We start from the raw sequence: 239,097 nt of genomic DNA, 5'->3' as shown, positions 1-239,097 counted from the left end.
CCACATCCCGTCCGTCTGTTCTCCTGTGATATCTCTTTAAAGTGTTCCCTTTTTGCTGTCATCACCGCCACCGCCCTACTTCAGGCCACCTTCCTCTCCTCCTTGGTCCAGGGTCCTCCTGTTTCCAGGCCCTCTCTGCCCACGCCCCCTTCCCACAGCTGTCAGGCTAGTTCTCACAGCCCACCGACAGGATCACATCCTTCCACAGATTAACCCTGGAATCAGCTCCCCGGTCCTGCCTGCCCTGGTCCCTGATGAGTTTCCGGCCTCCCCCGCTCCGAAGCCTCTCACGAATGCTCCCCAGCATGCCTAGCTGTTCCCTGCCTCCCTGCGCCTACCTGCACTGTCCTCTCCTCTGGAGCACCCGTCCCCTCCTTCCCGTGGCCCCAGCTAGCCTCTGCTGCCCCGTGCAGCCCCTGTCAGAGCCTTCTGGCCTCGAACCATCTTATTGGTTTCTGTACCCATGTCCCTTCAGGGCAGAGTCTTGGCGTTCCTGTGCCAGACACGTCATTGCAGTTTGTTTAAGGACTGTCTGAATGAATGAACGAATGAATGAACGAATGAATGAATGAGATAGCATCCTCCCAGCTGTGGAAGGGCATGGAGGGTCTACAACCACGGGGAAGATGATGGAGCTGGAGGATGTGCCTGGTTCGCACATTCAGAGGTGGACCCTGCGAGGTCTGGCTGGAGAAAGCATCCCTCCACTGCGGCCCAGCAGCCTGTGGGACACCTTGCCCGGCTTTGGGTGACGTGCTCTGCTCAAACTCCCTTTGGCAAGCAGGCAGCCCTTTCTCCCGCGAGAGGACATGCTTCTTCTGTGCTGAAAGCTTTCCATGGCTCCCTAGCGCTTTGGGGACAGGTCAGGCTTCTGCACCAGCCTACAGGCCCTTGGTGATGGAGCCTGTCTGTTTCCTACCCACGCCTCCCCCACCCTGCCCTTCCCCTGCGGCACACAGACCTGCCTGCTGTTCTGCAGACCTGACACTCTCTCTCCCATACAAGCGGTGCCCTCTCTCTGGAACTCTCTCCTCTTCTCTCCACTGTCACCCTCAGAGGCCTTGTTCATTCAGCCTCACCTCCTCCAGGAAGCCTGCCCTGCCCCACCACAAAGCCGTGTCTATGTGGATCCCCCCTCTCCAGGGGAAATGACCTCACTTTCTGCAGGCTGCCATCTAGGACCTGAGTCATCCTCACTGTGTGGCCATGGCCAGCCCCTGGTCCTTCTCAGTCTTCGTTTCTCTTTCTGTTCATTTCCCACGTTTCATGGGTTATTAAGAGAATGAAATATGTTGAATGGGGGGGGGCTGGGTTAAGAATAAGTGACAGGACAGGGCTGGGTTCAAATCCCGATTCCCTTGTTAACCAGGCACTTCCTCTCCCCCGGCTGAGAGTTCCCACATAGGAGCTGGAAATTGTAACAGCACCCGGGTTGGCAGAATTCATGGGGCTGTGGCATGTGAAGGGCTTAGCACAGCGCCTGGCACCGAGAAAGGTCTCGGTAGATGTTGACCGTGATGGTTAAACCAGGAGGGGAAAGGATATGTAGAGCCTAAAGTGGGTGCACAGGTCCCAGGTAGGAGAGAGGGAGGATGTTCAATCCCGCTCACCACCAGCAGGGGCTGGCCAACTCAGAGCCCCTCCTGTCTGGTGGGTACCTAGTTAATCACCCATCCCAGGCCCTGCGTACAGTGGTTGGGATTCTGCGGGTCTCAGCGGGGCCCCAGAGTCTGCTTCGTGCTCCAGGCGCGTCTGGAGCGGATGGAGCGCCTTCCCACTGGAGCTGTGTCGTGGTGTTGCTGGCTGTCGCCTGTGCAGCGAGGCTTGGCACCTGAGTGCTGCGCCAGGGCCCTGGAGCCTGGAGCAGCTGCTCTAATTCATGCAAAGGAAGGCGCCCAGGTTTGCCCTTCTATTTATAGCTTATTTATGAAGAAGGAAAAACAAGGGCCCGGTTGCCTTAGCAACCAGGAGCATCATGGGCTGCTTCTCCTGCAATGGGAAGATGGCCAAGTCTTCTTGGTGGTGGTCGGGGGGGGGGCACCTCAGATGTGTGTGTGCCCTGACAGAGGGTGGATGAGCCTTGCAGGGCCTACCCCACACTGGGCTCCTAGCAGCTGCAGGTTGGGGGAAGGTGCTTGCCAGGCCCTTGGCAAGGGCAGGCTGATGCCCCCTCTGGTCTCCTGGTCTCAGTGCTAACTCCTGTCTTCTAGGTGCCCACCCTGCTGCCTCAGGCCTACTCGGGAGTCCTTCCTTGGCTGTGCTCTGGTGCATGTCCCTGAGGACACTCAGAAGAGTGGGCTGGAGGTACAGTTCCCAGATCAATAATGCCCATCCAGGGTGTGATCTGGCAGAGTTGGCATAGAGCCCAGCGCCACGGAGGGGCTTAATAAATATTGGGTGATGGGCCGGATGGACGAATGAATGGCTTTGCCATTTGCAATGGCATGCTCTCACCTGGTGCCCATGAGCTAAGGGCACCGGCAATGTTCTGTCATTTTACAGATGAGAACATTGAGGTGAAGACAGATGGAGAGGCGGGCCTCTGAGGGCACCGCTGGGAACCAGCCCAGCTGGGATGAGAATCCTGGAGAAGGAAACCTTGTTTTTGCTCTGCCAAAGCCCCAGGGAACATGGGAACTTGTGTCCCAGCTGGGCCGGAATTATCAGGGGGACGGGGAAGTGGTGCTGGGGGGTGGGGAGGGCACAGATGGGCGTGGTTTGAATCTTGACTCTGCCACTTACCTGCTCTGGAACCTTGAGCCAAGGACTTTGCCTATCGGGGCCTCAGTTTCCTTATCTGTAAGCTGGTGTAAAGATGCATGGTCCTGAGGGACTGTGTCCGACTCTTGATCACCCATTTCCCTCATGTCTGGAACATTCTAGGTGCCTAGGGTACTCACGAGATCCTGTATATTGTTAAGTGGTTAGAGCAGAGCTCAGGACACTGGGTGCTCTCAGGCAATGTTGGCTGTTTCTATGTTATTAGGAACTGAGGCACAGAGACCCCGATGGCTCCCCTGAGGTCACACAGCCAGATCCAGAGCAGAAGTGGTGGCATTAGTGGTCAGTTAGGTTTGGTGGTGCTGCCAGGGATTAATGGCACTGTGTCCAGGCCCTGAGGAGGAGTTCTGGCTGGACTGCATCTGAAGGGGAAGCAGTTCTGCTGGACAGGGCGGCTGAAGCCGGGGTCTCTGAGCACTGGGTACCTAGAGGCGCCCTCCACATGCTGCAGGTACGCAGGTACAGAGACCCTGCGCCAGGCCAGATTGGGGTTTGCTTGGCTTTGGGCTCCACCTCTCAAGGTCCAGGCCCTGGTTGCCTGGAGGCTCTCTGTCGCCCTCTGCTGGGCTCTGGAAGCCTCTGCCGGGCCACCTCCAGAGGCCATAGACAGGCAATGCCACCTCCTCTGCTCACTCCGGGTGTGAAACAGTACCACAGAGACCCAGTTAAGAAGAGAAGTGCCCTGGGGACAAACTGAGGTCACAAGTCACTTCCACATGCTTCCCTGGCTCCTCCAGCTCTGTGGCTGGACACATGGCCGACCCTCTCCCCACCTCCCCGCCCCTGGGGGCTGCAGACTGCTCTGCTTCCCTTCCCTGCAGCTGCATCAAACTCATCACCCACCGGTTCCTGAAAACAATGCACGCTCAGGGTTTTTGTTTGTTTTGTCTGGTTTTGCTTGTTCCACACCCCAAGCCGTTGCTGTGTCTGTCCCTCCTGCCTTCTCACCCCATCAGCTCACACTCTACCCTTCCGAGCCTCCAGGCTTCTGCAGCGCCCCACCTCAACGCCTGCCCCCTCCGTCAGCCCGCGGCACACCGCGACTGTGAACTTGTGAGGCACAGCAGTCTGCTGTAAGGAGAAAAACGAAGTACCACAAACTGGGTGGCTTAATGAACAGAAATGTACTGTTCTGCCATTCCGGGGGCTAGAAGTCGGCAATCAGGGTGTTGGCAGGCTTGGCTCCTGCTGGGGGCTGTTCCAGGACCCTGTGCCGGCTTCCGGTGGTTTGCTGGCAATCTCTGGTGTTCCTTGGCTTGAGAGTATCCCCCCCATCTCTGCCTTCCTGTTCACAGGTCTATCTCCAAATGTGCTATCTCCAAAGTTCCCCTTTTTCTAGGAACATCAGTCATATGGGATTAGGATCCACCCTAATTACCTCATTTTAACTTGAGTACCTCTGTGAAGATCCTGTCTCCAAACAAGTTCACACTAAGCTACTGGGGGTTAGGACTTGAACACAGGAATCTTGAACTGACACAATTCAACCCATACCAGGAGGAGAGGAACTACATCGGATTCATCTTCTGTCTGTTCCCTCAGGTCTGAGCCCAGAGCAGGAGCGAGAGACTCTGATGAATGTTGCGAAGGTGTCTTTCATTCTGTAATTTCTTACTGGCTCCAGGAGCCCAAGGTATGTTGAATGACAACCTGGCCTGCCTAGGCCTTCTCCAGGGCCAAGTCCAGGCCTTTCCCCTTTTTACATTCACCGAAGTAGAGAGTTGGTGACACAGCAAATACTCAAGTTTTTTCATCAGTAGATTCCTGGGGGGGGGGGGGGTGGCAGGTGAGTGAGGTTTTATTTTCTGATTTCACACAAAAGGCCCAGAGAAGTAATGACAGGGAATTTCACCTTTGACGAGTATTTGTTGAACACAGAATTGTGACAGACACTGGTTCTAGGTGACTGAGATGCCATTCATTCATTCCCAGAAACATGCCTGACATACAGTAGGTGCCGATAAATATCTGCTGAGCGAGTAAATTCATTCATCCCACATTTACTGAGGCCATCAGTTACTGGCTATGCAAATTTGAGCAAGTTACTTCACTTTGATGAACCTTAATTTCCATCAATAGAATGAGTTGAATTACGTAGCTACCTCTTAGGGTTGTTGGCAGGAGGAAATGAATGTATTCACAATAATATCTATTTCTTTAGAAGCTGCTACGTGCCACAATAGATGCTTCCCATGCATGATTTTTGAGTTTCGCGTCAGCCTTGAAAAAATCTAAATAAAATGAACATAACCAAATATCCTGTTTAAAAATGTGCAGTTGAGTGGTTTTTAGTATGTTCACTGGGCTGGGTAGTTACTACCTCTATATAATTCAAGAACATTTTCATCATCTCCAAAAGAGATTTAGTATCCGTTAAACGTTCACTCTTTACTTTCTTCCCCACCTCCTTAGATTCTGGATTCGTCTAGTGAGGACATTTCATAGGAAGGGAACCACGCTGTACATGGCTTTGCGTGCCTGACATCTTTCACTGAACATAATGTTTTCAAGGTTTATTCCTGTGGTGTAGTGTGCATCCATGCTTCACTTTCTATGGTGGAATAACATTCTGCACTACAGATGTGTACTGCATTTTGTGTATCCATTCATCCACTGATGAGCATTTGGGTTGTCTCTATTATTTGGGTATTGTGGATAATGTTGTTGTGAATATTCGTGTACAAGTTTTTGTGAACATGTTCTTAATTCTCTTGGGGAGTTGCATAAAAGAGGAATCCTGGGTGTAGGTTTAACTGGTTGAGAAGCTGCTAAATTGTTTTCTGGAGCCGTTGCACCGTTTTACGTTCCCAGCAGCCATGCATGAGGGATCTAATGTCTCCATGTCCTTGCCAACACTTGTTATTATCTCTTTTTGATTATCACATTCTAGTGGGTGTGCAGTGGTATTGAATTATGGTTTTGATTTGCATTTCCTAATGACTAGTGATGGCAAACATCTTTTCTTGTGCTGCTTCTTGTTCAATGCACAGCAGCCTTTTGAGGTAGCTGTTGTCTCCATGTGACAGTGGAGGAAGCAGATTCAGAGTAGAGAGGACTTGCTCAGTGCATGGAGACCGTGGGCCTGCGTCTGGAACCTGGGTGTGTGTCTGTCTCCAAAGCCCCACGGAGCCGAATTAACAGTAGCAACAGTTCTGGTCTCTGGCTGGCAGCGGGCCTGGCCTCCGGAGCTTGGGACACGTCTTTTCCCCATCTGGGCGCCAGTTTCTCCTCCACGCCACTTGGGGTGATAGAGTCCAAACACCCCCGGGGTCTTCTAGGAGCCCGCAACTCTAGGATCAATCGCCCCAGCGCAGAGTTTGCCCCGCCCCTTTAGCTCCAGTAGCCGACGGCGCCGGAAGTGCTTATTTCTTTTTCTTTGCTCCCGCCCCCGACCCGGAAGTACTTTCTTGGGAAGATGGCGGCTGTGTCAGTGTGTAAGCCACCGGTTGGAGGTTTCTCGTTTGATAACTGCCGCAGGTGCGACCTTTCTCGGGGCCGGCATCAGGGCGGGTTCGGGAGTGCGGTGCCGGGGTTGAGGCTGGGCCGCGGCCTGATCTCGGAAGTCCAAAGGAAGGGTGCGCAGCGAGGCCTGCGCCCGTGGCCCTTGTGACTCAGGGGAATCAGGGCCTGAGCGTGGGTTTCTCCTGAGGCCGGGACTGCTCTCCCACTTTCCCCCCGCACGTGGACTCCCTCCACCTCCATCTCCTTAGGCCCTGTGCCGCCCCTCTGTGAGGCTTTCTTTGCCGAGAAATGAGACAGTAGTCCTGATACTGGCAAGGGGGAGCGAGTGAACAGATGGGCGTGAAAGGGAAGAGTAGGTTCTTTTTTCTTGAGTTCCCTATTAGGCACTGTTTCAGCCAGTGCGGCGCGATGTGGTCCTGTCCGTCAACGCTTTATTCTCTCGTTTGCTCTTAGAAATGCCCTCCTGGAAGCCGATTTTGCGAAGAAAGGGTACAAACTTCCTACAGCCCGGAAAACAGGCACGACCATCGCGGGGGTGGTGTATAAGGTAAGCCGGGACAGGCCGAGAGCAGCAGTTTATGCATGAACTAGGCCTCCTTTATTTCTCTGGGCTCAGCGGGGAAGGGCACGTGTTACAGAGCGCATCAGGAAAAGGACTTCGAGGAGAGACGGCGTTTGTTAGGTTTCGTATGCTTATCAAAAGGTTACACTCTTTTCTCGCTCGGCAGAGTTTTTCACAGGAGGCCAGTTTACTTTTCTGTCTTAGGTCACTGCTTTGGAAGGCGGGCTGATGGGGGAGAGCGCAAGGCTGGGGGGCATACAGGTCTGTCTGACCGTTGAACCCTGCTGCTCCGCTTTCCTTCTCAGAGCCACACTTTCCTCACCAGCCAAGGGGACGTAACTCCAGCCTTAAATTATGCTCAGGGTCAAAAGAGATAATGGTTATTGTTGTTCAGGGTAAAGAGTGAGATCTTGTAAAAGCAAATGGAGAGGTGGCTACTTTAATGGAAGGACTTCTTTCTGCCTTTTAATCCAGACTTTTCCCATATTAGGTTTGGTCTGTGAGGAATTCATTGAGTCGCTGAGCCTCATTTGAAAACAGGAATGATAATTCCTGCCACCTATTCATGATTCAAGCAGTAACATCTGTTGATAAACCTTTTCTTGAATTCTGAAGTATAGCAGAATATTTTGGGCAGGAGGTGTTTTTTTGGGGGAGCAGGGGATGACCAGCATTGTTTCCCCTCAACTGGAGAGCTGTGGTTTACATACGTAAGATTGCGGGTATATATGTATATATCTATATCCATATCTACACCCATGTCTATGTGTACATCTCTTTATATATATTTTTAAATAGGATGGCATAGTACTTGGAGCAGATACAAGGGCAACTGAAGGGATGGTTGTTGCTGACAAGAACTGTTCAAAGATACACTTCATATCTCCTAACATTTAGTAAGTATTGATTGGTTTGAATGGCTTTTGTGTTTTTAAACATTCCAGGGCTAAAAGTGAATTTACTATTTCTCCCTGAAACCTGTTGTTCAGTCTGTATTTTCTTTCTGTGTCCCTTAAATGGCAGTTTTATCCACCTGTCCCCTAAGCATGTCATCCTTAGGTCCCCTCTTTGCTTTCGTCTGCAGTTCATTTGGCACTTGGTCTGCCTTCTCTGTGCCCCTTAAATCCGTTCCTTCCCGTGCTTCCCTCTGCTGAGGCCTTAGTTCAGATTTTTCCCCCTCCTCAGCCAGACCGTTCGAGTTGCCATTTAAATGGCTTCTCTGCCTCTGGTTTCTTCTCTGTGTTGTTCATTTCTCTGTCATTGGATTTTGTAAAACACAAATCTAATTATGTTCCTTTCCTTTTTAAAAACTTTTTTCAAGAGACTTTTTACATGTTTACACTGCTTTCAGGATAAAATCAGACCTGTTGAAGGCCTTGCACAGTCTCACAAAAAGTTCATTTTTTCGGCCTGTTCAGCCGCTATCGCCTGCCGCTCTAGTTACACCTGGGGAGGCCCTGTTTCCCTCATCTCCAGGCCGTCGCGCCTTCGCTATGCCAGCCCCTCTGCTTAGGATGCCCGTTCCTCTTCTCTGCCTGTGTAGTGTTTTTATTTTATTCTCCCAAATTCAGCTGCTATGAAACCTCTGCTCACAAAGATGAGAAGTAATTGCTCTTTTCTTCAGTTTCCTTTAGCGTTCTGTACCTGTGCTGCTGTATTGTATGTATTACAGAAGGTGCAGTTTCTGTTTGCCTGTGTCATCTCCACTCGGCTTTGAAGTCAAGTGCTAGGACTTGGACACTTAGTGCGGTGTCTGGTACCTGGGAGTAAATACTTGGTAAAGGTTAAAGTGCAAGACTTAACATGCCTTGCTCTTTTGTATAACTTGGATGTATTTGTAGGATTAGTAAAATATACATTCTTTTAGGAGCGCAGACACTAATGACTGCAAATGTTCCATTGTGCCATAGAAAATACATTTGCATATAATTAGATGCGTATTGTCAATTTTATGTTTGTTTAAGTTTGGTTAAACAGAGCAGTTACACTCAGAAACACCTCTCTGTACCCGAACTTTGTAGTTCAGGTACAAAGAGGTTACCTAAGAAACTCCGCTGCTTTTTTTTTTTTTTTTTTTTTTAGATTTTATGTATTTATTTTTAGAGAGGGAAGGGAGGGAGAAAGAGAAGAGAGAAACATCAATGTACGGTTGCTGGGGGTTATGGCCTGCAACCCAGGCATGTGCCCTGACTGGGAATCGAACCTGCGACACTTTGGTTTGCAGCCCGCGCTCAATCCACTGAGCTATGCCAGCCAGGGCTAGAAACTCGGCTTCTAATGGAGACGTCTGGTAATTGAATTTCAGCTGAGCTTCTAATCATGCGTTTCAGTTGTTGTGGTGCCGGGACAGCTGCGGACACAGAGATGACGACCCAGCTCATTTCTTCTAACCTGGAGCTCCATTCCCTCTCCACCGGCCGCCTTCCCAGAGTTGTGACGGCCAATCGGATGCTGAAGCAAATGCTTTTCAGGTGAGGTTCCAGGGTGAGGATTTCCACAGCATCTTTTTTTCATGTCTTACAGATCACTAGCTAGTGGCAGCCTGGAAGCGAGAGAAAAAGCATTCTCAGAAATACGCATTTTATTTTAGAAATCAGTTGTTATTAAGGAGCCATTTTAATTTCATAAGGCTTTTGATAATACATTTGAACTTATGGGGTCTGTCTGTTTTTCTTTTCCCATGCATAAATCGTATGTGACCAGTCGAGCCACTTCCTTAGGCAGAGACATGTTACTGGATGGAAAAACTTCTCTGTTTATAGGAAGAAACTTAGAGCTGCTAGGAGTCCTTGAGAAGTTCCTCTCGTGAACTCACTCAAACACAAATGACTGGGTTATTTTTCTTTCAAGGGGAAAAAAGCAATGAAATGAACAATGGTAACATTAATATTAACCAATATTTATCTCTTTGTACCAATCCTGTGCTAAGTGCCTTCTGTGTGGTCTCATTTTATCCCTTGAACCCTGAGGTCCAGGCTGCTCCAGGTTCCATGGGAACAAGTGGAGGCTTAAAGAGGTGCAGTCACTTGCCTGACTTGGCCTTCCCTCCCTGTTGACTCCCACAGACAGTTCCTGTTAGTAGTTTTGTTTTTCTTTCTTAATAATCACATCATCACTTTATGTGAGTATGGGCCTTGACTGTTTTAAACTTCTAAGTCCGTTTTCTCATTTGCTTCTTATGGAGAGAGGCAGTTACTGTACTGGAAGTAGCCTGGGTATTTAGTCTTGGGTTGGAATACTGGCTTCTCCTCTTGGCACCTGCCTTACTTGTAGCAGATTCTCTCCTCTTTCCTTTGTAGAGTGTGTGCATTGTAATACCTTTTGATTTTCGAGTTGACCAGAGACCTTTATTCTAACGCAGAACATTCCCTGAGCCTCTGCCCCATGCAGTGGAAGCCGTACCCGGGCCTGTAACAGGGAAGGGGGAGCCGGAATGGAGAGCGGAATCATGAACAGGCAGCTCAGGGGTTCTGTTCAGCTTGTAGAGGAATTTTATGTGGACCACAGAGCGTTTTTTTTTTTTTTAAATAGCGTCCAGTAATTACAAATGGGAGATTAGAATGAAAATATGTGGATTTCTGGTGTCTGTTTGAAAAAATTCCTAAAGTTTGGGGTAACGCATGGCACTAATCTTCGGCACCTGAGTGGCACATGTTGCCTTTAGAAGCGGGAGCCCGTATCTGGCCTGTCAGTCCCTGCCTCGTTCACTTCCCCCGTTTCCCACCTTGCCCTTGCCTTCCCGGGCACGTTCAGGCCTTCATCGGTGAGTCGGTAAGGGGGTGTGAGGTTCAGCGTGGCCCTGCAGCAGCAGCAGTGTGGTTCCCATGTTACTGGTGAGGCGACCGGGCTTACGCGTCACATGGGCAAGAAGCCGAGTCACGTCCACTCAGCTCCTTCTCTGGCTGTGCACGCCCTCACGCCAGTGGTTTCCATTTATCTATGTACTTAGTCATCATCGTAACCCTGCAGAATTATCGCCTGTCAAATAAATCCTCCCAGTACAGTGTGAGAACTTGTTAAAGCACATCTGTGGTCAAGATTTCCAAAGACATTTGTGATTTTGATTTTAAATACAAAGCTCCCTCTGGTGGTTTGTGTGGCGCATTACATTTAAAACAATTTTTATACTTGTAAAATTGTCCTAAACGGAATATTTCAAAATAATTGGCAGTGTCATTTAAAGCATTTAGCTAAATCCAGCAGATGTTCCCAGAATAATTATGGCCCTTTATGTCTTCTGAAATTTTTGTTAAGACACGTAAAATGAGCCGGTTGTAGAAGGAAAAAAGGTGTAGGATTTGACTTCAGAAGCAAGACTGTTGACAGCGCCGGGCACAGGGCCTGGTGCGTGGTTAGATCCCCGTGAGCTCCGAGGCCGACAAGAGTGCAGGGCGAGTTCTTCTTGCCCTCAGCGTCTTGAGCGTCCCGTCCCGTCAGTGGGAGAGCACGGCGACCAGAGCGTTGGCCTTGAACCCACAGAGGGGTTCTGGAGACCTGTCGCCCTCCCGGAATAGTAAAAACCTTAGTCTGTACACTTGGTACGAGGTAGGGTTCCACAATTCCAGTAAGCTTTCCAGAGGGGCCTGTGACCCATAAAAACTTAGGATGTTGATGAATATCTTTTTTGGTGGTGTCACAGAATTTCATTCTAGTGACCAGTTTTTGAGTATTAATGATGTTGCCTGTTTTAAGTTATTTAAGGTATTTAAGTTATCATATTCTGTGACCCTTTGGGACATAGACACTTTAGGTACTTGTGATTAATTCTTTAGACTATATTTTAGAACAAATTCTAGAAATGGAATTGCTGGGTCAAAGATATGCATAGTGAACATTTTGATACATACTGCAGAAACTGTCTCTGAGAAAGATCGTACTAAGTTGCACTACCACCAGGAGTGGGTGAGGAAATGTAGCGGCCTTGGCTGGTGTGGCTCAGTGAACTGAACTCCCGCCTGTGGACCAAAGGGTTGCTGGTTCAATTCCCTGTCAGGGCACGTGCCTGGATTGCAGGCTGGGTCCCTGGCTGGGGGCTTGTGAGAGGCAGCCGGTGGATGTATCCCTCACATCGATGTTTCTGTCCCTCCTTTGCTCCCTCCCCCCTTCTAAAAATGAATAAATGAATATTTCGAAAGAAAAAGTGTAGCATGGCTTTTTAATGATCGTGCAGTTTTCTGTTGTATAGCTGTATCAGTTCGGCCAGTGCTCCCTCTGCTTCCACTGTTGCAGTGTCTCAGACGTGCTGCTGCAGTAAACATTCCTGTGCATCTGCTTCTGCGGGTTTGTTCTGTTATATCCTTAGATTCCTGGAAGTAGAATTTCTGGATCAGTTTTTAAGGATTTCAGTAACTTCAATATCTTAGACTCTTTTAAATGCACCAAACAGACACTGCTTCAGCTTGGAAGGGAACTAGCTGATTATTGCTGACTTTGAACACCCTGCGTGGCGGGCAGGTGGACCTGCCGTGCACTGGACTGCAGTGCGAGTGGTGGGTCTGGTGACTCTGGCTCCCCATCCCACGGCCCTGTAGCCTCGGCCTTGTAGCCAGCTCGTAGGCCTTGGGATCACCTCTTCCCCTGCTGGGCCCTTCCTTCTTGAGGCTGCTTCTGACATCCTCTCCTGCTCTGCAATTACTTCACTTATAAGTAGAAGATTCTTTCTGAAATAGCAGTTCGGTGATCAAGGGAGACGTCGGACTTGACTACTCTGTGTGTCTCGCGCACGTCCCGATGGGGAGCTCTGTCTCAGACAGCCTAAAGCGATGCCTTCACTTGGCTCGTGTGTTAATTCATGTATTTCACTTTGAATGACGATGATCATTAGGCAAATTCAGCATGTATTGGTTTCATTTTTCTTCTTGAAGAGCCAGAGGCTCACAGTGGAGAACTTTAAATTCAGCATGTTAATCGAGCATAGCAGTTCCAATGGTAAACAATTGGACCGAACACGGGGAAAGCAGTCTGTAGAAGTGGGAAAACTGCCAGGTGAAGCATTCCAGGGGACAAGTACGTGCACAGTGACATGGCGGTGGGGTGGGTGGAAACGTATTCCTGCCCACGCTCCTGAAAGGCACACCTCTGTCTTGTGGGTGGTAGAGGGTTTATAGGCCGTCATGGAATTATGTCATCATTCGCTTCCCTGGACGATGAAATACTTTCCTCTTTTACTCAATGCAAGCTCGTATCTGTGATCATACTTTTATGGGCTTATTCAAGGGGAAGGTGTTTTGACATTAGCCATTTTCCTGTTAGGCTGTGGGGAGGTTGATAATTTGAACAACCTGAGTTTAGCAACACTTCATTGCTCACTTGGAAGGCAGCTTATCTGCCGATCACAGAAAGGCATGATGGGAAGGGGCGCATAATCTTTGGGGTGAGCCAAGCTTGGCTTTGAGACGTCGGATGAGTAATTCGTGTCTTTGGGTTGTTTCCTGTTCTCTGAAGGGAGAAGTATAGAGCCCTCTTCTGAAGGTGGTTGTGAGGCTGAGATGAAATAAAGTGTGGATTATCTCACACAATACGGAAGTTCATCTCACACAAAACAAAAATTTACAGTTTTTATTGGCTGATAGTAGACGTTCAACTCAAGTTCATTTCATTTCCTATTTCCCATCAAAGCAGTAACCACTTAATGAAACAGTGGCAGTATAAGAAAAGCTTTTTGTTTTCTGACTTCTCATACAGCTTTTGGTTAAGTTACAGTGATGCAATACAGACTCATTTTTTTTTTCTTATACACACTCTGATCACCAGGTATCAAGGTTACATTGGTGCAGCCCTAGTTTTGGGGGGCATAGATGTTACTGGACCTCACCTCTACAGCATCTATCCTCATGGATCAACTGATAAGTTGCCTTATGTCACCATGGGTGAGTGTGATGTTTCCCTCCTGTTTTAGAATCCTCTTATTTACCATGATGGTCTTTTATCTTCTTAAAAGATTTTATTTTATTTTCAGAGAGAGGGGAAGGGAGGGAGAAAGGGAGAGAAACTTCAGTCATTTGCCTCTCACACACCCCCAACTGGGAACCTGGCCTGCAACCCAGCCATGTGCCCTGACTGGGAATTGAACCGGTGACCCTTTGGTTTGCAGGCCAGTGCTCAATCCACTGAGCCACCCCAGCCAGGGCCCAAGATGGTCTTTAAAGAGCTGGTCTAATTTCCTGTTAGAGGAGGCAGTGCAATAAAGTGCTTTGATTCATTCTGCAAACGTTTATTGAGTTCTTCCTACAGGTTGATCCCTGTTCTGTGTGCCTGGGGTATAACTGAACAAAATTTTAATAAAGATTTTTTTTAGTCCTCACTCGACGACATTTTTCCATTGCCTTTAGAGAGAGTGGAAGGGAGAGAGAAACATTGGTGCAGGAGAGAGAAACTTGGATGCGAGAGAGAAGCATTGACTAGTTGCCTCTTGCACATGCCCGGACCAGGGATGGTGCCTGCCCAGACCAGCAGTTGAACCCGCAACCCAGGCATGTGCCATGACCGAGTATCAAACCTGCAACCTTTTGGCTATGGGATGATGCTACAGCCAACTGAGGCACACTGGCCAGGGCGTGCTAAAGATTCTTGCCTGCAAGGAGTTTATATTTTAGTAGGGGTAGATAGACAGCAAGAGTAGCTGCTGTATCACTTTCTAGTGATAAACGCTAGGAGGAAAAAAGTAACGTAGATGATATTGTGCTACAGTTATGAAAGATACTGCATTTGGGGGAGACTGGGTCAAGGGTATGTGACAGCTGAGTGTACTACCTCTTACATCTGCATGTAAATTTATAATTACCTCAAAACAAAAAGTTAAAAATTAATGCAGGGCGAGGGGACTCGGGAGTGCTGGGAGGTCAGACAGGGCCCAGGAGAAGGGGGGTTTGAGCGGGAGGGCCCTCTGGGCGGAAGGAGAGCTCCCTCAATGGGGCGCGTGCCTGGTGCGTGCGGGCCTCTTCCTTTCTGGAGTGACTGCAGTCCCTTTTTACCACTTAGTCTCGGGGTGCTTCTCCTGCTGTTTTTACCTATCACGTTTTTGGCCTTGGGACCTTGGCTCTGCAGAGCCGGGAGCACTGCTGCCCTGAAGAGGCTGGGCGTGGCCGGTTCGAGACCCCGCTGCTCTGCGCCGTGCTGCCTGGCCTCTTAGGGGGTTTGGATGCAGCGGTGGTTCCCTGTTGGAGGGGTTTGTTGGGAGAGTGGTTTACCCCCAGATATCGTGTGGACGAATCTTCGTAATTATTTTAAAGTGAAGATACAGTAATTTTAGAATGGTTTTGAATTGCTTTATTCAAATGTATTATCTCCATCAAAGTACTATTTTTCCCCATTTGATGCTTTTAAATGTAAGGTGGAATAGCCTTTTCTACTAAGTACTTTAATTTCTTCTTTTTTAATTTATTTATTTTTAAAGATTTTATTTATTTATTTTTAGAGAGGGAAGGGAGGGAGAAAGAGAGAGAGAGAGAAACATCAATGTGCGGTTGCTGGGGGCCGTGGCCTGCAACCCAGGCATGTGCCCTGACTGGGAATCGAACCTGCGATGCTTTGGTTCGCAGCCCGCACTCCACTGAGCTACGCCAGCCAGGGCATTTCTTCTTTATTTTTACTTAAAAAAACTTCACACTTGCAGAAAAGAACAAGAACAGTTCTGTATGCCCTTTACTGAAATTTGTCACAAGCTAACGTTTTACCACAGTTGTTTCTTGTTCGTCTTGTTGATTTGTGTGTGTGTGTGTGTGTGTGTGTGTGTGTAGGTGTAGCAATTTGAGAGTGAACCGCAGGTGACATAATCCTCCACCTTTAAATCCTTGAGCATATTTTCTTATATACCCTTGATAAAATCGTCAGTTTCTGGAAATGTAGAGTTGATATGAAGCAGTTTCATTTCTAGGATGGAAAAATGGAATTGGTTTCCTTTGCTTTTGAACAGTAGCACTCGGTCTGTGAGCATAATCCTGAATTTAGGAAAAGCTGCTGAAAGGGAGCAAGTAGTCAAGTAGACTTGTGCCTGCTCCTCTCCCTCCTGCAGCGCCACGTTGCGCTCCATGCTGGCCGGCAGTGACCCCGTGTCTCTCCAGGTCTAGTGAGACCCCAGGGCTCGGGTCCTCCAGCTTCGGGTTCGCAGCGGCGCCCTTCTGTGTGGAAGGCGTCACTCCGCACAGGCGGGCTCTGCTGGCCTGGGAGACCAGATTAAGGAGAACGAGAGCGTCAGCAGCATCTGATGTTAATGCGCGCGCACATTATTGCAGTGCAGTTTAGTTTGTTCATCTGTTCGTTATCAGCTATTTCTTGAGGGCCTTCCAGGTACAGGTGCCGGAGCGGGTGCCCCCGGGAGAGGCTAGTGCAGGACCCTTGCTCTTGGCGCACACACAGGGTGGTGGGGGGCAAGAGGGTAGCTGACCAGGGCAGTGAGTACAAAGGCCAGTGGAAGCCAAAGGGAGAAAGGGTCACATCTAAACTGGAGGGTTTCAGGAAAAGCATTGCTTCATTTGAGCTGAATTCTAAAGGAAGGATGAGTTACTTTCATTCATTTACCAGATAATTTATTGAGTGTTTATTTTCTGCTAGGCTCCGTGCAGGGTGCCGGTCATATAGTGGTCAGCACAGCACTTGCCCTCAGTGCCTACAGCTTCCTGTGGGAGGCAGGAGTTAACCAGGGACTCGTCCGTTAATCTAGCAGAGTGTCCTGGAGGCAGCACCCAGGAATACGAGAGAATAATGGGGTGTGTGTGGGTGTCGGGGGTGTCGGGGGTGCATGTGGATGACAGGCATTTGGGAAGTCCTCACTGGGCAAGTGACATCGAAACATTTTCTTTTTTTTTTTTTTTAAAGATTTTATTTATTTATTTTTAGAGAGGGAAGGGAGAGAGAAGGAGAAAGAAAGAGAAACATCAATGTGCGGTTGCTTGGGGCCGTGGCCTGCAACCCAGGCATGTGCCCTGGCTGGGAATCGAACCTGCGACACTTTGGTTCGCAGCCCGAGCTCAATCCACTGAGCTACGCCAGCCAGGGCCTGAAACATTTTCTGATTAAAGTAATTCACAAACATGACAAACATTCAAGTGGGAGAAATATTACGCAAAAAATAAGCCTCATTTCATATCCCTCCTCCAGAGTAGTGACTGTTAAGAGTTTCTTGTGTTTTCTCCCCCAGAAAACGTTTTATGATACACTTTTATATATCTCGCCTGTCTCTCTGTCCCTGTGAAAAATACACTAGTGAGTCCGTGCCATACATGCCGCCCCCGGCTGTGGAGTTGCCGGAGGAGGTGTCACATCAGGCCGTGCAGTTCTGCGTCGCGGCTGTGGTGACAGCTGCACAGAGCTGCGCTGTGTGTGACGGTACCGTGGTTTACTGACTCGTTCTCTCGTGGGTGGATATTTTCGTTTTCAGGTTTTGCAACGAATGTGACTTGGTGTACGTGTGTAAATGCATATTTCAGATACATTCCTAGTAGTGGTCTTCCTGGATTGCAAGCAGTGAGATCACTGGGTGATTTAAGGAAGATAAGAATGGTTTCTTTTTAAAGGACAGTAGGTGTACTTCCTAGGAAGGAAGGACAGCTTCTGGACAGCCCAGAAAAGTGACGGGTGGCCATGTAGTATGTTTTACCTGTTGAGAGCTGTTGCCAAATTGCCCTCCAAAAAGATCGCAGGAGTGTTCTACTCCTACTAAGAGGATGTGAGTGTGCCTTTCTCTGATGACCTCACCGATACTGGGTACACTCACCAGTCTGTTCGGTGAAAGACGGGAAGAAGTAACGCAAGCCGAGACCTGGATGCTAAGTGGGAATTAGCCAGGAATTTGCTTCTCTGCTCCCTGTCCTCAAGGGGAGGACTTCGCAGGCCCTGTGCTGCACAGGGCTGGTGTGGCCGAGAAACTGGAAGGCCAGAGTTTGCTGGGTGGGTGAGGCAGTGCAGAGGGTGGGAGGAGCATTCCGTGCAGGGGGCGCAGGGGGCCCAGGGGGTACAGCAGAAGCAGCAGAAGCAAAGACAGGGATGTTCAGGAGGAGGGAGCAGAGGCAGGGCCGGAAAGCTAGGCTGGACAGGGTCCCAGTAGTACTGTCTGAGTTGTCTTGATTGTCCTGGAGGTTTCTGTCTGACGCTTTTGAACCTGGAATGGCGGGGTGAGATTTGCCTGTGAGAGGGAGCAGTCTGAGGGCTGTGGGGAGGAGGGTTGGCATGGGGGGGGGGGGGGAGGCAGGGGCGGAGCTTGAGTCGGGCTGGAAATGTCCAGGGTGTGGAAGGGCCGGGCGGCAGTAGGGATGGCCACTAACGCTGCAGAGGTCACTCAGAAACCAGCCAGCCCTCAGGCTTGATTCCGAGTCTCTGTCACCTGTCTTCTCCTGTGTTCCTTAGTGGCAGTCCCTTCCTGGCGCTTGACCAGTGTTGGGGCAGCTCCTTCACCCGGGGCCACCTCCCTTCCAGTTGGGCTCTGAATCCTTCCTGTCACCCCTCCTCCCCCTTTACTTGTGTAACAATTCTCCCGTGGGACTGCCTCGGGCTGAGGTCGTAGGTTCCTCTCAGGGCATTTGGTGTGGAACAGGACTCCAGGATTCCAGCCATGGCCATGCTCCGTTTCCCCCAGCCCTTGTCCCTCCTGCCCATGAGGATTTGAGGTCTCAGAGAGTAGAATTCCTGTCTTACTCCCAGAGTCTCGCAGAGTCCTGTGTGACTCGAGTATTTGATGGTAAGTTAATTTTTTGATCCTCTGACTCACTTCTGCCAGAGAGTATCTGAAGTGACCGTTAGAGGCTTCAGCGGCTGTTCATTGGCTGTGAACTGGCAGCCGACGGGGCCCTGGAATGGAGTTGGTGTTGGTGGTGTCCATTTGTGTGGCCCCAAGTCAGCACGACATGTTGCGTGTGTGATAGGTTCTCGGTTTTTTTGTTTGTTTGTTTGTTTTTGTCTTTGAAGCTTAGCATTAGTTTAAAGCACATGATGGCAGGTCTCTGTGCCAGAGGATTCTGGTGCTGTCTCATTATTTTCAGTTAAAATTCTGTGGAAGGGATGCTGTCATTGCCACTTTATTGATGAGAAACCTAAAACTTAAAGGAGAGCTTTTTGTAACTTGCCTCTTACTGCTCTGCCCGTCAGTGGCAAAGCTGGGATTTGAACCCTTGTTTCTAGTTCAGGGGAGCCCCAGTGCAGCACAGCTGCTTGGGTTTCAGCGTCCTGCAGATGTCGCTTCATTAAGATACTAATAAGCCTTGCTTCTAAATACTGAAAATATTTATACAAATTCCGGAAGGGCATTTATTTGTTTTCCATGTATTCAGCTGCTGTGTGTGCAGATTTTCCATCCTGCACATGCAAAACAGTATTTACTGAAATAGCTTTTTATAGCATCAAAGGAAAATTTTAAGTTATTCACAAGCCTACCACCGAAGACACCGTGACTTACTGTTAGTTAGTCCACGTCCATTGGGAGAGGAGCCCCTTACCAGAGGATGTGTAAGGAGGGACGGTTCTTGAGCTGCCTTGGCTTTGGCTTTGTTGTTCTTGTAGTTTCTTGTGGCCGTTGTTCCTTTGGAGCCGAGTGGGTGCACGGCTCTGCCTGCGGTGGCAGCTCTGCCGGGCTGCCTGTCTCCCCAGCGGAGGCGTTCCTCGGTTACTGTTCTCTTTTGTTCTTTTTTTTTCTTCTCTCTCTTTTTTCCCCCAAGAGGCTGGGGAGCTGAATTTTGAGAGAGACCCACAGAATTGCCAAAATTTGGTGGACTTTGTTTTAATTCATAATGCACGTTGCTGAGTTTGGGTGAGCTGCAAACCAGACTTCTGGGTAAAATAGAGGGCGCTCCTGGACGAACATCCCCGTGGAACAGCGACCTTCACTGCAGAACGAGTCTTTTCACAAATGTCGTTCCAGGGAGAAAATGAGTATTTCGTGTAAATTGTCAAGCTTCGGTTAAATTATGTGTTTTTTATTATAAGAAATATAAACAAAACTTTGTAATGAATCTTTTTTTATTGGAGTGATTTGACAGGAGGAGCTGGAAGCTGCATACTGCCGGTGAGACAAGGGTGTCCAGACTCTGCCTGCCCGTGGGCCTGTACTGGCGGCTAGCCAAGCGCCTGAAGGCTGCTCTTAATTTGCGCGGACCGGGAAGCACGTGTCTCGGGTCTGCACGTGCACACGCGCCTTGGACCTGCTGGCGCAGCTCTTGGAGGGCAGGGTCCAGGTGCCTCCTCTCTGAGGACTCGCCTTTCCCAGGCTTCACTGGGGAGCGGAGTGGATCAGACGCCTGATGGCGCGGCCCTTGGGCCGCTTCTGTCCTAAACCCTTTTTGTGGACGTGATGCCACCCGTCAGAGCGGCGTGCACCAGCGAGTGTTGTGAGATGCTTTGCTGATACAATTTTTGCAAGACGGTGGGGTGGTTGCTAGGACATTGAGGCTCAGGAAGGTATGCCGAGGCCGGCCGGCCAGGAGGTGCCTGATCTGGGGTGGGACCCCAGGCTCTGTTCCCCACTGGCTGTGTGACTGCCGTGAGTGCTGTGGGGCATGGGGTCCAGACCAAATGTGGTTTGGTTTATTCTAAAAAAATAGGGGGCCCCTTAGGTTTTATTTCTCTCTTAAGAGAATAATTTGTAAAGGACTGCAGGCGATCGAGTAGTGTGATTATTGAAAGCTAGGCAAGCTCCTTTGAGTTTTCTTTCCGATAAAGGGAAAAGATTATGGTTTTATTTTTTATAGACAAAATGTGGGTTCTTTTAATTCTCAGATTAATTAGCTTATTCTTTTAACTCGCCAGCTTTCCTTTATTAGGCGAACTGAAGTAGTGTCAGAAGAAGCTTGGGGACCATCTTTTGCTGTTAGTTTGGCAGTGTTCCTTGTAGCAGCATTGGCAGAGTGTGTAACATGTTTGTTTTGCTCACTTATTCACATGGAGAATTAATATGAATAACATTTCAAGCACGACATTCCTGGAAATGAGGCCCTTGGACAATTTAGGAGTTCTAACTTAAGGAAAAAACATTGGTATGCACCATTAGGGACGACTCGAGGTCACTGTCAGCCCTATTCAGGTAAAATTCGATCTCCAGATAATTAATGGGCGTACCTCTTAAGTCTCAATTTACAGAACCCCCCCTAGCGATTGAAAAGCTTGGGACAGAGTGCTCACCTTGTGGGCAAAAAATAGTCTTAGAACTGAGCTGGTAGATAAGGCCATCGGCAGGGAAATCAGGCCTTCCATTTTCTCTATATTTTTACACTGAGTGCAACCTTTGTGCAGGTGTTTTGATAATCTCCACGTGACTTGATTTTGAAAATTTTCCTGCATTGGAAAAAATTAGTGCGCTGCAAGATGGCAAATATTTTTTCCACATTCATTTTCAGCACTCGGATCAGGTTTGAGCCCTGCAGCACTGTACATAGTTCATAGGCCCCCATCAGTGCCTTCTTGGAGGGCATGGGCCCTCGTGGCTCCAGCGTGTGTCAAGCGCTGTGTGGTCTTCTGTGAATTGGTGGTTGGGGGAACTGTCCCCTGGAAATGGGCAAGGGTTGGGGGGATGCCGTGTGTCAGAATCTTTGTATGCAGCACAGAGTAGAGTGGGGGGCATGGTGTTTTGATAATTTTAGTGCTGACACATTCTGTGTGTGACGTTCAGTATACTAAGATTTCTCGGGCAGTTTTTCCTGCTTTGATTAGTTTAAGTAAGATGCATTTCAGAAGATCTAAAATGTGCAATGCATGGACATTTATATTTTAGAACTTACGCTGCTTTGGAATGCCAGGAATTAAACAACGGGGAACCAAAAGCCCATGAAAGTTGACTTACGCATCTTGATTCCTGGTTGCTGCAAAGGTGGTACTAAGCCAACAGATGGTGCCGTTTTGTTAGGAAATGAGAAGGTGTTTACTTCTAAAATTCCTCATGTTGCAGACAGGGAATGTGATATGGCCAGCCCTTGCATTTCTTAATCTGTTCTCATTAGAGTGGACTTGGTTCTTGATTCTGCATAAAACGTGTTGAATATCTATTGTAGGTAAAATGGAGAGGTGTCGAATTAATGTGGAGGGTGCTGCTCTTCCTGCTTTTTCTGCTCTGACATTTTGCCATGAGATCTTTTCTGACTTGAATTCAGTCCTTAGTCTACAACCAAGTAAAAGCCCTTGCCAGTATGTTTCAGAACAGGTAAATGCAGTGCTGATAATTTTAAGTCCTCTGTTTTTATGCCCCACTTTAGAGAGGGGAAGGTAACTAATTCATCTTAATGAATTGGCCTTGGTACAGAGAAGTGCCTTTATACTCTCATAACCTAAGGCTTGATGGCCTTTTACTTTCTTGTTGGACAGACAAGTGGACAGTCATTTCATGCATCAGAAGACTTTTCATTGCACAGTTCTTAGACCTAGGGATTTAGGGACTTAGACAGGGCCATCAGCCCTGTCTGCCTTTCCGACATGTGTGACTTTGTGTAGGTTCCTTCACCTCTCTGAACTTCATTTTCCCCCATCTATAAAATGGAGGTAATATCATCTAGTCCACAGACTAATTAAGTGAGAAAATACATGTGACAGGACTTCACACAGTTTTTTCAGTTGGTAGGATTTCTTATTGTTTGGACACAGGCTCTATGGATAAAATAAACCTTTATGCATGATTAAGACTAGGTGTGTTTTATAAATTATTATCCATGGCCCTTTGCCCTTGAGTGTTCTGAGAGACATGAAAACTTGGAAAAAGACCTGCAGAGTGGAATAAGCGTGCAATTTGGGAAGTTATTTTGGAATGTGGACCAGAGTAAAGGACATCTTTGCAAGATCCGTCGGCTCAGACCACTGTGAGCTCCTGCAGCGGGAGGGGGACGGGGAGGATTCGCCCAGCACCCAGCAGAGCGCCTGCCGAGTGAGGGCCGCCCGTTCCTGGCAGGGCCTGTGAGCTGGGAGAGGCGTACTTTAAGGTAATTTTCATCCTCCATCTTGGCCCCTAAACGTTGGGTTAGGTGACTCCTCTGTTTAAAGGAGAACAGTTTTCTGTCCCCATACCTTGTGATTTCATTCATTACATTAATAAAGTTAAGCCTTTCACATTTTAGGCCCGGGTGCCCCAATCATTAGCCTTTTTCTTAAGAAAAAGTGTTTACACCCTGTCAGGCCAGGGACACGTTGCACTTGCAGTGATAAGGGAAATCCCTGTTCCCGTCAAGTGGTGTTTTCAGCTATTCACTCGGAGTAAAATTTAACTCCTTTTTGACTACATTGGGTTTTGAAAAGGAGCTGCCTTTTTTGAAAAATTAATTTTTGAGTGTGAATGTTGGGTGCTTTAAAAATCTATTTCTGAGTATATTAAATGGACTTTTTTTAATTTGTTGGGAACAAACAATAGACTCTGACACCGAGGTGTGTGTGCTGATGAAAAGGAAGCATTCTTCCCCCTCACGAGGGTTTCAATGTAATACGCGGTGCTTACTCAGGAGTGAAAACATCAAATTAAACTGTTTATGCTGACAAAGGACAAATCTGGATTTCAGCAACCCATGCAAGATTGTCTGATTGCCAGGCCTGCCTCGCCTGGAAGCTTTTGGCCACGACTTGTAATGAAACGCATGCATACAATTAAGCCACTCGGAGTGGGTGTCTGAGCCTTCCCCAGCCGTGAGAGGTTCTCCACTGCTCTCTAGTGGCCGAACGTGGTCCCCTGGCACCGACATTGTTTTATGTTCACAAATCAGCTCTTCACACATTGGTAGTGCTGGCCTCCAGAGTGAGCGCTGACACCGGGAGACCGAGCCCTGGTGTCGGAGACAGGATCGGAGTGAAAAATGATCCCAACCGAAGAGGCTGTAGAAAGCACCAGATTTTACCGAGGACGAGTGGCCAGTGGACTGACAATGAGCAAGTGTGAGTAAGCACTCTGTCAGGGAGAGCTGACACTGATGGATTAGGAAGTTCTGCGTGTCTCTTTTTATCTCTGCATACATCTTACACCTTGGCAGGCCACAGGGCCAAGCAGGTCCTTGGGTGCTTACAGCGGACCTCCTGCTTAGTAGGAGGAGCAGCTTTTGTCCTGAAAATATCTGGTTGAATTGATTTGGGGAAAAGCAGTAGAAACCCCTTTCCTGCTGGTTCTCAGAACTTCATGACGTTGAGAGAAGAGATTTTGAAGACCTCTGTTTCTTTAAAAAAATATTTATTTTTAGACAGAGGGGAAGTGAGGGAGAAAAAAAGGGAGAGAAACATTAGTATGTGGTTGCCTCTCACACACCCCACATGAGGGAACCTGGTCTGCAACCCAGGCATGCACCCCGACTGGGAATTGAACCGGTGACCCTTTGGTTCACAGGCCAGCACTCAATCCACTGAGCCACACCAGCTGGGGCGAAGACCTCCATTTTCATTAAAGCTGCCAGTCCTGGGACTTGTTGAGAACGACTGTATAAGGTAGCTCTTGGAGGACGGGGACCTTCGAGTAATTACAGCAGCTGGCTTTTATTGAGCTTTTACTATGTGCCAGGTATTCTGCTCTACACACGTCGTCTCATTCAAGTCTCTCCAGCCAACCTGTGAGGAAGAGGCATTCTGTCTTCATCCCTTTTGTGCAGGGGAGGGAGCTAGGTGGGCGGTAGGGCTGCTGCGCGCATGGTTCCAGGCCAGCATTCACATTGTGCTCGATGTGACGGCGCTTCTGGAGCAGCTTGTCGGCCTCGCAGGGCTGGGGCCTCAGTGGCGTGCTGGGGGAGCCGTGAGGAGGTGGGGGAGCTGCGCCGCTGCCCGTGCATCTCTGTGGTCCCAGAGCCCGCTGCCCAGCGGGCACCCGGTGTGCTCTGTTTGAAGGGAGGAGTCCGGAGTTGCCCTTCTGAAAGGTGCACGAGCTTACGAGACACAAGACGTAGGTTTGACTCTCTTGACTCCCCTTCTTATTGACTGTATTGCCTTTAAACTAGCAGAGCCTCAGTTTCCTTGTCCGTGCAATGGGGAAGTGCCTACATCAGGGTCTGGGACCTAAAATGCCCTCAATAAACCTTCCCGTGCTCTGTCTGGGAGGTTGTGAGATTTCCACATGCCGGCTTTCGGGCCCTTCCTGGAGTCTGACTTAGAGCAGCGGGTTTTGGAGCATCATTTCCGTCTTCGTTGTGTCTTCAGCGTGTCTAATAACAGAGTTTCTGGGATTGCTGTTTGGTTTAGTACTTTAATGAATTCCATAAAAATAACATTTCACGTTTTAAAACTACTGTCTGTCCTCAAGCCACATTAATGTAGGTGTTTGTAACTATATAGAGCAAGTAAAAGCAACATTTTGGATAGTAAAGACTAATTTAAAATCCCTGAGTAGGGCTATCTTATTTTTTTATTAAATAAAAATTTTATTGTATTTTTTTCATTAGCATTTGTCCCCCTTATACCCTCACCCCCCTGAAAGGAGGTAATTTAAAAAAAGACTCAGAGCAGACAGACTCTTGAGTGGTATCGCTGAACAGTTGAGTGACATCTGTTTAATCATTCAAAACATTTAACTAAGATCCCAGTCTTGTTTGAATTTCCAAGCAAAAATACACAAATTAACTATATCCAGATTTGTGGCAGTTGTTCTGCTGAAATTTGAAGAAAAGCAAGTTAGATAGCATGCTTTTTTGGGGCAGGGAGCTAAGAAAATATAGGTGCTTTTATGCTTACTTGCAAATCTTGATTTTTAAACTTCTGACTTTGCTATTTAAGAGGCAACAGGGTGGAGTGGAAAGAATGTCGGACACTTTAAATGCAGATGACCTCGGTGCTGATTCCCAGCTCTGCCAACCACCGGCTGTGTGGTCTGGGCAGCTTCCTTGCCTCCGAGCCGAGGGTTCGTCCCCGCCTTGTGTGCAACAGGACTGCTGCTACCTGCCGTGTTTGAAGAGCAGGCAGAACTGATAAGACTGCTTTGAAATTTCTCCCCCGCCACGTGTGGTATGTTTGTGTGGTCCTCTTAGCAGTTTGTTGGCCACCGAGTGGACTTGTAGGTAGGTGGGATTTGGCACGGCACTGACGTGCTCAGAGGACTTCATTATTAGGGTGATTTTTTCCTCTAAGACCATCCTACGGAAGGACGCTGGTAGAAAGACATGGCATATTTATTTGTTTGTGATGATTGATGACTGTCGTTACTTGGGACTATTGACTCCTGCGTGGATTGACCTTCAGGCCCCTGTACACAGATTTCAGGAGTGAGCTGCACGCCGCTGCTGGTCCGCAGCAAGACTGTGACAGCTGGTAAGGGCTCGGTCTTTGTGCTTCTCTGGCTCCCCATGCCTCCACAATGTTGAATTCTTATTTTCTCCAAGCTTATAGCCACAAAAAGTTGTAACTAATGTGTAGTTTTTGAAGAAAAATAAGAAAGTAATTTTTAAAAAGTAAGCAAAAAGAAAATAGCACCACCCAGAAATAAGCATAATATTTTGATTTATGTTCTTCCAGATTTGTATAATATGTATTATATATGCATATCTGTTAATATTCTTTGGAACATGTTTTTTTCCTCACTAAGTATTAGATCATGGACACCCTTCCATTGCCAAGAAATATTCTCATGTTTAATGAATACATACAGAGAATTTTATTGTTGATGCCTAATTTGGGTGCCTATCCATTAATTTCTTCAGACTAACTCTCAGCAATAGAATTGCTGTTGGGCAGTGTGTATAACTTTGTGCTTCCTGATTTCTGCTTCTGAGTTGCCCGTTAGAAAAGATCTATTCATTTGCTTCCACTTCACTACACCTTTGTCAGCAGTGGGTATTATTCTTTTTCATCTTTGCTAACCTAAAAGGCAGAAAAAGGTTAATTTCAAATTGTATTTCCTTGATTGCTAGTGAAGGTGAACAGTGCTTCTAAATGTGTACAGGCTTCCCCTCCCCTCCCTCCCTCCCCTCCCCCTCCCTCCCCTCCCCTCCCCCCTCCCTCCCCTCCCCTCCCCTCCCCTTCCCCTCCCCTCCCCTCCCCTTCTTTGCTGGGGTGCTGGTGTTCTTTTTTGTGAGCTCTTTTCATTTCTGTTAATGTCTTGTGTGCTGCTCATTTTTCTGAGTTTCAGGGCTTATATTTTAGATTGTTTATACAAGTTACTCTCTCTTTTTAAGTCAGTGTCCTGTTATCAATAGGAACAGATATTTCATTTTAAAAAGATTGGCTGGAGATCTGACCCCTTGTGCCATTTGTGCCTGGGACCCCCTCCTCCTGGAGGTCAGCGGTGTGGGTGACCCGCAGTGTCATCTTGAAGACCTGTGGGGGAGGCAGTCCCTGGTAGTCAGAGGTGGGGAGCAGACTGCGCTTTCCGGCCCCCACAGAGGCACCTGTTAAAGGAGGGGTTCCGTAGTGAGCACCCAGCAGGGCAGCCAGGGCAGGGCGGTGCCCTCCTGGGTGACCGCATTGGAGTGTGGGCAGAGCAGTTCCTGGCCGGCGGATGAGAGAGGGCTGCGCTGAGTGTCCTCCCCCCATCGCTGTCTCTTCACACACGGCCTGGCTGCTGGGAGGCTTGGCGCTGGGTGGCTTGGGAGCTGGGGAGTGGCTGAGCCCAGTGGGTGGGTGTGGGTCTCGTGGGTGAGCTTGGGGGAGGACAGTGGATGCAGGGGGTAAGTCAGTGGATAACTAGGTAGTCGTAAACAGTGTCTTGCACAATCATCTCTGAATTCTGGTCACTGAATTGCACCTTGTTTTTCTGCTTTAAAGAGCTTTGTTCTGGAAGCCACACTGGCCACTCAGTAACTGTGGGTGGGCTGAAAAAGGCAGCCTTGGTGGAGGTTGCTAAGGAGCAGCTACATGGAAACTACTGATGAGACAGAGAGCTTTGGTAATAAAATGCAGAAATCCAAGGAGAGCATTTCACTCCTATGATATCATGGAGATTTGGACCAGACTAGGATATATAATAGGACATGGCTGTGTGGGTTTAAAGCCTTTCTTTTTTGAAAATTGAATTTGCTTTACATTTGAGTTTGTCTTACATTCATCCCAGTGTGGTAAATTAGGCAATAAGTGTTCTCTGAGACTTTATCAGCGCATTTACTGCCGTCATCTGCTCCTGGGGGCCAGCGCGGAGTTTCCCCGGCTCCTCCATTTGGACGTTGCGCTCAGACGAGCCCAGCTTAATCCCACACATCCGGTTGAGTGCTCGCTGTGTGCCAGACACGGCGTGGCGTGGGGCGCAGATGTGACAGGATGGGCACGTGCCAGAGAGGAAGGGGCTGAGCCCTCGTGTGCATGTGGTGGTCAAGGGCGGCTTCTGGGAGGAGGCAGTCTCTCCACTGAGGTTTGAAGGCTAAGTAGGAGTTCCGTGGACCGTCAAGGGGCAAAGGGACTACCACCTGCCAGGGTGGGGTCGACTTGAAATGGTATGAGCATTTAAGAAATTACTGTCAGTTGCGTGCTGGTGGGGTGTCAAGTGTGTGTGTATTGGGTGGAAGGGGGGCCCAGGGAGACAGAGACCTGGTTGTGGAAGGTCCTGCGTGTCTGCTCTGAACTATTGTGGCGTGTAGAGCTTTCTGTATGAGAGAGTGATGTAGGGTCACACCTGAGACAGAATCCTGCCCTGTGCTTATTAGCTAGCTCTGTCATCTGAAACAAGAAGCTTTGTCACTTCACTAGGTTGCTGTGAGGGTGACTGAATGACATGTGATGCGCAGCACGTGTGACGTAGGTGCTCAACAAGATGCTTCTTCTTTTCCCTTGGCCGCCTTCTCCTCCTGGAAGTTCTTTGTGGGCAGGCTCCGCACCCCCGCCCTTGGAGCTCATCTTACATTGGCCAGAAGCATAGCCCTTTGATACGAGATTTTTTCACCTGACACGCCTCTTGTGTGAAGCAGGGGTCCCTGTGCTGTGTATGCTGCCCCCTGGCTTTTTTGTTCATTTATAATGGGAAACCAAATAGTCGTGACTAATTGATTTTGGAATAGAAAATAAGGGTAAATGTTCCTTCAAAGGATTTTTGCCTTAGTGTTTGGTATAAAAGTGCCAGGTTAGGTAGGTTGGTGCTGAGATAATGGGATGTCTTAGAGCATTGTTATGGTTTATGGGGAAAATGGGATGTAAGTATTTAAACATTTGGTCGTTCACATGGCTGCTGTGCTGGTATGGCATCTGTCTGATGCTTTATTGTACACATGTGGTTTTAAGAGGTGTTGAAACAAAATCTAGGAAACCTGAATGAAATTATTAAAGAAGACTGGTCTCATTGATTTTACCCCGCCCCCAATTTTATTTCTTTATTTTTAGAGAGAGGAAGAAGGGAGGGACGAAAAGAAGGAGGCAAACATCGATCCGTTGCCTCTCGCACACCCAGGCATGTGCCTTAAATGGGAATCAAACCTGGGGCCTTTCGGTTCGGTTCCCAGGCTGGCGCTCGGTCCACTGAGCCACACCAGCCGGGGTGCCATCGTTTTTTCTCAACGGCCAACTCCTTGCTCTTCTCCCAGGTTGCATTGCCTTGACATGATGTGGAAATTTGCATCTTTTTCTCTTAGCACTTGGGGCAGTTGCAGTCCTATTTGAAATGCTGACTTCAGTTTTCCAAATAGCAGGCGCACATTCAGAGTTTCCTAGAAGCCCGTTGACAGAAAGTCAGTTGTCCTCGCACTTCTGTGTGTTTCTGAAAAGGGGGCGCCAAAGTCCTCTTTTACTAAAAAGCTGGGAGCAGAAGCTCATTTGCAAGTGATTTAGAAATTGTTTTTTATGTTGATTTTCTCTTTATTTTCGAGTTTATTTGGAGCGCCCTCATCCTTGATCTCAGGGAGAAGCAGAGTCAGGCAGTTTAGCAAGCTCCTGCTTCCCCCAAAACTGTGTGTGTGTGTGTGTGTGTGTGTGTGTGTGTGTGTGTGGCGCACACTATAAAGGGGGAAGCAACAATACAGTGTGATAAGGACCTGCGTCTGTTCTGTTTACCTCTTCTGTACCCCACAGCTCTTAAAGATCACTCTCTGACCGTGTGAACAGCATCCTCACACTGGATAGACACTTTTTGTTCTGAGAGTGTGTGTGTGTGTATGTGTGTGTGTGTGTGTGTGTGTGTTTATTTGTTTTAAAAGTTTAGAGTAAATATGTAATTTCCACTTATAGAAATGTTGTCTGTGGCGTTGTTTCTAAGTGGGAAAAATGTTTTTGATAAAGAAGAGTTAGTCCATTGGGTGGGAAGTATTGTTCATTTCTTGAAATGGTGGCTGGAGCTAAGCAGAAGGAAGTAGATGTGCCCAGGAAGAGTCAGAGTAAGACTCATTTATTTACTGTGAAACTGCCAAAGAAAGGATGGCAAAGGAGAAGGAATAGGGTTAGCAAATTTTAAGGAAGAGTGCCTTTAAGGTGAGCTTGGTTTTACCTCTTACCCTTTTACAATAATTGATTCCAGTTTTCCACAAAGCTGTTATGTTAGCTCTTAGGTAGCTACCCGCCTTCCCTAACCCTTTCTCGTGTTTATTTCGGGCCTCTGGTGCAGTTACCCTCTTCCTTCCCAGAGACATTCTTGGCCCACGTTGGAAGAGGCAAGCCTGCTGTTGTGTGCTCTGTAGGAGCATTTGTATCTAGGAGTATTTTTTTCTCAGATTCCGTATTTGCAATTTCCTTGTTTCTTCATGACAGCTGTCCTTTGTCTTCCGTATAAAACCAGCTTTTTTTTACTACCAAGTCTGAGAAGGGTTCTCACCTGTGCCTTAAAGCAGACACTTAGATTACTTTTCCCCCTTAATCCCTGAATCTCAGATAAACATGTCCGTCGCAAAATAATAACAGACGTTACTCTATTTCCAGATTTTCAAGGACACGTTTGCTATGAAATGAAGAGGTTTGGTTTTGGTGAATTTCCTGTTGCGCATCAGCTGGTTTTATTTGTGTGTACCAGCTTAATATCTCTTTAATTTCTGTCCTTTCCAGGCAGATTTTAATATTCCTTTAGATACCCCCCTTTTTTTTAAGGAGAAAAAATCCTGAGAGGGGAAGTGGGGTTGCCTTTTGCTCCCAAAGCCTAAATGAATAGTCATTGCCTGTAATGCCGGCCCGCACGGACGCTTCCCACTGCTTTAGATGTGGTGCGCCCGGCGCTGTGAAGGTAATGATCCTCAGCCGCAGCAATATTCCGTAACAGGGGTATCTGTCATATTCATTGGGATTACCATGTTCATTGATTTGTGTCTGTAAATCTGCTGTTTCTACCCTTTAAATTTGATCTATAATTGGACCTCCTTAAATGGTTCAGATAAGGCAGTCTGTATTTTCTCAATGCAGCGTTGCTGTCAGCTTCTCCTTTTTCATTATACATTCAGCAGACTTGATAAAATCAGCAGGACACCTCATTTGAAACTGTTTAATCGCTGCCTTTTTCCTTTGCTAAACCATTGAGGTGGTCAAGCGATGTACACAAATCATTTTAAATAGAAAATATGGTTTTCTCTGTGACCCAGCTAAATAGATAGTGTTATGCAAAACAAGTTAAAAAGTAATAAATGCCAAAAAAATCTTCTAATTGGAGTAAAAAATTGTGGGCAACTTCATCTTCTCTCCAAAAGTAGAGTGTCCTGAAATATTGCCAGGGCTGTAAAGACAAGATGATGGTTTTCTAAAGATTCTCTGGTTTGCAAACAAAGCAAGTTTAATTTAAAATTTCAAATAGCGCTGTGCTGCCTGTATATCTGTTAGAAGGGGGCCTGTACACATTTGTAGTGCCTTTGCACCCCACTTTTGTAGGGAGAAATTTGCTATTTGTTAATGTCTATACCGTATAACCTTTCAGCCATTTGCTATTGTGATAATAAATTTTTGTTTCTTTGTCTGTCATTTTGTCTACTCAGCTGTTAGTCTTCAAAGTACAAACTAAAAATAATAGCTCCAAATAAATGCCACATAATAAAGTGTTTTACAGTTGTAGCTGGAATCACCTGGTGGCTGCAGTGCGTAGTCCTATTACCATTGCTGGTGCGGGAGTTTCCTCCCTGCGTGTCAAGGTGACTCTGCCAGGGCCAGCTCATTAAAACAATCTATTCTTTCTGACTGGCTTGGTACTCAGCGCTCTGCCCAGCAGCCTGCCCAGGCACAGTTGTGGATGGAGCACGAGCCTCACAGCACAGGATGTGTGAAATTATGTGGCATTCACTTTTTTGGAAAAAAAAAATACAAATTCTCTATAAACTCATTTTCCTGCTTCAGCATTTCATTGTAAATAATTCACCGTTACTCCCGTCAGTGGTAGAAGCAGGGCCAGGCGCAGGTTTCCCCGAGATGGTGGTAAGCGGGACTGCGGGCTTTTGAAGAGCAGTGTTTACCTGGTTTATGTGGCCCTATAGGATTAATATTTACACTGTACTTGAATGTGACATTGGGCATGTTTTGCCATTGTTGCTGCCCTGAGGTAAACTTGAGAAGCTGGGAGTTGGTAAACACACTAAAAATGCATGTTTTTCTTACAGGTTCTGGCTCCTTGGCAGCAATGGCTGTGTTTGAAGATAAGTTTAGGCCAGATATGGAGGTATGTGAGTCTCTGCAGCTTTCTCCCTTCACGTATTTTTCCAGTTGTATGTCGGACACTTGCAAATTGCCGATTTCGCCAAAGCTTGTGCGGCGCTGTCGTTAGTTGGAATGCTATTTGGCACAGACACGGTGTCTGCCGAGAAGACCGGTGCTCCGGGAGGGCCTCACTTTGGAGCGGCCTGCCGTGCCCTCTCTCGGGCTTGAGGGGCAGCCCTTTCTGGCTCTTTGCTCTGGCCATTGGGCTACTTAGGAGTTTTCTTGGCCGTAAATGCTGCTGCAATGCCAAACGTTTTCTTGTGCACTGAGCTTTGTGTCACGATATCTTGGAATGACAGGTTTTTTCCTGCCTCACTAGGAATGTAGTGTATGTACGTAGTGAGTGTATGTCTTTGTGTGTCACACAGACCCGGCCTGAAAATGGGGGGCTGTGAAAGTCCCTGCACACTGTTCTGTATCGGCGTCCGGCGGGCGGCAGGAGGCGGGAGCGAGGCCGCGTGTGCAGCGGACTGTTGTCGGAGGGTGACGGTCTAGTGTCTCAGGCACGTGTATAAACACAGACTTCTGTCCTGCTTGCTTTGGTGCTGAGGGAGGGTGGTGTCTTCTGAATGACATTCCACCCAAGTCTGCTTTAATGATAGAGGTTCCCCCGTTAAGCAGCTCCCTACCCCCAAATCTCCAAGGACAAGCCCACAAGCCTTCCACTGTCATTGTCTTAGGAGTGTGCAGCGTGCATGGCACTTCACGGAGCCACACTGTCCCTCCAGGCCGCCGTCCCAGCGTGTGGGCACAGGGTCCCGAAGCCAGCCCTCATCACCTGCTCTTGGTTTTTTGATAGATGTTAATTTTTGATGAGGAGTAGCCACTCGTTTTCAACAATTAGTAGGCTGTTTATGAGTGGTTTACCCTGTTTTTTAATATGTAGGTTTGTGTCTTCGTAGTGTTGTCTTGTTTAGATACCGAAGGATGTCTCTGTGAATTAGTTTCTGACAGCATCCTTGGAGAGGGTTGCATATTTAGAAATGTCTGTTCACCGTCATTGGGGCACCAAGTGTCATTGGAGCCTAACGCTCCTCTGCCCTTTAGGTTTGGGCCGAGTGCTGTGAGAGCCAGAGAATGTAGGGTTATGGGTGCTGCTCAGCCAGCACAGGGGTCTCCTGCTAGGAGCCACATCGCCCTTGGTACGTGGGGGTAGCACACATAAGGAACTTGGTTGCAGATGGCTGGATTTCTTCCGTCCTAGACATCTGTGGGAATACAAACACCTGACTGACGACAGGGCTCAGCTAGGTGTTCTGTGCCACAAACAGTAGTGCTTTGCTCCAGTTAAGAGTAGTAAACGGGTCCAGGCATCAACTGTAAATGAGATTAGGATTGTGTTCTCATTTCTCAGTGTGAAAATTTGTTCCCATATCAGCATTGTTTTTTGTTTGGGGTTTTTAAATACAGAGAAAAAAGAAGATGTACTAGGTCACATAAAAAGAAAAAGGAAAAAAAAAGGTCTCCCAGTCTGTAACCAAAGGAGAGGAGTTCCCGAGGCTCCACAACCCAGAGGAATAATGAAGGCGGGGAACTGCTTCAGTGATGGCAGGCCCTCCTCCAAGCCACATTAATCTTTTCACATTTTCTTGAAAGCTTTGTCTATTTCCAATTGATTGGGACCTCCATATGTTAAAGAAGAATGGGAATCGCAGAAAACGTTGAAGCTATGGGGTGTATTAAAAGTGACTTAACACTCTGCTGAAGTAATTTTACATTGTTTGTTTAGAGTTTGGATCTGAAATTATTCAAAGGCCATGAATTTAATATTGATTTGATTTGGGGAAGTGAAGGGAATGTGACCATCCCTTCAGTAACTCTTCTGATATTACCAGTCTGAAGCCTGTGTTCCCTATCAGTTTTTATTTGTAACTCAGAGTACTTAATATTCTGAATTAGCTGTGAGACTTTAGAACAGGTTGACCAAATTCCCAATTCAGGTGATTACTCAAATTGATACTTTCAGGTAACTTTATTCTCTGAGGTGATTGAAATTTGAAGCAGATAGACAATCAACAAAATCACTTCTATTAAGGCAGGGGTAGCCCCTCCTTCTGCAGCGGAGTGAGTTTAAAAGTAAGTAGCAGGCAAGTAATAGCATATAACAACTGTCAGTAGACAGTACTTTGGAAGACACGTTGGTAGGTGCTAAAAAGGTTTATTGTGGCGACCAGACAGCCCACTGCTGGCCGCCCTGCTTTCTCCTGGGAAGAGGAAATGACTCAGTCTCCGTGGAAGGCCGGGACTGTCTGGCAAAGTTGTGAGGACACTGTCCTAGTGACTTGCTTGCTGTGAAAGAGGATCTGGCCAAGGTGTCTTTTGGGGTTCTGCATTTGCACGGAAATCGGGGAGACATTTTTGATTTTAAATTTCTGAACTTTTTATCTTCTGTCTTTCCAGAAGGCTGTTTTTCTGTGGCAAGAAACCCTCCCTAACTAGGAAAGTCTATTTTGAGACTGCAGGGTTGGGTGACTACATCTGCTCATGCCCTCTCCGCAGGGGGAAGGATTCTGGACATGCCTCAGACAGGAATCCGGGAGAGCGGCGCTGCCTCCCCCGTCCCGCAGGAGAGCAGGGCAGTGACGTCTGCACACTGCGGAGAGCTGTGTTGGGGGGCACTTCTAGCCTGTCGTAATCATGAACGACAGGCCAGACACTTTCAGGCCATGCTCCTGAAGCAAACTCCTGGCCGTGTGTGTTGTTAGAGCAGATGAGTTAGAGGAAGACTGTAGTTGTGTGTGTGTGTGTGTGTTTTGGTTTCCTTTTTTTTTTTTTTGAACTATTACAAATCCGTGCCTGGGACGGTGCTGGGCCTAGATTATAGCACTGATGGAGTGAGAGTCCCTCCCTCCTGAAAAACCTTGAACACTTGCTCATGGTGTTCAGCTGCGCTGTCTGGCACGGGAGCCACCGGCCTCGTGTGGCTGCTCAGCACTTGAGCGTGGCCAGTCAGAATCCAGAGGGGCTGTAAACAGAAGCCACCGGATTTCAGAGACTTAGTACAAAAACATTTTTTTCCATCTCAAGAATATTTATATTTACTGCATGTTAAATACAATACCATTTTATATTGGGTTATATAGAAATACTAAAATGTCACCCAATTTTACTTTTTAACGTAGCTAGGAGAATGTATTTCTGTGGGCGGGGCTAGTCCAGCTGCCTTTCTTGAGCGTGTTGTTTGCACACCACACTTAAGGTTTCTGCCATACCTAGAGCACCTGCACTTTTTTTGGAAAAAAAAATTAAATTAATTCACTATTATAAATTGAGACATCATTTACATATAATAAAATGCAGTTGGATAGGTTTGGGATTTGTTGCTGAGTAACCTGGGCGCAAACAAAGCTGCAGGCGTGTCCCTCGGCGCAGGCTGCCCGCCCCTGTGCAGCCGCCCCCCTGCACCCCTTCCCCACAGCCGCTTCAGTTCGTCCTTTTAGTTTACATTTGTGTTTAAGAATACATTTATGTGTATGAAATCCTGGTGCTCTGGCTATATTTTTTTCCAAGGCCTGTGGAACAAATCCATACTATCGATACAAGTGACAGCGTGCTCACGTGGCACCATCACGGGCAGCTCGGGCGTGTGAGTGGATGTCACACCCCGCTTCAGCCCCCCTCGCCTCCCCTGCTCCTTGGGCGTACCGTGTTCTTGCTGATGAGTCCTCGCTGCTGGCGTCTGCCTGCAGTGCCCTCTGTTGCTTCCTCGTTTCCTTGCGTCCCATGGTTTTATGGCTGTTTTCAGAGACACCCCCCGTTCCCCACTAGCCTTTGAGAGAGGGAGATCTTTGAGGGCAGGGGCCTTGGAGTCCCCTCTGGTTTTCAGCCCCTGGTGTTGAGGAGGTGTTGGCTGAGTTGAGACAGGGTGACCCTGAGCTAAAGTAAAATCTGAGTCATCAGAAACCACCTGGGAAATGGAGGGACTTTCTTCCCGTCTGGAAAGTGTTAATATTTTTTTTTTTTGAGATAACAGAGGAAGATAACTAGTACTCTTTTCAAATAATACACAGGATTGAGGTAGAGTCCACAGGCAAACATCCCATTAAGTACACAGGCAGAGAGAAGATGGGGCAAAAGGCAAATGCTCACTGGGAAATATGGGCCACAAAGCAGAACAGTTGAGCCCAGCAGGGATTCAGAAATGCGCAAGACTGGCCTCTGCTGTTTGCAGTCGTCTGAGCCAGGTCCTCCTCCAGGTAAAAGCCCTCCCTGGTGTGTGGTTTCAGAGAAACTGCCAGCCAATCATGTGAGTTTAAGACATTAAAAATCTTTAAAAATCCTCACCCAGTTATGGCCCTGATACTGCCTTTAGTGGTCTTGTAATTTTCATGTTCTTGTTTTTCTCTTTGCTGTTAGCCTGCAAGTCCTCCTAGCATAGTAACTGGTACATAGTAGGTATTCAGCCTACTATGTGGTTGAATGAGTGGATAAGAAGGTATCAAAAGCAACTGTACTTAGTATGATAGATAGTTCCCAATTTGATAACTTCACCTTTAGTGTTCATAGTACTTAGCAGTGATACAAATGAAGCCATAAAGTATGTATTACTTATTGGTGATAAATCTCACGCTTTATTTTTATCTGCAAAGGTGCTTATTCAGTCATTGCACCTATGTATCAGCAGAATAGTGCATTTTGAAATGTGAAAATTGACCTAATGACAGCTGGTCAGTTAGAGGCGTTTTGTTTTGTTTTGGTGGTGGTGCGTTACACGGAGCCGTTGCCCAGGTCTCTCTCTCTGTTGTTCAGGCTGGTGCAGCAGCTGAGCCCCGGGTTCTGGGTATGACCCACAGGCTAGCTGGACAGAAAGCTAGTGCAGTGGGAGGCCCACCCTGTGGCCTTTGAGTCCACTTTCCAGTTAAGTATAAGAAATTTGACCATTGCACTTGGAATATAGTGTTAGCTCCATAGGAGTATGTATCTTGAAAATTGCTAAAAGTGCTGAAATTAAAACAGATTATATTCTAGGGTGGGGAGGGAATTAAGAAAATGAATCCGATAACAGGTTTTCCATCCACCTTGGGGTTTCCCTTCCATCCCGTTTCTTTGTAAGAAGGAATGTTTTCATTTGGCCCAGTGAGAAATTTAAACTCTTAAAGGTTATAATTCATTAAAATGGGTAGAAGATTAATATTTAGTCTGTCAAGATCAATACCGTTCCCGCTTTGCGCTAATTGCCAGACTCGCGCGCGGGGGCCGCTGAAGGGCAGTGGTGTGCGGCAGGACCCTCACGTCGCAGGGAGACGGTTCAAAGGCAGGCTGTCCTGCACCCTCTGGTATCGACTTGCAAATTAGCATCTGGAATCTAATTAAACAAGCTTAATGAAAGTAGCAGCTGAATGCTGCTGGAAAAGACAATCAGCTGCCCCCTCCTTCTCTGATACATATTCTGTACTATTGAAGTTGGTCACCAAACACATCATGTGAGCGCAGTTAAAAAAAAATTAGCATTTATTTGAAGAGTAGAAACTGTTTTCGTTCCGTTATGCGTTCGGCGCGCTCTGGCGTCCCACGAGAGCCATGCCACAGCAGACAGTGCACGGTATTTAAAAATCCATGACAGGCAATAACAGCAACTTGGAAAATTCTCTTGCTAGAATCTCAAGTTGAGAGCTGCCAAAAGCTGAGAGGATCAGATCTGCAGTGGCAGCTGCTGTGCCCTACAGTTAGAATTCTAGACTTTGAAGATGCTCAACTTAAAGAAACGAAGACTGCAGGCTTAGCCAATTTTTGCAGGTTTCTAGAGCTCTGGCTCTCTGCCTTTTGAAGATGAGTTGCTGAATCTTCTACCACTGCCTGAGGCGTGCTAACACCAGCAGGGTCTTTTTTCTCCCAGTCCTAGTGTGTCTTCAGTTTAAAGTAGCACATGCTTGGTGCCAACTGTTGTGGTCCTCTCCCTGGTCGCAGTACCGAGGGATGAGCTCTTACCCTGTACCCTTCAGAGAGAAGCTGTGAAGATAGGCGGTGACGTAGGCAAGTGCCACTCCAGCTGTCTGATTTATGGAGTCATACTTCACCGCTCAGCAAGTGCTGGCCTCTGGAGAAGCCCGTATGGATTGCTGAAGACGCGAGCAGCTCTCTCCCTAAAGGCTCGCGGTTACCTCACAGACGTGAAGCCAAACACCTAGCTACGGAGGAAACAGAGTTAATCTGTCATTGCAGGCAGCTATAGATCCACTTTAAATAATGAAAGAGTTGATGCCAATATGGTATCCTGACAGCAAATCTTAGAAGCAACTCTGGGATGTTGGGTTTTTGTTAAGTCCTGTAATAGAAAGACACTGAAGTCACCCATGTCTTTGTGCTCTGCAGAGGGACAATAGTATAAGAGCTTGGCATTATTTTGATTAAAAAAAAAAAAGACTCTGTTCAGTTTGGCAAATATGCTGCTCCCGCAGGAAAGCACGGAGCACAGGCTCAGTGTGGTCCGACGGAAGGGGGCACGGGAGCCTGGGAGCCCGCAAGCCCTCTGAGCATCGGGCCTGTGCCTGCTTCCCCGAGCTCTCAGCGGGGCTCTGGCCAAGCCGCGGCCCGGACTGTCTGTCTGGAAGATGGCAATCCAGAGGCCTTCCTGCAGGCTGCTGTCGGGGTTGGACCTGGTCTGTAAACCACTTTACGGGGTGGTGGTCACACAAAATTGTCTCTGAAATATGGCGGCTGCTTCTGTTTTTATTCAGTAGTAGGATACAACTGCCACATAGCAACATCTAGCATGATTATATGTAGTTGCATCTGGCTTGGTGATTTATAGCATAATATAGAGAGATGTGATTCTTCTTTTCCATCTGAACACTTAAAATTGGAGACAGCCCTAGACAGAGGAAGAAGCCTGTTTAGCACACACGACAGGCTGTGGAAGGTTTGCCCTTTTGCTGTGGGGGAAGGTATTGTAATCGTAATAGCTGGTGCTCGTTGAGTGCTTCAGCTGTGTCAGGCTCTGTTCCAGCTGCCTTTACTGTGTTATCTCACATTTCAGCAATCGTGTGAGGTCTGTACTTAGTTATACCCATTTTGTAGAGAAAAAAGTTAGGATGCAGCGAGGTCAAATATCTTGCCTGAGGTCACACAGCTACTCAGTGGTGGACTCGTGGCTTGAGCCTCGGTCATTCTGACTTCAGAGGGCTCTGACGTCGTGGATCACGGCGCTGCTCTGCTTCCCGGCTAGGCCTGCGGATCCGTGACAGCAGAGTGGGGAAGACGTCTTATTCCAGGTGAGCAGAGCTGCGGGCTGCTTGGTCTGTTCCTTGTCTCCAATGAGGTCTGGTGAAGACGGCAAGGAGCTAAACAAGCGCTGGAAGGAACCCAGGAATGGAAGGGTGCAAGGCAGTTGGAAATGCAGAGACTCTGGGAAATAGGAACAAGTCATTTAGCTGTGGAAGATACTGTTTTCCTCTTTGAATTCTAGATTTGTTTTCATCTTCTGTTTTGTACCCCAAATATCCTGTGATTGATTTTTCTCCCCTAAGTTTTCAGTTGTCCACTATAAGAGAGCTCTTTTTCTCTAGATGGCTGGTGTTCAGACGGCGTGGCCCTCTTCAGATTTAGTGACGAGACCGGGGAGCTTTCAGTGTTAGTGAATGGCATTTGTCCGTTTGAGGCAAATCATGAATAACTTGAACGAAAATAAAAAAATAAGCAAGACCATCATATTTGAATAATGAGGTGCTCTTTTTTTCCCCAACTGCCAAAACTTTTTAATCTTTGTCAACAATTGTTCTGTCCTCCGTCCTATTTAGGTTGCATCTGTGCGACTCCGAGCTCAGGAGCCCTGACAAGCGGCATATGAATGCTGTATTCATTAGTGATCTTGATCCAAATGCCTCTGTCCCTGCCACGGGGGCTCAGGTGTGGAAGCTGCTGGCTAATCCCACCAGCTGACATTCAGAGGCTTAATGACTCCATAGGAAGGTGACCACTTGCTGGGAGGTTTGCTGACGGGACCCACGCAGCAGACAATGGAGATCAAGGAAGACGATCAGTGTTTAGCCGAAGCACCTTCCTGTGCAACTTGAACCCTGTTGGCATCAAACAGAGTTTTAAGTAAATGAAAAATTAAAAAAAAAAATCTGACCTTCAATAGCTATCATAACAATGATATTTCTGTCTGTATTGATATTGATGGTGTTTGAGACTGTTTTTCTTGTAGCACTTACTTTAATAGGTGTCAGTTTAATGAGCTGAACTTGACTCACTTGTGCAGGTTTTTAGATTTTAAGGTTATGTTGGTCTGGTCGCTACATCTGTTTAGGTGTCTTGCGTGTCTGGGAAAAAATACATAGTTAGAGCCAAAATTCATTCTTACTAAATGTTTCGAGGGCTTCATGCTGACATTTTTGTTTGTTGTGATCTCTGGCGTTTAGAAAGTGACTGTTAGAATGCGAGTTCTTGGGCTGGCTTGTGAGATGTCGCTAGATGTTCTGATGTTGTTTAGTCTAAAAATGTTGGATGTCTTACTGTTGAAACAATAGCTTTATTGAGATACAGTTTACTCTGATAGAAGTTACCTACTTTAAGTGTATGATTCTGTGTTTTTTGTAAATTTGGAGTTGCACAGCTGTCACTACAGTCAGTTTAGAATATTCTCGTCACCCGCAAAAGACACCCCGTACCCATCGGCAGTCACTCCCCGCACCCCTGACATTCCCACCCCTAGGCGACAACTACCCTGCTTCCTGTCTCGGGGGACTTGCCTGTTCTGGAGGTTTCCTGTGGCAGGAATCATACAGTCTGTGGTCTTTGTGACGGGCTCTTTAACGTACAGTGTTTTCATAATATTTCACTCCATGTTGTCGCATGTAGCGGAGTTTTATTTCTTTTCTTACGGTTGAATAGTATTCCGATGTGTGGATGTACCACATTTTATTTAGTTGGCGGACATTTGAGTTCTTTTCACATTTTGGCTCTTAGGAGTGATACTGCTATGAACATTTGTGTAAAGGATTTTGTGTGGGCATATATTGTTATTTCTCTTGGTGTAGACCTAGGAGTGGGATTGCCGGGTCACACGTTTAACCTCTGAAGGAACCACCAGACTGGGTTCCAAAGTGGCTGGGTCGCTGGCAGTGTATAAAAGTTCTAATTTCCAACCCTCAGCAGTACTTATTTGTCTTTCCGATTGTAGCCATCCTGGTGGGTGTGAGTTGGTATCTCATTGTGGTTTTGCTGGATTTCTTACTGCTTAAGAACTGATGCAGCCGTGGAGCTGTTTGGATGGAACTGTTGAAACACTCTGCACACTTCTTTATGTACCGGATTTGGGCAGCGATTGGATTGGTTGTGCATCAGTGTGCCTCATTGGTTGTTTAAATATTGAAAGGTCCCTTTTAGAGGCTGTCCCTGAGGCTGTTTCTGTCCGTTTGCTTTTGGTCCTAATTCCTGCTTATTAGCTCTCCTTTAGACCTGAAGCATTCTACATAGTAAATTGTGTCTTTATTTTTGGGTCAAAAATGTATTAATTTTCCCCAATAATTTTTACTCTAGTTGTATTTAATGTAAAGCATTATTTTTTAGAGATGTCAGAACCCAATGATTTAATTTCTGGGACCCTGATTAGAATTATTTTTAGTAGCCACATCCAATGGAATGAAACAGTTAATTTTTAAAATGAACCGATATTCAATGGGTGATTTGGAGAATTACCGTTAGACCTTTAGAATAGGTGGTAATGAGAAGACCCTGTTGGTGGCTAAAGCTTCTCACTAGCATCAGATATGCTGAGTTGTCTTTCTTTTAAAAAGTGAGTTTTTTCTCCTAAGTTTGAATCCACTGGTAAGCCAACCTTGGAGAGGCAGAAAGGGACTTCTTCAATTAAGGTTACTCCCTTGGATCTTGTTCACATTTTGTTTTCTTTCTAAAGATTTTAATTGATTTACTTTTAGAGAGAGGGAAAAGGAGGGAGGAAGAGAGGGAGAGAGAAACATCAACGTGTGAGAGATAATTGATCGGTTGCTGCTCACATGCACCCCCTACTGGGGACCTGGCCGCAACCCAGGCATGTGCCCTGACTGGGAATTGAACCTGTGACCTTTTGGTTTGCAGGCCAGTGCTCAGTCTACCAACCAGGGCTTCTTGCCTACATTTTCATTTTGTGGTGTTTTATAGGGCAGATGGAAATTTTCTTTGTTTTTTCACCTGATGGGTTCAGGAGCAAGACTTTGCTATCTACCATTGCCAGAGTTTGGCATTTCGTTTTTCTCCCTTTGGTCTCCTAGGGTTCTTTAGCCGCCCTTGACCTAGAAATGGCCACTTACACGTCCATTCTTCTGGCCCCATCTGTGTCTTCCTCGTCTCTATCTCTGGAGCCCCGTTTCATGCTGGTGGCTGGTAATCATTTCCACCCTTGCCATTGTACTCTGCCTTTGATAAAGTTGAAGTTCAAAGTGGGATTTTGGGGGAAGGGAGTGAAGGAAATTTTAGAAACTTTGTTTTACTCTTCCTGTTTAGTCTCAGGAAGTAAAAGAGTGTTACAAGGGAGAAGGCCAAGAAGGAAAGGTATAGTTTACCAGAGTTTCCAGTGAGCTGGGAATGGATTCCTCTTGGGGCCTGGCCTCTGTAATTCAAGAATCAACAAATCTTAGGAAGGTGACCTTGCATAAAATTTGAAGTCCTCTGTTTCCAGTTTTTTGAGGAATAATGAAAATACTACAAACAATATAACTGCCATAGCTAATGACTTTGAGAATTCTTTGTTGATTTTTCTGCCAAAAATATTTCTGTGCAGTCCCCCTGCACCATCTTCTACCCTGCTGTGTAAATACTGAATTTGTTTTCTTACATAATCAGTATGGAATCAGTCAGCAGTTACTTCCTGGGGACCAACTGAATGCAGGGCGTTGCACTGGGTGCCGTGACCCAGAGGTGGTGCTAGAGAGGCCGGTCTGTGTGACGGTGGGAAGTCCTTATGCAGCCGCATGCAAAGGAGATGGAAAAGAAGGGACGGTTCGACTTTGGAGCAGACAGGTCATTGTTTGTGACGCATTTCTTTGGAGCAGGTGTTCCATTTGAAATGTTTTCACTTTACACGTTTCCTACAACCGGAATGTGGGGGGAAATATACCATATAGGAGAAACATTTCACAAAGTATATTGTGTGCTGCACCTGTGGCAGAGATCCGGCAGGCAGAACATGTGGCTTCTTTGTGACCAGAGACGTTTTCATCAGAGAGGCGAGAGCTAGATTCAGGGATGACGTTGAATAGAAATAAATGTTCAGCGACTTTCAACAGTACAGGTGGAATTAGAAGGGAAGTATTACAGCTAATAGAATATTCTGCATCATGATGCCAAAGAGAAAATGGACTTCTTTTTCTGCCTCTTACCAAATGGAAGTGCCTGTGGTCACTTGGGTCTCGGGGACATGATTTAAGGCACCAAAAGTGGCCTTTATCTCAGTTGTCTTTTTCTTTTTGAAGAGTTTATTATTTTTAGAGAGAGGGGAAGGAAGGAGAAAGGGAGAAAAATATCAGTGTATGGTTATCTCTCACTCGACCCCTACCGAGGACCTGGCCCACAACCCAGGCATGTGCCCTGACTGGGAATCGAACTGGCGAGCCTTTGGTCCGCAGCCCACGCTCAATCCACTGAGCCACACCAGCCAGGGCTCAGTGGTCTTTTTCTTTTACTCAGGCAAAGTCATAGCTTCTTGGGAAAAGAAAGAAAAGATGTTCTTTTATACACTGATTTCATTCTATTTTAGAAATCTCATTTTGTAAAAGCTTTGAATCATAACCACTTACAGAACGGTGGTTTTCAGGGGGCGAGGAGAAACCCCCCTGAATTTCATGTCAGAAGCGAGGCAGCATTGCACACCCCAGAGGTCATCTGTGGTCAGAGGCTTGCACGCTCCTGAACGCTGGCTTCCCACTTCTTGTGTGCAGGTTAGAGAGACGCAAGAAATGAAATACAGGACTGAGCGTAACGGATGGTAGCTCAGACTCTTATAAGTTTTGCCTTGGCAGATAATTTGGCATAAATTGTTAATGTAAATCTGGGTTAGTGGTGAAGACGTTATTTTAGTAAAAAAGATAAACTGCTGATTAATTCAGCATAGAACTCAATTACAAATTGAAAGTGTCTCTGCGGGACTCCCGGACCCTAAAGACAGCAGATGTTGAATTGATACTCCAGCATATTTCACAGTGGTATGAAATATTAACATGGTTTATTATACTTGTGTGGTGTGCAGGATCGGGGCGGGGGGCTGGGTCTGTGGGTGTGCGGAGCAGCCAGACATCACATGTTTGCTAATATACACTGACGTGTGATTAAGAATTTTAGGAAAGTTTCTTCTTCTTTTTTTTTTTTAAATAAAATAGCTCTGTGGAAATAATTAAGTTTAAAATAACATTTGGGCTAAATATTTAAAGATGGTACCTATGTACATTTACATCGTACATGTAAATTAACATAAAAATGGTAAACTTACTAACACAGACTTTTTATTTTTATTTTTTAAAAATATTTTATTTATTTATTTTTTAGGGAGGGAAGGGGGGGAGAGAGAGAGATCAATGTGCGGTTGCTGGGGGTTATGGCCTGCAACCCAGGAATGTACCCTGGCTGGGAATCGAACCTGGGACACTTTGGTTCCCAGCCCGCACTCAATCCACTGAGCTACGCCAGCCAGGGCTTAACACAGACTTTTTAAATGGTAAGTGGGGCCACTACCTATAAGAGTAGGGAAACTTGAGGGTTTGGACTGTATTTTAATGAGTTAATTGTCAGCTTTCCTGGGCTGGAAAGTTTTCATGGGCTGCTGTGCTGTTTTTACCTTCTGATCTAAAACATATGGTAATTTCAAAATGCCCCTATAATTTGCACCCACAGAGAAGTTTCATTTCTAGCCAAAGAAAAAAACACACACGCACCAAAAAAAACCCTTCACAGTTTTCATATATCTGTATCAACTCAAGGGGGGAGGGAGTCAGCAAATTTTATGTATTAGAAGATCTGAATAAATGGAACTGCCAATATCTGAAGGGCTTGGCAATTCTTAAGAGGCATGAGAATAAAGTTGGCTTAGATGAGATATTTCAAAGCCATTACTACTATTATGACAGTTTTTTTTTTTTTAACTTCACAGCCTATATCAAGTCTAGGTTTTGCTAGACAAAGTAAAAACAGTTCCAAAAATAGCCAAATGATTACGGTAAGAATGAATACACCCTGGATACATTTTACTGTTATGAAGGTATTTTTAAAATTTTAAAAAGATTTTATTTATTTATTTATATATTTTTAGAGAGTGGGGAGGGAGGGAGAAGGGGAGGGAGAGAAACATCAAAGTGTGGCTGCTTCTCGTGCGCCCCCTACTGGGGACCTGGCCCGCAACCCAGGCATGTGTCCTGACTGGGAATTGAACCTTTAGGTTCGCAGGCTGGCACTCAATCCACTGAGCCACACCAGCCAGGGCAATGAAGGTTTTTTTAAAAGGTGCTTTCTCAAAAACTTATGAGACACACAAAATTTGGCAAAGGAAGAAGGACAGTGAACAAAGAAACCAGAAGTTTCTTGGTACCTGCATCACAAGAGAACATTTTATATCCCTCTTGGAGTGGCTGTTCAGGCTTTTGTGATTGTTGAGAGGTGGTGGTCCTTCTGAGATGCGAAGGGCGCCCTTGCGTGCCGTTCCCCGAGTGTTGGTGATCTCCGGCCAGGGGCAGGCCCTGTGCTGGTTATGAGACGTGGCCCCTTTCCTGGAGACCGTTACAGCCTGCGGGGTGGCCAGGCCCCCAGGCAGCTGCGGGGGTCACGGTGTGACAACTGCGGGTGGACAGTGGAGGTCAGCGCAGAGGACGACTGGTGGGCGCTGGGGGCGTAAGATGGCCTCAGAGCAGGTGACGCCTCACCTGAAGTGTTTTTGTCTTGGGTTTGAGGAAGGAGTGGGGCAAAGAGGCTGAAGAGAAGGACAGGAGACCGTTCCAGAGGAGGGGTATCACGTCCAAGGGCGTGGGGCCTCCTCTTGCTCTGACTTCTCTGTTTGAGCCCGGAAGCTCGGACAGCGGGACATCTTTGGAAGTGGGGGGCCAAAACTCCAGGCGGTGTCTAAAGTTCTGGGTGGTCATTTCCCGAGCCAGTGTGGCCTTTTCATTAGCACCCGCCCTTCAGTGTGGGATAAGGCCGCGCCTAGCATCCCTGTCCCTGCATGTGAATATTTAGTTGAGAAAGCTGCCACGTTCCATTAGTGATGGTTGTGTTCCGGCAGTGGGTGCAGGAGCTGTGTAGACTTTTCAGATGTCCTTTGAGACTTCCGTTGCAGTGTAATTGGGAGGTGCCGGTACTTAGTGTGTTGTGCATGCCGGAATGCGAGATTGCCTGCTGTAATGAGAGCCCAGCAGCGCACCGAAGGGAGGTGCGGTTTTAACCTTAACAGACAACGTTACTTGTGGGTTTCTGGGAGGTAATTTATACCACTCCCGCCTAACCCTGACATGGTGCAGAAACAAAAAATGTTTAAAAATGGTATGAAGTTGTGCTAAATAGATATTTTAAAATTCCACCTACTGGTACAGGTTTTTGAAAATATTGGCCATGAACGTTGTGTCTGTAGGATGCGATCACACTAGTAGTTGTCACCCTGCCGTGGTGTTGGAATGCAGTTTTTCTGAAATTGGCACTTTGGGTGATGTCAGAATATTAAAAAGATTTGAGGACTCATTAGGTTATATTCAACTACACTGGTTTCTTCTGATCAAATCAGTGGAATTGGGTGGTCGGGGAGTAAAAAAAGGGCGTGATGGAAAGTACGTGCGTGGGCTTTGAAGAGGTCTGGGTTTGAAGGTCGATTTTTGCCTCCAGTGCAACTCCTGTAGCCCTAGCTTTCAAAATACAAAACTCGTCGGTGAAATGGGCTTGTGTCATTACTTGAAGGGCAGGGATTGGCGGGAGGACTGTGCCTGTACATTGCAGTCTGGCTTACCAGAAGTTTGCTCTTACCCTTGGGCAGCTGCTTGCTGTAAAAGGTTAAAGGAAAACTAAAGTGCACTTGGCTTTTCTCGGTCAGTTTTAGTTAAGATTTACAAAATCAGCAAATAGCCTGATGGGAAAACTACGTTAAGTGGTATCTCTTTTATTGACATGCAGGATGGTTAAAAAACAGTTTGGCTCATTCCGTTTGCTGAGAGGTTTGATACGTGTATTTTACGGAGATGGCACCATTTGGACATGGGGCTGATGCGGTGAGTTTGATAGGTGTGGGTTTGCTTCAGGACTTGACGAGTGTGCTTTCTGTGTTGGAGACACTCATCAGGATGGTCTTAATTTGGCCCAAGGGAACAGGCCAGATGAATAATGTAACCATAGAGTGGCATTATTTAAGCAATATACTTGCAACTTTGAAAGAATTTTGGAGGTAAACTACTTTATAAATATAAACCCACGCTTACCTGGCCAGCTACATCTCGGGGTAGACAAGCACCATCCCTCTTTGGAGATGAACTGCCGGGCGGTCCTGTTGTCGGGAGTGACTGGAACGTGGGCTCTGGGGCCAGACAGAACTCTGTTGGGTCTCAGACCTTCCACTTGTTGGCCGTGTGCCTTCACGTGGGTCATTCTCCTCGAGGGGCCTCGGGTCCCTGGGCGTGTAAAATGGGCAGGCGGGTAGTGCACGCCTTGCAGGGTGGTTTGGAAGCGCGAGTGGGAGAGAGTACTTGGCACAGACCTGCTCACAGTGGATACAGGCTCCTTCCTGCCTTCCTCTGGGGCAGTGTTTCCGGTGAAAGACAGTGGGTGGGAACGCGCCACTCGGTACCGTCCCACTGATGGAGCAGTCCGCTCTGTGTGGGAGACGTGCTCGTGAGCGCAGCCTTCTGCGGCATCACTTTGAATTTCATTCTCACCACAATGGCTGCTTTCATAATTGATTTGCTTTGAATTGGGGTCTGAAGGAATGAAATACTGAATTATTCTGAGCTGCCCCTTGCGCTGGCCGTTCTGAAAGAGTGAGGATTTTGAAAACTGTGTGTGAGTCGGATCGGGTCAGGTCGGCGTCCACTACGTGTTCGCGGCGTCCCAGGCGCTGCTGGCTGTGTCTCCGATGCAGAGAGCCCTTGGGTCAGCCCTCACGACCGTCCGGTGCTAGGTGGTGTTCGGTGCCTCTTGCAGAGGAGGCGATGGGGACTTAAAATGTCGAATGGCTTCACTACCACAGTCAAATAGCTCATAGGTCACAGGATTCGACTCATACCCAGATCTCTTGGACACTCATGCTTTTGAACCCTTTGCCTGTGCCTCTTACTCCCCCGGCCCCTGCCTCCACCTCCGTGATCAGTGTAACAAATGTGTCTGTCGGCCCCAGAAGTTAGCGTGTGCCCCTTCGGAAGCCCCCCCCCCCACCCAAGAACTTGAAGGAACAGAGTGTGTCTGAAGGCCCGTGTGCCTGGGGCCCCAGGAGTGGGTGATCACGCAGGGGCCTCGTGGCCGAGAACCCGAGTGCGGAGCCCCCCAGGATCTGAGAGGGGCTACGTGTTACCGGGCCCGTCCTCCTCTGCGCATGGCTTTGCCTCGCACGTGGCAGACCCTCCGCTTGAGCTTCTCTTTGCATTCTTTTGGGTCTTGCCTTCACAGTCAACCAGCTCCTTACACTTTTTCTCCCGCATGCCCGAGGCCAGGCAGGCATGTTCTGAGAGCTCCTGCCGCCACTGAAATGGCACTTAGATGTGGGTTCTCGCCTAAGGCTGGTTGGCTGGTTGGTTTTTCAGAAAAACCTCCATGTGCTCAAACTGGCTCTACGTTCATCCTGTCCCTCAGTGGTGATGCCCGTGAGAGTGCCTACCACGGAGGCTTACCAGTGTCTAGAGTGTATGACTAAGTTCATCCTTGTCTCCCATCAGCCCACTGGAAAAATCGCTGCCAAGAAGTTACACAGGCCTTTCTGTGAAGGCCAGGTTTGTCTAGTTCAGTCAGGGACGCCTGAAGTCCAGGCGACACCCCGTGCCTTCCCTCTGCTGGACTCCACCTGCCCGTGCTGGGTGTTGTGATCACCTGCTCTCCTGGCCCTGCCGCTGGCTGCTTCTCCCCTGCTGCTCCCAGGCTGCAGTTTCAAACGGCGCAGATCTAACCTCGTCATCCGCCAGCTGAAGATGTTCGCGTCTTCCCACTGTCCGGCGTGAAGGGCCAGCTCTCCGTGGCCCGTGAGATTCTGTGGTCGTCAGCCACCCTGAACTTCCTGCCTGACCACACCTTTCTCCTTCCTGTTTTCATGGCTGTACGCCTGCCCTCACTTCTGCCCCGTGGCTTGGCTGCCGTTTACTCCTGTGTCGGAGGCCGCCCAGTCTTCAGCGCCTGCCCCCATGGCACCTCTGTACCCCCGCGGCTCCATCGTCAGGCCTGCCTCCGAGGAACTCTCGCCCTGTTGTGAGCTCACCTGCGCGTCCTCTCTGGACTCGGCACTCCCCGTGGGCAGGGTCTGCGTCTGCTCGGACCTCACCCCCGGCGTCTGGCCCGGTATCTGTGCGAGTGTTGGTGTCAGGTCCTCGGTAAGGCTCGCTGAGCCAAGCTGCCTTGTGCGCTTCTTTCCGGGGGTTTGCGTCCCTCGAAACTGGCTTTGCTTGTGGCCATCCTGGCACTTCCTAGAACAAGGGTGCCCTGTGCTTCCTTGGTATCCGTCCAGTCCTTCCTGACCTTACGAGGCCACGGAAGCAGGACGGCACAGTGTGGTCCCGGCGTAGCCTTCCCACACGCGCCCTGACTCGCGGGGCTCTCCCTCCCCAGCCGTCGGAGGGGGATGCGCTCAGTGGGAATGTGCTCTTCGTTTTACCTCTGCTTTATATCCCGGGGAGCAAATCCACTTCGTTTCCCCCCGCCTGGTTCCAGGTGATGGCCTTTTGAGCATCTCTAGGAATATACTGGCAGAGTTACCCCACTGACTGCATTGTTTTATGGAGAGGGAGAGGGAGAGAGAGAGAAATATTGTTAAGATCTTATTACTACCTGGGGCAGCTTGGTCTTCATTTGGAGGGTTGTTGAACATATTTCTCACTTTCTTTAAACCCAGTCTTGTTTTTTTTCTCTGATTATATTTGATTCAGTGCAGCCTCGCAAATATATATTTGTACACACATATGCTGTGAACGCTGATTTCTCCTCCTCGTGGAAAGCAATATGTTCCCGTCTCTCTTGGTCCTTTTCCCTCTGGAAGCGTAGGTGTTTTTCCTTCTACTCGCTGTCTCAGCATCCAGCGAAACCTCTGGCCCACCGCTGATTTTCCTGTGGTGGGGTAGGCGGACAAGGCTCTGGCGATGCCAGGCACTAAGTCGGCTCAGACCCCTGGCTCCGACGTACACACAGCCACGTGCCTTTGGGCGCGTGGGCAGCGTCAGCTTCCTCTGCTGTGGGGCAGTGATTCTGAGGAGAAAGGAAGTAGCGTGAGGGTTTGGCTCGGACCCAGGGACATGGTGGGTTAGTTCTCTCACATCCTCGCCTCTTTCCTTCTGCCCTAGAACTTGCTAACAGTTCTGTTTGTGAAATCTCTGTGTCAGGGACATTCTTGTCCCTTTGTTCTTCCCAACAGCCCTTGGGCAGAGGCACTACGCCCATTCTTCTGATGGGCAGCCTGTGGCTCAGCGAGAGTTAAGTGCTGTGTTCCTTGGTGACCCAGCGCCCTGGGCTTCTCTCACCTGCGCTGGGCTGGGAGAGCCTGGCGTGGCCCACCGTGGTCGTGCAGCCTCGGTCATCTGCTCTTCCAGCCCCGAGCCCCGTCAGTCGGACCTCGCTTCCTTCTGCGATCTGGGACAGGCTCGGTTGGCGGTTCCTTGCACATCCCGCTGAAACCCTTCCCATCCCTGCTGAAAACGCCGTAAGTCGCCCCTGCACTCACAGCAGATTTGCCTGCATTATTTGCATCGCCCAGATCGTGGGTGCTGTCGAAAGCTAACGAGGAAAGGCAGGACGGCACCAGCCAGGCCTCAGAGCCAGTCGCTGGTTCACTCCCGTCCCCGGGCACACCCAGCAGCAGCTGCAGCTCGATCACACCCGACGTGCCCGGTGCTCGCGAGGGTGGACTGTGTTTACCTGGACAGCTCGAGTCAGAAACGGAACTCAGACCCCTTCGCTCTTGCTGCAGAGCCCTAACAAATTAAATTAACCTTTTCCACTGTGAAATGTGTGGCTGCATGTGGGACCCATCAGGTCTGTTGAACGGTGCAGGAGGCATACTGCTTCGGCGGGGCTGTTTTAAACACTTTTTGAGCTCTTTAAATTTTACTCAACCACCAGCGACGAATGACTCCTTCAGGCCGCGTCAGTGGCACAGTCGGGACCTCACGTGTCGTCAGGCCGCTGCAGGTCGCCGTGGTCAAGCCTCTCCTGCGGCGCCTCACCGTCCTGGAGCGCTCTGGTTCCCTGGGCCCCCGGTTGGGACCGGTGCAGCTTTGGAATCCCCCCATTTTTGGTATTCTGTGTCATAATTAGTTTTGTCTTTTAGTTTGGCAAAGCCATGAATACGTTTGAAGTTGATGTTTCTTTTTTTTCCCCCCATATGTTGGCATCCACACCAACCAGCGTGCTGGCTGCCCCGGGCGGCGTGGTTTCAGTGCCCGCCTCCGAGACCCAGCCCCCGCCGCACCCAGGCCCCGCCTGCTCCGCTGCGGGCTGCGAGCGGTGGCCGCGTGTGCTGCTTCCGACCGGAGTGGCAGGGGAGAATGCGGGTGTTCCGAGATGAACGCGGACCACTTCGATGCTTCCTGAGTAAAATCCTTAGTTTTTAGTAAAGGAGCAAACTGTTACGAAATAAATGCCCTTATAGATGTGGTAGCAAGTAGGAAAATGGGTGGAGGTTGTGTGAGAGGTCAGCGCGGAGGCCACCTGCATCCTCAGTCCCTTCAAGCAGGGGTGGGAGAGCCACTGTCCCCAGCCACTGTCCCCAGCCCAGGCGTGGCGGAGGGCCGGAGGGCCGGAGGGCCGAGGGGCCCCCGCCGCCGCGCCCTGGAGACCAGGAGAGCCCGCAGAGCTCTGTTCCTCACGAAAAAGGCTGAGTGAGTTTCTTCTGTTCTCAACCCCCTTAACGTCAGCACCTCAGCTACGTAAATGAAATGTATTTTCTGGTATATAACCGCTTTTATTTTTTAAAGAATGAAAAGTATTTTAGTTATAAATTGGTTGTTTCAAATGACTTCCCATATACGTATATTTTCACATGCCAAGACTGTATCGAAATAATGGTAGGGGCGTAGTCGGATGCATGAGTCGTATGTTGCCTGTCCCCAGTGTGAGTAAGGCACTGTTCAGAATGCGCCACTGAACAGCTGGGTGTAGGAGGCCTATTTAAAGGGTATTAATTTGATTTTGAGCTGTCCAAGGTGCCCATTGGCTGGGCACCTGCATTGTGTCTAGTGATATCCCCAATCTAAAAATCACTTAAGCAGGAAGAGAAATTTGATTATAGCTGCAGGCGCGAGAGTGATGTGGAAAAGTTTCCTTGCAGTACTGTTTGGGCCTGCACTGCGTGGATGCCGAGGTAATCTATCAGTTTGTGAGTGTCTACAAAATGCAACTCTCTAGATAACAGGTTTAAAGTAAAGATTTAATACAGTCTCCATCTCCTATGATGTTGCAGTGACAGTTTAAAACTCATTCTCTAAATCTCAGCAGACTTTATAGCCAGCAGTGGGCCAATATAAAGTTTAATAGCATTACAACACATAAATCATCTTTTAAAGATGCTACTAGTAGCTCCAATATTAAATGCAGACAATCGCCTGTGTTATAAATAATTTATCAAACACCATTTCAGATTAGCCTTCCATGCTGAGTTATTTATTTTAGCCTTTTCTGTATGATTCCTAAGGCACTTTTTGAAAGATCCATTACTGGTCAGTTTAATGAACTTGGGGGTCTGTTTTGTCCCCTCAAGCACTCGGGTACAGCTGTGGTGACCATTACGTGGCCGGCGTGGACCTCTTTGTGCCTTTTACAAGTGCTGCCCATTTGTCATGTGGCGGTAAATGGAGCTGCACATTGGAGCCCAGGGACGCATTGTGCGATGCAGTGATGGAGACAAACAGATAGCTCTATAAAGTGCTGCTTGTCACAGCCGACGCGCCGCGCAGTACATCACTCTCCGCGTAATCTCATTTAAGAAGCAGGGGCGGCCCGGGGGACTGCTATTCCCGGTTAGTTTGGTCTTTGCAGCCATAAAGCAGGAAGTGCTCCTTTTATATTCTCTGAACTTTTAGGGAGTGTGCTTTTTGCTTGGATTAATTATTATAGGGACTTCTCCATGGCACTGGGTGAAGATTTGTCAGCGGGTGGGTTTGGGCCTCCTCCTCCTGGCCTGGGCTTCTGTCCAGGCCGGCTCTGCCTGGAGACGGACTGTGTCTCTGGGAGCCCTCAGGCTCGTTGGTTAAGCAACAGCTATGCGCCAGACACTAGAGTAGGTGCTTTTCGTACTTTAATTCTTGTAGCAGTTTGTGATGAATCCTAATTTATCATCGCTGGATTATAGGGGAGGAGAGTGAACTCAGAGAGGTGCAGTGACTTGCACAAGGTTGCACAGCAGTAAGTAGGAAACTGGGAATTCACACCCACTCTGTGCCCTCGTGTGCCAGATTACCTTGACCCTAGGGCCCCACTAATTTTCAGCCACCAGGGTCATGGTCATCTTTTGGTTGAGCATCTCGAAGCGAGAAGCTGCCGCCACTGGCCCGGAGGGACGTTTTTCTGGTAGCCAGGATGAGCCCTCCTGGTCCATCTACACCCGAACCCGTGTTCCCCTGCGATTAACAACGTGGGTCTGTGAGCAGCTGGCCTGGGCGGACGCCGACCTGGCAGCGGGGGAGTGTCGCACCTGGGCCTGGCCAGCTGAGGTCATGGGCTCGGCAGGGACCTTGTCAGAACCCTCTGTAGCAGCTGTCCCCAGGCAGATGATGCTCGGATCCCGGTCACTTTGCATCTTCCCAGAAAGGGAGGAGCAGTTTCCCTATGAAGAAGGAGACCCAAAGGAGGAAACGATGCTTCCCGCTTTTCCTGTGGGCCAGAGACAGACAAAAATGTGGTGTTTTCCCTACCTCTTGCTTTTCGTTTGTGGTTTTCCTTGATAGTTTTCCTAAATATTTGGTGGCACGTGTTAAAGACAAGAGTTGTTTAATTGTGAAATTCTGCTATAAAAGAAAACACAGGATGAATATGCCCAGTAGCATATTTGCATATGTGCTGGAGTTCTGGGGACGGAGATGCTGCGGTAGAAGACGGTGTTCGACGACGTGCGAAGCAGCCCCTGGACACGTGAGCAGCCGTAATGTGTGAGGAAGACACTGTGCAAGTGGGGGTGGGCAGTAGCAGAGTAATTTGTGGGGGTGGGGACTGTGTGAAAGAAGACTTTGCGTCTCAGTATTGATCTTTGTCTTACTACACTGTAGAAATGTTTATCTAGGCGGCAGTCCGTGGGCAGTCTGGGGAACGCAGTGTTCCCCACGCCCGTGGAAATGGCAATCAGAGGAGCTGGCCCACAGAGAATCTGGCAACCACCGCCCTCCTTTTAAACCTGCCTGAGCTCTGGAGATCCTTGGTTGGTGTGTGGGGCGGGGGAGTGACATACTCTGAATAAGGGAGCTGCTGTCCGTGGCCTCTGACTTGGCAGTGAGCCTGCACACGCCCCCCCTCCCCCGCCCTCACCACAGAGACGTGACCTGGGAGCTGGCGAGGTGCTGTGGCTGGCCCTGGACTCTTTGCCAGCAGCGCGACCTTGGGCGAGGCACTGACTCTTCCCCAGTTTCTGACAGCGCCGACCTTGGAAGGGGGCAGGGGCAGGGACGAGGGCGCCTACCGTCGGAGCGCTGACTCAGCACGTTGCAGTGGGCCCTCAGGGAGACCCAGGGTCCATGCACCCGAGTCCTGCGTCTGCGAGGAGGGTGGGGCTGGGGGAAGTAAGGGACTTGGGAGAGTTTTTTCCCTTAAGGAATTTTCTTCCCTAGAACCGCTGAGGAGGAAAAGAATTTAAAAGGTATAGTCCCAGTTTTTAAAAGCCTTTATTTTACACTTAAATAACACCACACGTGTTAATTTTATGAATAAAGTTACATATATTTCAGAAGTGTACGTTTTTAAGCTTTATGAGTTTATCTACTGACAGGATGTGTGTGAACTAGAGGAAGGCTCACCTCTGATCCCAGTACTGCCGGCCTCCTGGTAGCTGAGTGCCCAGTCTCCTTGAGTGACACTAGATACGCGTGTCTGGGATCATGTGTCTATTTCAGTGTCCCCCATGTCTCCCCCATCCCTGTCCCCGCCCCCTTCCCCACCCCCACCCCCAGACAGGAAGTGATGTGGGACAGTTAAACTGCAGCCGGCAGGACTGTGACGTCCACTGGGTACTGTTGGCTGGCCCCAGGCACCAGCAGCAGCGATGGCAAAGCAAAGGAAATAGTGGAACAGCAGGGCAGAGAAGGGGAGAAGAGACGGGAGGTCAGGGGCAGGGGGATCGGGGTGCCGCCTGCACGGCACGCGTGCCGGTCCGGGGTGGTTGATGGGAGAAACAGGGTGGGAGTCGGAACGCACTCGCGCTGGCTGCGTCTGTTAAGTCCGTCGTCGGCTTTTGCTGTCGGTCTGGTGGCTGCAGCAGCAGCAGCCGCAGCAGCAGCCGCCCTCTCCTCCTCTGAGACACTCCCTTTGCCCCCACCTGGGCTGGTTTCTGGTAAGGCTGTGGCCTCCCAGACTGTCGGGAGTCTTGGGAGAGAATTCCTGTTGAGAGGATCCTGTTTGAGTAGATTCTTACGGGGCTGCACATGTGCAAGCGAGGAGCCGCATGGGTGCCCATCAGAAAGTGAACAGACCCGGTGGAGTGGAGACCAGAATAACCCCCAGACCTTGCTGCCGCAGTGCTGAGGATCCCACTTCCGTCAGAGCCTTCTCTGTCCTCCTCTGAGTCTGCAGAGGGCGCTCATGTCACTGGAATGCCACCTCCTGGCTTAGGGCAGGCAGATCTCGCAACAGGAAGTCAGAGAACTTGCCCATTGATGACCTCAGGCTGGAATTTGGGGTGGGGAATCTTCCTGCTCACAGGATGCTCCTTGGTGAGCTCTTGAGTTTAGTTTGCGCGTTTATGGGCCTGACTGTCCTGGTGGGGTAGGCCGGGGCTGCAGCCCAGGTTGGAGCCCCTCCTTTGAGAGATCGGCTCATTTTTGTCTTTGCTGCATGCAGCGCTTGAGCTCGGTGTTCCCCGGGTCCTTCCCTGCCTCCTCCGCTGCCCGCCTTCTGTTTCACTGCCTTGTTTTTTGACTGCCTGGCGTGTGACCTGCCTCCAGTCCTCTCTGCAGCTCCGCTGACCCAGCCACTGTGCCCACTGCTCCTTCTCGGGTGTCCGCTGGCCCTCACCACGCTGCACTGTGGCTCCTTGGGTCCGAGCCCCCGCTGGACTTCAGGCCCCTGCAGAGCAGGGGCTCTGGGCCATCCCCCATCCCTGCGGTCCTGGCTCCCAGCACAGCACCGGGCATGTGGTAGGCCTCCTTGGAAAAGAAATTAGTTGGTCCACTTTTTACCAGTAACTGTCGGGGACTTGGATTTGCTGCTTAAAGGAGAAGGGAAAAGAGTGGTTCCAAGAATGAATTACTTCAGTGAGCTCGTAGGCTCGTTAGTGGGGGAGGCGATAGGTTCTCTTGGGCAAGAGGTCCCACCCCTGACTCTGCCACCATTTTTCCAGAACTGTTGTTGTGTTTTGGTGTTAGTTATTTTTCCCTGTGATGTTGACTTTCTCCATTGTGGCACCAGGAAGCAGGTTCCAACCACTGTTGGATATTTTCAACCAGGGGTTAGCAAACTACCACCCATGGGCTGAATCCAGCCCACCACCTGTTTTTGTTAATAAAGTTTTATTGGCACATAGCTGCACACAATTGTTTACATATTGTCTGTGGTTGTTTTGTGCCATAATGACTGGGTTGAGTAGTTATAACAGAGGCTATATATTCACAAAGCCTAGAAATACTACCTGGCCCCTTTTACAGGAAGAGCTGGCTGACCCCTGGATAGCTGCTCTCCGTCAGCCCGTCGTCCTCAGCCACGTGGTGACGGCCTCACTGGAAGCAGGTGTTGAAGAGGGGCACGTGCACGAGGGGGTTAAGAGGCCTGGGTCCCGCGCTGGCCGGGCGAGGAGCCTTCGGCAAATCATCGTGGTGCTTTGATCTATAGAGTGGGCACTGGAAGCAGTGCCCCCCTCACAGATGAGTGCACGCTGCCGGGCATCATGGTTGCTGTTCTCTTTCTCAGGAGGAGGAAGCCAAGAACCTGGTGAGCGAGGCCATTGCAGCTGGCATCTTCAATGACTTGGGCTCTGGAAGTAACATTGACCTCTGTGTCATCAGCAAGAGCAAGCTGGATTTTCTCCGCCCGTACTCAGTGCCCAACAAGAAGGGGACCAGGTGAGTGGAGGGGTACAGTTCTTCTTGTGTCACCCAGCTTCCGGGGCCACCCTGGACCTGCCTGTGGCATCCAGACAGTGTGTTCTCGATTCTGACTCGTGTTGAGGGAATCCAGCGTCCCCAAACCATCCCGCACAGCAGACCTTCGAGTCAGGGTTTGCTTTATGATTCTGGGCCGCTCTCAGGTGTGGGAAGGTGATACAGTTTGTAAAATGTGGACGGGAGAGATGGTATGAGGCCCAGGAAGGAGCCCTAGGTGGGGCGTCTCAGGGAGAGCTTTGAATTACCCGCTGAACTTTCTCCAGATGCATTTTTCAGGGCAGCCTGCCCATAACTTTTCCTCAGAGTGGTGCAAGAGTCCTCAGTGGTTAGAAACCCCCGGCTGGGAGTCTGAAAGTTAGCTGTGGGAGCTAACTGGTCCTTCCTCCTCTCGAGGGGACCGTGCCATTTGGCCCTGGCGCATGCTGAGCTGGCCCGCCTCCTGGTGGTGCAGCCCGGGCTCGGAGTAGGGCACAGGTCGGTCTGCAGCATGGAGCTGGCAGGTCTCCAGCCCTGATGGCTGGTGTGTGTGCAGATGAGCTGCTCGTTTGCAGTCCCGCATGGTTGTCCAGCTGTTGTCCACCCTGTGGCTCCTGACCTCCTGGAACCTGAGCAGCTCAAGATGTGTGTGGCTGCCTGAGCTCAGCTTCCAGCCACATTCATCCGAGGACAGCCATCACGGGAGCTTCCGGGGTGCTTGCTCTAACTGCCACAGCAGACGCTGTAAACCCCAACCAGCAGTCACTCGCAAGGACAGACTGGAGCACGGAGCCCCGGCAGGCACTCAGGGCAGTGTGCACTCCGCATTGTGGACACCCCGTGTGTTCTGGCCGGGTGGCGCAGCCGGTGGCAGAAAGCTCTGACTCAGTGGTTGGGGAAACGCCACCATCCGGCCTGGTGACTTTGGGCAGGCCCGTCTGCCTGTCTTTGAGATGATGGAGCTAGACTAGGTGCTCTCTAAGGACCCCATGGAGTTCCTGGGATCTTCAGCAGGGGCGAAGCGACCTTTCAGGCCTGGGGCCGTGTGGGGGGAAGCGGACTTTGCCGAGCTTTCTGAAGTGGGAGCAAGTACGGCTGCTGGTTACACTCCATCTGGGCTGAGCATTGTGTGGGGTGAGGTTCTGGAAGCCACGCCCGAGCCATTGCAAAGGAGTCCTTGTCAGAGGGAAGTGCGGCCGGGGCGCGTCTCCCTCCCCCGGGGCGTCGGTCACACGTGTGTAAAGGAGGCTGTAAACGCACAAGTGCGGAAACAGAACGGCCCCTCAGGCCAGCGAGCGGTGAGGGTGCTGTGCGTGGTGCGAAAGGTGCTGGGCGCGGTGTGGCAGGTGGCAGGAACCTGCCGTCGGGGCAGAGCTGCCCCCCTCCATGGTGCCCTTTACCGTTGTCTCTTCTGCCAGTTGCTGGCTGTTGGAGGCCCTGCCTGGGTTAGGGGCACCTCTCCCAGAGGGGCCAGTCAGGGTGGGGCAGAGCCTGAGGCCCGAGCAGGCGTCCTGTGCCCAGTCCCAGAGTGGGCCTGGCCCTGCACATGCCCATTGGCCCCTCTGCTCTCAGCCCTCTGCGGCCCTGTTTCTCAGCCTGCCGTTGTTTAAGGTGGAGGCCCTCCTGTGTGCTGCTGAAACCAGGTGCCACCACCCGGGGCGGTGCGGAGGCTCTCGTGTGTCCAAGGCGCCCCCAGATGCTGTGGTTCAGATGAGTTGGGCACATGGGAGCCACGGGAGACTCTGGCTCCAAGATGACAAGCTGCCAAGGGTCCAGTCTGGGGGAAGGAGCCACACCTTCACACTAGCGCGGGGAGGGGTGGGCGCACCATCAAAAGGTGCAGCTGCGGGGGGGGGGGGGGGGGTGTGGAGGGGCAGGGAGGTGTGGCAGGACCACGTGAGGGCCTGCTGCTCTCCGGTGCGAACTCCTGAACTCACGCAGAGCTGGGTAACGGCGTCCTCGCGTTTCTGCTTCCTGCTCTCTGAGCAGAGAGTCCCTTTCGGAGGATGGGTTTTCCAGGACCATGTGGCCATGGCGCAGCCAGGGGTGTTCTGTTCGTTCCTGGCAGGTTGACCGAAGTAGTGTCCCGCCTGGGGACTGACCAGAGGAGCAGGTGGCCCCCGCACTAGAACTAGCAGTTCGGCTGTGTGTCTTGGATACTGCCTTGTGCTCGGAGTCCTGTCGAGTTCACGCCAAGAAAGACGGGGTTGGGTGTGTCCTAATGGTGACCCACCGTGTCCCTGCAAGGGACAGGTAACTGTTCTTCCCTGAGTCTTGAGAGCGGTCTAAGGTATCAAGCCAAGTCTGGCTCAGGGTCATTTTTATACTGTTTATGCTGCAGATATCTTTCCCGTGTTCAAGGAGACAGGTCTGCCTTGTTGCCACAGAAGAGAGAGGTGGTGGCAGCTTAGTGAAAGGGCCTGCCTCCTGCTGGTTACTGAGGGGCGTCCAGGGGGTGGAGCTTGAAGGCAAATGCCCACACGCTTTCCGGCATCCCCTGGGGCTGGTGAGGTGGGCAAGGGCATGTGAGTGCCCACAGGGCGCCCGGGGATCTATCTCACCTTTCCATGCGGTCTACCAGGTGTCCCTGTTCCGTAGCCCTTGAGAGCTGAGGACAGTGAGCCTTGGGGCGGGTGGACACCCCTGGGGTCACAGGGCTGGGGATCAGGAGAGCCCGAGTTCCAGGCCAGGCCTTGAGGCCTTGCCTGAATGAATGCTCCTCCCTCCGTCGGGCCCCTTGAGGGGGCCTTAACTCGTGGATGTGTTTCCTCACCAGGTTTGGCCAGTACAGGTGTGAGAAAGGGACCACTGCAGTCCTCACTGAAAAAGTCACTACCTTGGAAATCGAGGTGCTGGAGGAAACAGTCCAGACGATGGACACTTCCTGAACGGAGCTGGGGGACGGCCGGGCACGGCTCTGGAAGATGGGGGGCTGTGGGGGGTCCCTCTGTGAGACACTCATTTGGCTCACGTTTGCTGGATGAAACCCAATAAAAACCGAAAACCAAACTGAGTGGCTGAGGTCTGGGGGCTGTGTGGGGTGTTTTTGTTTTTCGCTGTTACGGCCCATCACGCTGGCCTCCCCTCTGGTTGCCGTTCCCTCCCGAGGGCCAGTCGCTGTTCCAGCGGGTGGATGTACGAGCCACGCAGCCCTGAACGCAGACAGGCGGGGCTCCCGTCGCAGGGGGTCAGCTCAGGTCACCCTGGCCCTTCAGGTGAGCGTGTACACCCGCCCCTCGCATTAACGTCCTTGTCTCTGTTTAGGGTGGTCCCAGGGTTTTCTCTCTTTAATTTTCCATTTCCCCCGTAGGATGAGTGCAGCGTAGCCTGTCCCCCGGCAGCCCCGTGGGGAAGAGCGAGCCAGACACGGTCGGTTCTGAGGACCAGTGGGAAGCAGGTGGGCGGATGGGCCGCTTCACCCCAGCCGCAGAGAACGGGTCAAGCTCCTCTTTAAGGCAAGTTTCACAGAGGCCAGAGGAATGCTGGGGGGTTACTGTTTGTCATTATTAGGGCACACTCATTTCACAAACACTTAGGCCTGGAGAATGGGAGACATTGTACACCTCCAGAGGGTCCTAGTAGGGGGAGTTTTTCTTGTGACGCGGGGAAAGCGAGTTCATCTGTATCTCATGCTGATCCTGCCAAGGGAGGCACAGGAGGGCCTCAGAACTTCAAGCAGAACCTTTGCAGAAATCTGCCTGGAACCCGAAAAACTTTCGGTCGGAGGTACTCGGTAGGAGACCGGGCCCCGACTCTCCCCCAGGGGAGCACTGGCTCTTGGGCCAGCCTCCCTGGTTAAAACTGCCAGGAGTGGGGCAGGGAGAACAGGGGAATTATTTAGGGCAGCAACTTGACTGATGATTGTCAGAATTATCTGGGAGCTTAAAAAAATTCCAGGATTACCCAGAATGTCCGGGCCCTGAGAGAATCATGTTTTTAAAGTGGCCCCAAGGAACTGTGCTGCGGCGAGACGCTGTTTCACAGTGGCCCATGGACCAGACGCATTCACACGGGTACCCCCGCCCTCTTTATTCCAAACACGGAGAACGTGCACAAAGCGAAGGCTGCGCCGGAAGAAATCTCTCAAACTCGACAGTGTTGACCACAGAACAGGTGGAAGAAATCTCTCAAACTCGACAGTGTTGACCACAGAACAGGTTTCACACGTGGGCAGAGCAGTGGCCCGGCCCAAACCCTTTGCCCTGGGGAGGCCTGGCCGGGCCAGGACGCCCACGGAGGACGGGCCATGCTCACTCTGGGGGGCCGAACTGTCGCCAGCTCAGAGGATGACAGCGTAGACCATTTGAGGATTAAACTTGGGTATAAAGACAAAATTCAAACTATATTTCCTCCAGAGCTTGAGTTTTCCTTAAGTTCACATTTATAAATTAGTCTTCACAGTTATTCCTATTTGAGAACCAGAAATAAAGGGGCACATTCTGGTTCCCGACACATCATACATTAATTCTTGACTTCCCATGGTCCATGGACTTGAGTTTTGTGAAGGGGTGAGTGGCTTACCGTGTCTGGACTCTCTGCAGTGTGCTAGACAACGTGCGTGTTTCGTATCAAATCCCGCACCCTGAAGGTAGGGATGACCAGCCCACTTCACAGGCGGGAAAACTAAGGCTCAGAGAGGGCAAGAAGCTGCTGCAGAAGGAGAACGGGTACAGAGAGCAGCCTGAAGGCACGGTGTGCATGGATGTTTGTGGACCCCGTGCTTGCCCTCCACGGAGGAAGGCGCTAACACCGACCCTGGAGGCACCGCCCGCGTTGGGCCAGGCGGGGACGGGGCGCCTGGGAGAGCCGGGCGCCTGCCTTCCCAACAGCGTTGGTCTCCAAGGCGCTGTGCCAGGTGCTGGGTCCTCTGTCCTCCTTCATCGACTTACAAACGCAGATAAAAATATTAGGAAAATCTCCACTCTACTTTAGAAAATCATGCCCGCTTTATCCCTTTACTACAGAGTAAATGAAGCACACAGCTTGATTGAGAAGATTCTAAGAGCTACACCGAACGTGTCCCCAGCCACTTCCAGAGGCTCACTGCAGCTCACTGCAGCTCACAGGCCCCTGCAGTTGTCGGCCTCAGCCTCGTCCAGTCACTGCAGGAGCTGCCCAAAAGGTTCACATTGCAGGCCAGTTCGAGGGCGGTGTCGCTGGCCCACCGAGCCACACGCCCCGGGTGAGCTCGGCCGAGACCGTCCGAGACAGTTTAAAGAAAGGACTTGGGTTTGATCACCAGTAACAAGGCCAGGGCCCCTCCCCGCAGCTGCTCTGCGTCTAGCGGCGGCTGTGAGGCCCGGCCCCCTGGGGGAACCAGCCCGCCGAAGCCTCGCGGTTGGACTGGGCTACCAGGCGGCCACTCTGGAGAGGAGGCTCGAGGAAGGCGGAGAGGTGCTGGCGCTGATGAGGACGCCGTGCCCGCGCTCAGGTGCTCGAGGTCCACACGTGCATCTGCTTGGCAACCTGGTGCACGTATCCGATGTCGGGCCTCTGGTTGGGGTCAGGGTAGATGCACGCACTGACCAGCTCGCGTAGCTGCAGAGGAGAGGACGGCTCGTTAGTCTCGAGGAAGCAGCCTTGCCGAGGCCCCGGCAGCACTCGGTCTGCGTAACTCCCTGGTTGACTCGTGCAGCCCTCCAGGCAACGAGGAGGTGAAAACAGACGCGAGAGGATGGGGGGGGCGGGGGCGTGGTCACAGACACGGGGCGGAGCCAGCACCCATCTGAGGCCTGTCTGTGCTCGGAGACGGGTAGTGGTTACTTACCTGCAGATGACTCTGAGCTTTCCGACGCTCGCACTATTAGGCAAATCCGTGTGTGTGTGTGTGTGTGTCTGCTGTCAGTCACAGAGACGCCCAAACCGGAGGCCAGAACTCCAGGCAAGGGCTTATTGATCATAATAAACGCATTAACATGCAGCAGGGCTGCAGGCGCCCACCCCCTGGCCTCTTTATTGTGCTCGTGAAAGACGGAGCTTTTAATTACACAGACACCGAAGGCTGCGCCCGCCACGGGGGTGGGGAGGGGCGCCTCAAGCCTGGATCCCCTCCCCTCCGATAGCCAGAGTGCCAATTATTTTAATGGTAATTAAAATAATGACCTTAGAAAGCCAAGCCTACATCTTAACTTGCATCACTGGGCTCACCGCAATTTTTTCATGGAAAGAGCTGCTGCTGGAGGGGCTGGCCAGCCGGCCCCATGGGTCAGGGGCAGCGGTGGGAGAGGGCTGGCTCCGAACAAGGGGCTTGTGTGGGCCCCGGGCCGTGCTCAGGGGGTCTGGGACGGGCCGAAGGGTCGTGCGGGCGTCCTGGGGCCACTGTGCGTGATGCACGTGCCATGCCTGAGGTTTCGGTGCTGCGGGGTCAGGCACCCTGAGCACCCTCTGACCGCATCGCCTATCTGGGTTCCACTGCTGCGCACACGCCGGGCGCCTGGCGTGGACGCCCCCAGAGACCCCCCGTTGGCCAAGAGGAGACGGTCCTTTTACACACTGTTCCTCACGTGTTCAGGGGACGACAGCTGTGCTTGGTTCTGACAGGTGATGTACCCGCAGAGACTGGAGGAAGGCGAAGTTTATGTGCCCCCCACTGTCGCTCTGAGTAGACCATGCAGTGGGCAGGAAGTGCATGTCTGAGAATTTCACAGTTCAAGAGAAGCAAAATGTGTCTATTTCCATTCCTAAGAGGTGAGTGAGGGAACTTCAAAAGCGAGGTGCACGAGGGGGCCTCCAGGGCCGCGGGGTCCCTCTCGCTCCCAGACGCGTGGCCTGGGAAGGGGCGCCTCCCTGGGAAGGCCGGGGCTCTGGGGAGCCGGAGCTCACACCGGTGGGGCGACTGGAGAAGGGGCGGAGGGCCTCACCTCTGCCAGGCAGACTGTGGCTCCCGGTTATAGGTGGGAAACTGAGGCACAGAGAAGTTAGGATTTGCGCCTACCAGGCTTCTTGCTTCCACATAGTACAGAATTCAAAACTTAAAAGGTGAGAAGAAAAACCAAGTGCAACCATTAACTAGGTCAAGAACTTGAACTAGGGTGGTGGTGGTGGTGGTGTTGGTTTTTTTTTTTGTTTTTGGAAACTTCCACTGCAGAGCGTAAGTCCTCCTTCCAAGGGCACTGGAGGGGTGTGGGGAGCCGCCGATGCAAAGCCACGAGCGAGGGTACTGGACACCTCTGAGAGCCCGCAGCCCGTGAGCAAGGCTGGGCTCACAACACCCCGCCTCCACCACTTACAAGGGATGTGACCTTGGGCAAGTGGCCTAACCCGCCTGTGCCTCGGTTTCCTCACTGTAAAATGGGACGGGGGAGGGTCCAGCGGAGTAGGTCATAAACGTGAGATGCCGTTATCAGGAGGCAGCGCAGGGCCTGTGGCCTTGCCTGGGGAGGTCTCGGACTCCACCCCCCGCTAGTGTTGACCTTGGAGAGAAATCACAATCATGGGTCTACTAGCATTAACCTTGAACAGAAAGAAGGAAATAGTTGATGCTTCCTGAGCATTTCCTCTGAGCCAAGCCCTGTGCTATATCCAGAGGCTACTCTGGACAGCGACGGGGTCAATGTCAGCCCAGTGCTGGACTGAGCACATCATACGCATTCCCTTGGTCCTTACACGGACCCTGTGAGGCAGAGTCTAGGGTTAGCCCCACTTTACAGGTGAGGAAACTGAGGCTCGGAAGAGTTCAGCGTCTCGCCCAAGAACAGTGGGGGGAGCGTGCAAACCTGCACCTCCTTCTACACGCTCAGCCACGCTGTGCTGAAAACCTGCCGTTTCATCCCCGCGTTTTATTCATGAAGGCAAACGCTGCCCCTATTTTCAAGGTCACGGAACTGAGGAAGACGAAGCTCACACGTGGTGCCTGACACAGCCCGATGCCAGACCTGTCAGAGCCCGTGAGTCCGCGGCCAGAGCCCCTGCGCCTGGTGTGAAATGTCAAAAACAAAAACCCCAAGGTGCGACTTAGGTCTGTGACAGCGAACAGACCAGCCTGTTCGCCCCGGTTTCCTGTCACAGGAGCGGGGCGGCGGCCAGCGGTGGCGTGGGGCCAGCCAGGGCCACCTCTGGCCTCTGTGTCCGGTTCCCGCTGCCCGGCACCCGCGGAGCCCGGGGAGGGGCCGAGCAGACCTGGTGTCCGAGAGCCCTTCAGAAGCGATTGTCTCCTTTTCCCTCCGAGCCACTTTCCCAGAAGTCCCCCTTCATCTACCCTGGCGTGAACTTGAGCTCAGCCCCCTCCCCAGGAGGCCCTCTGGGGCTGGCCCGGTCCGGCCGGGGGCAGCCACTCACCTTCTCGGAGTAATGTTCTCCAGGGAGAGGTGGGTAGTCACACTGCTCGATCTTCTGGCAGAGGGAGAAGAGGTTCATTTTGTCTCCATAGAAGGGGCTCTGGAGAGCTGCCATCTGCGGGGGAGGGGGTGGGGGGAGAGGGGTTTTCAGCCTGGAAGTCCAGGTTGGGGTGCGGCCCATCTCCGGGCCCCACAACCTCCCCTGTCCCACAGGACTTCCCCCAAGCCCTGAGGACGCTGGAATTCAACAGGAGGGGCTTTTGCACACGCTTCTTGCTGTGTGAGCAGATCAGACGGGACCAGGGTTTCAGTGACAAAACCTGAAAGGCAGTCCCCCAAATCCCGAGGGCTGGCCACGCGCTGGCCCGCACCCGCCTCACGCCGCGGCTCTCGGGGGCCGGCTGGGCCATGGGGGGGGCACACGGTGGGGCAGGGGCTCTGCGCCGTAGGGTGGGTGCCTGGGCCCCTGCAGGTCCTCTCGGGGCGGCGTCCTACATTTCTGAGAAGCAAATCCCAAACACACCCGTGGGAGGGTGTCTATTTAGGTAATCCATGCAGGGAGTCACCTAAGGACAAACATGGGGGTGGGGGGCATCTCACTGGTTGCCAGCCCACCACTGCAGGGCTGCTGACCGAAGGCCCGGCTGCTGCTGTTGTGGAAGCTGGACACCCAGGTCCTCAGGGGGTGGGGTGGGGGGCGGGCGGCAGGAGGAGGAAGCCGGGCCACCGGCCACCCTGGATGCAGGGGCCTGGGGCCCTCTGTCGCAGAAAGTCTGGGTGTTTGCTGTGTGTCTGGCCTTGGGTCTCTGTCCCTAATGTAGGAAGGGGCTCCACCTGCGCCCTGAGGGCGGGCGGCTCCTGGGGCGCTGGCTATCAGGACTGCGGGGGCCCCAGTCGGTTCCCACCCAGTCGGTTCCCACCCAGTCAGACAGTGGCCAGGCCTCCCCCTCCTGGAGGGCAGCGGACACCCCAGCCACTGCTCAGGGCACTGTTGGAGGTGTCTTCCAAGGGGGCACAGGGAGCCAGGGGCAGCTCCGGGAGGCACCCCAGCACAGCGCTGGCAGCCCCATCTGCTGATTAGTCCGTGATGGGATTCAAGTGCTCCCTGCCACTCCCACTCGCTGCGGCCTGCTGCCACAAGGCCGCCCAGCGCCTCCTGCTAACGAACCGACCAGGTGTTTGGTCCTGTCTGTCCGTTTGCCCTCGTCCCCTTGGAGGAGCCAGGCGGCCAAGGCCACTCTGCGTGGGCCCCGGGCGAGGAGGGCTCCTGGTCGCTGGCTGAGGTGGGGCCCTGGGGTTCTGGGGGAAGCCTCCCTGTCCTTGGCCTGGAGGGTGGCCCAGCGAGCCCTGCCTATCTCGGGGCCGGGGGGGCAGGGGGGTGGCCAAGGCAGCCGGGCCTGTGAGTGTCTGTTGGCTTCAGTTCCCCTGTCTGCCCATCCTCTGTTCCCCTCTGAACCCCGGGGGCTTCAGGGCCCAGGCAGCGCCCTTGGGTTTCACAAGTGGCCACTGGGGACGCAGCCGTGGCTGCATGTGGGGGCTTCCTCTGACCCGGGCCCAGGAGTGTGTCTGGGCGGCACCTGTGGGCCCAGGCGCCTGGGCCGGGCCAACTGCGTCCACGTGGGTGTTCGGGGCCAACCTCACCTCTCTCTGCTCCCGTGACCGGGGCTCCGGGCCCCTCTGAGAGGGCGGGGAATGCGTCTGAACCGAGAACAGGCCACGCAGAGAGCGTGGCCCCAGCACCGGGCAGGGAAGGCGTGTGTGGAGGTCTTGCCCCCTGGGGCTCCGCCAGCCTGGCCTCGAGCTGCCTTTGCCCCCGCGTGCGCAAAATGGCATCGCTTGGGTGACCCATTTCCCATGATGAAAACGAGACCCTCGGTGCAAAGGGTCAAGTGGGCATTTTCGAAAGGACCTCTGCTGCCACAGCGGAGAGCAGCTGAGGCTCCGGGGTCCCTCAGGGTGACCTGGGTGCCCTCCCAGCTGGGGCAGGGGATTAGGATGGGTTTTCTTGTAACGGGTTTCTGTTCGGAGTGGAAAGGACGTCTGAACGTCGGCCCACGGACACAGGCTCTGGTTTTCCACGTGCCCGGCCTGGGAGAGGGACTCGGCGATGCTCTCAACAAGCTAGTCTGGTGCTCGCACAAACCTCGCCGTCTGCGGTTCCGGGAGAGGCCCCAGAAGCTGGCGAGGCAAGTCTGATACCCGCCATCCCCTCCTGGATGGTCTCTCCCTCCTTCCTGCACCTTCCCCATGCTGTTTGGGAAAAGCGTCTCAATCAGGGTTTGAGGTGGGCTATGCCAGGGAAGGCAAGAGGGCTTCCCGAGCAAACAAGAGCCCATACACGCCGACTCCAGAGGAAGCAGCCACCCCCTCCAGTGTCGGCCTCGGGCCGCCCACCCGCAGCAGGGCATCGGGCTGGGTGGGCGGCTCTGCGGCTGCTCCGGACACTGGAGCAGGCTGACCCCACGGGACGGCCCGGTCTCCCTGTACCGGTCACCGCCCTCCTTGCACCGGGCAGAGGGAGGAGGATTTGCTTCCTGCAGCAGACCCCGGCTGCCCCGTGAGAACCGCCAAAGCCGTGGCTCTGAGCACCGCTCCTCAGGCGTGGAACGTTTTCTGCCTGGCGTCACTGGGCGGACGCACAGCCCAGGAAACGGGAGAGCGTGGGCACAGGCCCCCGCTGGGATGGCTCGGAGGAGCTGTCGGAGGGCGCAGGGGGACCCCGCCGCAGGGAGGGCAGTGGTCGCCTGGGCCTCCCGCCCTGCCAGGGGCTCGGATCCCCTCTCATCACCCCGCATCTCCCCAGGAGGTCCCGGAGTCTGGGCCCAGAGCCCCGTCGCCCAGCAGCCTGCTACCCGACAAGGCAAGGGCATCCAGACCCTTTTCCGGCTCGGGCCAGAATCCCAGAGCAGGATCCCAGCGAGGCGTGGCCGGTCCTCGCTCTCGTCCCCAGCCTGCTCTCTTGCCTGCACTCGGTCCCACGCGGGCCCCTGGAGGCAGCTGTGAGCATCCCCCACCCCCTACCGGCCCCCCGCTGTGGACCCTGGGGCTGGCACCGAATGAGCCGATTCCTTCAGCTCCCTTGTAGATAAATAAATTCCGCAGAGCCGGGCAGCCCGCTGGGCGCCTCCGCGGGGCGTGCTGGGTAATGAAAACAAAGCACAGGGCCTTCCTTCCAACGTGGCTGAACTCTGGCATCTCTGCTGGAGCTCCCAGGGCAGGGGAGGGGCCGCCGAAGCTCCTCACAGCCTGGCTTTCCCCTCACGGGGGCTCTGGGCAGAGACCTGGTGTCTGTCCGCCGAGGCCATGCCTGCCCTGCTGGTTGGGGAGGCGGCAGAGGCCCGGGCTCCAGTCCACGGGGGGGCTGCGTGACACCTGGAGGTCTCGCCAACTCTCTGGGCCTCAGTTTCCTCCCTTAGAACGAGGCTGGGACAGAGCTGGTGCTGTTCTGTGATTCCACGTCCAGGGCCGTGGCCCCTCCTGTGCTGCCCACTTCAAGACAGAGCCCTCGGGTACCCACCCCCCACCCCCCGGGGGCGCGGGCCAGGTGTAGTGCTCTGGGGGCTCCTCTCTAGCCCCGGTTGACACCAGCACCCTGGGTGACCTGAGGGGGTCCCTGGCGGACATGTGGTGCCGAACATCGGCCCCTAACGACGTCCTCGTTCCAGTCCTTGGGGCCTGTGGATGTGTCACCCCGTGTGGTTAAACTGAGACTCCCCAGCTGGAATACCACCCCAGGTGGCCCAGGCGGGCCCTCAACACAACCACGGGCGCCCTTCGAAGGGGGAGGCGGAGGGGGATGTGGCTGCGGAAGAGCAGGATGTGTGTCGAGGGGGCGACGGGGCAGGAGCCAGCCCTGAGGGCACCCTGCCCTCGGTCCCCTGACAGTGACTCTGGATTTCTGGCCCCCAGAACAGAGAGGGAGTGATTTTATGTCACACGAAACCACCGTCTCCGCGGTGACGGGCCCCGGCAGCCGCAGGAGACCTGGAAGGGGCTTTGATTCTTCCCGTCCTCGCTGGGGCCCCAGGAAGGGCAGGCCCGGCCCCGGCAGGCGCAGGCTTCCCCTGGCTCAGGGCCCAGGGTGCTCCACGGGGCCACGCCAGATCCTCAGGCACGCGGCCTGGGGCTGGCGGGGAGCCCCTGTCGCAGCTCTTCAGGCTGGCGCCCCGGATCACACCGCGGGCTGTGGGGCGGGAGCTCCAGCCGTGCCTGCGGGATGCTTCCTTCCAATTACCGGGCCCTGGGCTCAGATGCTCTCCCTCCCTGTCTGCTGGGAAAACATACACTCTGCTCCCCGCTCCCCCGGGGGCTGCGGAAGTGGGGAGAGGGGCGGCGGCAGCTCAGGGCGGAGCCCCTGCCGACGGTCACCCCCAGAGGGGCTGGCCACGACCGGCCACACCTGCCACGGAGGTCCACGTCTGTGGGAGGCCCAGGGCCACTAGGTTGAGATCAGCCCCTGCGGTCCCCGAGGACATCGATGCCCACGGGATGTGACTGATGGATGTCATCCATTTCACACGGCTGACATGTCCCTCACCGGCTGCAAGCCGCGTGGCCCCAGACGCCGCCAACAAATAAATCAACCTGGCGACCCAGCGCCTCCGTGCCAGGGAGCTGCTAACGTAGACGCTGTGTCATTAGACCTGCGTTTAGGCGCCCGAGACGAGGACTCGGAGGGCCGCCTGGCCGGGGATCCGAGAGGCAAGCCCTGCGGACGCGCTTGGGCTGCGTCTGCCTCTGGGGGCTGAGACAAGGGTTCGGGCAGAGAGCAGGGCGGCTTGAGCGTGGATGGCGAGGTGCGGAGGGCAGCTGCCGTCCTTCCCACATGCCCCTGTCCCACCCTGGTCTGCGTCTCTGGGGGTCTGTTTGGAGACCCTCGAGGTTCACAGAGGCAGGCTGCGGCTTATAGAAACCCCAGGTTCACAATGGAAAGCTAAGGACCCAACCATCTGGACCAGGGGCAATATCCACGAGGGCAGGAGGGCAAAGCTGCGCCCTCCGCGGGGCAGGGCGGGGGCTGGGCTGCGCTCAGGCCTCCCGCGGGCCCAGACAGAAGGGAGACGTGGTCGGCCGTGGAGCCCGGCGGCCAGAGGCAGGCAGCCAGCACCAGCTGCTGGGCCCGCAGTGGGTTAGGGGCTGGCGGACAGCGAGGAGGAGCAAGGCCATTCACACCCCACAAGGAGGCAAGGCGCGGCCCCATTTTGCACCGGGCTGACTGGGGGTGTAGAGCCGCCCTGGGGTCATCAGGCACTGAGGGGGAGTGAGCTTCGAACTCGGGTCCTTCTGACCAAAGTCTGGGCTCCCACCAGGACCCTGCTTCTCTCTTACCCACATTTCCTCAGTTATGTGAGCTGCGTGTGCATGCGCACACACACACACACACACACACGCTAATTCAGAATGGCCCCCTCTGGCCACCTGCTGGGTCCTGGGAGACACAGAGCAGCAACCCCCCCCCCCCCGCCGCCCCCCAGGACAGACATCCGGGTGGACGATGGCTTCTTAGGGGTAGGCTGGAATCCCCTGCTCAGACCCAGGCTGGGTGGGACTTGGGGGGACAGGGCTGTTGATGCTGGAGCACTGAGCCCAGGGACAGGCAGGGTCGCATGTGGCCTGGGCTTGGCTTTGTCACTGGCCTCAGCTGCCCCTGTGGCCACAGTCTTTACCCGAAGAAGCAACTGGACTTGGAGGGGTAGCTGGAGGGAATTCCAGCACCGGCTCGTCTGGGGCCGGGGTAGCGGGAGGGTGTGGCCCCCAGCCTGGAGCTACTAGAGGAGGCCTCCCGCCGTCCTGCCCCGGCAGCTTCACGGCTGAAAGCGAGCGGCCTGTGCTCCCCAGACCCCCAGGCGTCTGGGGCCCCAGGGGTGGGGGCATCATTTGTTCACATGTTGTGCTGTGTCTGAGCTTACCGAGGCCCAGACACGCGCCTGTCCCTCCACTCCGGATGGCCACCAGATCTGGGAACAGACCCAGATGCACAGGCAGACATCGCCCACCCCTGGGCTCCCACCCTGGGCTGGCGGAGTGCACCCCGCCCTGCAGGGGGTCCGCCGCGGGCGCCGCTGGGCTCACCTCATACAGCAAACACCCCAGAGACCAGATGTCGGACTTGAAGTTGTAGCCGTTCTCGTGGATCCTCTCCGGTGACATGTAGTAGGGGGTCCCCACTGAAACACAGCAAGGGGGCGGGGTGGGTGCTTACTCTCTGTGCAGGGGCGGGGCACGAGGGCTTGGGGGAGGCCCGGGCTCAGTCTCACAGGGACCCGGGCAGCCTGTTCCCTCTCCTCCCATCCCCTTCTCTTCTACAGGAGAGGGCCAGGCTGGGTTGGAGGCGCCCATGCTGGCAGGGCACAAGAAGCCCCCAGGCACAGGGACCCACCCAGGCCTGAGAATCGGTCTCGGGGCTGGGCATCTGGGATGTGGGTTTCCGTCAACACCCAGGGAATGGGACACGGCAGCCGAGCTCCGGGAAGCAACTGACCAGCCGCCACTGTCCACGGGGACGGAGCATGTCACACGTGTTAGCTCATTTGTGTCCCTAACAGCCCCATGAGCAGGCGTCCCACTTTACAGATGGGGAAACTGAGACTCAGAAAAGCAGCCAGACTGGGTTCAAACTCAGATCTTCAGGCTCCAGAAACGGAGCCTTCAGCCGCCACCCTCGGCTGGCACGGACTGGCACATCCAGATTGGGGATTGGCCGAGACTTCTTACACCAGGCAGAAAAGACACTCACCCTCAAAGAAAAGATTGGTAAACTGGACTCCATCAAAACTAGGAACCTCAGTTCACCAAAAAGCCACTCACACAGTTCAAAGGCGCAGCCAGGGAGGAAAGTCTCCACACACAGACCAACAGGGGCCTCGTATGCAGAAGACATTTGAACATTCCTATAAATCAGTAAGGAGCAGACAGGCAACCCCCGACCTCAAATTAACAACCCGAAGAGGCACTTCACGAAGGGAACATCCAATGGACAGGAAGCACAGGGAACGAGGCTGTTTTTCTCATTCCTCATCGAAAGCACCCTGAAGTACGGCCACCCGCTACCTGGGTGTGCCTGGGAGGTGGGGGCCGCCCCCGGCACGGGACAGCCACGCGGGGCCGACCGGGCACACACTGAGATGGCAGGGGCAGGGGGTCGGAGGTCCTGTCCTCCGTGCGGGACGGCAGTGTCCGCCGTCCGGCTGCACTGCACCCTGGGACCCGTGGCCAAGCCCCTTCCTGGCCGCACGTGTGGGCCAGCCCTGACACCCCTTGCCACCCCGCAGTCTCGTCCTCTGCTCATCTGAGATCTGCCTGGGCGTCTGGGGGGGACTCTGGGAAAGAGGGCCTGCGCGGTGGCCGGGTCCTGAAAGCGAAGGCTCTGAGTGCCGGCCCCTGTTCGAGTCCCCTGCACCGGCCCTCCCCCCAGCCCCACCCCCAGTCTGCTGCACCTCCACGCCTTTGCACATGCAGCGCCCTGTGCCTCCCTGAGAGCTCCTCTACGGTCCAGCCACACCGCCCCTCCCCCCGGCCAGGGAGCGCTGGCCACTCAGGGAGGACGTCTGGTCTGCCCCTCTGTTCTGTCACCCCTCTCTCCCCCTGCCGGGGCTCTGGTCCCTGCCTCAGCACTCCTCGTGGCGAGCGCCGTGGGCCCATGGGACAGAAAGGTTGGGGAGCGCACCAACCCTCCCCCCCGAATCTCCACCCTACCTGCCCCTTCGCTGCTCTTTCTGCTCTTGCCCCACGCCCCACTGGTGTGGCAGGCAAAAGGCAAACGCCCAAATGTCGTCTGGACCTCCTTCTGGATGCCAGTGCTGCAGGTGCCAGACACCCATCAGTCTGTCCATCCGTCATCCACCCGCCCGCCATCTGTTCGTCTGTCCATCCGTTCAACAGTCCGTCTGTCCGTGCCCCCACCCGTGACTGTCCACCCATCGTCGCTCATCTACCCAACCGGCGGCCCGCTGACCCGTCCGTGCCCGATGGTAACTGAGCTCAGACATGGTGGTGGGCTTTCCCAGGAGCGAGCCCCTCGACAGGTAGTGAGCTGCCCGCCCCAGGAACTGTCCAGAAGGAGCCAGTGGACCGAGGAAAGGCTGGGTTGATCAGCGGCTGCAGCTGAACCCCCTGAAGGAGCTCATTGAAACTCTGGCTCCCCGCCGCACCCCAGACCCGTGGGATCGGAATCACCAGGGCCGGCCCAGAACACCTGCATCTCTCAGGCTCCAGGGAGGTCTGGTGCTCGCCACAGTCCGAGTGGGGCTGTGCAGAGCCCCGCCACCCCTTCAGATGCTTGGAAACGTCTGTGGAACAAACGGACTTACGACGTGTTAGCTGAGGGCAGTTTGGTCTGGCCCTGGGGGGCACCGGGGCAGATCCTGCAGGCCCCCGGCCCAGGGGAGGGCCTGCTCCGCCGCCTTGGTCTGTGAGCCTTAAAGCTGCAGGCGGTGAACACAGCACCGCCTCCTGTTTTGCCAGCGTCCCCTGGGATGAAGTCTGTAAACCTGACTTTTATACTGACAAGTCCTCAAACATTCTGACGCATAATGCACAACTCACGTGAGCTTTCAGAGTAAGACAAGAGACTTCAAAGAGGTTCCAAGCTTGGAGTGGACCCTGGAGGACGCGATTCTGGGAAAGAATGGGAGACGCTGGCCAGGGGCGGTACCCCGAAGGCCTCGTCCGGGCCCCAGGGGGTCTTCGGTGGGCACTCGGGCCGGTCTCAAATCCCCTCCCCTCGGACCAGCCAGCTCGGGGCCGCCACCCTCCCTCCTCACAGCGGGGGCCGAGCTCTGCATACGAGAGAGGGGCCTAAGGCACCCCACTGCCCTGCGTCTTCACCTGGAACGCCCAGATTTCAGACCCCTCCTTGGATATCGGAGGAGAACCTCGGGCCTCAAAGCGGAGGCTGATTCAAGAAGGACCCCACGTCCCCGAGATGCGCCATTCCCGTCCAAACACACCTGGTGTCTGAAACGTGTTCATCAGCTATGAAGAGGGCAGAGACTTCCCGTGAAGGAGAGGCCGGCGCCTGCGGCCTGCACTCCTTCCCCGCATGGCGGTGGAGAAAACAAACGGCCGGAGAGACGCGGTGTCGCCAGCACCCACCGGCCAGGGGGGACTGGACAGCGTAGACGGGGCTGAGGGCGGCCTGGGAGCCGCGCCCAGTGGGCCTGGCCTGCGTCGGCCCCTCACCAGGAGGGACTGAACGCCCCCTTGGCCTTGGTTCCCCCATCGGTGAAATAGGGACAGAACCGCCTTCTGCAGGCTGAAAGGCTCCGGGAAGGCCTGGCGGCCCACAGACCCCGGGGCGGGCCAGGATGGTGGAGGGCGGGGCAAGAGCCAGGGAGGCTCTGGAGCCCCGACAGCAGCTTCCTCGGTGTTGGGCAGTGTGAGCTGGGCTGTGGTCGCTCTGTGCCCCACCCCCAACACCCAACCAGGCCCCGCACCCTGAGGCGTCCCCTCTCCTCGGTCCCGCTGCCTGCTGCCCTCATTCGCCTGGACAACTGATTGCCTTGGCCTCCCCTGTCCCTCCATTCCCGCCCATCCTACCTGCCAAAGCAGGGACCGTGCCCCCACGCCTGGCTGGCTCCACACTGCCCGGAGGAGGAAGGCCAGGTCCTCAGCCTGGCGTCTGCGGCCGCCCAGACTGTCCCTGCTCCCGGCAACGCTGGACCCTTGGTTAGCAACGTGTGCGCGCACACCCCCCGCCAGGCTCGCCGGTGTAGCCACTTACTATCAAGTCCTTAAGTTAATCACCAGCCGACCCCACCCATGCCGACCCACACACAGCCCTCGGGAGAAGCGGCGACCTTGGAAAAACATCGTACTTTTATCGGCACTGACTCCACTGTACAAACACCTGCCTCCTTCTCGTCCCCACACGGGGTTCCCGAACAGACGCGAAGCTCGGGGGCTCGCGTCTCCGACCCCACACAGCCCTCCGTGTTCCCGGTCTCCGGGGCTCACGCAGGGCCCCTCGGACGCAGAGCTGAGGCGCGGCCCTGCCTCGCCCGCACCTCGTCCCCCGCACCTGCATCGCACAGGTGCTCACCTCACCGTGCCCGGGCTTCCTCACCTGCTCCCCGGCGGGGGTGGCGACCTGCAGCCCGGGGGCCCGGAGTGCTCCTCGAGGCAACACCCGGGGTGTAACTGTTGGAACAGTGCTCGGCTCTGGGGCAGACTCTAACGAATCCCCACCCCCAGGCTGCAGGCCCCAGAGGACGGGGCCTCGGTCGGGACCTGGCACCAATCCTCCCTGAGCGAATGAATGAGCAAACAGACGAGCTGCAGTTTGCGTCCTAGGCCCGGCCGATTCTTCACCTGCTGTCCCCTTGAGACCCTCCCCTTCCCTCTCTGGAATCTGCCGGTCTCGTTCTACCAATTTGTCCCCAAAAATGCCACAGATGAGGCAGAAGAGGCAGGCACCCCTGGCTGGATAGGGGTGACCACCCTGACCTCCTACCCAGGTGTCAGCACTCAGAACCCGGGATCCACTCGCTGAAACCAGTTTCCCAGACCAATTGTGCCCAGGTGTCCTGGGTTGCTGGGGTGGGTGGGAGGAAGCCCTGGTGGATGCCTGGCTGTGGGGACCATGAGCCCACTGGGCAAATGTTCCACGGAGTCCCCCCCAATGGCAGGCAGGGGTGCTGGCACTCACAAGGACAGGAGGCCCCGCCCTACTGCCCCAGCTCAGGACAAGCCCAGTGTCCCACACAGCCCACAGCTGTGAGGTTGGATGGGCTTCCCGCCAGTGGCCGGGCCCTAGGTTCCCCAGGCGTTCCTGCACCCAGAGAGCTCACCGGGACACGAGTGCACGTCCCAGCACGCAGGCCTGTGTCTGGGGAGGAGCCAGCACGCCCCAAGGGCCGCAGTGCCCACTCCCTTCTCAGCCTCGGTTTCCTCATCTGTCCAGTGGAGACAATAAGCCTGGGTGGGATGATTTCTCAAAAGCAAAATGCTTTTCAGCTTTGCTTTCAGCTTTGCCTTCTTTGTTAATCCACCTCTTCGGTGAGGTCAGGGGCTGCAGAAGCTGAAGCACAGCGCAGCTCTGGGAGGGGCTGGGGCAGCCCCACGGCCCCGGTTCTTCCTCCGAGGAGCTCAGCGCTGCGCCTGCACACAGTGGGCCCTCAGGAGGCAGCTCCACTGTCTCCATACGGTGCCGCCCTGGGACTGGCTGTCTGTCCCCCACCAGTGTGGGGGGGCCCTCCTGAAAGTGGGGAAAGCTGCCTAATCTCACGTCCTCTGCACCCAGGCCAGGGGAGAGAGAAGGAAGGAACAGATGCCCTGTGGCCAGGCCGGGGCCCAGGAAAGCCAGCGCACCCCAACCCCTCTCCCTGAGGGAGGGACAGAGAGGCTAACGAGTGTGAGATGGCCTCCCTCCCGCCCCGCCCTGCCCCCACCGGAGGCTGCCCCGCCTGCCACGGCTGCAGAGACGCAGAGATGCGGGGCCCACTCTCCCAGCCCCACAATTTGTCTTGCAGCGGCTGCCGCTGCTTGGAGCGAGACGTGCGCTTGTAGCTCGTGCGCTGTGTATAGGCAAATCTTTCATTTTTCTTTCATTACGCCGGCGTGTACTGTCACTTAATTTTTATGTATGCCATCCTCCCTGACAAATATGATCTGCTGCCTGGTAATCCGTCTGACGCTCATCCCGCTCCTCTCGCTCTAATTACGGCTCCTGCGCCTGACACCAAGGCAGCCGCTCTGCCACCGCTGGGTACCGCACCTGTCAGCCCGGCCGTGGCATGACTAATGCCCTTTCATGCCAGCCCTGTGTTAGCAAACACAGAGGCATGGAGAGGCCGGGGGGGGCAGCAGGGGGAGAGGGGGTCTGCGTGGCACTGCCAGCGGGGCAGCGGCCCTGGAGAGGAGGCGGTTGCCGGGGCAACGTGGCTGCCACCACAGCGGCCCCACATAGTAGGTGTGCACAGATGTGTAATCCACACCCACGCACGGGTGAGGTGAGGAGGAGCCCTGCGCCCCTGGCATTCTTCCGGTCACGACCAACGGCAGTAACTGCAGTCCCTCCCCAGCTGCGTGTGCAAGGCTCCGTCAGCTGCTTGCAGAATCGCGCTGTGGAAAGGGGGTCTTCCTCCTGTGCCCTGGAGACTTCGGGTCCTGCACTTTGGCTCTGTGCTGTCACCCTCTCTTCTGGGACCGAGACCCCAGGAGGGCTCTGCCCACCCACCACGCCCCGCCAGCCGCTCCCTCTCCCTTGGAGGCCTCAGGAAGAGCCCGGTGCACAGACGCGGCACGTCCCCACGTTCCAGTCCCCCCTCATTAGCACGATAAGTGCAGCAGTCACGTCACAGACACGCGCTGTGGGCGGAGCCCGTATCCTCCCGTTCCTAACGAAGTGATCCTAACCGGCCCTGATGAGCGCCGCAGTCCCCCCGCCCCACACCCACACCCACCCCAGTGGGACGGAGGCGGGCTGGGACCTGGCTGACGGGGGACAGGGGGCGGTGGCTTGAACTCTTCCCTTGGACGGCTTGCCTCGAGTTTCTGGCCTTTCTGAAGCTCTTCAACCAGAGAGGTGAACGGTCCCGCACTGACAGACACCCTGATCCGCAGGGAGAGAAGGGTCTGAGGGGACCGGGAGAGACAAGGGGTCCCCCAGGAGCGAGTCGGTGGCCGAGCTCAGGCGGGAAACCCAGCAGCACCTCCCAAGGCTCCGGAGCCCAGTGCAGCAAGCTGGGGCCTGCACTGGAGGCTGGTCTCTGCCGCTGGGGACTCGGAGGAGCTGCTGGAGCTCCCCGGAGCTCAGGCTCCTCGCGGGCTCCTGGAGGCGAGAACCCAGGGGCGCGACCCCGTGGGATGGCGGCGCTCTCCTCTCGAGACAACGGAAGACCAGCAACGTGCCGGGTGTCCTCCAGCGTCAGATGCAACGGAGAGTTTCACAACCCATCCCCCACACTCACGTGTGCGTGCGCTCACACATACACTCACAGGCACTCACGAGCACATGTGTGCACACACTCATGCTCACGCGCTTACACTCGTTACAAACAGCTCGGAGCTGTCGGTCCCGAGGGCCACCACGGTGTGCGGTGCCCTGAGCGCCTCTCAGCCAGCAGGGCCTGGGTGCACAGCGACAGTTTCCACTGGGAAGGAGTGTCTTCCAGCAAGCACCCACCCCCTCCCCCCCCAGCCGGCACCAGAGGCCGTGTGTACGTGCGGCACGCTGCAGGCACCCGGGGTCAGAGGACGGGAGTCACTGGCTGGGGCCATGGAGTGGGGCGGAGGACACAGTGGTGTTCGACGGAGGTGTTCGCGGGCGCACAGGGAGGGGGGCCTGCGAGCACCTTCCCCTGCCCCACAAAAAAATAGCTGGGACAGCTTCGGGAACGGGGGACGCCCTGCTCGCCTTTGAAATGTCCCACGTGCCCTGGTGAACCGCGGGTTCTCTTGCTGCAACGCACAGGGAGTCCCATGTCTGTGTCCCCCTGGGCGGCTTTGCTGGCTACTCTGTTCTGGTCAGACGCAAAAGTCTCCAGTGCCCACCGTTCCCAGTCTCCCATCAGCCGTGCAGTCGGCACGCGGGTTCTGAAGCTCGACACGGCTTCACGTGACCCGAAACACACCCCCAACGCGGTCTCTGCCCCACAAGCCCTCGGCGCTCCCGCACTCCTGGGATGATGCCTGCCCCCCGAGCTCGGCATTCAAGGCCCCGCGGCCCTCCTTGCCCCCCCGAGGTCCTGGGGACCGGGCTCTCCAGCTCGCCCGGTTCCCCCGCTTGCCGCCCCACCCGCTCCTAGTCACTCCTCACAGTCCAGCCACACTGCCGCCTCCTCCGGGGAGCACTCAGCCCCCACAGCGTCAGAACGGCCCGTTTAAAAGACAGAAACTGGACATGGCTCAAACGTTCCCCAGCAGGAGGAGCGGCCTGAGTGCGGCGCAGCCACGGTGGAGCACCGCGCAGCAGCCGCGAGAGAGACGGAGCGACCGCCTCGTGCCGGGACAGGGCCACATCGCCCCGCTCCACACACGGGAGGGGCCAGCGGGCTGGAGGACACAGGGAAGACCCGAGCAGGGCCCCTCGAGGCTCGGTTTACTCCCTCCGAGCCACCGTTCTGAAGAGGCGAGCCGAGTTTCGGTTCTAAAGGCATTTCCTCTGCTCACTAACCAAAGGCTAGTGGGGAGACTGTTCATGTCTCCCCCGTGGGCCGCCCCACCCCCGGACCGGGGCTGTTGGGGCGCAGACAGGCCCCCTTACCCAGGGAGTGGGCCGCGGTGGTCTCGGAGCTGAAGAAGCGGCCCAGGCCGAGGTCCCCGAGCTTCACGATGCCCGTGGCCGTGATGAACACGTTGGCAGGCTTGATGTCTGCAGGGAAGGAGGAGGGGGTTGGTGGGGCATCGGAGGGGCGGAGGGAGGCAGAGTCCCTCGGGGGACGGGGGGCCCAGCCTCCAGTCCTGCGTCGCCCCCCCGTCCAGCCCTTTCCCCACCCACAGATGGGTCTCACTCCCCCTGCCTCTCAGGGCTGCCGCGGGGCCCGGCAGGGCAGGGGGCTTTGTGCTGTTGCTCCTCTTTAACAGCCGCGTCCCCGTACCCACGGCAGTGTCTGGCACAGGGCAGGCCGCCTGAGGATGTACTGACAAGTGGCTCGGGCCGTGGCTTGCACGCAGCAGGCGGGAGGACGCGGCTGGAACCACCGAGTGGAGGAATCGGTGAAGTGGCCCGTGTAAAGCACCCAGCACCCTTCCTGGCACCCAGAAGGCGTCTTCCTCACAACTCGGGATGATGTCAACTTCTGGAAACATTCCTCTGTCAGCATCTCATTTCCTTCGCCCCTGGCCAGCCGGCCCCTCCACCCCTCCTTGCTGCGACCCGCTCCATCGCTCCGTGCTGGCCCCTGGCTGGTCCTGGGGGCTGGCGACGGTGCACTGAGCGTGGCCCCTGTTCCCTGGGGCCCACGTGACTATCTGGCTTTTGGGACAACCCTCCGGGGGGAGGCCCAGGACACAGGGCAGGAGGTGTGTGGACGCAGTGTTGCCCAGGGCTATGCCCACTGCTGACCCTGCTGAGGGCAGACCAGACCACGACACCCGCTTGCCTGGGCGACACGAAGGGGTCAAACTTCCCCGGGGACGCCCTGAGGGGCCAGGAGGGCGGCGCGCACGCACCTCGGTGCATCACCCGGCGGGAGTGCATGTGCTCCACGGCGCTGCACAGCTGCACGAAGTACTTCCACACCGTCCTCTCGGGGATCAGCCGCTGCTGCTTCTTGAAGTACTGCCGTGGGGAGACAGACAGATGGACAGGCTTGGGTGAGGGGCTGAGAGGCGGGGCCGGTGGCGCCTGGCCCGGGGGACACGGTGGCTGTGTTTGCATCTCTACTGCAGCCCCGATCGCCCTCCGAGGTCCTCTGTCCCCTCTGTCTAGGGTGAGCTCCCTGAGGGCAGGACAGTCCTGGCCCAGAAGGCATGCGCCCATGGCTTTTCTGAATGGAGGCCTGGACCGCAGCTTGAGGTCTGCTCTCAATCATACTCTTTCTGGAACCTCCTGCACACTCATCTGTCTCCTCCCACTGGCCCACAGGGGTGGACTGGCCTGGCCTCTCTCTGCCCCACGGCACGGCCTGGCCCAGCATGGGGACACCTGAGACTCGCTTGGTGGTTAAATCACAGCTGCCCCCCACAGAGCTGCAAATCCCAGCCCATGTGCTTGGTCACAGAGACAGCAAGAACTTCAAGGAAAGAGGCCTGACATTCTCAGATGGACCCCTGGTTTCAACAGGAATTCACCTACTTCACCGCCTGAAAAAATACATGTAGTGCTCCAGAAAATAAAAAAACAAAAAACAAACAAAAACGAAACCCACCCAGGGTGCACAGAGTGGGCTGTAAGGAACCAGACGGTCCTGGAAGGAGCAAACAAGGAGCGTGTCCTGTCCCCAGTTCAGATCCACAGCCCCTTCCCACCCCATTGCACCCCGCTCCACCTGGGGGGTGTCCTGTCTCCCGTGAGCCAGGCTGGAATGGGGATGGGGTGGCAGCAATGGTGCACACACCAATAACCGCAGTCCCAGGTTTTTGTTCAGGGGCTTTTTGCTCGAGAGCACCCATCTTTTCCCAAAGCAGCCAGAGGCAACGCCCCGGGCTCCTCCCTCAGGGCAGCCACAAAGGCGCAGAGAAGGTGGGGACTGACTCTGGTCGTGCTCAGGCCTGGGAAAGGGGACGTGGGGTGGAGGACAGGACCCGATGAGCCGGCTCTCACCAAGCACCTGCCGTGAGCAGCCTCTGTGCGGGCGCGAGGCGGGGATGGCCGCGCCCATCTCGCCGACCAGCCAACATTGTAACTGGAACGTGGTGGAGTCACAGCGCAAGCCCGGGCCTTCTGCCCAGGACGGCCCGGCTCTTAACCCACTTCTGATGACGTCGCCCGATGAGGGGCTGCACTGAGAGATGTTCAGAACCTGCCCGATCGCCCAGCAGAGCTGGGGCAGTCACAGCCGGGGGGTCCCCCGGCCTGGCCCTAAAGCCCAGTGAGGCTCCCCTGAGGCTCCTGTCTCAGGGTGGGGCCCTCATGGGGGAGCTGCCCCCGGCTCCCAGCACAGGACCCCCCCCCCCACTCCCGCTGGGGCCACCCCAGGCTCGCGAGTTGGGCTGGGCCGGAGTGTTATGTACATGCCAATGTTAGTGAATCCTCATTACAGCATTTACGTGGGACACACAAGCCTGCGAGTGGTGATTTTCTAAATGTCACATCCTAGGAGCGCCGTGTGACATTTAGCGGGAAGCCACCGCGTCTCCGGTGGGTTTCGGGGTGGCGGCTGTTCCCGGCTGCAGCATCCGCTGCAAATCCTGCCCACACTGCGGCCGTGGCCGTGCTGCTTGGCCCCCGACTTTGGGGGCCTGGAGATGCAGTGTGGGTCCGCAGCCTCTGGCTCCCGCAGTGCCCCCCCACCCCCACCCCTCGGGACAGGGGTGGAAACTGAGGTTCGGGGAACACAGAGATCTGCTTTGCCCATCACCCCTGCCCCCGACTGTCGGGCTGCAGCCCCACTGCAGGGACTGAGGGGTCCCCAGGGGCCTGGGGTCTCCTGGGGCTGGCGGTACGTACGGTGCACAGTCCAGGGCGTCTTCTCTGTCACCTCCGCCCCCAGTCCTGCCCCCCACCCAGTCTTTCTTCTAGGGCACGAAGCTGACCACGTTTACTGCCACCAGGAGTCTCAGGGAGCTTCTCAGTGACCTCGGGGTGGGGTCCCAAATCCTGAGCCTGGACCACGAGGCCCTGAGTGGGCCAGTGCCTCTCCCTTGCCTCCCCCCATCACACACGGTTCCCCTGGGCCAAAGGGCCCCTCAGTGTTTCATCCCTCCAGGCTCTGGCACTGGACTTCGGGCCTCCCTTCAGGTGGGCTCAGGTGTCGCCTCCTCCAGGAAGCCTTACCTGGTTCACAAGCCCTGCACTTGGCTTGTTCTCACTGGCTCGTGACTGACTGTGCACAGCTCTGAACTGCCCCCCGACCCCACAGTTAGAAGACGAGCTCCCTGAGGGCAGCACCGAGGCTGGCAGCACCCCTCGGTCTCAGGATGGCCCGGCACACAGTGCGTGCCGGGTGCCTGCGTGTTCAAGGAGAAACAAAGTGTGTGTGTGGGGGGGGGCGGGGAGAAGGAAGAACTAAGACGTGATATAGCACATCTGTTCCCACCAGGGACCTGTGCGGAGATTAACATCCCTGCAACACACATTAATATGTCAACGGGAATATAAAAGCAGGTGATAACAGCTCAAGTAACGCCGCTTCGCAGCGACGCCCGTATTCCTAGGAGCCGAATTTCAGAAGAGCAAGCGCCGAGGAATTGCTCGATCCCCCGTGCCCGGTGGGAAAGACGGGGGACCCATGTCTGGCTCCGTGCCCGGTGCGGCCGGGAGCTGGGCGGGGGTGCGGGCTGGCCCGGCCCCGGTCAGGGGCAGTCAGACTGGGCCTGGGGGAGGGCGGCGATGGAGACCCACAGCGACAGCCTGCAGACCCCTGCTGGTCAAGCCAGTAGGACAGCACAGGCCCTGAGGGAGAAGCAGGGAGCAGGCCGGAGGGTCCCTCTGAGAGGCTGTGCTGCCTCAGGCAGGTGGCTAAGCCTCTCTGAACTTTGCTGTCTGAGGATAGTGTGGATCACTCAGTGAGTGATGCTGGTGGTCAGCACGGTTGCGGCCCACAGCAGGTGCTCCAGCAGTGGGGCTGCAATGGTCCCCAACTCCAGACTCATGGTGGGCCTGGTCCTGGTCCTGGACCCCAGAAGGCGGGGGTGAGGGGGCGGGGGCAGGGCGGGGCGGGGGGGCTGCTGTGGAATGCAGACTAAGAGCCAGGCCCGGCACCAAGCCTGCTCGTGAGAACTTGGCAAGTCGGTCAACCGCTCAGACACTCCGGGCCTTGGACGCTACGTGGGAATGACCATGGCCCTCAGGGGCTGGAGGGGCCTCAGGGAAACCAACTTGCGGACCATGTCCACTGGAGGGCCCCGGGTCTCGAAACAGAGACCTGGGCCACAGCCCGGGCTCTGTCCCCACGTTGCTGGGTATCCTCCAGAAAGTCTCCCAACCCCTCTGGGCTCAGTTTTTCTTCTGTAAAATGAAGCCACTGGACCCACACGACAGTTTCCCAGATCCCGAGAGTTGGTGGGCCTGACCTAACTCGGGGTTCTATGCTGCGCCTTCTGTGAGGCAGGGGAAGTGGCCGTGAGCCCCTGGCAGGCGGGGACAGCGGGGCGGCCTGGACGGACCCTCTCTGTCTACGGCTGGTCCTCTCACAGCAGATGGGGTCGGGGCCTCACAGGGCACTCTCAGGGCCGCGGCTGAGGCCTGTGCGTGTCAGCGGGGGGCCTGAGAGTCCCAGATATCGGAAGAAGGGCCGCCTGACCCTGGGCCGCTCCCAGACCCTGCCTGCCCCCCAGGCGCCCCCACCTTGATCATCTGTGAGAGGTCGCCCGCGTCAGCCAGCTCCAGCACGATGTTCAGCTCGTTGTCCTCAATAAACGAGTCCAAATACTTGATGATGTTCGGATGGTTCAGTTGCTGCCCAAGGAGAGAGAGGGGAAGGCAGAGTCCATGAGTTGGTACAGCCCCAGCACCTGCCCCGAGCTGGCACCCAGCTGGCACCTGCTAACGGGGCCCTGGCCTTTGCTGGAGGTGAGTGTCTTACAGAAAAGGCCTGTGCTCGGGAGTCAGGCAGAGCTGGGCGACACTAGGAAAGCCATTTTGCATATCTGAATCTCAGTTTCCTCATCTGTAAACTGGGCGCAATGCTGAGAAGAGTAGATGGAATAGTACCCTTGGGATGTCCAACAGAGTGACTGCACGGAGCTAATACTCAACAGGTGCTTATGGAAATGATCCTTCTCTTCCTCCTCCTCACCACCACCCACGACCCTTCCTTGGGGTGGGGTTGTCCCTGAGGCCCCAGGCCAGGCCTGGCTGCGATGGTGGCTGCTGAGGGATGGACAATGGCCCCCAGGAAGGACGGAGGGCAGGGCTGAGAGTACAGGGCCCGTCAATGTAAAGTCCCCTCTTCTTCAAATCTCCGCACTCGTGGCCTTTCAGATCTGCCCACCTCTTGGGGCTGTGCCCCGTGTCCAGCACTCGGTGGTGCTCAGAAACCGTGCCAAACTCGAGAATACACGGACCCATGCCTGCGTCCCCACGCTGCCTGCCTTCCTGCCCCGTGCCTGGCAGCCGCCGCACAGGGAGGTCTGGCTTTTGGGTCCCGGCATGAACGATAGGAACCATGTCGCCTGGTGGCCCGTCCGAGAATCAAGTTTCCCTCTGAAGGAAACACCTCCTGCCCCGGCACATCCTGTTGATGTCCACGCGCAGGCCGGGAGCTGGGGCAGCGTTCTCGCAGATGCTGGCGTTGCCCCGCCGTGACCGCAGGGCTGCCCCTGGCCGAGCACCTGGCACGCGCTGGGCTCCACACTGAGCTCCCCCGGGCACGGTCTCACCAACTCCCCGCACTCTGAAGACGGCACTGCCGTCATCGCCCCATTGCACAGTTGAGGAAACAGGCCCTGGACGGTCAGCAGCTTGCCCTCGGCCACACAGCTGGTGGGCAAGGGGTGTGCCCGCCTCCAAAGCCCATGCTGATTGGCTCTCAGCTGCCCCGCCTGGGGAAGGGACAGAGCTTCCTCCCCAGCCGGCCGGTCCCGGTCCGCACCATGCCGGGCCTGCTTCCCCGGAGGGGCTGCGCTCACACGTTTGTTTCTGCACCCAGGGACCCGCAACACACTGGCTCAGTCCACACGCGTGTACAATTCCTTACTCCATGGGGCAGCACGCGTGTGTTCTTGGTCACTAGTGGGGAGAGGCTGTGGGTGATTGGGACAGCTATTCCCCAGGGCTGGGTAATCAGGCAGAGTCCCCTGATCACAACGGGGTTCCAACCCTGACCCCCGTCACATACTATTCTAAAGTGTTATTTGAAGGGCATTTTGGACCTGCCACAGTTAAGGACAGATGCCTAAAAGCCTCTCTGCCCCAGCTCTGACACCGTGCCCCACTGATACCACATTGAAGTCCTGCCTGTGGCATCGAGGCCACCACGATAGGGCCCCTCAATCCGTGCTGTTGGGGTCCCTGCAGCAGGCTCATGCACTCTTCTCCGCCTCCCAGGTCCTGCATGGCCACTGCCTGCCACCCGCCTGCCCAGGGGTCCCCAGGGACGGGACCCTGGCCCCAGAGCCCAGGGCAGGGCCCGACGGATGAACTGCTCATCTGAAATTCCGCAGCTGTGACCTCAAAGGGTGTCACTGCCGCCAGCAGCCCCACTTTAAGACGCTACCAAGCAAGCCCTCCTGCCTCATGGGGAGGAAGGAAGGAAGGAGGACACTGCGTGAGCACCTGCTGTGCGCTCCACGGCGCCAGGCCCTCTTCGCTGTTGTTTTATTTAATGCTCTCAACCTGCCTGCATCCTGCGAGGCAGGTGCTCTCACTGTCGGGCAGATGGGCCAGCTAAGGCTCAGGGAGGTTAAGTCACTTGCTCAACGTAACACAGCTCATAAATGAAGATATCGGGATTTGAACCCAGGTTCCCGGGCCTCCGAAGTCTGTGCCTTTTCTCCTCCCCCAGCACTTCTGAGATCCCAGCAGAACCCTAGGCCCGGGAAGTAGGGAGGGATGCCCGGGAAAGAGCAGCCCCAGGCCAGGGCCAAGTCGAGGCCAGAATGTCCCACAGTCTCTGACTGTAGGGGAGCCAGCAAGGACCACAGGTGCCACCATGCTCCCCCTCTGCGTGCCTCATGCTGGACGGGCCCCGGCACGCCTGGGTCTTGTGCACCCTGGTCCAGCCAGCCCAAGTCCACAGAGGGGTCTGTCCTGTGCAGGGCACTCACCTTCAGGAGGCCGATCTCCTTGACGCAGTCCTGCCTAGCCTTGGCGTCCATCATCTCGAATATCTTGGGTGAGAGGAAAAAGAGAAATAGGTTGGTTTAGACGAGATCAGGCGCGCTCAGGGGGGTGTGGCCGTAGACAATAGGTTGGATTAAAACCCAGGACCCGAGTTCCAGTTTACCCACCTCCTTGCCAAGGGACCCTATCCCGTAAGGACAACAATTCTGTTGGTAACCGCCCTGCCTGGTTTCAGGAGCTGTAACCCCCCATGGCTAAGGCTGAGTGAGTGACCTTTAGACCATAAGCTACTAAGGAGACAAAGCTTATCTCCCTGGCAGGGGTACCGCCTCTGCTCCTTTACTTCATCCATAACTGGCCCCCAATATTTGATTGGTTAGCCAATGGTGGGTAAGATTCCTCATGGGAGGGACGACCTAAGACAGGCATGATCACAGGGGGGCCCCAGGGAAGGACTTGGGGGGCTATAGCAAAAGGGGTGATGGACCCTTGCCCTTTGGCTTTGACATAGCCCGAGTCCTCATTCTGTCTGCGAAAAGTCTCCTAATCTCTTGGCTGCCTTACTTGCCCTGCCTGACTTAAGCCTGAAACAATGACAGAGGGCGGTGCAGCCCTGTGCTAGAAAGGGCAGGTTCCCTAGGCGATCAGGCCTAAGAAAGAATACAAAAAATCCTGTGAAACCTGCTTTGCTAAGAATGCTCTCAATTAAATGATAAGGGTCCCAGCAGGAAATGAGTTTGTTTCCCAAAGTTTTGTAGCCCTTTAGCTAACAGACCCTGACTCAGAATAGGCCGTCACAGTTCTTTGTATGTTATTTAGTGTTTGAGCCTTACTGCCTGACAATGATTAATGAGCTGTACCTGTATTCCTGTGCAAAACAAACCCAATAAAAGCACATTGAGGAACAGGCTCCTGGCCCTTCTCCTTTGAGAGATGGGCCACCTTTCCTCCCCAAGCAGATCATGTCTCGATAGACTTATTCTCATCCGTGGCGGCCGGCGGGCCCCCCCACAAGTTCTGCTTAGTGGGCTCCCACCACGTGCCAGGCTGCCTGCTTCGGGCTGGCTCCCACCAGACAGGAATTACCGTCACTGACTTACAGAGAAGTCCAGTGACGTGCTGAGGTCGCACACTGAGAAGTGGCGCCAGGAGACACACTCAGAGCCTCAGTCCTCACTTGTATAAATGAGGCCGATAGCCTGAGCTGGACAGAGAATGGGGGTACAACCCGTGGCACCTTTCCCCTCCTGACCCCCCATCCTCCAGTGCTCACTCGGGTGTGTCCTCTCAGCACCTTCTGACCTGAAGGACAAACCGAGGGTCGACAGGCCAGCAGCCCCGCCACAAAACCCGTCCTGGCCCAAAGGAGCCGAGACAGACAGAGAGGGAGAGCCCAGGCGAGCCCCTCCCTGGAAGATGAAGAGCAGAGGGCGGGCCTTCCCTGAACACAGGAGCCCGTCCGTCTGGCCTCCGGCGACTGGAGCCACGTGCGAGTCACAGACCAGCAAGGACACAGGGATGCTACGATCCTCAAGCTGCAGTGCTTTGCCTGCAACTGCATCTTGAGTTGCCTTTTCTCTCCTGGGCCTCCTCGGCGGCCCGGGCTGCTGATCTCATTGAGAGATACGGGGCGGGAAAACTCTGCTGGAGGATTCAAAACCGTTTCCCGCAGCAAAGCAGCGTTCCCACGGGCCCAGTGGCTCTCACAGGAACGCCGCTTAAACCCGTCTGCTTGACTCCCCGCTGCCACTTAGGAGACACGCAGGTCAGGGAGGACACTGGAGTCCAGGACGGACTGGCAGTGCAGGCAACGGGGTCAGTGGGACTTAGCTCCTTCTGTGGCCCTGGTGAGGTGTTCCCAGCTCTGCCCTGGTTTCCTCATCTGGAAAATGGGATGCTAATCCCCACCCACAAGGGCTGCCATCAAGGTTCCATGAGCCCCTCGCAGGACCCGGTACATAGCAGGTGCCCAGGGCACACTCATTATTTTTCCTTTACAGCTCACACCGTAAGCTTTCAGGAGTTTTCAGGAGTCCACCTGAGCCTCTCCGCAGCCTGGTGAGCTCACATGCAGAGGAAGGGCAGGGAAGGGAGGGGAAGGAGGGGCCGGCCCAGGGCCCCCATGTTCAGACACAGTGGTCAGCTCCTGCAATACAGCTTCGACCCCAGGGGCTCGCTGGCTCACCTGCACCTTCTTCAGAGCCACCGTCCTCCTGTCCAGCAGGCAGGTGGCCTTGTACACCTCGCTGAACTGCCCTCGGCCGATCTTCTTCTCGATCTGGAAGTCTGCCAGCGAGCAGCGGAAAGACAGGGCGTTCAGGTGCTTCTGGAGGGGACAGACAGAGGGCATCAGGGTCCGGCCAGGCCGAAGTGGAGGCAGCTGCCTGTTCCCAGCACCCCTCTAAGGTGAAGGAGGGGCTGTGATCGCCAATCCCACTGCCAGGGCCTCCATCAGCCCCCCTCACACCGCCCCCCCACCCCCGCCGCGTGCTCTTTGATCCCCACAATGACCCCAGTCTGCAGATGAGAACCCGAGGCTGCTGGCTCCCTCCACAGCCCTTCCTCCACCCCCTTTATCAGGACCTTTATCAGGTCCTGTCTGCCTCTCACTGCCCACCCCTCACCACGGGCCTCTCCGAAAGTGGGCTCCTGACTTAGTCCCCTCCATGTCCCCTGAGCGAAGGCTCTGACCTGCTCAGAGCACGTGCCGGGGCCTGTTTGTTCAACGACACAGTGGAATGTGCTCAGAACAGCCTGGGGCACGTGGGACTTGGTGAGCCGCTCACCGTCGCTTCTGTGAGTGCAGCCGAAACCACACACCCGCAGGGAAAGGCAGCATGCTCGGCACCCGGAGGAACCATGCGTCCTCGTGAAAACAGCGGCACGCTGTCGTGTAACGGGTCCTACTGTGTGTCATTTACTGTGCTGGCTGCTTAGACAGACTGTATGGCTTACATCTGCTAACGGCCTTGTAAATAAAGCAAGGCTTGTTAATCCCATTTTATACACAAGGAACGGGAGGCCCGGTCACACAGCGAGTCAGTGGGGAGCTGGGACTCGAACAGCCGGCCGATCTAGTGCCCTAGAGCTGGCTGGGTGACTCAAGGCAGGGCCCCTCCTCTCTGGGCCTCAGTTTCCCCTCTGGGACTTGAGGTGTCTGAAGGATGTGATCTCCAAGGGCCCTGGCTCTGGGAACCCTGGGCTGCCTCTCTCCAGGATGAGCAGCTGGGGCTCCCAGCACTCTCCGCCCAGCCCAGGGACGTGCCCTGGGGGCCAGGCTGCCCACTCGAAGGCCTCCAGAACCTCCCAGAGGACACGGGTGACATCCCAGGGTGACATCCCAGCCGGCATCACTGACACTCCAGCTGCACATCTGCATATGCGATGACCCAGATTTGCATTTCCTGTCACAACCCATTCAACCTAATTAGAGGAATGAGCTCCCCGTGGTGGGGCAGGTTACTCAGGCAGCAGCACCCGGCGGCGAGGGTACCTGGAAGGGGTTGGGATGGGGTCCTCCCGGGGCCGCCTCTGCTCAGGTGGGGGCACTGCAAGACACAGGGCTCGTGGGTGCAGCCGCCTGCGCCAGCAGAGCCCTGACCCCGATTTAACTCAGAGGCTGTGAGTGGAAAAGGAGAAGGTGAGCTGAGTTCTTGCCCCAGAAGGCCAGGCCTCTCTCTGTCACCACCTCCGAGGCATTCCTCCATAATGGGTCAGCCCTTGCAAGGTCCGTCTTGCCCCTGCCGCTGAGTGAGGCCATCCGTACCCTGGACGTAGAACAGCAGCCTCAGGATTCCCTGGGCGCCCCAGAAGGCGATGTTGGAGATAAGGCTCCCTGGAGCGCTACACTGCTGGGCAGACCCAGGGCTGGCCCCAGACAGCGCACCCCACGGCGGCTCCCAGTAATCACCCTGACAGCCTTTCTGAAAACTGTTCATCTATGCTTACCATCCCCTGTTAGGTCCGGGGCTCTGTGCTCACTCCTGGGGAAAGGAAACACAACTCCAAGGGCACAGGTTGGCAGAGGCTGAGACACTGACACTGGCGCCCAAAGCTTGGGTTCAAGTCCACGTTCTGCCCCTTCCTGGGGCAGAAACGGGCCTCAGGCCTCAGTTTCCTTATCTGTGCAACTGAGATAGTGACAGTACCCCGTTCAGAGGGCTGCCGGGGGGTTCAGTCAGTTAATACACAAAAGCACTCGGCACACAGGAAACGCGGTGTGTTATGACTGTTACAGGTCTTGGCGTCTCGGAAGGTCTGCAGAGCAGCAGCCCTTGCTCCCCAGGGGGCCAGGAAGAACCGAGTCTACAGGGTGTGTGCAGCCCCTGGGGGGGGCGGGGGGGGGCCCAGCCCAGGACACAGGTGCAGGGCGTCCTCACTGCCGCTGTCAGCATCGCCCCCGCCCCCATCCCCACGGAGGGTCTGCACCGAGGGGACTTCCAGCTCTGGGCTCTTTGACTGTGACCGTTAGAGTGAGGTTTCCAATATAGGAATCAGATCCTCGGCATATCACTTCCAGGGTGCTGGACGCCGTGCTGGATGTTTGCAGTCGACCATCGCACGTAGTCTCCGTGGCGCCATTGCGCAGGTGGGGAACACCGAGGCCCAGAGAGCTCATTTACCCAGCGTCACCTGCTACGGTAAAGCGGCGAGGCTGACGTGCCCCCTGCAGCCTCCTGCTTTCACTGTCCCCTGTGTGGGCCATCTGGGACCGTCTGCCAACGGACAGTGCTCCCCTGGCCCCGCTGCGCTGTGGGCACCAGAGGCCGTTTCTGACTTCTCATTCCTCTTCCCACCGCACCCAGGGCGGGAGCCCTTTCGTTCTCCCCCAAAGGGAGAGGGTGAGGGGAGGCGGCAGGGATGCTGAGCCGGGCTCTGCTGCCCAGTGTAGGGGGCCGGACGGAGAAGGCCCGCCGTGCTTGGAGGTCATACACCTCACAGAGAAGGGGAGCCTCTGGGAACACTCTGGAAGGCTGGGGCAGAACCGGGGGCCACGGAGAGGGCCCAGGCCCCGAACTACCTCTATCCCCAGCCCCACTCTCCCAGGAAATGCTGCCAGCCTTCTCGGGCCACGGCCGGACCTACGGGGAGGGGGTCTCTTCAGCACCCCTTCCCAGAAAGCTTGGAGAAACGCAGCTTTCTTCCCCAAGTCAGATCGAATTAGGCCCCAAATGCCCACCCCCTCCAACCCTGTGCTAATTTGAGTTTAAAATGTTTGGAGCAAAATAAGCCTCGACCATCGACAAATTCTTTTTTCTTTTCTTTTCTTTTTTTTTAAACAGGAGCACAAAATTACATGTTAAAAGAATAAAAATGCATTCGCCCAATTAATTTTCTGAAATCTCATTAAAAAATTTAGCCTGACTAAGTCAGACTTCTGACCTGAATTTTAATCATCTTTACACTGGATGGGTCTTTTTTTTTCCCTGATATTTGCAATGCATCATTAATTTTAAGGCAACAGCTCCGACGCGTTCAGAAAGCACACTTCATCCGAGTGACATTTCCCGTAAACGAAGTTCACCTTTACAGACATCTGACATCCTGCGCGGGGAACGTCTGATGGAGCCGGTGTCTGCGTACACGGCCGCGTGTTTGAAACCGGCGCCGCACGAAAGGGCGCGATCTACAGAGAGCCCACGTCTGCGGGGCGACCCCACTCAGCCCCTCAGGGCGGGCTAATTTCCAACACCTGCAGGGGCAGGCGGGGCCACACGCCAGCCCAGAGGGCCTCCTGGCTCTGCTCCTCCGCGGGGGGCGGGCTGCGCAATGGAGTTCTGAGTAAGACCCCTTCTCTGAGCTGGCAGAACGGGGGGGGTGGGGCAGAACGAGGTAAGTGCGAGGTGTCACACTGTGGGCGCACCCGCCCCCATGACCGCCTCACCCCGGACACCCACACGTGGCTCCGTGAAACAGAGAGCAAGACGCTCCAGCCGCAGGAGACGCTCGACGAGGAAATCTGCAGTCACCTTGGCTGCAGCGGCTCCCCAGGCCGAGCCTGTTAACTGAGCCCAGGGAGAGCGGGGCGTAATCAAACCCGCGGAGGAGAGGACGTGGGACCGGCTCCAGCTGACTGACAGGCGACGTCTTGAGGACTCAGGTCTTATGGAGCGTCAGCCACCACGCAGGAGGCTGGACGCGTCCTGAACCGCCCCCTCTCCCTCATCCCTTCCCCACCAAAAGCAGATCGTTTTTTCCTCCTGGAAGCCTCTGCAATCTTCCCTCCGGTGTCCGGCCTGTTTAAGGCTAAACCCAAACCCTGCCTACTTCAAACCCATAATGGGCTCCCCATCTGTCCCATGACAAATGCCAAATGACACAGCGCAGATTCCAGGCCTTTCAGAAATACGGGTCATACAACCTTATCTAAGCACCAGCATTTGAAACACTTAGTCTAACCCCGAGGGTCTGGCCCTTTCCCTCTCCTGGAACACGCAGACCTAAGGCAAAAATGAGACAAGCACTTGCTGAATTTACAGCGAAGCAAACACTTCTTCAATTTTTAATGGCCATCAATATTTGGTCATTAAATCTTATCTAACTGCCACCCTTGGTTTAGGAAGGCTCTCGCAAAGCTCTGGGCCCGCGCAGTGCTGTTGGGGTGACAGCTGTCCTCTTCTCCCGCGTGCTCAGGCGCACCCTTCTCCCTCCGCCCAGGGACGGACACGACAGAGCTTGGCGCGTCCCAGGCAGGTTTGCAAAGACTTTCCAGATGGCAGACGCATTAGCCAAGTCTTCCCCCGATGAGAACACCTTTCTTCTTCTTGGAAATTCGTGTGGTTCTTAGTGGGTCAGTGGACCCTTGCATCGCATTCCTGGTGAAAATGCTCTGTAGCAACATGGTAGAATCACAAAGCATAGATCATTTTAAGCTCTTTCCCTCAACTTCGTTCATTCATTCAACACCTCAATAAAAGCAGGCATGTTCAGCTTTTCCAAGTATATATGAATTTCACATATGATGCTGCCAGGTTCGGCAAACATATTTTCACATGCTATAAAGCTCCTTGAAGTGAACAAATCACATGCCTTGGCACAGAGGGGTAACACAAACCACAGTCTGAGCCTTTGCGAAATTTTTCTTTTTACACTAGGGGTATTTCCAGCTCTGGGCTCCTTAGCTGCGAAAACTAAAATAAAGTTTACAATATAAGAATAAGATCCGCCCTGGCTGGTGTGGCTCAGTGGATTGAGTGCTGGCCTGTGGACCAAAGGGTTGTGGGTTCGATACCCACTCAGGGCACATGCCTGGGTTGTGGGCCAGGTTCCTCAGTTGGGAGTATACAAGAGACAATCACACATTGATGTTTCTCTCCCTCTCTTTCTCCCTCTCTTCCCCTCTCTCTAAAAATAAATAAATAAAATCTTTATAAAAAAAGAATAAGATCAATGGCGTATCATTTCCAGGATGGTGGATGCCGTGCTGGATGTTTAAAGTAGACCATCTCATGTAGTCTTCAAGGCCCCGTTGCACAGATGAGGAAACTGAGGCTCAGAGAGGTTGTCTGTGGGATGGAGTTGGGAACTGACCCCAGCCTGGTCCAGCATACAGCATTCTTACCCTCATGGAGCCTGGCTCCTCCCACCAAGAACGATTCCAGGGAAACGGCAATGCCACCTACCACAGAGGAAAACGCCTCTGCCGTTAGATCCAGGTGCTTCCATGTCCCGAAATAGGCAAGATTAAACACCCTGATATCTCCCCAGAGGGTGTTCAAACACCAGACGAGGGGGAGAGGAAGTGCCCGACTCTCCTGGGTCCAGCCTGACCTGCCGCAGTCCCAGTGCCAGCACCGCTGTGCCTGGTTCTGCAAACCTGGCCAGACGCTGGCGGGACTGGAGCATCCTCACCGACAGCCCGGCCACCCGCCGGCATCGGGGAACTGTATCTAATTGCACTTAACTACGTCACGACCGTTCCAACACGTGCGGCGGCGAGACACCGCGGACACTGCCGCCGCCGCAGCCCAGCGCCGGCTCTCCGTGTTCGTGAAATAATTACAAGGCCCTCTCCTCTGCCAAATGAGGCTGTAATTAACCCTAATTGCTCAAAATGCAACTGGCTAATTCTGGGAGATTAATCAAGGGGGACTCGATTGTTAGTGAAGGACTTAATGTGACAAATCGCTACATCGCAGGGGAGGCCCCGCTGCCCCCAGCGTCGCGGAGATGCCCCGGTGCACTCTGGGCCGGCAGTGTCCACGGGCTGCCCGTATTCCGGGACCTGCCTCCCCAGTCGCTCCCAGTGCACGCGATGCCTCTGTGTGGATCTGCTATAGAGATGCTCCTTCCCTGGGGCTGGCGCAGCGCACACCAGGGAGCCTGGCTCGAGGAGAGCTCGGGGGCAGGAGGAGGATCTCAGACCCGCCTGCTCCCTTGACCAGGCGCCTTTGCGCAGGCGCGTGACCTGTCTCTCTGTCCCTGGCAACCCTGCGCCATCAGGGCAGACACTATCCCGTCTGCAGCCTTCCAACAGGAACTAGGTGGTTAGAAGCTGTGACAATCCTTCCGCAGCTCAGGATGGTGGCCGTCGCTGTCTGCCCCTGATTTAGGTCTCACAGCCCTGGGGACAAAACCCGACCCTGGACAATTACTCTTCATCATTCCAGGCTGCCCACAGGGCACCACAGCCTCTGGCCCAGGCTGCTCCACCCAAGCTCTCTGTCCCCTCCATGCCTCTGCATGCCACTTCCTCCAGGAAGCCTCTCTGGCTTCAGATCAGGTGCTTTGCTGGAGCTTCAGTGGCTCCCAAGTTTCTTCTCCCTCCCTGCCCTCCTCTCCCGCCCCTGAGACTGAGCTGTACAGAGCAGCACATTAACTCAGTAGGCACGAGGGGCTCCTTGGTGCCTGGCCCAGGGTGGTGCAGCCAGCAAAGCCCCACTCCAGAGGACTCTATCCGGGGAGGGAAGGAGACCAAGAAACCAGTCCCCGGGTGGGATGTGACCATGGCTGTGACCTGGTGCCTGTGTACAGGTGTGGAGGCAGCATGGAAGAAGAGTTGGCGGGGAGCAGGAAGGCTCTCCAGAAGCAGTGGCATTTGGACTGAGGCCTCAGGAGGAACTGGGGAGGGCACTCCAGGCCCAGGGGACAGCAAGGGGTATGTATGGGAGCGACTCAGAACCCCAAAAGCCACCTTTGGGAAAGCTGGGAAAGCCTTCCTGGCTCCCCAAGGTCTACAGAGACAAGGGGGACAGGTGGGAGGAAACTGGTGTCTCTGAGCTCTGCTGGCTCTGGATAAAGAGGCCGAAGACGGCCAGGACGTGGTTCCAACCAGAAGGGAGGCATGTCGGCCCAGAGTAAGGAAGTTCTTTCTGGCCCCAGGTTCGGCCTGCACCCTCCTGTCTCCTCGGGGCCTCCACGACTCCACATCCATCCTTCTCAGCAGCGCTGACCCCTCCGAGATAAAGTTGTTCGTTCACATGGAAACACCCAGGCGCAGGACCAGGGCCTGGCATCCCACCACCCGGAGTCCAGCACAGACAGGCTTCTCCGAGAGCTGCCGGACAGCACGAAGGGCTGGCCGGGTTCAGCGGTGAGCTCTGTTCCCATGCCTGGAAGCAGGCGAGAGGAGGCTCTGTCGAGGGGCGGCCCCTGTTGGCTGAGACAGAGCTGTCCCAGGCATCTGTGCTCCTTGGAGGCCCCAGAGGCACTGCAGACGGAGGAGAAGGGCTTACCTGCGGGTCAGGAGGGTGTGCGGGCCCCGGGGTGTGGCAGAGGCTGTTCGGGCTCCCTCCGTGGGACATGGGGCTGGGCTGTCCTGCCATCCTGCATGCCAGCCTCACAAGGGCACGGGCTGCAAAAGAAAGCGAGGGCTTTCTCATACACTTGCCTGTTCACTGCCTCCCCCTGCCGGCCCTCCGAGGGAGGAAGTACTTCCAGCTGCCCCGTTTTGCAGACGCGTGAGTCGCAGTGCAGAGCAGTTAAATAGCCTGTGCACAGTCACCCGGCTCAGAAATGGCAGGGCTAGGACTCACTGCCCCTCGTGACACACTCTCCCTCCACGTGCTGAGCCAACTGGGTGGCCAGGGTGGTCCCCACTGGACAGAGCGGGAAACAGCAGCTCTGTGTGGGAAGAGTCCAAAGGTGGCCCCAGCCAGCAAGGGGGGCACCGGATCCAACCCACTTGTGCCAGACTCCAAAGGCTTGTTCTTTCCACATCACTGTCCTCCATGCCTCTTGGGGGGGCAGTTCTACACCTCCGTCCCCCAACATCACCCTCACACAGACCCAGGCTGGCAGCCTGGGCGGTCAGGAGAGGGAGACCTTGAGTCAGACTGCAAGTAGCAGCCGCAGGAAGGAGCCCACATCCCGTCCGCGTTGGGCCCTGCGCACCAAACAGCAGAAGGCCAAGGCCATGGGTCCCTCGCACAGTCCTGCACAAGCCTCTGGGGACAAGTAAGCAAACCCCTCAACCTCCAGCACTTGAGCTGTTACATCAGAAGTTCCCGGAGAGTCAGGATGCTAGTCCCCAGTTGCCATAGTAACTGCGGCAGCTGTCTCTAAGTGCCACCATGTGCCCAGGCCTGAGCTCAAGGTCACCTGAATCTTACTCCCAATATCACTTCCACTCCTGGTGTCCCGGGCGGCCTCTGCCGGCCCCCAGCAGACAAGCACCCCCGGGACTCGGACAGAGGCTCAGGCACACAGACGAAGCCACAGGACCCTCCCGGGTGCAAGGGGAGCAGCCACCTCCTTCGGAAGACAGGCCTCCATCACCCACAGGCATTTCTGCAGCGCCTCCGTGACCAGGGTCCCTCCTCCCGTGTCCTCTGGCAGGCCCAGCTCCTCCCTTCCACACCTGTCATCTGCGTTTCAGGGTGACACTGCTCCCCAGCATGCAACGTAGAGGCAGAAAGCGAAGCCCCATGGAGCAGATACGCAGAGCACCACACCAGCCCGTGCGGCCTCCTGTCTGTGAAGCTGCCCGAACTTGACCGATCCTGACCCCGCACACGGCACTTTATGTGGTTCGTCCTAACGTGTGCAGATGAAGGAAACCGGTGTCCCTGAGCTCTGCTGTCTCTTTTTTTCTCTTATCTCAAATCAGTGTCACGTTGAGGGCACTGTGGCGCTGCGCCTGTCCTTCCTTCCGAGGCCTCCGAGTCCCCACGCCCCTGCCTCTCCCCGGAGGGCGGGCCCTCCAGCTCTCCCCCACCAAGCCCTCCTCCTGCAGGTGGGCAGCTGAGGCCACTTCCTGAAATGCAGGTGGGCCCACAGCCCCCGCAGCATCTGCCCACCATCTGTGCCTGAGCTCCCGCCGGGGAGCACACCCCCCCCCCCGGGTGACATGGCGAGGACCGGGTACGAAAAGCCCCAGGATAAACAGATAAACACGACAAGGAGCAGCTTTCGAGGCAGCGGCAGCGCTGCTACTCCGGGGGGACATGTGTGCGACAGACAACAGGCTGGATGCAGAGGGAACAGAATGTAAAATGCGCATGAATTTCAAGATAAAACCGGAGACTTCCTGCAGGCTCGGCAGCTGCTTCGGGCTGCACCCCCAGACCCCTCGGGGTGACATGTTCACCATCCTCTGCCCTTAGGGGGACCTCCGGGAGAGGTGGGAGAACTGTCTGCAGCTGGAAGGTTCTGTCTCTATCGCAGAAGGCACCGGCATGGCCCCCGGTGCCTCGCTCACCTGCTCACCTGCCCACCTGCCCACAGACTTCGAGAGCACCAGAAACCAAGGGGCAGTCCTGGCCTCCCCTTCCCTCCCCCGACCTCACACAGCCTCTGTGGCCGGCCCGGGTTTACATTCTGACCCGGTTACTCCGCAGCTGGGACCTCGGGCAAGAAACAGTGGTCAGGAAGCTAGCAGTATTTGCAGAGGTCATTCCCCGTGCCCCCACAGGGCATTCCCGCATCTGAGCTTAGAGGCAGGGGAATCCCCTCGGGAGCTTCTCAGGGGCTCATCCTGCTCCTCACGCAGGGGCATCGCGAGCCCCCTCCCGCCTCCTGAGAAACCACAGTGAGGAGGACGAGCCGACAACTGTGTGCACCCACTGTGCCGCGCCCGCTCCCTGCGCCGCAGCTCAATCCGTCTCTCGGCCTCTCGATCCCACAGCTGCACGGAACAGGCTCTCTCCCTGCTCCATCTCACCGAGGGGAACGCCGAGGCCCATGGAGGCTGAGAGATGCGCCCAGATCACATGGATCACAGAGAGCGGAGCCAGGGTTCGAACCCACAACGGCATCTTTGCCCCAGACCTCCACGGGGTGCCCCTCACAGCGCCTCCCATGTTCTGGCGTGGAGGGAGCAAAACCCCTCCACACAACAACGGGGCCTGTGTTGAGTGGGCCACAAGAGGCCAGCCCCACAGCTGGGGCCCAGGGCTCCTGTCCTTGTTGGCACCAAGGACACGTAGCACCTTTTCTGCCAAACCCCTGGGGCTTTGGTAAATCACTGTTCCTAAGAGCTGTTCTTCCAGAACGTAATAGGGGGCACTGCACTATGCTCCCGGTGAGGAGGAAGGGGGCCTCTGTTCCAGAAAAGCAGCAGCCGAGGAGGACCCTGAATGTCACCCCCCACCCCCCAAGTGCCAGAGCGGGCCACCACAGAAGGCAGGAGGCTGGGAGGCGGGTGGCAATGAAGGCTCTCTGAACTTCCACTGGGCCTTCCCATTCCTGCTGGGGCTGGTGGAGACCCATCTTCCATAGCAGGAATCAGGCTCGGAGAGGAGGTTCAAGGCCATGTCTCGAGTGAGCCACAGAGGGGAGATTTGAACCTGGCTCTCACTGCCTCCCAAGTCACCCCTAGGTCCCTGCGTCTCCTATTGTATTTCAGAGGATTTTCATTCTCTTTGTCTATACCCCAGTAGAAACCTGACCCCAGAGATCTCCTGCCAGAAACTGCCCCACAGGGGGCTCAGACGCAGAGAGACCCAGGCGAAGGGACTCAGCGGGAGGACATGCAGAGCAGGGCGCGGGCCCACAGCACCTGCCAGCACCCCGGGTAACACAGGGAGCTGCCTTCCCCGGGCTCCCGCCAAGCTGCAGAACAATGAGGAACGGGCTGCCAGACCCAGGGCCGGGGCCAAAAATCCCTGGAATGTGAGGCCCAGAGCCACGAGCCACACTGAGTGCCACCTCAAAGAAGGCCTTTCTTTGTAGGCAGCGAGGGTCCTGCATTTCCAAGGCACTGTGGACGCCCAGCGCGGCCTCCAGCCTGGGTTTCCGAAGTGTGCACGTCTTCCAGGCTCCTGTGGACCGCACCAGGCTGAGCCCAGGGGCTGGGGGCTGAGGCCTACTTGGGATGAGCAACCTTGAACCGAGTAGGGAGATGGGGATCATAGCGAGGGTGATTGATCTGTTAGGGTGACTGGGAGAACCAAACACATCAGCGGATGAGGGCTCTCTGAACAGAGCCCGGCACGTGCAAAGGCCCTGAGGCTTTGGCAGCTCCCCCCGTCGTTAGTGCCATCCATCCCGGGCCACGGAGGAGTGAGGGCCTCCCCGTGACAGACACGGGGACTGGGGCTCAGAGAGGGGCAGGGACTCGCCTAGGGCCGCACCGCTGGTGGGAGGCAGCGTGGGGCCGCCGGACCGTGCTCGGTCAGGGGCACTGCACGGCCTCTTCGCGATGACTCAGGAGCAAACACCTCCATTACTTATGGGAACCTCGGCCACCTTCACAAAGCCCCCTGACTCGCTCCTCCCTGCCCTGGGCTTTGACGAGGCTCTAACTCCTGTAGTGTGACCCTGGGGGACATGGGGATTTGGGTTTCATCTGGGCACTCCTCAGAAGTGATCAGCTTCCACTGGGCAAAGCGCTGAGGTTCCCCTAGTGGCCTTTCTAAGACTGTCATCTGGCCCTTGCCTCCCAGTTTCTGGAAACTTCCTCTAGGGGAAAGCCATGTCCCTCCTTAGTGTCCTGCCAAATGCCACACCTCACGGAGGTTGGCAGATCACTGAGGCCCTTAGCCCGCCCACTGCCAGGGGACCCAAGACGCCGAGAAGGCTCGGGCCAAGGACCCGGCTTGGGGCGCATGTCTGTGGGGGTCTGTGTGTGTCGGGGGTCTTCCTGAGGTGCATTATTATGCTGTGCAGGCACAAGCATCTGCCACTTTGCTCCCCAGCCCTGAGATGGAAGCAGCGTGTGTCCTTGCCCTTTTCTGTACACGTGTGTGGGTGCGTGTGCTTGGGGTTCACCTGGTGACGACAGCTGTGTGAGCCCAGACACCTCCTCAGCCCACCCACTGAGGCCAGGGCGTCTCTGTCCCTCATTGGGGGTAGTTTGAGGGTGAAGGTGACGAAGGCCAATGTGGCTCCTGGGCTGACAGGTTCTGCCAAGTCGTCAGGAGGACCCCACCGTTGTCCTTGGAGGCTCGGCCTCGGCTGGACACTGGACCCTGGGCTGGTGTCTCAGGGAAAGGCTGCTCCTCGGTCCTTCCAGCTGAGCATGGACGGCTCCACAGGTTGTGCTCCCAAAGCAGGAAACCGTGCCACGGCTTCACACTCTCCTACACACACACACACACACACACACGGTTTCTTTTCTTTTCCCCCAAATGAGTGACCCAACACCAGTGCAGGCACGGGGGCCATTTCCACGTGTCCAGCAGGCTCCCGGTGGCCCATGCCTAGCATGGGTGCCCCTGCTGGGGGCCTTCAGCCCACTGGGAGAGGAGAGGCGCTGCAGGTTGGTACTGCCTGACACGCCCCCTGCACCAGAGAGCGAGGCCCAGCAAGGAGGCGGGGCTGCTCCCAGCCTGCCCCGGGGGGTCAAAGCCAGACCAGTCTCAGCATTAGCCACACGCATGCCAAGCAGCCCCCCTGAGCTGAGTGACTTGATATCTTCGGAGAAACCCAAAGGGGCCATCACCCCCCTTTTGCAGATGTGAAAACCAAGGCTCCAAGGCGTCATGGGCTTCTATGAACTGCATTATGCAGAGAACAAAACGAAAGCTCAGACCAGTTAAGTGAAGGGCCCGGGACCACACAGCAGGCAACCGGGGGAAGCAGCACTTGGAACCACTAGTCCGCACGGCCTTGGAAGAGTGAATGAATGAATGAATGTGTGAATAAGTGAATGCATGAATGAACGAATGAATTCTGGCCCAGAGGGGTGGCTCTGGCTGCTGTGTCCTCCCCGACTCCGCTTGGTCCCCCCTTTCCTCTGGTCTTGGGATAAGCGGCCGTTACCGGTCCATTCATCACTTGACAGGAAGCAGCCAGATCTCAGGCCGGAGTCGCGGGGCCCCGCGAGCCGCAGGGGACAAGCCGCAGATGGCGTCTGTTTCCTGACCAGTCCCGGCCCCGTGCCACCCTCTGCCCCACCCCCAAGCCATGCTTGCTGCTCAGATTCCCAGGCTCCACCACCAGCAGGAGCCTGGCTGCTCTGAGACTCGGGACCACAGGCAGCCCCGAAAGGACGGTGCGGCCCATGCAGAGAGGTCCCCGACCCCCGCCTCCGGGCAGCGGGCCTCCCACATGAGGCTGCGGAACCCGGCGGTCGGCAGCTGAGGGGCGATGCAGTGCCCTCCCAGACCACGCGGCCGTTCTTCCCACTCAGCTCCTTTCCCCGCCACCCCCCCGTCCAGCTCTCCTCTCCTCACCCATCACCCACCCCCTCCTCCTCTCTCCAGCCTGGGGGCCCCTCTCTCCAGAGCTCCAGACCCCAGCCACCAAAAGCCACAGGCACCAAAGCCTCACCTGGCCCAAGTCAGAGCTTCCGCCTGCCCTTCCCAGGTCTCCACCTCGGCAGCAGGGTCGCCTCTCCGCTCGGGGATTTGGCAGGAACCCAGTCTCGCCCCACCCCACGCTCACCCTCCCTCAGAGTCCACGGCTGGTCCTCATCCAGCCCCGCCCATCCTTTCCCCAGATAAGCCTGCGCTCACCCGCTCACCCCGAGCCTCTGCCCTGTGCTGGCCTGGCCCCTTCTCAGCAGGTCCCTGCAGTCACCTCCCGCCCGATGCCCCAACCTCCAGGCCACCATGGGAAGGTCGCCCTCCAGCACACAAACCCCAGCCTGCCGATCCCCAGCCCCCGCTTTCCAGGAAAGGCCTGCATGGCTGAGCGAGGCACTGCAAGCTCTGCCCAGCTGTACGGGCTTGCCTTCCTGCGTCTCCCACCCCACCCCCCACCCAGGCTCCCACCCCACCCCCGAGCCCTGCTCCCAACCACACAGCCCCCAGGGGTGGGGTGGGAGCCGGGGCAAAGGCAGGAAGTCCCGCTCCCTTTCTGAGCCTCGATGTCCTCGTCTGTAAAGAAGATACAGCCAGACGCCGCAGGGTGGGCACACAGAGGCAGTCAGGCGGTACCAAGGGCCCCCCCTCTTCTCCCCATCTGACAGCACCCACATGGGCTTCTCGCCGAAAGTCCAGCTCGTTGGGCACAAACTGCTTGTTTTGTCGCCCTCTCCTCCTCTTCTGCCAACCTTTCCAGGTGGGGACTGGTCTTAGCGGTCATCTCCACTTTGCCAGGGCCCTGCCAAGGCCTGGCACAGAATGGGCACCAGCAGGGCACTGGGGGAATAAACGGACCAGCCAGTGGAAGGGGCTCTTCCCACCCTCCTGAAGCCCCAAGCAAGAGCGTCTGCCTTCACACTCAGGGTCCCCGAGGTCTCCGGCCAGGCAGAGACCACCAGGCCGTTCTCTCAAACACAGCCCACCCGCACTGCAGGGCTTCCCAGAGCCTTTGTGAAATCAAGGAGGCTCTTGATCGCCTCCCTCTTCCCTGCTCTCAGGTAACAAACACAAGGTCCAGAAGAAAAAGAGGCAGGAGCTGTAAACACCTCTCATGTCTGGGAGGCCTTTGGCTCCGGGACCCAGCGAAGGCTGGGCCTCATCCCACCCTTCGAGGAGGACGGTCTGCTGAGCCTGGCCTCCGTGCCAGCGAGTTCCACGCAGCACCTCCGCACACTCCTGCCACCGCGTCTGTGGCGCCCCATTTTACGGAGGAGGAACCTGAGGTGCAGAGAGTTACATAACTTGCCGAGCTCCTGCGGCTGTGTGAAAGGCGTGCCCCGTGTCTGAACCCAGATCCGACTTTTACAAAGTCTGGGTTTCAATCTTATTTGTCTGGGGTGGTCCTCTGAGACCACCACGGAGCTGGGGAAGCCAGTATAGGAGGTGTCCGAGGAGACCTCTCACTCCGCTGGGAGGACTGGATGCCTCAGACAGGCTCGCCGTCTCAAGGACCCCTGCCCGCCAGGGAAATGAATTTGCTGTGTGTTCAAGGCCTTGGCAGGCTCTGCTTCCCCCGCCTGGAACGCATTGTCTCCCAGCAAACCTGGCTCCTCCTTCATGGCCCAACCGGGGCACCTCCTCCAGGCAGCCTTCCCGGATTCCCCCTAACACTCCCAGCTCTACATCCCTGGTTCCCATGCTGCCATTACCTACTCGCATATTTTCCTCTCCCTTAAATGAAGTTTTCCTTGAGAGCAGACACTCACCTCACTCACCTCATGGCCCCAGCAGGCCACAGAAGGAGGGCCAGGTACATGGCTGCTGGCCTGGTACAGAAACACCAGAAGTCCAAGAGAGGAAGCCAGGGAAGCACCCCCCAGGGGGTGGGAGGGCTTCGGTGTTTGTAGAAAGTTTTCCCAGGGCCCCAGGACAGCATCCATCATCCCACCCAGTGAGTGGCCTCTGCCCAGGGGAAGTCCTTAAAGCCCTGGCCTCCCCTAATTTTCTCTCCTGCCCACATGTTCAGGTTCAAAGGACAGCGATAGCTGGTGGGAGAAAGTTCTGTGGCGAGCTCACTGCTCAGACATCAGGAAGGGGCCCGGGCAGCCAAAGCCACTCCAGAGAGACAAGCATTGCTTCCACTGCTCCCCTTCTAACCCCAGCAGTTCTGGCACAGCCCAGGATTGCTCAAGGTGAAACCGCACCCCTCCCCCACCTGGGTGGTGGCGAAGGTCATGCAGGCTGACCGCCGGTAGCCCCCACCTGGTCAAGTGGTGGCAGTGGCAGAGGTGCAGCTGAGGCAGGGTGCTCTGTGAGCCTGGGCTCTGGACGTCCCTCGGGCCTGCCTTTCTGTCACTTGCTGGGCACACCCTTTAGGGCCAGGGCAGTAGCCCCAAGTGGCAGGAAAGGGTGAGGGGTCCCCCCAGCAGGAGGCAGGGCAAAGGCAGGTACCTTGCAGAGCAGCTCCTGGGAGTCTCGGGGAAGGTCTGCTCAGCCTGGGGTGGAGGGTGGACTCACGGCGCCGAGGGCTCTGGGGAGCTGGGTGGCCTCTCGGTGTCGGCGCGGGCGAAGGAAGAAGGATCGGCCCAGTCTCTGTGGGGGACTTCCCCCGCCAGGGCCGAAAGGAAACCCCCACCATTCGCCGCTCCAAAAATAGCTTCGGCTGCCACCTCTGTGGCCAATGGAACTTGTCACGGCCTCCGGAGTCCGATGCTCACCGGGGACTGGAATCTGAGGGCAGCGGCCCCTGGGCAGTCTTGGGGAGAGTGCACGCAGGTGCCTGCAGCCAGCGGGCTTGGAATGCAGTCAGAGGCCTTTCTGGGGCCACCCAGTCCTGCTCTCCCGTTTCACCCACCAGGAAACTGAGGCAGGAAGCGGGGGACTTGCCAGGGCCACGGGCGCAGCGGCAGCAGCCCCAGGCCACCAGCCTGCCTCCTCAATCCACTGCGCACCACCCGAGTGGCACAGGGATTTGCCCCCGACCAGAACCCACAACATCGGCAGCCCCGGGATCAGCCCAGCCTGAGCACCGGCAGGGACGACCGGTCCTTCCCTTGTGCCTGGTGCTCCCACCCCCACGGGGGGCCCAGCAAATGCTAAGTAGTGTGAAAAGCGCTTGCTGTCCCTTTAAAAGCTTAACTCTTCCTAGTCTCTCTTTTGTGAGCTGAGCCAAAAATATTTCTTGCCTGAGAGATGGACGCCTTCGTAGGCAGCGGCCCTGGGTTCGAGTCCCGGACCTGCCATGTCCCAGCTGTGCGTGTCTCAGGGTCCTCCTGTGTCAGACAGGGACGGGAGCGTGTGCTGGAGGGTTCCTGACGGTGCATGAACCGAAAGTGCTGAGCCCTGGGCTGGCACGTGACAGACGCCCAATCAGTGGGTAACCGTTTGAGCATTACTGCATCTCACTGGGGCCCACGCTCTCCCGGGCAAGGTGCAGATCCGGGAACTGAGGGCTCGGCGAGTTTCTGCCTTCCCTTCCCTCCACGCGTCCCTCCTGCGGCCTTCCCTGCGCAGGGCCTGTGCTCACAGCGGGCGACCCCAGGACGACGCAGGAGGAAACCCCCCTGTTCTTGCAGGGTGTGCAGGAGAGAACCCCGGAATACAGGGACAGACGCTCACCAGCCAGAAAAGAGTGGGAAAAGTGCCCCAGGAAAAGGACAGATGGACCCTCACTTCTGGCCAAAGTCACGGGCAGCTTCTCCCAACGGGTGGAGTGTGAGACGGCTCGGTGGGGTGGGACGGACCCCAAGTGGAGGGCACGGGAATTATGGGGGAGGACGCAGTGGGGTCCAAGGTGTGGAGGCTGGCGAACTTGCAGGCACGTGGGAGGGAGTCAGGGAAACTCCACGCCGGCCCCTGCCTCCTCCTCCGGAACAAGAGCCACCAACACCCTGGGCGAACCACCCCCTCGCACCCCATCTGCAGCTCCGCCGCTGGGCCCAGCACAGGCGTGTTGCCGCCGAGGCCCCGGAGGACACATGGAGCCGATCCCGGCACCAGGGCTCGGCCACCTGTGCCAGCACATCTTCCCCTCCAGCCGGGCCCAACTGTCGGGCATATGCCAGGTGCCAGCCCCCTGGGCGCCCGAGGCTGGGCCCAGGCCAGCCGTGCACAGGCCTGCAGGTGGACCCCACCGAGGCCCTGGCGCGTGGGGCTCTCCTCAAGGACTGTCGTCCTTGACCCAGCACCAGCCTCGACTCACGGAAGAGACTCTAGATGGTCAGGCCCCCCGAGTCGGGCACTTTCTGCCTGATCTGCTCTGCTTCCAGCCTCCCGTCTGCTGGAGAGGAGTTCCCTCCGTGGCAGAGACGTGCCTCGGAGGGGAAACGCGCTCTGGCCCAAGACGGGGCGCAGCACCCAAGGAAAACACACTTTCTCGCCGTGTGAGCCAGCCCCGAGGGGCCTTCCGCCCCCTCCTGGGCCCGAGGAGGCCGCCACCTTCCAGGGGCCCAACTCGGCTCTGCGCGGCCTCTGCACCCTCACAGGCACACACGTCGATGTCAGTCACGCCCTGACTGTCCACCCAGGACACAGAAGAGAGGGTGGAGCTGTGCTGAGGGCCACAGGTGGCACCGGTCCCCTCCCAAGGTGGCCAGACTCCCAGGGCCTGCCGAGTCACCGTGAGCCCAGCCTTCACCCAATCCCCATGGTGCTGAGCGCGGCTCCGTCTGTGGGCGACAGTGTCACCTCCACCCAGTCCCGCCACCCACGCGGCGTTCCAGGCCAGCACGTAATCATGGCTTCTGGGGCCACGCCATCACGCCACCTTCCTGTGTTTGTGCACCCCCCCGGGGATCCTCGCAGACACCCAGGCAGGCCTGGGAAGCATGAGGCCGCTTTTAACTCCTCGAGGGTGACTTCTGCTCTGAGCCACGATGTGTCTGGCACGGTGGCTGGGGGCTCACAGAGCTTGGGACCCCTATAGGACTGTAAGACCAAGTCACGGCCTGTCCCTGGGCCTCAGTTTCCCCACCTACAACGTGGGGAAGTCAGGCTTCAGGGTGTAGGAGGGCCCTTCCCGTGCCCACATTTCTGACGATGCTAATGGAAGATGGGTGACTCACTGGAGCCTGCCATCAGGCTTTCGGATCTCGTATCTTATCACGTGTTCTTCTGGGTCTGGGCTTGCTCAGGGGACGCTCCCCTGGCCTTGGGAGACTTCCTGAGCCCTGCAGTCCCCTGCACACTGTCCTCCCCATTTGTAACAAGCCACAGCGACGTAGGGGCACAGCTCAGGTGCCTCCTAGGCTCCCAGACACGCAGCCATGGAGGTGAGATGTGCACATGGGGGAGGGGGTCACACAGAGAGCGCCCCCTAAGTGCCTGGTGCCGGGCCGGATCCTTCAGGAACTTTGGCAGCTTGTGTGCTCACGAGGCAGCCCTGCAAAGCAGGCCGTGCGTCCCCTGGACAAACCTGGAAACGCAGGGTCTGAGGTGGTGTGCCTTGCTGGAGGAGTCCCAGCTGGATGGCGGCGGAGCCTGGGTGGAAATGCAGGCCCGACTCCTCACTCCCCCGGAAGCCCTCTGCAGCACAGACTGGGCTCCTGCCCCCAACCAAGTGGGGTGGTCGTGGCGGGGACCAGATCGAAGTGCCTAACTATGGGGCAGAATCAAAGAAGGGCAACTGATTCCAACGTGGGCCAATCAGGGGGTCTGCAGGGAGGCGGTGGCATTTGATCTGGGACCAGAGAGCCAAACAGTGAGGAGAGAGAGAGAAGCAATCCAGCACTGGCTCTGGAGTCAGAGAGCCCCAAGTTCAAATCCTGCACTGCCTCTGTCCAGCCACGTAAGCTCCAGCCAGGCCCATGGTCACCTCTTTGCAGTTTCCTCCTCTGTACACAGGGGACCACGTAAGACACACCTCGGGGGGCTGTTGCGAGGACTGAATGAGGACACACGGGCAGAATGCCAGCCCGGACCTCAGGGCCTGCGTATGCACAAGAGCTCAATAAACGCGGCTGCTGCTACTGTTATGATTACCATTATCGCTATTAAAAAAACCGCATTCATTTAACACTAATATCCCTGCGACAAATATTTCTGGCAACCGGCTCTGCAAATCGATTGTCACGATCAGTCTGGTCCTCATTCTCCAGGGGACCCCGGCGTTGTGGCCAACCAGTCCCTGGGCCCCGTAGGCTTGGCTGGAGGTGCCCATGCTCTATGAGGACTCACATTTTTGCGGGGAGGCTGGGAGGAGCCACACCGGCTCCTGCTGCGCGTTCTCCCAGAAGCTGGGAAGTGATGGCAAAGCAGTTCTCAAAGTTACCAGGACGATGAGCCTGAGCTGTCTTCCCCTCCCCCGCCCCCGCTGTCTCAATAAAATAAATCTTGGCCCGCCGCGGGCGAGAGGCCCTATATATTTACATGACGATTGTGCCTCATGATCGCGGGGCCGTGTTTCCGGCAGGCAACGTGTGGCAGGGATGACAGTGGTCCTGGGAGACCCACTCTTTTCCAGCGACTTTTATTGTCCATTATATCCCGGCATTTACAGGGCTCTGCTCCGGGCCTGGCAGGAATATGGCACACGGCGGGGCTGGCAGGCCTTAATATTCCCGTTGAAGGGTCGCAGATTCGTCTTGGGGTCCCTCCTCCCCTCCCCAGTCTCTGTGTGGTACTGAGACCCCAGAGAGCACCAGGGGCTCTGGTGGGAGAGGGCTGGTTGCCTGAGACCAGGCCCGGCAGGAATATCTGCACCGTGGAAATGGGCAAACGCTACAAATCAGAGTTCTGTACAAATCCTCCCCCCCACCCCACCCCTCTGCCCCAGGAAACTGCTTGTTAAACTCATGGCAGCAGACCCCAGGCAGATGTGACCCAGGGGTCTGCAAGCAACTGGAAGGACACACGGACTTAGAGTAAGAGGTGAAACCTGACTTCCTCACCCCCTTGCTGTGTGGCCTTAGCGAAGTCACTGCACTTTCTGAGCCTCGGCTTTCTTGTCTGTAAAATGGGGACATACCTGAACTGCTGGGGGTGCTGTGAGGTTACAGGACCTTATGGAAAGTGCCCTGGGCGATGCCTGGTATGTGGCAGGCACTCAGGAAATGATAGCTCTTGTCCCTCGTTCACTCAACACGCACTGAGCACCTCCTCTGTGTACCAGACACCGCCTGAGGGACAGGGACACAGAAATGCCCCAGGGGATGCCAGAGACCAAATTCTTCACAACGGATCAGTTCTTGATCAGTTCTTGATCGTCTGCAGAGGGATTTTTACCCACGTCATCTTACGAAGCCTCATGACAATTTTAGGAGGTGGGCAGAGCAGGAAATACGCCCACTTCTAAGAGGAGGAAACGGGGCTCAGGATGGATGTGGCTTGCCCAGGGCCCTTGTCAGTGGGTAGCAGGCCCACCATGTCGCCCACCTGAGTTCCCAGGCCCGGCCGTGCTGGCCTCCCTGAAAGTTAACCTTCACACAGGGCACAGGAGGGCCCGGGGGCAAAGGGACTCCTGGCCCAGGATCCTGGGTTTTAGCCTTGGCCATGGCCTCTCTGCTCCAGGTCCTCCCCCTTTTGGGCCCTTGGTCTCCCGTCAAAGGGCTGAGAGGGCTGCAGTCAGGAAGCTATTGTCCCTGATGGCGGAGGGTCCGTCTCCAGGCTTCCTGGCTTGGCCAGGTGTCCCTCTGTCCCACACGGCCAGGGAGGACGCAGGCACACCCACGTCTGCTGTGCCCCAGCTGGATCCCAGGCGAGCCAGGGTGCCCTGCGCAGGAAGGAAGAGGGGAATGGGCTGGGGCAGGACTTCTGCCTACGTATGTAGAGCGCGCCATGGCAGCCTGCTGGCAGGGCGCCTCCACCCCGTTCACGGACGAGGGGGCTGAAGCTCGGGGGGCTGGTGTCAGACCCTGGCTGGCAGCCTCCAGAGCTTGTGGCTGGGCTGCCCAGAGGGATCAGGAAACCACCCGGTCCCCTCGGTTCTGACACCCGGGAGGCCTGGAAATGGGACACCCTCTGGCCACCCCAGCCTCAGCACAGAGGGGCTGAGGAGCGTTGAGCTGGAACAGGAGAGCGAGAAAAGTGCAGACGACTCGGATGACTCAAACAACCTTTGAAAGCGGGTGGCAGGCGGAAGTGGGCAGCATTTCTGGTGGGTTTCACCTCGCTTCCTAGAAGGATGAGTCACCGCTTTTGTTGAGTCAGCACTCGCCTGGCGGGCCACGTAGACCTGCGTTTGGGGTGGCACCTCTCCGTTCACTTGTCCCCAAAGAAGTGTCAGGCTGCCAGGTGGGGGCCATCCACCTGTGGGGTGGGGGCGGGGCACTTTTCATTTCACAGATGGGGCAAATGAGGCCCAGGAAGGGAAGAGGGCGGTTCAGGGGCACACAGTCTCCAAAGGATACTTTTTCTATTTTGGGAGATAGGAAAGAAGCGACCCTCTAGAGCTTTTAAGAGAGAGAGAAAGAGAAAGAGAAAGAGAGAGAGAGAGAGAGAGAGAGAGAGAGAGAGAAACTAGCAGCTGAACAGAACTGCAACAAGGCCCCCAGCCAGCCTGAGGAGGTTCTGAAATTCTGTGCAGTCTGAATTCTTGCCGGCTGAAGGGTCATGCGATTTCTTCTGCAAAAGGCAGACTTGAAAAAGTCTGGCTGAGGGGAAGGGAGCGGAGCGAAACGGCCACGAGACTGGAAGTCATGAGTTTCAGCCTGGCTGCCCGCAATGCCTTTCTGGGTGACCACAGACGACTCCTTTGCCCTCTCTGGGCCCCCACTTACCCTGTCACACTGACTACACCGCAAGCCTTGTTCTAACGCACCTGGGTAATGTCAGCCTGCATTCCTGTCACACTACACGAGTGTCTCCGTTTTGCAGCAGGGGGAAACTGAGGCACAGAAAGGGCAGGCGTGCTGTCCAGGACAGGTGGAAGAACTGGGATTTGAGCGTAGGTAGTGCGGTTCCAGACCCACGCTCCTGACCGCCGAGCCGCACTGCCCTCCTGCCCACAGCAGGCTGACCCCTTGTCCCTAGTGCCCTCCCAGAGACCTCGGGGGCTTTGCCTCTGTGGCTTGGACGCCCGAAGGTCTGTTTCGGGAGACACAGAACCATCCTCCTCAACGCTGGCTGCTGCTTCTCTGAGCTGCTGCCTTTTCCGTGCACTGGTTTCTAAGGTCCGCTCGGCCGCCTTTAGAACCGCAGCCCGGGACGCCCTCGGGAGGCTTCCAGGTCGCGGCAGCCGCCAACCTGCCTGTCTGAGCCTTGCTGGGAGCTACAAGTCCGCACAGGAGAGGACGGCCCCGCTCTGATGCCCACTTTGGAGTTCTAACTCAGTCCGCCTCCGGGACCGCAGGAGGCAGGCTGCCATTCAGGCGTCCAAGAAAGAGAGGAAAAAACTTCTATTCATAGCCAGACAGGGCCTGCTCTGCGGAAATGATGCTACCAAGACGCGACGTGCAGCCCAGCTGTGCGAGAGAATCCCGAAAAGCCTGACCCAGGACCATCCACGTGGAGGGCTCAAAGGCTTGGGTGGTCACCAAGCCTAGAAAAGATGCCTGGAGACTCAACCGTGACATTCCTGAGGGGGTGAGGCTCTCGCCCCAAACCTGGGCTTGTCTTCCAAAGCAAAATTCTTCAGACAACAGACATTTTCTGGCTTCAGCACGCAGGCTGCTGCTCTGTGTTTCACTCGGATCTCCCGAGTAAGGGATACTCACGCTAAGAAGAACGGCCCCCCTCGCGTGCGCCCCCACCCCATGCCATGCACTGCACTGCACATCTGGGTCCCCCTGCCACTCCCTCGAGGTGAGTGTTACTATCTCCATTTTGCAGAGAGGGAAACTGAGGCTCAGAAGCGCACACTTGGCTAAGGTGGGGCTTGAACTCTGGGGCCCCCCTGGAGCGTAGGAAGCTGGGGATGAGCCCCAGTGGGACCTGCTGGCTGCCTCACTACGAGGGGCTCTGGGGAGACAGGGACGTGCAGAGATTTCTGTGGGCAGGTGCACATCAAGTGTCGGGCCCTGGGCGCACCATTCCGCCCTCCACAGGCACGGGAAGAATTCCTGCAGAGGGACAGGTGGGGAAGCGCTGGCCCGACTGCAGCTCAGACAGCTCCATGAGGCCGGGCCAGTCCTGCCCTTTCAAAGCCACTGGAATCCATTCTGTGGGACTACGCAGAGCGCCCAGAAAACCCCTAGCGCTGTGTTCGCATTGCGGCGTCAACGGCACAGGCGCAGTCGCTGCCACGCTCCCACCAATTCCTGGGAGCAGGAAGGAGCCGGAAGCCTCTCCCGGGAGGTCTCAAGTCCCGCCAGAGACCTCGGAAGGGCCCCGAGGAATCCACCGGTCTACAGCCTGCATTGGAGGCTCAGGGCAGAGGAGGGATGTGTCCAAGGACATCCGACCGTCTGTTCACTCAATCAACAGCAGAGAAGAGGGGGAGCACCCGGGGCAGGGGGCGCAGCACGTGCAAAGGCCTGGAGGCTAGGCCTATGCGCTGTGGCATGGAGGCCCTGATGACGGTGCAGCCTCGAAGGCTCAGCAGGACCAACAGAGCGCCATGAGCATGCACAAACTGGGCTCCACGAGCGTGCGCACACGGGGCTGGTAAGGGGTGCAGAGCCCTCCCACCCCCTGCCCGTTACTCTTTTGCACCCCACTCTGCCTCCCCGGTACCGAGCCCACACATAATTTTACTCCATGGGTCACATGATGAATCAATGCTCCAGACGCATTTAGCAGCGTCTTTCCTCCCTCAAGGCTACATGCACACACATGACCTCCCCACCCCTGCCCCAGTCATCTCAGGTAACTGTGTGCCCGCAGACCGGAGGAAGGAAATGCCTACAGAGCCTCCCTCTCAAGAGACTGTGCTGGGCCCACACTCTCTTAGTTGGTGAGCACTTATCGAGCACCTGCTGTGTGTCAGGCTCTGTGCTAGGCACTGGAAGGATTCACAGATAGTGGTTCCAACCTCTAACTCACTCAGCCACCTCCTACTTCTTTCGATATGGGCAGGGCTGGAACCATCACTCCTACTGCACAGGAGAGGAGACAGAAGGTCCCGGGCCCTGCTGACTCAAGATTAGGAAGTGTCGGGGCTGGGATGGGAATCTGGAAACATCTGACCACGGAGTCTTTGCCAAAACAGGCAAGGGTCCCTGGGGGACCGAAAGAGCCTGGGTCCCTCCTTCCAGCCCCATGGGCTGCCCCTGATCCACAAAGCAGAAGGACGCACTGGCTGGCACCACCAGGAATGGCAGGGTCCTGTCACTACTGGGAGGGGCTGCTCTCCAGGCCCAAGGGAGCACGGCCAGGGTGGGTGGCTCCTGCGGGGAGCCGAAGGTTCTTAGCCCTCAGTTGTCCTGGCTGATGCGCCAAAGGACTACATGCGGATGGCCTGTGCTTAAGAAAAGCATGCTGAAGTCGACCCATCAGCCCGTCTTGGCACCTGCATTAACGCATACAGACAAGCCCAGGACCCAGAGCACCGACTCTGGAGTCAGAGGGCCCTGGTCAGGTCGGCTCCCTGAGTCTCTGAGCTCTTCAGACCTGGCCCTGTGTGGGGACAGCTCTCCCTCCCGGGACTCGGGTCCTCGGGTGCTTCTGTCTCCTGCACAGGAACGTCAGCCAGAGCAGCACCGTGGGCCCGCCAGTCTGTCCTGCTCAGCCCCAGGCCAGCGCCCGACACAGAGCGAGCCTGACCCAAGTGTGCTGCTTGCACGCCGGCCTCATCCGCACAGGGGCTGGCGGCCAGGCGGTCCCTCCTGGGAACCCTGTTTTAACCCAACTTAAACAGCCGCAGACATTGCAGCGCACGGACGCTTGGCGGCACCCTATCCAGACGGGCCTTCCTCCTCCCCTCTGGGGTCCCTGTGCTGGGGTGGATAGTGTTCCTACAAAACTCGTGCCTACCTGCAACCTGGGAACACAGCCTTGTTGGGAAACAAGGTCTTTGCAGACGCAATGACGTTGAGATGAGGTCATTTGGGATTAGGGTGGCCCTCGTCCAATGACTGGTGACTTCGTAAGAAGAGGGAAACTTGGATGCAGAGACTTGCAGGGAGAAGTTCATGAGATGACAGGGGCCCAGAGGGGAGTGTTGTGTTAAACAAATGCCAAGGGACGCCAAAGATCGTTGGCAGCTGCCAGAAGCTGGGAGAGGGGCCTGGAACAGCTCCCCTCAGAGCCTCCAGGGAAACCCAGCCTCCTGACACCTCGTGTGCGCCGTGTTAAGCCGGCCCTGGGAATCTAACCATCTCCCAGCCCAGTGCTGGAGCCAGCCGGCCTGCACGTGCGGCCACAGCATCCCGAGTTCTCCTGGTGCTGCACATTCTTCCAAGGCTCCCCCGGGCCCACCTTCTGCCTCTGGAGCCCCACGGGGAGTGAGTCAGCGGTTCCTAGGCCTGGGGATTTCAGTCTGGCTACTTCCAACTTCTGAAGACAAACATGAAGTGGTCAATGTTTTCCAGACAAAATTTCCATCTATTATCACTTTCTCCATTTGGGGAGCACCTGACGTAAGCCGCCACGGCCAGGCCCGTCCTGATGTCTTCTCCTTTCCCCAGGGATCGGTGAGAATCTCACACCTCCAGGGCCGGGCCTTGGTTTGGGACCAGCAAACGCAGGCTGCGGTGCCCTACTGCGTGATTTTTCTCAATCGTGGCCGAGGAAAAGTGACACTGGCCTCCTCCACTCTCCTATGAGCGTACAAAAGAGGTTTTCTCTGTCTCGATAATGTGACCAGTATATCCCAGTTACCTGGTGGGTAATTCCAGGTCATCCCCTCTAAGGACTGGGTGATCTCCCCCCAGCCCGAGGGAGGTGGCTTTCCAGGCCAGTCGATGAGGGAAGGGGCCAGAGGAAAAGAAAATAAAAATGGAAAGCAGGAGAGGGAGAGAGAAGCACTGACTTTTCTTCTGAAAAGAAAACCAAATTGTGAAATTACACAACGTGCAGACATCACGGCTGGGTGACTCCGGCTCTCCCCAAAGACACCTCGTCAACCTGCGCCAGCCTCTCAGGGAGAGAGGCCAGCTGCCTGGCTTTCGACACACCTGGCCCTGGCGGCCTGATAACCCACCAGAAGCGGGTCACCCTGTGCTTCAAGGGTGTCGCGCCACGTCTGCCTTGTGGTGGCCGGTGAGCTGTGCCCGGAGAGCCACCCCAGGGAGAAAGACTTGTCTGAGCGTGAGGAATGCTCCTTTTTCTAGTAACTCAGGAGCACGAACCCCATCTCGCAGGGTGCCCTGGATGCTTTCGAGAGGAACTTTCGAGCGCAGTGTTCAGGCTGCTGGCCGTGCAGCGGTGGCCTTGCTGGGACAGCCCCTGGCGCAGGACAGCCAACCTCAGACGATAAGGCCTGACGCCATCGCCTTCCAGGGCTGGAGTCCATCTCTCCCTCTCCCTCCTGTTCGCAGCCCAGGCCGGGGGCAGGGTGGGCCCCAGTTCTTAGGAAGCCAGGAAACACACTCTTTTCTGGGCTAAATGCCCAGATTCCTGGAGCAGTCACAGGACTCGCTCTTTCTGAGCCGATCCAAAGCCACAAGTGTGGAGCAGACGTTTCTTTGAGCCACGGGAAACTGAGGGGACACAGACAGGCGCACCTGGGACTGCAGGTCAAAAGCCAGGCGGGGAGGGAGAGGACCCAGCTGGCCCCAAAGGGCAGGGTCGGTGCTCTGTGGGCCTCAGCTTCCTTTTAAAGAAAACGGGGTTCATTCCTTCTGTCGTCCTTCGTCAAGCATTTCTCGAGAGGCTCGAGGAGCCAAGCACTATCTTGGGCACAAGGCAGAGTTAAACCCTGCTCCCCAAGACGGGGGTCAAGAAAAGGCGGCCACTGTGAATGGCAGAAAGCGCTGTGGTGGAAGCACCAACAGGGAGTGGGGCGTGCTCGGCAAATACGGGGACCTGGCTTCTCAGCGTTGTCGGGACAAAGAAATCGGAGCATGCCGCAAACTGCTTAGCACGCAGTCAGCACTCGACAGGTCGGCTGGATGCCCCCGCCCTCCCATTGCATGGTGGGGGGTTGGGGGGTTGACTGCAGCCAGAAAGAGGAGGGCCGGAGCGGGCTGTACGGACAGGGCTGGTTTGGCCCCTTGATCGCCCCACGTTTCCCAGGGAGCCAAGGCGTGCCTTCCACCTTGCCTGGTCCTGGGAGACTCCTGCTCTTTCTTGGCGAGAAAGTTCTGCCGCCGGCACGAAGCCCACAGACACGGGCCGCAGCCACCCGCCCTCCTGCCAGCAGGACTAGTCGCTAGGACGCGAATGCCCTGCCAGGACTTAAAGCTGGGACCCTTCACACCTTTGCTGGGAAGTCTTGCCCGAGTTTCATCATCTCTCGGAGCCTCACTTCTATAATCTGAAAATGGAAGATCTACCTAAAAGGCTCACTTGCTCCACGAGACCTCAGAGGTAAAGGGCCGTCAGGTGCCTGGTCGGCAGAAGGCCCACCCACCCCGTCTCTGCCCCAGCACTGCTGGGGGCGGTGCTCTAGAGGAGGGACCACCCTCAGGGGCAGGACGTGAGAGGGAAGGGGCCTGTCCAGCCCTCGGGGGCCTGGCATCTGGAGGGAACAGCCAAGGAAAAGGCGCGTGAGTCAGTCCCTGGGTTGCTTCTTTGCTGGGTGTTTGGTCCATGACCCTGGCCTCTCTGACTCTGTCTCTCCAGCTGAAAAGTGGGTTCTGGTGATGACGAAATGAGAGCCCAGGTATATCAAGTCACCCAGCCAGTATGTGACACATTAGTCTCCTCATCCCCATTCACCAATTCAACATAAAACCAGACTGCACCAAAAGGGGGTGGGGCCTTGTTCCGGGCCTGGGTGGGAGGGGCGTGGCCAAACCCGTTGACTGGCAGAGCCCAGTCAGCTCCTGAACCACCCTGGCCTCACCTGGCTCAGTGAGAGGCGAGTGAGGATGGTGGGCCAGCCTGGGCTGGTGCAAACGACATGCAGACAGATCCTGGGAACGGCTGGCTCAGCCAGGGGTACTGCCTACCCACCATACCACTGCAGCACCCCAAACCTGCCACTGCGGGTCCCCTTGCTACATGCCATGTGCCAGCTCAAGTCTGGCCGACGCCCAGTGGGCCGGGGAACCTCTGGCCTCAGCCCACCCTCCACCACCACAACATGCCACAGACAGACACGAAAACTCAGAGCTGCTCCTTTCCACACAGCTTTGCCTCTGACTTCTCCAGGTCAACCAATAATCAATCAATCAATCAATTGAGAACAGGAATTCAATCACAGTGACAATACAGTTTGCTCCCCAGGAAGCACGGCGGAGCTGGGACTCGTGCAGATGAATGAGCTGCCCGGAAATGGGGGGAAACAAATGGATTCCGCGCAGACGCTGGAACGGCCCGGCCTCGGCGGAGGTGCTCCCCTCAGCTCGGGCTGCTCTCATCCCCGGGAACCAAAACAGCGTCTCTGACGGGCCAAGGGAAAAACAGCGGCACGCAGAAATCCGGAGTCAGGGAAAATAACACATCCGTGGCACTTTCTTCCCTTCCCAAAGAGATGCTGCAAGCTTTACATATTTTATCATTTATTCTCACATTGTCCCCAGCAAGTTGTAGGCGTCGGCCTTGTTTGTCACAGGAAAGCTGTGAGAGAGGCTGAGGGTGCAGGGGGAGGTGAGGGGCCTCCCACTCCCACACCCAGCAGGAAAGGACGGGGGCGGGGGAGAAAGCCGAGGGTTCTTTGTGGGCGGAGCTGAGAGGCTCCAGGAGAAGCCGCGCAGGTGTCCCCCCCAGGGCCTCCTCGCCAGCCTCCTTGTCTCCTGGCCTGAACCCCACCCTGGCCAAACCGTTTTCCATACACACCGCCAGAATGACCTTCCTAAAACACCTGCCTGTCCATCCCCCTGTCTCTTATCAAACCTTCAAAGCTTCTAGGTAAAGGTGTCATTCCTGAGCTTAGCGTCTGAGCCTCCTTACCTGCCTGACTCCAGTCCCAGGTGACACTTGTCACACACCACGTCAGCTCCACAGGGCCTCTTACGGTTCCCTGCACCTGCCGCTTCACGCCTTTGGGCCCCCGCACACGCCACACGCTCCCTCTGGCATGCCCTCTCCACCTGGCCAGCTCCCCCTGACGATCACCGGAGGCGGGTGAGACAGGGGCAGGCCGGACAGGCACCTGGACTGGGAGTCCTCACTCTGTGACTCCTCAGAGCCTCAAGGATGCGCCCTCACCCCCCTACCCCCACCCCCCGCTCTCAGAAGGCAGCCCAGCAAAGTGGACAGGCCTCAGAGCTACCACTTAGGAACTGTGTGATCCAAAGCAAATTTTTGGACTCTCTGGGCTTTTGCTGTTTCATCGGAAAGCCGGGGCCAATGACACCCGGTCCTCGAAGCAAACCCAATGCGGCCGGCACCACGCCAGACCCATGTGAGCGCCTCGTCGAGGCTGGGCCCCCCTCCTTCCCTGCCTCTGGACTCAAGGGGCCTCTCCACGCGCTGCCATGCTGCGTGGGTGACACGCCCTCTTCACGGGTGTCGAGAACCGGGGCCATCACATGCCCTCGTCCACTCCCCTCCAGGACGTATCCCGGGGTGGCTCCTAGGGACGTGAGCAGGAAGTGGGACTGGACCCGCCCCCGCTGCCCCTTTCCTCCTCCACCCAGCCCCCGCCCAAGGAACGATCCCTCTGTAGGAGTTCGGTTTTTCTGTCCTTTTTTCTCTTCGTTCCTCTCTAAGCAAAACTGCTCGGCGGCTGCTCCTGCCTCTGTCCCCAAGGCAGCTCCAAAGGGCCCATCTCCTCCCGCAGAAGTGATGGCGGTGATTCTGTTAATGGGAAGCAAGACGGATGGTGCGCGGTGCCCAAAGTGTGCACAGGAGGCCAGCGGGCTCCGCCGCCCCGGGGAGAAGGAAAGTGTTGCTGGAACACGCCCTCCTTTGGGGCCTTATTAGGTCTTGAAAGAGCTGCCGCACTCGCTAAAACCTGCTTTTGCCAGCAGAAGCCTCATTTTACAAATATACAACAACAACAAAAAACCCTGTAATAGGAAGAAAACCCCGAAGATTACACTCCCCTGCCACGGCGAGGTGGCGGGCTGAAGTCTTTAGCCCCGCCGACTCCGGGTTTAAATAAACGGGCTGGACGCCGGCCCGCCGCTTTGCGAGCGCGGCGGTTTCTGCGCCGCCGTTTACGGACTGTTTGCCGGCGGCGGGAGGGGCAGCCCTGGGAACGTTTCCTTTGAAGAGGCCCGTCCGTCCCAGATGCCATAAAACCCGATGGCCCTGGCGAAGGTCCCAGAAGGAACCCCAGGCATGGCCCCTCCCCAGTCACACCCACAGGCCCTCGTCACACACTGTCGCCTCGCAGGTCCCCTCCTGTCCTGAGAGTCCGGGGCATCACGAAGGCGGTTTCACTGCGGAACGGGCGTCCATTCCCACGGCCACGGAAAGGGCTCGCCCTTCTCTCTGATTTGAGATCAAGCCGCCAAACTGTTCTTTGGGCTTCAGTTCGTCCAAATGCAGAAGGGGGGGCGGAGGCCGAAGCTGCTGCAGGGACAGCCGTGGGTGACCACAGGCAGGGCAAGTGGACGTGGAGTCAAGCTGCCCGGGGCTGTGTGACCTTGGCAAGCTGCAGAGCCTCTCTGGGCCTCAGCCTCCGCATGCCCCATGTGGGGCTAGCCCCACCCACCTCACAGCCCTGGAGCAACCCCACTCACGTGGGAAATGGTCACTTCTCAGGCCAATTTGGGAACCCACGATCTTTCTATTCTTCTCAGCCACACCTTCCCACAACACCCAGCACCACCCTGACACACAGTAGGTGCTTGTTGAGCATAGGTTGCTGTGAGCAGAACCTGTGAATTTCTGCTGTTTGGAAAAACAAAAACACCCATGCACACTAGAGCAGATGTGTTTAGAGTGTGTGCTCTGGGAGCCAGAGGCCTGGGTTCAAATCCTGGCTCCACCACAGACCTTGAACAAATAACTCAGCCTCGCTCAGCTTCCCTGTCCTGGTCTAGGAGCAGCAGGGCCTGCCTCCCAGGCTCTCTGAGAGGAGTCAGAGTGACACTATGTGGCCAGGGGCTGCCCAGGTGGCCTTGGTGACGAGCAGCCTTGAGAGTGAGCAGTGGAGTCTTGGGAAAACCTGAATAAAACACCCCCATTCACACAGGTGAATCCACTTTCTCAAAGACGCCTAAGGCAAAGGCAGCCAGATGAGGCCCTCCCAGGCCCCTCGGAAGAACAGGGACGTGAACAACAGGCACATGTTAAATCCCCAGCAACTGCCCCTGGAGAGAAGACAGACACTGGGGGGTGAATCAGTCCACTCAGCAGCCCGGGGACACCGGCGCCGCCTCGCCGCAGCCCCGCCCACCTGTCTGCAGCGCTGAGACCAGCAGCACCGAACACAGTCCACTCTCCTCTAGCTTACGGTCGTCCTCCCCACCCAGGATGCCAGCTCCATTGTGGGTCTTCCGTTCACCCTGCATTTAGAGTCTCGCCTGCCTCCGCTGGCTGAGAGGACAACCAAACGAAGCAAGGCAGGGATGACTTCCTTGGGGAGGGTGGCTCTGGGCTGTGATTCCAACACGTCCCAGTGCGGAGAGGCGCTCCTGAGTGTCATGGGTGCCACCGAGCTGCAGTCCTCACCCCACACAGTGTCATTTATTATCAATACAACAATGGCCACTAATTGCTGAAGGCCTGTGATGTGCATGCTTATCTCAGTGGATCACGAACACGGCCCCACAGGCAGCAACTGAGATCACCCCTCATTTTGCAAACGAGAAGTGACAAGCCAAGGAGAGAGGTGAGCGAAAGGTGGGGAGGTGACTTGTACTCAAGTGTGTCCAAGGCCACTGCCTGCTTCCTCCATCCGTGAGCCTGAGAGTGGCCACAGGGCTGGCTGGATCTTGGAGAAAAGCTGGACCTGGAGTCTCGGGACCTGCTCCCTGCCAAGAAGGGTGACTGCTCAGAGGCAGCGGCTGAGGTCTGGCTCCTGCCCGGTCCCCACGCACACCCAGCAGACAGCGGGGGCAGAAGGCTCAGGCAACCAGTGAGCCTCGCCATCCAGCCGTGCCTGGGATTGTGCAGAGAGCACTGGCTTTGGGGGTCAGTCGGGCCTGGGTTCAAATCTCCACTTTCACACTGTGTGGCTTATGGCTTTGGACCAGTGGCTTCATTCTCCGGACCTCAGTTATCCTCATCTGAAAAATGGGGTCAGCCCAAAGCCGTGAGGATTAACTACGGCAACACAGATGAAGCATTCGGGCAGGTCTGTCCGGTGCAGTGTAGGTACCAAATAACAAGCATTGGCCAACTCTCCGGAGCCACCCTCATTCACATTTTCGAGAGTAGCCAGACGGCCACATCCTGTGGCTACCAGACCCCCGACATCAGGGCTGGGCACAGCGTGGGTGGCTGGCAGAATCTGAGCTCCCCACCCTCTCTGGTTTCTAGAGCACCACCTGCTTGGTATTCTTCCTGAGCAATCGAGTGATCGAGCAAGCAGGTCAGCAACCTCGTCATTGGATTTCTGACCCTTGTCACTCAAGGACAGGAAGTTGGAGGGGGTGGGTTTGCCAAGGCAGCAACATCTGGCACCAACATGAGGGATTCAACCAGGAGGGCCCTTCCGAGGAGGCCCACGTGCACAGTGCGCCCTTGGCACAGGAGGCCCCGGGTGAGGAGGGGCAACAGCTGACAGCCGTCACATCCTGGGCCGGAGGTCTGCAGACGGTGCCTCCCAGCAGAGCGTTTCCTTTAAACGAGACCTGGCCCTCAGCCCACGTGGGGACCGGATACAGGGGCCTTGCTCTCTGTGAAATGTGGGTGTCGACAGGAGGAGGCCACAGTCCTCCTGTCAGGGCCAGCCCCCCCTGCCCGTGCAAGTGACCGGTGTGATGGCATCAGGCCCTGCCCTCAGAAGGGAGCCCGTGCTTGGGGTTTCATGGTCTGTGTTCACGGTCCTGAATGTTCTCGCTTTGTCTTTGAACTCTGAAGTGAAGTCAGGCAGAACAACGAGGCGTGTGCTGGGGGCTTGGAGCCTCAGCTCAGGAGTGGCCGGCTTCCCCAGGACAGCTTCCCAGCTGCCCGCGCCCCACCCCCACCCCAGGAATCTCTGCTCCCCCTTCCTTGGAAGGCTCCAGGTACCTCCAAGCATCTGCACTTGCCCCATGAGTGTCCCTGTGCCCAAGGGAGCATGGCCTTAAATAGCTAATAAAAACATCATGGCAGGTGGAGAGACTGCAAAGGAAAGGAAGAACCTTTTTTCCTGCTTTTCAAACAAGGGGGCTTGCATTTTCATTCTGTACCGGGCCCCAACGCACTATGCAGCTGGCCCTGCATTCCATTAATGTGACCCTCTGACCGCCCTCCCCTGGCCTAGAGGGCCACCCCAGGCCTCTGCGGAACTAGACACCTTGGGGTCTGACACAGTCACACCTGAGAAGCTTCTCAGAACTCGGCTCTCCCTCTCCCCACCCACAGGTCTTCTTCTTTGAACCCTTGTGGTGGGTCACTTGTTGTATCCTGTGGACCAGGCCTGGTTTCCGGTGCAGAAGGTGCGACAATGAACCAGGATGCAGCACAGTAACGAACAGTAATGAACGGGGCAGGCCTGAAGGTGGCAAGGTCAGGTGGAGGGAGCCCGCCCAGCAGAGCATCAGGGAGGGTGTGCACGGGGCAGCTGCTCTGGCCGGCACACTCGGGCTGCCTCTCCAGGCAGGGACATCGGTGTCAGCTCTGGGGGACGCAGGGGCCCCGCACCTGTAAGGTGGTGGGCTGTGGTGGCTGAGCACCCAGCCCAGCAGGCGCTGCAGGGCGAGGGTGCAGCTCGGGCAAAGGCTGGGGCACAGAACACTGACTTGGGGACTGTCTGCAGCAAACTCACTTTGGGGCCACGGAGGCTCTGCCGTGGCACAACTGCTCCTCTTGGGTTAGATACTTGTTGCTCGTGGTTTCTATTCCCACCTGCCAGTTTACAGACATCCGTTCTGTGACTCCAGTTAGGACCGAGCAAGGGACCAACCAGGTGGCGATGGTGGCTTTTCTGAGTTGACTCATCACCCACAGAGCACAACACACAGTGAATGAGGACTCAGACTGCAGGGTGGGGCCGCGCTGGGTTGGATCCTGGGCCATCTCCCCAGCTGCGGGGCCTGGGGCCCATCGGACACCCCCCTGAGCCTCAGCTTCTCACCTGTGACTTGACGAAGCACTCGGCCAGGTCTCTGTGGTGCACGGCAGGTACGAGTAAGAGTCCCACGTGGGGCTAATAAGAGTCCCATCCTCAAGAGGTTGCCGTGACGGTGAAATGAAATGAAGCCAGTGAAGGGTACAGCACACAGCTAGTGCTCAATAAATGCCAGCCACCGTTCTTGCCACGAAACCCCGAAACACCGACGCAGGAGCCTGAGCCTCGCGGTCCGCTCCCTCCTCCCCGGCATCTGCCAGGACTCTGCGCGGAGACGGCGCACCCCCCCATTGTCGTGTCGCCTCCGTCCATAAATATTTAAACAACATGTCATCAGATTATTATAACATATGATCTATAGCACTGATGTGCTGCAGTTCTGCGCATTTGGGCTTCATTTTCAGAATATCGAGACATAAAATATTTATGTATTTAGCCAACCACGAGATCTCACATTCTGTCTCGAATGCTGGGTGGTGGCAAGACGCTGAACCGAGAGCGACGTGTGAAGGGGGTGCCTTGTTCTCACGTCAGCTCCCGTGCATCTGGATGGTTTCTGGTTCGTGCTGGGGACACGGCCGTGCGGCCCGTGAGCGGTGGCTGGCCGGGTTTGCCACCGAAAGTGGAGGGACGGGGACCCGAGGGCCCCCTCACAACGGGGAGGGAGTTCGAGCCACGAGGAGCTGTATCCTTTTCGTCTGCTCGGGTCTGTGCAGAGTAGGTGCTCAGTGGACGCCCACTGGGGAGTGAATTAACTCACGTGCAGCCCGAGGCACCACCCAGGGGGCTGGCACCCAGCGTGGATTTAGGAATATTTATCCCCCTGCTTCGTTCGATCCCCGGTGCCCAGCGCCAGGCCAGGCACGGAGTGGGGCCCAGGGAATGCTGTTGGATGGAAGGTAATCACAGGAAGAAACGCGTGACCAGATAAATCACTTAATTAGCTAATGGAGTAATGAGGGATAGTGATTCCCTGTCTGCTGCTCCGATTACACTGTGTAAGACCCTCCTCCTGAGAATCAGAGGCTCTCCAGTAACCCAGAGTGGGTAAGCAAAGAGGCTTTTCTGGGTAATTAAATACCTCGACTGCTAACATTAGCACATCGCACTGACCATCTGGCCCGGAATTTTCAGCTCTGTGCGATTTCAAGGGTGCCCCCCGTGCAAGTCATTCGAGCATCCAGAAGCTTCTCACATGCCAGGGACCCAAGGGCATCTTCCAAACGGCCTCTCCGGCCTCCAAATGTCACTAGAATGCTTCCACAGACCACTGCCCCTTTGAGAGTTTGGAAACCGTGGTCTTTACGTGCCAAACCTACAGGTGAGCGATGTCAGAAGACCTGGGGTATCACAGAAGTGGGCGCAAAGGTGTTCGCTTGGAGGAAAAGTGTTTTCTCTGCGTGGCTCCTGAAAGCCAGGCTGTGGCCCGGCCCCCAGACTCTCTCCAGACAAAAATCCATTCTCACTGCCTCCCCTCTCGGATTGGCTGCAGTGGCTGGCATTTGAAACACACATGAAAGGCCACTAAAATTCCTGGGGGAGACGAACAAAGACAATGCACCCTCACTGAGGCAGGCACGCCAAGTTCAAGTTCATACTTGAGATCCTGGTGTACTTGCATCTGTGGGGACTCAGCTGGACCGGCCAAACACACGGGCGGGCTCCCTTCCCCACTCCCTGTCTGCCACATGGTGCCCTGTGCTCCACCAGCTAGGGAAGCATTCCTTTCACGCCGGGGTCCCCGTTTTCTGGGCTGGGTGGAATCTGGGGTCCCGCTCATTGGCCACACAGCAATGTCTGTGCCGAGACGTGGCTTGTGAGGGTGTGGCCTCTTCCTCTTCCCTAAGTGACCCCCAAAAGGTAGGCCCCCGAGAAAAGGAAGGGTGCCTGGTAGAAAAGCCAGCTTTAAGACAAGGCGCTTGCCTGTTCCAACCCCAAGCCCCTCTGACACAGAATTCAGGAACAGCCTGTGACGAAAGAGGCAAAGGAAGGAGACCCTGGAGCTCTGGGAGGCACAAGCTCCTCCTACTTGGACTAATTGGAGGACGAGGATGAGTCTTTCTCTGAGAAACCTCCCCTGTGCAGAGGACGGTCAGCCAGGCACAACGCAGCCCTTCGCTGCCCACTGGGTGGGGCGAAGTTTGCTCACAGATTCAGTAACTCCACGTAAACATGGTCTGGGGCTCGGCCACTTGCCCACTCAACACCGTCTGCGATGAGCCAAGCACGGCGCCGGGCACTGAGCACACAGCCGCGGTCCCCAGACCGAGCCTGACCCTCACGGAGTCGAGGCGCTGGTCTGGGAGGCAGGTAACAAACACACAGCGTCAGGGAAGGGCCGGGACCTCGAAGGACAATAAAGCCAGGCCAGGGAACGAAGGGCTTGGGGGCGAGGGTGGGAGTGGTGGGCCGTCTTCGGAGAAGTGACTTCAGCGGTGTCCTGTGTCCTGAACGCAGGCTCGGAGCTCGTCCTGGGAACCTGGGGGGAGGATTTCAGGAAGAAGGCGCAGCAGGCGCAAAGGCCCCGAGGTGAGAGTACACTCAGCTGGAGCAGAGTGAGCAAGGAGGGCACACCTGAGAAGTGAGGCTGCAGACCCCCTAGGGGCCCCCCTGCTCTTGCAATGAAGACCGAACCTGACCCGGGTGCGGGGGGACCTCGGCCGCCTCCTCTCCCACCGCACGCCTCTGCTTTCTGTGGCTGAGCCCCCAGCCTTCCGTCAGACACGGCAAACGCTCCGTGCCCCCAGCATGCTCCCTCGGCGCATGCTGTTCCCTCTGGCCACCTCGGGGTCCCTCTCCCAGGCCCCGGGCCCGGCCACTGACTCAGCCCACACAAGGGGCACATTCAGGCGGCAGCCTCTGTCCGCTGACCCTCTAGACCAGACCCCCGTGCACGGGGTCCTCACCGCATTCATGCTAATGCTATTGGAGCACCGCGTACCCTGGATTCTGTTTCTGTTCCTTTGTCTATGAAATGGGCATGCGGGTAGTTACGTCATCGCATTGCCGGGAGGGTGAAGTGAGTCCCTGTGGAGGGTTAGAGCAGAATGTAGCACATGGGGCGCGCTGGCACAAAGGACCTATTGAAGGGTTCAAAGGCTGAGGCAATGGCAGGAAGTCTCTGACTTCACGCTGCTTGGAGTCTGCCCGTAGCCCGGGCCCCGGGTCCTGCTCCCAGCACCCCGTCCCACAGCCCCACAGGCCCACTCCCTCTGCGGTGCTCCTGCCCCTCACCCCGGCCCTCTCAGGTCTCTGGGCCTCCTGACACCCTGCCTGGTACACCTCAGGTTTCTGGCTCAGATGTCCCTCCCACTTCCCCGGAGAGGGTGTCCCCGAAGGTGCTTACTGCAAATTACATGCAAGGCAGTCATGACAGGTGTGTCCCCACCAGCTGGTGACGGGCCCAGGGGCAGGGTCGTGAGAGGGTCTCTGAGCCAGCTCCCAGCCCGGGAGGCTGGGACACGTCTCCTGAATGAAGGGCTGAACAGACAGCCACACACGAGCCGGCGAGGGTGCACCTGTCCACATTATAGAGTCCGCTGGGCCCGCACAACACCGAGCGGTCTGTTCTCGCACTGAGTTTTCCTCCTGCAGTCGGGCTGGGGTGCTGCCACCAGAGCCTGGCCCGAGCGTCGGCACAGTGATCACGGTGATCACGGTGATCACGGTGATCGGTGACCAACTGAAGCCACAGAGCAGCCTCAGGTGCCACAGAGACCTCAGGCTGGCTACAGACTCTCTGGGCCTCAGTCTCCCGGGCTGTCAAGTGAGAGGCTTCTGTGCCTTTGCTTTTCAGCTTCAGAACCTTTTCTTACAAAGTCTTTTTCCTACACAGCATAAAGCTAACCGTTTTAAAATGAACCATTCAGGGGCCGTTAGCGCATTCACGGAGTTGGGCGGCGGCCCTGCATCCGCCCATCGGACAGCTGCTCCCCTCCCCCGCCCCTGGGACCACCGATCTGCGCTCTGTCTCCATGGATGTATGCATCCTGGCTATTTTACATAACAGCCTTTTCTTCACATGACTCTTGTGCAAAACCTCCTCATGTAAAGCAGGTAACAGGTGTAGCGCTGTGGCCGAAGGCAGGTGTAGGTCTCCCCGACACACCCCACCCACCCCAACACACCCTCATCCTGGGACTCCTGTCCCTTATCCATAGTGGCTTTTCAGGGGAGGCTCTAACCCCAGGCCCTCTCTTTTCAGAATTCTAGTCCTAGAGCTGGAGTCCTGAGGCCAGCCCCCCAAACAGTGCCCAAGAATTGAGGACCTTGCACCTGGTGTTACGAGCCCATTTTCCTGACGAGGAAGTGGAGGCTGGGCCCACGAGAAGCCCTTGCCAGAGGTGGCTGCTGGGGCCGTGCGGGCGTGGTGCTTACCCTGCACATCCGGCCAGCCCATTCCCACAGAAGCCGCTTCGGGAAGGGTGGCCGCTTCCTGGGGACACGGACCTCGCCTCTCCCTCGGAGAAAACAAGTCAGCCAGAGGGAACACTGGATGACTCAGTCCGTGCCAGACGCGCACCGGGGCTGGGAGAGGGCCGCAAGCTCTCTTCTGATTGAGAGCTGCCGGCCCCACCTCAGGTCCGCGGGTCCGGGACAGCCGCTCCTGTCAGCACAGACCTCGGACGGGGCTGACGCTGCGTAAACAGCCAACAGGACATCTGTCGTGCTTAACGACACAGTGTGGCTGCCCCAGCTCCGGAAGCCTCCCGGGACCCCCCAACTCCAGAGGACGCACCAAAAGCATAAGAGGCTCACTTTTTCACCCTGTGGGGGTTGGGTGGAGAGAAACAAAAAAAATACTGATTTCTAAACATTTTCCTGAGATGCCCGGGGCCACCTGACATTTAAATCTTGTCTCTTCCAAACAGCTGCTGTCTCCTCCCCGTCAATTTCGAGGGCCACTCATCCCAGGAAAGTGCTTTGGTGGCACCTGGAGGGAGGGGCTCCCCCACGACACCCCTTTGTGTCTTGTTTAAGGCCTCAATATGCAGGGACACCGAGATGCTCTTGACAGAGAGACAACTTCGTGACCTTGGGCAGGTCCTTAGTAATTAAATAGTTCCTACGATGTCTCAGGTAAAAACTGGGGAAGTGAGCTCCAGGCACTTGCAAGAGCTGCCCACATGCTGAGCATCTTGCATGCATCTTTTCATGTGCTTCTCCCCTCAGACGTTTTGAGGTTGGGATATTGTCCCCGTTTTCCAGATGAGGAAACTGAGGCTCTGAGAAGTGCACGACTGGCTCACGAGTAGTAAGTCTGGGGCTCTGACCTCACTGCCTTTGGTGCCAAGGCTCAAGGTCTTTTTTTTTTTTAAGATTTTATGTCTTTATTTTTAGAGAGAGGAAGAGAAACATCAATCGGCTGCCTCTCCTGTGCATCCCGACCGGGTTGGGGAGGTGGGGACCGAACCTGCAGCCCGGGCATGTGCGCCTGACCAAGGCTCAGATTCTTAAATGCGACTGTGGGCGAGCCCCTCGTCCTCACCGGGCCTCAGTGTCCGTGTTCTTCCCTGGACTGTGAGCCCCGTGAACTCCGCGTCCGCAGCTGGGACCGGTCAGGGCGGAGGGCCGAAGTCATTTGAGTTGCAAAGATGTTAACGACACAAGGAACAGACGGGGCAGGCTCTGGGGGCAAATTCCAACCCCGCCGCACGCACACCTGCGGTGAGGGCTTGAGGGACTCAACCCAGGAGAAGCCTGGCTCAGGGAGTTCTCCTGAAACGGCCCCCCGAGTGCTGGGGTCCAGCGCCGCACCCTCTACCAGCCCAGTTCTGAAGTGTGAAGGTTAAACAACTCCGGGAAGATGCTGGCTCTGGAGGGCAGCTTCCCGCCCCCTTCTCTTGTCCGAGTTCCTTCACTCCATGGAACTCCTACATAAAGCCCCTTTCTCTTCTCTGTGAGGTCACCCTCACACAGATGTCTGCGGGAAAGAAGGAAGGGCTCAGCGTGGACCAAGGCCGCTGGAGCTGAATGCATTTCAGATCCGGCTTCACACTCCCCCCACCCTGTACCCCCCCACCTTCCAGTTCCGTGGGCCCCTCATTCGCCCCCCAGGCAGAGCCCCGCCACAGCGGCCAGTCGGGTTTGGAGGGGTGCGCCGATCCTGCCGGCGGAGGCCAAGAAGGCCTGGCTAGAAGACGGGTCCTTTGCCACCGGACCACCCGAGAAGTCGTCTGTGGAAAAATCCAGAATTGGAGACAGCGGCAGAGGCTGTGTGTGGGGGTCTGTTTCCACACAAGCAAGTCCTGTTACAGGGACAGATGTCAAAATGCTAGTTCAAGTTCCCAACTTAAACGTTACAGGAAATTACACCACCAACGATCGGCCCCAAGGTTAGCTCCTGTCTGGGAGTCGCGTCTGAGACGGCTGCTGGTCTAATTCGCTCTCCGCCAAAGGAAAGGACCGTGTGTATGTCACTCAGCTCCAAGAGCAATGAGTAAAGCCACTGGCCTGATCATTTTCTTTTTAAACTAACATTTTTCCAGAAGGCTACCTGGTCACGACCCAAGAGTCTGCAATGAGAAGATGGCCAAATCCCAAACAGCCACAGAGGGTCCCTGGCCAAGCCTGACTATGGGCCACCTGTTCAACTGCAAAGCAATTTTGCACTCAGAGGGGCCAAGGTGACTGCCCCGCCCCAGGAGCCCTCTTGGTCCCCGGAGTGCCACATCCTGGCTGCCATCGGAGGCGGTGGCCAAGGAAAAGATCTGTCGCCCGGGCACACTGCTTCCTAAGAATGACGTCAGACGAAAAGATAAAAATGCAGAAACAAGGACTATTTTTACCTCTCCACATCACAGGCCAGACGGGAGAGAAATCCATCAATGCCAGAAATACGACTGAGCCTTCGCTCAAGATCTATTATTTCACACCTTAAATTAACGCATCTCAAAGCAATTTGCAAACGTTCATCAACTCCCGCAGAACAGTAGTGGGAAGGGAGCGAGCTACCTTCTCCTCCAACGGCAAAGGGCGTGCGCGGCGGCACCGCACTCCCCAGGCGGCACCGGTCCTCACGCACGGCGCGCCTTTCCAGTCCTGCGCAGTAGGCACCGCGGTACAAATGGGGGTGCACGAGGAAGGGAGACGGGCGCGGGGCTGAAATGGAGAGTGGCAGGAAGCCTCTGTAGAAACGCTCCGGCTCAGCATGGAGAGGCAGGCCCCTCGGAGGGGACTCTCCGCCATCAGGGGTCGGAAGGCTGGGCTCTCGCAGAGGCCAGTGTCCCAGCTTGCCGCTCCCCCACCCGCGCCAGGGCCGCCAGCCTGCACTCGACCCTGCGTGACTCACCGGCCTGCTCCGCTGCTCTCCACCCTGTAACTGCCTTGCTCGGGCTGACCGGAGAAGAGGAAGGGAATAGTCTTCTCTTTTTGACAATTGTTTTGACACTTCCCTTCTGAAACTAATCTTTGGCACTTAGAAGAGGAAAGAAAAATGTAAACTGTGGCCCTCTCTATCTGACAGCTCGCGGGCCCTGGGCGTTGGTCACCTGCCCCAGGGGGGCAACAGAGGACGCGGGAGGAGGGCAGCCCTCAGGAAGACCTCTCCCAGAGGGCTGCAGCCCACCGAGAACAGCCCGGCGCGAGCCTGGCGTGACTTCCCCCACTTGTTTTTGTTTTTCGGGAGGGAAGCAGGGCAAAGGCAGACAGACCTGGTTGAAGGTTAAAGACCTTCAGTTCTGGAATCGCAGACTCAGACCGTGACTTAGCCGATTGCCAGTTTATGACCCTGCCCAAGTTACTTCACCTCCCGTGCGTTCGTCTTCCTGAGGTCAGGATAACGATCCTGGACCTCGGCCCTGGGCAGACACTGTACACAGTGACCGTCACTTTCCAGGGTCAGTGGGAAGACTATGCTCAGCCCAGGGGGGTTCAAATCCAGGGTCAACTGCATATTAGTATGTGATCTTCAGCACATTATTTACTCTGTCTGTGCCCCGGCTCTTTGCCTGTAGAACGGGCATCGCAACAGCTCCCATCTGCCAGTGCTGGCCAATGGAGTGAGTAGGGCAGGGCACTAAAAGTACCCCGGCTGGCACAAGGTAGGTCCTCAATAAACGGTGGCCATGAGTGGCAGTGCTACTTTCATAAACTTATGCATGGTGCTTCATCTCCCCGAGCCTCGGTTTTCTCATCTGTAAAGTGGAGATAAAAACCGCCTCGCTCCCAGTGAAAATTCAATGAGTGCATGTGTGTTGAAGTACTCAGCACCCGACCCGCACAGCCTCGGGGAGGCAAATGGCACACGCCTGATGGTGGAAAGAGGACGAGTGTGAAGTCAGGCAGGTGACCGGATTCTGCTTCTGCCTCCTCTTAGTGGCCCCAAGACACGCTTGACCTCTCTGAGCCTCTGTTTCTTTGGACATATAAAACTAAGAGCAAAAATATATACATATACACAATTACAAGAAAAACAAACCAAAAGCCGTCCCCCGCAGCATGACTACTGGGAGGACTGTGCGCGCACGGCGGGTGCTCCGTGAGCGTCACCGCCCTTCCCTTCCCCTCTCCCTGCTCCTTCCTCGCTCAGAGCCACCAAAAGTGCCACTTGGCAAAGCCAGGAGCTCCCTTTCTTGAAACCCGAGCAGCCCTGCACGCAGACCAACTCAGGCTTAAGTCTGAGGCTTTCGTGGCTGGAGATAGAAACTACTTTTCAGTCATTTCCAAAGCAGACGGGACGGCAGGAGCCGACAAACCACAGGGACCATTTTAAAATCCTGGGCCTTTCTTCTGGGAAGTTAGGCAAGAACCTTCCCAAATGTTTGCCCGTGGGGCTCTCTGCCAGGGAGTGACTCAGCCACAGCTCCCCACGGGCATATTTTATTTGGGGGTGGGGGATCAGGCAGGGCCTGGCCTTGGTGGGGGGAGGGGAGGCAGCATTTCCAGCAAAGCCAGAAGGTGTTGTTTTTCTTTTCCCTTCCATTTTTTTAAGACAAAAAAGAAAAAGAATGTGGGCCTTTTTGTTTCCTTCCAGGTTTTGTTTGCTAAAAGAAGACGTCCAAAGTTCACTCGGTGAGCTGCCGAGCTGGAAACAGGCCCTTCCAGCCGGCCCTGCATCCCTTTCAATGAAATTCTCCTTCCATTAACGCCACGGCTTTTAAATGCCTCCAAGGTTCTCCTGCACACACACCGAGCTCCTAGGACGACATTTTCCCCTCGGAGAGACGGGCCGAATTTTGACAATTTCGAGAAACAAGGGAGCTCCTGAGTTGCTCCAGTTTGCCTCGAAGCAATGGAGATTTTCGACTGCGGAGATTTCCGACATGTATAAAAGCACAGAAAGACTGTCAGTCAAAACTTGTGAGGACAGACCTTGGAAGACGGTGTCCCAAGCCTGCTGGGATCAATTCGTTACTGTCTCGGGGGTTCTTGGAGGCCCAGACTCGATACAAATAAACCAGATGAATAGCTCTTTACTGAGCACGGCAGGTAGAGAGAGGTCCAGGCACAGATAAGCGTCTCCAGACTCCTGGTCTCCCCAGGGTCAGCTACCCCTCTGTTCCCCCTCCACCCCAGGCCTAGAGAAAAGGTTAAAATCTGCCAGGGCCGACGAGGGGCAAGAACAAAGCTGGGGAGACCAGAAGGGTATGTAGGAAGAACCGAACACATGTCTCCTAGTGTCGGGTCCCCCACAGTCCCAGCCCAGTCTGTCCTTCCTGGAGTGCCCACAGAGGGTCCTGCCAGCGACCCTGCTAAGGTTTGGCTCAGAGGCTGCCCTTCTGCCAGACCCAGCCAGGCTCTGTGTCTGCGGGTCTGACTCCGGCTCCTCATTCACCAAACAAGGCCCAGTTCCCACTGGGTGCCCAGGCCAGGCCTGCTTCTCTCCGTGGGCCCCCTGGCATCGGGGCCTGTGGCGGGCACATCATCACACAATAGGCTTGGTGGGCACAAGCAGGGACCCTTATCCTTCAAAATAAACATATTTGCACACTCCTATACACTAATTACACACTCACACCCACAAATGCACAGGTTTGTTCTCACAGGCTCACGAATACCTGCACAAATCACTTGTGAACGGTCACACACGTGTACTCCCTAAATCCACACACACACACTCCGTCACAGAAAGGAGATCTCAGATGAAGCGCTTGGCACACTCCTTGGCACACAGTAAATTAAACACTCGGTAAATGGATCATCGGGAGCCGTGCCCATTCCCCACGCCCCCCCCGCCCCCCCCCGCCGCACTCATTCACTCCAAACCACACGAGCCAGGCACTCCGATGTGCACACGCACAAACTCTGCCACCAGCACACACATTCCTGCGAACACGCACGCTGGGACGCACCACCGCGGACACACTCAGACTAGCACGTTCACACGCGTCCAGTCTCACGCGCGCACAACCGCCCGCTCTCCCCGCGGAGCCTCGGGAGCGCGCGCGGGCACGCGTAGCGTCCTGGGCCCAAGTACGAGTGACGGCCCCGCGGCCCGGCCCCCGCCCCTTCCCCCCGGCCCAGGGCCCGATCCAGTTGGGTCCTGGCCCCAGGCCACTCACCGGCGCGGGACGGGTTCGGCTGCTGGCGGGAGGACCCGCGCGCGGGACCGCGGGCGGCCGGCTGGAGCGGTGGGTCCCACACGAGTTGGCGGCGCCGCGGCCACACGCTCGGCCGCTCTCTGTTCCGCCACCGCCTGGGCGAGCCCGCGCGCGCGCGCTCCCGCCCCTCCCCGCCTCGGGGCGCGCCGCCCCCTGCGCTCGTGCACGCTCCGCCACGCAGGCTTGGGGGGCTTCTCTGCTGCTCTTTCACCCTGCCGGCTCCGTCTACTCTCCCAAGACCACTCTCTCTCAGCCCAGGCTCCCCTCCCCATTTCAAAGATAGGGAAACTGAGGCCCAAACTCACACAGCGAGTCAGACGCAGCAGCCATCTCCCCCTTTTCTGGGGCTCTAGACACTGAGGATTAGGGTCTGCAGTCAGAGAACCCCACGGCCCCTCCCTCGCGTCCTTGGGTGCCCCTCTCCTGACATTGCTCCCATCACAGCCCTGGTCACACTGAAACCAACCAATCAACGAACGCTTATTTTGTGCCTGCTGAATGCAGCAGGGGGTGGGGGGTGAGGGGGCCCAAGGGAGCGCTGCTCCCTGCCCTCCAAGCACCAATGTCTCCTTCTCTGGAGCTCCTCACTTCCTGTGGACCCCAAGACCAGTCAGAGTCATTGTGCAGAAGTTTCTGGAAGAAGTAACACCACTAATGAATGTTTAATACCCCCTCTGAGGAGACATCATGGGGGCACAGAGACAACAACTCGGCTCCTGGCTTCACTTCCTCAGGGGACCCCTCCCCCCACAGAAGGGGCAGCTCCTGGCTCCAACAGTTCCTGTTTCCACATGTGCTGCTTCTCCATGTGCAAACTGTGCTGTGTCTCCCCCACACGGACCCCCCCACCCCAGTAGGGCAGGAAGCAGGAATGACACTGACCACCTGCCAGCTGCCCAGTTTGGGCACAGGGAGATGCCCACTGGGCCTCGTTTGCCCAGTGAATGAACTAGCTTCACCAGGCTAGGATCTATAATAATAATGACACCAGCTGCGCACCCACTGTGTGCCAGACTCTGCTAGCTTTGTGGTGTTCAGTCCCACAGCCATTCTATGAAGCAGGCACTATGCCACTTTTGTGCCCATTTTACGGATGGGATAAATGAGTCTTAGAACTGAAGCTTAGAGAGCACATTTTCTTGCGCAAAGCCACCCAGCTGGTAAGCGGTTGAGCTAGAAGCTGGACAGCAGGTTGTCAAATTCCAATGCCTGTGCCTGATCTAGGCAATCCCTCCTCATGGACAGCACAGCCCTGGGGGCCGCTGGAATAATAAGGGTCAGACCAGGCATCAGCGGGTCCAGAAGCGCCAGCCCAGGCCCAGTCCTTCCGCTGACCAACAGGAATGAAATGCATCGTTCTGCAAATTGGGTAGCCGTTTAGTCAGGGAATCTGTTTGCAACCTCCTCTCACATGATACACCTCACAATAAACGTCAGATAGATGGAAGAGTTAAACATAAAAATAAATATTGCAAAAATCACAGAAAACTAACATTGCCAAAAAAAACCACAAAAAAACCCCAACTAGAAGTTCTTCGACAGAGTGTTGCACTGTCACCACGGTCAGTGATATTGGCTGTTTGTGCAGCAAGCATTCATTTGTTCATTCGTTCGTTCATTCATTCATTCCTTCATTCCCCCAGCAGATATGCGAGAGCGGCTTCTCCGGGTTGGGTACTGCTCTAGGCCCTGGTGCATAGGTCGTGGAACAGCCTGTCTGGGGGCTTCGATCCGGGAGTGAGGCTCAGGGGGAGAAAAATATCCAGCATTCGAGAATTATAAGTTTGGGGAGAAAATATAAAGCAGGGAATCAGTAGCAAGTGTTGGAAGAAGCCCTCCCTGATGAAAGGATGGACATTTGCACGGAGGCCAGCGAGAGGAGGTGGGGGAACTGGCCAGAGGACTTCTGTGCCCAGGACAGGCCCCGTGCCCTGAGAACCATCACGGGGCACTGCAGGGCGAGAACCTGAAACTCCCCTTTAAAGGAAACTTTGTAAGCAGCACCAGACCACTGGCAAGAGAAGACCTGTATCCCCACACATGGTCCCCGTGACAAGTACACCCAATGTCCTTATTTTCCAGTTAAGAAACAGGCTCAGAGAGGTCAGGCAACATGCCCCAGGTCACACAGGCAGCCACAGTCAGCAGAGACGGGGCTAACTGGAGGCCAGCTGATGGCTGCTGCGGAGCATTAGGGGGTAATGAAGTCCAGTCTACACCCCCCAACACACACACCTTTTGGACTATAATTCAGGAACAGGTGTGGGTGGGGCATTTGGGGGAGTGCTGAGGCTTCTAGAGACAGGAGGTTTCAGCAGCAGGACTTGGTTGGGGCGGGGGGGTGGAGGGGAGAAGCCTTCCTCCTCACACCCTATTTCCTTCCCTCTGGTCAGGTCCCAGCCCCTGGTGACATGATGGGGAGAAACCGGGTTAAATTCTGCCCAGACACCCTCCAAATCCCCCACACCGTCCCTACGACCCTGGTGAGGGCAGGGGGTGGAGGGAAGAGGTTTGGTTCAACCCACAGCCCACTGGACTTTTGTTTTTAACTCAAAGGACTTTTCAGTGAGTCTCCCGATGAGTCACCCTAAAGAGATGCTTCAAAAAGCGACTCCCAGAATTCGGATCACCCTCTCCCCGGGCACGGTGCCCCGCACTGTCCCTCCCACGGTGGCATTCGTGCATCTGGTCTGAGAGAAAGCCTCTCTGTGTGCCCATCCCCCAGAGTTTCGGGATCAGGCCTGTATCAGTTTATTATTTCGCTGCCACCTCCGCCTTGTTTCGCTGGGCGCCTTCTCTGCGCCCGGCCATCGGGGAGACATCCCCCTCACACAGCATCCCTCCACGGGGGTCGTTTCTGTTTTGCAGATGCAGGAGCCGAGGCTCAGAGAAGGAAAGTGGTTTGAACCTGGCTTTACGCAAAGCCTATTGGTTGTCAGTGTTACAGGGGGAGGGGGTGGGGGAGAAGTTGGGCTGGGCGGGAAGTGCCAGAGTCACACCATCCTCCTTTGAAGGTTCTTTGTCCAAAAGGTCATCCTGCCGACTTCCTGATGATGGGGGATTTTTGTGGGGGACAGTCTTGGTTTTCCCAGGAAGCCTCGTCTGTGCTTGTTGTCTGGCACCCTTTTCACTCCCGAAATATCTGGATTTGGATGATCAATCCTAGGGTCACTCCGGTTGTTTGCAAAGGTCACTGCTTTGGGAGATGCAGATTTTACATCAAATAAGAAACGGGGGTGCCTCTTGCCTGCCAGACCTCCTCTGCACCCTGATGAGTGCGCATCTGACCGAGAACTTTCACAAGTTTCTGGGCTTTTCAGGAGCAGCAGACCCTACTGGCTGGGGCAGGACTGCCCCCCACCCCAGCTCTACCCTTCACTTCCTCTGCCACCCTGGCCAGTTCCCCAACTGGCAAATTCGAGTGGTTGTCTGAAAGTCCAGTAGACCTCGGCCGTCTAGGATTTCCCGTTGCCCAGTGCATGCTGGGAAACCACTGAGTATCTCGGTCAGAGCCAGGGATGCAGGAAGCATCGTCCTCTCCATCCCATTGCACGGTTCGTTTTTTTTTAAATAGCACACCTACTTTTCAGGATAATTTTAATTTTTAAAAAATTTTAAATAGTTATTTAATTTATTTTTAAATTTTTAAATATGTATTTAATTTATTTTTGAATAGCTAGTACTTGCCCACAGTTTGAAATTCCAAAGGTGCAGAAGGGCACATGGCGGACAGTCACCTGTCACCCCGGCCCCCGGCTGTCTCCCTCTTTCCTCTGAAGGGAACACGCTGACAGGCTCGCTCTGCTTCCAGGCACTGATGTCTCTGTGTGCACGTGTGTGTGTGTATGTGCACTTTCCTTATTTTTTACAATTTGGAACACAGACTTTGGACCCATTGGATATCCTCAGAAATTGTCTCTTAGACAAATTGGTCAACCTCTCCACGCATGACTTTTCTCATCTGTGGGCATCCTCACCGGGGACACGGACACCCAGATCCGAGAGCCGCTGGCGACAGAGCATGCAAGTGCAGAGCTCGGAGTCCCACTGAGAGGATCTATTTGTTCGTTTATTTATTCACCTGGCCAGTTATCACTTTGTTTGACATGAAGAACAAGGTGGCCGCTATGATTTATTGTTCAGCCCAAGACACTTTGGAGAGAAAAGGGGGACACTTTTTATCAATGAGACTGGGGCATCATTGCCCAGCATCACCTGGGATGGTCCTAGGCACCCAGGGACCTCTGGTCACATCGCGAGTCTTGTGTCCTCCTTGTGCCTAGCTCTGGGCAGATGCAGAAGGCTCAGAGGACTCCATCCCCACCCCCACCCCCACCCAGGGGACAGGAGAGAAGCCACAGGCTGATGGCTTCGATCAGCTCAATGCTGGGCGAGCACAGGGGAACAGAGAGCAAACCTGGGCCCACGTTCCAGTGTTTCGTGAGCTCATGAAACGCCTGCGGAGGAGGAACGTTTCCACCGGCCCCATCTCCACTCCCATCTCTGAGTCCCAGCTTCCTCGTCTGTAAAATGAGCAGCCACCCCTACCTCAGAGCATAGGTGAGAAGGCCCTCAGGAGAGTGCACATGGGAGGCACAGTTCTTGGTGCTCATTATGAATCCATGGAATTTGAATCTGGCTGTTGGAACAGCAAGTATGGAGGGTAGTGGAGGGGGGTGCAGGGTTGTGGGGCAGCACCATGGGCATCTCTGCCTCTTGCTGGCTGCGCTTGTAAAGTGAGGGTTGGAATGACGATCGGCCAAGGCCCTCCCTGCCTTCATTTAAAAAGGTTAACTTGTGCTGTTTCCACATTCCGGGGCCTCCTGGGTGTGGGGTTTACCGCATCAAGCCTGTAGCATGTGTGCTCAGCATCGGTGACTGTCGCTGTCGGAGGCGGGACGAGATGACTGTTTAACAAGCAAAGCGTGAATGGCTTACAAGATGCTTCCCTCTGGGCAGGCAGGGGCCTGACACCCTGCTCGTAATGTACCGTCCCTTGGAGCCACCTCTTAGCTCCCCGGCTCTCCCTGCCCTGGAGCACAGCGCTGTTGTTGTTGTTGCTGTTGCTGTTTGGTTTTTTGTTTATGTTTTTGGAACACAGCATCGAACTCTTCACCGAGTATTTTCAGGAATGCAACCTCGTGACCATGGTGATCCTGAGAGACTGCTCCATTTTATGGAGGAGTGAACTGAGTCCCAGAGTGGAGAAGGGGGGTGCCTGGAGTTGCAGAGCAGAGGTTTCACGTCTCAGAAGCAGCTGTGTCTCGTGTCTTTCAACAACCCTACAGGTACTTGGGGTTGAGAATATACACACCAAGGTCTGTCCGGAAAAATCCAGCCATTGTTAATGAGAACAGGTGTGTGAGACATTGACGTAACCAGGCAGCCAAGGAGAGTGGACTGAGATGCACATGTGTGAACAATGACGACTTCACTGCACTAGTCAGTGGGGATGGTACATACTGTTGAGTGAGCATGTGTACTGTGTGGCCACGGCATTCAAAATGACTGAGCGAGTAGAACAACAAATCTGCGTCAAATTTTGCATTAAGCTTGAATATTCCTCTGCGGATGACTCAGAAGGCCGCAGCTATGGGCAGCTGGTAATTGCGGCTTCATCATGACAATGTGCCCACTTGTCTGTCATGTCTAGTGCAGTTTTTTGATGAAACATCAAATCACTGAAGTGACTCAGCCCCCCTACAACCCAGATTTGGTGCCCTGCAATTTCTGGCTTTTCCCGAAACTAAAGTCACCTTTTTTTAAAAGATTTTATTTATTTATCTTTAGAGAGGGAAGGGAGGGAGAAAGAGAGAGAGAGAGAGAGAGAAACATCAATGTGCAGTTGCTGGGGGCCATGGCCTGCAACCCAGGTATGTGGCCTGACTGGGAATCGAACCTGTGACACTTTGGTTCGCAGCCCGCACTCAATCCACTGAGCTATGCCAGCCAGGGTAAAGTCACCTTTAAAAGGACAGAGATTTCAGACTGTCAATGAGATCCAGGAAAATACAATGGGGCAGCTGATGGCTATTGGGAGAACTGTGTGAGGTCCCAAGGTGCCTGCTTCGAAGTAGGGGACTGAGGTGTCATTGTCCTATGTGCAAGGTTTCTTGTATCTTGTATCTTCTTCAGTAAATGTCTCTATTTCTTCATATTACGTGGCTGGATACCTTCTGGACAGACCTCGGTATGTATATTAGCCCCAAAGTCAAACCTGACAAGTGAACTTGGGAACCATTGGAGAAATTGCTCTTTTTTGCATCTCCAACGTTTTCTGTTTTTCTTGTCCTCGAGGGCTGAAAGTTCTGTTAGCTCCCACAGTGCTTAGAACAGTACACGGAGCAGGCGCTTGCTAAACGTGGATGGAAATACCAATGGTCTGGAATACTGTGCTGTCCTGAACAAGGAAGTGGTTCTTTGTGGAGTGATAGGAAGCGGGTCCGACAGGTGAGGAAAACCCAAGGTGCACAGCAACTCGGATTGGGTGGGAACAAAGGAACAAATAGATCATCTCAGTCGAGCAGGGACTGTGCAGTCCAGGCATTGGCTCTGTGACATGGGCATCAGTGTCCCCGTGGGAATGTTTGCAGATGAGGACGTTGATGCGTGGAGGGGTTACCCGGGTTGTCTGACCATGATGAGGCATCTGATGGGACCAGAATCTGTGTTTCAATCTGCTTTGGACTCAGGCAGCAGGGTCCCCGTTGAGCACATTTCTCTCTCCCCCAGGTGTTCAGGGAACCTTCCTGACCTGGGGGCGGGGCAAGTGAGGGGGCTAAAATGCTCTTCCTGAGACTCCAGGAACACGTGGCAAAGGGGAGGCTGCTCTGAGCGCGGCCTCTAACGCGTGGCCGGCGGGGCTGGCTGGTTGCTCTCAGAGCAGATGGGGCAGGGGGCTCTCTGGATTTAGGGACAATGGCCCCATCCATCCATCCACCCCAGGCTCAAACGTGAAGGAGGGCATTTGGTTGTTGGGTTTCTCGGCCCTGCCCCTGGTTTTCTGGGAATGGGTGTGACTTTTCCCAGGCGTGAGGACAGGCCAGGCTTGCCTTGGGGGCCAGAGGGGAAGGAACCAGACAAAGCCTGGCAGACAGGGCTGGAAACGGGGAGAAGGAGGGTGGGACGGGGGGTCAGAGAAAGTTTGATTAGGTTTTTTGTGAAGGTGCCTGCCAGAACGAAGAAAATATTGAATGTCGACTTCAAATGAAAAAAACTTTTGGAGTTTTTTTTTTTTTTTTAAGAAGGAGCTTGCCAGAGTCTGGGCACTGCCCTTCCCTGCCCCCAGCCCCGAACCAGCCCTCTCGCGCCAGGAGGGGCAGTGAGGGGCTCACCCATCATTGGGAAAGAAAATCCATTTTCCCTCACCCCGTGGTGTTCTGAGGGACCTGCTCATGCAGGGTGTGTGGGGACAGGAGCTCACTAGAGAAGAGGCGGTGAGTGTGGGCTCCAGAGCCCCCAAAGAAGGGCAGCGTAGAGCGTAGCGCGTAGCGCTCTACCCGCGTGGAGCGTAGCTCAGAACCCCAGGAGGTAGACCCTGAGCTGAGTTGCTTAGGCAGACCCCTGCATGGGCAGTTACTTTGACCCCGTGCATCCTGCCCAGAGCCAGCTGCCCAATGCCAAACACGTGCTCCGCAGTCGGCCCCCCAGAATGAGGCTGGGGCCCAGGGGCTCGGCAGGAACCCAGTCTCGGAGCCGATCGGAGCAGGCTGCAAAGCCTTGTTCGCCACTTTTCAGCAGCGCGGCCTTGGGCAGGCCACCGCCCCAACCAGAGCCTCAGTGTTCCCATCGGGAAATCGGAGGGGATGACATCTTTCTCACCAGGTCACAGTGAGGGGAGGATACCAAGCCAGCACCTGCTGCAAACAGTATTAACATCAACCGTGCAGCAGCCTCGGAACCCAGCACTTCACGTTTACACATGTCACTTCATTTCATCATCCCAGTCATCCTGGTGGTGGTGGGGTTGTCCCCCTTTACACATACCCATACGGCTGGGTATTGGCCTCCGTTTCCCCGCCGGACATACAAGCTCAGAGAGAGCAAGTGATGTGCCTAAAGTCACACAGCTGGGAGAGAGTGAAGCTGCAGTTCGTACTAGATACGCACATACATTATCGGGCGCGGAGTCTCAGCTGTAGACGAAACACAATGATGCCGTGAGTCACTTCCTGCTTCTGGCAAATCCCACATCACCCGCCTTCATTTTTTTAAAAAAAATCTTCGATTTGCCGTGTTTGCTAATTTCCATGGCGTAACAGTACTCCCACCATGGCTGATGGAAATCCACCAACGACTGCCTTGCAACTGCCAACTATTTAACAACAGCTCTACTTAGCCGTCAGCTCCCGCTGGCCAGTGCAAACCAGCTCCAGCGCGGTCACTCGCTGTCCCACCAGCCCCCTCTCCAGGCCCCCCAGGTCTCAGTGTTTTAAGATTCACTTTCCCTTTGCTAGGGAAGAAGGCAGGCAGCCAGCCCGTACTGGGTACCTGCGGGGTGCCAGGAGCACGCCACTGCATCCAGACCTAAGACCTCCTTCCATCTCTACAGCAGCCCTTCAGTGACCACAGCATGACCCCCTTCTAATAGGTGAGAGAACGGAGGCACGAAAAAGTAACAGCCACTGGCCAAGGTCACCCAGAAAGTAACTGACAGAGTCAGGATTCAAACCCGGTCTGCCTGACTACACTCCTGACACAGAAGCAGGCTGTGTCTTGGGAGTTTTGAGTATGACCCAGCAAGTCATGGCCCCTTCCTTGTCCTCAGTTTCTCCACATGCAAAGGAAGTCATAACTTTGAGATAAACTCTTGAAGGGAAGAATTTCCCACGTTTACTAGGGAGTAGTTAGTGTGCAGGGGGGGCATGTTTCCGAAGGTGCCTGGGCTACGAGGGCTTGGAGGCAGCGCAGAGCTGTGGATTTGAACCCCCGTCCCTCCTCTTCCCAGCTGTGTGACCCTGGGCTAGTAGCTTCACCTCTCTGGTCGTTTTTAGTCTTGCTAGTAGTCTACCCTGTTGTCTGGAGGCCCAACGGGGCAGCGAAGGATCCCCAGTGTGGAAACCTTTGCACCAGGTAGACCTGGAGCAAGTCCCTCCACCTTCCAAACTACCGTGACCCCTGTCCTTCTCCAGCCCCCATGCCCCCGAGTGGACTGAGCAAAAGCCAGTGCTCTTTGCTCCCTGGCCTGGGATCCCAGAGCAGCTGAAAGAGAAGGGGAAGGCCTGAGGTTTCTGTTTCCATCAAAGGAAAAAGCCAAGCCCCACCTCTGCTCCCCCACCCGCCGGGCCCACCTCCCTCATCCCTGCACCGGCTGGTTGGTCTTCTCAGGTTTCTGAAAGCCTGTGTTCCCAGAGGAGCATTAAGGATGGAGGAATGCAGGCCCGGGTGTGAGGGGCTGAGGGGGCTGTGCAGAGAGGCTGTCTGGGGGAGAGCCCCCCTCCACCCCGCCAGCTGCGTCCCAGCCCGGCTCTCACTGGAGAGGAAGGGAAAGGAAGCGGAAGGAAACCAATCCAGCAGGCTCTCAGAGGAGTTCCTGAGCTCGAGGTTAAGATTCTTGTGTGGGGAGGGGAGCCTGGGGCTGAGGCCACTTTGGAGAGCATGAAGGAATCTGTTAGTTGGGGCACTTGAGACCGTGGGGGACAGGGTCCCTGCAAGGGCTCTGGCTGGTGCCCAGGGAAGGGGCTGGATATTTACTGAGCAACTATTGCTTTCTAGGCCTCCTCACCTGCACAACCCAGTGGTCACTCAGCCTTCCTGCTCCCAGTCCAAGGCCGCTATCAGCAGGGAGTCACATCCAAGAAAAAATGGAACCACGTACCAGCAAGCAAAGCATGAGACTGAGAAAAAAAATTATCCAACCCAAATGCAGCCCCTAAACTGCTGCAAAGGAAAGCAGTTCCTTACTGAAGTCCTCCTGGGACGCTGACGGAGCAGCCGTCCTGCTGAAACGCTTCCTAAGCGTCCTGCTTGTGACACTACCCTAGCTACGAGAGGTGCTTCACATGGCGTCCGCTCGGGTCCCTCCTCGCCTCTGTCTCTCCTGGATTTCAGCATCTCCGGTCATCCCCGGGGGTCAGCGATTGCGCTTCCCTCGGGACAGCCCTGGTCTAAGGCTGTGATTCCTGCTCAAACCCGTCTGGCAGAACGATAAATGAAATGGCGTGCCTCCCCGCTCCCCGCTGAGCTCCGGCGTCAGCAAGGCCCTGCCACGGAGCCGGCTCCCCGGGAAAAGACACCCTTAGAGAGCGAGACAGGGAGCAAGACTGCTTCACTGCCGGCGTCTGGGCTCCAGCACCCCCAAATCTTCTCCTTCACTCCGTACAGTTTTGACCCCGCCCATCAAGTCCACATTCTCTGGATGAGGAAATGAAGGCCCAGAGCTTAACACGTGCTCAGAATCAAACATCTAGTACATCCCAAGGTCGGGACTCACATTCAGCTCTGCCTGAGTCCTCACGTTTCCCACGAGGCCGGGACGGGTGACTGGCAGGAGGAGGGTCAGCTTGGCACACCTCGAGTTTCCCAGGGAGAGGTCCATGGGCTCCTTCCTGCTGAGATCCTGAGGCCCAGAGGGGCTTCGTGCCTTCCTCAAGATCACACAGCACCTAAGTGGCAGAGCTTGTGCTGGAACCAGACTCCTTCGTCCCAAAGCCTCGCTGAGGTTTTCCTGGGCAGACAGGAAGCCTCGGTGTCAGTCTGGGGGCCGGAGTGGAAGCCAGGGGAGTCTGGGGCAGAGGCGTCTCCCCCTCCCTCTGTGTCGGTCCCACCCATACAGTTGAGTGTCTGCCTCAGTTTCCTTGTCCTACAGACTCTCTGGAGCTCTTGGCCGAGTCTCTCCCCCGGGCCCAACCTTGCCAGACCTTCTCCCAGGAGCATGGAGCCTGGACCCCAATCCCGAGCATCCCCACTGCCCCGAGTCGACGCGGTGGGCCTGGGATGGGAGCAGTGCTCAGAGCCCGGGGCCCTTTCTGCTCTGTGGGGCCTGTGTGCCAGAGTCGCCGGTGTGGAATGCCACACCAGAGGCGTCCTAATCATGTCACCAAAACTCAGTTTGGTGTTCAAGACCTTCTCTTCTCCTCCGCGTTCCCCATCCTCTGCTCCAGCCAAACTGTCCGAAGCGTACCCTGCTTTTTCTGCCCCTCGGGCCTTAGCACGTGCTGTGGGCTCTGCCTGAGTGCACCTCCCCCGCCTGTCTGAAGAACTCGTGTTCGCCTGCAGGACCCAAGTCCAGTGTCCCTTCCCAGGGCGTTCATAATCACACTGGCGGGTCCTCTGGGCTGTTTTCAGCCGGTGTCCTTTCTGATTGGTCAGTGACTGTGACAAGCAGGTTGCTACACAGTTAGACTCTCCGCCTGTGAAGTCTCCCCTGACACTAAGCAGGGTCCTCCTTCTGTACCCTGGTGTCGGTGTCCCTCCACTGCAGTCCTCATCCTACGGGCTGGCTTGGTTCTGCCTCCTTCCTAGATGCTGAGCTCCCAAAGGGCAGGGCCCCAGACCGGTTCACCATGGGCCTGCCCGAGCGGGTGTGCCAGCACTGTGGGCACGGGTTGTGCTCCTTGGAGGAGGCTGCCAGGAGCCGGAGCAGCACCAGGAAATCTCACACAGCCCCCGCTCCTCTCACATTGACTCCCTCCTCCCATGTCAGCTCACCCCTTCTATCTGGAGAGTATTGGTCCCAATTTACAGGTGGAGAAACCAAGGCCCACAGTGACTCGGACACCAGCCTGCAATGTCTCTGGCGTTATGGATGAGATATGACATAAATTCACATGGACTCCCGAGTCCCCTGGAAGAAAAGGGATGGCACAGCTACTCTCTCAAGGGAGAGTGCCCCGACCCTTGCCTTGACAAGTTTTTATTGGGTTTCAATTTGCACAGGAATGCAGGTAAAGCTCATTAATCATTGTCAGGCAGTAAAAATCAAACAATAGATAGCATGCAAACAACTACAAGGGCCTATTCTGAGTCAGGGTCTGTTAGCTAAAGGGCTATAAAACTTTGGGAAACAAACTTATTTCCTGCTCGGACCCTTATCATTCAATTGAGAGCATTCTTAGCAAAGCAGGTTTCACAGGATTTTTTGTATTCTTTCTCAGGCCTGATCGCCTAGGGAACCTGCCCTTTCTAGCACAGGGCTGCACCGCCCTCTGTCATTGTTTCAGGCTTAAGTCAGGCAGGGCAAGTAAGGCAGCCAAGAGATTAGGAGACTTTTCACAGACAGAATGAGGACTCAGGCTATGTCAAAGCCAAGGGGCGAGGGGCCATCACCCCCTTTTGCTATAGCCCCCCAAGTCCTTCCCTGGGGCCTCCCTGTGATCATGCCTGTCTTAGATCGTTCCCCCCTTGGGGAATCTTACCCATCATTGGCTAACCGATGAAGCATTGGGGGCCAGTTATGGATGAAGTAAAGGAGCAGAGGCGGTGCTCCTGCCAGGGAGATAAGCTTTGTCTCCTTAGTAGCTTCTGATCTGAAGGTCGCTCAGTTAGCCTTAGCCATGGGGGGGGGGGAGGGGAGGTTGCAGCTCCTGAAACCAGCAGGGCGGTTTGCAGCACCACAGAGGTGGGGAAACTTGGCCAAGTAAGTGATGGGACTGGAATTTGAACCCAGGGCTAAAGCTAAAGTGTCTTTGTGCAATCTCTGTGTGCCACACAGTCCTGCTGGGGCGAGGACAGTCTCAGCCTGCGGGACTCTCCTCAGGCCGGCCAGACAGACGCCTGCTCAGGACAGCGTGGGGCTGACGAACACAGACTTGCGCCACCACCGCAGGGGCCCCGGGCCACGAGGACCACAGGAGATGAACTGACCTTCTGCCCTCGGCCCTCCTCTCTGGCCTCCGAGTCGAGCCTGGCCCTTGGCTGCCCTTGGCACACATTCCGCATGAGGAACTAGGAAGCAGTTCTGCAAAAGATGTGGGACTTTCCAGGACAAACCAAAAAGTGAAGACATGAATGACCTTCCCACAGAGCGGCATTGGCACTGACCACTCAGAAGGTTGTCTGTCTCAGAGGCCACCCACACGTCCAACTCTTTGTGGGGGATTGAATTGGAGTCTAGAATAACCCTGTCCCTCCGGAGGAAGCCCCTGGTTGCCTTCCCTACAAGTCTCGGTGATCTGCGAATTCCCCAGGTGAGAAAGCTCACCACACCCCTTCGCCTTAACACGGTCTGTTTACTTTCGGGCTCTGTGGGCGGGGACAGTACAGTGTCCCCTTCCTCTTCTATCCAAAGACGTCTCCTTTCATGCCCGCAGGGGAGGCTCCGGGGTGCTTCTGGATGAGATTTTTACTCCGGAGAAAGTCCCTGTACTCTGCAAACAATAGAAATCCAACTCTGGCTGCCTCTACCACCACGTGGTTTGGACTAACTTTTCAGAACCTGGCTGGGCTGCAAACCCAATATATGAAAATCCCAATTGATTGAACACAGAAGTCACACTGAGGACTCAATCCTGGTGCATTTAGGTGGTTGGCTTCCCCATGTAGATTATAAACGGGTCTCTTAAGAGAATTCCACACCACTCACAACTTTTCAGCCGCCTCTATAGAGCCAGATAAAGCAGGGTCTCCCTGAGGTCCTGCCAACTTCTCAAAGCTCCCTGAGCAGGCATCTCAAGTGGGAGCTTCTCCCCCGAGCTTCCCAGATCATGAGGCCAGTCCACAGCCGAAATCTCACCTACCACTAACAGGAGCAGCTCATCTCCACTTTGCAATCCGAGAAACTGAGGCACACAGGGCAGAAGTGGCTACCCTCAACTCCTGTGTGGAGTTAGGACGCCACGGGACTACAGCAACCCCTCCCAGTGTCCCTGTGCATGTCCAGTCTTAAGGCAGAGTTTGTAATCTTTCCTGCAGAAAGAGTCCCTTGCTGGTCTCTTCTCTGGGTCCCTGCAGCCAACAGTGTGGAGACAGCCTGAGAATGACAGCCTGAGAATGACAACCTGGTGTTCTGGCCCCTTCCAGCCATTCCAGACCCTCTGCCAGCATTCCCATTTTCCAGTCCCACAGGACGTCACTGGTGGTCCCAAAATGGGATTTGAAATTGTTGCCCGTGCTAACCCTTTGCCTCAAATCTTCTAATGTGGATGTGGATGGTGGTGACATGGGGAGAAAAGTCATAAATGGGCGAATGTGCAACAGGGCTGGACTAGGATGAAGCAAGCTATACGCCCAAGGTGTAAAATGTAACAAGGCACTTCAGTAAGTTAAACATGGAATTAGCCTATGACCCAGAGGTTCCAGTCTGAGGTATACACCCAAAAGAACTGGAAACGGGTGTTCAAACAAATGCTTGTGCAGGAATGGTCACAGTGGCTCTTTTCACAATAGCCAAAAGATGGAGACAATTAAAGTGTCCATCAACAGAGGAGTGGTACGGCCACGAAAGGGAATATTATATGGCCGTGAAAAGGGACAAAGTATTGATTCGTGCAGAACATGGTTGAAACTTAAGAACATCACGCTAAATGAATGAAGCTAGTCACAAATGACCACATGTCATACGATTTCACTTTTGTCAGATATCCAGAACTGGCCGACCCATAGAGAGAAAAAGCGGATGGTTGGTCGCCAGGGGCTGTGGGAGGGGGGTTGGGAGTGAGTGCCAACGGGTACGGGTCTCCTCTCAGAGCGATGACAGTGTCCTGGAACTAGATCGTGCCGATGGCTGCACGACCCTGTGGATGCACTAAAAAACCACTGAAGTGTGCTCTTTAAAGTGGTTTCAGTGGTGCCTTTTATGTTGTGTGTATTTTAACACACACACACACTCACTCTGGGTGCCAGCTTACACTTGCACACCAGGAGGGTGAGGGCCTTCTCACATCTTGTACCCTGGGTGCTCCCTCGTCTTGCCCTCACCCTGCTCCTGGTGTCCACGGCCTCCCCCAGGGGGAAGAGGGTTCTGAGTTTCCTCTGGGGCTTCCCCTGGAGAGCCCGTCCTGTCCAGTTCAACCCCTGGACGGACGGACGGAGAATGGGACATTTGGTAAAAAGAGGAATTAGGGAATTAGGGCCAGGAATAGAAAGAGAGAGAGACAGGAAATGGAGAGGGAAAGAGAAGAATCACTAAGCTCAATTTTTAAAAACAACTTCACCAAAATAAAATGTACATTTCAGACAATGCACCCACTCCTAGTGTGTATATAAAGCGCACGCAGTTCCAGTTCTACAGGGAGCAAGCCCCGGGGGTCTCAAGTGCCGCGGGCCGACCCCAGTCAGCGGCACTGTGTTGTGTCCCCGAAGGCCGCTGAGAGTAGATCTGAAGCGTTTCCACCCTCCAAACAATGGTGACTGGGTCAGGGGATGGATGTGTTAACCAACCTTCCTGGGGTGAGCATCCTTCATATATACGTGTATAAAATCATCGTGTTTTGTTTTCATTGTCACTCAGGGCATGTGTTTTCTGATTTTCTTTGTGATTCTCCCCACACATTATTTACTGAGGCACACGGGTGTATTAAAGGTTAAAACAGAATCCAGAGATGAAAATGATACCCAGCTTGCTGATGGGGCTAATCCCTGGGAGGGGTGGGGGGGGCTGGGTGGAAACAGGGTGGGGAAATGGTAAATAGCAACAGTGCTCACCGATGTGTCTGCTCTCTTCTCCCTCTGACACGTGAGAGGGTTACACCCTACAGCCCCTTTGAAGCTGGATGTGGGCAAGGGACTTGCTAGCCAGTGAAGCATGGGCAGAAGTGACACATGCCATGGAAACTTTGTGCCTCGTTCCCTGCACAGGGACCCCTGAAGTGTCTCGCTGAGGCCAGCCGTGGGCCTGGGTTCCCAAGCGACTGCAAGGAATCCAGCTCTCTCCAGTCAACCCCACTGGGCACGCGGAGTGGGAGGGAAATGGACCTTGCCTGTTGAAAGCTGCTGAGATCTGGGGAGTGTTTGTTACTGCCGCATAACCTAGACTTTCCTGACTGCTACAGGGGCCTTTGATTGTATTTGTATGTTTTTGTTTATCACAGATCTAAAGATTTATGTTTTAATGTTTTTGATGCTCACATCTGAGGATGTGTTTATTAATGTTAGGGGGTTGGGGAGAAAGAGAGAATGGCTGGGATTCAAACCCGCACCCTTTTGGTGCACAGGATGATGCTCTAACCAACTGAGCCACCCAGCCAGGGCTCTTTTGTAACTTTTTAACTTGGGTAGTTGGTATATGAGCATTTGTCACCTGACTTTCTATAATTTCTGTATATCTCAAGCATTTAATTTTTAAAAAAAGCAATGTGAGAGGAGGTGAGGAGGTAGAGAGGAGGAGGAGGAAACTGGGGGGACGGTGACTCCCCATCTGTCCTGTACGCTGGGGCAAGTCAGGGGGAGTGGCCCCACTGTGTCTCCAGCCGCGGCATCATGAAGGGACGGGCGCTTCTCTCTGCCACCCTACTTAGCCATACCACTCGGCACCATCTGGTACCTTTGATGTTTATTTGTATGTTTATTGTCCCTCACCTCTTAGAAAGTAGTAAACTGCTTAAGAACAGGGACTTTATTGTGTAACTCCAGTGCCTAGAACTACGCCCAGCCCACTCACTAACTGTTTATTGAACGAACCTGGTGAAAGGTTGCCTGCTGGCTGGCTATGCCCAGAGCGGACAGGGACCCTGCCTCCTCCCCACTCCACATTCCTTCTCACTTGCCCTTCCCCCAGCGCAAACACACCACGAGGTGAGGGCAGGGAGAACAGCTCTTTACTCAGAGGTGCAGGGAGATGACTTGTTTCTGTGCCGTGTGTGTGTGTGTGTGTGTGTGTGTGTGTGTGTGTGTGTGTGTGTGTGTGTGTGTCTGGGGATGGGGATGGGAATGGGGATGGGGATGGGATGAGATGAGGGGAAGGGGGTCTTCTTCTACTCCACTCCCCGCCCAGGTAAGAGTCTGCTAAGAAGGTCTGCAGAGGCTGGAGCAGGCAGGGCCTCCCCGCCAGGGGCTCCCGCAGTGGCAGGGAGGAGCCTGGAGCTGGCTTCCCCTGGCAGATGCTGGGAACATGGGTCCCCAGCCTCAGAAATTCCTTGGCCACCTGGGCATGGAGACACTCTGGCTGCCCCAGCCCACGCAGCAGCCTGAATTCCTGTAATTAGACGTAATGACACACGCGGAGCTTCCAGCAGCTCCTGCTCTGACTGCACAACGCCTCCCGGCCCGTCTCAGGGGCCAGCGGGCTCTAATTAGGTCTGGCGCCAGCAGGTGGGGAAGCCGAGGGTGAGGCAGCAGGGAGAGGACCCTGGCCTTGGGGTTCATCAGCCTGTGTGCCAAGTCCAGTTCGGCTCCCGTGTGACTGGGAGGCTTGGGGCAAGTCAATGCGTTTCTCCGAGCTCGCATGTGCTCATCTCTGAAATGGGCGGTGAATGCACCCCACACAGGGCTGCTGTGAAGAGTGGGGCTCCTCCTTTCCAGGGGCGCAGGCCAGGGTGGACAGGGTCTGCGTCCTGGGGAGGGTCTCGGTGCTCGGGAGACCCCCAGGCCTTTCTCCAAAGGTCCACGGAAGGACCACTGCCCCATATGACCAAATTGACTGATTTTTCCAAAAACTCGTTTGAGAAATAGTCTTTTTGATTATGTTCAATGCACATTTTTCTAATGGACATATCCCCTTCCTAGCAGTGTTTCAGGGATGATTCCGTTTGGCCCCAAACCTAAGGGTCGTAAGACATTTTTTATTCTTCTAGTGCATTTCTTCTTCTTAAATCATATCCCATGGATATTTCTTTTTAGTATCACATGGGAAATTTTCACTTTAGACTGATTGTTTTAAAAACTCCCTTAGAAAGTAACTTTCTGTTTTATCAGCATTTTAGCACGTAGGGGATACTTTTGCAGATTTTTGCTAAAGTCAAGTCTACAAATTGTCCAAATTTACTGTTTGTTCAAAATGTGTTTCTTTTCATTGCGTTGTTCTGTTTTGATTTCAGCTGTTGTGAAGACTCTACCGGCACTGTGGTCTGCCCTCTGCTCTGACTCTGCCCCCACCTCCCGGGCACCAGGGGCAATGGCTTTTATTAACGAAGACACGGCCGTTGCTTTTTCTTTCTTTGGGAAACATAACGCTTACACTGTTATTTCTTAATGTTTGCTTTTAGATACAACCTACCGGCTCCCTAATTTGGAAGACAAGCATTTCCTTTCCACACACCCTTCCTCCCTGCCTCTCCTGCTGCCGTTTTCCTTGGGATGTTTTGGTAGACAAATATTTCAGGGTTCACCGTGTGACCATGTAAATATTATCAGCAGCCCAGCCATGGAGAGAATTATGCTGACGTTCGCTTCTTGGATGTCTTTCTGTTTTCCCCAGAATTATTAATTTTCCTGTTCTATTTGTTGGCTTGTTTGCTTGGTTGGGGTCTAGGTGCCATCCTCAACTTACCCTGAACCCTCCCCCAGGACTGGAGGTCCTCGGGCACCCCTTCTGCCTCCTACCCCCGTTTTTTTTGGAAACATTCATCAAGGAGCCTTCTTTACACATTTGTAACGTTGCCCTGCATGGAATTAAAAAATACTTTTGTCTGAAACTTTTTCAAGTTAAGACACCGCATTCAATTTTCGCTGATTGCTTCTGAGCCCCGCCGTCTGGTGTAGCTGGAGGTAGATTGGGTGTAAGCCGCAGCAGAGGTGCCCCGACCGCCCAACCGGGTTCCCTCGTTCCCGTCTCCTTCCGCCTACAACGCTCCATCTCCCCTTGATTTCCACACCCGATGTTCTGAAGATACCAGGGCAGTTGTTCTGTAGAATGTTGCTCACTTCCTGTCTGTCGGTTTCTGTGTGATTATGGCCCGATGACAGGCGTTGGGCAGAGACGTCACAGGAGTGACGCTGTGCTTTCTCATCCCTCCTCTCAGGGGCCACACAACTCTGACTGTGGGCACTGGTGGTATTGACTGTGACCAAGGCGCCTGTGATGGCTTTCTTCCCCATCGAGGTGCTTTGTCGTGTTTAGCAGGCCTAAGTCCCACGTGTGGAGATGCATCAGTGCTGTGTGAAAGTCCCGTCTTTAGTCCATTCACACCCCTCGTCTTAGCATTCATTGGTGTCTCCTACCTGAAGTCATCATTATCATAATAGTGGCCGAAAGGTGATGTTGTCTCTTTATTGTTTGGCATGCTACTGTAAGGACCTGCATTTTCCCTGCCCATTTATTTGTGTGTTTGTTTATTGCGGTATGGAGTCACGGATTCTTACTTTATTCAGCGGACTGGGACCCATTGCAGTTGTTCTCTGTTCCCATGTGCCCATGACATCAGATTTGGGCAGAAGAAGCCCCGTCCAGGTGGCTTCTGCACCGCCCTCATTCTTGGGGCATTTCTTTACTTTCTGACACAAGGTGTTCCAGGCTCGTCCTGTGCTCTCCCCAGCCCAGCTGGGAGTCACCCATCCCTCCAGCGGTCTCGATTGCTTTCTAGGGGAGAATGGCATCTTGGTGCTACGTGTGCTTCTTGCTCCCGGAGAATACTCCCAGACCTTGGAGAGCAGGGCCGGGGGTGGGGGGAGGGGGTTCACAGCAGGTCACTCACCTGCTCCATTCCTGTATGTGTGTAAGTGTGTGTACACCTGTCCTCTGACCCGCCCGGCTGCTGGGCCACCCAGCATTAATTCCGACCTCGCAAGGGCCACCATGCCTCCCCCTGCCCGGACCTGCCTAATGACTTTCAACTGAAAAACTGAGAAAGGAGGGTGGGTAGGAAGAAAGGTAAGAAGGGAGGGAGAGGGGAGGAAAGGAGAGAGAAAATAGGCCAGCAGGCACAGGATGCTTTCTAATAGCTTTAGATTGCTGGGATTTTTCAGGAATGTTCCCTTTCTCTCTATCCTGCTGCCCTGATGCTGCCTCCGGAAAGAACTGGAATGAATAGTCAGGTTTGCGGGGGAAGAGTGGGCCGTGCCCCGGGCTGAGCCACAGGTCCCGTGGGGTGGAGAGGGCCCGTGGGCCCCAGACCCTGGCTTCCCGCAGCCCTCGGAGGCTGGCCAGTCCATCTCACACATGCTGTTAGAATCTTTATAAGCTCCTGAGTTGGGGGCTTGGCAAACTGATCTTTTGATGGGCCGACTCAGCCATGGTGGGAGTGAGGGGTGAAGGGTGGTCCCTAATCAGACTCTGTGGTCCCCCTGGTATACCCGGAGTAGCTCTGTTTATCTGCACTGGAACAATTGGGCTTCTGTGTGATCTTTCTTTTGACAAGGTTTAGAAAAAAGATGGAGCCTGAGTGTAAGCCCTCTCATGCCTCCAGTTTGCTGTGTGGCCCCAGGCAGCCTTCCTGCCTTTTCCGGGCTCCAGCTCCCCGTCTGGGAGCGGAGAGATCGGGTGCGAAGCTCTGTGCATCTCTGCTCAGGCATGTGGTCCATGTAGCTGGGGACCGATGGAGTCCTCTTTGGCCATCGGTTGCCGGGGGCAGGGAAGAGAGGAGACACCTTCCCTTCCCTCTCCCAGAGAAACAGGTCGGCTGGCTGGGCCCGGGCCCGCAGCCAAGAGGAAACGGAGACAATAAGCCAGAGTCACCCCAGCCAGCGAGGGCAGGTTGTGCAACTTCCGCTCAGCGCCTGCCAACAAGACTTTGGCCCCAGGACTCTGAGCTCTGGGCGGCCCTCATTCCTCCCCTAGGACCCAGACCACCCAGCTTAGGGGATGGCATAGGGGGCAGGCAGGGTACTTTCTTTGTCCCAAGGGCAGCCAGGTGGCTCCAGGTTCCCTGAGGAAGGTCCCACAGAGAGGAGTCGGAGCCCATGGCCGCAGCGGGACAGTGGAGGAGGACAGCCGAGGGGAGGCTCCGTGTGCGACTGAGTGTGTGCCTGAGTCTGCGTGTGGGTGGTGGCGGGTGTGAGTGTGGTGTGGGAAGCTGTGCCTGCGGCCGTGGTCACCCCTCGGTTGCCTGCACGGGGGCAACACCAGAGGAGTGTCTGGATGCTGCTCTGCACCCATGTGGGTGCTGGAGATAAACACTCCAGTTTGCCAGGGTGTGACATGTGTCCACGCATGTGAGGACACCTTGGTGAGCTGATGTGTGTGTTAGCTGTGTGCACACATGCGTGTTATGGGGCATGTAGCAGACTGCAGGGGGTATTGTGCACATGGGTATAATTCCATGGGGGCATGTGTAACTATGAGTGTGCACCGATGAGTGAGCATGTGTGAATCCATGTACATGTGTGTGCATTGGTGGGTGGGCATGTCTGCCATTGGGGGTTCCTGAGTTTATGCCTGTGTGAGCCCCAGTGGCTGAGCCTGTGGTCTCTGTGGGGGTATGACAGTGTGTGGACATGTATGACATACATGTGAGTGCATGCAAAGTATGGCTGCTCATTTATGTGCTGGTATAGGACACATGTCCCTGGGTCCTGGGTCCAGCTTATCATGTGCATCACCCTGCGGATCCCACCAGCCTGTCAATGACTCGGCATGTTTCTGGCAAATCTATTCTGAGTCCCAGTTTCTCACCTGTACTGCAGGGTGAGGTGGGATGGGGGGGAATTCTAGGCTCCTCCCACATTTGTGAGGGCCTGTACCACAAAGAACATGCAACTATGGGGAAACTGAGAGTGCAGAAATCCTAAGATTTACGTTGGTCTCTGGGTGAAGGGGCAGGAGGCTTCGAAGTGACAGAAAAAGTCAGGGGCCCTGAGCCCAAGATGGCTCACACCCAGGAAGGGCTGGAGACCCGTCATAGCCTCCCATCTGGCCGGCCTCTGCCGTGGCCCGGAGGTAGGGGACTGGCTGAATGACCTCTGCCCCGGCTCTGGAAGAGAAGGGAGTCAGGAGGCTGCAGCATAGGCGTCCCCCCCGCCCCTCACAGGCGTCCTGGGCTGGAGAGAGAAATGGAGGAGGGGGTGACACTGCCTTCCAGTGGTCAAATCACTGCAGGAGCCGCCTTGGGGAATGGGTGGTTTTGTAGGAGCTAAAGTCACAAAGATTTTCCAGAGCTGGAAAAATGGCACCCCCCACCCCCACTTCTCACTGAGCAGACAGTGAGAGAAATTCTCTGGCCTCTCCTTTCCTCCCACCCTCTCATCTGCCCGCCAGGGGTTCCCGTTGGCCCAACCCTAGTGGACGCCAGTGGGCAGAGGAGCCTGGGAAAAGCAGCTCTCAGGAGATGGGCCGTCGCTTAGGAAAGGAAACAATGCCCAGCACGGTCTCCCGTGATGCACTCAGCAGAGGCTGAGAACTTGGGAAAAGCAAAGAAATACTTGGCACCGTCCCCAGGACTATGGATATGATTAACTTTTGATAAAAGAGTGTAATGGATTGCGCATGTGCGCGCGCGCGCTCGCGCTCGGTTCCCAGCGCCACGTGCTCCCGGAATGTGGCTTCATGCGGTCCCCACCGCGGCCCCGCAAAATCAGGACAAAGCTTCCTGTGCTGGAGCGGCGGAAACAGAAGCTTTCAGAAGGAAGTGGCTTCTCCCGGGCCCCACAGCTGCAAAAAGGCTCACACCCCTGTCAGCGTGACTGCAGGGACCCAGAGCCTGGGAGAAAAGCGCTCAGTCAGTCTGGAGTCGGCTGCTACAGCTGGGAGCAGATGCCGACTCCCAGTCCGGGCTGGAGGCCCTGGGTAGGACTCTGAGACGGAGAGAGGTGTCTACCGGGCGAGGCCAGCTGGGGAGACAGCTGGTGGTGGTGAAACCCGGGAGCCTCCTGGCAGGGTTAAGAGCCGGACTTGAGAGCCCAGCAGCCGGGGTCCCATCCGCCCTGCCACGCCATTTGTGTGCCCGGATCTTTCTGCACGGCGGCTTCCTCATGTGTCAAGCGGCGTAATAATGACAGTAGTGTCCGTTTCACAGGGCTGCTGTGAGAACTGAAAGTTGCGTATTTGCTGCTATTAGGTTGTTGCTTTTATTTCCGTTTCACAAGTGAGGAGCCCGAGGCTGTGAGGGGTTAAGTCAGTCAATGAAGACCGCACTGCTGGGAAGGAAATATTGCTGAAGTCTGCGTGGGGTCCGGGGCCCTCTCCAGCAACCCCTCATTCTCTGCCTGCCCCGCCCCCCACCGAGACTCTTGGCCCACCCTCTTTGATCCACATGACTCCTGCCCCCTGTCACATGAATTCTCTCTCCTCCTGTCTAGCTCCACTCTGATAAGCCACCTCCTTGGCAGCCTCCAGGCCTGGGGGTGCCACCAGCTTCCTGCTGTGGCTGGTATCTGGGTAGTGGCACCGTCCTCCCCTACCCGCTCTGCTGCCCTGGAGTAACCAGCCCCTGTGTTAACTTCCCTCCGTCTGAAACAGAGTATTTCGAGGTGCTGCTCAGTACAATAGTCACCATTTCTGGGGGATTCCTTGGACCAGTCCCTTTTCTGTGTGCTTTTCATATGGTAATCTATTTAATCAGAGGACCCTACTGATCATGGGGGCCAGGCACCTTTACCCTGCTTTACAGAAGAGGAAGTTGGGGGTCTGGAGAGGGAGACCCACTTGCCTGAGGTCATGCAGCGAGTGAGGTGCACAGCCCAGGCTCCACGTCAGGAGGTTCAAGGCCAGGCCCCCCCTCCGACCACTGGATCAATTGCCTCACTTGCCTGTAGCCCTCATGACTGCCAGGTGACCTCTGTGGCATCAGAGTCCCTGTTTGTCTCTCTCTGGCGTCTCCTGCCCACACAGTCTCTTCTCCAAGCTGAAGACTCGGGTGTCTGGGGAGGGGCCAGGAGGTGGTCTCAGGCCTCTGCATTCAGGCGTCCCCTCAGGTCTTCCCGGGGAAGGCTCCTCACTCCCGTGTCTCTCCCCCTGCTGCACACTGTCCCCCCCATGCTGCTCCTGGCACCGGTCCCCTCACTGGAGCCTCGATGACTCACCCTCAGGGCACTTTCACTTCCTTCTCTGCGGGAGGCTTTGACCTGCTTGCTGCAGCTGCAGAAAGGAGCCTCCTACTTGGGGGGCTTGCAAGGCCATGAGGGGTGGCTGCCGACCCTACTGGGCGCTCAAGGCGCAGGCCTCTGGGGCTGGAGTGCTGCCTCTGGAGAGCAGGGTGGCAGGGGGGTCCCGGGCCTCCTGGCCAGACACTGGTCCGAGCTAAACCCTGTCCAAGTATCAGTCACCCCCAGCACCTATACAGGCTGGCACACAGGGAGACTGACTTAGAATTTGTGAGCTGGAGTCACGCCTGTCATACTGATGGATGGCATTGGAGGGACCCATCATTCGTTCATTCAACAGATCTGTCCTGGCTGCCTACGTACCAAGCAGTCCCTAGTGTTAACAAGAAGCCAGAGCTCACTCTCTGCACGTGAGGACCTCACAGTTGACAGTGATGGCTGTTTGGCTTAAGGGGGCAGATTTATAAACAGAAAACCCACGTAGGAGAAAAGAAAATCCAACACAGTAGGGAAGACTTGGAGATACTTCTGAGGTCCCTTCACACAGTTTATCAGAAATGTTTATGCAGAAATGCTTCCTCTTTACAACCTGGCTTCCTCTCTCCCCTTAGAGCACTCTATGGCTCCCAGCTACTCCAGAATGTAGGCGAGAGCAAGGCTGAACGCTGACACCTCAGTGCGGCCTCCTTGGTGTTGTGCAACTCCAGGGACACTGCTCATATCCTAGTCTAAGAGGACAGCACCTGGTGCTGTGATTCAGCTCTGGAGTCAGGCTTGGGTTACACTCCTGCCTCGGCCATGTTCTGACGGTATGACCTGGAGGAAGTTGGTTATCTTCTCTGATGTGACTTACTCATCTGTAAAATGCAACTATTGACAGAGCCACCACGACATCATGTTTTTGTAAGAATTCAATAAAATCACCCATGCAGAGCACCTGGCTCTCTGTAAACATGAGGTGCTCCATGCACGCCAGCTGTCACACGGAGAACTGCTACTTATGATAAGGGTCTCTGTGTGCCCGGTCCTGCTCATGTGCCTGCGTATTGGGGGTGGGGGGCGATGAGGGGAGGCTTCCCAGAAAAGGTGACATTGGTGTTGGGTCTGAGAGGAGAAGGTGGGGAAGCGCATTCCAGCCCAAGGGAAAAGGCCAGGCGTGGTCACGGAGTGCGGTGTGTTTGGAGAGGCAAAGGAGCCAGGTCAAAGGGGCCTGGAGGAGTTCTCCAGCTTGGCCCGAGCTGCCCGGGGCCCTGGCTGGGGCCGCTGTTGTGTCTGGGTGGGTGGGGGCTGCCCAGCTCGGTCTCTGAGCTGCTGGCAGCAGTTTCGGCCCGCTCGCCCTCTGCCCCCTCCTGTTTCCCGGCCTCCACTTCCTTCCTCTGCACAGACCGCAGAGGCATTTCAGAGGAAGCTGCTACTTATTTTAGCAGCGATCCCTGGACACCCCCACCCACAGCCACCCCTGTGCCTGGGCCCCTGCAGAGGCCCCAAGTCACTCTCTGAGTCACGGCCTGAGGCGCTCGTGGGGAGGAGCCGTGACGCCTCCTGCCCTGCAGCAGACCCAGGAGCCCTGGTGTCGGAGCTGCGGGACCTGGTTCAAGGCCAGCTCCAGCACGGACCTGCTGTGTGATCTCCAGGCCCCTCCGCCCTCCAAGCCCTGGGTCCCCATCTGTGCTGTGGGACCTGACGCCTGCTTTGGGCAGAGGATAGGTAGAGGAGAGGTGGTCCGGCTGGAAGGACCTGAGAGAGTCTCTCATGCAGATCAGGCTTGGGGGTGGAAGCTTATACTCCAGAGACCTATCTTTAAGAAGAAAAAAAAAGGAATCACAAATACTAACTTGCTTAGGAAAGCGAACTACTATTTAGAAAAAGCCCGTGCAAGTGAGGAGCCTGCAGATGAAGGTTTGTCATTGCCAGGGCAAATGTGCCTTTGGAGACAGTCCCCAAAGTCCCCAGGAGATGGTGGGGAAACTGAGGCCCAGGGAGCAGATGCTAATGGCCCAAACACAGTCACCCAGCGGGCAAGGGGCAGCCTAGGATTTGAACCCAGATTTGTCACAAACCAATGCCTATGATTTACCCAGTATTCTCGACCGCCTCTCACAGCCCCACTCGGGTGGGCAGGGCACTGGGGAGGAGGGAAGAGAGACAGAGAGAAAGAGGGACGGAGAGACTGAGGGACGGGGAGCGGGGACAGCACAGCCTGTGCAGAACTCGGGCACCGCAGCCAAACAGGCTTGGATGCCAGTCCCAGCTCCGCCCCTCTCTGGCCGTGTGACCCTTTCGCACCTCGGTGTCCTCGTCGGTACAACGGGGAGAGGCAGAGAGCAGCTGTGGGCACTCTGCAGCAGCCGGCACATGGCGGGAAGTCCACTCCGAGCCACACTGATGGTAATAATGGCTCACACTTGCCTAGGGCTCACCCCATGCCAGGCACGGTTCAAAGTACAGTGATTTAAACATAAAATCAGCCCATCTACACAACAACATGGTGAGGTAGGGGCTATCATCACCCCCGTAGTTTTTAGATGAGGACACTGAGACCCCGAATGCACGCCAGGCTCAGGGTTGGGCACCAGAGATGCAGCTGTGACACAGACATTGTCTTTGTTCTCGAGAAGCCCAGCACTGGTGGGCCGGAGGTGTCAGCGGGTGTGTTACTAGAAACCGTGATGGGTGCTAGTAAGTGTAACATTTGGGGACCCAGGAAGTCCCCAGGGAGCAGAGCGGGAGGGGGATTCCTTTGGAGCCGAAGCCTGGGTGCAAAGACCTGCCGGATTTCTAAAGGGATTTTCTAGCTGGCTGCAGTGGAACGGGATTTCAGGCAGAGGGAACAGCACGAGCAAAGTCAGGGAGGCAGGAGGGAGCTTGTGGGGAAGGAGAAGGAGCCAGCACTGCGTGGATCTGGGGTGTGGGGCCGGGGGTAGTACAGGTGAGGCTCCTTGGTTTGGCTTTTGTCCTTGGGTTTCAGCGGCCCAGGGGCAGCTTCGCTCCTGCTGGGGATGTGTCTGTGAGGGGCAGAGTCAGGGGCAGGGGCAGGGGCCTCAGCCAGAGGCACTGGCCTTTGTCCCTGACATCAGTTCTTGGGCTGGGAAGCCCTTGGCTGCCACCCCACCTGCCCTTCCAGCTTTGACAGCTCAGGGGCCTCTACCGGTCCTGCCCAGGTCGTGGGCCTCAGAGTTACCCCACCGACCAGCTTCTGTCCTCCCCAGCCAGACAGAGCTTATCAACCTCCACCTGTCCATCCATGTGTCTGTCCGTCCGTGAATCCACACATGCGACATTTGCCTGGAGCAGATGCGGGCTCATGCACTGCCCACATCCCCTCGTTCTGCCTCTGAGGTCCCCTGCTGTGCTGTGACTGCCCCCACCCAGCTCCCACCTCTCCACTTCCCTGCCTGGAACTTTCCACGGTACCACGAGGAGTGTGTCCCACCCTTCACAGGACACCCAGAAATGCCAGGACTGGCGATGACCTGGGAAAACCCTCACCCAGTGAGGGGTGGTGGCCATCGCTCTGGGGACAACTCTAGGCACATTCCACAGAGTCCCTCAGTGGCTTCCTGGTGGGACTGAGCCCCAGGGGCCCACCAAGTGACCTGCCACCCGCTCCCCACTCCCCCACACGGGCCTCCTGTGATCACCCACCAGTGCCTGTCACCTACCCCAGCTCCCTCGTTCACCTGTTCATGAGTTTGTCCACACAGCCTGTGCCCATGGTGCCCGCTCTGCCGGACCTGGCATGAAAGGAACGGGCACGGCCGTGCCCTTGAGAGTCCATGAGGTTGTGCAGCTGGGCACGGGCTCCCGAGACCATGGCCGAGTCCCCAGCCCCGCCAGCTGAGCTGGGGCAAGCGGTGGGTGAGTCCTGAGCTAAGCCACTTCCTCCTCATGGTCCCCCACCCTTGGCTCCCTCCTGCATGTAACTTTCCAAGGAAGTTCCAGCAGCCTGTGCCACGTCCAGCAGGAAGGAAGGAAGGGAAATAGTTAACACTTGTGCTCACAACACATGAGCTGCTTTATGCTCATGAAACCCATTCATCTGCCCAGTAGCGCACTGAGGTGGAGACTCCTAATCTGAACTGCATTTTACAGATGGGAAACTGAGGCACCAAGTGGTGGTACAGGGAGTGAGCAGCAGAGCTGAGATCGGGATCTGGGGGGTCTGACCTTGGAGCCTGTGCTTGGCTTCTCTGCTTTGCTGCTCGAGGAGGGAGAGGGGGAGGGATGGCGGAGCGAGAGAAAGGACTCAGATGCCCACGAGGGCCTGGGAGGAGGAGGCAGGTCAGCACAGAAAAACACACCCGAACGTGCAGCCCCAACCCACGCACGGATCCACACATGCCAGCTGTGCACATGTCTGCAGAAAAATGTACGTTTGGACAATGCACATGTACCCATGCAAGCGTGCAAATACACACATGGCCCACACACTCAGGGATTTGTTCATACACGTGTGCCTGCATCTGGGCATGCACAGGCCTCCACGCATACCCACGTGTACACACATGAACAGGCATCCCTGTGCATGCATATTCACAGGTAGAGGCACGCACACGCCCATGACCTGTTTGTTTGCACCCATGTATGGCTTGTCACCCGCGGGCATGCCCACAGGAACTCACATTCATGGGCCCTCACTCACACTGCCACACACAAATATAAATTAGTGGTCAGGTTGAATCCTTTGCTTAAAGAAAACGTGTGACCGCATTAGAAATGTAGGGCACATCGGCCAAACAATTAAAGTGAAGAGCGAGACAGTGGGACTTCTTGCCATTCTCTCGGGGCCACCTGTGCGGGGCTGTGCTCAGCGTGGCTGCATCCTATATATTCGAGGAAGAGGCACTTTATTACAGTAATTTATCACCCCCATAAATGTGGCTCCTCTGTAACGTGGAATAATTTGGGAAGAAATATGTTTTAAAAATTAAAAATGCAGTCGGCATGCGCCCCGTCAGGTCTGCAGGGAGACATCCCCGCACCTCTGGTAACTGCCCGTGTAGCTCCAATACCTACAACTTCCATTATTTAAAGTGTGATTATATTTTTCCTGCTCGGAGCTTTGTCAGCTATAAATAAAAGATAAGGGTGAATTGTTGCGGGGCCTAGTAAGCACTTCCATTATTGGTACTTAAGGGGGCTCGGGGATGGAGGGAACGGGCAGGGGTGGGGAAGGAAGGGAGGCTATTGGGGGGGCACCGACTGGGTCCAGAGCTGAGCTGCACGCATGGGTGGGCCCAGGCCTTTTTCTGGTCGAGTTTTCCTTTGGATCCAGAGCAACTTCACCCCTTGAACTTGGCTCTGCTGCCCTTATCCTCCACAGACCATAGTGAAAGCCATCCACAGAGGTCACTGCCTTCACTGTCTCCCTATAAGCCTGACCCCCACCTGGTCTCCCCAGGGTTTCCACCATTATGGGACACCTGGGGGAGAAGGGTCCCTTAAAACAAAGGGATCCATCCACCTGAAGATGTTTTCTTTCCACCACCAGGAGTGGCTGCTTCCAAGGGGTCCAGCGCTGGGGCTGTGTGAGGACAGGGATTCCCAGGAAGTGTGTGCCTGCGTGTGTGTGTGTGTGTGTGTGTGTGTGTAGGGTGTGGGCGGCTTTACCAACCAAAGCAGGCCATTGGCACCCGAGTCTGAGAGCTCCCCCAGTGAACTAGAGAGTAGCTGGGGAGGGAAGGAGCCTCCTCCGACAGCAGTCGGATGGGAAAGCAAGTGTACTTGCTTTGCCAAAAGGAGAAAAGGAACTGAAGGAAAAAAAAGCGGGAAATAGTTGCTTTGTCCCGTCTCCTGGAGTTCTGCACGTTTCTCTAAGCCCGAAAGCTTGGACGGGTGTCCGGGCCCTGCCACCTCACAGACATGTGACCGAGGGCCAGTTTTCCCACTTCCCCGAGACTCAGCTTGCTCGCCTGTAAACTGGGGGGTGACAGCGCCTGTTTTCAGGGCTCTAGTAGCGATCGACACGTGTGGCGTTGGCACTGGCTTTTGTCACACGCCAGGTGCTTGATGGTGCTGGTGAAGGGAAATCACACAGGGGTCCAGCGACCACGCTTCCTGGCACCTACCCGAAGGAGTTGAAAACTTATGTACACGTGAAAAGCTTATAGTGGCTTTATTCATAATTGCCGAAGTTGGAAGCAACCAAGACGTCCTTCAGCAGGTGAGTGGATAAACAAACTGCCCCTCCAGACGATGGGCTGTCCTTCCGTGAGGAAAAGAAACGCCCTGTGGGGCTAGGGAGTTACAGTGTGATGGCTGTGGGAAACCAAGAAAGTTCTGGAGACAGATCGTGGTGATGGCTGTGCTAAATGTGACCGTACTTACGGCTGCTGAGCTTACAGTTAACAATGGTGAAAAATGGAAAAATTTTATATTATATATACTTGACTCCCAAAAAGTGAGCTATCAACCCATGAAAAGACTTATTGCTAAGTTAACAGAAGCCCGTCTGAAAGGGCTACGTAGTGTAGGATTCCGACTACAGGACGTTCTGGAAAAGGCAAACAGAACCGTAGAGGCAGTAAACAAACAGGTCAGGGGTTGCCGGGGGCGGAGCCAGGGAGGGGAGGCTGCGACAAACGAGCAGAGCACAGCCGACGTTCAGGGCAGTGACGCTACTCTGCAGGACACTGGAACGGTGGGTGCGTGCCACTGCGCGTTCGCCACAACCCGCAGAACGGGCAACGCCAGGAGTGACCCCCAAGTAAACCGCGGGCTGGAGTTCATGGTAACGACAGGCCAACACTGGCTCATCAGCCGTAACAAATGCACCACGGTAATGCAAGATGTTAACAATATGGGGGATAAGAATTCTGTGTATTTTTCGCTCCTTTTTTTAACCTAAAACTGCTCAGAAAATTAAAGTCCCTAAAGATTAAACATTTAAATTAAAAGTTCAAATGAAAACAAAAGCTCTGAAAGTTAAGCGTGAGGAAAGAGGCCGACGATGCCGACTTTTCCGCGGCTCTCACCACCCCCGCGCGCGGTGCTGGACGGCGTCTTTGCGATGGTTCCACCCAGTGGTTTCCGGACACCGTTCCCCCCACCCCCCAGCAAAAATGTACAGGGCTCCAAACACACGTACGAAGCTCACTGTGACCAGAGAGAACTGGATGGGACCGGCAGACAGGTTTGGGCTGGCTCCGGCTGCAGCCTGTCCGCAGGGGCTCCTTGACGGCGCATGTCCCCAGCTCCCGGGGCTGGCTGGCTGGCTGGCTGGCTGCCGCCGTGCGGGATCGGTGGAATTTGTCTGAGCGACATAAACCTATGCGGCTGCTCGGATCACTGGGAGCTGGTACGGGCTGGTTGCGTTTGCTCTCTTCCCTGGCTGAAATTAGACCCAAACCTAGCGTCAAGGGGTGTGCCCCGAGCAGGGCCCCAGAGGCAAGAGAAGTTGAGATTCCATTTGGGGGGTGATCAAACGGGGACTCTGGGAGCCTCAGGCTGGATCCAACTAGCTGGGAAAGATGAGCACATTGCTGCTGAGGCTGGAGAATGGGAGTGGGCACCGGGCCTCTCGCCTCCTGCCCCCACCTCTGCAGCACCTCCCAGCAGACCTAGGGCTCAGCCGATCAGAGGCCATTTGGGCTGGGCCGGGGACTGGAGGATGGGAGGTGAGGAGGAGGAGGAGACTCTCCCGAGAAGATGGGAGAAGGGAGGAATGGGCTGGGGCCCGAGGGAGGACTTTGTAGAGAAGCAAGACCCTGGGGCTGGTGGGTGTGCTGATAGGAATGTCCCAGTGGAGTGGGGTGAGGGTGGCGGGGCGGGGAGGGGTGCTGATGACAGAGGCGATAACCAAAGGATTCAAGTCCCTGGAAAGGTGGGAGGGACCCCAGAGCACACGTGGGAAGGTGGGCCTCTGAGAGGAAAGGGGGCGCAGCCTCTGGGCATCGGGAGGGAGGCAGCAAGATGAAGGCAGGTATAGGCGGTCCCCAGGATTGGGGGCAAGACTGGGAAGACAGAGACATCTGCTGGCGCCTGTTCTTCCCGTGACGTTTGGGGCAAGGTCATCTGCGGAGAGCGAGGGCGGGAGGGCGGCAGGAAGAGTGACTAGAAAGCGGATAGGAAATGGTCACCCCAGAGCAGAGGGGCACAGAGGGCTCGGGGGCAGCCTAGGTGCCCCTGTGTGGTCTGTGGTCAGGAGCTTGGGGTGAGACCTGGCCGTGTGGCCATGGGATCTCCCCTCGCAGTGTCCCTGTGTGTGAGATGGCATGGGCACCCCCAGTCACCAGTGGAATATGAGGATGTGGGGGTTTCCCGTCTGATCCAGCTGAGAAGTGAAGCCGGGAGGAGGAGACCAGGGGGTGGACGGGGGACACGTGGAAGGACACACAGCCAGTGCCGTTTGCTGTTGTGGCGCCGTTTGCCCAGCAGGCCTGTCACCTTGCTGACTGTGGCTGCCACTCTCCTCTCCTGAGCTTACATCCCCAGGACTGGAAATCACTGGAAAGCAAGGACAGACCACGACTAACCGCTCCCCACCGCTGCAGGCAGAAGATAATGCTGGAGCCAACTGCAGCTTAGGCTCCTGTTCTCTTGGAGGTCAGTGAGGGGTGTGGAAAGTGCTTTGAAAACTGCTCTTCCCAGCACGCTTGTACTCTCCGCCCTGTTCTCAACCGCCCCCCCAGGAGAGTGTGATCCCACCGTTGTCCTGACCGACTCTGCGACAGTCTTTCCCTCGCTCCTCCTCCACTTCCATCTTTATCTCTGTCTCCCCTGGGTTTACACCTTTAAAGGGAAGCGTCTGGGCGGGCACGTGGTGGCCTCTGAGGAGGGGAATGGGGAAGGAGGGTTTTCCCAGTTCTTCCACATACAACTGAGGCCAAAAGAAATTACGTAACGTGCCTGAAATCACCCCGCCGGTGTTAAGTGGCGGAGCTGAGGTTCATCCTCCACCGCCAACCTCCCTCCCCCCTCCGCCCCTCCCCCACCACCCTTCACACATCCAATTTCCCGCCATCCTTGGGGCATTGCCTGGCCTTCAGACTCCCAACCCAGACTTTCCCCCTGAAACCCCCTGGGCCGTCCCTGTTTTGCCCTGGCTCTGTGGTAGAGGACAGAATTAGAACTCTCTTCGCGGTAGGAGGTGGTGGTGATAGCTGCAGAAGTGACTTTCAACTTCTAGGAACTGGCTTTGACGATCAGATAGGGTTGAGTCACCGGCGGGCCCTCCAGCAGGGTTTTAATCAGGTCAGATGGCAGCAGCGCGTGGGTGGGGGTGCAGAGGGCTCGGTTCCACTTCCTCCTCCCTGGGAGGCCCGGGCCCTCCAGAGCCTGGTCGGCCGGGAGGACTTGCCCAGCAGATGTCAATCCAGGCGAGCTGGAGGGGCTAAATTTAGGTCCTAGGATGTCCAAGTGGCAAAGACTCAGCCTCACGCTGCAGATTAGGAAACTGAGTTCGAGAGAGGTCAGGAGACTTGCCCGGGAACTCACAGCAAGTTTAAGCCACAGCTGCAACGCAAACCCACGCCTCTCCCAAAGTTGCCACATCGCTCTTTCCAAACAGCCCCCTGGCGGAACTGGACCCCTGTCCCGAGGCCAGCCCCCCGCTGGGGTTCGGGGTGGGGAATGGGGTGCTGCTCTGTGTCTGAGACCAAACACTGGTTTTGCAGGCAGACATCTGGTTTCTAATCTTGGCCTTGCTACTTGCGGTATGACTTTAGGCATCTACCTCATTTCTCTGTAAAATCAGCATAAAGGATATTGTTGGACTAAAGGCACAGGTGTACGCACAATTGCTTAGAACGGAGTAGACACTCAGTAAGTGTGAGCTTTACTGAGTGTAAAGCTTTCCCTACACAATGAATCCTAATTGACTTCGGCAGAATTGTGGGGTCTTTGACAACATCTCAGGGGTCCTGGATGGGAGGGAAATAAAGAGAGAGGCCAAGCCAATGGGACGGGGAGCTCCCCCCCAGCCCCCCTTGCCCCCAACTGCCACTCACACATGAACAAGTGTTTCTGTCTTTACCTGTTTCATAGCTGCCTAAAATTTTGTTCTAAAAAATGGTTCTGCTGCTAAAAAATCTGGCTGTTCACCACTGCCTTAGGGTGGCAGACTCGGCGAGGACCTGCTGGCGTCCCAGAGACATGGGAACGATGGCGCCATTGTAACATGTGTGCATTTGCCACATGCATTCAGAAATACCACATGTGACTGTCGGTTTCCTGGGGCCGTGGGGAGCTGCGGCCGCCCCTGTGGGTTCCTGCTCGTCTGCTGTGGGCCGCTTCACTTCTTGCTCATGGAGACCACATTTTGGTCGACCACTGGACACCCCGATGATTCGTGGAGCCCCTTCCCCACCACAAGGAGAGGGGAAATGTTCCCTCATGTGAAACAATCACCGCGATTCTATCCCTCTTGCCAGTGATTGGCTAGGGCACGGCTGACGGCCTGTCACACTGCTCTGCCCGTTAGACAGACGCAGACAGGGGCTTCTGGGGAAAGCCGTGCTCTTTGATTACGAACAAAAACGTGGGTGCAGGAGAGCCTGTCTGCGTGGCTGTGTGGAGACTGAAGACGCGACCCCTGGCCCTGCAGCAGCCACCAGAGACCTCAGAGGAGGGCAGGTCTGAGGACACAGTGAGCCCCCAGGAGCGCCCGCGCTGTCAGCCATTGCTGCCCTCCTGCCACGAACGACCGTCCACCCAACCTGGTGGCTGACCACATGCACTTCTCGTGCTCAGGGGGCTGGGCTCGGCAGGTTGACTCTGGCTCAGCTCATCAGGCTGGGCGGGGCACCTGGCCTCGGGCTTCAGGTTGGGATCCGGTCTGTTCCACCTGCATTTGTTTTGGGGCTGAGGCTGAAGGGGCCACAGCGACCAGAAGAGAGTTCCTCTCCCAGCAGATCACAGGATTGTGAGGACACACCCACTTGCACAAGCACTTTTTTTTAAAAGATTTTATTTATTTATTTTTAGAGAGGGGAGGGAAGGAGGGAGGGTGAGAGAGAAACATCAATGTGCGGTTGCTGGGGGTTATGGCCTGCAACCCAGGCATGTACCCTGACTGGGAATCGAACCTGCGACACTTTGGTTCTCAGCCCGAGCTCAATTCACTGAGCTACGCCAGCCAGGGCTTGCACAAGCACTTTTAAAGTCCTGATTCATGTCACGCTGTGCATATTCCAATGGCCAAATAGAGCCCCATGGCCAAAACCAGCACGGTGGGTCGGGATGTACCCTCCCCCCCATGGGTCAGGAGGCCAGCGAGTACTCGCTGACTGACACTACACCAGCCTGTCACAAAGCCATGCACTTGGGACCAGCCCTGCCCACCTCCAGTTTCCTCATCTGTGAGACAGGAAATGCCTCCAGTAGAGTCGGGGTTTCTTCTACTTGCAGTTGGAGAAGGCCGATGAAAGCCGGGGTACAGGGAGGGACTGCAGGGTGTCCTAGAGAGAATGGACCATTAGGAAACATGGATTCTGGGGCAAGCAGCGGGGCCCAAAGGACCATCCCGGACTCGAGGCAGTGGCTGGAACCTGAAGCCCCTCCACCCCAGTTCCACGGTCCTGGTACCGTGTGCCCTGCACCCAAGGGAGAGAGTTGTCATGTGGTTTTGAACTAACTGAGCAGCTGCATCAACCTCTGCATCATGTTCAGCTCAATCACCTATGCTGTAGGGACCTTCTGACTGAGCATGAAGCATTTTATCACAGGCCCAGGAGCTACCTGGGCCTTGCGTGCCGGAGTCCTCAGTAAGGGTCTGAGGCTGGGCCAAGGCCAAGGCTGGGTCTGGGTGGAGCAGGGGCTAGGGCAGCAGACTGAGTGCCTCAGAGGCCAGCCAAGGTGCCCGGCAGGCCCAGAGAGGACCAGGGCCCAGCGAGAAGGACAGAGGCCAGCAGAAGCAACTGCAGCCCGGACAGCTCATGGGCCCATGGAAGACCCCACTTGGGGACTACCGGCGCTGTTTCATGGGGGTGGCAGGTGGGGAGTTTGAGGTGGATTGAGTTTTAGGGCAAGGAGCACTGGGGGACCAAGTGGTATCTTCACTTAACCTTTTGCACCCATAGGCTGCTGAGACCTGGGCAGCCTTAGGTCATGGGCTGAGGCTCCCAAGTTCGGCATCCACGTCTGTGGCATCTCCCAATCCCCAGTGCCCAGCCCGAGGCCAGAAGGGAGTAGGCACGAGGGAGCGTTCGGTCCGTGGATGAGAAAATAACAGGAAACGTACAGCGAAGTTGCTTCTGTCCACAGGACATCGGGGCTGTCCCAGGGGGCCCCGAGAGGCACCTCGGGCATTTGATGTCCCGTAGACACCGGTGCTGCTCCGCTCCCCTCCCTCTGCTGTGTGGCCTGCCCTGCTGTGTGTGGTGGTGTGGGGGCAGGGAGCAGTGGCTGGTCCACGGGAGCGCAGCCAGGCTGACCACGAGGCTCTGTGACCGAGCAGATAGTCGGAGCTCATAGTTCCAATAGCTCAGTGCAAGCGTGCTGGTGTGTGTCCTGAACCAGTGATGTTCGTGGTGGGGTTGGGTGGCAGCGTGTCTCACGGCTGTGACCGCAAGGCACCGGGGGCCACACTGGCAGTGGGGGAGGGTGGTGGTGGCAGGAGAAGAAGGGAGGACAGGGGTGGCAGGCAGGGGAGGACCAGGGGAACTTCTGGGATGTAAGTTCAGGGAACTCGAATGTGTCATAGTTGCTGTGACCAGCAGGGCCTCGAGGGCTCCGCCCACATGATCTCATGTGGGATCTTGCAACCGTCCTGCCTGGAGGGGTTGCTATCCTCATTTCACAGATGAGGAAGCTGAGGCTCCGAAAAAGGGAAGTAGCGTGGGGCAGAACGAAGAGAACGGGGATCAGCCGAAAGTCACATGACAATGGCCAAAGGGCCAGGGGGATTCAAGCTTGATTCAGGTCAAAGCCAGTCTCTGAAAGGGTCCAGCCGGGCAGGCAGGTCTGTGGGCGTCGTCTGTGGTCCTCCAGCCCTCCACCTCCCTTTTCTGAGTCTTGCCCCTCCCCGGGACAGAGCCCCACAGGCCCTATTAGAGCCCACCCTCTACTCCCCCGAGCGGCTGGCTGGGCCAGGGTGAATGCCGACTCTAGCTGGGCCAATCGGCTTCTCTCTCCTGCCACTTCGGCTTCGAGAGTGGACGGTGCTGGGCTGCCTTTCTGGCTGGTCATTTAAAATGAGACACACAGCTGGGTCAGGCTGGCTGTATCTGGCCACACGTTCGTGAAATGGCAGAGAAAAGGCCCTATCACAGGCTGAAATGTGCATATGGGAGAGAGGGAGGGAGGAAAGGAGGGAGGACACCTGAAAGGGAGGAGCCGGTGGCCAGCTGGGGCCAGAGTCTGGCTGTCAGAGTGCAAGGGTCAAAAACGGAATGGGTCAGCATGGGATCAGGCCGTGTGCTGTGAACTAGCTCTCAGAACAGCATCAACAGAGTCCTAATTTGTAGCATTTACCGACTTCCACGGTGTAACTCTTTATGCCACACCTGGTTTCAGGCCATCGGCAAGGTGTCCCTGAGCACAGAGCCGAGAAGAGAGCTCAGCCCAGCAGGCTAATGGGGACGCGTGAGAATGGAGGCCCCGGCAGGGGCCCTGGGGAGACCTGTGGGGCCACCAGCGTCCCTCCCCGCAGTGTCACGGGGGGGGACTTGGCATGGGTGGGCAGCTCCGTTTGCAGGGAACAGAAAAGACAGCAAATCTCTGTGCTGCCCGTGGGCTGTGCTAATGCTCCCAGGAGAAGACGCTAGCAAGGTCCAGGCCTGGGAGACAAGATAATCGCCCATTTCTCAGAACTCTTGCCTGACAGCAGGGCAGGACTAGCAGCAAAGGGGAGATTTCATTCATTCATTCACTCATTCATTTATGCAACGAGCAGTTAATGAGCTCTGACTGTGTGCCAGGCGCAGTGCCAGGCACCCGGGTTACAGCAGAAAACCAGACAGACATTGCCCTTTCCTTCCCTCCAGGAAGCTGGAGTCAGAGGACGTGGGCGTGAAAACAGACAGTGAAAACGTGCTGTGAGAAGTGCCGGAGGCGCAGGGGTCCTGGGGAACTCCGAGAAGGAACATCCAACCCCAGACAGGGAGGGGGCCTCAGGGAAGGCTGCCCAGGGGCAGGCTCTGCAAGCGGGGGAGGTGGGGGGGGGGTGCTGCTGATGTTGTTAGCTTAGAGGAGGAAGGGGAGCCGGAGGCGGGAAGGGAGCATGTCCCAGGCGAGGGAAGAGCCTGTGCAAAGACTCCAGTGGTGCAGGGACCCAGGGACTTGGAGCGTGGCAGGAGGGTGGGGAGGAAATGAGTCAACAGGGACCAAGGAGCAGACAGAGGCCATCAGAGACGTTCGAGCTGAGGGACGCTGTGATCGGACACCACCTCCCGCATGGTCATTCTGGCTCCTTTGGAGGCAAGAGGGGGGCAGGGAGACAAATGGCAAATATCCCAGCAAAAGCCAAGCAGGGCTCCAGTGGAAGAGAAGGGAGACAGAGTCAAAACATAGTTCAGAGGCTGATGGGTAGACGTGGGGGACGGGCAAATGAGCCAGCTAGGGTCCCGGGGAGACTGTTAGTCTGAAAGGGGGGGTGAAGGTGGCACTGTTTACCGTGGGGGGGGACCTGGGAGAGAAACAAATAGGGGTGAGGGAAGCTCGTTGTGGGGTTTTTTATCATTTCAAGCTTTTCCTGTCTTTGGGCCCCCCTGCCCTCCGCCCACTTCAGGAGTCTTGGTAGGAGCAGAGGGTGGGATCGGCTACATAATTTGCAGGGCTCACTGCAAAATTCAAATGCAGAGAGCCCCCTGTTCAAAAATCATGATGAATTTCAAGACAGTAGGAGCGCAGCATTAAACCAAGCGTGGGCTGCCCAGGCCACGCATCTTCGAAGTTGGCCCCACAGAGGCGCCGACCTTCCCAGCGCCACTTGCAGCGGGGAAGCAAGAGGCTGGTGCTCGGATAGACAGCTCTCTGAAACCCTGGGCTCAGGGGAGCCCACCTAGGGGCAGGGGGCAACAGAGGGCCCAATACTGAGCCCCGGGAATTCAAGTATTCAGAGGTTAATGGAGGAGAGGCATCAAGGGGAAAATGAGAAGGAGCCAGAAGTGTAGAAAACCAGAAACGTGTGGTATGATGGAGGGCGTGGGAAGAGTGTTTTTCCAGACTGATCTGTTCAGCAGCGCGGAGCTCTGCCGAGACGCTGAGCACGCAGCCATCGGGCAAGGGGTGCAGGTGGGGGGACGAGGTCCTCGGGGACGAGCCTTCTCGGGGTTTAACGTGCACAGGATCACCTAGGGGTCTCGTCCGACTGCGAGTTCGGATTCTTCAGTCCCGGGGAGGGACCTGCGAGTCCACCTTTGTAACAAGCTCCCGGGAGACGCTGAGGCTGCTGGCCCCAGGACCACACTTGGAGTGGCGTGGCCCTGGTGCGGTGGTTTTAAAATTTGGCGGCATAGTAGCAACACCTGGGGAGACTGGCGAGCGTGGAGCACAGCAGGGGCTAGTTAAATCCGAGTCTCCAGGGGTGGGGCCGAGGCATGGGGACATTTCAAGTTCCACACGTGAGTCTGATGTGCAGCTGGGGTCAGGGTCTATAACCAAGGAGTTCAGAGCGTAAGCCAGGGCTTGTTTGTGGCTGTAGAAAAAGCTCTTCCCACTTAATCCTTAGAGGCATATGAGGATTATACATTTACATTACGAACATTATTATTGTTATTATCACAACTAAATACTGTTGTTCTTAGAGTTAGCGTTTATTGTGATGTACTGAGCTGGGCACTTTATATTTGTCATTATCATCATTACTGTTATTTTTTTAAAATTATTTCTCTATTTTGCCCTGGCTGGAGTAGCTCAGTGGATTGAGCTTGGGCTGCAAACCAAAGTGTCGCAGGTTCGATTCCCAGTCAGGGTGCATGCCTGGGTTGCAGGCCATGACCCCCAGCAACCACACATTGATATTTCTCTCTCTCTCTCTCTCTATGTCCCTCCCTTCCCTCTCTAAAAATAAATAAATAAAATATTTTTTAAAAAAATTATTTATTTTTAGAGAGAGGGGAAAGGAGGGAGAAAGAAACACCAATGTGTGGATGCCTCTTGCATGCCCCCTACTGGGGACCCAGCCCACAATGCAGGCATGTGCCCTGACTGGGAATCAAACCAGCGACCCTTTGGTTTGCAGCCTGTGCTCAAGCCACTGAGCCACACCAGCCAGGGCTACTGTTGTTATTTTTAAAACAAGAAAACTGCACGTTTGTGAAGGCCCATGCTGCACCAGGCACTGTGCTCTGTGATTTGCATGTGTTATTTTGCTTCACAAATGAAGAGACTGAGGTTCAGAGAGATGAAGAAACTTCCCCACGGTTGCACAGCTAATATGCGGTGGAGACAGTTTGCCGTCTCAGGTCCGTGGGAATCCAGGCCCATGTTCTTGTTCATCATTCTATTCAACTGGCTTTCAAGTGTTCCCGATGACAGAGGTGATCCGGGGCACTTGCTTAAAAATGCAGATTCCTGGGGCCCTCCCCCCAGAAAATCTGATTCAGTAGCTCTGAACTGGGATCTGGGTCTCTGTGTTTTCATCCCCAGGAGATGTTCATTGTCAGGCAAGCTTGGGGAACAGTGCTATATGCCCAATGATAGGACTGTGGTGTGTTATTTTCTTGTCAATATTTTTTTACTATTTTTTTTAATCCTCACCCGAGGATATGTTCATTGATTTGAGAGAGAGAGGAAAGGGGCGGGGGGGGGGGGGAGAGAGAAACACGAGTGTGAGAAGAAACATGGATCAGTTGCCTCCTGAATGCGCCCCAGCTGGGGATCATACCTACAACCTAGGTATGTGCCCCGACCGGGAATCAAACCCACAGACTTTCCGGTGTATGGGATGACATTCCAACCAATTGAGCCACCCAACCAGGGCTTGTGGTTGACTGTCACTCATTCCTTCCCTGTAAAAGGACTATTCAGCCCCCTCCTGGCCCTGCCTCCTGGAAGGTGGGAGTGTAGTTCCCAGCACCACTGTCAGGCTTGGCCGTCCGTTGCTCTGACCATCGAAAAGGGAGAGGCACGACATCTGAGAGTCTAGCACAGGCTTTGCATGCAGGTGCCCGACTCAGCTTGCTGTCTGGGACTTCTGCCCTCTGCCGTGGGAATGCCACAGCTCCCAGGAGGGAGCTCCTTCAGCCTGGGTTCCAGAGCAGAAAGTCAGAGGGGGCGGTGCTAACGCGCAGTCCTCGTGCGAATAAAGACTTCTTGCTGTAAACTTTTGAGATGGGGGAGGAGGGCTTGTTCGTTACACAGCACGGTTGACTAACACACTGTGTATTCATAATAGCACATAATCTTAGTGACATCTGAGTACTTTTTATGTGTAAAGTACTCCGTATATTTTTTAATCTCTAATCCCAATGAAAATAAATTGTAAGCTAGGGATTATCGTCTCCGTTTTAGAGAGGAGGAAACTGAGGCTCAGAGAGGGGAGGCGGCTCGCCTGAGGCCTCCCTGTCGGGAGCGCAGAGCAGCGTCTGATTCCAGAGCTCTCGGCCCCACCACCGTGTCCTCTCGCCCCTCGCCTCCCCACCTCTCCCCTCTGCTGTGCACCAGCATCGGTTTCAAGTGCAACCTGTTGGCAGAAACAGGCATTTGCAGTATTTAATTCACTTTAATTAAAATATATTTTAGTGGATTTTTTTTTCCCGGGGCATAACTCATTTTGATGGGAACCCATTGGATTTTAATGGGAAACCTATTAGAAGAACATATTGTGGTCTTTAATGAAGCTGGGCTGTGTGGAGAACCACCTACAGGTAATTAGAAGCCCTCCAGCCCCTTGGGGAATAAGGTGAAATGAACTTCGGTTTGTTTAAGACAATTAGTGCAGACAATGATCTGGGAATGAATTAAATGGTCCTTGATTAGGAGCAGCTGTGCAGGTGGCGTCCTCAGGAAAATGGGACACGCAAGTGGGGCTTTTAGGAAAGAGTGATTATTAATGCTTATCTGTGTATATTGGCAGCCAGCACTTCCGCCAGGCTGTCGGTGTGACCCAGTGGCTCCATCTCCCCACCGCACCGCTCCCCGCTGCCTTCCCTCACCGGCCCCCGGCTCCTCCTGGGTCTGCCAGGTGTCTCCAGGGGCCTGCCTGCCCCTGGTAGCAGATGCGTGGGGGCCACACTGGCAGGGCCGGGAGCCCCTACGCTCCCGCCGGTAGATGCTTCCATGTCGATGGGCACTGGTGGAATTGGGAACCTCTGTATTTCTCAAAGATGGCTGTTGCCACACTGGTTGGAATGGGTACATCTATTCTTTTATACACATGCGTGTTTTTATATTTGCAGTTCTCAGAGCCGCTGTACTCCTGAAGGGAGGCGTGGCCCAGCTCTGGAGGGGCTCATTCCCGCTGGAACACTGGGTAAACCCACACCGGGAAGAATAATGGTCTCCTGACCATGCCAGGACCTCCTGTCCCGGAGACATGGGCCTGTCTCCTCTTTGCCCTGAAATGAAGGTGGTGGCAGCGTCGGGGGTGGGGGCAGGGTGGAGGGGGCCGCCTCTTCACTGGAAGAGTGGGAAGGCTGCCTGGAAGAGGAGACTTCTAGATCGAGTTCTTCTGGGAGCTGGCGCGAGGGCGCTGCTATGTTGACAGGAACAGGGCTCACAGCTGCGGGCACTCCTACACTGATCGGAGCAAAAGCATCTGCCACCGAGGGTGAGCTGGGGATGTCCCCAGGGACAGGAACACATGTGATTATCGCAAAACAACTGGTGAGTCTACGCCAGCAGGGAAGGGCACCTGTGGGCTCGAGTAAACAGGCATCCCTACCTTTGCTAGCCTGGGTGCTTCTCTAAGTGGGCAGGGCTGCACTAGCGAGCAGGGGCACGCCTGGGCTGGCAGGGGCACGCCTGGGCTGGCAGGGGTAAGGCCTAGAAAAGGATGGAGCTTCTGCACTGAGAACATTGGGTGTTTCTGCCCTGGTGAGGATGAGTGCTTTCTGCACAGGTCTCTGACAGTCTCTGATTCTTGACCAGTCAAACCAGTGCAATTCCAGGCATTTTTCCTCAGTCACCCCCAGACCATTTCCTGAGCTTAGGGCATCTCAGCTCACAGCACAGCAGATCAGAGATGGAGGAGGCAGCCACTGAGGATGTTGCGTGGCACAGGGAGAGACATGGAGATGGGAAGCAGGACCGCTGGCTGCCTGCCTGCCCGCCCAGGAGTGGACTGGGGAGGGAGAGCCCAGAGTGGGTTCCAAGCAACCTTTCTGGTACTCAGAACCAGTGAGGCCAGAGAGGGTGGCAGCCCAGATCTCCCGCCAACACCGAGCAGCCCCGAGCCCCTGCCCAAACCCCTTCACAGTTCTAGCTTCTGGCAGGGGCTGCTGTGAGACTCCCCGTGCAACCCCGACACGGGGCTGTAGCTAAAACATTGGTCTGGCAGTTTTCCCTCTTTAAGTTGAAGTGTGATGTTGGCAGGCAGTGAGCTGTGGTGGCAGGCTGCCAGAGGGAGCATGTGTTGGAAATCTTTGTTCCACGTTGCAGCAATCTGGGGCTCCCCACCCACAAACTGCTCCAGAGCCAGCCAGCCATGGGGACCAGAGCCTCCCACTGGTGGGGAGCAGCCACTGAGATTCGGGGATGATGAGACAGAAGGGCTTGGAGAAACCCGGGAGAGGGAAAGTCACAAAGAGAGATCGTCAGGACCGAGATGGAGCCACAGAGGGACAGAGAGGCAGAACCACAGCGAGAGACACAGAGGCTCAAGGTCAGAGAGGCCCAGGGAAGAGAGAGAAGATAGAATGTCAAGAAGATGAGAAGCACAGGAGGTTCAACAGCAATGACAGACTGGGTCCTGTTCTATCTCTCCAAGTCTCCAGTTGTAACAGGAAAAATACAGGTATCGGTGTACATGTAGGCTATCTGTAACAGTTGTGGAACACAAGAAGGAGAGCCCTCTGTGGGCCAGAAACGTCATGGAACTCCTAAGTGATGGAAAGTGGACAGGCTTGGATGGGCAGAGGAGTCCAGAGCCCAAAACGCACGAGGAGAACATCCCTGTGCACGGGGGTGGGGAGTGCTGGTTCCAGGGATGAACCGAGCCCAGTGTCAACAGGACCACGGGATACCCAGAGCCTCGGAGCGATCATGAGAGGGAGCAATCGAGAAGTTACATTTGGAGGAGCCAGCTGGGCCCATCCCTGCCCGGCTGCCCTCCCTCTGGCCGAACGAGCCAGAGCAGTGGGTGGTCAGAGCTGGGTCTGAGTCAGGGACGCGCTCTGCGGTCTCTACTGACACACTGGGGAGAAGACCACACCTCACAACACAGCCCGGGGGCACTCTTACACGGTGATTATCACAGACTAGCCCTGGTGGTCACACCCAAGAGAGGGAGACAGGGATTCTCAAAGCAAAGCTGAGCAGAAAACCAAGAATGCCTGAGCATCTGAGGAAAGCCAACTCTGTGAAAGAGACATGTCAGACTTAACCAACAGAAGACCTCAGACCCGGGGGAATTACCCTCAGAGAGTATACACAAATGGAAAGACTTTGTTTAAAGTAGTACGATGACCATCCCTACAGAGACTGGAAAAGATATCACACCTGTACATTCAGAAAAGGCTGTTACTAAAAGGAATCAGTAAGAAATCTTGAAATTCTGAAATAATTGTACAAATTTTAAACTCAGGAGATTGGTCAAATGAATATGACTAAAGAGAATTGGAATCAATTTAAAGATACCCAGTCCCTGTGTGAGTTCCCGGTGGCTGCTCAGAGAAACTCTGTGAGTGTGTGTGTGTGTGTGTGGGGGGGGGGATATTATGAGCATTTACTGCAGAACTGTTTGTAATAGCAGAAAAATTTGGAAATAAACTGTAACAGAATAGAGAATGGATAAGTATTTTGGGCTTTGGTCACATTTTAGGATGCTATACAACAGGTGAATGAATTACCTACAGCTACCTGTATCCAAAGAGACAAATATCCAAAGTATAATGCTGAGTGAAGAAAAAGCAATTGCATAAAAACAGATTGGTGTAGTAGCTGTTACATAAAGTTAAAACATAAAAACAATAGTATACACATTTTTAATGCATTCAGTTTAACATGGATTATTATTACAATAACATTTACTTTTAAAAACATATATAGATAGTGTGTATCCAAAATTTATAAAGAAGTCTTAACACGTCATAAAAATATGCAAAAGATTTGAACCGAAATCCCATGAAAGAAGATATATGAATGACTATGATCACATAAAAAGGCGCTCAGCTCCACTAGTCATTAGAGAAATAAAAATTAAAATAATGATGTGGTACCATTACATATGAAGGTTAAAAAGACTGGCAACACCAAGTGTTGGCAAGGATACGGAGCAACTGGGACTCGCATGCACTGCTGGCAGGAGTGCAAAATGGCACAGCCACTGTGGAGAACAGTTTGTTCGCATCTTATAAAGTTAAACACATGTTTATCCTGTAACACAGCAATTCTACTTCCAGGTGTTTACCCACAAGGAACTAAAACATACGTTCCACACAAAGATCTGTACGTCCGTGGTCATAGTTGCATTACTCAGAATAGACTCAAACTGGAAGTAATCCATATGTGTATGAGCTGGTGAATGGGTAAGTGAATTAATGTACAGCCCAACTACTCAGCAATAAAAAATAATTAAATAATAATGCATGCAAGAAAACATGGCTGAATCTCAAAAACATGCTGCATGAAAGAAACCAAGTACTAAAGGACACGCACTGTGCAAGGACAGAAAGCAGTTGTCTGGGGGGCAAGGGAGGAGCCAGGGGGCGGCTGCAAAGGGGCACAAGGACCCTTTTTTGGTGATAGAATGGTTTTGCATATTGATTGTGATGGTGGTTACACCATTTCAGGCAAATACCAAAATTCATCAAATGGCGCCCTTAGATAAGTGAATCTATAGTATAAAATAATCGTTTAAAAAGATAACTTTGGGTGAGGACTAAAAAATAAAAATCATAAAGACCAACATCATTGAAATGCCTAGAGAGGGAAGGAGGGCAGGACACTGGGAAGAGAACACAAAGAGGTCTGACAGAGTTGACAATATCTCATTTCTTAAGAATAAAAATATGAAGCAAATATAGCAAAATGTTAATAACTGACCAAGTTGGGTGCTGTGCACTACCATTTGTTATATTATTCGTTCTTTATATTTTCCTGTTTTATTGAAGTATTTCAAAATTGTTTTTGAAAAAATGAATTAATGAGTCAAAAATATGCTGAGGGATTCTCTGTAGTGCAAAATGACTGAGAGATAAAGAGAATGAAAAAAATAGTTCAGTGACATAGAGATACCATTTATCTACTTAGTAGGAGGAGTTTTATAAGCATAAGATGGAGGAAAGAAGAAAATCAATCAGTTGGGAAACATTTCCCATAACTGAAGAAAGGCAAGAATCCTCAGGTTAAGAGAACCAATCAAGTGCTAAATGAGATAAATGAAGGGAGAGAAATTCACTCTCTGGACATCCAGTGGTAAAATTCCAGGAGGCAGGTATCCTAAAAGTAACAGAAAGAGACAGACGGAGATAGAGAGATAGAGAGATAGATATATATATAGAGAGAGAGAGAGAAACTGAGAAGTATTTGCAGAGAAATAAGAATCAGATGAGCAAATAATTTCTCTTTGGCAACCCTGAAGACAATGGAAAAAGAGTTTCAAATTTCCGGAGAAAAATATTTTCATCCAAAGATTGAACGCCTAACCCAACCAGCCTTTAAGAGGGAGGGGAAGTGAAGATGTTTTGGACAGATTCTCTCTTAGTAAATGTACTGTTCACAGACTGTCTGAGAAACGAGTTGAGAATTTACCGCCGTAACAGAAAACGAAAATGAATACGAGACCAAGACCAAGAAAGGCATGGGATACAGAATACAGTGGTTTTAAAAAAGCAGCACAACGTTGTGGTTAAGTCTGATGTTTAATGCATAGCAGCCAGCAGCAGCCAGCAATGGCAACCACCACCCAGGAACCAAAGCCCCAGGTGATCTCACTTCGGGCCGCATTCAGAGCTCGGGTGGGAAGTGAAAGTGTTCTTATTCAAGGGGAGGATGCAGGTCCTGAGGAACTCTAGCCACGTATAGAGAAATGCAAGTTTAAATATGTTAAACATTTAAAAAAGAGAGAGTTGTTTTTTTGTCTGAGGAAGATATAGCAGGCTATGGTAGGCCAGTCCTCTCACCACCTTAACTGGGAGAAAAAAAGAGATCATTTCCAAAATGATATCATGAAAAACGTCACAGAGTTGTGGAAATAAAAACCGTATGGACTAAAACCCAGGGAAGGAAGAGCCCTTCCTAGGGGAGTTGATGATCAGCACTGTCTTCCTCCTCGGGGGCATCTCCCAATTCTGCGTTTGGTCCGAGGATCTCGTTTGGCTGCGGCTGAGAGGTCCTGCTGAAGGGGAGAAATGATGGCAAAGCTTTTGCTGGCCTTACAGGGCCGGTGTGATGGTGGACAGTCCCCAGTACATGGCCAGTGTTCCCTACAGAACTTTTTTTTTTAAATTCTGGGGCTGTGTGAAAGGTTGAGTGGCTGGGCCAGAAAATTCTAACAGATGGAGTGAATTCTGTGACTTCATAGCACTTTGTCCCACCAGGGGGAGGAGACAGCTACAAACACCAGGTGTTTCCCCATCAAGGGGCTCAAACCTCTACAGAGAAGAGTTGTATCTCTTACTGTCATTTATGTCTGACGAGACAGAGACCTGCCAGTGTCTCAGTCAAAAGTCCTGGAGGGCCATGGCCAAGGAACAGGAATGGATCCAAGAGAGGCTGACTTACTGAAAACGCTGAGCGAGCTCAATTCCTCAGTGTGTGACCAGCACACAGTGACCAGCTCCCCCATCCTGTCTGCATAACAAAGGGATGGGGGAACTTTCCTCTGGAGCCTCTGTGATATTTCCTATAAACAATGTGGAGCACAAATTTTTTTTAATTGCTAGACATATATAGAGGCAGGGAAATGTAACCAATAATAAATAGAAAAAAACGAACAATAGAAGTAAGCCCACAGATGAATCAAATATTGGAGTGACCAGATTAGGACTTAGTAACTACAATAAATGTGTTAAATAAAATCATGGAAAAGATGAACAAAATGAATAAAAAGATAGATAATTTCAAGATATTTGAAATATATAACAATAATCGAGTGAGCATTCTAAAACAAAAATGTAAGGCCTAAAATTAAAAACTCCTTAAGTGGGCTTAACAGCAGTTTTCCTAAAAATATTTTTAAAAAGATTTTATTTATTTTCAAAGAGAGGAGAAGGGAGGGAGAAAGAGAGGGAGAAACACATCAACGAGCGAGAGAAATATCAATCAGTTGCCTCTCTCACACCCCAACTGGGAAACTGGTAACCCAGGGATGTGCCCTACCCAGGAATGAAACCCATGACCTTTCGGTGTGCAGGCCAGCACTCAGTCCACTGAGCCATATCAGCCAGAGCTTACCAGCAGTTTGACACAATTGAATAGGTAGTGATTAAAGTGGAAAGTGAATCAGAAGAAAATATTCAGATAGGTCATAGAAATGGAGAGAGGCACAAGAATGCAATATACAGAAAAGAGACACAAATATTTTGGAAACAATTAAAATAGTGTCTTCCTCTCTTATCCCTATTATAATGGTGTGACTGTAGTTCAAGAAGGAAAGAAGAAAGAAAATAGAGCAGGGAAGATATTTGGAAAGACAATGCTTGAGAACTTTTCAAAACTGTGGAGAGGCAGGACTCCAAAATACAAGAAGTTCAGCAAACTGCAAACAGGTAAAAAGAAGGAAAACCACATCTAAGAGCATTATAGACAAAGTGTTGAAGACAAAAGACAGAGATCATCTTAAAGGGGGAAAGAGATACATAGAGAGAAAAAACACATTATGACATTACCTTCAAAGGATTACAGTAAGGCTTCTCAATAAAAACCACAGAAGCCAGGAGACAATGGAATAAAAATCTTAAAGTATAGGGGAGAAAAACTGGCAATATAGAATCCTATATCTAACAAATACCCATCGAATAAAAGGTGAAATAATGACAAAGGCTGAAAAATTTGTTTCCAACACATTTGTGCTACAAGAAATATTAAAGAAAAAATTTCAGGCTAAAGAAAGCTTTCTCAGATTAGGAAAATGAGCCCAGATGGGTGCATGGAAATGCAAGAAAGAATAAAGAAAATAGATAAATGTTAGGGTAAAAACCATTTATAATAACAATAATGTGAATGTGTTGTGGAACTTATAAAATATGTAAAAGTAAAATATATGATGACAATACCACAAAGATCAGGAAGTGGTAAATAGAGTTAAACTGCTGCTAGATTCTTGGATTTTTCAGAAAATTGTAAAAGGACTAATTTAGGACCTAGAGTTGTGAGACAATATCAAATGATCTAGTATACATGTAACTAGAATCCCTGTAGAACAGAGAGAAAAACCAGATCAGAAAAAATATTAGAAGAGGTAACAACTGGGAATTTCCCAAAATTAATGGAAGACACTAAACCACAGATCCAAGAAGCTGAAGCATACCAGGGAGGATACGTTTTTTAAAAAGAGAGACTTACATCATATTCAAGCAATTAAAATTAAAGGTGAAGATAAAAAAATCTTAAATAGGCAGCCAGAGATAAAAGGCAAATTACTTACAGAAAAACAAAGAGGGGAATTACAGTAGACTTCTGGAAGAAACTATCTAAGCCAACAGCAATCAGAGTGACAGCATTAAATTTTTAAAAGAAAAAACCTATCAACCTAGAATTATCTACCTAGTGAAAATAGCTTTCAAAATTCAGCATGGGGAACTTCCAGTCAAGATGGTGGCATAGGCAGACATGGCTTACGTCTTCACACAACATCAAAACTACAACTAAAACATAGAACAACCATCACTCAGAACCATTCAAAATTGAGTTGAATGGAAGTCTGATAACTACGGAATTAAAGAAACCACCTCCATCTAGAATGGTAGGAGGGGTGCAGACATGAAGGAGCTGGTCCCATATCCATGTGTTTGGATAAAAATTCAGAAGGGATATCTCAGGAGCAAGGAGTCCCAGTTTCACACAAGGCTCTCAAGCCCAGGGTTTCAGTGCCAGAAAGATAAGTCCCCACAACTCCTGGCTGCAAAAACTAGTGGGGGTTGAGTTGGTGGAAGAAACATCTGGAGATCCAAGCAGTTCCTCTTAAAAAGCCCACACACAAACTCACCTATTTAGACTCGTTCCCTCTGAGCTCCAGCCCTGGAGTGGCATCTTGAGGGCCCCAGTGGCATACTGGGAGAGGCTGAAGTGTCTGGCATTGGGGTGAACAGAGGCCATTATCCCTTTTTTGAACCCTCCCCACACAAAGCCACAGAGCCAACAGGTTTGTGCCATATCTGACACTCCATCAACCTGGCTAACACTGTTTGACCTGCTTTGGAGATCCCCAGAGACTCTGCCCCACCCAGCTATGGACCCACCCAGGCTAGTTTTCCAAATGAATGGCTGGTCTTGTCTCATGCTTCACAACTTCCTAAATCCTCTCAAACAAGAAACAGCTGGCATCAGTGAGCCCCAGGCCTGGCACTAGCCAGCCTTGATTCACAACTTGGATTTATCTGGGAATCCCCAAGCCCAGTACAAGTAGCAGCCATCTCAGATTGCTCTATAGCTCAGGCAGGGTGGCCCCAGGCAAAACATAGGTGGGGGCTGACCTTGGCTTGTACCAGCCAGGAAACCACAGGGCCAGCGCACCAAGTGGACAGCTACAGACTACATCAAAGTACTACCACCCTGCCCCTGCACAGCTGATCCTCCACAGAAGGTGGAGGTAGGTGGTAAGGGGTCACAGCCAATCCTTGCAGCTGACTGGCCTGGGTAATTCCCTCCCATTGATCTGCCAACAGCAACTAGGGCTCACTTGCAAGAGGAGAGTGTACTCGGTCCACACAAAAGGCATATTTTGAGTACCCAGCTTGAGTGATAGAGCAGGCTGTGCCACTGGGCCCTACAGGACACCTACTACATTAGGCCACATTACCAAGACACAGAGTCAAAGTAGCTCTGCCTAATAAATAGAAACAAACATAAAGAGGCTACCAAAATGAGGAGACAAAGAAACATGGCCCAAATGAAAGAATAGACCAAAACTCCAGAAAAAGAGCTTAACAAAATAGAGATACACAATCTATCAGATGCAGAGTTCAAAACACTTGTTATAAGTATGCGCAAGGAATTTAGTAAAGACCTCAATAGCATAAAAAAGATCCAGTCAGAAACAAAGGGTACACTGATTGAAAAAATAAATAAGTTAAAAAAAAAAACAACAATGTACAGGGAAACAACAGTAGAGTGGATGAATCCGAGAATCAAATCAATGACTTGGAACATAAGGAAGCAAAAAACAACTAATCAGAACAACAAGAAGAAAAAACAATCCCCCCCCACCAAAAAATGAGGAGAGTATAAGCAGCCTCTGGGACAACTTCAAGAAGTCCAACATTCACATCATAGGGGTGCCAGAAGGAAAAGATAAAGAACAAGAAATTGGAAATCAATTGGAAAAAATAATGAAAGAAAACTTCCCTAATTTGGTGAAGGAAATAAATATGCAAGTTTAGGAAGCACAGAGAGTCCCAAACAAGATGGATGCAAAGAGACCCACTCCAAGACACATCATAATTAAAATGCCAAAGGTTAAAGATAAAGAGAGAATCCTAAAAGCAGCAAGAGAAAAGAAGTTAGTTACCTACAGGAGAATTCCCATAAGACTATCAGCTGATTTCTCAAAAGAAACTTTGCAAACTAAAAGGGATATTATAGCAAGAAATATCCAAAGTCATGAAAGCAGAGACCTACAGCCAAGATTGGTCTACCCAAAGTTATCATTTAGAATTGAAGGGCAGACAGATAAAGAGCTTTGCAGACAAGAAAAAGCTAAAGAAATTCAGCACCACCAAACCATTATTATATGAAAGTTAAAGGGTATTCTTCAAGAAAAAGATCAAAACTATGAATAATAAAAGGGCAATAAATATATCTATCAATCAACAATTGAATCTAAAAAATAAACTAAGCAAACAAGAAGAATAGAGACAGAATCATGGATATGGAGAAAGTTTTGATGTTTTCCAGATGGAAGGGTGGTGTGGGGGAATGGATGAAGAGTTTAGAGGATTAAGAAGCACAAATAGGTAGTTACAGAATAGCCTTGCGGATGTAAAGTACAGTAGAGGAAGTGGAGTAGCCAAAGAATTTATACGCATGACCCACAGATGTGAACAATGATGTGGGGATTTCCTGAGGGAGTAGGGGGTGCTGGGTGGAGGGGGAAAAGGGGAAAGCATGTGGACAACTGTAATAGCATAATCAATAAAATATAATTTAAAACTTTTTTAAATTAACAAAAAATTCAGGATAAATTACAATGATTTTAGATAAACAAAACCAGAAAATTTATTACCAGAAGATCTACACTAGAACATGTTAAAAGAAGTTTAACAAAAGGAATAAGATATCAGACTAAACTAAGAAATGAAGAATGATTAAAATAGCATAAATTAAAATAAATATAAACTCAATGTATTGTGTAATTACAGCATGTAAAAAAGTAAAATATATGACAAAATAGTACAATGGATGGGAGAGATGAATTAAAAGTAAACTGCTGTATGATTTTTATGCTATAAATGAAGCACTATAATATTCAGGAGAAAAAGAATCATAGACAAGTAATTGAACACTAGTTGAGGTTATGCATGCTAAAGTACTTAAGGATAGAATGCACTGATGCCCAAACTTACATCAAAAGACATAAAATGTAAGACAGATTGATGGTTAGCTATTAATACTGAAAAGGAAAGACTGACTGTCACTATTTGAAGACAATAAGAGTAGAAAATCCAAGAGGAAAATAATGGAAAACTGTTACAGACTAACAAAGAGAATTCCAGAAAGAGGCTGGATATAGGAACAACACAAAAAAAAACAATAGCTTCCTGAGCCCTTAGTACCAACAGATTTTAACACCTCATAGGGAAATCACACTCGCAGTAGTATGAAAAAGCATAAGATGCTCAGGCATAAACAAACATGTGTGCAGCCTCCACGAAAAAAGGTATGCGACTTTATTGACACAGATAAAGGAAGAACTAAAAAAGACACACAGTGTTCCTGAAGAGAAAGACTTTATGTCACCTGAAATCTTTTCTCCAAAGTAATTTACAAATTCAACACAATGCCGATTAAAATTCTAGTGAAAATGTTAAGCTGATTCTAAAGTTTATCAGAAGAGGAAACACGTACAAGGATAGCCAAGAAACTTTAAAAGAGAAGAACAATGGAGACTTTAACTGTAAGCACTCCAAACACTAAGTCATTATTATAACATAGTATCAATGAGAGAAATGTGAATGCAGTGAAGAAACATATGGGATTTTTAAAATAACCATAAAAGTTTTAGGAGAAAAAGTAAAAGAATATTTTCATAATCTCATGGCAGGAAAACCTCTACTTAAAAAAATACAGATATGACGAAACAGATATAATATTTGTGTATGTGCCCTAAGGGCTAGCCTGAAATTGGCAAACGCAGAGCAAACATTGAATGGCTTACTGATTTCCACCTGTGGTAGACATCATTAATCAATCTTGAAACAATTTCCTGTTAAACCTATACAAGGTGTTATGGTTCTCTCCCATAGAGCCCTTTGGGCAGCCACTACCACCAGTCCATTATATCTAGAGTGAAAGATGAAACCATTTGACACCCCAGGGAGATGCTGTTCTTCTCTTAGGGGTATTCATGAGCTTCCCAGGATAAAAGGCTTTTTGGTCAGCAGACAAGCACCCTGGAGCTCAGAGCTCTATCAGAGCTCTCCTTGGTGCTGAAAATGGTTCTGCATTTTCCTCCAGGTCCCTGACTCCTACCACTTCCCACACTTCCACCCTTGTTCACATGGACCAAATTCCCTGTAGGTTCCAGACATGCACCTTGTAAATACACAGGGCCCATTCTATGCTGAGAAATAAGAAAAGAACTGTTTAGAATTACATAATTCAGAAGGGATGTGTTAGGATTTGTTACGAAGGTAGGCTCTAACAAGATCAGAACCCAGGTCACTGTGAGAGTGAGGGTCCGAGAAGCCGTGGTGAACACCAGTGCCTGCTGCAAACCGTAAGTGAGGGTGGGGGTCGGAGGGTTGTGAGTCCTGTGGTGTCAACCTAAAGCACACCTGGAACAGAGACAGAAAATCAGACCCGAACTCAGGCACTGGGAAAGGCAAGTGAGAGAGAATTATACAGACAATTAAATTCAAGTGGACAGACTCTTGCTGTCTCATAGATACATATGTCTTATAGATACTTTGTTTTTTTATCAAGTGGTTCAAAGATCCAACCCTCTAATCACCAGGTTGGACTTTCTGGCAAGGTCAGCTTTTATCCTGAGTCATCTCACTAACTAACATACCTGTGGCCCCGCCATGAGTCACCTTGTGAGCATAAATTACTAGGTGTGGTCCAAAGGGCCCATCATGAATAACAAGGAGACTCCTATTACTCAGGATATTCCAAAGATTGGGTGGCTACCTCCCAGGAACCAAGGGAAAAGACCTACCAAATTCTTTATTACACACTGTCCATATCCTTGTAAACTGTCTGTATGTTGAACTCTTTTCAGTTTACCCAATTTGATGGTGGCATCTCTCTCCTGCTGGGACACTGACTAGTACAAATTAAACACATCACTTGTAGCACTTCATTAGTGACAATTTAGTCATATGGCCATACCTAGCTGCAAAGGAGCCTGGGAAATACAGTCTCTATCTGGTATCCATGTCCCCACCTAGCAACTCTGCTGCAAGGGGAGAAACAAAGGGTGTGTTTGAGGGGGTTCACAGCAGCCTGCCACACTGTCCGGGCATTGTAAACACCTTCAAATCATTGTTAGATAGGCAAAAGATGGTATTTTGTCATTTTAATTTTCACTTTTTCTACTCACTAGAAAAGATAAACATGTTTTCATTTTTTTATCGACCATTTGTCTCTATTTTACTGTAATTTATTTTTCAGGCTGTGGTCCATTTTTCCAATGACTTTTTTTGAGAATTTTATTGATCAAATGAGTTTTTTAAGGTTTAAAGAGAATAACTCTTTTCCGTCACAGGAACTTTTAAATAACACCTAGCTCCAAAATGAAATGAAAAACGTAAATGCAAAAACCATTAAGAAGTCAGACCTCACCGAGCCTCACATTGTAAAGTCACTCTACTCCGGCCACTTACTCCCGGGGACTGCAGGCATGTTCTCTGGCATGGTCTGTCCTCCGGTCCAGGTCTCCACTCAACAAGCTTATCCGCCATCCCCTGGGAGCTGGCCAATGAAACACACTGTGGTGTTCGCAGAGAAATAACAAGTCTTCTGTTCCAGAAGGTTCAAATCTCCTGTGCAGATAGGCAGAAGGTGGGCGCCTGCTCTGCAGCCTGACTCCCAAACACAGGAGATTAGTGTCATTCTGGGGGGTCCAGGGAGCACCATCCCCTTTGGGGTGTTCTCGGGCTGCCCACTTCTGGAGAGTTCGGGTTGGCCCAGGCCCCAGGCTGTGTCTTCACAAAATACTATTCCAAAGTCTTAGTTTGTGCTCCTTCCAAAACAGAACCCAAGACAAGGGCTTGGGAACCAGGAGTTTAATTGTGACTTAACCCCAGGAGACTGGAGCAAGGGAGAAGGAGGAATGAGACAGGGGAGGAAGAAATGCCAGGGAAGGTGCACACTGGACTGGGCAAGTAACAGCCAGTCTGCTGAAAACTCTCTAAGGAGACCTGTGGAACGCACCAGAAAATTGTCTCTCTACAGGACGGTACACGGAGACATTTGTCCACTGCCCTCCTGCCTCATTCACTGGTTGAAAGTTGACCTCAGGCCTGTTAACACTTCCCAGCTGTCTTGGAAAAACCCTAATAGCTGCCACAGCAACCGCTGAAATGAGAGGTGGGCCAGGCGGATGTGGTGTGGGCACAAATAGCATTGGTTAGGTTGCTTTTTTTCAATATGTAAATGCCTCAACTACGCGCTGCAAAAAATATACCTGTTGTATTTTGGGTAAGCTCATTTCCAAATCTTCTGGGACCTCAGAAATACGAGCTGGGGAAGGGCAAGGTGCTAGACGTGGGAAGGACCTCCTGGTGGCACAAGGGGAACCTAACTCAAATGGAGCGTGGGACAGAGTGTGAGCTCATGGAGCTCAGGGCAGCAGTGCGATGGGTTGCAGCCCCGCCTGCAGGTGGGCCGGGGCTGCTGATGCAGCACTCAGGGGCTGGACAGACTGACCTGAAGGCGAGACCAGTGTCTGATGGAGGGCAGTTAGGGGAGGGGAGGGTGACACGCCCCATCAGAACAAGGTAGCCCCACACATGAAGAGGAGGACATGCAAAAATGTTCAGCTTAGTGATGTTTATTGTAGCCATTCGAAAAACAAGCGGGGCAATCAAAAGGCATTGGCGGCAAATCATGGCGCTCCCATTACCCGTGAGGCCACTGTGCAGGGGGAGGGAAGACAGAGTGAGCCACGCCGGATCCACTCCAGACCTGGGGGGGGCTCCACCGGCCAGCACTCTGCAGCGAAGAGATCTTAAAGGAAAGGACAGGATGGTGGGGGAACACGCAGATTAAAAGAGCTTAACTGATATATTGAAAAAACTGTAATGGCCAAATAAACTATAGTGTCTGCGTGTGTCCACTTAGGTGATGAAACTGCAGAGAAATTCGAAGGAGTGGTTGACATGAAACACGGGCTAGTGCGGAGAGTGGTTGTTTCGGGGGTAGTGGGGAGCTGGGACTGGGTTGGGGGGTTCAGGGAGGCCTCTGGGAGGCTGGCCGGGTGGTGGTCCCAGGGTGGGGTTTTATTATTATAATTCCTTTAGCTCTACCGCTGTGTCCTGCGGCTCTGTTCCTATGCTTTATTTTATAATGAAAGGTTAAAGAAGCCACAGTTTCCTAAAAATTAAATAGGAAATGATGTTGCGGAAGAATGGTAAATAACATGGAAAATGCTCACCCGTATTGTTATGTGAAAAGGCAGATTGAAAATCATTTTGTGGATGGATGGAGAACAAGTAGATAGGTAGAGGGAGGGAGGGAGGGAGATAGAAAGGGAGGGAGAGAGAGGGGGAAAGAGAGGGAGAGGGAGGGAGAGAGAGGGAGGGAGGGAGGGAGGGGGAAAGAAGGAAGGAGAGAGGGAGAGAGAGAGAGAGAGGGAGGGAGGGAGGGAGAGAAGGAAGGAGAGAGGGAGAGAGAGAGAGAGAGGGAGGGAGGGAGAGAGGGAGGGAGGGAGGGAGGGGGAGGGAGGGAGAGAGAGGGAGGGAGGGAGGGAGGGGGAGGGAGGGAGAGAGAGAATGTGAGAGAAATCATTGTGGAGGAAGGCACACCAGAACACCCTGAGCGGTTCCGGTCTGGATGTGGGCTTTTGCTGACTTGTGTTTTCTCTCGCCTTTTGCACTACCTGAATTTCCTGCAGTGAATCTTTTTGTTTCCGATGAATTGTTTAAATAAATGTCCCTTTCATTTACTTAAAAATGATTTCATTTTAGGAGAAAAAAGAGAATAAGGCACATATAGGGCCCCCGGGCCAGCCCCATGCCCCCTGTCCCTGCCCTGTCCTGCCTTCCTGCCCTTCCCGGCTGGCTGTCCTCCCTGCAGGCACATCCCGCCCCCCCCCATTTTGAAGTGGCCCGAGGTCATTGAACTTGAGTTCTGGGCCTCACCCTTCAGCACCCGCTTCTTTACTCCTCGTGTATGCACTGTAGGGAGCTTCGGGGTGCTGGAGAGTGGCGCCCCCGGGGAGGGCATGGCAGCGCTGCGCCAACCCGCCTCCCCACCCCTTTCCCATTTGGCTCTTCTTGAATTGTGTCCTTGATAATAAACCCCCAAATGCAACTAAAGTATTTCCATGTGTTCTTCGAGCTGTTCTAGCAAGTTACGGAACTTGAGGAAGGGGTCATGGGACCCCCAATGTATAGCCAGCCGGTCAGAAGCACAGGGACCCAGGCCAGGCAACTGGCGCCTGAAGCCGGGGCGGTCTGCCGGGGCGGAGCCCTGTACGCGTGGGACCCGACACCAGCTCCAGGCAGACGGGCGTCCGAGTTGAGCTGAATTACTGGGTGCCCAGGCGGCGTCTGGAGAATCGGAGAATCGGTTGTTGGAGTCAGAAGACAAGCCAGAGTTTCCGCGCCCATTTGGAGCATGAACAAACTGAGGCTCCAGAAGATGAAAATAACTCGCTGAGGACCCAGATGTGGAAAGGCTGGGCAGGAATCCACAATGGGGGCCGTGTGAACTCAAAAGCGGGCCCTTAACCCTGACACGGCACAACCCTGCCCTCAGGGACTCCGGTTTGGTACATGTATACCTTATTTTTGTCCTTCCAATTTTAAAAAATAGCATTAATAGTGGAGTGCTCAGAAGAAAAAGGCCAGTCTTTTCCACCAATATACCCTCTCTCTGTAAAGCAGTGAAAAGGCTTTGGCATCCCAAGATTCCCAAAATGACATATTAAGAGGAAACCGTACATTTTTTAAAGAAGATCTTACCTTTTCGAGTCGAGGTATCCTGTTGACTTAGGGGAGAACACGAGGGACCCCTCGTCATCCCCTGGCCGAGCTCATACTCCCCCGAACCTGCTCGTCCTCCAGTCCCCAATGGAGAGGGCAGCACTGCCCCCCACACCGGGTCCCCTCAGCGCAGCGAGGACACAGCCTTGACTCGTCCCTCCCTGGCCTCCCCACCGTGTCCCAGCCTCCAGGACTTGCACGTCCTCCCACTCCCATCCACCCCAGAGCTGCTCTCCCCGCGGAGGCCTCGTTGCCCAGCGGGGGCTTGCTGCTGAGGCCCCAGGACAGTCGGCGCGTGCTTCCCGATGACACCGACGTGGTGAGCGCCCGCCGGGCACCAAGCCCGTGTTTCACATCTCAGGGCGTTTAATCCTCACAACCCCACGGGCGGACGCGATTATCAACCCCACTTTGCGGAGGGTCACACTGAGGCTCAGGGCTCTTATGTCAGTTGCCGCATTGTATCAGGTGCCGTAAGCTGGGGCGAAGGTGGGCTTCACACCCAGGCAGCCTAGACCCAGAGCCCAGGGGCTGCAGACTGAGAACAAGGGCGCAGGCATCAGACGGGTCTGGGTCGCGTGACCTCAGGAAAGGCACTTCATCTCCTGAGTCCCCGTGTCTTCGTCTATGAAGTGGGGGTGCTGGGTTGCCTTGGGTTGTGCAGCAGGCAGAGCTCAGCGGAGATTCACAAGGATTTCACTGCCGGTGGCCCTCCCCACGCCCCACCTTTCCTCCTGTGTGGCACCCATCAGGTGTCACATCCACCGGGCTGAGTCATCTTTCTTTCTTTTTCTTTTAAAGATTGTATTTATCTTCAGAGAGGGGAAGGGAGGGAGAGAGGAAGAGAAACATCAATGTATGGTCGTCTCTCATGCGCCCCCTACTGGAGACCTGGCCCACAACCCAGGCATGTGCCGTGACTGGGAATCAAACCAGCAACCCTTTGGTTTGCAGGCTGGCACTCAATCCACTGAGCTACACCAGCCAGGGCTGAGTCATCTTTCTAAAATGCCATCTTGGTCCCATTATTGCCTGATTAAAACCTTCCACTTAACTTTAAGCCTTCTCATTGCTCCAAGATATAACCTTCTCTTTTTACCCCAGAATTCAAGGCTCCCCGACGTGGCCTCCACTGTTCTGTCCCCTGGTCCTTTCCTCCTGTGTCCCCGGCTTCATTCCCTTGCCTCTTCCCTTATGTCCCAGGCTCCTCACACCGGCACCTGGCACCTGGCACATGCTGTTCCTGCCTCTGGGCCCTCAGGCTCAGAGCTCAAGGCTCAAGTTGAAGGTCACCACCTCTGTGTCTCTCCTCCTCTGCTCGGGTGGATTGGCCAACATTTTCCCCTCCACTCCTTCCCCCATGACACCTTTACTGTCACCCTAACCAGGTCTTAGTGAGGTCCTGGTCCATGCTCTCCACTAGAGCACAAGCTCCTGGAGGCAGAAACCGCGTACAGAGGATGTGGTTTCACACCCAGCTTGAGGTTGGGAGTCCCAAGTGGCCCTCACCCCCAGATGCTCTGCAGCCTCCATCTGACCCCCTGGGGGACAGAGAAGCACCTGCCCAGGAAGGAAGCCCTGGCGGCAAGGGGCGGAGGCGCTTCTCATCGAAAGAAGCCTTGTGGAGGCCTCTGACTTCACAAAGACCCCCTTCTCTCCAAACCTCTCCCATCCAGAAGCAGAGCAGCTCCTCCGACAGGAGCCCAGTGGGCCGGTCTCAGCACAGGGTCACTTTCAAAGACACAAAATCCAGCCATCGCAGAGGATATTTAAAACTCCAGCCTTGACCCAAATTTCAAGAAGACCATTCAGAGGGATCCAGGTTCAAACTCAAGGCGACCCTTCTTACCAACCCCCCACTCCCTCACTGTCTACCCCCTTCCCTAACCCAGGCTCCGCCACCCCTGTGCTTCTGATCTTCTTCCCTTCTCCTCCTCCCTTCTCCCCAGTTCTTTGTCATGCAGATCATCTCAGCCTCCCGGTTCTCACCTCCCCCCCGCCCGGCCCCCCTTCCTTCCCTCTAGCCCGTCTCGGGTCTCCATCTCACACACCAATTTTTTTGATTCCTCACAACTCAAGGTCCTGGAACCAGGGTGGGAAGAGGTGGATGACGTAAAGGTGGGGGGGGGGAGTGCACCTGACACTGGCACCTTAGATCTGTCCCGGACACGTACACAGGGGGCCTGGCACACTAGGGCCTGGCGTGTCCTTCTATTGTTCTCTGATTCCTGACCCAAGGCTCACACACTCACATACAGAATGATTTGCATATCATTACCATATTTATCCTCAGTCTAGCAGCATTCCTGTGTCACCACTTTTCCCACAATTTGTCAGCCTTTCGTAGTTCACAGAACCCTTCTACATTCGCTGGCTGTCTCGTAGGACTTCGTGATAACCCGGTGCAGGTGCTGCTAGTACCGTCCCCATTTTACAGATGGAAACACTGAAGTCTGAGACCTAAATCACCTGCCTAAGGTGCTCCTGGCAGGATTTGAACCTAGATCTTCCTCAGTTTAGGGCAGAGCTCTTGAACGCCACTCTCCATTGTCTTTTAAGCTAAGTCCTCTTACAGCTGCTGTTGAGAGCTTCTACATATGAAGACACATGCATGCACACACACAATCACACCACCCACATAGAAACACATCCAGAGTCACACACATGTATACACCCCAACATGCAGAATGACTGCAGACACACACATGTATGCATACACATGCAGAGCCCTGTGGGGTAAGCACATGCACTGGTACACGTGTCCACACAGGTGTACAGTCTCCAGCAACATGTATGTATGTGCGCCGCTAGAACAGCTTCATCAATGCGAACAAGCGTGGGGCCAATGCCACTGCTCCCCCTGTGGTCCCCGCACGGCCCCAGACCACCCCCAGACCACCCCCAGCCCCCCAGCACCACGGCCTGCCCTGCTGGAGCCCCTCTACCCCCTCTTCCTCCGGCACATTCTTTCTTTGTGTCCCTTCCTGAACTCAGTTCTGCCACCAAGCTCTGCTGGGACCTTGTTATTTTCACAGCTGCCGGGAGCAAACTCTCAGGGAGAAGGAGGGCTCTGCTAGGAGGGCAAGTGCCCAATGCTCTGAGTCACCGCCAGCCCAGCCCCAAGGGGCAAAGTGTCCCTGGCTCAGCTGGGACAGTCACTGTGTTCAGCCAGGACCAGCTCCGGGACCTGCCAGATTGGCTCCAGGCCACGGCCAACTCTCCCCTCAGGGCTGGGGACACCCTGGGTTGGCTCTGGGCTCTGTGCCAGGGGAAGGGGACTCTGCACCCGGAGGATGTGGGCAGGACCTGTTCACTTGCCCTCTGGGGGCCGGAGCTCCAGGCCTCTGCCCACTTCCGTGGACTGGGGAAGCTGCGGGTGGTTGCAGGGCCGAGGAGCCCGCCCAGGAGGCTGGAGGCGGACAAACTAGGTCTGGGTGGGGATCTTTACTGAGGGAAGAAGAGAGCGGGGGAGGGAGAGGGACGGAGACTCAGGAACATGAGGCCTGGGGACAAAGGGAGGGCAGCAGAGTTCGTCTTACCAAGTCTCCCGTTCCGTGGAAGCTGGGGAAGAACACCTCGTGAGATGCTTTCACCTGCCGTCTTGTTCCCGCCTCCGTGACCCCTCACCCGTAAGCCTGCCGAGACAGCAGACAGGTTCTTCGGATTCTTATTACTAACCTCCATCCCTCTCGCTGCAATCCGTTCAGCCAAAACGACTCCCTTCCCCTTCCGGCCTGCCTGACATCGGGCTGGAGAGGCCCTTCCACGGTCCCTGTCTTGCTCGCCCACCTCTCAGTCCCACACCCCGCCTCCTAGGCCCCAGCACCTCTCCCAAGGGCTGTCCACGAGGTCGGGCACCCCTGAGTCCTTGGCTGTGCGAGGATCGGCACCTCGGCGCACCTTTTCTGGCACAGGGCCTGGGAGAGGCCTCTGAGGGCTCGCCCAACACACCCACTCCCTCCCTCTCCGCCGCAGAGCAGGAATGTTGTTGATCTCAGTGCGAAGAACTCATTATTCCGCTTTCCCGACCAGAAAGCCCCACACGTGGAGTTAATTCCCCATTCCGACATAGGGTAGCGCCAGCCAGGATGGGAGTGTGGCTGAATACCCCCCCTGGGCACCACTCTCCCCATCACAGGGTTAATGAGTCCCCACGAGCCTCAGCCGAGGGAGGCTGCCTGGGCTGGGAGATGCTGAGTCTGCATCTGCCAATGCCTGTCCCGGTGAGCTTCGTTAGTCGAGGCCATTCTCGCCTCCGGGTCTCAGTTTTCCCATCTGCAAAATGAGCCAGGGAACCCAGACGACGCCCAACGTCCTTCCCGACTGCCTCGAACTTTCCATGACATTCTGTGACGCCGACATTCTCTGATAGTCCGGGATGACATCCTAAGTCATTCCATGACATTTATAGCTACCTGCAGCATTCCGTGATGACATCGGAAGGCAGTCCTTCATACCCGATGACATTTACAGCCATCTACAGCATTCTATGACATCTTTTGACATTTACAACAATTTATGACATTTACAAGCATTCACGGTATCCCGTGGCATTCTTTGACTCTCCAGAACATTTTACAACATGCCTTGACATTCGATAGCACTCTACGGCATTCTAGCCATGATATTCTGTGGCATTCCATGACATTCTAACTTTATACCGTGGGTTTGCCCCTCTTCCTAGGGGTCTCCCTGACATAGCCAGAGAAGCCATATCCCCCCGTCGAGACCCTCCCCCAACTCTCCTCCTGCCAAAGGTGTATGACCCGTCTGTGGTCAGAGGTCCTTGAACATGGCCTCTAGAACTATCTCCAGGATCCTGATCTGGACTTTAGGGTTGGAAGGGACAATCTCTCCAGCAAATTCATCTCCTTGGGGTGTTTTGCTCCCAAAGAAATCTTTCTCCCCTCTCCCACTGCCACCAAACTATTCCAACGAATGCTTCCTTCCTTCAGGATAAGGAAGTCTCCATGGCATAATATTAAGCTTAAGCTTACCAGATATTTGAAAAACTTCGACCTATGGGAATGGCAATTTTATATGGTTTGATCTAATGCAGTGAAAAGACTATGGGTTTGGGAATCAGTCCCGGGAAGAAAGGTTAGTGCTGCTATTTCTTGGCTGGGAAACTTCGGGGACCCTCACCCGGCCTCGCTTCCCTGCTCCGTGCACGGAGAGAGATGATGACACCTTGCTCCAGGGGCTGCTAGGGGTCCCGGTGAAATAATGCAAGTCTAGAGTGAGGCCACAGATCTAGAACAAAACGAGGCACAGAGATCTTCTTCCTTCTCCGATTTTCGTTCCCTTGGAACAATAATGAAACAGTTCGTGAGTGAGGTGGCAAAGTTGGAAGAGAGGACCTCGGTGTTGGCCTTGGCCCAGCCACCTTCTCACTGCGGACACCTGTGGCAACGATTCTGCTCCGCGGACCTCAGCTTTCCCATCTGCAAAGTGGGGTGGGAGACGCCCAGATCAAGCTGGGGACCTTCTGGTTCTGACGGCCTGGGCTCCTCCGGCTGGGGAGCGGTGGATGATAGAAAAGGGGGATCCTGAAGCCTGGCGGGGCATGCGTTGGGGAGCAATGGGTCATCCATCACAGGACACTGGAAAGTGGGAGGAAGAGCAGCTCAGCCTGAAGGAGCGCTGCTTTCTAACCGCTGTGAGAGGACAACCTTGCCTGTAAGGCTGCTCCTCCAGAGCTGTTCAGGAAAACGGCCCCTGGATCTCCGGTTGAGGGGTGGACAGGTACACCACCTGGTGGGCGGTACCATCTCCAGCCCGCGGGCTGGTGCGGAAACCTTAAGAGGCTGCGCCCCCTGGTGGCCACTTTTTATTATTGCGGCACGGGGCTCCCAGCCCTGGAAGGCTGATTCATCCATCCGCTGACCAGTGGCTTGGTCTTAGTGGGACAAATGTCTTTCCCAGAGCACGCAGGGCTTGGGAAGAGGGTGACTCATGTTGGGGCAAGCCTACAGGGCAGAAGGCTGGTAAGGACACTTCAGTAACCTTTGCAACAAAGTTTATTGAGCACCTACTGTGTGTCAGGGAGCATGTTAGGCTCTCCTTCTCAGTGCTGAACAAGACCAGCTCTGTTCTGGGAGAAGCTCACACAGTTAGGCATCCTGGGCTATCTGAGAACCTACTATGTGCCAGTTCTTACTGCCTAGACTCCTCACAGCAATCCTAAGAGGTTAGACTTAACACCCCCATTTTACAGCTGAGGAAACTGAGGCTATAGCCTGCACATCTGTGAGGGGCAGAGCTGGGTTCTCACTCTTAGGTCTGCGTGGTTCCAGCACTGCCCATGAGGTTTGTGCAGAGCCCTTGCGTCCCCAGCCAGGTCACTCGCCCCTGGCAGCCTCCTTTGGGAAATGGGGTCTGTGAGGAGCCTGTGGGTTGAACAAGGCGAGGAGTGCCTTGCTGCCATGCCCTGTGGCGATGGGACCTCTTCCCAGGGTGGGGGTGGTGCTCCCCGGGAAGTAGGCATCTGGGGGCTTGGGCATTGTTCTCATTGTTTTCTCTGTGTCTCAGGAGCACCCCAGGCTCCTCCTACCCTGGCAAAGATGGGGCCAGCTGCCCCGAGGAGCAGGGGCATAGCTGCTGCCCTCATTAGGGCCCTCACAGCTACCACTGCTCTCTCACAGGGACTCCCCACCCCAGGGTCTGAGGGGGAGTGGGGTGCAAAGCTAAAAATAGCTGCTGTTTTGTTCCTTTGTTGGAGGGGAGAGGCTGGGGGAGGGCCGCCAGCTCCCCTTAACGACCTGCCCACAAAGAACAAAGCTTCTTCTCTGGACTTGCTCTGCTTCTGCAAGCACAGCCTCCCCAGCTCACTGAGATGGAGCCTGAGGCTGAATGGCGGCCCCGCTGGCCGAGCAAGGGACAGCCCAGACACGGCTGGACTGAGGCAGCACTCATGGGCAGTGAGGCCTGTGGGTGGGGTCTGCACGTGCTGGTGACACTGTGTGTGATGTCATACCACAGGGCACAGCTGATGGAGCACCGGATAGCAAATCACTCGGTGTGGCTGCTGTAGGCAGGTGGCTCTGTGAGAGTGTGTCCCACTGAGCTGGGGGCACTGTGTGGCTGTGTGCAGGTGGCAGACACCTTGAGTGAGTGTTGGGGGTTCATAGTGAGCGTCACTATGTGCAGGTGACACTGTATGTGTTGGTTTGATGTGGGATGATGGAGCTGACTTTGCAGGTGACACGTGTATGACTCTGGGACTATACTGGCGACACTGGAGGTGGGGCTAACTGTGCAGGTGGCATCACAAGTATCCCTGTGGCAGTGCAGGTGACGTGACTAACCAATTGTCAGGCAGCCATAGCAGCTTCCATTGGCCATTGCAAGCCTGACACGGCTTCAGGTCCCTGTCTCTGCCGGTGGCTCGTGGAGCCTCCTTAGGGTCCCTCTTGGCCCAAGGCTCCTGCTTTGCTTCTGCCGCCCTCCTGCTGCCTCTCTTTCCAGGCACCTCACTGCACCTGTGCCGCCCTGGTGAGCAATGCTCTCAGGGGGTCCGGATCCACGGCGCAATGTCCAGAACAAAGCTGGACCGGAAGAGAACACCCCACACTCAGCTTCCTCTGCCACACGGGGTTCTTTTCTCAAAGGCAGAACACATGCACTTACCGCTGTGTCATTTGCAAAAGAACTGCAGCAGAGGTGATGAAAAATGTATTTGTTGTTAATCTAGGTGGTACGAGTCTGGATGATTATGAGTATAATTTTGAGTTTTCTGAATTTTTAATCTCTCAGAATAAATGAAAGCAATACCCACTCATGATCATTTGTTATTCACAAAAGTTAACATTGACTTTACGCCAGGCCCTGTGCCGGGTGCTTTGCATCAATTGTCTTATTGAATGTTTACCATAACCCCAGGAAGGAGGTGCTATTAGCATCCCCATTTTATGGGTGGGGAAACTGAGGCTCAGAGGCCCTGTGGCGGGTCTGCCAGCTCTCACCTCAACTTCCACGCCCCACGGGAGCGCGGGACAGCTCAGAGTGTCCCTCTGCTGGACACTAAGGAAGGAGGCCTGTGTCCCATGAATTAATTACCTGAGCTCCGTAACAAATTATCCCCCAGGGTAATGGCTTAAAACGACAGTCCTCACGTATGTCCCTCACGGGTTCTCTGCGTCAGGAGTTTCCAGCGGCAACCCCCGGCTGGCAGTGCGGGCTGCGTGACTGCCGACACTTCAGTGCGATGCTGGGAGGCCGCGGTTGTCAGAGGCTCAGACGGGGGCTAAAGGGTCCACTTCCACGTCGGCTCGCTCACTTTTCTAACAAGCTGCTGAGTTCTGTCCCTTCTGTGGGCATCTCGGTGGCAACTCAAACTTCCTCCTAGCATGGTGACCAGTAGAATCGGGCAGAAGCTATACATCCTTTGTGACTCAGTCTTGAAGTCACACAATGTGGCCTCTGTGGTATTCAGCTTTGGGCTCTCCTCCTGATACACAGCCCCCTGTGTGTGCTGCTGATGTCCACCCCTCTTCATGTTGATCCGTGGGAATGCGGGCTTGGGTGAAAAAAGCGCTGATAGTCTGGTTACCAGCACGGCTGGGAGTAATGAACTGTGTGCTCCGTGTCTGACCCAGGAGTCTCCCGTCTTCCGCCAGTCAGTCTCCAAAGAGCAGAGGCAGGCGCACTTGCTAGCTTGCAAGTAGAGTAAAACCTCAGATCCCGCACAGTTCTTGACAGTCCTCCCTACACTGGATCGGGGCTTGGCCGGATTGAAATCTGTGGTGCTTCTTTCTGAAATCACTTGACTGTGTATGAGGCCTGTCTGGAAAGTATCCCGCCATGCGCTATGGAAAATAGAGACATTTCCTGAAGAAGACACACGACACCAGAAACCTTGCACACAGGACAATGATGCCTCAGTCTCCCTCAAAGCAGGCACCCTGGGACCTCCCACAGTTCTTGCAGCGTCTCTTCCGCTGTTGAAAACAGTCTGCAAAACCCTTTGTTGGAATCGCCATCAGACGCCCCGTCATATTTTCCTGAATCTCATCGACGGTCTGAAGTCTCTCCCCTTTTAAAGGTGATTTTGGGGAAAGCCAGAAGTTGCAAGGCAACAAATCTGGGCTATAGAGGGGCTGAGTCACCTGGATGATTTGATGTTTTGCCAAACACTCTGCACGAGAGGTGATGTACGAGTGGGTGCGTTGTCGTGATGAAGCTGCCAATCACCACTTGCCCACAGCTGTGGCCGTTTCCATCATATGCATCTCTCAACTGACGAAGAGCATTGAGGTGTGGTACTCCTTATTCATTGTTTAGACTGGAGAGGCGTACTCATGATGCACAACACCTTCCCGCTAAAAAAACACAGAGGACATGGTCTCAACCTTGCTGTGACTTTGCCTCACCTTCTTTGGTGTGGAGAACCAGGTGAGTTTCCATGGAGGCGAGTTGCCTCCATTGGGGCAACTGGGCCTTCGTTTCCACATCATATGTATAGCTGTAGACCCGCATGATTCATCTCCGGTTGTACCCTTTTTGAGGAAATCTGGCTCATTGGTAGCGGTTTGAATCCAGTCATTAGCAACTGCAGCACGATGTTCCTTCTGCTCTGGTAGCAGAAGCCACAGAACGAATTTTGCCACGACGGGTTTCATGCCAAGATCCTGCGTCAAAATCTCGGACACAGCAGTTTTTGGAATCCCCGCATCAGCTTCTAGTTCTCTCACTGTCCGTCGCTGATCTCTGTTGATTGCAGCCTAGACATGTTCAGCATTCTCAGGTGCTCTGCCTGTTGCAGGACTTCCAGAGCGAGGATCACTTTTAACAAATTCTCAACCATCTTTGAAGCATTTGTTTCACACTTTTATTTGTATTGCATTCATCACATGGTCCTCAAAAGCCTTCTGAATCATCTGAATAGTTTCAGTGGAGGAATGTTCAAGTTTAACGCAAAATTTGATGCAGAGTCCTTGTTCTACTCACTCAGTCATTTTAAATGCACCAGCCACACACAACACATGCTCACTCAACAGTGTCTACCACCCCCACTGACTAGTACAGTGAAGTAGTCATTGCTCACACATGCACATTCCAGTCCCCTCTCCTTGGCTGCCTGGTTACATGGATGCCACACAGACCATTCTCGTTATATTAACAATGGCTGGACTTTTTTTGGACAGACCTCGTATCTACCCCACTTTACTATTGGGTTGCTGTTATTTTCTTATTTGTCTGCAGGAACCTTTTACAAGTTATATAGAGCAGCAGTCCCCAACCATTTTGGCATCAGGGACTGGTTTCATGGAATACAATTTTTCCACAGACCGGGAAGATAGGGGATGGTTTCAGGATGATTCAAGTGCATTACATTCAAGCTCACCTCCTGCTGTGCGGCCTGGGTCCTAACAGGCCCAGGCTGGTACTGGTGCACAGCCTGGAGGTTGGGGGCCCCTGTTACGATGACCCTTTTCTACAAGATAAATTACAGATACTTACTTCCATAAATACAGATGCTTACCTTTTAAATTTCTTTGATTCTTTTCATGGAGCAAAAATATTTTATTTTTATAGAACATTTTTATAAAACTAGTTATATTGAATCTATTTATTATTTTGTTTATAACTTCTGGGTTTCATGTCTTTCTTGTACAAGCCCTGTGTGGAGTAAAGATATTAACTCTCCCAGTAAGGGCGGGTCCTGCTCTCTGAGCGTTGATGCTGCGTGTAATTGGAGGTCCCGAGACTGCAGCCAAAGGAGGCCTCCTGCCCCCAGCCCAGCACAGGGGCAGGAGCATCCCCGAGGGTAAAGATGGAGGCAGCCAGTGATGTTTGTTGAACAAAACAAGCTGAACTCCTGGCAGCAGGTCCCTTTGGAAGGGCAGAGCTTCTTCAGAGGTCCCTGGGGGGAGCATGGGGGGAGCTATTGGGATCCTTGCTGCCTGGGAACCTGCAACTATCAGGCTTCCCTCCCCTTGTGGCTCTGCAGTCACACACACTCATCGCCACTCACAATCACTCCCACCTCAAAACACCAAGCACAGCTGAAATACACACCCATGGACAAGCAGAAACAATTAAAAAATGCACACATGTGCATACCCACATGGGCATACATACATGTGCCCCATTCACAAATGGCCACTTGTGCACGCAGAAGGATGCCCACATGTACAGCGCACATATGTGTATGTGCACAAATGCACACAGATGTGCATGCAGGTCTATCCAGGGACAGCCCTACCAAGAGATGTGTGTGCACATCTGCACACATACTTCGAAGTACGCGCCTGGTGCTCAGCCAGGACCCCAAGAAGAAAAAGGTGGCACAAATGAGGTGAGAAAAATTTAATAAGGGGGCCATTCACAAAGGCGAAGGCAGGGTGAAAGGAAACAGAAAAGCAAGAGTGATGCACCTGAGGGGAGACAGGCTGCCAACCCTCGGCCTGCAGGTCAGAGGAGGGAGCCACTGCGGGAGCTGGCCACACCTGTAGCTTTGCAGAGGACTGCTCAACAGAAATCGTGGCACTCCCCTTGGACCTCAGCCCCTGCCCATTCACAGCCCGGTCCAGCCCCCTGCCCTCTGGTCTGCTGGCTGGGCTTCCCATCCCTGGAGCCCAGGTAGAAGCCAGCCAGGAGTCTGGTTGATGTGTTCCCAGGGTCAGGTTCCTTGGGGGCACAGAGCTCGGTGGAGAGGGCATCCGGAGGGGTGGCAGAGTGTCTGATGCCTGCACATATGTGGGGATGTTCAAATGCGCACACAGGGCCCTTGGAGGCGTGCACACAGAGGGATGCACATTGCACACCTGTTCACGTGGACACACAAGTGCCAGCACCCAGTTTAGAGCTATGTGCGTGCAAACTCAAGCTCCCACAGACCCACACAGGCCTGAGAAGCAGGCTGAAAGCAACACCCTCCACTCAGCCCAGCCGGGGCCTGAGGTGAGCCCCTCCCTCTTCCCTGTTCCCCTTCCCCCTCCTTCTAATCCCCCACCCAAGCCCGGAGCCAGCTCTCTGCTGAGCTCTTTGTTACTCTTGGCAAAGACAGGATCCCAGGGGGACAATGGGCAGGCCAGGCCTGCACAAATCAAGGGCTCTTTGGGGGCCTTTCAGAGGCCTGGCCCGCCTGAGTGACAGCTGAATCGGGTGTAGATTGGGCAGGAGGTGGAGGGGGGACGGTGGGGAGGCAGGCCCTGCAGCCACAGAGCTGGGAGGTCTCTGTGCTCTGGCCTGACTCTCCTCCCACCGCCCCCACTCCTGCCCCCCTAGGCATCCTCTTCATCCCACTGATTCCCCTACAGGAGCACCTGGCCCAAGCCAGGGACGCTGGGGCACCCTCACTTCACACAAAGCCTTGCTCCCCGCCCCCACCTAGCCCAGCCCCAAATCCTATGCATTTTACCTTCTAAGCCCCACTCCCCTGCTGCCAACAGCGTAGTCCAGGTCTCCTCATCTTTGGCCTGGACACCAGCAGGAGCTCCCACCTCCAGGGAGCTGCCACTCCCAGCCAGAGAAACTTATTTGAAATGTAAATCAAATCATTTTCATCTCCTGCTTAAGATCCTTCAAAGGCTCTCCATCCCCCCTCCAGATAATGTCCCAAGTCAGCTTCATCTTGCACCATCTGGTCCCTGACCCCACTCCCAGCCTCACAGCCCCCCTCCTCCCATCCCAGGCTCTGAGTTCTCAGGGTGTGCCAAGTTCTTCCCTTCCCCGGGGCCTTTGCACGTGCTGTGCTCTCTGCTGAGAAGCCTTCACCCCAGCCCTTCATCTACTGACTCTTCCCAGACTGGAGCTTTTCAAACTATGAAATAGGACTGAGTAGGTATTTTTTTTCCTTCCAATCTATCATGGAAAGATGCTTCTGTAAAATATAATAAAAATGAGTCACTAGAAAAAAAAAACCCCAAAATGAAATAACGAAGTGAGGTATAACCATCTTGGCAAAGTCATTTCTTGTACAGTCACACATTCATCTTTGGTAGGACCCAGCCACCCCACTCCTGGGTGTGTAACCGAGAGAAAGGAAAACCTTCAGCCACCGAAAACCTGTAGGAGAACGTTGACTGCGGTTTCATGTACAACCAGCCGAAGCCTGGAAACTGTGCACTGGTCCTCCGCGGCGGCGGAGGGATAAGCAAACCGCAGAGTCTGCGGACGGTGGAATTGCGCTCAGCGATGGAAAGGAAGGACCCGCTGGCACCGGGCCATGGACGGGTTTCAGATGTGTCGTGCTAAGTGGGAGAAGCAAGGCGCAAACGGCTGCATGCCGTAGGATTCTATTTATATGACATTCTGGGAATTAAAAAACAAAACAAAACTGCAATGCCTGAAAACATACCAGCGGTTGCCGGGGGCGGGGCTTTGGGAGAGGCGGGCACTAATGACAAAGGAGCAGGAGGGATGTGGCGGGTAAGAGATTGTTCTGTAGCTCGATTGGGTCCTGGATATACGGCTGTGTTTGTCAACATTCATAGAACTGTGCACTCAGAGAGAGGGTTTCACTGTATGTAAAGTGTACCCCGATAAATCTGACTTTTAAACATGTGAATACAAGTTCTATTTTTTATTGTAATAAAATCCACGACATAAAACTTAGCATTCTAACCCCTTTTGAGGGTGCGTTTGACCAGCACTGAGTACACGCACATCACTGTGCAGCCGTGACCACGCCCCTCCTCCCACGTCTCCAGAGCCCTTTCCATCCTGCGCAGCTGGCACCCCGCACCCACCGAGCATCTCCGCTCCGTTCTGCCCTCCCTTCGACCCTGGCAGCCACACTGCTCTCCGGCTCTGCGAATCTGATCACTTTACATTCTCCACATGAGTGGGGCCACATAGTACCTGTCTCTCTGTGTCTGGCTTAGTTCCCTCAGCATCATGTTCTCAAGATTCACCCGTGTTTAGCATGTTTCAGAATTCCCTTCCTTTCTGAGGCTGAGTAATATTCTGTTCTGTGTACATGCAGCATTCTGTTTACCCACGTATCCCTCGATGGGCATGCATGCGGGTTGTTTCCGCCTTTTGGCTGTTTTGTGAGCAGCGCTAGTCTGCACATCAAAGTGCAAGTGCAAGCTCCATGTTAAAAAGTATTAGATCCATCAGACAAAAAGTTACTTTGTCCATTCGCTAAGCACTCTCTCCCAGCCTCATTATCTGCCTCCCTTGTCTGCCTGTTGAGGAGCATAGCCCGTCTGGGCCCTGGGCTGGCGGACTGTACTCTGCTGAGGCCCGGAGTCCCCCACAATTCCCGGGGCGGGCGGCACTCTCTGGAATGGCCTCTTTGGGGTCGGGAACTCCCTGAGTTAGGACTCAGTTTGAGGCTCCTTTAGCTGCAGCACCAGGGTTAGGGTCAGGCCCAGGCAAGGGGCTCAGAGAAAATGCAGCCGAGAGCAATCTTCCTGAGTTTGGGGCCCAGGGGGAGCGGGGCCTTGAACCACATTCATCTGGCTCCAGGGCTACACTCCTGTTGTAAGAGACCCACGGGAACAGCAGCCATGAGTCGGAGGCGGGATTCAAGACCTGCCGGTCTCAGCCCTGGCTGGCGTAGCTCAGTGGATTGAGCTCGGGCTGCGAACCAAAGTGTCGCAGGTTCGATTCCCAGTCAGGGTACATGCCTGGGTTTCAGGCCACGGCCCCCAGCAACCGCACATTGATGTTTCTCTCTCTCTCTTTCTCCCTCCCTACCCTCTCTAAAAATAAATAAAATCTTAAAAAAAAAAGGAAAAAAAAGACCTGCCCATCTAGCCGTCACACTCAGAATTTTTCCAGCTCACAGAGATTCCCACTCCCTTCCAAGGTCAGGGTGGGCTGCCTCAGTCAGGAAGCACTCGTTGTTCACCTTGTATTGGCTCCAGACTGTGGGCTGGGATTCACAGGGGGGCCATGAACAATCACACATGCCGACGTGTGTGTGCACATACATGTGCACATGTGCAGCACATGCATGCTACCTGGGCATAAGGGTTTGAGCTGTGTGTGGGCCTGAGTTCCAGAAAACTCAAAATTTGATTTTTTCAAAAGAACAATTGCCTACTTTCAAAGACCAGGGCTTAGGGAAGGAGGCTCTAAGGAGTGTTGGGTGGCCCTGGCCCCTGAGCTTCCAGGGAATCACGGGAAGTTGAAAACAAAGCTGAAATGTAGACACATGCCCAGACTGACACATGTGCTTACACACAAACACAGGGACTGCATGTACTAGACCCCAGGCTGGCCCAGCAACACAGGCTTAGATGCACATATAAACCATAGGTGACAATATACCCACGAGCACACATGGCATCAATAATAATTGCCAGTGTTTATTGTTCTTTATGAGCCACACAAAATCCATCAGGATGGGTGTAGTGATTCCACCCCATTTTGTAGAGAAGTGGAGCGACTGGCCCAAGGCCACAGAGCTGGGAAGTGGCTCAGCAGGGATTCGAACCCCAGTGGGTGAACGTCCAAGGCTGGAGTACAGCATCAGTGGTCTAGTTACTAACACACAACTGCAAACCCCGTATACTCGTGAATTCACACGGATCGCATGGACTCACATCACATTGGCGCACACCTATAGGCACACACATGCACACGGACCCTACACATGACACTTGTGCACAGAGACACACATGTGCATATAAACAGAGAGTCAGACAGCAGCAGATCTACAGACACATGTGACGCATCGTCATGTTGGCCCCATGCTGTCCCGCACAGGGTTTCCTGGCAGGAGCACACAGAACCAAGCCTGAGACTTAGATGTGGGTGCCAGAACCAACTGCCCACCCCTCCCTGCCTGCTGCCCCTCCTGACAGATGAGAGCTTGAGGGTTGGGCAATGCTGCATTGAGCCCTGCCAGCTGGTGGCCCGGGTCCTCTGGGGACAAGCTGCTGCGTCCTGCTCCCATCGGCAGGTAAGCAGAGCCACCCCTGGGGCCGGCATCACAAAGCACCACACCTGGACCCCTCCCGTGAGAGACTTAGCTCAGAAAACCTCCTCCAGGTGGCTGCCACAGTGGTGCTCCCCAGCCCCACCTGCAGCCCACACCTCCTGCTGTTCCCAAGGCCCTCTCCAGCCGCAGGTGTGAATTATGGAGACAATGACCCCCACCTCTCCTACTTCCCCTTCCACTTATCTCCCCAGACACCCACACCCCAGTGCACAGGGGGCCCTGGGGAGCAGAGAACAGTGATACCTACCGAGGCTGGGTTCAAGGAAGGCTTCCCGAAGGATAGGGTGTCTAAGCCAGGCTCTGAATCTGAAGGTGGACTAGACATCAGCCGCAAGTCAGAGCAGAGGAGAGCATTAGCTGGAGGGTGGCATGTGCAGTCTCAGAAGTGAGAGAAAATAACACCTTTGGGGACTTGCAGTCAGCTCACCAGGGCCGAAGGGGAACAAAGGAGACTGCAGAGTGACCACAAGCCTTGGCTGGGGCCGCTTCACACTTTGTGAGACTGGGTCTTCCTGGAAGGACCGGGGTAACCTAAGAGCCCCAGAACCCCAGCGTAGCCACCAGAGTGGCCACAGTTTCAGGCTTCCCTTCCATGGCCACCGGACCACAGAGCACGGCCGCCGATTCTGTCCCAGACCCAGAGCGCTGGCTCTCTGTCCTGGGGCTGCCTGGCAGCGCCTTGCCCAGACAGCTTGCTGGCCATGTCTCGCCCCCACGAGCCACGCCAGGGACACTGTTGCGGGGAGGTTAATATTCCCTTCTTGCAAGTGAAGAAACTGAGTCTTGCAGAGGTGGCTTTTTAAAGCAAGAGCATACACTGTCCAGCACTGACCACCAGGAGAAAGGCCCCTCTGGCTGTAGTTGAGAAAGCAGCCTGGGAGGATGGGGCAAGGATCTGGGAGGGTCGGAAGAGCATTAGCAGGGCTCGGGGGCTGGGGGGCTGGAAAAAGACTCAATGATGAGGTAAGATCCTCATGTTGGGGTGTGCCCCTGCTCTTTTAAGTGACTTCCAAGGCACTCCTTTGCTTAGCTTTATGTCAACCTCGCCTTCATCACTCTCTCGGAGTCTCCATGTCCATGCAGAGAGCTCCCTACAATCTTTGTACGAATCCCAAAAAATGCCATTAACCCCTCTGGCTCCCAAGTAGTTTCCCTGCGAGGTGGATTTGCAGCTGCCACTGTGATGACCGAGGGGAGAGAGAGCACCCTGCCCGGCCTCCGCCCAGGCTTTCTCCCGAGCCCTGCCTCGGCCCTCGGACGGCCATGGCCCCCAGCCATGTCCAGCGAGTCCAGTGTGAGGAGTCACACAGACCAGAATTTTCATCCTGGTTCTGCCCAGAAGCAGCTCCGTGACCTCAGACAAGTCTCTTTCCCTCTCTGGGGCTGTTCCATCACCTGTAAGAATGGGGATGATTGTAACTATTTCAAGGGAGTTCGTTACAAGTTTGTAATGAAGACTTGGCGGGGGGGGGGTGTATGCAAATAAACAAACACCATGCCTTGCTCTTGGTAAAGGCTGTAAAAATGGATGGTCATTTTTAGGGGGCTCCATATTTTTGTGGGAAAGAATCTAAATTCTTTAGCTCAGAATTTAAAGCTCTTCAGCCTTATCTTTCCCACAGTGAGTGGTAAGGCTCAGCAGAGGGGCTCACAGAGCAGGTGGTGCACCCCAACTGGGGAGCACCCACTGGGGGCGGGGGCTGAGATGGCTAATGCCCTGAGAGCCTTGGATTGTCTGAGAGGGCTGTGGGGAGGGGGTTCCGGGCCTGTGGGTGGAGTCTCTGAGCTCCCATTTCAGGTGGCCTGCCTGACTCCTCCTCCCCTTTATCAGCTGGGGCTTCCACCATCTCCCCTGATCAAAGTTCTGGCCATCCCCAGAAGAGAGGCCCATGGCTGGAGTGAAGAGGACACTCCACTTCCCAGGTGCTTGGCTCTCAGCACTAAAGGACCCATAGATTAGCTCCTCACCAGGCTCAACCCAAGATCAGTGTTTGACGATTGCCATCAAGAGATTGAGAGTGGACTCCCCACCCTCATGAGAATGGGGAGTGGAGGTCTCTGGGAGACATGGGAGCAGCATGGAAGGGAGGCTAGATCACCTTCCAGATAATTCTAAATTCTGAGCTCCAGTCCCAACTCTGCTACCTGATGTGTGCACACGGAAGAGGTGTTCTTCGTCACTCATCATCAGTCTTTATATCTGTAAAATGGGGGAAGTGACATCTACTGTGCAGACTCATTCGGTATATTGTATGAGTGACATATGTACAGTGTTGGAATGGTGTCTGGCACACACAGCCGACTCGACCCGATCAATGTCCTCATCTCCCACTGTTAGCACTAGCACCCAGGACAGCTCCCCACCCTTGCTGTGCTTGGATGCTGTCCACGGTGCTGACGAACGATTACAGTCTCTCCCATTCTCTCCCCTTCTCTCCAGTCCTTGACCTCTGTGACACTCTCAGAGGTTTTGGGGATCAAGGGCAGCACACTGTGCTTTTGCAACTTTCTCTCAAACCGTCATCACCAAGCTTAACCTACAGCTGTAGAATGAAGACAATTTTCCCCCTTGTGGGTGGATGCGTGCCTCTTTTTCCTCCTGTATATTCCATTGAATGCTCTTTGTGTTGGCTCCAAGAACCCCAGTTTAATAAACAGAGTTATAAGAAAAATGAGAACCAAAAACAATAATGTTTATTGACCACTGATTGTTAATCAAAACTTCCCAGCACTCCAGTCTCAAAAATCACTGTCAGAATACAAATATTTTCAACAACACGTAGAAAAGCATGGCCTCCTCTTATTTCTTTCTGGTCTTGATAATCTGTAGAAAGAAGCACCAGGGACCCCACAGCTCTCAGTTCCTACCCATTACTCAAGGCAGGAATGCGGTCAAGGCTACGAGGGTGCAGAAGGAGTCAAGTGCACATGTAGCAGGAAAAGGGCATGGGATTTGGAGTCAGCCAGGCCTGGGTTGAGCCCCATCTCTGTTACTCACTGGCTCTATGACTTTGGCAAGTTCTCTGAGCCTCAGTGTTCTCATCTATACAATGAAGTTAGCAATTGCATCTCTTCCACAGAGTTATTTGGAGGACCAAAGGAGATGTTGCTCCTAAAGTATTTAGTAATAGATCGATGAATGTTCCATAAATTGGTAGCTATTATTATTCCAAGCATCTGGCTCTGAGTCTCTCAAGGAGGAGACACTAATCACCATGTGTCTCTTCCTGTAAAGCCAGCTGCAGACTCTTTATGTTGGGGGTTCCCCTGGGGCCTGGTTTTCCTCCCACTCCCCTGGGCCATTATACCTCCCAGTGCAGCAGGTTCCCCCTCTTTCTTTCCTCACTCAGTATAACATCCATCCCCCTCTCCCCATCCTCATCATTTTTTGTTTGGTTCAAGTTCACCTCTACTGAATCTAGTACAGATTTTGATTAATATCTATTTGAGACAGACAGTCAAATAGATATTTGAATACCTAGTCAAATAGATCTATTCAAATAGATATTGAAATATTTATTTGACATTGGATTTGAGTCCTGGCTCAGCACATGCTAGCTGTGGCAGTTCAGACAAGTCACTTAGCCTCTCTAGCCTCAGTTTCCTCATCTATAAAATGGTGATGACAATGTCCCCTTCCTCCTGAGCTTGTTGCAGGGAGAAAGTACATTAAGGGCCCTGGCACTAAAGTGTTGGATACCCATTGTTGTTATTTTCTTGGTTTTCTGACTTTCGTGTCTGCCCTCCCTTTCTAGGGGTGCTCGGCCTCCTCCCCGACGAGTTGGAAAGCACAGAGTCATGCCTCAAGCTGCTCCCTCTTCTTCGGAAGCAGAGTGGACACCTGCACTTGCAGCCCATCCCGTGCACCCTCATCTGTGGGAGGAAGACATATGTGGACCACCCCCTCGGTCTCCTGGGACCCCTTATCCCTTACCTAGGGCTAAGGGTATATTCAGCCTTTGTGTTCAGCCTTTGTGATTGTAACTGTTACCGTATTTTCCCATGTATAATGCACACCCATGTTTTTGGTCCAAACTTTCAGGAAAAACATCTTTTGTTTTAATTTTTAATTCAATTATTTGTTTATTTATTTATATTAAGAGACTTGTTTTTGTATTATAAAGGAATTTTAGTATTTACCATATTTTTGGACTATAAGATGCACTCCCCCCTCCAAATTTGGGAGGAATAATGGTTGTTAGTGCTGCTGTTGAGTTCTGTTTACATCTACATTGGTGAGATATTATGTTATTTTTGTTATTAAATATTTTACCACATTTTTTGCTGCAAAATTTCTTTTCCTGTTTTCCTCCTCTAAAACCTAAGTGTGTCTTATGGTCCAAAAATACAGTATTTTGAACATATTATGGTGCAAGAAATGTTATGTAACAAATAATTACAAAGCAGTAGAATAGATACAAGGTATTTCAGGCACTCCCCATATGTAACACACACCCTTATTTTCCTTAAAAAAATTTGGAGAAAAAGTGCACATTATACATGGCAAAATACGGTATATTGTGTGTGTGTGTGTGTGTGTGTGCATGAAATTGTGTGCATACATATCTGTAAGTGCAGGAATAGGTGTGCCATCTGAGTGTGTATGACTTTTACGGAAGCACTTGTGTAATTGGGTGTGTAAAACTCTGTGCAAGTGAGAGATGGCTGCGTGTGTAAGTTGTGTGGATGTATGGGGTGGGGCTGCAGCTGTGGGCCACGATGCCAGCTCTCCAGCCATCTGCCAGCTTGAGGGGTCCCGGGCAGCGCCCAGGGCTGCTGGTCGCTGCACCTGCCACTCCGAGCAGTTTCCCCTGCCCGTCGCTTTGGAGACAGCTGTGCTTCGGTGAGTCACAGCTCTGCTTGCTCAGAAGTCTCCACGGTCTGACCTGGGCAGGGGAGTAGGGAAAGGCTTGCCAGGCACACCAGCGGTGCTGGGGAGATGGTTAGCTTTTTTTAAGTAAAAGTTTCTCAGTACTTTTAAAACCGCTCGGTTTGAACTCCCTAGTTTACAATGAGGGCTTAATGACCCATGATTCTCATCAGCTTATTAAAACCAAGGGACCACATATTGAAAATACAGGATTAGTCATTAATTCACATTATTGTAATTGGAAAGTAATAAAAGTTTTGCACTACCCCATAATTCAGACTTATCACTAATTCACGAGCACCCTCCCTCCAATTATTTCAAATCACGAAAGTTGCATTATTTAAGAGTAATATATACAACACCCGAGGGAAATAATTTCTAGGCCATCATTTAGAATTCAATACAAAAACAGTGCCATTTAATCTCGAAGCACTCGGCCACCCATTACGTTCTCTGATTCTCGGGACAGGTCAGGGCTTAGGACGCCCGGGGGTCAGACGGAAACAGATGTGATGGTGGAGAAGCGAGCGGCGAACCAGCGAGCGAAGGCATCAGCATTGAATCCAGCGGTCTCGGCGGTCTCAGTTTCTCAAGTCACCGTGAGTCGCCCCCAGAAAAATCCAGAAGGAACTCGCACCTTTGGCCACGAGCGCAGGGAAGCATAGTTCTCAGCAGTGCTGGTTCAGGGGGTAGCAGGAAGCAACAGGGAGAAACTCCCCCCAAACACTTTCTTCCCTGCTTCCTTCCGAGTGTTTCTGCCTGTCCTCAGATATGTCCTAAATACCTACTGCGTGCTGGCCTAGCGCCGAGGCCAGAGATGGGCTCCCAAGGGGGCCTGTCGGCTGAACTCAAGGACCTCTCAGTCTAACGAGGGGAGGTGGAGGCATACATGTTTATTCCAACCCCGAAGGACCTGTGGGGATGGGGTGGGCACTGCGAGGGACTGTGGGAACACAGAAGAGGGTGGTGGACGCACCCTGCGGGGTGGGGGTCAGAGAAGGGGTTAAAATGGAGCTGAGTGAGCCGAGTGAGGTGGATAGGGCTGAATTGTGTCCCTCAGGAATTCCTGTTGATGTCCTGGCCCCAGGTACCTCGGAATGCGCCTGTGTTTGGAGACAGGGCCGTTGGAGAGGTAATTAAGGTAACATGAAGCCCTGTGGGTGGACCCTACCTCAATACGACTGTTAGGGGAGCAGGTAGATGTGAAGACGCAGGGAGAAGACAGCCGTCTACATTGCCAAGGAGGCAGCTTAGAAGAGGTTCTTCCCCTTAATCTGGCTGACACACCTTGATCTTGGGCTTCCAGCGGCCAGAACTGAGAAAACAAACCTCTGTGGACTAAGCCACCCAGTCTGTGGTGCTGTGTGTGGCAGCCAGAGCGGACTAACATGTGAGGACAGAATCTGGCTGAGTGGGGTGTTGCCAGTGCCCAGCTGGCTGGGGGACACCCCTAGCGGGGGCATAGTGCAGGGAGGACCAGAGAAGGACACCAGGAACAGAAGATTGGGGCTGGGCATGCCAGGCTGAGGATTTAAGATTTTTCCTAAAGGCCATGCAGGACCATGAAAAATTTTAAGCAAGAAAGAAACAGGCCTCCAACTACAGGTGCCCCAAAGGAAAAACAAACAAAAACAACAAAAACTAACGTGACTGTGGCAATGACCTTCTTAAGAGTGACCCCCTAAGGCCTCTGGCTCGTGGAAACAGACCCAAAGGAGGCAGTGCAGCCCTGACCAGTGTTAGCAGGCTGGGCGTCCTTCTGCAGACTGAAAGGCCGCTGGTTCGATCCCCAGTCAGGGCACATGCCTGGGTGTCGGTGTTGGTCCCCGGTTGGGGCACTTCCGAGAAGCCACCGATTGACGTGTTCTCTCTCATGTCAGTGTCCTCCTCCCCCCTCCGCACTCCTTTCTCTCTAAAAATAAATGGATAAAGTCAAGAAAGTAGTAGGGAGAGGGAGGCACACAGGCTTTGAGGTCGAACGAATCTGGGTTTCAAGCTTAGCTCCACCACTGTCCCCACGCTGTCGTTGAATCACCGAGCACCCCCTCTGTGTCCTAGTCGCGGGGAGTACATCAGTGACCGAAACACGGAGCCCTCGCCCTCCCTCCCAGAGCGCACGTTCTGCCGAACACGGTCGGCAAATTCAGCAACAGACGTGTAATGTGCCAGATGGTGACGAGGGCTGGGGAGAGAGACAGAGCAGGGAAAGGGACACAGAGGGAGAGAGGGACACTCTTTTAGATCACATGGTCAGGGAAACGACCCTGAAACGGAAACCGAGAGAACGTGAGGGACTGAGCAGCACTGAGATCTGGGGTGAGGGCACCCTGGGGTGGGGGGGGAGCAGGGCAGTCTTGCTGGTGTGGGGACCCCTTCTAGACAGCAGAGGCCGTGGGGCCACAGCTCCCAGACTCCAGTGACTTGACCAGAGTGTCCTCAGGAGTGGTGGGGACGAAGGGCTGCGTGGGTGGGCTGAGGAGTGAACGGGAGAGGAGGGAGTGGATTTTTTTTTCTCTCAAGAGAAGAACAGATACATAGGGTGCTGCTTGGAAGGGAGGGGAGGGCCATGGAGGGGGCTTTCTTTCAGGGGATGTAAAACATGTTTGCGTGATAACGGGGTGGTTGGATGGAAGGACAACACTGATGGTTCAGGAGGGAGAGGCCATAACTACAGGCATCAGTCCTTGCTGGTGACAGGGGAGGGTTTTGGGTCTTCCCATGCGGGCACCAGCCTCATCAAGGGGCAGTAGACGTCTGTGAGGGCGGGGGGATGGGGAACAGGCACACACACCGGCGGAAAAGGTTGGAGGGACTGGGGCGGTGGCAGATTCATCCTGGGGGTGCACTGGATCCAGCTCCGAAGAGCAGGTGGTTAAAGTCTCAGGAATTGTTTGTTGAGCTGGTCGTGAAACCATTGGCAGCTGGCAATGGGCTATGGTGGGAACGTTTACCCCATGGGAACTGGCAAGTGCTACAAATCAGGACCCTTCTGTCCAGAAAGCCGTTGGTTGCACGTCTTCCGACAGGTCATGACTCAGTGACACAGGAGCCGGGTGAGGTGGTGAGCTGAGCCTGAGGAGGAATAAAGGGAGTTAGGGACCCGAAAAGGATAACAACAGATGAAGACAACCACCTTGGAATCACAAAATGCTCATCTCCACCAGGAAACTTGCTGGAGTGGGCAGCGCGCTGAGCCCGCCCACTTCCTAGATGGTTCCCCTGGGTAGCTCCCTCGGGCACTCTGAGCCTCCGCTGGCACATCTGTAAGGTAGGAGTCCCTGATTCCACAGTTTCTGGGACAGTGAGGTGGGGGGGGCACATGGGTCTGCCCAGGGGAGGGGGTGGTGGCCTGGCTTCGGGGGCTGCACTCTGGGTTGGGTTTGCAGAGGAAGGAAAAGCCGAGGGCAGTGCTTGCATTTGGCCACTTGGGGAAGGCAGGTGACCACCTCCACGCGCCACCCCCAGCCAAGCCCCTCTGTGGATTGGGATGGAGGGGGCCCAGCTTCCAGCTTGGAACGCATTACCCCCAACGTCCCCGATCTGCATATTTATCACAATACAGCAACTGCATTATTTAAACTGGGTGTTAAAACAATTCCAATGTGTTATGTGGTGTTTGCATTCCTGGGAGAAGAAAAATTGCTGCAAGAAGGTGGTTAATTATTCCTAAAGACAAATTCCATGAAATAAAACAAAAATAGACTCTCCCTGTCCGGAGGGAAAGTGAGAAAAAAGGGGGGAGATGGAAGGCATGGTCCCCACTAAAGAGAACGTGGATGCTTCCCCAAGCAGTGGGTGAGCACCCGAGGCAGCGACCGGCTCTGGGCCTCCTCGGTTAGGTGGCCGGGGGACAGAGAGCCACAGGGAGACCAGCGAGGGGGCTGGGACTGTTCAGGACACGGCGGTGCCTCGGACAAGGGAGGGGGCGGTGGTGGGGCGAAGTGGTTAGGCCTGGAGGTGATGGCAGGCATTGGTGAGATGCGGAGCATGGTGGTGAGGGAAGAGAGACAACGTGGACTTTCTGTTGAAGGGAAGGGTGGACTGTGAGGCCTTTTGCTGGAGTTCTTGAGAAAGTCCAATAAAGAATGCCTCTTCCCTACCCGAGTCCTGATCCCTGGAAGCAATAAGACCACGGCCGATGAAGGCCAAAGGTCACGTCAGCCCCTAATGAAGACAGGGAAGGGGGAAGAGCTTTGGGTGAGAGCCAAAGAGGCCTGCAAGCTGAACCCCAGAATAAGGCCTGCGTAGCCCCACAAGGGCTGAGCAGGGGGGCCCGCCCAGGAGGTTCTGATGGTGTGGAGAAGCAGAAGAGAATTCCTGCCCCCTGAGGGCAGCTTGCTCTGAGGGATAAAAGGGAAACAAGAGCCCAGTTTTTCATTCTTCCCAAATTTCTCCATCAGAAAAGTCACTCCGCCTCCCCTGGGGTGGCAGAGTGAAGGGAGGGAGAGCACTGGGAGTCACGCTCACAGCCTCCGCCACGTGGAAGGCAGCATAGGGCGTCGGCCCCAAACACCTGGCATGAAACGGGGCAGCCAGGAGGACAGGCAGCCCTGGGGGAGGGGGCGGTCCCAGTGTCGGCTGCAGGAGACCCGGGTGCTGTGGACCCAGGGGCGCAGAGGCCCACTCTGCTGCAGACACGCCAGTCCAGAGCTCGCAAGAGACGCAGACGTTGGCGTCGGGGATGTCCGTGTGCGCCTCTCTTGCCTTCTCCTGTGATCTCTTGCGTGAAACAGGAAAAGGGGCTGCAGGACAGGTGCCGGGAACTTTGCATAAACCCTCCTTGCTCAGCCCCAAGTCTTCTGTAAAGCCTCCTTCCTCTGGGCCCCCACAGCCCCGCCTCCTCCCTTCCCCGCTACACTGAGGTCCGATGGCTGCGCGTGGCTTGCCCACCAGCATGAACTTTCCTTCTGGAGTCGTGTGGTTCTCTCGCTGAGCACAGACTCGCTTGCCCTTTCTGCAGGTGAGGCTACGGGTCCCCGCCCCAGTTTCCCCTCCAACGCAAGGTGTGGCCTCGGGCAGGTGACTTGGGTCCGCACTTCTTCACATTGCGATCCTCGTGTGGAGCGTGACAAGTCATGTGGATAACGGAACAGGAGAAAGTGCTTCCGTGAAAGATGGCAGTGGCTGTGGGCCAGCTGGCCTGGGCGGGTGCAGAAGCCCCTTCTTGGTGGAAGGGGCTTCTGCCGAGGAAAGCACTTGTTCGTCCATTCAGGAAAACACCCATGTGGGCTGGTTTGGTCAGACAAGGCCCCTGGGGAGGAGGGCAAGCAGCAAACAGTCCAATGGCTCTGCCCATGAAGACGGGGTTCAGAGTTGCCTGTGGGCTCTGGAGGAGGAGAGCTTAGAGGGGTCCCTGCTGAGACAGAGGGGCTGCCCGGAGCCCTTCTCCAGCAGTGGGAGGTCCCTGCCTGCCAGCAGGGGCCAAGTCACGTCCCATCGCTCGGCCTGGAGTGGGCGTTTCTTCCGGGGAGGAGGGGAGAGGAATGGCCGCACCAGGGTGCCAGGCTGTGCCCTGCAGCCCGGGGAGCAGTGGCCTGCGAGGGAGCTTGGGCCAAACAAGGTGGCCTTGAGGGACGGGGCTAATGTGGAAGCAGAGGCACAAGTGGGACTAGATCCTGGTATTCGCGGATTGGAGCGGTTGTTTTGTGCAGATACTCAGGTTAAAGACGACCCCAAGGTCGTGGAGGTCTTGGAGACAGCACCTAACGTGAGTCATCTCCATGATGGCATCACTCCCACTCATTGGATAAAAGGTCCCATCTTGCTGGTGTGGCCAGGACCGAGTGATGGACAGAGGACGGGGTCAGTCGTCACCGGGTCCCTGAGAGGCAGCACCTCCTCCAGACCCTGTGGACCGGTGGTTTTGAGGGCCACCAAGGCCCTCCCTGGGGGCCTCTGGGGGCCCACAAAGAAACAAACAAGCCCCCCGGCCTCGGGGAGTGAGTGGGTGGGGGCATGCAGATCTGTGGGGAAGGCAGATTGGTAGGGAGTGAGCACGATCTGTGTTAAAACTGTGAGGGGGGAGCCCTTGAGGAGTCTGACCACGCATGTGGACACACGTGCTTTCCTGTGCTGGGGTCAGGGTGAGCGGCTGGGTGTGTAGGGTGAGGCTGTTCAAGGAGGGGTGTGGTGTCTTTGTGCTGGAGGGTCAACAGGCGGTGTTTGAATACACCTGTGTGCTTGAGGGTTCACGTTCGCGTGTGTGTGCCTGTGGGAGCGTCTACTAGACCACTGATTGGGGGGGCGCGTAGGTACACGGTTGCTCTTGACAAAACTGGGTGAGTTCGTGGGGTGTCACTGGGGGGTGCAGGCATATGCCCATCTCTGTGTGTGCAGGTCAGTGCCCCGGTGACTGTGCATTACTCACTGTGAGACCTTGGGCAAGTTGCTTTACCCTGTGTGCCTTGGTCTCCTTGTGGGTGAACTGGAGTCACTGGCGCCCCTTGCAGGTTGCTGCAGGATTTGATGAGATGGTGTAGGAAGACTTAGAAAGAGCACCTGGCACGGGGTAAGTGTCCGATGGACATTATTACTCAAGTGTGAGTTTGCATAGATGAGCATTCGTGTGTCTGGGTGTGCATGTATATGAGTGCTCACACCTTCGAGAAGGGGTGGGAGTGCCCAGGTCTCAGGGGGGTCATTCCTGGCACAGGAAAATCAGAGGCAGTCAGGCGGGAGCCCAGAGGCCCACAGTGAAGTGGGAAGCCACAGCCTGAGACTAGACCCAGGCCCTGCTCCCCTCCCAAAGGCACGGGGCCCCTCCCCCCGAGACCCTGGGTGCACCGAGGGCCTGGGCCTGACTAGTGTTCAAGGGGCCATCCGCCCTCCTGCCCTGCTGCCTGCCCAAGAATCCAACAGGAGGTGGGGGCTGGGGACAGACAAGCCAAGGGACTGATCCCTCCCCCTCTGCAACCTGACAGCTGCGGCCCAATTAAAATCAACAGCTCACAGGTGTTCCCGGTAATGACTCACACACAGAAAGCTCCACTCCCTTTAGGGCTCTTTTTAAAAAATTTAGAGCTCTTTAAATTTTATTCACCCACAACATCAAACCCAGGGAGGAAGTCATAAAAGAGGATGGGGGAGGGGCACCACACACATGTGTGTGCATACACACCTCTCTCTCATAGACACGCCTATGCACTGGCACATGCACGCACACCCCTTTGCCACACCAACACCCATGCACACGCACAGACCCAAACACCCGCACACCCCGACGTGCTCGAACACACAGACACATGCCGTCCAAACCCGTCCGCACTCTCCACAGCCCCCGTGACCCACACCTCGCACGCTCGCCTACGCCCCGACTGCGCTGGTGCTCTCCGGCTGCAGGACAAGTGACCACAAACTCCGTGCTGTAAAACAACACGCATTCCTTACCTCACAGTTTCTGCGGGTCTGGGGTTCAGGCGTGGCTGAGCTGGGTGTCGTGGTGGCGGCCCGGCTGTGTTCTCATCTGGTGGCGCGAATGGGGGGAAATCCTCTTCCAGACCCGCTCAGGTTGTTGGCTGAAGGCATTGCTTTGTGGCCCGTGACCGAGGACCCAGCTTTTTGCTGTCCTTGTGCTGTGTGCTTCCTCAGCATGGCCACTCCCCTCAGCAAGCTGGCCAGGAGAACGTCTCTAGTTTATGCTAGCAAGACACAGCCATCCGTGTCTGCGTGTATGGTCACAAGGGTGACATTCCACCACCTCTGCCAGAATCTGTTGGTTAGAAGGAAGTCAGAGGTGACACCCACAGTGAAAGGGAAGGGATTATATGGGTGTGAGTGAGGGGCCACCCTTGGGTCTGCCTGCCATCCCAGCTTACATACCTTTATTCACCCTTGGACACACACGCTAAGAGCTCGCACACCATGGAAACCGTCCGCCCGCCCTTTCACCAGCCCTTGTCCACACACTCAGCGGTCTGCCGGCCACCCTGCAGACGCGTGTCCACGTGTCCTTCGAAGGACAGTTATAGAACGTTCATAGCAGAGCCGTTCACCGCAGCCCCAAACTGGAAACACACAAACGCCCATCAGAATAGAATGGATTCTCTCCCTCTGTCTCCTCCCTCTTCCCTTTCTCTTCATACACACACACACGTTGCTCACGTGCACATACGTTTTTTACTGAACTACTACAAGGACACTCTGCTACGTACCTCTCTCGTACGCGAGAAATCTAGCTCTGATGGAGCACGGACTGCAGAGAACAGAGCAGAGAACAGAGCGGATGCCCCCGCACTGTGGTGTGCTCACACAGCGCAGCAACGAGAAGGGGCGGACGGCCCGTGTGCGGGAACCTCCCCACACCCAGCGGAAGACACTAACACAGAAGCGGCCGTACTGAGGGGTCCCATTTACACTCGGGACCTTCACAAAGGGGCAAAGGCCGTCTCCGGTGTCAGAGGTCAGGGCGTGTCTGCCTGTGGGGGAGATGGCAACGGGACGAAGGACACAGGGGGTATGGATCACACGAGTGTGTTCGATTTGTGAAGACTCACTGAGCTGTACACTTGTGATTTGTGTGTGGTTTTCTGTGTGTGTGTGTTACCCTCACCGAAAATCTCAAAAACAGCCGAAGACTGGCTGATGCCCGACTGGCCCCTGGTACGTGACAGTCCCTCCTGCGGAGATGGGCTCTCCTCCTTTCTGAAGAACGTTCTCCTTTGAGGAAGAATGCCAGAACGTTCTGCCTTTCTGTTAGCATCATGACGACTAAGCAGTGAGTCCCTCGATTGTGTCCCTCTCCCCAGACACACCCCGGAAGCACCTTTGGTTTTGTTCTAAACATTTTTCACAAGTTTCGACTTCCCCCAGCTGTCACACCCTCCAATCCGCATCCCTGTCCTCTGGGTCCTGGTTAATTATGCTCCTCCTTCCGCCCTGGCTGGGCCGGGTAGCTCGCCTGCCTGCTGGAGTGTGGGCACTGCTGCCTCGCTGCCCCTCCCCGCCTCCCTCCCTCCCTCCTTCATCCGCCTGTCACAGTTGGCTTGTGGGAATGGCCACTCTGCTATCTCCTTCTGCCACTTAGACACCAGCCTTAGCCTTCCTGTGCGTTCTTTGATAGCCACGCTCCAGTGGGGCGAACGCCGAGGGAGGCGCTGATTCAGGTGCTGCCCAGATGCTGCGACTGCGGGGACACCCAGGCATCCTGTCTGCACGAGGACTCCCTGGGCTTCCCGGGATGTAGCCTGGTAATGACCTGGGACTGACGGGTGACATTTGCTAAACCTGGACTCACACATTTGAATTAAAAATTAAGGTTTCATTCCATTCGCCTCAGAGGCTATCCAAGTCCCACTTTGTGGAAGAGGCCCTTGGTCGCTGGGGCTGGATGACAATGGCAATGAGAGGAAGCTGGGTCAACTGCTACGGAACCTTCTCTCTAGAGATCCAGGTAGTAAATACACCAGGCTGCGCAGGCGAAACAGTTCGGAAATGAATGAGCGGGGTCGTGTTCACACAAGGCTGTTTGTACAGGACAGAGGTAGTTGCCCACCCTTGCCATGAAAGGCAGCCCAGCCGCTGAGAAACCCCTTGAGCCTCTGGGCACAGGCAGCTGGGAAGACATGAGGCCCAGGTTCCCTTTTCGAGATGAACAAAACCCTACCAACTGCTTCCTCCTTGTAATGAGAATTCATCTCAGACCCCCTGGTTCTCGCCAGCCGCCCCGGGAAGGGACTCAGGTGGATTCCAAGTGCGGAAGGTCGGCCTTCTCCAGGGCTCGGCCCCACAACCCTCCACGTGAGGACTCCCGGAGGATGAGCGGGCCCCGGGGTCAACATCCTGCCCCTCCCTGTCCCCCATCCCCCATCGTTTTCTTCCGTCCTTCCCCTTTCCCGCCTGCTTTGTTTCCCTTAATGCTGGCCCTCCTCGCTTCTCCCCTGGACACCTGCAGTGGCCTCCACTGGTGTCTCCGCCTCCGCCTCTCTTCCTGGTACGGAACACATTTTCCTAGCTTTGACCGTGCTGTGCCCCCAAAACCTTCCCTGGCTTCCCGTGGCCTGTGTGTAGAGCCTACGTCCCTTTACTGTTTGGCTGCCCAGCCTCTTCCCATTTCTGGGACTCTTGTCTTCTTTCTGGAAACTTCTCCTCGATCACCTACTCCCAGTTCTGATCCTGGAATTCTGGCCCTGGGCCTGGAATTAGAGGTCAGGCCCTTTGGGTGGCTGAACCTTTGGACATGTGAACTTGAGAGGCCCTGCTGGCCAGGCCCTGCCCTGTGGACCCAGGAGAAGAAAAAGCTGGTTACCGGAGACGGGGCGGGGCGGGGGGGGGGCGTGTATTGGAAGCACAGAGAGAAGTGGGGCATGAGACAGCGAGCATTTCCTGGGCTGGCTACTGCCGGTGACAGGTTCTGTCTGCAGACGCCTGCCTTCAGGGAGCCAGCAGGCCCTCCGATGTGCCCTCATGTGAACTTGGACTTGCATCTCCCAGAGGCACCTTCTGTTACTAGCAGCCAGGAGCGAGAGTCCAGCTATTTAACAGTTGAGCTGTGCATCCCTGCCAGTCAGCAGCATTGGCCCTGGAGCTAGGTCCCCTGGTGTTCGGGACATTAACCCTTTAGTTGCTTGAGAACAGAGAGATCCAGCAATTTTGGGGGAGAGCCAGGCTGGTGTGGCACCAGGCATGGCCGTGGTGGGCTCTCCGGGGACATGGGTCAGCAACGCTTTACCAACCAAACAGAAGAGTTATGATATCTTAAGAAGATGCCAGCTGAAGATAAGCCAAGGCCAAAACAGAATAGCTAGACCCTCCACACTCGGACTCCACGGGCCTTAGTTAGCTCGGGTGGCCAGAGCGAAAGCCACAGACCAGGTGGCTTAAACAACAGAAATTTATTTTCTCACATTCTGGAGGCTGGGAAGTCCAAGGTCAAGGTGGAAGTCTGTTCGGATACTGGTGAGAGCTCTCTTCCCGGCTTACAGATGGCTTTATAGAGAGAATGAGAGAGAGAGAGAGAGAGAGATTACCCCTCTGGCATTAATCTCTCACGGGGGCCCCACCCTCAGGCCCTCATCTAACCCCAATGACCTCCCAAAGGCACCAACACCATCATGCTGAGAGTTAGGGCTTCACATACAAACCATTCAGTGCGTAACACCACGCTACCTTCCACACTTATTCGACAAACATGTACCGACCACCAGCCCGGTGTCAGGCACTGGGCACCAGCAGGCAGCGCTGCACCCGCCCCCTTGTTCCTCGGTGGAACTCTGAGGCCCTCGTCCCCCTAGCCCCTCCTTCCTTCTCTGACCAGCTGCGGTCCCACCAGCCTCCCAAACCCTTTCTCTTCTCAGAAGCCTTCTCGGGACCCTCAGTCTGCGTGGACTCCCTCCCTCTGCCCCTCTTCTTTCTCTCACCCTTCATACTGCTCTCCCAGAATCTACTAGAATCCACCTCATGTCCGTGTTCTCTGGGTGTCTGTCTCCCATCACCCCCCAAGCACATGCATGTTGAGAGCTTTCAGGGGACTGGGACAGGTCAGAGTTATCTCCACGCTGCCCAGCAGCAGCTCGCCCTGAGCCCGGCACATGGTAGGAGCTTTAATCACCTTCCTCGTTGCTCTCTGGGAATAAAGTTTTATTCTAGATGTGCTTTGCTGATAGAGGCTTGGCGAGAAGAAGCAGGAGTGATTGAAATGATCGGTAATTCTACAAGGCAAAACCAATTGAATTTTCCACCCTTACCACCCCCACCCCACTCCACCAATGTAAGCTTTTCACTGCTTTCCCGTTCGTTTCTTTTTTGGATAAAGATCAAATCCCTTCCCCGCAAGGGCTGGTACACTACTTCCTGATCTGGGCCTTGAAAACGGCAGTCACCCTCGCTCCTCTCTCGCCTCTGGGCCCCGGCACCTGCTCTTCCATCTGCCTGCATCAATCTCCCCGGCATCCCTCCTCTTTCTCCTGGCCACGGCTTCGCTTGCTCCGGGATTCCTGCCCCCTCCCACCACCATCGCCGAAGCCTGTTCTCACGGACCCCAGTGCACTTCCATGGGAACCCGTACATCTTCAGCCATAACGTTCATCAGTGTCATCACCTGTTTCATTGTCTGTACTGCTTGTAAAATCTGCGTAGGCTGCCCTCTGTCTGCCCAGCCTAGCCTGGCACCCACAGACCCTAACGGGGCACCTAGAACCTTTGCACCAGCCACAGGAGCCTCGCCCAGGCGCTTGCTAAAAATGCAGCTCTTAGCAACACGGCCCACCCCCGAACCTACTCTACCATCGTCTGTATTTTAACAAATCCCAGGGAACTTGTATGCACATAAAAGTCTGGGAATTACTGATCTAGGTCACTGGCTTTCAGACAGTGGAGTCACCTGGGGAATTTTTAAAACTACTGAGGCCTGGGTCCCATCACCCCCGCCGGCCAGAGATTCTGATGTACTTGATTTGGGGTGAGGCCTGCATGTGATCCTAATGTACAGCTGAGACTAAGAACCTCTGGGCTAGTACTCAGTAAACACCTCTTTAAAAAAGATTTTATTTATTTACTTTTTAGAGAGTGGGGTGGGGGGGTGGAGAAAGAGAGGGAGAGAAACATCAGTGTGCAACTGCTTGCCTCTTGCATGCTCCCAGCTAGGGAATCTGGGCCACATCCCATGCATATGCCCTGACTGGGGATCGAACCTGCAACCTTTTGGTTCGCAGGCCAGCACTCAATCCACTGAACTACACCTGCCAGAGCTCCACAAATACCTCTTGAAGGAATGAACCAACATTTATGGAGCAATGCATATAATCTTCACAACAACCTGTGAGGTACGAACTGATGCTACTACTCCCACTTCACGGAAGGGGAAGGAAAGGCTCAGGCGGAGGAAGAATGGACAGAAGTAGCAGCAGAGTCCAAAGCCTGAGATCGTTGTCCTGCTCCAAGCTGCTCCTGGGGGCAAGGACAAGGACAGTCCTCCAAAATGAAACCCAGCCCTGCCCTGGCTCTCCCTCCTTGCACAGGCAGCAGCCCCTGGGGGCACCTGGGGAAACAAGCCCCTTGGGGCACCAGGAGGCAAAAACACAGCATAAATAAAACTCAAACCCCAGTGCCCGCCGCGAAGATTAGGCATATATTTATAAAAATCGCCCGTGCCACGGCTCCTGGGCTTCGTGTTTCATTTACGGCGCACACAAATAGCTCCGCTCGAATATCTGGATCAAGACAGAGCTGCAGGTTCCGGAGCATCTGTGCTATAGGAGGTGCGGTATGCACTGAGATAATTTTAGCCGAATGTGTTATAAACAAGATCTGCGGAATCGCGTAGCGGGCTGAGTTTTGAAAACTTAGGATTCTAAGTGTATAAATTGTTTGGAACATTTAACATCTAGTCATTAAGCAGTTACCCCCTTGCCCTCTGTTTTCAGCGAGAAGCTTGCAGCCCAGCAGCCTCCAGCTGACACCCCCTTCCCAAGTATGGAACGGAGACCTCTGGGATGTGTCACACATGTGTGCGAGTACACACACACACACACACACACACACACACACCAGCTGGTCCAGACCGGTCCTTGGAAGGCAGGAGCAGCAAAGGGAGGACAGCAGCCGCTCACCACTGTACTGCAAAGAATGTGTCTTAGGGACTGAGGCCTTTTTATTTTGCTTTTGAATTTTTAAAGCCAGTCTTACACCTCAGGTTCCAAGCAGCCCTCTAGGATGGAGGGAGGAGGGCAGGGAGGGAGGCAGGAAGGGGAGAAGGAAGGCCCTGGGGTGTTCGTACATCATCAAGCAGTCTGCAGAACAAGTTGGCCAGGTGAGGATCTTGTCCCCTTTTCCTGCAGGGGCTAATAGTGGTGCGGAGAGGAGGGACCTGGCCCAGTCAAAGAGCTGGCAGGAAGCAGAGCCGGGGCTTCAACAGAAGGGAACGTTGTTGACATGGCAGCCAGATGGCAGGCAGGGAGCGGTGATACCCACTTTAGCTGTTACTTTTAGAACACCTGAAACCGTGCTTTTCTCTGTTAAACAATCCCTTTTGAGTCGGAGCCATCCGTGCGCGTGGCAGTGGTACAGAAGAGGTTGTGACGAAAAGCACGCCTTCCATCCTCTCCCACCCCACCCAAGCCACCCCCTCCCACCTGGGAAAACAACTTTCTAAAAAATAGTTTGTCAGCCCTGGCTGGCGTAGCTCAGTGGATTGAGTGTGGGCTGTGAACCAAAGTGTCACAGGTTTGATTCCCAGTCAGGGTACATGCCTGGGTTGCAGGCCATGGCCCCCGGCGACCACATATTGATGTTTCTCTCTCTCTCTCTCTCTATCTCCCTCCCTTCCCTCTCTGAAAATAAGTAAATAAATGCAATATTAAAAAAGATAGTTTGTCTTTCTAACTCTCTGGTGGGTCAGTCCACATCTCCGGTTAAGTTCCTGTTCCTTCTGTTTCTTGGCTTATCATCTTTGTACAACATCAACTCCATTACCTGGAACATGGGAATTTAGCTCACTGAGTTTGCCTATTTCCTTGTTTTTTTTTCCCAAGGTGTGAAACTTAAATAATTATTTCTAAAACTTCTATTTGTTATCTTGAAAACTTTAAATGTCATTAAATAATTTAATGAAAGCCAATATTTTTTGTTCACAGCTATTAAATTGTTGTTTTTAAAAAATACTTCATGATTCCCCACTTCAAAAGTAAGGAAACTTTGCATCCCTACCCTTTGCCCCTCCTTTCTGCCAGCTGCACTTTTATTTTTCACATGGTCAAGGTCACTAGTGTTTATATTCTGATCTTCAAACATAGCCAATACCTCTATACTTTGTCCATAATTTAACTCTAAAAGTCAAAAGTCAATAGATAGCATTTGCATTAGTATGACTATGTAAGTTTTATTCATTGATGAGTCAAGTACTACATTACGTTTCATTTTGTCTCTTAAAATCTCATGTCACTGGTAGGAGACTTTACCTAGCACCTCGGTCAAGTTGATTCTTCCTTCTGCCCTATCAAACACTCAAAACATTGCCACATTTTACTTTGCTTTGTATTTGGACTATGGCTTTCTTACAAATTGTTTACTTTTCCTGGGGTTTCTAATTGCATTTCTTTTCTTTCTTACACTTTATTCTATCTTTAATTTTTTTTTCAAATTTCCCATGACTCCACTAGTCTCTCACAAACTCCCCATTTCCTCAAAAACTTCCCTTTCTGCCCATCCGTTCTCCGTCTCCCTGCTGGACAGGTTGCTTTCTCAGCCTGCAAGTTCACTGCCGTCCTGCCGTCTTGAGTTAGAGCCACTGCCCTTCATCCCATGTCCTCCTCTTTCTGGGTGTATTTCCTTATTATTGCTAGAATACATCTTCAAATAACTTTCTAAACAAGGGTGCATGGAAAGTAAACTTTGTGAATTGTTGAGTGCCTGAAAATGTCTCCCTCGCATTTGACCGATAACAAGGGGGTATAGAATCTAAGTGGAAACTCATTTTCCTTTAGGGTGTTAAAAATATCTCCCCTTTGAGCCCTGGCTGGTGTAGCTCAGTGGATTGAGTGCGGGCTGCGAACCAAAGCATCACAGGTTCGATTCCCAGTCAGGGCACATGCCTGGGTTGCAGGCCACGGCCCCCAGCAACCACACATTGGTGTTTCTCTCTCTCTCTCCTTCACCCTCCCTTCCCTCTCTAAAAATGAATAAATAAAATCTTTAAAAAAAATTTATCTCCCTTTGCCTTTTAGAACCCCATGTTGCTGATGGGATGGCTAGTTTGATTCCATTCTTTCACTGGTGGACTGCTTTTTCACTCTGAAAACTTTTGGGATTTCTTCTTTACCGTAATATTTTACGAAGATGTGCCTTAGGGGCAGGCGCATTCTCATCACTGTGCTGGGTACCTGGTCCGTCCTGTCAGTGTAAAGATTCTGTCCTTCTTCACCTCTGAGAAATTCCCTACTGCTCTGTCTGGCTATTTCTTCGTTTTCTGTTCATGCTTTCTAGGGCTCAGATGGTCGAGTCGATTTAGAACTCATCTTTTTTTACGTATGTATATTTTCTAACTCTGACTTTTGCTCCATATTCTGGAAGATATCTCCAAATCTATGTTCCAGGCTTTCCGGTGAATTTTTTTTACAATTATAATTTTAATCCTTCCAAGTTTTTTCTTGTCTTCTGATTGTGTATTTTTACATGACAATGTGTCCTGGTTTTATGGCTACAACAGTTTCTAACTTGAATATATTAATTAGACGATCTTTAAAAGTTCTGTTCACAGAACTAGTTCTATATCCTCCCAGGTCAATTTTTCTGTCTAGCTGGATTTTTCTTTCTTGATACTGGTTCTCTTTAGATGCCTGCTGCTCCTTGGGCGTCTGGTCATATTTATAAAAGGGCTGGGTAGCTTGTGTGCGTTTCCTCTGCTTTTTGGAAGAAGGATTTGTTTTCCACGAGGCCTCTCACCAACTGAAGGTTTCGTCCCTGTGGTCTGCATGGTGTAGGGTGCGGTGTGTGACGGGTAGGCTTTGTTCTAAGACAAGTGTGCCAAGAGCCAGCCCTACAGAAACCACCTCCAAATGTCAGAGTGAGGAGACCTTCACTCCAAGTCACCAAAATGCATACTAGGAGCCTTAGATTTCCCAGAGAAGTTGGTTATTCTCTTCAGAGAAGAGCCTTTTGGGTCTGGGGTCAATGCTGCAGCCTGCCTTTTACACTGGTCACGCACAGGGCTGGAGAGACAAACAGCTGTGATCCCGTGTGCAGGCTGGCAGGTAACGCCCTGCCTTCAGCCCCTCTTCTGTCTTGCCCTCCCCCAAAGCTGCTGACTCCAGGGCAGAATCTCTCCGTGGGCCTCCTCCCCCACCTCCCTGCGACCCTCTCGGAGTGTGTTCCAGGCTGGGCCCGTTCCACCCTCAGCCTACTCCCATCTGTTTTCCACCTTTCACACATTTGCTGAAATCTCTTGTTTCAAGAGAAAGATGGTGAGACTCACCCCACCTCCCACATGTGCTACTGGGGACGTATGCCTCGTTTACCTCCTTTTATCTTGGTGATGTGTCAGGACAGGAGACAGCAGACAAAGGCAGGAGCCCAGGGGCCCCTCTGGAACCGGAAGTGCTGAATGCCTGGATCCCACTATAGGGGGACTGGTGGGTCCCTCGCCTTACAGATTCTAGGTAGTAATGACTTTTCAGGGAATAAAGCGATTTTGTACAGTAAGGTAATTTAGTTTTGTACAATTTGCATTAAGTAAATGACAATCCACTAAATGGTAATGCCTTTATGCACCTGAGGAATTAAGGTAGATCCTAATTGTAATGGCTATTGGGGACGACATTTACCAGATGGCGTACTTGTCCTGGCCACATCCGTTTCTCACAATGACCCAGTGAGACATGCACCATTGCCCGCCCTTGGCAGATGAGAGAACTGAAGCTCAGAGAGGCTGAGTTACTTGCTTAAGGTCACACAGCCAGGAAGTAGCATCTCCCAGGAAAGCCTCCAGGATTTAGCCAGGCTGAGATCAGGGTGGAACCTGAAAGGAAAAACTTCAGCTTAAGAGAGAAGAAAACCACAAATGTGTGGAACTATTTGCAAATGATATATCTGATAGGGGTTTGTCTAGAAGATATAAAGAATGCTTACAACTCAAAAAAGAAAGACAATGACATGATTAAAAATTGGGTGAACGATCTAAATAGACATTTCTTCAAAGAACATAGACAATGGCCAGTGTGTGAATTATAGCTAAATAGAGCTGTTAAAAACAAAAACAAAAACAGCCCTGACTGGTGTGACTCATCAGATCGAGCTCTGGCCTGAAAACAGAAAGGTCGCCAGTTCGATTCCCAGTCAGGCCATGTGCCTGGGTTGCGGGCCAGGCCCCTAGCTGGGGATGTGCGCGAGGCAACTGGTCAAAGTTTCTCTCACAGGTCAATGTTTCTCTCCCTCTCTTCCTCCCTCCCTTTTCCTTTTTCTTTTTCTTTTCTTTTTTTTTAAAACCTCTTTCTAAAAATAAATAAAAACAAAATCTTTAGAACAAAGAAAAACTAATGCAGGGGAAAGAGGGAATTGAACCAGAATATCACCATTTCGTTTGCGGTGAAATGCCAGGATGGAGCAGGGATGACGCAGGCCAGCGGAGGCCGGGGCAGGGGGGACAGGTGGAACCTTATCAGGAACAGGGGGGCGGCTGTCAAAGGAGGAGACTAGACAAAGGGCAAGTCAGTGAATTCTTTCAGTAGCTACTCCTGACCCTTTCGGCGGCTGCACCTGTCCTGAAGTGACAGTAACCCTGCATTATGGTGACACCCCCAATGCCCCTTCCATCCTCACCCGCTCCTGCCCCACCCATGCCTTGCACATGTAATAATAGCCAACATTAGTGGCAAGCACTGGGATAAAATTTTAAATTGTTTTTATTACAGAAAATTTCAAACACACTCCAAAATATGATGATATCATGAACCCCCATGCACCCACGCACTGGCCTCAACAGCTATCGGTGTTTTGCTAATCTTGTTTCATTTATGCACACCGCCACCACCGCGTGCTAAACTCTGTACCTAATAGTAGCTATTAGTATCTTGTTGAGTCCTCACAACAAGCCTGTGAGGTAGGTATTCTGATTACCCCCATTTTTCAGATGAGGAAACTGAGGCTCAGAGAGGTGAAGTCTCTTGCTCAGGGAAGTAGAAATGCCATGATTCGAACCCAGGGTCACCTGATTCCAGACCCTGTGTTTTTATACTGTCCCCAGCTGCATACAAAAGAAGGAGAGAGAAGGATGTCCCCAACACCCCCACCTACCAGCAGCTACCAATCCCAACACTGCTTCCTCCACCTCTGACCCGTCTTGGAATGAGCGCTGAGCCGCTGAGGTTAGGTGACGTCAGCACCGGAACGGAAGGAGGGAAGGCAGGAGCAGGAGCTCTGCTACAGCTGACTCTGTGGCCTTGTGTAAGTCACTGTCCCCCTCTTAACCTCAGGCTCCTGGTGTGTCGAATGGAAATGAGACTTCCTGCCTCACAGAATCATTGCTGGGTTTCAGTGTCACAAATAATAAAAGGTCCACACAGTGGGTTGCACACAGTGGGTGCTCTGCCAGTGGTAGCCACTGATGATTCTTTCAGCAGCAGGCAAGTCACTGAAGGGGGAGGGTGAGCAGTAGAATCTTTGGGCTTATCAAAGCTGGGGAGCAGGGGCCGGGGCCACAAAGGAGGGAGGGCTAAGCCCATCTGGAGGAGTCCTGTGCGGCTGGGGCGGAGCCTCTGTAGGTCTCCAGAGATCTTGTCCCTCTCCAGCGCCTCAGTGCTGCAAAGTCCTGGTGCCGGGAATTCAGGGTGGCCCAGAGGAGGCACTGTTCAAGCCCTGGCAGTGGGATAACAATGACTATAATGACTATAAACCATCACCAGGCATTTACTGTGTGCTTGACCCCGAACCGATGAAGAAACCAGGGCTCAGACAGAGGAAGGGATGCGCCCCTGCCCTTTTCCTCTTGAACAGTGGGCCAGAAGCTGCCACAGACCGATGTCAGGATCGTACCTGGTTCTCAAATCCTTGACCACGCCACTTCTCTGCGACGGAAGCGAAGCTCCCTGTGACAGGAGCGTGAAGACTGTGGCAACCTCAGAGGAAGGAGCCTTCCATTCGACTTGAGAAAGGGATGGGTTTCCTTACGTGGTAGATTGTGTCTCCAAAGAGGGTCAAAACACTCTTTTAAAAAAAAGCCTCACTTGAGGACGTGCTTACTGATTTTAGAGAGAGGGGAAGGGAAGAAGGGAGAGAGAGTGAGAGAGTGAGGGAGAGAGAGAGAAACATCGGTAGGTTGTTTCCCATGTGCACCCCGACCAGGGACTGAAACCACAACCTAGACATGTGCCCTGACTAGGAATCAAACCCACAACCTTTCAGTTTACCAGATGGCACTCCAACCAACTGAACCACACCGGCCAGGGTAAAACACTCTCTTTGAAATGTTACCTAACCATTCATTCACCCATCAAGAGGTGGCATCCATTTCCTTCCCCTTGACTCTGAACTGTCCCTGTGACTTCCTTTGACTAATAGAAGTGACACTGTGATTTTCTAGGCTAAACCTTAAGGGGTCTGCAGCTTTTCCCTTCACCTTTGAAAAGCTTCTCCTCGGAGCCTAGCCACCATGCTGTGAGAAAGCCCAAGCAGCCATGTGGAAACGTCCATATGGATGAAAACAAGCTCCTGGACCAACAGCCCTCATGGGGGGCAGTTCTGGGTCTTCCATGCCTTCCAGAGCTTCAACTTATGCCATGTGGAGCAGAATTATTGTCTATTCAGGTCCTTTGCCCATTTTTAAATTGGATTATTATTATTATTTTGCTATTGAGTTGTATATGTTCTTTGTACACTTTGGATATTAAACCCCTTATCAGGTATATGATTTACAAGTACTTTCTCCCCTTTCATGGGTTGTCTTTTCATTTTTCTTGATCATTTCTTTTGTTGTGCAGAAGTTTTTAGTTTTGATGTAGTCCCACTTGTTATTTTTTCCTTGTGCTTTTGGAGTCGTATCCAAAAATATAATTGTCAAGACCAATGTCAAGGAGGTTTTTCTTTACTCTTTTTTAAAAGAAGTTTTATAATTTCAGCTCTTACATTTAGGTCTTTAACCGATTTTAAGTTAATTTTTGTGATGTTAAATAGAGATCTGGTTTCATTCTTTTGCTTGTGGATATCTGGTTTTCTCAACACTATTTATTGAGGAGACTATCTTTTCCCCATTGAGGTTTTTAAATTTTTGGCTCCCTTGTCAAATATTATTTGGCTATACATGTATGGCTTTATTTCTGGGTTCTTGATTCTATTTTATTGGTTTATATGTCTACTTTTCTGCCAGTGCCATACCATTTTGATAATTATAGACTTGTAGTATAGTTTGAAGTCAGGAAGTATGATGCCTGCAACTCTGTTCCTCTGTCTCAAGACAGCTTTGGCTATTCAGGGTCTTTTGTGGTTCCATACAAACTTTAAGGTTGCTTTCTCTGTTGCTGTTAAAATAAAGCATTGGGATTTTTATAGGGATTGTAGTGAACTTATAGATTGCTTTGGGTAGTATGGACATTTGAATATTAATTTTTTCAATCTATGAATACAGGATATCTTTTTATTTATTTATGACTTCTTCAATTTCTTTTATCAATGTCTTTTAGTTTACAGGATATAGATCTTTTACTTCCTTAGTAAATTCATTCCTAAGTATTTTGTTCTTTTTCATGAAATTGTGAATGGGTTATTTTCTTTATTTCTTTTTGAAATAGTTCATTGTTTGTGTACAGAAATGCAGCTGATATTTGTATATCAATTTTGTACCCTGCAACTTTACTGAATTTGTTGGTTCTAACAGTTTTTTGGTGGAGCCTTTAGGGCTTTCTCTACATCCACTTTCCAAAACATCCCATTTTAATGATGTGGAAATTGAGGCTCAGAGTAGTTAAGTGACATACCCAGAGTCACAGCTAAAATTCACAGTCTGGACTCAATTCAAAGTCTGCCTAACTCTAGAGCCTGGGACCTCCCCAGCATGAGGTCCTGCCTCTTCTGTTTAGAAACACCCTTGAAGACTAGACGGTACAACACAGACTTTAGAGAAAAAGAACAGATTCTGCACTTCAGCACCTGTAGCTTCTTCCCCATCCCAAGTGCTCTGCCCCTACCAGAGTATGTGTGTGATTTGTGGCTGCCTGTACAGAGATTGGGAGTAATCGGGTGTGTCTGTATATGCCTCTGGGTGTTTGTGTCTGTGAACGTGCTGTGTGTGTACTGTCATCGTGGCATGTGTTGATACGTGTTTGCGTGACATGTCTGGGGAGAGGATGTGTGGTATGTTGCATGCGTTGCTATGTGTTCGTCTGTGTGTGTGAGGGGTGTGGTAGAGGTGGAGAGCTGTTTGTGTGGACTAATGGGGTCGAGAGGCATGGTGTGTGCTGTGTGTGCGTGTGAGGGGGCGGGGTGGGAGGTGTGTGCTGTGTGGCACGGAGTGTGCCGGGAGAGGAGATCCAGGGATTGGTCTCGAGCGTGTTTTCCTTCCTCGAGCATCCCAGCATCTTGCTGACACTGATCTGGCTCTGGGAGCGTCTTTCCTGAATAAACATGATGTCATTTCCATTCCATTCAGCCTGCGCCAGGACAGCTGCTGTCAGCATCACTGAGGGAAATGCCACCTCGGCCCTGACAGCTGCCACTTGGCACACTTTGTAGAGAGCTTCTCCGGGAAGAAAAAAAAACAGCCAGTCATGCAGATGCTATTTAAAGTATGTTGCATCTTGATGAGAAATGTAGAGGAAGCCAAAGTGTGCTGGAGGGATGGCTTGGGACCCTGGACTGGGGGAGACAAGGCCTGGGTGTCCGTCGCACAGGCTCCGTGGATCTTAAGCTAAATCTCGCTCTACCTCCCATTTTACAGATGAGGAAAATGAGGCCTAGAAAAGGAGAAAGGTCTTGCCCAAGATCAGAGAGCAAGTCAGAGCCACAGAACATAAGCACTGGAAGTCATAGGCAAAATTTTCAGATCTAACTCCCACAGTGGGGAAAATCTAGCCCAGAAAGGGAAAGTAATTTATCCAAATGTATGATAGAAGTCAATGGCAGAGCTGTGACTAGAACATAGGTCTCAGATGTGGGTTTTTGATCTTGGTCTTGAATACACTGATAGACAGTCTTGCATGCAGGGTGAGCTGGGCAAATATTTGTCAAGTGACATTCACTGCTTTGGATGACTTGGAAATGCACTAAATTATTGTTTTTCTCATCCCTGCCCTTTTCAGCCAGGGATACCAAGTGCCTATGCCATCCAGCTGTTCTGGGTCTTCCAACGTCCTGGAATTGGTTTCTGTTCCAGCGGGAAGCATGTGAAATGCCTTTTGTCAGGCTGGGACTTCTCACTCTTTGAAGATGGCACCTTAAGGGTTCAGCACACTCAGGCTTCAGTTTGACCCCTACTGTCTGGCTGACTTCTTCCCATCAAACTCCTTACAGGGATACTCAAGGTTTATCACCACGTGGTTTCTCGCTATACCTTTCCATGGTCATCCCCATCTCTTCCCATTAACCAGTGGTCCTCTGACGTCTCGTTCTCCCTGAGTAAGCTACGTTCTTTCACAACTCCATGTGCTTCTGCAAGTGATTTTGGATAGAAGGACCTTTTTCTGCCTGTCAAAAAGCCCACTAATCTTTCAAGACCCTATTCTAACATCACTCCCGCTATGGAACGGGCGGAGCAGCTGATCTTGGGCTCACAGCCTCGTGGACATCCCTGGCCATAAACCTTACCATAATGAGTGAAAATTAATGTTCCAACTCCTCCATCAGACCCAGAGCTTGTCAAGGGCAGGAACAGAGCAATGTCTACATCCCCAGCACCCAACTCAGAGCCTGAAATAGAATAGGTTCTAGAGAAACGTTTATTGAATGAACACCTTGTACAGTGACTTACTGATGAGCATGTCAGGAACTCTGGCCCCCAAATCCAGCCAGTGCCTGAAGAAGCAAAAGGGAAAGATGGCACCCACATGACACTGAGTTCCAGGCCAACTTAAGAGGCCAACCTCTAGCAGTTTATACAATTCAGCCAAGGGTGTCTTTCAAATCTTACCTCTATGTTTTCTGGGCCACTCCTCCCACTGTCTGTCATTTCCACTCTCACACCCAGTCCTGCTACCTCACTGATACCTAAAGCACCCAGTAGGCTTGCTGTCTCGGTGGCCCAAGGCTCTTAAATAACTATCTCCTCCCTTAACCTCCAGAAACATTCCTCTACTCTCATGGAGACCAATTGTCTTGGATGTTGGAAAAGCAATCTGATTCGTAATATGTTCAGGACTAGGATCCCATCCAACTTTATCTTAGAGATGTCTGCAAAGGGGAAGGAGGCAAGGCAAGGAGGGAGGGAGGGAGTTGAGAATATTAGCAATAATAAGATTTAACGAGAAAGCAGAATTGGAAGTGAACTCTAAAGAGAAGCACTTTTCCCATGTTTACAAAAGCTTCGAATGGCCAGAAACACATCATGGATTCCCAGGGTTCCTTGGCTCTCTCACTCACCCGAACGGCCTCAGAATATCGCTGCCATTGGCCTTCTTCTGATAGAAACCAGCCTCATCGACATTTAAAGTTTATATAATCTTTGGAATCCTCGAAAAATGCTTATTTTTTAAGATATTGAAAACATATTATCTTAGTCCTTTTACTTCTAACATATGGAAATTATAGCCTAGCTGATACTCCCGGACAAGATAGCGACAGGAATCTCTTCCTGCCTCTTTCGATGTGATTGATCATGGGGATAAGAGGGCAGAATTGCACAAAGATTAAAGGGTGTATTACAATATTAAGGCTTATAAAATATGTGTCAAAATGTCTCTTTCAGACCCATATCAGGACCCCAGATCCAACAAGGGGGTTCACTATGTGAGCAATGAATTCTCTGTGGACTCTGTGGGTTGAATCGCCATAGAGGCATGGGGGTCTCCCTAGGTCTCCCAGCTGTGGGAGGGTGGGTGAGGGGCACAATGGGTCCCGTTATTCCTATCTAATGGCATAAATGAAGGGGGCTGATGAACAGCCCTCTTCCAGGAGGGGTCACTGGGGGGGGGCATAAATGGAGAAGAGGAAACATTTAAATATGTGATCACAGTTAAGTCATTGCAGCACCTCACTGAATAGGATCAGCAAGCTTCCAAGGTGTGATTTGCAGACCCTGCACCTCCCCAAGACTCTTCCAGAGGCTTTGAGAGTCGGATATTTTCATGGCATTGCTGAAAAGGCCATTTGCCTTTGCCTTTTCCATGGTTTGACATCTGCGCTGACTGACGTGCTGCAGCGCAGGTGGTTTGAGTGAAGGAAGGCAGGGCCACCAATCGGCGCTGAGAATCACTGCGTTCTTCCCCACCACGCACTGCCGGCTCTTGAAATGTCCCGCCCCCGACGAATCGGTAAAAATTACCAAGATTACTAAACCTCAACCCTGGAGTACACGCCTTTTTAACATGCTGTGTGAAAACCATGGGAAGCGCGCAGGAAGTGCTCCTACCGCTCATTTGAATACAATGGGTGTCTCCTGGGGTGGAGTTGCCAGCCCAACTACCCACTTTGTTCCAAGAATACCTTTTTCCACTGGAAAGTGCTTTCAAGTGGCGGGTAAATTTTGGTTAATCAGACTTGGGTATTTGGCAGACATTTCTTCAGAAATGAAAGAAGTAAACCTGTCACTTCAAGGAAAACTGTTGGTGTTTGTTGCCAATGATAAAATCTAAGCTTTCAAGGGAAAACTGAGTTTGATAGCTTCTTTACATTTAGACTAATGAGACGTTGTCAGGTGTGATTTTTTTTATATTCCTGGAATATTGACCAAGTCATCTGAGTTTCCTGCGAGATGAGATGGTAATACCTGCCTCGGGGTCAGGAAAATCATGGCTGGGAGAGGGTTTTTGATGTCAGCCATTTCTGAGGGAGAGTAGCTTCTATTATTATGCAGCAGCTAAGCCCAAACCAGAAATTAGAGTCTGTTATTTGCGGAACTGCGAAACTAGTCATCCTTCACATGGGCTGAAA

The 239,097-nt window shown here is 54.0% G+C and overlaps 2 protein-coding genes across 4 annotated transcripts; one reads left to right on the top strand and one right to left on the bottom strand.

Annotated features, from left to right (window-relative positions):
* The first annotated feature begins 6,159 nt into the window (after positions 1–6,159).
* On the top strand, positions 6,160–60,624 carry PSMB7 (proteasome 20S subunit beta 7). The gene is made up of 8 exons (XM_045846034.1): positions 6,160–6,258; positions 6,697–6,790; positions 7,604–7,701; positions 9,136–9,276; positions 13,559–13,674; positions 32,152–32,210; positions 57,446–57,597; positions 60,392–60,624. Exons 1-8 carry the CDS (start codon positions 6,197–6,199, stop codon positions 60,501–60,503), a joined length of 834 nt encoding a protein of 277 aa, XP_045701990.1. The 5' UTR covers positions 6,160–6,196; the 3' UTR covers positions 60,504–60,624.
* A 999-nt stretch (positions 60,625–61,623) lies between these two features.
* Positions 61,624–134,576, bottom strand: NEK6 (NIMA related kinase 6). Of its 3 annotated transcripts, none has more exons than XM_045846033.1 (10): positions 134,433–134,576; positions 96,891–97,009; positions 89,402–89,542; positions 87,201–87,263; positions 84,781–84,891; positions 81,003–81,111; positions 80,095–80,202; positions 71,964–72,058; positions 65,893–66,006; positions 61,624–63,153 (listed from the first exon to the last, which is right to left on the bottom strand). In XM_045846033.1, exons 2-10 carry the CDS (start codon positions 96,978–96,980, stop codon positions 63,043–63,045), a joined length of 942 nt encoding a protein of 313 aa, XP_045701989.1. In that variant the 5' UTR covers positions 96,981–97,009; positions 134,433–134,576; the 3' UTR covers positions 61,624–63,042. The 3 variants fall into 3 exon arrangements, with proteins under 3 accessions (XP_045701989.1, XP_045701988.1, XP_045701987.1); XM_045846032.1 differs by lacking the exon at positions 134,433–134,576 and adding an exon at positions 106,028–106,154; XM_045846031.1 differs by lacking the exon at positions 134,433–134,576 and adding an exon at positions 105,294–105,446.
* Between the last annotated feature and the right edge of the window lie 104,521 nt (positions 134,577–239,097).

The sequence above is a fragment of the Phyllostomus hastatus genome, unplaced genomic scaffold (assembly GCF_019186645.2).
Source record: "Phyllostomus hastatus isolate PE091 unplaced genomic scaffold, TTU_PhHast_1.1 phas_contig_495, whole genome shotgun sequence".
NCBI lineage: Eukaryota > Metazoa > Chordata > Mammalia > Chiroptera > Phyllostomidae > Phyllostomus > Phyllostomus hastatus.
This window is presented reverse-complemented; position numbering and strand designations above follow the sequence as displayed.

What these genes read in the sequence shown, in the direction of transcription:
- PSMB7 (XM_045846034.1), top strand. Translation starts at nt 6,197, where the DNA reads ATGGCGGCTGTGTCAGTGTGTAAGCCACCGGTTGGAGGTTTCTCGTTT. An exon ending in TTCATATCTCCTAACATTTA is followed by an intron (nt 7,702 to 9,135) that starts GTAAGTATTGAT and finishes CATGCGTTTCAG; the next exon opens with TTGTTGTGGTGCCGGGACAG. An exon ending in CCCAACAAGAAGGGGACCAG is followed by an intron (nt 57,598 to 60,391) that starts GTGAGTGGAGGG and finishes TTTCCTCACCAG; the next exon opens with GTTTGGCCAGTACAGGTGTG.
- NEK6 (XM_045846032.1), bottom strand. Translation starts at nt 106,085, where the DNA reads ATGGCAGGTCCGGGACTCGAACCCAGGGCCGCTGCCTACGAAGGCGTC. An exon ending in CGAAGGCGTCCATCTCTCAG is followed by an intron (nt 97,010 to 106,027) that starts GCAAGAAATATT and finishes TTTCTTTTGCAG; the next exon opens with CCCGTGCCCTTGTGAGGCTG. An exon ending in CACCGCGGCCCACTCCCTGG is followed by an intron (nt 72,059 to 80,094) that starts GTAAGGGGGCCT and finishes GCTGTGTTTCAG; the next exon opens with TGGGGACCCCCTACTACATG.